This window comes from Numenius arquata, chromosome 6 (genome assembly GCF_964106895.1).
Source record: "Numenius arquata chromosome 6, bNumArq3.hap1.1, whole genome shotgun sequence".
In the NCBI taxonomy this organism is placed as follows: Eukaryota; Metazoa; Chordata; class Aves; order Charadriiformes; family Scolopacidae; genus Numenius; species Numenius arquata.
The window spans coordinates 67,829,818-68,115,437 of record NC_133581.1 but is presented as its reverse complement, the minus strand read 5'-3'; the positions used below and the strand labels follow the sequence as shown (position 1 = coordinate 68,115,437).

Sequence of the window (285,620 nt, the reverse complement as noted above, 5' to 3'; positions counted from 1 at the left end):
GCCAACCCTCTCCACGGTGCCCTGGTCACCTCCCCAGGTACCAGGGGACCCATTGCTTTCTGGAGGCACATCCAAGAGGTTGTCCTCTGCCTACTGCAACAGGCACCGCTCAGGATTGCTACCCAGAGACACACCAGAGCACAGCACCAGAGTGGGGTTGGAGAGCCATCAGAAAAGTCCCTCTTCCACTTGACAGCCACAAGAGGTGACATGAAATCTGAGGTTCAGAATCACAAAAGTTTGATTCTAGCTGAAATCAATAGGAACTGAACTCACATAGAATCATAGAATGGGTAGAGTTGGAAGGGACCTTAAAAATCATCTCATTCCACCCCCCTGCCCTGGGCAGGGACACCTCCCACCAGACCAGGGTGCTCAAAGCCCCATCCAGCCTGGTCTTGAACACTTCCAGGGATGGGACATTCACACATCCACATGTATGCACATCTCTAAAATCCTCACCCATGTGGTCTGACCAACACAGCAGCTGGGTGTTAGTCCTTCAACAAGTCCATTGCTACTGTGGGTTAGTGTATACCATTCAGAAGAAGCCATTGCCATAAGATGTTTCATCATTACGATACAGATCATTAAATAACTTTGTATTTCATTATCATTTTGGGTCCACCTTCAAATCAGACAGACAGCAGCAGCATGGGATTAAATAAACTGAGCAGTCTTAAATTTACATCTGTGCTCCAACAACCAAGGGTTCAGGGCATTACCCAGGATTTTTCATGCTGGCTATCATTATGCTCTTAATTAGGGTCCTACCTCCCTCCTAAAAGCAGATGAAGTATCTGCTCCCAAGGAACAACAAGGGGAGAGAAACATGCTCCACAATATTTACTGCACTAGTGATTGCACTATCCCTTGTGGAGGGCACGATTGTGGCAGGAACTGAGTCCCTTCACCTGGTCTGCTCCAGGCATGGAGGAAGCCACACTCCATCTTTACAACATCTCTCCTCTCAGCTGCTGGCATGAAAGATTTCCTCCCTGAAAGTCAGCCAGCAGAAAATGATGCAGCAACTCAAATCATGCTCTTTTTCAGCAGTAACTGTCACAATTTCCAGTGGCCCAGAAATTCAACAACCTTTTTTTTTTTTTTTTTTTCACAGCATGAGGCAAACTGCTCCGTAGTGTGGAACGGATGCCTAAAACAGCACAAGGGCTGAAGAGATGAAGTAGTTGAAAGACTTCAGAGTCGGAAGAACAGCACAATGAGCTTTGGCTGGTTGACAAGGACTTGAAAGAAAACACAGGCAGGAGCTAAAACAGGAGCTGCTGGGGAGATGGGAATCAGGCTGTCAACAACAAAGTGAGATGGGGAGAGTCAACAAGGCCATTCATGCTCCTCAAGCATGAGGGAAATCTGGGTGATCAGTGTCCCATCGTGGTCTCAGGTTTTGGCTTTAGTGAGAAAGGTCCACGTCCTGCTCAACAATGGAAATTTCTTGCTTCATCCCACATCTGTGTCTATCCACCCACCTTTGGGAAGTCTTGTCCCATTACACAGCATCCATGAAGGTTTGAGAAATGTGTACCTGCAGATCCAGTTCTGCAGTCTTGAGAAGCATATCTGCTCCCCTAACTCAGACTATTTTCATTACCGCTATCCTGAGGGCACCAGCAGGGCTTCATGGCCCTGACCAGCCTCACAAGGACCCCCGCGCAAGCACGCAGACCTTGCCAGAGCTGCTCCCTAGGTGTTCGCATGCCCTGTCTCCTGGCTTATGGACTGCATTTCCCTGGAGGTATCCCTATGCTGTAGCTTTTCTGCAGCCCCATCTCCTCTGTCCGCACCATGTCTCTCTACTGCAAACACTGTGATTTATACAATGTGTGACGCCTCACCAGTTCTTTTCCTTATCGTGGGGAAAGCAACAGCCATGCTGAGGTACACATCTACCACCTGCCTCATATCTCTGCCAACACAGGTTGCATTCCTCAAGCAAAGGTCCAAGATATCCTCCTGCTTCCCCTCCCCATATCAGCTTAGGCAGCACTTGGCTATCAGCATCACGGGAGTCTGAAAACAGTATTCTCCTCTGCAGTATCTCCAATAAATCGTTAGCTAGTAAGAGGTTAATGGTGGGTCATTGCTATCCTGGTTGAGTGAGGAAGAAGCGAGTGCTTTTCCCGGAGTCAGGGAAGAGCGAGGAGCTCGCGCTGTTCCTGCAGAGTGACTGCAGAGCCCTGCACGTCACCAGCTGCTGCTGACTTCTTCTGGCACCACAAATACAAAAGGTGTTTAGCCCAAAAACTACAGGCTCACCTGCCCTGCACAGCTGGACCGGAGCGGAGATGCTCAAGGTAGCAGGGAATATAATAGAGGTGAAAAAATATGGTGTGGTGTCAACACATCGGGGCTGACCCCAGGATAGTACAGCTCCCCACGTCTCCCCAGCCCCACAGGAATGCCCGAATCACCTCCCAGCTGCAGGAGAGGAGCTTCTGCTTGAAGGTGGATGATCACAGAAGCAGGAAGAATTATTCAAACAGTTAAAATAAAAGCGCTATACATCCTATTACTGTGTGCCAAGCTTTGAAAACCGGAAGGTTTAACCCAGTTATTCTCAGACCAAAACACTTCATTATTCAGAACCAGCGGCTGGAGCACTGCTATCTCTTTCCAGGTACCTGGCCATGCAGAGCATTTAATTCTGCGACTTATCAATCAGAGATATTGTATGAGATACCAATTATACACCCGGAGGGAGAGGAAGCAAAGCGAACAAGCCGAGTGATTTGAAACGTAAGGTCAGAGAGGCGAGGTTTTTAGGAAAAAGCTGAATGTCAGCTCTCATGGGCTCCTTGTGGGACTACAGGGAGGTTATGAGCCCAAGGCTTGGGCATCCAGGTCCCAGCTGAGGATGCTGAAAAACCCGTGGTGTCCCCACCCAGCAGCAGGATTTCTCTATAAATGCCTTTGGGTATTTCTTTTTTCTCTAGATGCAATTGTGCATCTATTTCTGCCAACTCAGAAGACCACAGAAACAGGCAGCAAACCCTGCACTGAACAAGTGCTGCCATGGTGGGTCCTCATCCCATACTTGTCCCCCTGCCTCTCCTTCCCACGGCTGACTGCACAGCTGAGTCGCCAGGATAAACACAACCAGGTTCCCTCCCGTTTGCCCACCTTAACAGTTTATTTATTACCAAAACATGTTTACACTCTCTGCACTGAAATCAATACTTCCCACCTGTGCCTACGCAGCGGAGCCTGGGTTTGTGAATAACTGTAAAGAAATTCAGTCTAAACAAATTAAAATATAAATAAAGTAGTGATTTCTTCCCAAACGTGTAGCACAAATCATCTTTATGTGCTTATACACTAGCCCTTACATAAGGATTTACAAACAAATGTCAACATTTAGTGACTGCTTTCTCCCGCCGAGTCTCCTGCATCACTCATTCCTCATTAAGAAAAACTCCTTCCCAAGGAGAAGGGTCTGAAATGCCTCGCTCAGCTCTTTTCTGGCACATTTTGAGCTCCTCTGCACCACCCTGTATTTGAGTGCTCCTTAGAGCTCCAGGAAGGCTGAACCGCAGGTGCTTTCACCTGTGTGAAATACAGATCTATGCTTTCAGGACTGGTTAAAAATATTCCTTTATTTTCTTAGGTCACCAGCACTCTTCATGCTTATGATAGAAGAGCTTTGCACCCCTAAAAAACTGGGGTAGGAGGAGAATGAGCTAGGCCCTCTATAAAACACACTGAAAAGTTTGTTCCTTGTCCAAACTTCAGGATAAAACAAGGTGGTCACAGGCAGAAAAAAGGGTTTTCACCCTCCTATTACAGAGCAATACTGGCCTCTCCTCTTGCACAGAGACAGTGGTGCCTCCTCTCTACCCAAAACACACAAAGCCTGAACAGCAGCACTGAAGAATAATAAATGAGATTTAAAGGTCCGTGCCCGAGGGAAGGAGTTGTTATTAAGCAGCAATGCACACAATTAAACCCCAAACATAACAACGGCCCCCAGGGCTTGCAGAGATGCTGGTTCTTCCACAGAATAAATTCACAAGGGTCACTGTGCCCCACTGTGGGGTAGAAAAGATGGGGGGAACAGGCATCGTCACCTCCCCTGCACAAGGCGAGCTGGTGGCAGCTTGTGTACAAAACTTGGTGGGGAAGCAATAAGAAAAAGCCTGACGGCTTCAAAGGGAAACCAAATCCTCAGGGCCCCCCCGACTTGCTGATTTAACCAACTTCTCAGACCCACTAGAACAAAGCTGTATCCAGGGGAGAGGGGTACGATTGCTCACAGGTGATAAATCACAGCCCTCCAAAACTTCCCAGGTCTTAAAGAGCGAGGCCTGACCATCGGCAGCAGAAACCTCACTTGAGCAACCAAGCCCTGGGGAAGTTCACTGTAAAGACTTTGATGTCTATTATCTTTCTTCATAGCAAAGGAGTCATGCATTAGCACCAAACTTTGAAATAGGGTTTTTTCCCCGCTCTCTTACGTCTCTCCTTTTCTTCTCAGTCTGAACTTTGATACAGAATGGGAAATTCTAATGCACGTGTCCCAGTGTCACCAGTGCAGGAATTAAGGGTAAGTACTTTCTAAACAGTTCACTCTCCCTCTGTTAACACAGTCCTGTCCTCTGCCCCTGCCGCTGGTGGGATTGTCTACCCCAGGAGTAGCCATTCTGGAGCCTTCTAACCCAAAATCCTGTCCCTGAAAACAACCTAATGAAACGGAGGATTAAGTAACTACTGGATGAAATAGGGCAGGTGGAGAATGTCCCTGTTTCTGGCCATCTCCTCCCACAATATTCAGTCAATACCCTCAAGAAGACATTTTTGAGGGCCAAAGTATTTCCCCTCTGCCTGTGCCTTTTGGCTTCATCTACACACAAAGAAACTTTCAGAAAAATCTGCTCATCCCTCAACATTCAAAAAGCACCTGCTCAGATTATTTCACACCAAGCTCCTCTCCAGGTCTCTTCTCTTTCTGCTTGGTCCCATCTCACCAGCCCATTCCTCTGGTTGGGACGTCACCTTGCTTCTCACACGAGCCCTCTCCTTCAAATGAAGATGTGATCTCTGGTTGCAAGAGGTGACAATGGTATGTGTGAAATAGCCAGTGAAAAGGGCAGAGAGAGCGCCCAAGGCCAGATTAGTGCCTTTATTAACCTGCACGTGCTCCAAGCACCAGGAGCTACAGCTGGAGGTCCCACCAAGGATTCACCTCCACCTGAGGTGCCCTCTAGGGTCACCTCCCATCAGTAGGGTGAAATGGGCACCTCTGGGACATGCTTAATTTTAGCTTCACGTACATCTGCAACAGACTGCTGCTCTCTGAGACCGACATAAAGTGCCCAAGATCAGCCTTCACCCCTTATTGACACAAGCAGCTCATGCATTTCACAACTGCAAGCCATGGACCAAACTGAGTACGTGTTGCCACCAGGACAGCCTCCTTCATCCCAGACTTGTGCTTCTCGGTCAAACCCAAAGAGGTGCAGCACAGAGGAGAAACACCATGAATTCAAACCACCTCAAGCAATCACTTGTCCTACCACTTTTCTTTTCCATATAAAAGGCTGAGAGCAATTACCAAAACCCAAGACCTGCAGCTCAGTGTCACCTTGTGACAACCTTCAGGTCTCCAGCAAGATCTCCAGATGGTTGCTGACCCCTGTACTGGGAAGAGGTCTGCAGATTGATGTGACTTGGGATGTTCAGGGGGTAAAAAGGCCATGCTTTTGTCTTTGCAGTGATACCAATGCAAAGCATAGATGCTTTGCTCTCTACTTTGCTGCAATTGAACTCCAGAAGCCGCACAGGATAATCTCATTGACAGCAGAAACTGAGTGATGGAATTATGCTTAATGAAAGTATATGGGCTATTAAACAAAAGGATTCTTCCAAAATAGGATTATTTCAGCTTCAGAAGTGCTGCTTTATTTTCTCCTTCTGCCTTACTAAGTATCAAGGTCTTTATGAAGCCAGGAGCTGTGCAATAACTGGCTACAGATATCATTTATAGCAGATTGCTTTTTTAGTTAAGGTAAAAGAATTGGAAAGGGGGGTTATTTATTTGTTATATGCTGTCTGGGAGAATAAGAGAAAATATGTTGCCTAGTATTACTTTAGACTTGACTTACAGACTTAGTTGTTAAGAGAAGGATTATTACTTAAATTTAAAAAAAAGAAAAGAAAAAGAAAATATGGCATAAAAGTCAACAGCTCCAACCCTGTTCCTAGGTTTACTAACTTCACAGGAACAATTTTAAATGCAATAATGATATAAAACCTGCCTATCATGCCCAAGTTCTTGTCTGCAGCTGTGTCAAAAGCCGGAAGCTTGGAAAGAATTTATAAAAATTCTGCAGTTGGCAAATGAGAAATAATCACTTTCCATATACATCCCCATCCAATATCCTAAAAGCAGAGAAGCAGCCTGCATAAGCTATGCTAAATACAGTATCGTGTATGCCAAATATGCAAAGTAAATTGTACTCAGGACTGCAATTTAAATTTTAATGAAGGATTTTTTTTTTTGAAAAATACATATTGCAAAGACAAAACATGAAATATTTACACAGAAGATTCAAACCTGAAACAGCAGGAACTAATAGCCAGAAGGTGCTTTGGGTTTTAAAATCTTTCCAGGAAGAAAGGAAAGAGGGAAGGGTAGGAAAAGGTACATTCAAATTCAATTATTCTTAATCTTAAACATTTTGTAAATTTTCAGATACTTTTTATAACTATAAAAATAATCTGGGTATTTATACCAAATATATATCACATACTTTGCCAAAGAGAAGTTGCCAGTGTGGCCTTTGCACAAGTTGTCAGGGTTGGTACCTACCCCGCTGCAGGCATGCCCTGTAACGATGAATGTATTGCAATACAAGAAAAATCACTTCTTATATTGATATCATCATACCAAATAAAGTCATTACAGTAAGCTACGCTCCAAACAAGGTGTGCAATTTATAAAGCTGTAGCAGATTCTCAACCACAATGGAAATATTTCCCTTGAAGGATGACAGATAAGTGACATGCATTTCCCTGCAGGGAATGAAAAAGCGAACTGGGGAACGAATTAATGGGTCTGTGTTACCTTAGTTTTTACCAACAGAAAGTGCCAGGGGAATTGGGAGGCAGGTGGCAGCACCAAGGTGCTCAGGTTGATGGTGCCCAACTCAGTACCCAGGACTGAGGGTCTTCTGTGAAAGGCACTTGGTCTTTGGGAGAAGGGAGCTTCCACCCCCATAATTTGGGATCCACACTGCTGGACCTTTCTTATCTTTGCAAGCCAACACCTTTCATTTATGAAGCTGAGCTGCCTGGGGTCAGATATAGCATCACCGGTATTTTATTTAAGTAACAGGGAGCCCATAACTGCTCAGGTGGAGCAACACTCAGCAATTTTAATAACTGCATAAGCTTAATTGCTCTTGAACGTGATGCACTGGGAGGTACCAGGCTGCCCTTCATAGGCAGGAGACCACCACCATGCAGTCGTATTCCCTGACCAACTTGACTAGCAGGTCCTTGCCAGGCTCTGGAATGACTCAGAAAGCAGCTCATACCTCTCCATCTGTCAAGGATTCATCTTGTACAAAACCAAAATGTATTTTTGAGAAATGGAGCAGGGACAAGACTTTGGTTTCTCACTCTTCCTAAATCGAAAACACCAGACCTTGTGCCCACCACACCCCACACCATGGCCAAACTGCTAATGCTCCCAACTCTGGAGGAGCTGTGCCAGGGTATCATTCTCCAAACCCTCTTCAGGATCTACACCACGACAGGCATTGGTAGGAAAAAAAAGAAGACGACAGTTCAAGGATATTTCACCTCTCCTCAAGGGAAAGTGCATTGGCACCAGCTTCTCATCTCTCCAGATAACTCCAGTTTTTTGCAGATTATAAAGTGAGTCTTCTACTCCATAAAGAAAAAAAAAAAAAGACCTCTTTGCCCAGGCACAAATTAATGAAAATTAGACTCAGTGCTGTATATTACAGTCTCCCTTTTAAACAGAAAGAATTGTTTAAAGGCTTCCATTAGATATTATTGGTTTCTCTGTGTGGTGGAGCTAACGTTTTTTGTGAAGCTAATAAATCAACATAATGATAATTTGACAAAGATTCAAGGTATCTGTAAGACTTCCTAGAAATTAAAATCTGTTCAATTGGAGAAGAAAATTAAGTTAGTGACCTAGGTACAAAAGAAGAGTATTTCAAATATCCAGTCTTTAGTTTTCTTTTCCTGCTATTGATTAGTTTCTTTCATTGGCTCTTAACTCCTTTAGCTACAAAGCAAAGCAGGGGCACATAGACACACCTTTGTATCTATATATTGGCGTATATTTATATGCTTGAGAATATGAGCATGATCAATCATAACTAATTAAGTGAATTGCAGCTCATTCAAAATAAAATACAAGACAAAAATCTAACTTGCAACCATTTCTTTCTCAACAAACCAATCCCATTACATGAACATGTCCATGTGAAACCTATGCACAAAAGAGGGCATTTTTAGACATTTTTGGGCAATCTAGTATTTGAGTTTGCTTTCTATAAGACCAAACATAAGATTAAGTACAAGACCTACACAGTTCAGGCAAGTGCTCTCCAAGTCCCAGAAAAATTCATAGATGTTTTCCTTCTTGCACTGGAAAAGTCAGAACATAAGTTTTCCTCCACTTGGGTACCTAAAAAGATGGGGGGGTGGGGCAGGGAGGGTGGGGGGGTTAGTGTTTATTACAGAATCATATGGGGTTGGAAGGGACATCTGGAGATCATCTAGTCCAACCCCCTGCCAAAGCAGGTCCACCCAGAGCAGGTTGCACAGGAACGTGTCCAGGTGGGTTTTGAATATCTCCAGAGAAGGAGACTCCACCACCTCTCTGGGCAGCCTATTCCAGTGGTCTGCCACCCTCAAGGTAAAGAAGTTCCTCCTCATGTTTAGGTAGAACTTCTTATATTCAAGTTTATGCCCATTTCCTCTTGTCCTGTCCCTGGGCACCACTGAAAAAAGACTGGCCCCATCCTCCTGACACCCTGCCTTTAAGTATTTATAAGTTATTTATTTAAGTATTTATTAAATTAAGTATTTATTTGTTTGGACATGATGTTGGAGAGCATCTGGGCAGAAAAAGCAGAATACTAATTCCACAGAAGAGAGTCTGGGATAAGAATAAACGAAGGATGACACTGGAAAAAACCTTACCCATGGGAAGGATGGCTTTGGGCAAGGGCAGGGAAAAGGAGAGGGGCGGGGGATCTTCTGGGAGAGAAGAGCCAAGCCTGGCTGCTCCCTTCCTTGACCCAAAATGACTTGTCCAGCACCTGCAGCTAAAACACTCACAACTCAACCGCATCCACCCTCATCCCATGCAAGCCTCAAACCCGGCTCAGCAACGCAGACTTTCCTTCCCACATTCCACTGATATTGAGGTCTTTCCAAACCCACCACACACAGTGAATCTTCTCAGGACACCAGGTGCTCCCTGATAAGTCTTATCAAAGTCAAGCATCCCTAAGCATGGGTGATTTACCCACACATCTTCACGCTAGACCTGGTTAACATTGAAATGTCCTGCCACAGAGATTGTGGATCATCTTCTCTGAGTGCCACGGGGACAGGGAGAAGGAAACTGCGCTTCACAATTAGGTTGTTTACAGATCATCTCCCCCGGGATGGGTCAGAGGAGCATTTCACCCCAATAAACCTCCTCTTCAGCACTTGGTCTTGCTCACTAATTAAAGTATGAAGTCAGCTCCTAACCAAAAATGGCTGCGTACACGAACACTATGCAGGAAAGAAAAATAGCTATATGTAACATAGGATTAAATTCAGTGTTTTGCGGAGAAGTAAAAGGTTATCTCAACTCCCCATCAAATGGATTTCAGAAGCAATGGGACTCTTCTTCCCACCATCCCTCCCTGTACATGCATCTGGGTATTTGCAAGACTTTGATATCCATAGCAAGAAATGCCCCCAATTATCAATGAATTTTTATCCTCAAGTGTAATTAACCTCACTATCCTTGCATTTACAACGACACCGAAGTCGGAGATGGGCTGCTGGAGTTCAGCAGCAAAGGTCTCTGCCTATCTGTGATCAAAGCAGCCAGGGTATTATTTCTGTGATTATTCTAAATCTCTATCTGCACTCTTACAAGCGATTTGCAGAGAGGGGGTGGACACCAATATGAACAGATTGCTAAAAATTGGGCTATTGGTCCAGTTTACAGAAACACGCAGAGCTACAGCTGATATTATGTCTCCTGCTATGAGAAAGTCAAATAATTCAACATCTACTTTCCACTCAAATTGGAATAATAAGTCAGAATCTCAACTTTGCAGTGAAATGAAATGCCCTAGAAACCGTTTGGTATTGCCCTTACACCTCTGCTTTTGATGAGGTCAGAACATTTCTTGTAGGTCAAATTTTTTTTTAAAGTTTCATTTCATTCTGCTTTTTGCCCTGGCTTTATCATTTTGACTTTTACATAAGGCTCAGCATCCCTGAAGAGTTAAAATAACAAAGCTGAAGCAAAGCATCCTGATGATGTCCTTAGGCACTCTCACAGAATAAGGATTTAAAAACACAGCATCAGAATCACAGAATCTTCTTGGTTGGAAGGGACCTTTGAGATCATTGAGTCCAAACAACAACAACAACAACAACAAAAAAAAACCCACACCACCAAACAAACCACCAACAAAAAACAACCACCACAACACCAAACACCAAAACCAAACCAAAACAAACACCCACAACCACACCCCACACCCACCCACAAACAGACACAAACCAACAATCTCGGGCACTAGAGCGTGCCCTGAAGTGCCATGTCTACACATTTCTTAAATACCTCCAGGGATGGCGACTCCACCACCTCCCTGGGCAGGCTGTTCCAGTGCCTGACCACTCTCTCAGGAAAGAGAAAATTCTTCCTAATATCTAATCTAAACCTCCCCTGCCACAACTTTACACCATTTCCTCTGGTCCTGTCATTATTCCCTTGGGAGAAGAGGCCAACACCCACCTCTCTACAACCTCCTTTCAGGGAGTTGTAGAGGGCAATGAGGTCCCTCCTCAGCCTCCTCTTCTCCAAACTAAACATGCCCAGTTCCCTCAGCCTCTCCTCAAATGACTTGTTCTCCAGACCCCTCACCAGCTTGGTGGCTCTCCTCTGGACACGCTCCAGCACTTCGATGTCCTTCTCGTAGTGAGGGGCCCAGAACTGAACACAGCACTCGAGGTGAGGCCTCACTAGTGCCCAGTACAGAGGCACCATCACTGCCCTACTCCTGCTGGCCACGCTGTTCCTGATACAGGCCAGGATGACGTTGGCCTTCTTGGCCACCTGGGCACACTGCTGGTTCATGTTCAGCCAGCTGTCCACCAACACCCCCAGGTCCTTTCTGCTGGGCAGCTTTCCAGCCACTCTTCCCCAAGCCTGTAGCGTTGCCTGGGGTTGTTGAAGATCCTCCATCAGCAAATAACCAGCCCAGCCCTGCTCACCGGCAGCAGCTCCCAGTAATATTCGCTCAGCTTCACTCCTCTACCACCGCGGGTCTGGCGTTCCCTTGAAAAATTACTCCCACTAAAGAAAAGAGTTTCTGGAAATCCAGTTTTTTTTTTAAACGCACTGTGCCGAAGCACGGTCTAACAAAGAAAAATCATCCGTGTGAGGAGCAGGTCTAGATAAAAGCAATCAATTACTTCTCTTGTACTCAATAACACAGATGTCAAAGCGGTACTAACAAGCTCTTAGTATGGTGTAAAAAAAAATAAAAAGCACCATATACTAAGGACAATTACAGCAGCAATGCAAAACTTGGCTGCAATTCAATTTATTTAACGTTATAAATCCTTGTCTCATGCATCCCCCAACAGTAGAGCTCTAAATTCGTTACGGATGAAATTAAGCACTCTTATCCTTATTTTACGTATGGGAAACTGAGCCAGGCATAATTAATTAGCCAGAAGGCTGGAGGTCAGCAGGGATTCAAGGTTCTTGAGTCCTAAGTCACGACTCAGTCCATCAGGAACGGTCTCTCAGGCTGAAAAGGAAGGTTGCCCATAAAACCATGCAGGCCTAAACTGCAGGGTCTTTACTCGCTCTGTCTCTGCCTTTCTACCTCTTTCTTTTTAAGTTTTATTTCACAAGGATAATAAAACTTAAAAATATTCATGTTCCTACAAGACTTTTCATTACAGTCACATCGCAAGACCATTTTTTGAGAGAAATGCTGAAGAGGCAAGTGCCAGAGATAAGATACAGAGAAAATGCGGGGAGTTAGTCTGCATTTTATGCTGCCACATTTTATGCCCTAATACCCCGCTAGACAGCTGAATTTCTGTTTCCACGCTCCCAGAGGCTCACTCAGGTGCCAAAAATACATGTAGGCGAACCCTTCTGTCTGTTTTATCTTATCGGACCACCTCATTTCTGCCAGCGCGGCCCACAACTGGTTTTGGAGCTGCTTAAAGTCAGACCTGAGTGAGGTGGGACGGGAGATGGTACAGAGCAGTCCAAAAAGCCCTCCAACAGAACAGGGTCTTCTTTCTTTAACTGAAAATGGGGAAGAGGGCTGGAAGAGGCCATCGGGATCACTGGATTTTCCTGCCATCCAGGCAACTTATTTAGCGCAGAAGATTATTCAGGAAAATCGGCATCCAGCAGCGAGGAGGTCCTTGGTCTCCATATAGGAGGGCTTCACAGCATAAAACCGAGCGGCTATCACCTGACCAAGTGACATCACAAAGGGTCTTGGGTTAGGACCTCAGGGTCTTGGGACAGTTGGGGTTTGGTGAAGCCCAGGGGGTTGGGGACAGGCCACCCTTTCCAGGCTGCCACGTGCCCCACAGCTCTGAAGATGACGCTGTGACCAGGGCCACCAGCAGTGCTGATGGTGAGGAGATGCAGAAGGACAAGGCTATTTTAGGAATAGCCGGGAGGACTGAGAGGAGTTTGTGGATTAAGAAAGCCCTGATGTACAAACAAGATAAAATCTCTAATCAAAAACAATTTAGGGGAGACTCATAACATGCCTGGAACTGGAAGTTTAGTGCAGAACTGCATCTCCAAAGGGTCCTGACCTCTTCAATGTCCAGAAAGGCACTTCACCCCTCTCCAGCATCCTCTTTGCTGCTATGGAAAATGCTGCAAATGTGGGAAAACACCAGCCACAGCTGTTATATCTAAAAGCAACATAATTGTGAGTCTTATCCACAACAGCCGCTGCTCCTGGTTTGCCTTCCCCGGCCATTACTCTTCATTAATCCTGCTGCCCTGTTCATCAGACTTAGAACTCCTCCAGAGGATTTGAATTAAGTAGGTGGTCTCCTTTAAGGATGGGAGCTAGAACTGAATAAATTGGGAGAGTGCATTATGAGAGCAGGACCGACGCACGGCACAGCATCCCCATTTATCTGATTCAAAGTTCGTTTAGTGTTTTGTTGGTTTGGTTTTTTTGTTTAGAGGAGACTCAGCTGTTTAATTTTTTCCTGTGGGCAAACTCCAGAAGTAATGGACAAAATGCCAGGGTGGAAAGACAGCTCATACAAGGCTCTGACTAAACCTTACAGAAAATAACTCAGATAACTATGGCATGGGGATGGAGGGAAGGGATGGAGGGAGGTTTTTTCCCCTCCATACGGGCAAATATATGGGGGCAATAACAGTGACACCCTCCTACGTTGCTTGGTCCCTCTTAAACATTGATTCCTGCCTTGCTCCTCACCACAGAGTCCTTTTTCCTGCCCTTTTCAGCTCTCCTGACCCATCCAGCCCCCTCGAGCTTTTCTAGCCTGCAAGCGCATACCCCACGTTCACACCAGGTTGGTGCCAAGGGAGCCCAGACGTTGCATGGACAATGGAAAATCACCCAAGGAGCTCTTTGGAGCCCCAGCCCCAGTGTTTGCAGCAGAGAGGAGCAGGTTTCACTGGGAAAATACTTTTTTATTGTTGTGTGCTGTGAGTCGCTGGTGAAACTTCAGCCTGGTGGGCTATTGCCTGTAAAGCAGTTAATTATGTTCTCCACAATACTGGGAAGTGGGCCATGATCGCCTGGTGATTAGCAGAAGCAATTTGCAACCAAAACTGAACATCGCTCCAAATAAATTGGGTAGGTGGCTACAAAAGCAAGGCTCTTCTGGGTAACCTTAACGAGGTTGCAGTTAGAGCAGGTGAGCGTAGGAATTTCATTTTCCAAGAGCATTTCATTTTCCAAGGATAGGAGACCACAGAGCTGCCTTCCAGATAACGAAGCCAATGCAAAAGTCCAGGGGACAGATTTCTAAGGAATCAAGGATCTGACTAAGAGAAACCACAAGGCAAAAAGTAAAAGAAGCCCTGAGCCACAAGGCCAGATGATGAATCATTCAAAAACTATCTGTTAAAAGCCCAGAGGATTTGTTTACCTGCTGTTCCTGAATTATATAGTGATGTCACCTTGAACTGGGAGGAAACAAACCACACTAGCGAAAAAAAAAAAAAAAAAACACCCTTGTTATTTGTCACTGTTAAGCACATCCAGACTCATCGCTCGGTTCACACCTTTGCTTTTACTTTGTAAGATACGACACTGCAAACTGCTTAACCAGGGTTTTATTCCCTCTGAATTCACGGTCTGTGATGCCCGAGAGTCAGACCAAGGTCTCGCCTCCCTCACAGTTTTTCACCATCACACCTTGGCCACGCTCTGGGTCTGCAGCCACACGCAACCTCCCAGGGTTATTGCTGAGCATTAAGTACCTGCAATTCAAAATCACAGACTGAGGAGTAAGAGTACCACAGCCTCAGAAGAGAGTAATTTAAAATACATGGTAGCAAAGCATCCGTGTTGTATTGTCTTTGTCACGCTGCTCATTGGAATTAAATCATTATTTTTATTCCATAAATCATGTGTTATTTTACTAAAGCTTTCTGTAAATGAGCCTTTACAAATTCACAGGGAGAGGTCTTATCTTCATTCCTTAAATTAAAAAGAAACAATTTAATGTTATGGCAAACAAGGGGTAGCTAGCGAAGGAGTTCACTTGTGTGGAGACAAAGACTAATTGGAAACCCCTCCCTTCCAGTCCTGCTTTCCGCTGCTAATCAGGATCATAACTCCACACAAGCACAGCTACAAATGAAGAGTGGATGTGGGATCAGAGCACAAAAGGTTAATTAAAACACTCAGACAAGAACGAGGGAGATGATTGTAAAGCAACCCCAAGCAGCAGAACTACCTTTAGCCTTACAGGATATTCTACAGCTGGTCTCTGCTAAATGAAACACTATTTTTACATTGCCATAAATGACATTTAATTGTTTTGTTCGCCACAGGATTTGCTGCATCTCTATCTTCTTTCCATTCCAAATTTCACTGGACTTTCCCTGAATTCTTTGCAATGCCTTTTGGTTTTTTTCCCCCTTTTTTGGCTGAGTTTTGCTGAGCTGAATCACTGCAGGGACTACGCCAGCCGCTCACTTTGTTTTTATGGCTACGTGCCTCCTACTAAGGACACTGGGCATATTTTGAGATCCTCTTTCAAAAGCCCTAACCAGCTGTCATCTCCGCATTTCTCTCCTCCAACTGATCTCCTTCTCTACCTCCAGACACCCAAACTCTCAGACAATCTGTTATGAAACTGTCGCTTGCTCCTCTGCTGCACAGTCCCCATCCCCAACACAGGAAGATGCCGCAGAGCTGAGAGAAGCTTTTGGTTTATTTTGTTTTTCTTTCTTTTCTTTCTTTTTTTTTTTTGTTTTGTTTAATTTGGGGTTTTTTTGTTTAATGCTAAAGGCTGTGCAGAAAGCCTGTGACACTCTGGGCTCTCTGCTGACAAAGGAGCCATCATTTTCTCACCACACCAGACCAGTGCAGGGCACTGGGGAAGGATTGCACCATCCCTGCACAGTTCCGTGGCAATCACTTTCAGATGTTTTTCTTTGGGGGTTTCCTTTTTTTGGCCATTCTGAGCCTTAATTTCCACAACACAAAGCACATGCGTTATCCCAATTAAGCAGCCTCAAAAGAGAAACCTGAAATGTTTCAGGCACCCAAAAATCAAGTGCTCCATAAGCGACCATTTAATAGTGAGATTTAATCACTCCCCAAGTACTGAGACCCTACCTAAACCCTGTAGGAATGAGACTTCCCTGCAGGTATATTTAATTATGGTATCACTTTTATTGTACCACATGAAATCTCCTTCATATTGACACAAACTCAATCCAACAACCAGAAATTTATTACCTTTACTTTAAGCTATAAACAGCCTTTGTTTTTTAATAAAACCATATGCTTCAGCCTGTTGTGAAGCAGCACCTCCCCACTAGGCCACACACAAACAATGCTAAAAAATCCCAATATATCTAAAATCCCAACGTAGCTTGTTTTCAGAAGGAGCGAGAGTCTCTGTGGGATCCCTTCAGCCAGATGGAGACGGGTACTGCGTGGGCTGAGCCAGGCCACGAGACTCCAGCAGCGTGGGAGGAACGAGTCCCTTCCACCACATGGTCCATCTCCGCCTGGAGCAGACATCCAAAATGGACCAGGTGAGTCGTAACCCAAAAACACTTATTTTCTGGTACCAAAGGGAGCTGAGGCCATCTCAGTGAGGCAGGGAAGTCTGCAGCCCCGCGGTTCAGCCAGACACATCCTATGGTCTGTGAGAAATTCCTCCTGCTGAACGCAAACACTGAAGGAGACCGGTCCCCAGGTCCACATGGAGCAAGAGGGATGCACCGAACCCACCCACTACGGGATGCTACACACCTTTCTGCACCAAACTAAAGGATGTTCCCTTTGCTATGCCAACACATTAGCCAGGGAACAGTAACAAAACCAGGAAAAAAAAAAAAGCTAAATACCATTTAAGTTGTTAACTCATCTCCCATTTTCCACTGAGATCTACCTGGGTGTGCTGAAATAATTATACACTTAAATGAATAATCCAAGGGAGGTGTCACAGGGCCAGCGGCAGAGCACTGGGTGATACAGAACAGGCTCCAGGAGCAGAAGGAAAGCCCATGAAAAGCAAACACATCTGGATCCTACAGCTCAGAGGGGGTTCAAGGCGACAGGGACCCCCACGAGCTGGGCTGAGGAACAGCAGTTCAGCTTTTGGTCCCCAACAGCAGCAGAGACCTTCCCCCTCTTCCCCCCTGCCGGAATCCCACTTTGCCCAAAACACCAGACCAAAAAAAAATATTTTTGCCTTTCTGGGCTTGTCAATGCTGTGAGCTCTTCTCCATTTGTCAGGATTTAAAGTTAATCAAAAGATTTAACTCCCTTTTATTTCTTTAAACCGCAGAATTTATTTATAGCCGGCTGCTCCTTTTTGCGTAGGAAAAAAAAAAAATGAAGCCTCCAACACATCCTTTTCATTCTGATCTCTCCTGGTCGATACAAATCCCCTGAATCCTTACCTCTCGGTTCTGAACAGTTCATCACATTCATCATTAAGGCTGAGTCTTACGGCATCAACCTGGTTATCCCAGTTGACTTCCCCAACTATATCAAACCCCAACCAACTTGTCAAATATATCACAGGCACAGTCCTATGCCAGGGCAAGTCTGACAAATTGCTTTGATTGAGGTGTTCGGGAGATAAATAGATACGTCTTTTTTTTTTTTGGTGAATGTTTGAACCTCCCTTTTGTTGTCAGAAATCCAAAGCCTTTTGCAGTGGCATATCTGTTTTTATCCAGTTTGCTGGTTAGGAGGACAATGATGTCCCCAACAACTTCTGAGCTATATAAGGAGCAATTTATGAATTATGAATGGCAATCTCTGAGTGAATTAGGGGGCTGGGGTGATGTGGAGGTTACAAATCAACTTCTAAACAATGTAGAAGGGTGACTTTGGTACTTATGGGGAGGGTGATAATACGGAATTGTGTCAATACATCCATCCTCACCTCCTGCAGTGGGTAAATACATCTTAATTTGGGAGTAGGAGAAAGAGGGACTGAAATATTCTCCCACACCTCCTCCTCAATGGTCTGATGATGACTTCTGTAGACACCTGCAATTATAGTTGTCTCATTTGCCGTTGTGTCTTTAGCAAAACCTAATCTACAGATGGAATAAACCAATCCAGATAGGTCACGTAACCCACATGAGATCATGCAGCAAATCGGTATAAAGAACTGCTATTAGGGCTTTTGCTCTGCCACCTCCATATCTAAGAGTGCCTAAAGAGAGAGGTTCCAGATCTAGCACACTACTTGGGGGGAGCAGGATCGCGATGGTCATGTTAATTTCTCAGCTTCAGTTTGTATCTCACAGGAGCTTTCCTCTCATTAAAAACGGCTCTCGCATTTTCTTAAATAACTGAAGTTGTCTTCGTTAATAACATAGTCACATCCATGGAGTATCAAAATATGCTACTTCCTCCATTATTGTCAGTATTGTTTGTTTCATTTGTATGAAAATGTCCATAATTGGCAATATTTCCATAAATTAGTTGATATCGTGCTAACAGAATCTTACAGCTTGGCACAAATGAAAAGATTTACATCTACAAAGTCTCAATTCGTCTTGAAGTTTAATTATAAAAATTTATTGTTAACTTTCTGGGCTTTTTCCTTAGTAAATGCCCCAAGACAAGAAATTATTATCATAAAAAGCAAACATGGCTCCCGGAGGTAACCAGCACAAGGGTTATTTATCAGCTAATAGGGTATCTGAGCGTTTGATATCATGCAAATCCCTCATCATTACGGAGAATTAATTTACACCTTTCATTTCTTTTAGTAATGCTTTACTAAATCCATTTCAGATGCTGAGTGTTATCTGTTATCACAATAATTGTACCTCTGATTTATCCCTTTTTGGACACATGGCATTGCCAAGAAAATAGCTTATCACTTGATGATATAAAGGGTCCAGGGTTGTGCGATGCTTTCTTGCAATTCAAAAGCCATATTAAAATAAGAGTTTCCACAACTGATAACTGTTCTTGGGCATTTTGACAGCTGTGTGAGGGTCTCTGCAGCTCACCAGTTCCTTCCAGCAGTTTAAAAATCCCAGGTTGTCAGTTCTCCTTCCCTTGGAGAAGGTGCAAAATCAACGTTCTCCCCTTGCCCACAGTGTTAACCCCTCTGAGCTGCATAATGGCAATCCCTTTGATATTAAGCTGTGGGACACCCAAAACCCCCAAGCAAACCACCCTGCAACTGCACTGCTCAGATTCTTTTACACCCAAGGGCTGAAATGAAGGAACAGGTGCCCAAGCAATCATCTCAGCATGGACCACCAACGCCAATCAAAAGATTATCAGGATTTTGCACTGGCTGATGGCACAGGCATTTCTTTCTTACCCTGTTTCTCCACAGGCAATATTTGGAAAACATAAAACAGGATGATATTTCACCTTTAAACAAAAAAAAAAGTCAGCTTTCTCTTCCAGCATGTGGCAAACCTTGCAAAACCCTCACCAATTTGCACCAAGACAGTGATCCCACATGAACAAATGCTGCTCACTGTGATCATGGTTATATCCCAACCACTGCCAACATGCCACTTGCAAAGACCTGACCTAGTTTCATACTCAGCCCAAAACCCTTAGGAGAAATCGAGCTCCACGCTCACCACTCGTGGGACCTGCCTGAGCCAAGCAGATCTAGCTCACGAACATCTTCAGGAACTTCAGGTCCAGCTTTGCTGTTGGCATAGACAGCAAACAGGACTTTACGGACCATGGCGGGAAGTCTTTCCAGTGCCCATTATGCAAAACCCTGCTTACAGTTCACAAGCAGTGCAAGGAAATTCCAGTTGAGATACGACTGTCCCTGGTGCAGCTCCTCTCCAACTTCTCCCCTCCACGCATCCCGGATCAGATGGATCCAACATTTCCTGCTGCCACCTGGAACCTCCACACAGCATCGCCCAATAGATAAATCATACATCCATGGGTACTACACACCACAAACAGCTATGCTTTTCCCAATATAAAGCCAGTGCAGTTTACATCATTATTTCCAGTCCTTGACCAGAATTAGCTGCCAATATAAGCGGTACATGCCCACCGTCAGCCATTTTCTAGCCATGGCACAGATGCTCGGACCATATTGTTGTCAGTAGAGTTCCCCATCCAGATATTGTATCCTAATGAAGCATAAAATGTGCCAATTTACAGTGTGGAAGGGCTGACATCTTCATAAGGAGCAGCGCTGCACATCACGGTGTCTGAAACACCGGGCTGTGTGCTGACTTGCTGCTCAAAGAGGGGTTTCTTTTCCATTTTCTCACCAAAAAAGAGATGGAGCATCCCCCAGAAAACCCTTGGGACTGCACTTGCCACATCCCCAGTGTGTTTGCCACACACCTTCCAGTCCACACCAGCAGCACGTGGCAGACCAAAGCTGCTTCACTTGCTCTTCAAAACTCTCTTTGAACCGCCATCTCCAGCAAACCATCCCAAGTTATGAACAGCCTTTGCTGACGCTTCAGTTTCTTTTCAGCTGAAGGTCATTTGATGACACGTAGTGAGAAGAAATGTGGCGACGGGTTTAAACATCGAGAATAGAGGTCAGGACTCCTGGATTTCTATTTCCAGCTCTTACAGAAATTCAGGGTATGCCCTGAGCAAGTCGTTCGGACCCGACTGTCTGAGAGCCCACACGGGGGTCCGAGAGACCTGCAGAGGCTCAGCACTTCTGAAAATCATAACCTTGCTTTGTGCCTCAGTGAACCCAGCTGAACAAGGGCATTGTGCTGCCTCAGCAGGAGCACAGAGAGCCCCTTTTCAAGGCCTGTGAAGCTCCAAGATCAGCTCTTTAAAAAAAGGTGGCATGAAAGTGCAAAGCACTGCTAAGAGCACCGTTGTGCTTGCACAATATCTAACCCCCTCTGCAGCTTTTTCACACACTTTCACCCTCAATTCTGCTGCCTAACACCCACCACAAAGCCATAAAACAGTAGCCACAATCACAAAATGCCAGTGATAACTCTATTATTCTAATTTATTTTTTTTCTGCTGGGCAACTGCTTTTTAATCGTGAATGAATATTCATGTCAAGTGTGGAGGAGCGCTTAGAATCCATGGGAATAATTTTTATGGGATGACAAAGACAACTCCATGACAGTGATTCATTTTGACACGACTGTAAGCGCTAGAGCCGGCAGCACCCGAGTTTGGCTTTTGCTAGTGCAGAAATTATTCATATTTTTGACGTCGCTATCAGATGGAGGGACATAAACTTATGCTGTAGGAGAATAAATAGCATGAATCATCCTTTTTTGTTTCTTTTAGAGACATTTGTTCGTGCTCTTAACCTAATTGTGCCTGTATTTCTAGGAGTCACATTCAGAAAGACAGACAGAAGAATTACGTTCTCCGAAGACTTACACTCTGCCTGTAACTCCTCCCGTGGTGAACTGGAAGTGGCACAAGCATGAAGCCTACAGGCAGGATGGCAACTTTCATCAGTTCCCTGTACGTCTAATGACCTTATATCACTTAATACTCAAAATCAAAATATACTTAAGAACTTGAAATCTGTGACATTTATCCTAGACACCATCACAGAACAAAGATTGCTGTATGGGAATGTCCAACAAAGCTCTTTTGGGACTGTTGTAAAGACTCCTAAAAACTTGGGATTTTCTGGAGTGAGGGTTTTTCAGGTAATGACACAATTAGGGGACGGTGGACAGGGAGGTGTGGGTGTACAGCAGATGCACAGACCTGCCCTGCTCCACTTTATGGCAGTGTAATTATGCTGCCCACTTGGGAATAAAGGCTCAACTCGGAAACCCCCTTCTGTGCATGTCTGGTGCTCAGATGTCTCTGCTTCCCAAAAAATACTTAAAACACAGAAGCCAATCCCTTGCAAAGATGTACAGAGGTGCTGGAAGCATAAAACTGAGGGAGTAAATCAAGGCAAATGCAAACCAACTAAATGACTTCTTTAGAAACTTTTTCTTCAGTCCTAAATTTCCATAACCCAGGGAACAGGAACTCATGCCAGCACTTGCATTAAAAGAGATATCATAAACAAATTTTTCTTTGAGGGAGGTTTTCTTTTTTTTTTCCATCTTCTATTTCACTATGATCACTATTAATAGCCCACTTCTCACCTTCAGAGCACATTAATTCTCTGAATATTCCTGTGATGTAAGTGATTATTAGTCTCATTTTATGGACGAGGAAAATGAGGCAAAGAGGTTAACTGACTTGCCCATAGGCCCAGCTCTACAGATACATAAAGAAAGGTATAGATAGATGTTTTACATTTATTGGTTTTAATATCCTCTCAATCCTACAGAGTTGGACTCGTGGTAATTAGGGCAACTGGCTCCAACAGGCAGTGGTGTGTGAGGTAAGGAACCAAGGCAGTTCTTTAAAGCCTCCATAAAACACTTCTAAAATAGCTTTCTTGTGCTGTACAGGCATGTGCAGGGTGGGAAGCGTTTTATCCCTGCTCATTTCGGGTGGAGGATGAGACCTGCCTGGTGCTTGGGTGCTCAGGACCACTCTCCGAAGGTTTTCCACAGAGTAGGTGGCAAAGCACCACTCCATCACCGGACCCCTGCAGGGAGGCATCTCCTACGCTTCTCAAATGTGAGGCAATGCTCCCCAAAACAACCCTTCCCTGCAGCACTTGGAGATATCTCACCTTATAATTCACTTAATTCACATTGTCCCTTCCCAAGCTGTATTGCCTTGCCATATGAAAAAATCAGAATTTGCTGCAAAATCTAGCGAGTGAAATAGTGTGTGTGTGTGTGTGTGAGCACCTCTACCAAAAAGCACCTGAAAAGCCTTTTAACTTCAGACTCTTAAGAAACAATTTGAGTTTTAACGTAGAAATTCCCAGAAGGGCAATTGAACAGAGATAACTTCTAAAAATCAAACTAATCATAAGCTAAAATCAGGTTGTCTTTATGGCTAATTTTCTCCAGCTGCAACCAGCACATGAGAAATACCATAGAAAAAGACTTCGGTTGTTAAAAGAACCCATAAACCTCTAACAGTGTCTTTCAGATCCTTGTAATCTTCAGTAAGTGTCTCAATGAATACAACTACAGCATCTACAGAATAAGCCAGGTAGGACCCTCAGACCACTACAAATGGATCAGTGGGCTGTGGTGTGGTCCTTTACCTTCCTGGGAGATGGTTTTTGGATAATTTCAGAAGCAGCATCCCCTCCTGAGCAGGGGAGCTTTGTACACAATGCTGCACGTATTCCCAGGGCCACCAGCTGTCCCTTGGAGAGCCACAACTATGTCATCCCTTCACTCCCTCCCAGCGAGATGAAAAAAAGAGTCACTAAAGAGATGACTTTGATAGTTATTAAACACCAGGACACTGATCTTGGGTAAGGAAATGCCCAAGAACCAAATTCCTGAAGTCTGGGATAGTCTTTTGAGGACACATGTTGCCTTATTCTCTTATTCCCACAGCTCTGCTTTTGATCACTGCTAGAAACAGGACGCTAGGAAAGATTAATTTTTTTCTAATCAGGTATATCTGATCTCCTGCTTCTATGTTCTATATTACAAAGTCAGTCTGCAAAGAGAAACAGTAAGACACAGAAATGGGCAGACAATGCATTTGCCACCCGTGCTGCATAGTTCAAGAAACCTCTGCTTAGAAAGGAAGAGTTGAAAGTGGTGTTCAGACTGAAAAAAAAAGTAAACTTTCTGAATAAAACAAATTAAAGCCCTAGGAATGACTGTTCTGAAAAAAAACAAACACATAACCCATTTCACCTCCTCTCATGAACTGCCAACATCTCTTCTTGCATGAATAACACAATATGTCAGGAGAAACTTGTAGCCTGCTTCCCGTCTTTATATTCAGAAACAGAAGCAAATACGTGGGGTTTTTACCTCTTCTTAAGCACAGAAATGAAATACAGGCCTCATGTACAGCTAGTAATAAGCTACTTAAACTCAACAACAGCATCCTGCTGCTCCTCAGACCTCTAAAGGGATTCACACAGCAAAAGCCTGAGTGTCCACTGGTGCTAAACAAGTATTTCTGTTAAATATCTCTATTCAAGCCCATCAAAGGCAAAGTGCCTCTAATTGGACTGCTTGGCGGTGTTTTAAACACACTATCCCAATAAGATCTGAAGATATCCAAGCAGAAGGAGAACATCTTCCTCAGGGAGGTCACAGAAGGAAGCATCTTTCACCAGACAGGGCGGCTCAATGTGACGAGAGACAGAACATCACATAAAAGTAGCAGTTTCCTGCAAATGGTCTTGTAAGCCATACTTTTTTAATTATGGGGTTTCTAATATACTGCCACCTGATTTCTCAATGCAAGCTCTGGAATAAAATAATTACACAGTGCCTGACCCACAGCCTGTGGTCTAATCACCCCAATGTCGGCGCTCCCTTGTATTTTGGAGATGTAGTTAGCATTTGATAAGGATCCTGCTCCCCACTAATTGTCCCTTGTAATGAGCTTTCATGAAATTTAATTTCTTTAATGCATTTCTCTGATCTGACTGATTTGGACAGTCCAACACTTGGCTTTGTGTCAGCACTTATTAGAACGCCTGCTCTGCCTGCCTGTTTCCTTTTTAAAAATAAAAGTAGTAGTAGTGTTCAAAAGCATGTACGGCACTGATGGAAATGGTTTGGAGGAAGTCTATAGAAAAGTGACAAAGTGGAGTGGGCCCAGTTTGGAGCAGAAGAGCAAAGCCCATCTCCACCACAGCAGAAGCACCTTTTCCCATGTGTTCCCACAGCCTCCCCTGTCTAACCTCACAGATTCAGTTTGTTGTAGATGCAATGGTGGCATTGATTAGCACATAGTGTATTAATTAAGCAGGTTTCTCCATCTACCTGACCATGCTGGGCACCTCAATGCATCTCAGTGATGCCCCAATCAACCCCTGCATCATCCCATACCTTCACACCCCTCATCCCATCAGCACCACTAGACAAATCCAGGAGGTGAATGTGGAGCCCGAGCACCAGATTCAGTTTTATACTTTAACTGGAGCACAAGGGATGGGGCCGATGGGGTCTGCCAGGTTTCTTTTCGAGCGAGGGGGAGTGTTAGCTCCCTTTCCAGAATACATGACTTTCAAAGACCGCATTTTCCCGAGTCTTAAATTATTAATCCATTCTCTTCAGGTTTGCTATCAAATCATCTCAATTGTTTTGCAGTTTATTAAAAATGTCCTGCACATCTGGTCTAATCAGCCAGAGGAATATCGCCCAATTTGATTGTCAATAGCAATCCCAGGATATCAGCCTGTTAATCACAGCATTTTCCACCTCACCAGCTCCTGGGAAGAGTGGTTTAATCACCGCTGACGTGGAAAGGACTCCCAAGTGCTATAGGCGCAGTCCAAGCAATTGTGCTGCTCTCCATAACACCAAAGGCAGCCTTTTGGGGTGGAAAATATGGCACAGCAGGCAGAGCAACCACCACAACCAACAGTAGTGCCCATATAGAAGTCCACCCATGTTTGCCATGACAGACTGACCCCAGCTTCTCTTCCGGACCATGGGGTATTGGACAGCACAACTTGTGGCATTTTCTTTCCTACACACCACCTACAAGTCTGGCATTTGACATGCTTGCATCTGAAGCCAGACAAACCCTGCATAGACAGCAGCTCCAGACAGCATGTGCTAGGGATGAGCCATCCAAAGGAGACTTCTCCCGCCCCTTTTCTCACCTTAAATGTATGTTAACACTCAGAAAATATGAAGAGGTTATAGCAATACTGGGAAGGTTTGAAACCTCTGTTCCCTCCTTTGCCAGCCTGAGCTGGAAGGAGAGATTTGATGTAGAATGAAGAGCCTGCTCTCTATAAACTTTTTTATTTCTATATATATGTTTACATACACACATTATCCTTGACACTGAGGTGTTCATAAGGAGTTTGACAATAATCACTCACACAACCTGCAACTATTCGTACAAAAGAGGAAAAATAACAGGTTAAAGATACCAGCAGAAAGATTTACTTGTTGCCATCAGAAGTGCCTCCACTTCTCCAGTAAAATGCAGTGGGGAAAGTTGGAGCCTCACCATTGACAGAATGGTGAGCAGAATATTTATCAGCACGTTCTTGAACCCGCCCTTACTGTGAGAGCGAGTCATTCAGAGAATAGGAACACACTGTCAATAAACACCCCTAAATAAGTCATAGCCCACACACGGCTTTTCTTCTCATCTGGAACAGCCTTGCCTTTTGTTACATCTTCTCAACCAGTTTCCATACTTGAGCAAAGTTCATTTTCTTTAAATGCAGGTGTAAGGAGTTTGCCCCAAGGGAAGTATAGGGGAACGTGATAATCCTGCTTGATGCATTGGAGTAGAAACCAAAACACACTACAGCACACGATCACCTTCCTCACCAAGATGAAAACCTCTGCCATGTAGCATAAAGAAATACCCCGTTAACATTTTTGAGGCAACGAGTTATTTGAGGGAATAGAAGCCTTAATGCAGAAGTATTAAAAGACACTTGCTTTCTAGTTCAATGACAAGAGGTACAAAGTCCCACACCTGGGGAAGAACAACTCCATGTACCAATATATGCTGGGGGCCACCAAAGCAGCTTGGCAGAAAAGAACCTGGGGTGCTAGTGGACACATGAACACACATGGTTGAACATGGGCCAGGAACGTGCCCTTGCTACTGATACTTTGTCTAACGCAGCTGAGGGTATTACCAGCAGGTCAAGAGGGGCCACACTTTGAGTGCTCAGTCCAGTTCTGGGCTTCTCAGCACAAAGGAGACATGTACATACTGGAGAGAGTCCAATGAAGGGCCACAAGGACGATTAAGGGTCTGGAGCATCTCTCCTATGAGGAAAGGCTGAGAGAGCTGGAACTGTTTAGAGGAGAGAAGAGAAGGCTCTGGGGGATCTTATCAATGTGTATAAATGCCTGAAGGGAGGATGCAGAGAGGATGAAGCCAGGTTCTTTTCGGCAGTACCCAGGGACAGGAGCAGAGACAATGGGCACAAACCCCAGAGGTTCCCTCTGAACATCAGGAAACACTTTTTTCAATGCAAGGGTGACTGAGCACTGGCAGAATTTGCCTGGAGAGGTGGTGGAGTCTTCATCCTTGCAGATGTTCAAAAGCCATCTAGACACAGTCCTAGGCAACTGGCTCTAGGTGGCCTTACTTGAAAAGGAGGCTTGGACCAGATGCCCTCCAGAGGTCCCTTCCAGCCTTAACCTGTGGGTGATTCTTTGATTCCACATGGTTTGGTTGTTAACACGTGCACAGCACTTATTCTGCAATAGAGTTAGCATCCAGACAGCTCCACGGGACAGACAAATCAGGCAAAAGCAGCAAGGCTTAGAGAAAGCACCAGCAGGAGCTGCTCACACCCTCGGCTGATGAAGGGCCACCAGCATCACAGGCAGCCAGTAAGCACCTACATGTCAGCAATGGGTCATTATCTTCAATAAACAATTTAAATCATTAAACACAGCATTTCCCTTTCTGTCGCTGAATGCTGCGCGATCAGATAATGCTTTTAAACATGATCGCTGTTTACAATTGTCCAGAAAGCCTGTTGCTCCCGCACTCCACATTTCTCATTATTTTCCCCATGCGAGTCACTCACTGGACAGGGTTATTTTTCCCCAGCTGCATATTTTGAGGAAGAGGATTTGTAAAGTGCCAAGGACTGGCAATTATGAGCAATTGTAAGGATCTGTTCTAGACCTAAGGTATAGTAAGAGCTGCAAAAACAGCCATAAAAACATATTCAATGTGACACCTCCTGTGTTACTGAAAAGGGCTCTTCTGCAGCAGAAAACTTCCCTCACCTGAGGTGTTATTTTCTGGGCACAGCACAGGGTGAGGCAGCCCAGGGACTAATGAGGACGATGACAAAGATGGCTTGGAGAGGTGGATGAAGAGGTGGTGTCATGCTTGATGAGCTTGAGCTGAGAGACCAAGCTCATGAGAAGATACCAAGGAGTTGATGGGAACAGGGAGATAAGCCATGACTACAGCAGTAGGTAGGTGAGACATCAGCATTAAGAGATCTAATGCACTCTGGAGAATCACGATTCATGACCTCATGGTTGGAGATCAGTAACACAATTCTGAAAACACAGAAGGAAAAAGATTTTGTGGACTCTCAAAAAGTATTTGAGGGGCAGAAAGAAAATGGGGAAAGCGTCATAGAATCATAGAGTCGTCTGGGTTGGAAGGGACCTTTCAGATCATCTAGTCCAACCATCAACCTAACTCTGATAAAACCATCACTAAACCATGTCTCTAAGCCCTGTGTCAACCCATCTTTTAAATACCTCCAGGGATGGTGCCTCAACCACTTCCCTGGGCAGCCCGTTCCAGTGTTTAATAACCCTTTCAGTGTAAAAATTTTTCCTAATATCCAATCTGAACCTCCCCTGGTGTCTTTACAATAAGGAAAACATTTCAAGAATGACAATCCCCATGCCTTGTGGTTGGTCAGGATCTCTCGGTGCTGTGAGAACTGAGGCAATACTTGTGCTTTTAGGGTTTTCCCCAGAGTCCCAGACCCAGATGTTACCCAACACGTAGAGGATCTCTGTTGAGCTGGGCCAACAGACAGACACCCCATTGCTGAGAGCACCCTGTAAAAGCAATCCAAGTGTAGTCTGAGGAAAATAGGAAGGCTGTGACATTTATTTGGTGATTTTTTTTCATTATTATTTTTTTAATCTCATTGTTTCTGAAGAAAAGTAGTGACCCAGCCTGAGTAGCTCCCAAATGAAAAATTTGACCAGGAATTGAATGCAAAAAAAAAAAAATCTAATTAATCAATGGGGATCTTCCATATTTCTTCAGCTTCTTTGGCTTTGGCCTTCAGAGAACCTATGACTGTACAGATCTAATCAAAGTGAAGGTTGCAAGCACAAAATACGTCTGTTCTCAGTGTGTCACCTGTGTCAGGGACAGGCAGGCTGGTGACAGAGGTCAACTCCAGTCCTTTTTAGAGATTATTCTTTGCAAATTATACCAGATATTCTAGGGGATCATATGATAAGTAGCCTACCTTAGCAGGATGCAGGACTCTGACTCAGGAGGTCATTTCCATTAATTTCTCTTTTACATTAAGCCAATTAATAATCCATTAAGAACTGCAGTTGCACGCCAGTTAAAAGCACATAAAAAATCCTGTAGGTAACACAGTCTTTCAAGGAGCACAGGGAGAGCTGAGCTTTTCAGTGCTGCCTGCAGGGGCTGAAGAGCAGTGTTGTTTTTTGATGAGAGGTGTTAAACACTGCACTTCCAATTTGGGGGATTTGGGGTGGAGGAGCAACAGAGCAGGGTAATCCCACCTGTGCCCTTCGCACGGTACAAGTTAATTCATCCCTCCACAGCCAGAAAAGGAAACGAGCTCAGCCACATAAACAAGAGATAATTATCACTTTAGAAGCTTTGCAGGGTTCAGTCCTTGGACCAGACCAGAAGGAAAAGTTTCCTAAATCATTCTCAATTAAGGGTGAGGAGAGGGAACAGTCAAGCCCTACACTAGATTTCTATATAATCCTTTTTAATTATAATTTCATAACAAGCACCTTGCAAAACAGACCCATCATCCCATCCAAGCACATAAATGTTCCAGTAACGAAGATAAAACTAAGACTCTTAATCTGTTTCTTCCTCTTCTTGCTGCCGCCCATCCCATCCCTACCAGGGCTGGAAGTCTGCGAGAGCTGAGGCAGCAGAGTGTTTCATGGCAGTCTGTCACTTTCTGCTAATCTTCCAATGCTGGAAATCATTTTAAATCCATTCCTGTCTTTTTGCATTTGCATAACTGTCTAGAAAGAAAACTCTAAAAAGGCAGAGTCTGATTTAGTGTGAATGAACATGTCATAAAACATTTCCAACTCTGCAGCACTTGTGTAAATCTTTCATGATTTAAAAGTTGCCAAGTTACCAATAGCACAAGTATGATAAAGTACTGGGCTTCACACTCAGTGTACACACAAAAGACAATTTCAAGTTAGGCTTCCCTTCTCAGGTTTCCTTCCGAAAGCAAAGATGTTATGCAGTGAAATTATTTATCTCCAGTTCTAAAATAGATTTTGGGAAGGTTAAACATCTGCTGAGAGGTTTGGTGAAGAATAAGGATGTTCAAAGCATTTTTCTGTTTGGAGGGGAATTGAGGTTTAAAAAAATTGTTTCCTTTTTTTTTGCATTTGGATCATCTTAAAAATGTGTCTACACTTTCCTCTCCCAAGCACCCACACGGGGCCCCGGGGCTGCTCTAACCCACGTGGGGTCCCCAACCTAGGGATGGGGTCACAGCTGGCCATCACGAGAAGGATCCAAAACATGAGAAGGATGCTGCACGAGGGGATCTGCTTCACCCCCAAAAGTAAACCCATCTCCACCCCAAAAGCTGGTAAAAGCATGTTGACAAAGGAGCTCCCTCCCCACCTGGAGGCCAGGAGCAGTCTATTACCTGAAACAAGAGCCTTAATCTTTCTTCCCATGAACAGAATTGCTGGATATGCTTTATTTCCTATTGCTTTCTCCACTAAATAGCACTTTTTTCATTTTTTCCAAGTACTAGTCTTTTTCCCCTACTCTCCTCACATTCAGACACTTGCTGCAGGATTTATTTATCAGAACTATTCTTTTCCCTCAGACTGGCAGAGCACCTCTGGCAGAAAAAGCCGAGAGATCTCAGAAAACTGATTTTTCAATGAGATTTTCCACAGCAAGAAATACCTCTGCTCCTGAATAAGAGTTTGTCACAGTCCCTAAAGTTTCTCTCAGCACTTTAAGTGTGAGTGATAATAGACATTTTTACTTCATATGCCAGCACAGTAATATCAGGAAAATCACTGTAGTCCCCTCTAAGAGAAAAATGTAAACTGCCAGCGCTGTTTGTTTCCGTTAGCTTCTGCACGTTGTCACCGTAGGTCCGTCAAACCCCATCACCGGTTTTTAACCCAAGCAATAGTACAGCCTCAAAATCCCCGCTCCTCACCCAACACGCATTGAGATGTGCAAAATATCTGCTTTGTACCTCCAAAGATTTATTGGATGGACAAGGCTTTCAGAAAGCAGCAGTATCTTGGATTTAATCAACCGGATGCAGCTGAAAGTATAACGAGCAGACTCCCAGGCACAGGAGCTTCTCTTACGAGTGTGACACACAAGCTGAAAACCTCAAGCTAAGGACGGATTAGGAACAATTGCTCCAGGTTCAAGTTAATTATGTTAACCAATTAGACAATCTGAGGGGAAAACACACCCGTAGAGTACAGAAATGGTGATCGCTCTTTTCGTGTCACAGAAAGAAAGGCAAGAGGTGAGCGTAGGTGAGGGGTAGCAAAAAGCATGCAGTGGGGAAAAAAAGAATTGTGTCTCAGAACCAATATCTCACTTGAATTTAGGACTTTTTATATTCAGAGCTATAAATTTTTAGCTCTCTGGCTGCCGTTAGAAGGCTTTATAGGTCTCCTTTGAAGAATGAGTTGGAAGTCCTAGTGTTGTCTTTCTCTTGTCAGTATTCAGGCTGAATCGGGGTCATCAGGAGGTTTAATTTTTATCATACTGTATTCCAGTACTGTACTGAGGGGAGTCTCTAAATGATGATTCTCTAAGCATGCTCTTAACAGCCTCCCAGCACCTCATGGGAGTGATCTGAACCCAGTTGACCGTGCCATGGCACAGGAGGATGGACCAGAGGACTCCATGCCCCTTCCCATTTGCAGGTTTAAGTACTCAGCCGGGAATAGCCATGAGTTTGTTTACTACATGAATGTATGCCTCAAATCCGTTTGGCTTAAATATAACCTATAATGCATTTTTTTTCACCTGTTGTCAACCTGACAAAGTTCTGCAAAGTTCTCCAGAGATTTCCCTTATAATAAGCTTATTGACTTTATGCCAGAAGCGCCAGTGAAAACAGAGAGCAGGGTCTGTTTGAGTGAGACAGATTTCACAGCAGAGCTGCTAAAAATAAAACCCCAGAATATGAAACCGAAGGGTTTTTATAAAAAAGGAGTAGGCTTGCTATAAACATTTTTGAAGGAGGATCCTCTTCACAACCTGCACTTCTCCTGCGACCCAGGAGAGCGACTGCAGCACGGACTGGGCTGGGGTTCAGTCCTAAGAGGGACCATCCTCACGAGCAGGGTACTCCGTGAAACGTGGTTAGCAGCAGCTGCTGCTGCGTTTATTGTGATGGTCTCTACCCCCTAAATAAGCTATGGACACCCTACCCCCTGAGAGCAGGACTCCTTATAACTAAGTAATCTTTTGGTTTTTGACACTATCCTGATATTTGCTTTTAAAAGCCAAGGACTCTACAACAGTATAGGCAACTACTTCAGCACACATAGACAGGACTTGATTTCCCCCAGCATCCCCATCAAGGGCTACATTAAAGACGTATTTCCCAGAGCATCACAGCAAGTGAAGGGTGTGTTTGCTCCCATTTGCATGTCCTGCTGTCAAATAAAATTAGGTTTTAACAAATTGGGGTTCTGGTAGGATCTTGCAAAGCCAACCTCAGGCATGTGCCACATGTCCTCAATATATGTGTATTTTTATGGGCAGACATAGTCCTGTTAGTGCTCTCTGTGTGCTCATCTGGTCCCACCACACAAATGGGATCCAGGCTAAGCCCATCCTGGCTGCAGAGAGGTGTGATGCTACAGACCACACTGCTACCCTGAGGAGGCACCAGCAATCCTTCTCCATAGCCACCTCCTTGTAACGGGTTGGAAAACACTGAGGTTTCTACACTGGGCTCAACAGCACAGGCTCAATATTTTCCTTTCTCCTTTCCAACAAGAAATCGCTGCACCACCTCCAATGTAATGCAAAAAAAATAAAATAAATAAAAAGAAAAAAAGGATTAAATAGACCTAGGAAAGGACAGATTCTCACACACAACTCTGATTTTCTTTTTCAATGCACAGAAACCAGTGTAAAAGCAGTAGTTATATTTGTTGGCTTAAAGACAGCAGAGCATCACATTGAGTTATATCCACAGCACTCTTCCCTCTCTTAGGGGGGGCCAGTGGCAAAGCAGAGCAGTTGGTCCTTCAAAGCTCCACAGATAGTTTCCCAGGTCTCTTCCACCCACTCTAATCCTCCCCAGGTCTCTTCCTTCAGCCGTTCCCTTGCTGCTGACCCTGCCTTCCCATTTGCTCCCCCAGAGACACCTTGCAGTCTCCCATATAACCACTGACCCTTCCCGGTTCCTAAACCTCCCAAGGACCACCCTCATTTCCAGCTCATAACCTCTTCTGCCACCGCCAAAAATTTAATTCTGCTGCCCAAAAGTTGTTAAGTGGACAAAATGGAATTTCCTGATGCTGAGAGGAAACTTCGAGGTGACTCTGAACATACTACCTGATACTGTCAGATTCCCAAGACATAGTTACAAACACAGAATTTGGCAAAGATTTTTGAATTAGCTACCCTGATTAAGAACTGAAAAGGAAAAAAGGAAAAAAGCAGCAGCAATTTTTCCAGCCAAAGGGCAATAACCAATGCCTGCACTTTCAGAATAGGCCTGTTTCTTGTTATATTACATTACTATGGCTGCATGCTGAGACATGTCACATTATATTAAAAACAACAAAACCTGCAATCTGTTTCCAGATCAGACATCAATAAAAACAACCATAACAATCAGCACTCTGGGTACCTGCGAGAAAATTGATAATTTAATACCTCCAAGAGCTCTTTCCATTACACAGACACTGGTAAAAACAAAAACAAACAGCATCTCTGAACGTACACACTTCTGAAAGCTTTTCATAGTACACAGGGATGAGATTGACTGAATGGGACTGGAAAGACGGGTGCCAACCACGCTCCCTGAAAAAGGCATGACAACCAGTAAGCAAGCCATAATGGTGGTGTTGCATTCTTCCAAGTCCTTTCTGGGGGTATAAGCAGGGAGGTTTTCATTGAGCCACCTTATAAACCGGACCACAGCTTCCATCTCCATCACCATCTGGACCCTTTTGGGCTCAGAAGTAGGTACGTGGAAGACGTGCCCCACCATGCTTATAAGGGGGAACTAGGACAGGCCAAGTGAACCAGGTCTACACCGGTAAAGACATCTAGATAACTAGCCGAGATTCATACACAATATTTCCTGTGCCTAAAGGCAAGTAAAGATGAGCTCTGTCCTTCCTCTCGGTCTATCTCCTAAGTCTTTTCTTGATCAAACTCGCTGCTCTTTGGCTCTTCTGCTGCTTAGCTCAGTGGAGATGTCTGGTGGAGGAGAGGTAGCTCCATCACAAAGAGCTGTAACAGATGCAACACGGCTACACTGACACAGATGCAATATTGGATGGCTGCCCTGATGAAAAAAAAAAAATGAAAAAAGAAGAAAAAAAAACCACACACACCCCACTTTGAGCTCTCAGACTCAGAGCCATGCTGGAGAATGATGCTGCAGGAAGTCTCCCATCCACCAGGACGTACCTCAAGAGGTCAAGGTTACAAAGAGCATGTCCATTTGATTTTCTGTAGCGTGAGGTACGATCTACAACCTGCCTCAAATCAGTACAGCTCTTTGGAGAGAACACGACCATGGAGTAATGACACTGCTGCTGGTTGCGATCTACTCCCAGCTGGTCTTCCCATCCTAAAACTTAACCTTTCTTCTTTCAAAGCCACACAACTCAAAACATCAGGCTTTACCACACTGTTGGTGTGCTCCAAGAGGTTCCTTCATAAATCTTTGTTATGAGGCAGTGATAAAGTTCAATATCTAGTTGTAAAAGTGTTTCAGCAAGGCTGGCTAACCATGTCCCCCTACTCTTATTCTCTTTGCATGACATCCTGATGGCAGAGCTGAAACCTGCGCCATGGATAAGAAGTTATCCCCGATCAGATATGCGGTGGTTTACCCTCCAGGAACATCCATACCAATACCCCAAGAAAACCAGCTTTTCTCCTCTGAACATTTGGGCTAGAGGTTAATTAACTCAGCCAGAGTAAATATCAGAGTAGACACATGGGCTACCCAGAATAAATACCAAGGCAGGCAAAAGCCAACTCCGCTCACCCTGAAGCTGGTATCTGTGCTCAGGAAGGGCTCCTTCACCACCACCTCTTTGGCTAATGGCTCACCTAGTCTTGTTTCAGCAACTAATTCAAGGCCACATCTGTGCTAATAGCCCTAACCCCAGACACAGGTTTAATTTGTTTAACATTAAATTTAGGGCTTCAGGGGCCTCTATAATGAATTTCATTAAACAGAAAAATTCTATAATGCAGTATTTTATGATTAATTAACTGTGCATAAAAATGGTAATTATAATTATGCTCATAATTCCACTCTTGTGTCATTATCATAATAATTGATCAAAATGTTTTACCCCACAAGCATTTTAAAAACTTCAGAGCAAGAGAGGAAAAACCCTCTCAAGCCCACACCAAATGCAGCTTTTGCAGGCGATCCCCAGATTCCATCTCTCCATCCCAGGACTTCTAATGCAGAAATCCTTTGAACAACCATCACAACTTTACAAAAAAAAAAAAAAAATTGTTATGAGGGGAAGGAAAGAAAAAGATAAAAGTCCATTTGTAGATGGAAAAAAGCTTATTTCTGATCCGAACGCAGTCGAGGAACAGACTGTAGCTCCACTTTGAAAATGGCCAGCTGCCCTACTTTTCTGCTCTCTGCGCATGGATCCTGATCACAGGCTGCATCAAAAGCACCCACCGCCTGTTTTTGAAGATAATGGAGATTAGACTGGGGAGATCAAACAGATTAGACAGGCAGCTGAATAATTATCCCCCACCTTTGTGCTTGCATCATCTCACAGCCAAGGATTGGAAAGCGCTTTGAAAAGGTGTCAGAGTATCACTGACCCAAAGTGCCGGTAGCTCTAGCTCAGGAACAGAGGGATTAGAGAACTGCCTTTGGCAGCCAAAACCTAGATCTCCTCATTTTAGCTCTCTGCTCCAAGCCACGTAAAAGGCAATGCTCTTCAACAACTCTGCTGCCTGTTTGGTCCTGGCTGTCCTCAGCAATATTTCTTGACAAGTTTTGATCATATCATGCTTTCCTCGTGTCCTTCCTTACTTCTGCTGCCACCTCTGCTGCCTCTCTGGGTGATTTTTACTTGGAAATCCATCCTGTTCCCCAGCATCCTCCCCATGGCTGCAGTGACATGGGCCGGTTGTTCCCTCATTTCCACCAGAGCTCTCATCACAGAGATCAAAACACCACACTTACTGGTTTAAGTAACACACACAGGCAGCAAAATCCAAGAGACGGGCATTCACTTTGGATGACCACAAACATACCAGAAAATAGGCCATTTTCGCATCCTGACAGACACAGGCTGGTAGGAGCACGTAGCATTTTAATGGTGTGTTTTGCAGGCACTGTGATTGCCACTTCAGCAAATCCCTTGCTACAGAGACAGGAAAGCAAGTTTTGCAAAGGAAAAGCTTTTATACACCAGGAAAAGCTGAGAACCCTCCAAAACAGACATTAGTGACATCATAAGGCCACTCTGTGGTAGTAAGTGGTGTCACAGAAGGAGACCTGTGCCTGTCAAAGGCTTTGAGAGCAAGCAGAGGAGGCAGGAGGAGCTGACCCGAGGGAGCCAGGCTCTGAGTGTGCCTCAAAAGCCATATACAGCTTGGCCAGACATGTCAGGAAGATGTTACTCTCATGAGCCATGAAAACTGGGGAAAAAAAACACAAGGTGACACACAGCACAACTTCTTTTATCTCACCACTTTGCCTTTTTACTCTTCTCCCTTCAGGTATCTTTTTTTCCTCTGACCAGAGCTTTGTATCTCCATCCATCCCAGCAGCCAGCTGTGCCAGCCTTGCATTTTCTCCCTCATCTCCCTGGATCCTTCCTCCCTTCCTGGAGGGGTTCAAGCCCAGGCTGGACGGGGCTTTGAGAAACCTGGTCTGGTGGGAGGTGTCCCTGCCCAGGGCAGGGGGTGGGACTGGATGATCTTTAAGGTCCTTTCCAACCCAAACCATTCCATGATTCCTCTTCTCTAAGCACTCTCTTGGGATCACTCAAACATTTTAGGAGTGCGGTTTGAAAGGGCTGCTCTCTATCACCTTGGTCAGCCTTCCAGGCCCCCTCCAAACCACACACACAGCTCCATCTCCCACTGGCTTCCAGTGAGCTCTTGGATCACTGTGCGATGCTGTGGCTCTTCCCAAAGCCCTGCTGCCCATCGCAGACCAAAAGAGCAACAAAATCAGTGGGATGAACTTCTTTGCTGTCCCCGACACATGGCAAAGGTTTGGGATGGGTTCAGCTGCTGGAATACCTGTGCAGACCTTGTTGGTAAAACCAACTTCTACAGGTAAGGCTCAAAAAAGGCTTCTTCCCCCCTACCATTAGTCACACTCATCAACTTCCCTCGTCCCCAGCTAATGCCAAGGCATGGATTGCCTTTATATCATTTCTTGTTCAGGAAGGGACCAAGTCCTCTTTCCAATGCCAATGTGACCGATGAAGCCCCTCTACGGGCTCCAGCTATGCGCGGAGAGGACCAATTTATATTTTACCTTTGGTTCAGCTTGGGCAGAGAAATATTAACTGTGTCGCCAGGACAGACAGGCTCAGCCACACGCCGCTGCCCATGCTCACTGCAACGTGGTGCAAACAGTGGTTTTTGAGACCTGCTTTTCAGGAGCGAGCAAGTTCATGGTCCTGGATATTAAACTAAAAGAGGAGTCTGAATTTCAGCAGGGGGACCGAATATCACAAGCCCTCACCAATTACAGATTTGACAGTTCTTCTCGTGTCAACTTTCTCCTGCACTTCTGAATTTACCTCTCCCCCAGTGCAGAGTCCACCTTTCCAAAAATAGCTCCTCGACACTCATATGGGCACCCCAGTCAATTTAGGTCCAACCGTAGGAGCATGGTTCCTTCCATGAAGTTGGTGTGGGTGCTGAGCACTCCTGAAAAAAACCATCAGCCTTTTCTAGCAGGGATACCATTGGTAAACAAAGGGGAACAACTCAGTCTCCTACCAGCAAGGTTTTTAAATCATAATCCTAAAAAGATGAAGCAAAGGGATGTGCCTGGGGAATGGTAGGGCCCTGTATGATCTACTGAGATCACAGATGCTCTGTGAGCCTCCCTCTAGTGTCCACCCAGTGCTAAGGGGGTCATTTCATGTGCATCTAACCTGATATAACCCCCACCCACCACCACTGCCCTGGCTGCCTCTCCAGGCACTGCAGGAGGCAGTAGATTAACCAGCAAATATTGCTGCCTTGAGCATGCTCTGATATTTCCCAGAACTAAAATATTTTCAAATGCACAGGGATTGTAGCTGAAATCCCATCCATCTATCTGCTCCCAGGCTTTCTCATCCCTACAAAGCAGTAGCCTACCTTGTACTGGTGTTTTCTCTGCCAAAAACCAAAGGGGGACAACTGGCTGTTAAGCAGCAGTAAGCTTGACTTTTCAGATCTCTGCTCACACCTTAGGTCTAGCCCTTCTGGCATGTAAATGGTTAAAGTCCAAAATCTAGGCTTTGGTTTTCCCAGCTCTGCGTTCAAAACATGTTTTTTCCATCTTCTCCTGTGGTGAAACCGTCACCTCGGTCTGGAGGGGGATCTTCAGCAGGCTGGGGCACGCTGCTCATGGGGAGCAGGCTGGGAGTTTCTCCTGCATCCCTGGGGCCCATTTGCACCAAGACAGTACCTAATCCTGGGCATCCCAGCTCACAAATTATCAGATTAATTAAAAAAAAAAAAAAAACCACAAACCTCTACAGAGTTTTAAACTAATTGTCAGCACGTAGCTGGGAATCAGCAACAAGGGTCCCTCCTGAGGCTACATCTGGGGTGGCACCACCAGGTTATACCCATCCATGCTCCAGCAATCCAAGGCTTGGGAATGGCTTCAGAGGCAACAGCTCTGCATCCAGGCTTTGGCTGAGGCTTCTAATTATTTCCAATTAAAAACTGAGTGATGCAGGTGCACAAGAGATCACAGGAATACCTGACTGCTGACAGTAGTCCACTGGTCCAACAGGTATGGCAGCTATGCCCATAAAGCCTTCAAAAGTTTGGATGAATATGGAACCAGCTGGACAGCCAGAACTGCCCCCCGAACTGCCAGGGCAGTAACACCTCCCTCACAGGGTGGACCCAAACACTTTTACTATGTTGGACTCCCAGAACAATTTTTTTAAGATGCCCAAGACCTTGTTATTCCTACGAAACTGCCCAAATCAAACACCTGTGGTGGGCTGCTTGGAACAAGGTATTAATCACTCGCCAGGAATAACCAGAATATCTGTCAAAAGAGCACGGCTTGCTAGGAGGATCAGTAGGTAAAGGTAGCAGATGCTGTAGCTGTGCTCTGCAAGTGCATCTGGCTATTGCAACCCTCCAGGAGCTGCCAGGTTTCGGGAACTACACCGCAAATGGATTCCAGCCACCATTCGAGAGAATTCAGCAATTTGTTAATGCTTTAAGTGGCAAAGCTCCCTGCTCTACATGTTTTCTGCAAGTTCTGAAGTGTGATATATTGTTAGAAAAAAACAGTTAATACAGAAATATAGAAAGCCAGAGCAGTTTAACAGGACTGAAGAACAACCCAGTACCATGCTGAAGACAGAAGTTTTGCTCCAGTAAATGTGCTGGCAAAGCTCTCTGCTTGCAAAAGAGGAAAGAATTCCAAAATGCGGATCCTCATAATCCTTGTACAGCCACTACAGAACCAAAAAGGAGCAGACTTTCTATCAATGTGAATTTTCAGCTGTAAAGGTTCCTGAAGACTGGCTGTGGGCATGCCCAGGGCTACCAGGACTTTGGCAGGGCTCAGCAGTTCAGCACTTTCCTGAGCAACGCACAGCTGGGGAGGAAGCTGCAGCATCTTCTCCCCCTTTCTTGAGCTAATTGTTGCTCTCAATTAGCCCAGAGTCAGAACTCTCTCGGACGATCTCATCAAAATGGGTTCATTTTCTGGGGAAACTGGGATTTGCTTCTTCCTCATCACTGGGTAAGCCTCCTATGGACAAGGTATTCCAGGGACTGGACTTTCTCCCACTCTTTTTGAAGCTGCTTAAACCTTTCTGCTTCACCTAATTAATCTGGAAACCTTACATTGAGGGTCTGACAGTGATTTGGGCAGTGGTTTAGGCAGGAGACCCTCCCTCTAGTTTCTATATCAATAAATATCGAAGGAATTAACACTGGGTAAGTCTAAACAGCTCCTTTCAGAGCGTGTGTGTGTGTGTCAGTGCCTCATTCAAGGCTCCAAATTCCTCAGGATGACAAGGCTGATAAAGAGGTGCACCTTCTGCACCCCAGAAAGAGCAAACCTGTCCTCTCTCCGTGCAGGGTTCCAAGAGGGTCATCAAGGATAACCCAGAGCATCCCCGGCAGATAAATGTTAATCCAAGTCAGGTTCCTGGCAAGGCTCAGCCTGTCTGCAATCAAGAGGTCTAATTTCTGTTAGTGTCTCACCCCCTCCTCCAACGCAAAGCTAATTTTAGACACAAGAAACCAGAGAAAGGTGCCCAACACAGACGGGAGACACCCCAAAAGCTCAGTGGGGCACCAGATGGGTGGGAGGGGACAGATGCTGAACACTGAGACTAATGCACCGTGTCTTCAGTGGGCTTTGGTCAGGTGCTTGTAGGAGAGACACTACACACCACTGTTCTGTGTGGCATATATATGCAAACTCATCATCACAGGCACATCGAATCCCTCTGACACTAATCTGACATGACAGCAGTGCTCAGAGCCAGCAATTCCTCGTGCCCGCGTGGTCCCCGGCAAAGCCACTGCCAGCACGGACAGGAAATCAGCCCCGGCAGGTGAGTGCCACGAGTGTGTCAGGAACATCATGAATTTTCAAGACCTGAAGGCTGCAAAACAAGTTTGTCCTTCAAAATTAAAAAGTAGCTCACTTTTGAGACATTCTGTTCTGAATAAGCAGCAACGTGCTCCCCCACTGCCGAGGAAAGCGTGATGAAAACCACGGCACAAGACTGTCCCACCTGGAAAGTCTTACGTCCAGCAAAGAGTTTGCCACAAGGATTGCACAGAGACTCAAGAGGATACTTTATGAGAACTGGGTTTTTCATTCTTAGACATCTTCGAGGCCTCCTTCTAATAAAAACATTGTCTTCCATCTATTCTCTGTAAAACTACCCTCAAAGTATAAATTGAAATATCATAGAATCACAGAATGGTTTGGGTTGGAAGGGACCTCAAAGATCATCCAGTTCCAACCCCCTGCCCTGGGCAGGGACACCTCCCACCAGACCAGGTTGCTCAAAGCCCCATCCAGCCTGGCCTTGAAGACCTCCAGGGATGGGACAGTCACAGCTTCTCTGGGTGATATAAATATATCCATTTACAGAACAAAACACTGAGGAGGGCACCTCCTCTGCCCTCCTCACCCTTGCAGGCACAGGACAAGCAGAAGACAACATGCATGTAGGTTGTTGAAGTGTTTTGCTGGCTAAACCAACCCAACTCCAGAGGAGGGGCTGTGATGGAGTTGTACAATTGACTGTAGGGTTTGTCTCTGGACTGTAGACACCCTACTGCATGGGAAAGGTAGAACCCTTTCCTATCAAGATACCGAGACATCCTGAAGACATCGTGCCTCAGACTTGCTCCATCCATCTTTAACTTTCTACCAGCTGTTCTCGGACAATTGGGATACCGTTGTGTGACCTGGATAGAAAAAAAAAAAAAAATCTTCTTTGTTCCCCAAACTGCTATGAATACTTATTATAACCTCCCCAGCATGAGGATCACCAGCTCCCCAACCTCCATGTTCATCTTCCTTCCTGTTGAAGCTACTGGTGACAGATGAGGCCCAGCCTCAATCTCTGAAAGTGATAGGCATTCTTGGAAAAGGTGAAGGTCTGTCCTACGTGGTGCCTCGGTGTACCAGGAGAAAGGGGGACCAACCTGTGAAACGGCCAGCAGGCTTTGTAGTCTGCCCGAGGAGCCATGAAACAGGTCATATTTTAGATGCTATAACTGAAGATACCGTAAAAAACTCTGAGTGACCACAGATAAATTACTGTTCTGAAACCATAAACTTTAGTACATGTGAGTAAATACACTATTTGACTCATTCCACAGGCTACTTCCATGAGTAAATTCCAAAATTGAATTCGTGAAAGAGTTAAGATTTATATACTCTTCTTTCCCCCCTCCATTACTCTTACCAACTGTCAAAACAAGTGACAATTTTAGTGCAGTGCAGTATTTGAAACCTGGATGAGCAATAAAAGCCACCAAAGCACTAATACAGCCATTTCGGTCTGAAAGCCACCCTGGACTACAGCTGCAGATTCTCTGGGACTCGGTATCCCCTGATGAGCTGAAAAAGAGACAAAACTAACCTTGTAAACTTGTTGCTTTGGGTTACTCTAACAGCATCCATGCAGGAATGCCCTGCTTTAGGTCAAGTCCCGTCCAACACGTCCACGCTCATCGCAGCTGCTGCATTCATTCAGCTGTCAGCTTTTCAAGCCATGGAGATGCTGGCAAACCTCAGAGTCAAATCTGGATCACATTAGAGGTTATTTATTTGGATCTTTTTGGTTTACTTTTGTTTTGGAGGCTGTAAGATCTTCCCTACTCAGGGCGGGCGCCGGTGCCAGATGCTGGCGCTCCCAGGGGATGCGTGGGAGCGGATGCCTGGGGTTTTGTAATCACTGTGATTCTGATTGTTTGAAAGGGATTTATTTATATCCTATAGTCAATGTATTCCCTGAAATGGGCAGAGGCTTGATAGCTCGTTAACAGCATCATCTCTGCCGGCGACTCAGATCAAACACAAGATGATTTGTTTGAGAAGTACTTGAACTTTAAGAAACCTCTGAAAGAGTTTTTGGTGGCCTCATTAAGCAAGAGGACATTGCCTCTGCTTCTGCCTCGTGTATAGGAGAGAGCTGGCCAGGAGAGACCATTAGAGAGGACCTCAGCAACTCAAGCGTATGTGTCTCAGATCAAAAGAAGCTCTAGATTTTAGCTGAATACCTCATTCTGTGCCTAACGAGATATTATTTATTGAGATGCCGCAAAGTCTCACCTCCACCTCATTTTAACTATAAACCGCCACAAAAGTTTCTATTGCTTTTCATTATAAAACAGTGTCCTAAAAACCTCAAAACATCACTAATGGAAATATATATATATATATATATTTATTTAAAGTGTAGAGTGATTCTTGCGTAAAAACAAATGGGCTGAAATTTACTGTGAATGTAGCTAGGCTGGAAATTGAAAGAAATTTTCTAACCATTAAAGCAGCGAGAATCTGGAACAGCCTTTCTGTGAAGAATAGTAGAGTTTTAAACTACAGAGCTTGATATTTTTCTGAAAAGGATTATGTGACTCAGACTCCTTGGCAGATATACTAGAGTCAGTGATCCAGAAAGGAGGGATGTTCCTATGACTTCCCTCTGAATCCTTCCACGGGCAAACACCATATTTACAATAACCACAGGACCGACAGCTGCGCTAAGGCTGCCCATCAGCCCTACGCACTCTGTATAAATAGATATATACAATATATCTATATATTTCCACTGCATATCTAACCAGAAACAGCATTTGATGTTACTCTCTATGATTCCACTGCCTAAAGTGGGTTACATCCCAGTGGCACCCACTTTTCCCTCTACATACCAAGGGGAGCCCTGGATGCCCAGCCCATAGCTGCTCTCTCAACTGTAAACTTCTACAGTCAAGGGAGTCCTCTGCTGGCACACAAAGGCTTCAGGGGCATTTCCATGCTTCCTAGGGGGTTTTCAAGATACGGGCCTCCAAGTGCCAAATTCAACTAGTCGTTTTCACATAAAGTGCAGAAATCCTGGTGTTATGACTTTGAATTCACAAATTATTTAAGTGAATAAGGTCATGCAATGCATTTTTGTAAGTAGCCCTCAAAAGAGAATCCTCCTTTCGAAATTCACTTGTATAGTGTCATCAGTTCTTCATCTCCAAATGCAAAGCTAAAGATGAGCTTAAAAAGTTACTTGAGCACTCCCTAAATTCACAGAGAGTGTGCAGAAGGGCCCAGCGGGCATCCACTTGAAATTAATTATGCTTCTGCAATATTCTGATTTCTCACCGAGCTGTCAAAGGGAGCAAAAGCACAGACTGCAAGACTCAAAGGCGTGGGAAAACATCACCCACGACTTCATTCACAGTGGTGTTTGGTCTGGCCACATGTCACGCACGGCAAATCACTTCATGCTTCTTGAGCATCCTTGAAGGAAAGGGTACATAAAACAAGATCAGGCCGGTCAAGATCTTCCATTTGACCTGGAGTCATAGGCTGGTAGGAAAAGCCTATTCTTTTTCATTGAAGACAACTATTTTCATAGTATTTACACAGCGTGATCACCAGCTATTTCTCAAAAAATGAAATGTATTTTAAAGGATGCATTATTTGAAGTAGGTAACTAAAAGCTTCCTGGCTCTTTTCCTTTCTGCAAAGGCCCCGAATATTCTTGCAGGTTAGGGTAAGGGAGTGTGCACGTAATGAAGTGACAGATCTGGGAGCCAAAGACCTCTGAGCACACCCTTAGGGCTCTCAGTCCTGCGATACAGACTAGAGGAGCAACAGACCATGGACCTCCTGAACAGCAGCAACAGAACTGGACTTTCCCTGCTTTCCCTCCCAAAAAAAGAGCCACTTCCCCCTGCAGAGCCCGCCTTAGCTGGCAATGTTATGGCTTTGACATATTATTATCCACTGTAGAGGCACAGCGCAGTGAATATGCCTGAAAACTGAGCCGTCTAGACAGTCTAGTCTGAACGACAATGATTCCAAAGGGAAAGGCCATAAAGACTCTTATCCTAGAAGAAACCATTACTGCAGAAATAAACCCATTCCATATAAATTGGGCCCAATTCTAAACTTGTGCTCCAAACCGCAAAGCTCTTCAGACTGATGTAATACCATCCTTATTTGGGAAGCGCTGAGACAAAGCACTCAGAACAAAACCACCTTGGCAGCTCTGCCGCTGAAAAGCTCTTCTCCGCTATTCCCTGGTGGGACCCTCCTCTCTGCAGAGGGGCCTTTGCACATTAAGCTTTGTGTGCTGGGAGCGCTCCCAGCACACAAACTCACAAGCGAGGTGCTGCCAGGGGCTTCTTCCAGCTTCTGATGACGTGTCTTGCGCAAGAACGATGCATTGAATCCCAGGGCTGCTGTAGATTGACTCTGTGCGTCCAACGCCATTTGCACCAAATGCTCCCCACTTCGTTCATGGAAGAGTATCCTCAGCATTAGCAAGAGCTGTCCCTGTGTGCAACAGAAGAAGCTTTTCCTCCAGAATCTGCAGTCAGAAAGCAGGAAAGCACTTATTCTAAGCTACTGAATATTTATTGCTTATAAATGATTGGAAAAATCTGACTGCATCCTACTTTTCAGTGTGCGAATCTGGTGCATTGGTGGACTCATTTGGATTTTAATGAGCCAGATCTCAGGCATTAGCTTCTGGGAATGTATATGAAGTCATTATGTATATGGATTTTATATGCAGGCATTGAAGCCAGCCAGCCACAGTAAAGCAAATTGCTGCTCGCACTGTTTGACCTCCAGCAGAGGTAGGATGGACATGGTGGCCATCAGGAAGAGTCTGCTGCCCTTGGCCACCTGGGGCTTCACAGGACTGAGGTCATACCATTTCAGGACACGACCTTACACCCTTCAGGTGTGGGCCAGTGATGGTGTTGGAGAAGCCTTCTCCTGTACTGGAATTTGTCCTATGATCTCCCACCTCATAGCACCAGACTGAGTTTTCTCTACTAGCATTTCTTACTTCTAGCTCTAATCAACTGCTCAGTGAAAATCCATGCTGACATTCCCTCCTTTATGTTTTATCCTCCAAGGGAAAGGATATTCTCTCCTGGATGAGAGCTGAACTGCAAGCCAGAAGTTTCGAAATTTACTCCTGACTAAACTACTAGCCTTGGGCAAGTCTGACTCCTCTCCCAACCTTTTGTCTCTTTGTCCATGTAGACTATCCATTAACATGAAAAAATTCAAGTTCTCATCCTAAGCAGCTCTCCAAAACTCCTTTATTGATGGGGAGAGAAAGATAATTCCATAAGGTATCTCATGTGCTGCTAAGACTTGCTTTCCCTATGTACTTTTGTCTCCACTGGTTATAAGAGGAAATTAGTGCTTGGTTTGCACCAAAACCTCAGTAACTAAAGGTGGGTGAAACACATAACATCTTTGTCATGTATTTTTATGGTACCTGCCCCGGTGGGAGCTTCTGTTTCAGTTGAAACCTCTGGCTGCTACTGGAGCACAATAACGAAAGCAAAATTCTGGGTACTCAGCTCCACCTTCCTGCAACCTGTGGAAGCTGCTCTACACAGCAAGGCCTCCTCCCTGCCCCCAAGTCATTTCTTCAGTGATTTCACTAAATATGCTACAGAGGTGCTCACAGGTAGTTTAAGGGCAACAACTAGCTTAAGGCAACCTAATCTTTCTTTATGGTTGGCACCTGCTGCCTGGCCATCCAGCAGAGGGGGACAGGACAGGCCATCTCCACACATGTACAGACTTAGCAAAGGGAATTCCTTCTCATTAGAAAGGAAGAGAGTTTTACTTATCTTTTTGAGAATCTACCTATGGAAACAACCCTTTTTTTTTTTTTTTAGCATCTCCAGAGGACTGAAAGCTATTACACTGATAATGACTTCTGAGAATAGGCAGCGAGTGCCTACCAACATTTATGGGATAAAAAAAAAAAAAGTTGTTCTCAGGTTAAATTTGCATCCTTCACCACTCTTCTGGTGTTAGTCTGCAAAGTTTGTGCTTTTCTTCTCTGCAGGGATGAGGGGCCCAGGTGGGACTGCTCCAAGGCTTCTGGGGTAACAAAAATACCATGCAGGCCAATTTGGTGAACTGATACTCTTAAGACATTTCATTTGTCATCATTGACTAAAAATGAAACCTCCAGAAGCCACAGAACCTAATAGGCAATATTTAGAAACTGAGGCTGAAAATTAAGTCTGTCTTGTGTAAATTATTTCTGCATGGCTTTAGCATATTTCTTCATGCAATTTAATGTCACCTATAAGGGCATTCAGTGACTAGATTTTGTTATTATTTACAGCCCATTATCTAAAGTACAACACACATAATAGCTCCATACAGAATACGAGTTTTTAACAGTAGTCAATGAATAAAACTGTCAGCTCATTGTACCTTACTGACATCAGTGTCTTCGCGGAATAATGGGACACCACAAGGTACAAAAACATTGAGCTTCGTTATCCAAAAGGAGAACGCTTTGAACTCGGCAAGCAATAAAGTGGGAAGTATGATGGTATAAATAACCCTGCTTAATAGTACCATCATAAAACACACCACCCTAATTAGCGCCACTGCCAGCCCCGCCTGAGCTATGCTGACTGCTGGGGTTGAGCTCCCAGGTTTGAGCAAGGCCAGTGGTGAGCGAGATGTCCTTCACGTACAGCGCATCTGCTCTTGGTACCATCATGCTTTTAGCTATCATGTTAGCCAAATGTTCTTCTGAACATTTATTACTTGCCTTGGTTGATACCGCCTAGTTTCTCTGTCCCTTCCCTCGTAGCATCCTGCAGTCTGGTCTTCTTCTAACCCATTATCATGGGTGGAGAGTCTCTACATCTCCCATTTCACATATGGGTGTATATGTACATACAAGCTCCTCCACACAGCCCCTTTCACATCTAGGGCCACAAAAATGATCAGAGGATTGGAGCACTTCTCATATGAAGACAGGCTGAGAGAGTTGGGGTTGTTCAGCCGGGAGAGGAGAAGGCTCTGGGGAGACCTTATAACAGCCTTCCAGTACCTGAAGGCGACCTACAGGAGAGATGGGGAGGGACTCTTTGTCAGGAGATGTAGTGACAGGACAAGGGGTAATGGTTTAAAATTGAAAAAGATGGGAGATTTAGATTAGATACTAGAAAGAAATTCTTTCCTGTGAGGGTGGTGAGACCCTGGCCCAGGTTGCCCAGAAAAGCTGTGGCTGCCCCATCCCTGGAGGGGTTCAAGGCCAGGTTGGACGGGGCTTTGAGCAACCTGGTCTGGTGGGAGGTGTCCCTGCCCAGGGCAGAGGGGTTGGAACGAGATGATCTTTAATGTCCCTTCCAACTCTAACCATTATATGATTTTATGATCTATGCACAAAAATTCTTGCAAAATTTCTCTGGTGAGAGAGAAATCAGTACAGCCCCATGTCTCCATGTGGCTGAAGTGGTGCAGGATGCACAGACCTGTCTACAAGAGGGAACTCGCTTTCACTCCTTCCCTATTTTTCCTCAAACTCACTAAGGCTCCTCCTTACAGGCAGAAAGACATCTGGACAGAATAAAACAAATAGAAATTCACACCACGAGCTCCGCAGATGATTTGGATGTTTCAAGAATAATAAAAAAAAAAAATTTAAGTCACAATCATAAGAAAGCATCAACTTTCCTTCCAAGCTTTGTTTACAGTAAATTACATGAATATTCAAGTTTAGGTGGAAGCCAGCTTTTTCCCCCCCACACTGAACTGTAACTTCCTTTCAATACCTGACTGTACTTGCCATCATGGCTTTTTTTTTTGCCTCCCCTCTCGTGACATCTGCCAAGGATTCCCTTGAACAGTTCCTGTGGGCTGCTGTTCTCAATGGGCTCCATTTAACAAAGAATGGAAGAAACCTCCTCTTAAACATCATTTTCATTCTCCTGCAGCTGCAGATATATTCAAATTGGTCACTGTATTTCCCTACAGTCTAAACTAAGAGGGTTTTGAGTACATTTGCCCTCCCCTGTTCCATCTGAGAAAAACTGGGAGCTGTTCTTGAATCTAGGATTTTCCTTAGAAGTTACATCTCCCTCCATTTTATTGAAAAATCCAGAATTTCTCAGTGAGACCCTGCTACCAATCATTATTCTATAGGATCACACTAGTCTTGGCAAACAGAGAACTGAAAGAACATTTTTAGCTACTGTGGTCTGGTATAAAAATAACTCTACCTAAGAATGGAGATACATATATACACACAGATAAAAACAAAAAAATCTGAATTAGTACCTTCTCTTTGAGCAGCTGATGTTTCAATGCACAGACCCCCAAACACAAGACTCAAATGTGAATCCCTTGTGCTCCCAAAATGAAGATGGTGACAAACTGTGGGACTTATGGGAAAGCTTATGAAAATTTCACACGCCTGTCTTCCTTCCCCCATATTCTCGAGCAGCAGAGAACAACATCTTTCTTGATAAGAGAGACCTAGCTGAAAAGCTAGACTGGTAGTGCCTTCCCTCTTTTGTTTTAAATCATGTGGTTTATTCATCAGGGAGGGAAAAGGTTTCAATCCACAGGCGTGTAATTGTTTTGCTTGCACATACTCTTATTTTGCAATTTCTAGATCCATTCAAGCATTCCGACTCCGTCTTACCAAGGATTTGCATTCAACGTGGGGAAAAAAGTTCCCACAGCACTGAATAGTTTAGATTAATCAGATCATGATTTCTCTATGCTTAGTGATTCTTTGAAATTAAATTATTATTTGTTCACTTGCTAGCTAAAAGTAGGAAAACTGTTTCTGGAGAAAAGATAATTTGCCAAAGGATCCAGCTAGAAATTATTAGGAAATCAAACTTGAATACAGTAAAATACTTCAGGAAAAATTTACTAGCCACTTAGAGATCAAAAAAAGTAACACAAGAAGGACTCTGATCCTTCCAATATGAAGGTGGTGACAACAGTCACCATAAACCCCAGTCCTAGATCCAATAGTTTGGCCGTTAAAATGCAGATTAAGGAAAAAAAAGCACAAATACAGCCTCTATTTCAGGTGATTTCCCCCCCCCCCCCCCCCCCCCTACTTTTCCCCCTGTCCAAGGCACTTTCCTCATCCCTTGGCTACCAGGAGCTCAGGGTGTAGGTGTGGGTACTGCCAGTTTCCATCCTACCTGCAGGAAACCGCCTATGCTTGAGGTGTTGTGTTTTGTGAGAGATAGTCCTACAGACAGACAACCCACATCCATATCTACAGCTCTGCTCCCATCTGAAATGAATCTCCAGTTCAGGGTCAGCAGAAGAGGCTGAGCATGCACAAGCTCACCAGATATTTGAGTGCTGAGGTGAGAACCTCATCCCAGGATACAGGAGCTCGGCTTGGCACAGGAAGAGCAACTTGAACAAACATCAGCAACAGGTTGCCCAGAGAAGCTGTGGCTGCCCCATCCCTGGAGGGGTTCAAGGCCAGGCTGGACAGGGCTTTGAGCAACCTGGTCTGGTGGGAGGTGTCCCTGCCCAGGGCAGGGGGTTGGAACTGGATGATCTTCAAGGTCCCTTCCAACCCTAAACATTGTATGATCCTAACATCTGGATGAAGAGCTCCTGCTGCTAAAACACAGCAGGTAAGGACTTGTCCTTTGACCACTTGCTAATCTTGGTTACTTATTCTTGATTCTTCATTAATACTTTTAAATCTACCCAAAACAAAACACTGCTTTATCTGAGCTACGGATGGATTATGGGGCGGGGGGGCTGGGAGTGGAAGGTGGGAGAGGGGGAGGAGGCGGTGTCCAAGTTTTTTAAAGGAAAACAAAGATCTAAATTAGCTTGATCCTAAAAGTGATCTTGATATATTCCATCTTTTTTGAGATTAAAAAAAAAAACTCAAGCAAGCTCCGATCCTGAGCTCACTGGCAGGTATCACGATCAGTGGTGCTGCACACGTACACAAGATACTGTTCGTAATCCCAGACCTTATTTCAACAAACCCACCCTATTCAGAAAGGTATCAAGTGAATCCCATCCTATCACTCTTTACTTAGAAATTTTGTGCTTAAAGTCATGGTCTTGAAAAAAAAAAACCACCCAGACACACATACACACAGTGATAATATTTTAAATGCAGATACTAGGCACAAATATCTGCATTAAGCAGCCCTAGATCCAAAACCTAAGCAGGGGAAACAAACAGCAAACCAAGGGGGAGCAAAATAGAGCACAGAAGGTGAAAAATAGAGATGTGAGTACCTGGTCCATGAAGATGCCCACCGAAGTGAAGAAGATGCTACAGAGGAAAAAGTAGAAGTCTCCAGCAACTCTTAACACAAGACCACGTATTTCTGTCCCGCTAATTTGACAGACTCAGAGCCCCTGGGAAACTTCAGGCTGAACTCTGTATAGGCATTTTCTTGCTCTAACTTGTTCATAACCCAAAGCAATGCATGACTGGTGTGTATAATTAGTCATGGTCACAGCAAAATGGTCCCACAGATACATCAAGACTGAGAACACGTGTATGAACTGATTAAAAACAGCCACTGCAATACCTCCACCTCAGGCTGCATGTAACCAATTATCTTTTTGTGTAAATATCACTGTTTTAAGCTGTATTTTTTGCCTAATTGTTTTCATTTTGCTGTATATTTGCCAAGCCCTAAGTGATAAAAATGTAGTGGTAGCTGCTCATTAATCCTAAGGAGTGGGACACGCACTGTACAGTCTGGCATCACTTAAAGCACTAATTAAGACTGTTTTGAATATACCATGTGCTTTTCTCCCTGGCACCTTCCTGAAAGGATTATTCAGCTGTTACCTCCAAACCCACCCAGTGCTCACGTTGAGCTTTTCACAGCCACTGTCAACGCTCTGTCATCGCAGATTGATGCGGCGCCCATGGAGCTCCGCCAGCGCCCACCAGCAGAGGATGTGGCCTTTTGCTTCTCCTCTGACTGGCATCCAGGAGAAGCTGTCACTCATTCGCTGGGGACGGAGAGAATTATTTATTTATTTATTTTTATAGCTCCAGAGAAAGGAAATTTAATGATTCACCAGAATAGCCATTCCAGCTGGTAAAAGTTCACATCGCATATTTATGCCTGGAAGGGTGACAGCAAAGAAACCTTAATGTGTGCATTTCTTATCCTCATTACACCAGGCACGGTCAGAAGTAAACAGTGGCATTTAAAATTTAAGAGTGTTACAAGGAATTACGGTGTCCATTAGTGAGGTTAACTTTTATATCACTACAACTGCCATCCAAATTTTATCTATACACACAGAAAGAGAGCGTTAAGTGCCAGCAGTCAGGTACGTGGACTCAAACCTCTTCAAAGCGACTGGTAAAACTGGCTTTTCCACTACTATTTCTATTAATCATCTCAGTTACAGCCAGTTTACACAGGACAACTGCCTGACCTGTGTGTGTCCCAGTAAAACTCTCACATTTGCTCCAGGATTTGAATCCTCTTCCACTTTGACTATAGCATTTCATATACAAATTTTTTTTGTCACTCATATCAAATCTCTTCCTGGGAGAGACAATAAAAAAAGTGCCCTTTTAGCTCCAGCTGTGTTCACCCCACCTCTATTCGTGTCCGAAAACCTCGATCCCGTTACCAGGAATGCAGCTCCTCTCAATATTAGAACCCATAAATATTTTGTAGCCAAAACTCTGATTGCAGCAAATACTCCTTAAAGCCAAGAAGGCTTGATAAAAAACCCATGCCCAGGCTGGTTTTAAACGATTGCCACAGGGAGACCCATAGGCTGTCTCATTACAAATTCACAGGTTATTATATTCCCAAATTACGGCAGCCTCAAGTTTGCAGCAAAAGCCGAGTCTGACAAAGATGATGATTGTGTCATAAAAGTGATCAATGAAAATTAGTATTAGACCATGAGAATTGCATCTCACAAGGGCTCAAGTGTTTTAAATCCTGTTTGGTTAACAGGCAATATCACATTGCTATAAATGCATAATAGAAATGCATTTCCAATTGGACCCTTATCACCGAGGCTTTAAATCTTTGTGATGTTTATTTGACATTGAGCCTGATAAGAAGCAGGGCAATCTCTGAGGTGGGTTTGGTGCTCTCCTGTGCTTCATTTGAAGTCACTACCAATGACACAAGGAAACTTCAGACCCACACAGTTTGTTGTTTCTTCCTTCCTGCACATCTGTGTTGAACTGTTTAATCCCAACAAAGTTTTTCCTGAATTCACAGCTCGAACACAATTTTCTTATCCATCACGTTCATAATGATTATGGCATTCTGTATATGACAGCTACTGTTTTAACCTATACTTTATTTCAAGAATGTCAGAACTAAGCACACACTTGAAAAAAAGGCAAGCAAGGGGTTTTTTTTGTCTCTAATACATACATTTTGTGAATTGCCTTTCAAATATTATCGTAAGAATTTTTTTTTTCCAGTAGGAAGCTACTTATCCCTACTTGGAGCGTGTTGCTCTAGAAGCTGTATAATAACATATACTCCTACAAGGAACATTTAAATTTTCATGTTGTCTTTACCAGGAAACCTGGGATTTAACATTTAAAGATCAGAAACACCACTATGTGAAAAGTAAATAACCACATTTCTTACTCAAGTTCTGTTTTGGGGACCTTAATTAAAGCACCATATAAGTTTTACCATACAGCAGACATCTAAGCATAAAAGCAAAATTGTTCCCTATATTCACAGGCCCTACATTCGCTCACAAGGTATTTCTCCTACCCTCTACCTTTCATCTGTTTGTGTTTCCTAATGAGCTTGCTAAAATAGCAGTATCTGGTGCATGTATCATTCCCGGCATAATGGATCCCTATTTTGACAGGACTCAGGCAATCTAAGTAATGGATGCATTTCATAATCATCCTCGTCACAATTAGATAAAACTGTACTCCAGGAGGCTTTCACTTAGCAGGTGCGGTTCGCTCTGGGAAAGCATTTCAGAAGCAATCACAACAGCTCTTGTGGTACAGATCCATTTGTCAACTTGAATTCTTGAAATTAAAAGACATCACTTTTCAGGACAAGACGCCGAATCTTAACTCCAGCGTTATCCTTTCCTATCAGTAGGATTCCTGCCATCGAAGCATTCGAGCAAATCAGCACACCAATTGATTTCAGTGACACAGGTCACAGACTTCAGGTTATAAATATTCCTGGGACCCTTCCTGGCACAAATATCCAGGAATTCACACATAAAAACTCTGATGAAAAACCGGAACAGATGCTGAGTAACATTTTTTTCCATGGAGATTTGATTATTACTAAGTATTTAAAAGATATGGAATTATTTTTATCCCTTTGATATTTTCTTGTCAAAAATTCACTTTTCAGAACTGCAGGCCTATAAGCAGCTGTTTTTCCCCCAGACACATTAAATACTGTTATTACCTCTATGGAGTGTCCACTAAACACCAAACTAATGCACCTGGAGTAGTAACAGTGACTGTAACCTCCACATGTCTAAAAAGGACACTGGTTAGCTTGCTGATATAGGAATATCTCGATTGATCCACTTTATTTTCCAGTTTCACACAGTATTGACATATTTTGCATCATAAGAGCACTGGTGCAGTCCTTTGCTCTTCAGGTTTATTACGATGGGCTCATGCCACTGAGCTGTAGGCTACCGACATGTTGTGTCAACTACTGAGACTCCCTACAGACAGCCCAAAAATGCATAAGGAAAGTCTGCTTTGAGAAAGAGAGCCAAGTTCTGCTTTAATTTACAGTGGCACCAGCAAGTGCTGAGGTACCAGAGGGAGTGCAGGGAAAGGGATAATTGAGCCCTTGAGTCTTTTATACCTTTGAATGCTCCAAGGTCATTGGCTCCATCCCTTCCCTCTGGCCCATCCATCATTGCTAGTTTATAATGATTATCAGCAATTAGCCTGTCATGACATTATAGTGTAATATATACTACCACATGCTGAATATTTTGAGCTCCGAGCCTCGATCTCCTACTTAAATCTTAAAAATTAAACTGAAAAAAAACTCAAATCCAAAATTACAGGGACTTAACTATTGTTTTTTTTTCTTGTTCTTGGTCACCACAAGGAAGCACATCTCAAAAACTTTCATTAACTTATCTGGTTTTCATTGAACATTGCAGGGGTGCTTTGGAGAATTCGGTTAACAAGGGAAGTGCTTCAGAGTCTGTTAGCTAGAAATAAGAAGAAACAGCGCCCCAAGTAACTGTCTTTGACAGTAGCATTGATCATGTCCGCCTTCCCTAGGTCCTATGTGACCTACCAGCCTCAGCCATTCTCCTGTCCAAACAACAACTGATCTTCTACTGCTTTCAACATGTTTGATATCATGCAGTAGCTGAACTTGTGGTTCCGCTGAATGTCACCCAGCCCCTCTGGAATCTTTTTGGGACGCAAGTGCACAACAGAGGTGGCCTTCTGACCACATCTGGATGGGATCGTCCAAGTGGTCCTCAGACCTTCGGGGGGAACACTTGCAGAGAACCAGATGTTATCACCACAACAGAAATCGAACCAGCTCTGGAGGCTGTGGCAGAGGCAGTGGCTTTGATGCTCCATAATCCTTCCTAGCGTGTTCAAAAAACAAAATGCAATTTTATTGTCCTCAATGTTCTTGTCACCGCTTCGCAGTGAGGTGTGATTGCACCAAACTTGCACCTTGTGTTTCACACAAGTCAAGTCAGGTGCTTTTGTCAGGCTTGTGCAGGGACTAACTTCTTCCCATCTCCCATGAATTGGTTTCTTGGCCACCTACCAGAAGAAGCAACTGTACTATAATATCAGCCTTAGCATTAAAACAGGTTTAAACCTGGGTTTAAGCTGGGTTGTTGCTAGACTTTGGCCTTCTCCCACCCCTTAGGTTTAAAGGGATTATATACAAATACAGAAAACTTTAGTGACGAAAATAGCATAGAAGCCTTTGCATCTGCTGTGACTGTGCGATTTAAAACACACTCTGTGACTCTCCTTCAAGCTGAACAGTGACCTTCAAAGCCCATCCCAATGTCAGGAGCAGTTTTCCTTCAGCTCTATCATCACAGAGCTGAGACCAAGCATCAGGCAACCACCATCAGCCAGCAAGGGGAAGGCAAACCATCTTTTAAGATGAGCCTTCCAGGGCACACATGGAGCTGTACAGCAGTAAGGAAGGTAGACAGTCCCCAGTAGCATGATCCTGGCAACTTGCTGTCTTGGGAACCTGCAGATGCTCCCCTGAAGGGTTAGTTTTGGCTCTTTTTTGCTCCAAGAAAAGATTCCCCTATAATAATCTTCCCATTTCTTTGTCTGAGGCTGATAATGCCTCTGCTTACTCATCACCCAGCTGTTATGATCTCTTCTTTATCTCCTGTCTTTCTTAGGAATTTGAATTACTCAGTGGCAGCTAATCTGCTCATTCCTTGTTTTGCTCCGGGCTTAATCACAGGTTACTCATGTTAACTCTTGCTCATCTCAATTAGAGGCTACTCAGCCCACAGACCTGATCTGATTGAGAAAATAAAAAAAAAAACCACTTCTACCAAGAGAGGAAAAAAAAAAAAATCACCCACAAACTTTGCTGATGGAGTCTATGGAGAACACATTAGAAGACAACAGAAAAAAGGGGTTTTATAGAAAAAGGTTTTGAGAGGCTTTCATCTTTTTTTTCCACTGAGGTCAGAAGGGACAGCTTGGGATCACCTTGTCCAACCCCCTGCTCAAGCAAGGGGAGGCAGAGCAGGTTCCCAAAAGAGGGGCCGGCATACACAACTCTCTTGGGTCCATACGTGTAATTTCATCCCCCTCTCAAGGTTTTCCAGGACCAGCTCAGAACAGAGCGGAGCACTCAGTGTAGAGTCATACTCAGATTCCCACCCAGGGAGAGGCAAAGGATGAGAAATGAGAAGCACCGTCGCTCTCAAACAAGGTTATTTACAGCACGCGACAGGAGGTGGGGGCATGAACTCTCCAGAAATGTTGAAATATAGATCTGACTGTGGGCATTGTAGTGCCTCACCAACAGTGCACTCAATCAAAATCAAATAAGAAAGATTTCACACCGCTGCTGCCACCGTTGCTTCTATTTTACAGTGACATTACTACCTGGCCTGGAGCCTACCAGAAAATCCTCTCTGCTGTGAGCTCTCAGGTAGCAAAGAGTTAAGAAGATAATTTCCCAAAGCTAAAAAGCTTTCCCGGAGTGGAAAACCAGTGGGGCTCGCAAGGGCCAGTAGCCACACTTTTAAAGTGGGAATTCTCATAGCAGAACAGCCAAATCCAGGGCAAACACTCTGTATAACCACAAAGGCCATCCCCATCACCTGGCTGGCAGTTCTGATGTTAGATAGATGGCCCAGGACCCCTCGCTGATGAGACACACTTTGCTCATCAAATGCTCAGGGATGCCCTTTGCCAGCTGTGGGACAACCGCTGGCAGTGACTGTTGGACCGTGGGTTATCCCAAGGAGCGACCCACAGCAGAGATGAGAGACAGAACTGAATCCAAAGCATCTTCCAAACCTAGTCCTGCTGTAGCCTGCCAGAACCTGTGACAAGTGAGATACTGAGAACCACACAATTTGGAAGTATAGCCATCCCCTATTACACCAGGATTCAGTCAAAGTCAAAAAAGAAAAATCCAATAGACTTCCTTCTTCAGAGAAAGGTCTCCTATTGGTCTCTTTTCTTCCCCACCTTAGACTTGCCCATTTAGCAATAAAAACCTAAAATCTAAAGCATCATTCTGCAGTGGTAGCAAAACCAAGACTGTCCTGTAACCAAGATTTTATACAGAGGACCTTCAAGATGCTCCTCCAAGCAAAATGAGCACCTGGTCACAGTCTGAGCTTCTAGATACTCAGAGTTAAAGATTGAGATACATCCCCTGTCCTTCCTTCCCTAGCAGGAGGAAACACCACCAGAATAACACAGGGAAAGCCCTTTTACCATATTGAATTAAATACTCTGCAGTACTGAACATCATCTACACCATCTGGCTGAAAGACCACTGAGCACATAAGCACAAGATTAACAAAAAGTTTCCTTTGCTGTTTTCCAGGCCACAAGAAAAACATCCTTTCAGCTAGTTATTATCCTGTGTTTTATACCCAGCTCAGGCAAACACAAGCAGCATTTAATGCCCTGCACTTCAGTTCAGCTGGTAGGAGTCCCCAGATCAGCTTGCGAACAAGTGAACTTCAGAGCAGCTTTATTCTCAAATTCATCCTCACGTCACCAAGGAGGCATCTCCTGTCTCCACCTCACACTGGGGAAATCCAAGTTCTTTGCTTTCTACAACACACTTTTACCACACAGGGCTGGTCGTGCTGTTAAGTGATATATCAAGGGAAGGGTGACCTTTTGATCAGGGTTCACACAAATACATCATTAGGGCTGTAGTGATCAGCAGGCTGTTTTTCTGATGATGTATTAATCTAACACATCATCAAGATGCGATTTGGGAATGATGAATTAGGGGGATATGCCATCAGAGCTCCATTGTCAGAGGGACACATTACTCTCCAGCAGACCCTGGCAAGCCCAAAAGCACTACAAATAGTGTTTTAAAAGATTTTCTTTAAAAACATATAAATGAGGTGTGAGCCAGTGAGAGCAAATTGCGCTTAGAGGCAATAATATGCCTGAGGATCCCACATGCCTTTTGTTCCATATTAAGCACCGGCACCTCTCGGCTCTGTTCTAATATGAGGCTGACGAGAGATTGCGATAATTTGGTCTGCTTCTGTTAATACCCAGCCTGGCCTCGCCACTGGAGCTGCTGAGCGTGGAGTGGGTTACAAACCTCAGAAGGCAGCTTTGCTTTCCAACCATCACCTCTTCATAGAGCTCAGCTCATCATCTCAGGGATGGCTTCGCATTTTTGCATTATTACTCATTTTTATTGCGCTGGTGAAGCCCTCTCTCTCGGCCCTGGGCTGTTAGCCTTAACACACCAGCACTGGAAAGAAGGATAACACCATCCAACCAGCTTCTTACAGTTCTACTGCCAGATGCTGACTGGGTCCAAAATGGGTAAATGTCAAACAACAGGTGTGTGCCTGATGTTATAACATATTTTTAGCCCAAATCTAAGTGGCAGGTATAAGAAAATCTGTTCCTGCCACGATGATGCACAGATCTTCCTGACTCCTGCTAATCGCTCAAGCTGTGGTGAGTTCTTTGATGGGACCCAGCCCTCAATCAGGCTGTCCAGAGCCCCGCTGGAGCGGTGAGAAGAGCCAACTGAAGGAGATGCTGGCAGCAGGACAGAGGGATTTTTGTTATCGTAGTTGTTACTCAAGTCACAGTCCCACCGTCTGCTTTTCCACAGTCGAGGTGGGAATCTCCTGTCTGAGATTGGGATCAGCTACACCAACAGGCAGCGAGATGCTGTCACTCCCCAGGAGGCAGGCTCATCCCCACAGGGCTGACACAGACCGCCACGAGACCAGACAAGACCCAATAATGCTCCCAGGACTCCCACAGGATGGGGAAATCAAGCAACCTGCCCAGCTCTGGGATGCTCTCACATGACTGGGAGAACATTTGCTGTCCAGACACAGCTGATGGGCACGAGCAGCCATGACCATATTACGTCAGTACCCCAAATATTGCCAAGGTTTAGGTGAAAAAAAAAAAATAATCATGGAAAAGGTGAAAATTCAAGAAGTGCTCTGATAAAATGATTTATGTCCAAAAACAATTTAAAAGAAGTTTTAAAAGGACAAGTACCAAAATTTCATGACGGAGAAAGCTGAGCACCCTCTTCCCCTAAACCTCGTTCCAGCTCTCCCAGCACTGAAACTGTCACCATCTACATTCCTGAGAGGTATCATAAATTGAAATGAAATCTCTGCCCAAACTTTTGATGGCTAATTCTCTATTTGATGCTATCCACCAGAAATCAGGGGAGCTACAGACATTTTTCTCCAGCCTTCGTTTCAGTCTGAAGCGACTGTCCCATCATACTTAGGGATATAACACAAGCCGTGGAGGCAGTCACAGCATTCCAGCTTAACATACCACCTCTCGAGCACTTCATTTAACTACTGTTGAAGAGAAATTAGAGTGAAATAATTTCAATTTTAAAGACTCCGATTACTCGCATAGCATTTCTGTCTTAAGCCTATGCCAAGCTCAGCCTCATTAATTACTTATTTGGTCATTATTATTAGAGCTGATAATCATAATCACATATTAAATGAGTTGACAAAGAGTGAGTATCATATTATAAGCCTGCCAAGACTGAGCTTGTTTTCTGAATTTTGAGCCATCCGTGCATGTGAATCTGGAGTCAGTTTCTAAGTTTTGATTTTCATAATAGGTTAACGTTTATGTTGCTCAATGACTTAATGCACAGGCAGAGGAGAGGGAACATTGCCTGTACCGCAAAGCAGCTTTCCTAATGAATCCCTTATTGTCATGTAGGACGTGCTGGCACTTGTGAGCACAACATTCACAGCTCTGTAATTAAGTTCCTTCTCCAATGGAACAAAGCAAAACACCCATTTTTACAGCTGAGTATGGCAATAATTAGAGATCATCACTACAAGGCTGCATGAGAAATACTGTCTGATGCTCTAGCTGTATCTATGGCAAAAAGAGGAGATGTTCCACTATACATTGCAATTAGGGTGACTGTACATTCTTTAGGAACTAAATTAGGGTGACCGTGCATTCTTTGGGAATTAAGAAGTCATAAGGAACCAAGTAGAGGCAATAATCCCCCTCCATAGCAGAGCAGGTCACCAGAGGGGGAGCAAGGACCCAATTAAATGAGCAGGAGACACTTATTCTTCCAGTTCAAGTCAATATATCTTCATCTTTGTTAATGGAAAGTACTTTAGTTTGAAATCCAGGAACGCAGCAGTCAGCACCACTGTCCTCTTACCAAGTCAGACTAAAATTAGCGGCTTAATAGTGCACAGCCGCTAGCGGAAGCCGACTGCTACAATTTATTGCCCGCTCTGCTCTCTCGGTGCGTTTCTCCGACGACAGCAGTGCAGCTCAGTCCTTTCTAGCCGGTACCAGCTCATTTCAGTATTGAAAGAACTGAAATTGTTGATGGTATCATGTAATCAATGCCATCGACAGGGTACTGATATACTCGGGGAGCACTACGCCTAATTAACTTACCACCACACGATCTACTTTTTCTTTTTGTTTCCCTTCAAAGCTTGCAACCAAGACTCTGCTTCTCAGAGAGCCAGAGCTACCTCCAGCTCTGTCGGGGTTTTACCACACGCCTTCCAAGCCAACTTTGCTGCAAAACAGAAGTTTCAAACCAGAGGCGTGGAAGAAACCTTTCCCCAAAGGCTTCTTTGGGGGGAACTGACCCAAGGAGCAGATGGCCCCATCTGCCACCACCTGCCTAAGGCACCTCTTCTGATTTTGAGGGCTGGCAGCATTTCTGCCGAGCACAGCAAAATACAGCAGACCTGTGTGTCACACTGGGTGCCAACCCATCTGGCTCCAGTGACATATCTAACTGTGGTCCAGCCCCCCCCCACCATCAGCATCCTCCCTCGGAAAAAGATCTGTCCCTCCGACACGTTGTTGGGCGGAAAAAGTTCATCTGAAGCCTTTTTCCAGCAGAAAACACTTTTTCCCACAGAGACAGAATCAGTCCAATATTAATTACGTTTTGCTCTACAAAGGAAAAACTCAAAATATCACCTTCAAAAGAACCAGTGCCTCATCTTCTGATTTCTCATTTTTAAGTGGCATATATAAAATAAACATTTCATTATAAGACATTTAAAAAATGGATCAGTGATGAAAGACATACCATAAACCAAACATTTTTCACTGATAAGTGGTTGTTTTTCCATTTCTGTAGTGTCTTTTAGTTTTTCATCTTAATTTCTCTTGGCAAAGCAGCCAAATTTCAAAATTCCCTCTCCCCTCCAAAAACCTTTCAGGAAGCTGTACCTCTGCTTTCCGCACAGCTTCAGTCTGGAACTTTAAGTTCTCATTATCTCCCATTCAATTAATGAAAAATTAACCAACCTCATGAATCAACCACGTAGAACTGGTGGAAGCCCTTATAGCCACAGGTGTATCTTCAGTTTAGCATGAAACACTCGCACCTCAGCTGACTCCAGTACAACCCAGATACTTGTTTAGCAACGACACTCAACAGGTTAGATCAGGCTCTGCAAAGGTGAGACAGGGTGGGAGAAAGCACCAGGCCTGGAGAATAAATCTTATGAGGAGCGATTGAAGGAGCTGGGACTGTTTAGTTTGAGGAAGAGGAGGCTGAGGGGAGACCTCATCACTCTCTCCAAGTACTTGAAAGGACACTGTAGAGAGGTTGGCGCTGGTCTCTTCGCACAGGTAATTAGCGATAGAACAAGAGGGAATGGATTCAAGCTCCAACAGGGTAGGTTTAGACTGGACATTAGGAAACAATTCTTCACAGAAAGAGTGGTCAGACACTGGAACAGGCTGCCCAGGGAGGGGGTTGAGCCACCATCCCTGAATGTGTTTAAGAGACATTTAGATGTGGTGTTGGGGGATATGGTATAGGGGAGAACTTTGTAGAGTGGGGTTGATGGTTGGACTCAATAATCCTGAGGGTCTTTTCCAACCTGAACGATTCTATGATTCTATGATCTGGAGGAGGACGGAATTATCTACAAACCCAAAGGGGTCGCAAAACACTGATTTTTTTTCCCCATCCTTCCTCCAAAACACATTCAAAGCCATAGTGCTGAGGTGGAAGGAAGCTGCAGCTGTTTTGCTGAGCCTGAGAGCTACTCATCTTATTAAATATGCCACCCACAATGAAGAAACATAGCCCCCCCCCCCATACATCAAACCATAGCCAGATACGGCACGCAACTATTTCAAACGCATATCTGATACAAGAGTAAGGGTTCGCTTTAGAAAGTGATGAGTGCCCTTGTTTCATGGGATTGAAGAGTACTTCTGAAGAGAGCATGCTGTGAACATAGGAGGATGTCATGTATAATAGAGCAGCCTGCTGCTGGTGGTGATCTGCTGAATTACCAGACCTTTGATGTGGGAAGAAAACACAAAAAAAAAAAAAAAGAAAAAAAAAGCAGCACTTCATATCTCCTACAAAACACTGAAGCCTTCGTAAAGAAAGCATCCATTTGAGAAGTACAACTGATAAAACACTGGGGTTTTGTGCAGCAAGGTTGTTATCGTAACACAAAATAAAGACTCACACAAATACCCGTCGTGGAGTGGGTGGAGTGGAGGGAAAGCAGTTACAGCTGATCTCCAAAGAGGATTTGAGTAAGCTGCTGACTCTGGCTGGGAAATATCTCCAAGGCCAAGCGATTTTATAATCTCACACTTATAGCCTCAAATCTTATCCGGCCAAACAAGAAGTTAATCTCAAGTACAGGGAAAGCCACGTGATAAGGGTGTTTCTGGAGCCATACCTGTCAGGAACAGGAATTAGCACAAGAGGTGACTGCTTCACATCTCAGAGCAAGAAAAGCTATTTTTCCCCCCCTTTCCCAGGAGCGCTGACCCAGCAAGGGTCACATCTGCAACCAAGTTGTACAGAAAACACCTCAAAAGTGGGTAGAAATCAGGTGAAGTCCCGCAGGCAGCATTCGCCCCATCTGGTATAGGGTTGTGGTGACCAAGCTGCACTCTGCGCTCCGCTCTGTCACAGGAGACCTTTGCTTGCTGTTTTGCAAACAAATGCCTTCCCTACAGACCTAACTGCAGAAAAACTCATTTTGTGCAGGTTCTTATAAACTCTCCTCCACCCTTTGCTATCACCATCTCTCTAATGTACTTTCCCCTTGTTATCTGGTAATACATCCAGTGTTATCCCAGCAAAAGAATCCAGCCGCAGTAAACCCCTCTCCGAGTCACCAGTGGCCATCTTTTGTTCTTGCTGTTCTCTATAATGTATTCTCCACTGAAATTGAGGGGCTGGTTTTGAGAATATTTTACTTGGGATTGTATTAGACCAGAAATCACACCCTGAAATCTTTATTCTAGCAACAGGGATGTTTTGGGGGCTGCTAACAATGTTCAAACATTTATATCCATGTCCACCAACGCAGTCACTCTACTGTAGAAGGCCACCAGATTTACCATATTACCACGTAAAGCCGTGTTGGCTATCTCTAATCACCTCCTTGTCATCTATATGCCTTGCTTGATGTCCTTTATCAAGCACTCTGGGACTGGCAAAATGAAAAGAATTAAAAGGAGATTTATGCAGGAATCATCACAACCAACAACAAAAAATAGAACATCTTCTGGTCAAGGCATGGGCTCTGGTGGCCAAAGAAATGCTGAAAACGAACAATGTTTCCCAGTAAAAGGGGAGCTCCTGCCATATGAGGGAGTTTTGGTTCTAGGCAATTCCAAAACTCTTAAAAGATATAGCTAAAGAGATACAGAAAGCTCACATAGGAATTGAAAGTCTAATTTTATCTTGTCCTCAGATAAACAACAATGGTGAGAAAAATTGCTGAGATTTGTTTGGCCAGGAAATCTATATTCTTATTCAAGTCTGGTACTGCAGCCCTCCATTACAAGAGGATATAAAATGCATACGCTAGGAAAATAGTTCCTCTTGAACACGCATCTCAAATCTTTTTTCAAAGATACAGCATATTCAACACAGTATTATACTTGTCCAGTTTTAACCTGTACATTGATATCTTGTACTTCTGCTTGAAATAACTCTTAAAAAGAAGCTTTCAGACAACTTGCAAAAACTTGAGTTTAAGCAATTCCCAATAAAGAAGCTGTTGCAATATATAGCCACAAGACATCACGATCCCCAGACTAACAGGTTTAAAGAAATACAATAAAGTTATTATCACAATCAGACTCTAACCTGTGTTCAAAGCTCTGAAACTACACAACAGCTCGAGGAAAACAAGGCTCAGCACCCGCAATTAAAACCTGGACACAGACAAGGTCTTTTGTCCTTTCTGCAAGGACAGAGCAACACCCAGAAGTCTGAGTCCAAACCAGCCCACACAGCACAGAGGTACCACCAAGGGATGTAGGGTTTAACCCCTGCATCCCACTTGTCTCAACACAGCATCAGACATCTCCACACAGAGCCCGCAGGCACCTACAGCAGTTTCAGGACCACCACAGCTTTAGAACAGACACCTGGAACATCTCTTTATAAGGAATCCCAAAACCAAAAGTGGGTTTATCAGAACATTAGTCAGGATAGGTGACACTTAAAGCAGCACTAAGCAACTGGGTCAACCACAACAGAAATGCAAAATGTTTATAAGTCCATGTTTTCCTACCGTGTGTCTCTGCAGGGGAGATTCTTGCTCCTAGGTTTGGTTCCCAGCATCTCTGAAGCTTCCCAAGATGCAGCAAAGCCTCTGCAGGCATCACTTGCTCCAGAAAGATGCCTAATTTCCCCCCTCCTGACAACCAGCAGGGGCAGATACCACCACCCAACCAGCACCAAGCCCCTAGGACGATGTAAAGCAGCCCAGCTGGGAAAGCCCACACCTGCAGAGCATACTACAGCCACAACAAGCTCCTTCCAGACAGAAAACCCCTGAAACCAATTTATACTTTCCCAGTGGACTGATTCAGAGCCATTATACACCTGTGGTTTAGACACAAAAGCCCTTTAGGATGTTTTCCCCTGGTAGCACCAAATACTTGTCCATATAGGCACATCCAGGTGGGGGCTATTTCAGATCCTTTGCTCGTGATCATCACAGAGATTGAGAAACTGGAGTAATAACGCTTCTGTTTCTTTTTTTGGTCTGTTATCACAAGAATATAGATTTTCCCCCATGTGTCCTTTTCTCTGCGTGATGTGCATGTTCCAGTGCCAGGTAAAAGAATATGAATTAATAATCAACAAACAAATAAAGCATACCGGCTTCTGAAGCTAGCAGCCCACACTTTCAGTCTGCTCAGAACATGACACGTAACTGGTTTATTCCACAAGCTTATTCTCTGTCATTTTCTCTCCTTACAGGCTGCTCTTTTCTTACTGAAGTGCTAAACATGATTTTTGCACCCTGATGATGCACTTTTCCCTGCTTTCACATGCTTAATTCCCTGTGATACCCAAAGAGAGTCTCAGAGGAGAGAAAATGGTGAAGAAGCATAAGTAGTCCAACCCAAAAAGCATTACTCCTGGATTTATTGCTTCTCAAGCAAGAAAGGCGGTAATGATACTGAAAGCTCTCTGCACCTTACAGCCCTTTCACTCTTACCAGCCTTGTCCTCATATATTATTTTGCTGGGTTTATATTACACATTTCAGCGTAGGAGCAACTCTGTTGTTGGAAATGCATCAGGTATCAAAAAACAGAAATCATCACCAGTGGCAAATTGTATCACTCTCTCCCTATTCTCGACCCTCTTCTCTGACATTTAATAATGACTAATGAAATATAGATACTGACCCAAGAGCAACTGGCAGCGTCCGACAAGTTGCCTCCTTTAAATGTGTTAAACTACAAACCTTTTGCAGATTATTGTACCATTTTTTGTTATTTTGCCATGTATGAGGGTTGGGTTTTTTTCCTGTACTTTCAGCGGTGTGTTTAAGAATGAGCTTGGATATTTTAGAACAAATAGAGAGGGTGTCAATAATGAGCTCTTAAGACTTACCAGCTGCTTCGGGGAGCTATGTCAGTACTTACCTGTGTTGACAAAAGAGGATCATTCCAGTATCTTATATTTATATAATTAACAAGTCCAACTTTATAAAAGAAAGGCAGAGTCCTCCCAGTGTTCCTGACAACTGCAGGAAGATGCGCAGCTAACTTAGGTAGAGAAACCTGGAGGTGGGTTTAATTAAAGCAAAAAGGAAACTCTATGGTTTTTTTATCATAATTTTGCTTTTTTTTTTTTCCCCTAGCTTTGAAATGAACACCAACTGCAACAATCCAGCATACTTCTCCTTAAAACTAGACTGACACTTGAACAATGTTAATAAAAGGAGTGCAAATATCTAGGAAGACTGGATTAGGGAGAAATTCAAGCGGGCTGAGTACAATCTAAAGTAATTCTCTGTGCTTTGGATGCTTTAGAAGACTCAGAAGCCCGCACTGTGTTCAGCAATATCCATTTCAGCCCCTGGAGACTGACTTCACCATGTGATGAAAGAGTCACTGGAACTGCCATTTTCTCCATCATTACATGGTCATAAACGTAGCAGGAGGGAGTCAAAACTTCTTAAATTCTTTCCATTTCACAAACTTTTCAAATAGACTGATTTCTTTGGGGGGGGAAAAATCCTTTTTATATATGCAAAAAAAGCACACAAATAACAAATCTATTAGAGAAATACAAAAACAACAATTTCTGATAGACATTTCAATAAATTCTTGTGAGCAATGCACAAAAGAAAATATGCCTTAAATAGCAGCTTGATTGTAATTAGAAGAGTCTGACAGTTTTCCAGATTTCCTCCTCGAGAGACTGAGGCTAAAATATTCTGATTTTTTGAGGGGGAATACGCAATCTTAGACGGGGGCTTTGACTGTAGACTTTATGTTCGTTCTTCCACATTGCTGCTTCACCAATAAAAGCTGGCAAAGGATGGACTAAGAAGGATGGGCGGTGTAGGAGGATGTGGTCATGGTCGCACCATGCCACAGCCTTTCCTGGGACCTCCCTCCTCATGGCTTTGAAGGCGACCATGGTACTGGGTGCCCAAGCCAGGGAAAATCTCAGTCCAAGTGGGGTTCACAAAGAGAGATGAAGCCACAGGTGAGGGATGATGAGCTCCTTGCGTGCTCGCATGCAGGAACAGGCAAAGCCACCAGCTTGGGGCAGAAAAACACCCTTCACCTTGCTCTCCAGTTTGCACCCACACCCAGTTAGAGAGCAGGATTGGATTTACGGGGACAGGCTGCTGTCATTTGTGCTTAGGACCCTTTAAATCACTTTTGATCTGCCTCTTCCCAGCAAGGAAATGGTTTGGACTTACCTCTGCCCAGCCACTACCTCTTCACCTCCCTCCTTAGCACCCCTCGCCCTGGGGCAGCCCTCCAAGAGCGCCAGGGCTGCCGTCCGTTATCGCCAGAGGTAATGAGATTTCTTCCCGAAAGAAGAAAATGACTTGTCAGCTCAGACCTGACAGTATCTGTTTAGCTCCAGAGTGAATATAAGTCACTTCAGTGATATCAGCGAGAATGTCATTTTCTGACAATGCACACGAAGAACAATCATTTCAATTACTGAAGGAAAGGCTGCTGCCACCTAAAACCAGATGTCAATCTGCCCGAGTACAAATTGGCTTTCTTTGACACAATAATTATGACTGGCTCAATAATACATCAACACAGGGTAGCAAATGGTGCCTTGGGCACAGGTCAGTGCTGTCCTGCCCGGGATCACTCTGCTTAGAAAACCTCGAGTGATTTGCTTTGTCATCACACACAGTGCTTGGGAAAGGGGCAGATTAACATAGCAGCTTCCAAGCCTTGAGCTACTCGTGTCAGCAGAGCAGGCACTGGTAGGTTGGGTTGGACTTGCTCTGGAACTGGCCCCGTGGATCTGGAGCTGCCACAGGCAAGGTGCTACCAGATGATGCTGGACATGACCCACTGCTGAGGAACAGGATGGGATTGATCTTATGCTACCTTAAAATCATAGAATGGTTTGGGTTGGAAGGGACCTTAAAGACTATCTAGTTCCAATCCCCCTGCCCTGGGCAGGGACACCTCCCATTAGACCAGGTTTCCCAAAGCCCCGTCCAGCCTGGTCTTGAACATTAGACATTTAAAGGTAGACTTTTAAATTAAACCATTTGTCTCCCCTTCCTCCATGGTCAACAGTGAGAGATAACACCTCAAAAGACAACAGCATCTGTGTGAGATGCCCAAGATGCACAGGAAAACATCAACGTATTTGGGCTTGAGTATAACTGAATTAACACCATTTTGTGCTAGAGAGTCCTTTTTGCACAAATGAGATCATGTGCTGCAGTCTCCCCCTCTCTTATGCTCCCTTTTAATCAGCAACACAAAGAAAGGTAGATTGAACCAGACCTTTGATTACTGTGGATGGGATACTGTAAACAAATAAGCACAAAACAAAGCCAAACACTGTCGTGACAGATACACTGCCAAACAGGAGACGAGGAGCTCAGGATGCAGAATTTCATCAGAGGAGAAGTTAAACATAAGAGTAAATAAAAACCAGCTTTACTGGGATCCCTACACAACAAAGACATTTAAATGTGGTCAGTTAGATGTTAATGATGTTGCAGTTTGGAAGCAAAAACCTAATACAACGAGAAGCTGAGCACAAGCAAGATAAACCAAAATTTAAATTGAAAGAGGGGAGATTTAGATTAGATACTAGAAAGAAAATCTTTGCTGTGAGGGTGGTGAGACCCTGGCCCAGGTTGCCCAGAGAAGCTGTGGCTGCCTCATCCCTGGAGGGGTTCAAGGCCAGGCTGGACGGGGCTTTGAGCAACCTGGTCTGGTGGGAGGTGTCCCTGCACACAGGAGGGGGGTTGGAATTGGATGATCTTTAAGGTCCCTTCCAACCCAAACCATTCTGAGATTCTATGATGCTATGAAACCGTCCCGTGCATTGCAGGAATGCTCCTTGTCTAGAAACTGGAAGCCTGGCCAGAAGCTCAGGGATAAGGAGCTTCTTATACTGTATGTGAATTTGATTTAATCCAGCTGTAAACCAGCGTGCCTCATATAACCAACATATTTGGGGCTCCTAGCAACGTCTTCTTTATATGCATCTACAGCTGTTGGTACAACAGGAAGGAACCACCTTTGCACGTGTCTTTTCACCATCTCTTGTTGGAGATCCCAGAGGAGCAACACAGGCAAGACATCAAAGTAGCCTTCATCTACTTCATGAGATATAAGCCACTCTCATGTCAATTTTTTGTTTGACTTGAATTATATCATTGCCACCTCCTTACCAGCCAGGTACTGGTTAAGACTCCCAGTGATCTCATCCACCTGTGCCTGAACTTCCAACAGAGCTATAAAAAGCATCTTGCAAAATTCTAGCCATGAAAAATTTCTCCTGCCACATTTAATAAGCCCATGAAGGACTGACCCATGTGCGCACACCGCGTTGTTTGTGCACATCTTTGTTTCAGGCTTGAACAGATATTTAGTTCCAAAAAGTTACCCACAAAGATGATGAACAAACTGGAAACTATCTCACGCTGTGTAAGGGATGCTTTCACGTCTAATAAATCTATCTGCACACTGATGAATCAGATCCTAGGAAAAGCCTCTGTCAGCAGGGATAAAATATTTGTAGAGACTATAAATCTACATTAAATTAAATATAGCCATTTAAAAATCCCCTCTGAGAGCTACTGCTCTTCCAGACACAGGCTGAAGTGGAAAACTCCTTTGAGCTACTCCAGGGCTAACCCTCAGAAACCACCATCCCACCTGTAGACAGACACGGCTCATCCCATTTTCCCTGTTTTTTCTCAAGGAAGCAGTAAATGACTATTGGCTGCAGCAGCACCAAACTACCCCTTCTCACACCGACCACTACTGCCCCAGCACTGTTTCACGTCCAGGCCCATTGCATCTTCAGGAAGAGGTTGACATGCTTTATTTGCCTGCACTGGGTGCACCATTTGAATCACAATCCACCTCGAGACAAGTTTTGTATTCAAAGATTTGCTCACAACTGGATTTTTTTTTTTTAAGGTCTATTATTTGGATCAAGCCGGTCTGTGCTTCTTTAATGTTCCTCCACCACGGTCTGCTGCTGTATCCATTAGTTACACCAAGACAAAAATATAAATGGATGCGGTAGCAGAAATCATTTTATACAGTCAAATCTTTTTACATAAATAAGTTTCCCACACCCAGGTGGATTTGCTCTGAAGCTATTAGCTGGCTCCTTTTACAGATGTTTCTGGAAGCCAGGAATTGCAGGTCTCTGCAATACCCTTTGAGGACCAGGTTCATTATTTTTTCAAAAAAAAAAAGCCCTATATGTGTATCTGTATGTGTGTGTCTGTGTGAAGGAACAATTTATCTGGATGACTAAAATTCCAATATGAGTTGACAAAGGATTGACTGCTTGTGTATTTAAAACCATGACAACCCTGACATTTTATAAGTTTTTTGCTCCAGGCGTAAGATAATTTACATTACAGTTTTAATATTTTGAGAAATGAAGGCCTGAGAGGTTTTCCTGCTCAATTATTTTGTTCAAAGTATCTCGGGGAAAAAACTTGATAGGCTGTGATCACATTTCTTCTGCAAAGATCAAGCTCCTGTTTTGTAAAGACAGCGCAACAAACTTTGTTCTTGGCTCACGGTGCAATTCCCCACCCTCTTAACGACTGATGGGGCTGGAATGAATATTCGTACTGCGTCTGGCCCTACAGACGCTACACCTTGCTGCAAAATTCAGCTGTTCTGATTAACTACATCTTTAACATGCCTGGAGATGAGTTTCCAGCAGAGCCCGCAGGAGCCGTGAGCTCTTCGAGGCTCAGCTTTCTCAAGGGTCCGTGCAGCACCAGATGCAACGAGCCCTTCATCCCGAGGGGTGTCTCTGGCACAACCTCGCTCAACGCACTAATGAACATACAGCTCAAAAAGGACTATTCCATATAAGTCTTGCCATTGGCAGTTTTTCTCCTTCCTGCTGCAAAACTGCAGAGCTGCAGACCTGTACATGTGTGCAACTCTAATGCATTTGGAGTAAACGAATGCATTTGGAGTAAAAAAAGCATTGCACAGAAGAGAAAAGTTCATGACGACTGGTTTTATATGGATTTGCTTCCTCTGGGACCAGCCTCTCCCGTGCAATAGAACTGTCCTTGCCGTAAATAGGGTGCTGGATTTTTTTATCTAACCCGTTATAGACATTTTTATACATTTAGTACATTTCTGTGTGCTGAACTGCAGAAACATCAGAAAAAAGCCCTCAAATAATGGATCAAGGACTTGCTGAGCAGTTTCATTTATGATAAAAGCCAAACAAGCAGTGGGAAGTTTTGTGACATGCATGGATCTCAAGAACATCCCCCCGCCCCCCCAAAAAAGGACATTTTTCACCTGGCATTGATGAAAAGCAACGGGAGCAAAGACTGGAACAAAACAGTTCTCTAAATAAAAGGCTCCAGATGGATCCTGGCTAATAGCATGAGAGAATTGAGAATTTTCATGTTCTACATCATAAATACAAGAAATTTGGACATTCCCACTCCTGACACCCTCCTGTCTGATTCTCCTCTCCCAGGTCATCTCCAAGGGCTGTTGCTGCCTTCTGTGTCAGTGTGACCAGGACTCACCGTGGGGGAATTAGGCTGGAGGCTGCATACAGTACCATCCAACTCGAACCAGCTAAAAGCATCACTGAAATGAACCAAAGTCTTAAAAAGTAATTTGAAATCTCCAGCAATATCTGCCCCAAGCAAATAAAAACAGACGAAAGAAAATGAAACGTTTGAGAAACGCCATGACTATACATCCTAGTCATTGCGCTCCGAAGACAAGAGCTCAGTGAGAAAATTCATCACCATCACTTGGCTCGCTGCTGGAGCGAGAGAAGAACAAGTTCAACAGCAGCAGCGTGAAATTGCTCGTTGAGAGCCACACACCCACCTCCCACAACACCCTGGTCCCAGACCCAGGGAGCCGCACCAGAGCATCGCTGCAACCCAACCTTAGCTGTTGAGGTAGGACCATGGGTCCTCAAAAGCCCGGGCACAATCTGGCTGTGAAGACACAGCGAAACTCCGCTGTGGATACTGTGATTCTTAAAGTGCTTCCAGAAATAGGATCCAAAACTGGAACGTAGCCCAGACAATTACTGTGGCAGACACCTTGGCATTGTGACTCCTGCCTGACTGAGCCCAAGCACAAAATAAGCAAGAATAAAAAGAAGTGGGAGTGTGTTGTTAAACAGTTACAACCGGAGTGAAAACCCTGGCATAACATGTTGAATATTAGCAGAAAATGACACCAAAAAAGCAGTAAAAAAAGGCTATAAACAGAAAGCAGCAATGGGAAGGCTGGGCCTGTCCACAACACAGCCAAACTTTGAAAGGTTTGAGGTTGCTAAACCCGACCAAGTCTCCCACACTGGCAATCCAATTTTCCTAGCACCAAAAGAGAAGGTTTATGCAGAATACTGCAATAGCTGAATTACTGCCAATGGCCTGAAGAGGCGATCCAAAGATTTTGCCAATTCTGACTTTAAGCATCAGTCGCAGACACAATTTCTGGTACCAAGTCGGTTGTGAATGTGACCTGGGCTTAATGTGACCAAGCTTCTGTGCTTGAGTCTTTTGGTGTCCTGGTTTTTTCATACCATTTTCAGTGAAGCACCATACAACTCCATGTACAGTAAAATATTTTCTTTTACTGTCTTTCTCCTACCCATAGTGGTGGGAACACCCTGCTGTTCATAGGGAGCAGAAGCAGAGCCCAATAGTGCCTCTATTTTAATGAGATGAGGTATGTAAATGGAAATATGCATATTCAACAAATGAACAAACTAAGACAACAGCTTCTCTGCAGAAAAGCTCCCAAAATTTAGATGTTTGCCATTCCCTGTGAACATTCCTTCAGAGCAGATGGGGATGGTGGCATGGTCATGCTCTGCGAAGGCAGAGACCCATAGGAAAAGGCTGGTCTTGGCCATTCCCTATGAATAAGGAGTAAAAACCCCTCTGGGAAGAAAAAAAAAAAAAGAAAAAAAAAAAAGGAAGCAAAATAGCAGGAGTGAATAAAATGAATGAAACTGCAGCTCTGTGATTTTTCATACAGTGGTTATTTCCGTAGTAAGCTGCATTTGATCAAGTGCCATATTTCACATCTACAAGGCACCTCAGCAGGACCAAAGTACTCGAGGCTCCTCACTCAGCCCCCAGGGCAGCCACATCCCACAGCTACGGAAAAACCCTGGAGCATCGCGAGGTTTTGAAATTTAGCTCAACTCCTCCTCCATGGGAAACCCAGGGTTCTGGGGGAAAGAGTATCCAGCATAAGCAAATCACCCCAGATAAATGGAAAAAGTCTCATTTTAGCAGAAATTAGAAAAACAACATGTCTTGCTGCAGTTCTCTATTTTGCCAGCACTGCTTTGAAGGAAAGTACTGCAACACTGCAAAATATCCGAGCTGGGCATATTTTGATGTTAGCCCCTCAAAGACGTTGGTTTCCCGGGTGAGATCCTTGGGAAACAGTCAGGTTCCTGCAACATGCTTTGAATTTTTTTCTCACCTGGATGTAGGAATGGATACTCGTCTTTCAGAACTGATAACCATGTTCAAGAACAAGTAACCACTGAGTGTTATATCCAGTATCGCTACCTTTGGATGACCAAGACAGCAAAAAAAAAACCCTTTATTTTTCAAGACACTGCACCATTTATGAAGGTCTCAGAAAAACAGAGAGCTGTCAGGATACCAGGTTCTCTCCACCTGGCTTCTAGTGGGAATTCAGGGTTAAAAATAAAAATGAAAGTTTGGGAAAGAGCTGAGAAATTATCTTTGCGGTAACGTACAGGGCTGCTGATATCACCGAACATCTTGTTGTTAGCAGAGTTCCTCTGGGCTCTGTTTGAAGCCCTTTTTTATTTTCTATACAAACGAGCTAGACCTACACTTCCAGAGAGTTAATTTGCATTTTTATGGGGATGAAGCCATTTTGTATGCCAGTGGGCCTTCTCCGAATAGCGCTCTGGTTACTTTTTAAAAGGCATTTAACATAATGAAGGGTAGATTGCTGAATATTAAGCCACTGAGTTTAGTGAAGGAAATGTCAGAGAGTGCGTTTCATCTAAATGCATTAAAAATGGCAAATAGCATACCATCCAGTTCTTTATCAAACAAAATACATGCAGTTTTCCTTTCAAATACGCAGAATACGCAGCAAGGTTTCCAAATTTCACCCCTTTGCAGGGCCAGGGTGCATCAAAGTCTTCTCCAAGCAAGAGCTCGCTGGCTCCAGAGACCACCTCCATAAATTAAACGTGGTGGTATTTAGAGAGGGACAAGAGGAAAGGAGCGGAAGGGTAGGGACATGGCAGCCCACGAGGCTTTGTGCATGGACTTACACTCAGCAGTTTTCCAGCTGACCCTCCCACAGCCCTCACATCCTCAGGGAAAGTTGCTGGGACATCTCCAGTCTCATCCCAGACCACTGGAGAACACAAGTCCAGGGTCTCCAAGGGTGCGTTGTTCAAGCACCTCCAATGATCAACCTTGTACATGCACATATATAGAAATACATCTCACACACAAAAATGTGCTGCATTATTTCATTAGGCTAATTGACTATAAACTGGAGACTAGATCACAGCTTTGACATTTAAATGGCTATTGCTCTTCAAACTTTTGATCTTTTTAAATAAAAAGTAGTTACTAAAGCCTTTGAAAAAAATATCATCTATAAAATTCCCTCAAATTTCTATAATGTGAAAAAAAAAAAAATTAAAGATTAATAATCAGTACTAGGGACAAAATGGAGCACTGCCTAAGTGGGCTGACATGTAACAGCAGTTTCCCAGTGTTCAAATCCAAATGATCTGATACCCTGAAAGAAGGAAAAACAAAAGGACTCTATTCTTAAACAGAAAAGTCCAGATTTAGGTTCAGATTTACTCCAGGGCAGACGAGACACAAGACCACACCAACAGGCTTATATTTCTGCTGTAGCTCATCAGGATTTTAAACCTGGTGAACAAAAGGGGGGACGTTTTCCTCCTTTTCGTTGTGTCTTACTCCCAAGACACGCAGTGCCTTAACTCTTCGCCCAGCTCTGAGAGGCACACGGGGGTCCCAACAGGGACCCGGGGCCAAAACATTGCTGTGTATAAGCCAAATCCTCCCAGCCCCTCTGTTTCCCAGGTTCAGCAGTACAAATAATACCACCGCACTTCACATCCAGAAACATTAACTCAGGCGATGAGATTGTTGGAGATGCAAGTTCCCCGCGGATGAGGGGTGAGGTGGATGGGCGAAGAGCAGAGAGATGCAGGAGCCAGGGCTGGGTGGCGTTTGCAGCTCCGGCCGGGCACATAGCGCAGTGGAGTGGCACAACCCACTGGCAGAAGCAGGGAACAGGTACATCGCTTTCTTATCTACGGGATTGCAAAGGTAGGGTGCAAACAGGGGGCTGGGGAGGAGCCCCAGGAGTGCATCAGCCCCCAGGAGTGGGGTGCTGCCTGCTAGAGATGCACCAGGAAGCAAGATCTGAGTATTTGATAGCTAAATATTGGCTGCAGAAACACCTTCTGATGGTGCAGACCGGAGTGATACAGGCAATGGGGAATTATCAGCATGGACCGGTTCACCCATGGCTGAGCACAACAAAATGCTCCCAGCAAACAGACTGTAATAACTACGTAATAGCTCCTTCCTTTTAAAAGAGCGTTACAGATTATTCTGTGCAGAGTTAAACTGGGAAATACCTGCTTCAAGCAAGTACTAGATGAGCCCAAGTGTCCCATTAGGAGAAGGTGACCCCTTGCAGTGGGACGGGATGAAGGTTGCATAACCTGTGGGGTTAACAGCTACCAGGTGCCTTCTGCTGGCGCATAGGGATGGATGTACTCCTCCAGGCACAGAACAAGAAACGAAGGATGAGCTTTTATAAAATTGCCAGGAAGCATCTGCAGAGGTTTTCTTGCTGTTCTTGCTTTGGGTTTTTTTGTGGGGGTTTTTTTTTTTGGGGGGGGGGGGGTTAATTCAAGAATTTGGGCTGTTGCACAGGACAAGGTGGGATGAGACCAGGAGGACCTGGAGCTCTGTTCCTGTGTGGGTTCTGTACCAGCAGCAAGATCCAGGCAGGTGCTGGCCTCATGGTCAGCCTTAAATCTGACTCAACCCCTCATAAAATACAGGGCACCTTGCATAAAGCACCTTCGTCAGCAGCAAACCAGGTGGGTTTCCTGCAGTTTGCTCTGGGTTTGGGGTTCCGTGGAGCACCTCTGGCTCATGTGCTCAGACCAGGGGAGGAAAAGGCACTTCTATTTCCAGCTGAGCAACAAATGCAGCAAATGTGCAGCGTCGAGGCAAAAGCTGGTACTCACTGCACATCGTGGGGATGAAAAGCTTAGCAACCATGATTTGCTATGCTTTGGGCTTCCACCCTCACTTCCGTGAAACATGGAAACTTTACAATTAATAAAGTTCTCTCCAGGCTGCTGCAAGCATTGCCGCCGTGTCAAGACATACGGGATGGTGCTGTGGCTCTTCCTGGCAGCTCCTACCACACTCTGCCTCATGCCCAACTTCAGCTAATGGCGTAGACTGGGGAGACATGAAGAGATCTCCTTTGAGCAGGAAGGCAGCACACACCAAAGCTCATCAAAGGAAAGCCTAATTGGCATCACCAGCTTTGCAGCAAGCTTGGGCATATTACAGGAGCTCAGGGTGGCTGAAGGGTGGCATCCCATGGAAACGATGTAGGGGCTCCCCAAAGCTGTCTTCTCAACACTGATCCTCTCCCTGCCTCTGGCAGCAGCTCTCGGGGTGGAATAACTGTGTTCCCATCCTCAGGGTAGCACCTGGAAAGGAGATAGAGAAGGACTGATGCACAGTGTTAGTATTTTACACCACTGAGCATCAGGCAGGAGCAAAGGAGACCAAGCAGACATGGAAGCATGGAAAAGAGGGACTGAGCACTGGCTTCCACTGCAAAACCTGGCAGGGTCCCATTCCCTGGGAATTCCTTTGCATGGACATCTAAGATGAGCAAGACAGATAAAAAATATCATCCTCTTTTCAGCCAGCATTTAATCAAGAGTTCACACTGGCTTGCCCCAAAGGATGGCCTCAGCCATATCCCAAAAATATAAGTGCCATTAAAGACTGAACAGGTTTTGGGAGCCAGAAGGCAGATGCAGCCCCATTTTGTGCCCAGAGACAAGGAAACCACCTAAGAGGTAGTTCTGCTTTGGAGAGGCAGAAACTCAAGCTGGAGAAGAGGGTTCATGGCAGGGTTTTGGTGAGGTGGCACCACACACTGCTCCCCCAGCTATAGAATCACAGAATGGTTTGGGTTGGACGGGACCTTTAAAGATCATCTCATTCCAACTCCTCTGCCCTGGGCAGGGACATCGCCCACTATGGTTGCTCAAAACCCCATTCAGCCTGGCTTTGAGGGACCCCAAGAGCTGCAGAAGGAGAGGCACCATCCCAGTGAGAGCCACAGGGCTGGCCTGGGGGCTGCAGTTCACCAAGGAGGTGCCACTACCAAGGAGATGTCACCACCAAGGAGCTGCAGCTTTGCAATAGCATTGCAGAGCATTGCCTTCCCGTGCATTCCAGCACAGCGCTCGTTAATTCTCCTTTCTAATGCAGATCAATGAGAACCACTTTTTCTGCTCTGATGTGTTAATTTCTAGAAAATAGACAAAAGTCTATTTAATTTAAACTCCAGACTTGGTGGATAACTTCTCCACGAGAACAGAGGAAGGAACAAGAACACAACAGGAAGCTTCTGGGGGCCCAAAGGTTGTTTGTTTATCTTTGAACTTTGTGCCAAAACAACAAAACACAATTATCCTAATTTTTGCATGCAATTTCCAGCATTGTAAATCCTTTATGTAAGAATACATCAAACCCCTTCTGCCTGCCAATCCCCTCTGTTGCTAAGGAACAGGCAGGCAGAAACCCTGAGCTGGGTGACTTGAAAGTCCTCATTAAAAGGCTTTGTGCATCCCTATCAGTGAAATGCTAATTCAGTAAGGCTGATTGATACCCCTGTGTTATCAAGTTCCAGCGATGAGGAAGCCGCTCTGGCTCACCTTCAGTCGCTGTTGTTAACAGAAAAAGAAAAAAAAAAAAAGAAAAAAAAAGGTTTCTCACTTAAGCAACTGGAAACATTTTAATCCTAAAAAGCAAGCAAAGTTTTCATGTTCTGCATACCTCATTTTTGCCCAGCGCGCACAAGGCTGGGGAAATTATTTACATACATTTTAAATTCACTTAGCAACCCAGGCTGCACCACTTAATTAAAATGTTTCCAGTCGTATAATCATAGGCCATCCTTTTGAGCATCCTACCAGCCTGATCGGCACTGACTCGGAAGGAAAGCTGCTGATCCGGACAGAAACATTCCGCCAAGCCCATGTCTCCTTCCTCCAGGGCTCCCAGTCTCAACATCAGTGTAAAATTAATGTTGTTCAGCCGTTATTAGTTTTCACTTCCATCTCACACCTCTCCGGATCGGGGCTCTGTATGCACAGACGTTATTGCCACCTTCCAGGAAAAAAAAAAGCCTCTTTGTTAACCCTCAGCCTCCGTTTTAAACCTGGACCACAGGCTTGAATTGCTGTACTTTTAAGCTAGTAATATACGTGTACCAAGGAAACGCTATTTAAAACCAATCACTTTGCAGAGCAGACAAGGGAGGCGCAGGGCCAGGCTCTCCGTGCACACCTAAAGAAAAGACAATTCACCCCAAGGGCTAATATAAGGAACCTTTTTTTTTTTTTCCCCCCAGTATGAAAAAGGAGCTGCGGCAAGTGATTTCCAAACCCAAATATTCCAGCAAGTCAGGATTTATCAGATTTCACATCCTTTTCCACCTCCCTAAGCCAGTGAGGGACTGTCACTCTACCTCCCCCAAGGCCGGCAGCAGAAAATCATCACCAGACTGCGCGATTGGTCATCCCCTTATTAAATTTGTAAATTTAAATAAGGAAGAGAACACTTTGCAGTTAATCAAAGCTACACCACCACCGTTAATGCACTGAAAGGTTCAAAAGGATTGACCCAGAAATGAATTCCCAGCAGAGTAGTCACAGCTTCGCACCAAAATTAAACAGAGGGACAGGGCGGGGGGAGGAAACAAGCACATTCGAAAGAGCTCAGAGACATTTTTACGCCGATGAGGTAAAGAATTTCACAGCAATGTAGCCAAACAACCCATATTTCACTATCATACCCCAAGCAGAGGAATTGTTGTTTGATCTGGGTTTTAAATGAAGCCATTGTTTGACCCAGCTCTCAATGAAAGTGGAGCGTTATAGAAGAATTTGTCCAGGATTTTCTCAAGCAGTTCAGATCATCCAGCCAACCTCACAGCCATCCCTGTGTCCCCTTTTTGTGTGGCACAAGCCCTCTCCTGCCAGGTAGAGACCGGCATGAGACATGCCAGCTTTGTCAGGGACATATCCCTTATTTATGGAGCAGCAAAGCCATAGCCAAGCCACCTCTCTTCCCTGCCAAGATATACAATGAGTTTTCACTCTGGTTTCCATCACAACGATGCTGCCCATGGTCTCACCAAACTTGTCACAGGAGCTCATGGCCATCTGCAGCACATGCACTTGCTCTATGAGGCTGAGTAGGGTTTTGATTTCTAATGAGGCTTCTACTTGGGGTTTTGGTAATGGGAAATTGAACTAGAATCATAGAATAGTGTGGGTTGGAAGGGACCTTTAAAGACCATTTAGGCCAGCCCACCTACCATGAGCCAGGGACATCTTCAACTAGACCAGGTTACTCAGAGCCCCGTCCAACCTGACCTGGAATATTTTCAGGGATGGGACATCTACAACTTCTCTGGAAAACCAGAGGGACTACGAGTTGGTCATGTCAGAAGTGGTCTTAGATCAGCCCAGGTCACCTTATCTCATCCTCTTCGAGGGGGCATTTAAGGTGACATTGAGTTGGGAAAAAGGACTGTCTACTGCAAACATCAGTCAGAGAAGTGATGTGGTGTCACCATCTCCCAGGGGATGCTGAGGACCCACTTGGCAGGGGGAGAAGGACAAGTGCTCCTGTGACAAAGCTGCTGGAAAACACTTCTCCTGGCTCTCAGCATCACCCAGGGAGTCTTCTCCATCCCACTGTGAGCACTATTCACTGCTTTGCCTCCAGCTAATGTAGGAAATTCTCAGTTCCCACTGGAGTCCAGGTAATCAGAGCTGTGTCAGGCTACGGGGATGTCCAGGTGATGCCCAAACCTTCTGCCCACCCACAGCTGACCCCCATCCAAAATCCCGTGTCAGCACCCCAGGAGACCCACGTCACCCCCAGCATAAAGGGGAGAGGAAGGAATCCTGGCGCCGGGCTGCCACGCTGCTTCAAACTGTTACGGTTTATTAATATTGCTATTTAGCCTGGGTTTTTCCATCATCAGTGCATGCAAAAAGATTAATATTTACCTTGGTGTAAAACCCAGAAAGCTGTTTACACAGCTCTTAATGCACAGCAATAGTTCAGCTGGGAACTCCGGTCTCGGGCGCTGTGCATATATATCTGGGCTGTTCTCCATACAGCCAGTGACAGTCGTTTCAGAGGAACAACAAAAAAAAAAATAAAAAAAAAAAAAACAGAGGCAAATATTACCAGCCAACAGCTCGCCGGAGCCGTTTGCTGGAGCTGCAAGTGCCACAGAGCAAATCGTTCATTAGCAACACACACAAAAGGAGGGTTCATTTGAGGCAATTAAATAACAACAGCGGTTGTGCAGCTCTGGGCCTCAAAATACATTTAATTAAACGTTTTTATGTGTAAGGAAAAATCAGGTCAAGCAAATGCGGGCATGATTTAGAACCGTTACCAGATTTTTGAAGTTTCTCAGCGACCCAATTTTTAACAGTTCAGACTCGTTGAGCAGTTCTTGGGGCTTTTGGCTGTGGGGAGAGAACAAAAGGCGGGGGGGGGGAGCTGGATTCATTTTTTTTTTTCCCCTTAAACTAATATGCAATTTTGAAATCACTCGGTTTGCAACAGAAGAGTTAGAAAACAGCAGGAATTTGTCAGCTCTGTGAATTTTTATGGACTCCCAGGACGCAGACACAGCAAGAAACCCATCCAGAGACCCTGCATGGGGTAGATGCCTCCTGGACATCGCCTCAGGATCTCCCAGTTGTGGAAATTTCTTCCCCGAGGACACAAATACTGCCAAATTGCTCAGCCTCAAGTTGGGCAAAGCTGCATCTTCCAGAGAACCAGCTTATGTTCCATTTTAAGGCTCCAGGTAACGATGCATTTACTACCTCCCTTATAAAGTGATCCACAGGATTAATTACTCCCACTTTTTAACCATTGCCTCCTAACGCCAGGTTCGATTTATCTAACTCCAGCTTCCACTCGCTGCAGTGTGCCACGTCCCTCCTGTCTAAATGAAGGAGTAACATCATTAGACATGAGGTTACATTAAAATGCCATCAAGTGAATGACCTCGCTGATGAAGCCGCCGCATTTTGCCATGCTGTTTCCCTTCACAGCGGCACCAGGAAGCCCTTGCACAGGAGCAAAGGAACTGGAGCACTTCTGGGGGCTGCAAGGATGTTCCTGCAAAGGTTCCCCAAAACATCATGACCTCAGGAACCACACCATGTTGCTCTGGCTTGAGGTGGATGAACAGGACGCAGCGTGGCATTGACCTTGTGGTGCAGTTTCAGGACCAGCCTCCTGCATGGCACATCTTTAGATGTTCTCATTATTTCCTCTTGACCTATTTCTCAGGATAAAGCATCCAGGACTCGCTAATGCCTGAGCTGTGGCATGGCCTTCGTTCTGGCCCTGCTGGTCTGATTACCAAGGACTCACTCAGGCATACAGAAATATATATATATATATATGAAATATGGTACATTTTTCCAAACCACGGCAATTTAGTTTAACAAAAATACAGTGATTAGTCCAAATTTCCACAGAAAAAAAAAAAAAAAAATCATGTTCACAAACCTATGACCATCAATCAGGGGACTCCCTGGTAAATGCTGAAGCCCAGCTAGCTGTGAGTCCCCACAGCAACCTGCCCTCACCGCCTCAGCTGGAAAAACTTCATATAACAGTGTATAAACTGTGAACTTTATAAGGAGAGTAATGAGTCTATCAACGAGTTCAAAACCCCAGGAATTAAATGGCTGCCTGCCCCCTAAATACACGAACCCTGAATCAGATCCAAAGACCCAAAGTGGCTGATGCAGAGGGTCCCCAAGGGACCGTTCCCTCTCCCATACCCCAAACTGAGCAAGCAGCTCCCACCGTTATCAGGCACATTTCTTTCTGGTATATCCAAGAAAAAAAAAAAAAAAAGAAAAATCCCTGTAATCATAACCAGGCACAAACATCAGATCTGAATTCCCTTTGTATTTCCTTCCCTGTGTCAGCTCACCATGAACCTAGGGATTAAGAAACCCACTTGGGAAAGAAACACAACAGTACCAGAAAAGATGAATAGTTTCACTAAAAGCGGACAGGGGGCTAGGATTAAGTATTCCGACCCTAGTCCTTGCCTGGTACCTCTTTTCTTCAGGAGCAGAGTGGTGGGACTGATCCCAGCTTACACCAACAAGACGGACCTCTTGCAGCTACCCTCAAGGTGTCCCCCCAACCTCCCCCATAAACGCAGCTCGTTGGAGCCCTCACGGCGTTTTCCGAGCAGCCAGAGAAGTTTGCACAGAGTAATGTCACAGGAGGATAATTCTTCGCCTCATGTGAATATCTCGCTTCAAAACCAAACCATATGTAATATAGGCCCTGACAATGGAAATGGCGATTTTAAATCCAGGTACTGTAGAACAACGAGACGCATGGGGATGGAGTTATTTTACAACATTGGCTGAATAAAAGTTCGAGAGGAGGCTTGGCTATTTCTTAAGCCCGGCTGACATTCTTTGTGGAAGAGAAATTGCAGCAATGACCACCAGAAGCTGTTCATGATGCGTTTGATACCGAGTTAAATAGCGAATTAATATTTTCCCACTTTTCAAAAATTCAGCCTGCCATAATCAGTCTTGCTTCAACTATAAAGAAGGCTCAGGCATTCATTTTCTTCCAACACAATATATATCTCCATTTTCATACTTGAATAGTTAAGTATCTCAATAGTAAAACTCAAGGAATTTATGGTTTATTTTAAAAGCCTATGTAGAATAAGGCAAGAGTCCAGAGCCACAAAGCTTTATTTAGCTAGCTATAGCTTTATTTCCTAGCCATTAGGAAGGCATTCATTATATTCAGCATTATTCTAACATATAGATTTTTCACTAACTTATTTCAAAGTCGCTCTGGAGCCCAAATTTCAAGATGAATTCAAACCACGAGAAAAGGACTCTTCTGCAGCAAGTCAGGCAACATGCCTAAGAAAGGCCATAAGAACGTATCCCGTTTCCCAAAATCCCTGGGTTTCACCCAGCCATGAGCAATTATGATTTAACAAGCTATTTAGCAAACTCTCCATGCTGGAGAATTTGCCTAAAAACCCGTTTCCCACCTGGGGGATGCTGCAGAAGGAGCACTGTCCAGGTGCAGCAAGACCTGGCTGCTCACTGGGTTGGTTTTATTCTTGGAAAAGCAACATAAAATGAAGTATAACCAGAAGCAGATGGTCCTCAAAGATGCATTAGTGACTTCCTAAAGCTTACAACTCCACCTCGGGGCAGCAGGTTCTGAGAAAAGTGCAGTTACTTAGCAATTGCGAGTGTTTTTCATCTTCAGTGCTGTTTATCAGCGTCACCTTCTTAATCCTCATGGCATAAATATTCCCAGTTCACCCACAGGAAGCTGGCATGGTGCAGTTGTGAATATGCTCTGCTTGAAGCAGGCAGTCTGTAAGAACACCGGCCCCAACCCCAGTTTGGTCAGCTCTCGGGGAGATCAAAGTTTCCTTTGCTCAAAAATTAGAATTAGAGTCATCAGACAATGCAGAAATGGAAGAAATTGAGGGTGAGGGATCAGTCTTGGGTCTTCATTTTCAGCCAAAAGAGACATCATCCCAGAGAGGCCAGTGTCTCCCCCCTTGCCAGGACACATGGCGGGACAAGCAGTGGGGCTCCCCACTAACAACTAATAATAGAAAAACTACATCAGAATACACCTATAGTGGTATTAACAGGTCTATAAAGGGACACAATATGGAGCCTTAATTACTGCACCATGGCTCAGACCACTGTCTTTAATCTGAGTTTAAGTGTCTATAACTTGATATATCTCCTAGTGAACACGCCAAGTGAGTGACCACCCAAACGCAGCCCTGAGCTTATGGTTGCCTTACGGTCAGGTTCAGCAGGAGCAGAGAAGAAAAGTAAATCACATTATGCAAGTGATTATTCATCACATTAAATTTTGTAATAAAGAAAGAACTCAATAATATTCTCACAGGCTGGCTTTCAAGTTGACTGGTTAATGGATTATTAGATATTTTTTATAGACAGTGGAAGATCTGCCAAAAACATGTGGATTGTTAGAGCCATATATGATGAACGCTTAGTGTCAGTTAAACCTCAAAATAAATTATGCAAGCCTTTGGGTAGTATGCAATTAGACATTTTAGCATTAAAAAAAAAAAAAAAAAAAAATTGCCTCATCTGATAATAGCCATAAATTCCCAATATCTAAAAGCACCTATCACATGTTGGGCAACGACTTTCCCATTTGCTGGTTCCCAACTGCACATTTCCACCTTAAAGCCGCTGCGCCGGGCCCCAAGGACTGCAGACGCGTACCAAGAGCGCAGCCCTACCAGCCCAGCTGAACTAATGCATTTGTCTCCTGAAATTTGGCATGAAAATGGATCATTGAAGTAAGAGGGAGAGACAGGAAAATTACAGGTTTTCAATGACACTTTTCACAATGGCTTTCTAATCCACCGTGCAGTCTTTTCAGCCTGAACGCCGTAAAGTCCATTTAGCCGGAATGGGAGCATTAAATCCTTAATTTTACAGGGAAGCTGCGATCGGATCAAAATATCATGTTTGAACAGAACTTTTAAATTATGTACTTGAACTGGTCAATTTGTTTAATAAAGGTCGCTCAGCACCGAGAATGCAGGTTTTGGAGATTTGACGGAGGTGAATTACTGTCAGTGGTGCGGAAGGGGCTGCTGCCGAGCATCCCACGAGCCACCGGGCCGCAGGAAACTCAACACTTATTAAAATGGCTGAAGTGACACATTAATTACTTGGGCAAATTTGAACTGCAAGGAAGCGTGTTTTGGCTGGCGCTGGTCCCCATGCCTTGACACAACCCCAGACCCCACAGCTACACAGCATGCAAAACCACCTTCCCCAGCTCTAGCAGGCTCCAAAGAAAACATGCAACTATTATTATCCCATATCATTCTGGTTTTATCCCATATTTTTGCATCCCAGTGTCAGGGTGTCCAGACCCACACAATTATAGAATCATAGAATGTTTCGGGTTGAAAGGGACATTAAAGATCATCCAGTTCCAACCCCCTGCCCTGGGCAGGGACACCTCCCACCAGACCAGGTTGCTCCAAGCCCCATCCAACCTGGCCTTGAACCCCTCCAGGGATGGGGCAGCCACAGCTTCTCTGGGCAACCTGGGCCAGGGTCTCACCACCCTCACAGCAAAGAATTTCTTCCCCAGATCTCATCTCAATCTCCCCTCTTTCAGCTTAAAACCCTTCCCCCTCCTCCTATGGCTCCCCTCCCTGATCAGGAGTCCCTCCCCAGCTTTCCTGGAGCCCCTTTAGGGACTGGAAGGGGCTCTAAGGTCTCCCCGGAGCCTTCTCTTCTCCAGGCTGAACCCCCCCAACTCTCTCAGCCACTCAATTCATGAGCGAGGCACCTGCACTAAGTTTTCATGCATCCCAAAGGGGAGTGAACTGTATATCCTCAATAGTGCAGAATTTCAGGGAAAACATGGTTTTGCTTTTCCTCCTTTGCTCTTTAATATACTTTGCAGCTCCTCACAGGACCACATCACCAACGTGTACCTGAAGGACCAAATTACCAGCTATGCACAAAGAGCAGTAGGCTACCAACCAGCAGGTGGAAAATTATTCATCAAAAGTAGCTGGCAGTTGCTTTCAAATAACAAACGAGCACACGGAAACTATCAAACCTATGAGGCAGCTATTTCCAAATAACACAAGAGCATGCAGAAGTTTGCTAATCAGAGAGGACCCTGGGAAACCATTGCAATAAGTCATTCAAATACACAAAAAAAGGTTGCTCACCATGCTATTAAATGTGTGCATTACGGTAGCACAGGCAGCCAATAACCAGAGGTAGAGTCCACATGTACTACAATTTTCCAACATCACCACCACGCTACGGGTAATTTGAAGACTTTGCACAATTTCAAGCTTATTGCAGGGGTTCAGAGCCCCTGCTTTTGTGCTTTGGAGACGGAGTCATTCAGTGCCATGTGATTTACTGAGCTTAGCCACCAACACACAAATTCAAGATCTCAGCCCTCAGAGACAACGCGTGTTGCATCATGTTTTGTGTTCAGGAATGCGGGTGTGGAGTAACGGAGGTTTGCAAGGCTGAAGTGTCTGCATCTGATTCTGGATACGATGCACATTCAGCCATCTCCATCCACAGTTCTAGGTCCTCAGGTGCCAAAGACATTGCTTGAAAGTTGCTTAGTACAAACACGCCAAGGCAGAAAGAAAGAAAATCCTTTGGGGGGCTGGACTTCTTTTTGAGAGAGAAGGGAAATGGATTCCCTGGACCTGAAGACTCAGCTTTGCTCCCAAGCACCCAGGCAAAACTTTATTTAAGCAATAAAACATGGCAAGCACTCATGCCTTTAGCACTTCATCCATCATGCATGGGACAGCAAGGGAGCCTCATTCCTGGAAAACCCAGCCCTGAACTTCCCCCAGAAAGGAACAATGGATGAGCAACATCCCCCCCGAGAGGGTTTCATCTCCAGGTGGTGGGAATGCATCAGCACTGGCAATCAAGGGAGAAGCCATTTAGGAAGTATGGATTACTAACATGAAAAGAAATGGTCTTTCTGTAGGATGTCTCTTTTGCTCTGACATAAAACCTGAGATGTTCTTCTTGCTGCAGCCAGAGTCACATGATGTGAGCTGCAGGACATGCCCAAAAGGCCAGACAACAGCAATGGGGTGACCACAAGCCACAGGTGGGTTGGCACTACAACAATGCACTCTGTGGTCCTACCCTGCTCCCGGGAAGACCAAAATCCAGACTAGATATAAGGAAGAAATTTTTTACGCTGAGGGTGGTGAGACGCTGGCCCAGGTTGCCCAGAGAAGCTGTGGCTGCCCCATCCCTGGAGGGGTTCAAGGCCAGGTTGGATGGGGCTTTGAGCAACCTGGTCTGGTGGGAGGTGTCCTTAGTCAGGGCAGGGGGGGTGGAGTAGATGGCCTTTAAAAGTCCCTTCCCACCTAAACCATTCTATGATTCTGTGAAATAAAGCTTTCAGTCAAATGCAATCCTCGAGCCCAAAACCAGCTGGGAACATTAAAAGACAAAAATAACACGGATAACAAAGTCTAAAAAAAAATGCAAATTAGTCCAGCTTGTCTAACAGAGAGCTGCTGTCATTGTGTTTATTTGTTGGCATGCTTTTAGGGGAGAACAAGGTAGATTAGAGGCATAAAGAGGAGGTGACTGGAGAGACTAAACAGCAGGAAAACACTTCCCTCTCCTCCCAAGCCTTCCAAAATGCAGCCCTTGAGATCTCTCCTCAGCTGAAGTTCAGAGGAATCTGATGCATGTGAAGGTTTAATAAGCAGTACCCACTGCACACAAATCCCAAGTGCTAGGGCCCAGGGCAGCTATTCCTGCCCAACTGCACTGGAGCAAGAGCACCCTGAAGGCAGAAAACTGGGAGACAAAAAACCCAGCTGGACTGGAGGCCAGTATGGAAGCCATGTGTGCAGAAATGCTGCTTTGCCACCATTCCATGCCAACAAAATTAATTGGTGCACCCCTGGAAGCTATCGCTTCTGGGACCAGCACTAAGGTGCCTGGCTTCACTGAGGAAAGGAAACGCTGAGTTAGGGACTGGCAGCTCTTCTCCTCCAGGTCAATGGTTCCTCAACGGTTCCTCTTCTACAGGCACAGCTCCCCTTGGGGCAACCTGGACATGGCAGCTGGGTTGCACGCCCTTCCAGTTCACTTCTGTCATCCATAGCTGGGGCTGCTGTGAGAGATCACAGTAGTTGCCCTCTGAGTTCGATTTTAAGGGCAACAAGGATCCCCAATCTTTGGTGAGGACTATGTCCAGGACTGTGGATCATGGGGCCTTGGGTACCGGAGCTCTCATAATCAAGGAGATGTGATGGAGTCCCAAATCTCTTCATCGAGGGCAGTGATGGAGTCCCAAATCTCCTTCCTTACTTTCTGACCTTCCCACACTCAGACACACCAGCGTGAAGCTTCCCAGCGTTTCTCCTCTGTTTCCAGCAACAGGGAAAAGGCAGCTGCCCTCCCTTCTGCCAAATGGAGAAAAATTGCCCTATTTCTGCTGCCTTAGAGACCAGGACCTCTGAATTATCCTAGAGCAGAGGAACAATGAGCTAAACCAATGTAGGCAGCAGGAGGCTTGACACATCCCAAACACGACTCCAAACGCTAATGAAATGATTGTAAAGGCAAAACTATTCCATTATTTTAAAACTACAGCTGCATGACCCTATGTATAAAGAACTCGTATATAAAGAGCCTGCAGCAAATCAATAATGCAAGAATTTGCCTACTAAAAGAGCAAAGAAAGCTAATATAAAAACATTGAAGCGTAGACCCTGGGACCAGGGGTTGCTAAGTGGTAAAGAGCTCCTCCAGCCCTGCTTCAGACCTTCCTTCCCTGCCCATCAAGTCAAAGGGGCGCAGCCATCCAGGAAAATTATGTATATCTATGTTTAAAAAAAAAAGGGGGTTGTCTCCGCAAAGAAGTAGTTCCAAAACAGCAAGGATACAAATCCGAAGCACAAAATTTTCGCAGATGATTTTGCCAAGCAACAGGCTACTGACTCACCGCCAGCCCCTTCAGCCGGCTGGGCACGCAGATGGGCTACAAGCTACCTGGGATTAGTCATTGCAAGCCGTGTGTGAGCTCTTAGTCTTAGAATTGTGCTCGGATCTAGTACATTACCCAAGACTGATTGAAGACAATTCCCTGTCCTGAATGTGTTGATGGCCTAATATGTCATGCAAGCTCTCCTCTGGAGCAGCCTCGTGGACTTTCCCTTAACCAAGCCGACACATCCGTAACGGCACTGTTCTGCTAGAAAAGTCATCCGAGGAAGGAGATTTAGGCCGGGATGTTTTACAGCCGGCAGAACGTGAAGCCATTGCTCTGTCATGCCGGGTGTGATGAGTTGCCACCTCTCCCCACCTCCTCCACCCCTGCTCTTGCTAGCAAGATCCACAAAACCGAAGAGGATAAACAAGAAACAGCAAATATTTGTGAAATCCACTTGCAGCCAGAAGCACAGGGGGAAATTATGGCACAGCCATGTTTATCTGCTACCTCCTGCCACACAGTTAGGATTTGTGCAGCATTGATGACTTCCTGTAATCATGGCGTGGGGAAATCAGAGACATATTTAATTTATTAGAATTGTGATCGTTGTACCACTCCACTGTACTGGCTCATCCACTGGCCCAGCAGCCTGCTATGCCAATTGCCTTTAGACAGAGCAGCAGAGGTCTATGTTGCTGATTCATAAATGAGAAACCCAAAAAAGGAAGTTTTTTTCCTTAGACACAAGTAACATTGAGGCAATGCAAGGCTGCTTTTATGAAAGTGGGATCTCCATCACTGAAAGTCTTTCTGAACCAGTCAGACATCAGCCATGATCAGTCCATGATCTTTTCTGGGACAGGGCAATGGGTCAGAGATGTCTCTTCTTTCTGCTGGGGGCACAAAGGATTTCACTGTGTTCTGCACCATATACTGTATTTTATGTACTTCTGCAACACTGTCTTATCAGTCCAGCTCAGGAGGTTCCTTCCTCTACAATTATGACAACTGAGCTATTTTGGCAGTGCTTTCACTCCAAATCCTTGAGTTTGGCAGTTTAAAAGAAGGAGTACTTTTCAAAGGTTTATTATTACTATTGAATAACTGCAAAGCTCTGGTTAGTGCAAGGTTGAGTAGTCCCAGGGGAGCAGGTAGGAGCCCCTAGCTGGGAGACTGAAGGGTCTCCAACTCCCACAGAACATGCACTCACTAATAACATACCAACAGACAAACTGGTTCCCAGTATGTATCCCAGCAAGTCTGCAAGGAGAAAGCCTAAGGGAAACAGCAAGCTCAGAAAATGCTATTTATTAATTTCCACCAGGTGCTACATCTGGGTTTCTTTCTTGTTGAGTTACTTATTTTTAGTACACTTCTGTTTCTCTTACAGGGCAGGTAGATAATTGTTATCTGTCTCTCTGTAATTGCAGCAAATGCTCATTAATCAATACAAAGCTGGGCAGAAATTTCCTGATGAAATCCTGGTTTAGTTGACACCTGGGCTTCTGAATGACTGCGAGACAAACCTAATTACCTCCTTTGCTAACAGAAAGCACACACCTTGAAAATGAAATGCTCCTTTTTAGATGAGACCATTTTAATGATGGAAGCCGGCGAGCTGTGATGAAAGACCCAGACACAACACTTTAGACCACATCTTGATGGCTTTTATAGGATGGGAAGCGTGGCTTAAACATTTAGCATTTTAGGTCAAAGAATTGCCCACCACCACTAGAAAATACCAGATGGGGAAGGTTCATACTTGAGAGTTGTTTGATGATATTGATAATACACACAGGAGTCTTATATTACTTTTGTAAGTATGGGATGCCTGGAAGAATCGTGTGTGTGTGTCACACGCTAAGCTGGAGGTTTTGGGGTCACTGCAGCAACAGGGCAACAAAGCTGAAGTCCCTACAGCAAACACAAATTTGCTTTTTCTCCTTTTCCCACTTTGTTACCACGCTGGTGTTGGCTCTTGTTCATCCTCCTGACACACAGGCTGGCCCCCGGTTCACATCTTGGACCTCAACTGCTGTTCCTGCCCAGGGATCAGTCTGGTACGTCCACCTTCCAGGCTCCTACTCCCAAAACACCCCTGAGATACCCCAGGGCCATTAGAGCTTCAACTTACAAGTCCACTTGGGTTTATGCCCAGAAAGCCATAGGCAAAACCATCAGTGTAGAAGGTGTTTTCACCCCAGTCCATACCATATAAAAAGATTAGAGAGCAAGAAAGCTTTTCTGCATCCATTCTGCAGACCAAAGGCAGATACCTCTGCCCACCCATGCAAGCTCCTGCAAGAAGCCTGCGACAACCAGGAACCACCCTCTCCAGGGGAAATCTTGCATTAAACACCAGTTTCTTTCAGAACAGAAGACCCTTTGCCTCAGCCATTTAACAAACTGGCAGCTAAACGCAGTCACACGCGTTGGGATATAAGTGGTTTGCTGTTTGTTCCAGCTTATTTTCAGCAAACAAATAAAGTGTACTTCATTATTGCCGAGAATTGAAACAAAGCTGAGTTTGAAAAGCAACCAAATGTTTCCTTGATCTTCTTTAAAGAACAGTCATCATGGCCAAGTAGTAATTTCTTAACAGCTAACGATTCTTATTTTTGGCTGCAAGCTTGCCTGTCTCCTTCCTGATGGAGACAGGATTTAACTCGCAGCAGAGTCAAGTCCGATTGCTGCTTTTAAAATTGCTATTTAAAAGGGATATATATTCCAGCAGGGTGTCAGCCAGTTAGTTAAATTGTGCTTCATTTTGTATGAGCAGAAGACGGTTACTTATTCGAAAGTATTACAGGCAGAGTTCAGATATTTGGGCTGTACAGAGAGACTCAAGTCACACCTATAGAAGGGGTAAATCATTTGTAAATAGGGCAGAAAAGTTGTAAGTTTTTGGGAAAAAGAGTTAGGAATCAGTAACAGAAGCTAACGGGCTCATGGATTTGAGGAATTTTTTGAGGATTTGATTATTTTACAATAATAAGGGGGAGGGTGGGATGTAGGGAGGAAAAGGAAGATCTGGGGGGAAGAAAGTGCCGTTGCAGGACCCTGAGGCATCTCCCCTGGGGCAGAGATGAAACTTTCAGGCACCATATCCCCAGCTGGAGACTTACAGGGCTGCTGGTTTGTGATGGTGGGGGCACGAGCACAGATCTGGAGGACAGAGAGCAACAGAGCTGCAAAGCGGAGAGGAGGCAGTGAATTCACCCGAGTAACATAAATGAGCCCGAGTTTGAGGCAGACGCAGCAGTTCCCAGCAAGAGCAGTAGGATCTGGAGTTTTATGCAGTTTGCTCTTTTGACACAATCATACGATGATTCATTTAGTGTGCATTACCTACTACCGATTTCTGCAAAGCCTTGATTCATTGATCTAGACAAAAGAAATGGAAGAGCTGAGCCACAAGAAGATCCACGTGGTTATTTGTCCTCTGCAGAGCAATGACATGTGAGGACCCATTAGATACGGATGTAGAAAATAGCAGCGATGGGAAGAAGAGGGCAAAGAGAGAGGCCCAAGAAATGCATTCGTTGGAAGCCCTAGCAAAATACAGGTCATTGTTAGTGCACATAAACTATCAGCCTGGAGAAGCAGGTATAAATCAATATTGTGCCATTGATTTCAAGGGAGATGCAACAGTTCTGGATAGCTGAGAGGTGACTGTGGAGAGTATGGAGACCCTGCACCTTCCAGAAGTCATCTTTTGTTGACAAAACAGGAAAAGCAGAGAAGAAACGGAAGTGCTTTTCCCACTTCCCAAACTCGGCTCCAAGCTTGAATCCCATCAACAGCAAAACTTCACCCAGGGAAGCCTTTGAGACTGGAGTGAGAGGAGACAGGACGATATGGAGGCGTAGGGGGCAGAGCCTGAGCGTGGACCTGTGAAATGCCACCATCCAGACCTCATGAAAGAAAAGCAGTGGGGGCAAGAAAGACATCAGGATATTTTATATATATATACATACACACACGAGGAATATGCCTGATGTTCCTCCTTCTGCAGGACAGGGGCTCTCCCTACCTTGGCTCTGCAGAATGTGTGGTTTGGGGGTGGGATGCAGAGTCCTTCTTCATGTCCTCTAGTATTTCTGGAAAAGAATTCTCCTGGTGCAACCTTTACAACTACAGGCACAGTGGAAATTTCACACAGACCATCCCAAAGGCTGCATAAACCTTCATCCTTTAACAAAGGTAGGAAAGAAGGATATTTGGTGCTGAGGCCACCTGGACTCCCCTGTCAAAGGTCCTGGCAGTTTTCTCGTGCTTTCCCTCAAGACACATGTAGCTGTCAGGACCATGACCTTCTCAACAGACTGGCGGTTCCTAATGACTGCGGTGGGAGCGGCAGAGCTGAAGGTGTGATGGATAAGCCATGCCACTGGTTTTAAAGTATCCTTCATTTTTATTGGAGGACAGGGGTCAGATCAATATGCCTCTGTAGTACACTCTCCGACTGATTTCAAAGGGTTTCAAATGAAACGCACGACAGACAACTGTAAAAGAACAAGTTAAATGCACTTGGAGTACTGGGTTGCTTACCCATACACCCATGGAAGCCGAGGACCAAAATAAGGTGTCACAGTGATGGAGTGTGTGCAAAACAGAGTTTCCATTCGCCACGAGGAAGGCCCTTCAGAAAAACACTAATACTCGTATGATCCCTGAAGTTAAGCACTTCTGTTCATCTTGGCCTTCTTTTTGCGTTAGGAAATAACCATGAAAAACAACCTGAGCGAACCAGCTAATAATTATACCATCACAGTATATCGATTCTTCGCATCCATAGGAGAAACCACAGCAGGCTGCAGTAGCTCTCTGAATGAGGTATCACTTGGGCCTTAGGACAGGAACTGGCTGAGGTTTCCATATCCTTCTTCACGCTCTCAGGAAATCGTGCAGCAGAAACCAGTGAAACACTCTTGTAAGGTAATAACAGGGTCTTCTCCCCACCCCAGAACTGTCTAGTTCCACCCAATAAAGAGAAAAGTGCAGAAAAGATAAGGACAAAACAGCAGCTGTCAGATGTTCCTGAGGCACCGTAATTATGAAAATATTATTTCATGTTTTGCAATAGTATTTTCCACGAGAGAGACACTTGCTCAGAGCTTTAAAATCTCATCATGTTACAAGAATTTGCGATTGTGATGCACTCCAGGAGATAGATGAATAAATAAAACTCTCCATAACTTTACATCTTAAATATCTTTCTCACTCCTCTCTCACGTAGCTATGGAACATTAGAAGGGGAGCATCATTACACACAGAGAAGCACCTACACAATGTAGCTATTTGTGCTCTGCCTCTTCCTTATCATTTCTCTTTTGTGACACCTAGAAATGTCTATTAGGCACAGAAAATAGTATTCTCCATTACCCAACAAACAAAAATACCCATGACTTTTAAATTACAACCAGATCACAGTGAAGAGTCAGAAAGAGCTTATTTAGGGTAGCTGACAGCCCATTTGTCCTTTTCCAAGCCTGCCACGTTGCCTGCATGGAGCACAGGAAAGCTGATAGCAGACTAATGACACCCAATGTGTACGCTTGACTGTTGCACGCAATGGATTTGATGCTCCAAGGAGGAGACTTAAAATATTCTGTGCATCAGCATCCACAGCATCCACCCAACCCAATGGCCAGGCAACATGGTCTGCACTGTCATCTGCAAATACCTCCCAGAAATAAACACCCTGCTCATCACACCCTACCTGTTTCTTGGTGGGATAACCTGACCAGAGGGTCAACTTAGGTAGCCAAGAGAACAAGTAGCCCAGGTGGGTCCCTTCTATATGGTTGTAGAGAGAAAAGGGGCACCCTGGGACCAGCTGCCGGTCTTGATTGTGGCTGCACCCACGGATGGAGCCCAGGTGGAGCCTCTTCTCATCAACCCTATCAGGCCTATTTGTGGCAAGAGGCAAAATGGCAAGATAATGAGAGTGACACAATTAGAAATAATTAGCCGAGTGGGAAATCGGTTCCCAGCCAATTAATGGTAAGAGGCAAGGTCTGTGCAATAACAAGTCGAGACCATATTTAGCTGTTCTCAGCTCATCCTGCTTCCAGCAACAAGAAGGCAAAGGAACAAATTGTTTTTTCATTAAAAAATAATTGGACAACAAGTATCGTAGCAGCCCTGGGAAACTGAGAGGAGAATTAGGCTCACATTCCTCTGGACAGCACAAAAAATGCCCTGAAGTGGCTCTTTACACAGTACAAGGGAGAGGTGTTTGGAGATGTGGGCTGCCTTCAGCTACCCCTGCCTGCAGAAGAAGGGCAAGATCCCACCACAGCCTGAGTTGGGAGTTGGATTTTGACCTTACTGACTTGTATTATAAAGCTCTAAAGAGATGTCCAGGCTGGTGGCAAAATACTCACATCAATCACATCCCTGGCAACTGTGCAAGCATATGTTTGGTCAAAGATTCCTGAAACGCATACATTTCTTCAGGCCTTCTTACAGGAGTTACATCCAACCACTGGGAGCCTGGCACAGCCTCATCAGCCTTCGGGCCTCTGATGGCCACTAAGCAGACCTCTGGGATCATCAGTGAAAGCAAGAAGTGCTGCCTCAGAATTGCTTGACATTGGTGACTTCATGGCGTTCGTCACCACGACTGAAGAAGTAAATGTCTTGGTCAAAACATCCAAGTATCTCGCCAGATAATTCACAGGTGGAAAGAGAGAGTAAATTCATCAAATAAATTGTCTACAGGGGACAGTTTCCCCTGAGCACAGGGAGAAAAAGCTGCTGGAAACAGACAACAAAGTATCAGCATCTCACTTTGAGATTGAAACTGCACCTGACAACACTGTGATTTATGGAGAACTAAGGCCTATTTGGGGAGAGAGCAGGTTACAGGGGTTGTGCCAGCAGAGGTGAAAATGCAGGACTCGGCTCTGCTCATCATCCAATTGCAAGGGCTAATATTTTATAAGTGTAAGAGATAGGCAACGACCTTCCCCTTCAGAGTCTAAAATTGTTTCTGGGTTGAGCCTTTTAAAAACAAAAAGGTATATATTTGTCTGAGTACAATACGTCTGAGATCTTATCTACAACCTAGTAATTCACTGGGAGAGGACTTGGGTGAAAAGATTTAAGAGCACTGCTCGCCTTGTATGAGCCTGCGCTTACAAATACTCATTTAGGAGCTCAGGGTTCACCTTGACCTAGAATATACAACCACGATAACAAGAGATTAAATACTCGGCTGCTCCGGCGCTGCACGGCACGCTTTCCCCTTGGATGAGTGTGTTGAATAAAGATATGTTGAACCAACCCCCTTGCATGCCATATTCCTGAAAATTACAGCCGTTTCCCAAATTCACTAACATCTCCTCCAAGCTACAACTGTGCCGTCAACATGGCTCTGGTGAAGTCCGACTTTTCTGGGGTAGTCCTGGGGACAAGACTTCCATCAAGATGTTAGCATTGGAACTGCAACATATATTTTGTGCCAACCTGTAGGATTAACCATCCATTCCCTTTGCCAGTGTGGTTTATTCCCAGCTGGGGACACAGTACCTCAAGCAAAGCAAACCACATCGAGCTGTGATTTTAGTCTGTCAGCACTGGGGGAGGACCTCGGGGTGGGGAAGTCACAAATCCCACCTGAGGTTTCTTCCAGCTATGGAGGTCCAGAGGTCCATCTTGGCTGAGGTGGTTTGGGACGTGAGGAAAGTTTAGATTCGTGGTTGGATTTCATCTGCATAGGAACGTGGATGCTGGACTAGCACAAAAATGCTGTTCTGGCTGGCTAAAGTGTGGTACTGCAGCAGATACAGGAGTCTCGGGGCCAGCTGGTGTCCTTGAAGAAAGGAAGGAAGGAAACAAGTATTTCAAAGGCCTCTGGCTCCTCAAGGGTGGGAGTCAAAAATCCCGTCGCTGGCTCTTTATACTTGGCTGCTGTTGGAAAACTCACAGAATGATTTTAAAACCTCAGGTTATCCCCACAATCTGCTCGCTGTGGTGTCAGTTTCAGTCCCAGCCTCCCTCCTGTCCTGCCTGTCCCTTTCTCTGCAGCTTCAGTTCTTGGGCGAAGAAACCTGCCTATGAAATATCACTGTAGAAAAGGTGCAAACCTTGTTGTGGCTCTGCAGAAGGAATTTCTATTTGGCTGAGCTGGGATGCATCAAGTGCTATGTCAAGATGGATGGCAAGATATCAATGCTGGGGGACATTGTGGTGGAAGAGATACATAGGAGTTGACACATCATCACATCGTGATGACTAAAGATAGGGTAGTTCAAAATCAAGGAGCGGGAAACCCAAATATTCACAGACCATGGAGAGTATATAGAAACCAAGGGATATCATGGTACTCCTGGTAAGACGGTGAGGATGGGCAACATCTCAAAATGGGGGGAGGCTGAAAATGGATTTGGCCATAGCACGTTGTGCCACCAACTAGGTAGGGCGCTGTGGTGGTGCCACCACCGCTGGCTGGTGGCAGGCTCCCACAGTAGCCTGTCCATGGGGCATTTGTGGGACTTGCTCCAGCAAGGTGGCAGAGGGCTGTCCTGTCCAGACCCCAACCCTCCTGCTTTTGACCTCACTCTAAGAGGAAGATGGAAGATCTGGCACTTAGATATTTACAAACCAGCTGGGAAACGGTATCACTGTTTCTGGTTCCTTAATCACTTAAGTGGTGACAAGAGTTAATGGTCCCTGAAGCTTTCCTAGCAAATGTTCCTTGACATGCCATTTTCTGCACATCTCAATGATAGATAGGGAGTGAGAAGTCACTTTATGACAAGCCTTCTCAATTATTTAATAAGGCAGATTCTAATAACTTGAGGAAGTCCCCTAGAGAAATGAAAGAATGAATACAGTTTCCCTTTTATTCTGTGAGTAGCCAGAGAGGAAAATGGATTGTCCCCTCTCCCGTTGCCTGTCAGGTTTGTTTCTGGGACAGTGGTTTTCTGTATTTCTGTCTCCATATTTCTGGCTTTTCAAACTGCAAGTGAAAACAGTAAATGAAAATGAAGGAGGTTTTTTTTCTATAAACATGGTCAAGAAAAGCTGCCATTGTATCGAGAACAGGAAGAGGGCTGTCAATAAGGCAAAATGCTGGTCCATGAGGGAGGTGTGTTTAGCAAGTCTGATGGACAATTTCTTCCTTTTGGTCTCTCTTCAGATTATAACTTATTTTTGGATGAGGATCACTGCAGAGGGTCTGAAAGGCTCTGAGCACAACAGACCTTGCTGGATGGAAGCTCTTGTCTCCACTGAATTATTGCAGAACCGTAAAACTGGTTTAGCACTATAATATTCAATAGCCTTCTCATGTAAAACCACTTGGGGACCACTGTAAGTCAGGCAGGTCTTTATGCAGCTACATAACAAGGGAGCTACTCATTTGTGCTGGGAGCGGGGGTTAGTGCTGGGCCAGGGCAATTATACTGCTAGAAATGTAGATTTTGTTACCCTCTTCTCATTCACTTTGGAATGGGACCCCATTTACAGCAGAGTCACTGCTTTTTGCATTGCAACCATACGTGCATATGCACAGTAGAGAAAGTAGACTGTGATATATGCTGGTCTCAGTCCAACATATCTGTAATATCCCTCTATATCTCTTGAAAGAAACACCAAGCTGGGCATGCCAAAAGCAGAAAACATAAATCTGAGTGTAGAAGAAAGTCACTTGCATTAAGCCAAGGACACCTTCAGCGTGTTCCTGATGGCAGTCCAAAAGCTGCCATCAGTTGCTGCCCAGCCTTCCTCTGCCTATTTAGAAAATAAGAACAGGAGCCGGGAGCGTTAAATGGTTAATCCAGACTGTTTGTTGAAGATATGTCTCCACAAATGTTATACCATCTGGTGCTCCGTGAAAGCTGGAGGAGTGGGTGCTGTATTTTCATAACAATACGCCCTTCTACTCTCATTGATTAATAACATGAAGCTATTTTGTCTTTGTTCTTTTGTATTTTAAAATATTTGTCTGAAGGCTTTTCAATGCGAAATCCAGTAATTATCTTAAGAGCTGAGTCAATAGGTTCTTCGGGCAGAGAAATTACACGTTAAACTGAACAGTAAAAAGCCCAATGAAGAGCATCTCTGCTCCAGACCCAAGATCACCAAAGTCTTTTTTTTTTTTTTTTTTTGCCCCAGTACAATTATCCCCATGATCCTTTTACCAGATGCCATTTGGAAGCAAGAAGAGCTGGATGCCATCGTTGAGGAGTTGCTACAGAAAACAGGGTGCAGAGTCTGCTCCTGTCTGCCCTAAATAATGGGAATTTGTCTTACACGGTCCCAATGCCCACACTGAAACCATGGCCATGTCACACCAAGGCCCTCAGCCAATACCTTCAACCTGCTCCAGGAGGGACAGAAGAGCTCCACACCCCTCCACCTCCTACCCAAATAACCTCTTTCCCACTCCACTGTTTTCCCACAGTAGCTGGTGGACCTACTGCAAAGCCTGCGGCTATGGGGCATAAAGGGAGCTGAAAACATCGAACTTCAAGCCTCCTCCTTGGTCTGGTGGCTGCAGAGTTGCCCTCCCATGAAAGCAACGTTTCAGAAACACCAGGGAAGGAAAAGCTGCAGAGGAAACAAGGCACAAACATCCCCAAACCAGGAGAACCAGGTGCTCCACCGACTTCTAGTGGTCCCCAGCCAACAAAGGAATGAAAACTCCTGAATTCAGTCATAATGCAAAAAAAGCAGAGAGAAAAAGGAAAAAAAAAAGGTCATTCCCGATATTAACTGAACTGAGAGTCAATCTACACAACACCGTCTGCTTGCAAGTGCAGTAACACCAGCTCCCCTTTAGCTATCAATAAATGCAATGTGAGTGAGAGATTTAAGCCTAACCGCAGCCACTTCGGTGTCAAACGCAAAAATCCCTCTTTAATTTAATATCTAGAAGACCCAGCTCATCAAGGCAGAGCCTTTTTAGTTCCAGCAGATGAACAGGGAGCACAGCTAAAAATATGCATCCACAAGATGATTTAAATAGTGCCGTTTATAGTGGATACAATTAATAGGCAATTTCTCACAAAGTTCCCTAGAAAATGTAATTTTTTTTTTCCTGCAAGAAGCTTTATTTCACCAAGTGGTTCCAGTTTTATGCTGGAAAACCAAATTAAATGCTTTCACCTTTCCAAACTTTTTTTCAGCAGCTGTAAAAGGTAGAAGTTTAGTTTGAATAAAAACACAGTTTACCCAAAAATTGTCTCGTGCACCAGCAGAGCCTGAGAGGAGAAGCATCAAATACTGGGAAACAAAATTAAGAGCCACCCCCTATCAGCATAACTCAAAATATATTCCCCCTCCTTCACAGACGGTGCCTTTCGGATTTAAAGCAGAGGGAGGAATTCGTGACAGAGCAGCACATCCAGCACCAAATTTGATCAATCCTTTTGTTTCCCCTTAAAATATACATCCACCTGCCCCTTCAGCAGCCACCCACCATTTCCAGCCTGGGCAGAATTTCCCCTTTTCTTCAGAGTTTCACCTCCCTCTTCTACCTGTTTTGTCGTGGCAAAGTTTCCAAGTACAAATGAAGTGACCCTCATCAAGCAATAAAGAAACCAATCCTCCAACAGCTATTTCCTATCTGACAGTTGGTAAGCGGATGCTTCACTGGCTTTACTGTTTAGCCATGAAACCTTCATCATAAGTGTCATTTGGCTTTAACTTTGCAATAAGGTAATTATAGCACCGTGCTTATTAAAAACAGCCTCCATCACAGCCGACATTGACTGATGTTGGTTGGAGTTGGAACTTGACAGCCAAGTAGGATGAGCAAGTGCATCGGGGTGCTAACGATGTTATATTGCAAATGCTGTTTATTTTCTGTCAGCTTTAAACTATGCAGTAAATAACATATTATAAAAAAAAAAAAGAGAGATCCAGAAATAACATTAAGTTGAAATGGAACCATCAATTATCCCCCCCTTCTTCAGCTTTTGGAAGATTTCTCTCTCTTTTTTAATTTTTCTTTTTTTTTTTTATCTTCAAGCATTTGTGCAGGGTTTTTTTTCTTTATTCATTAATTGCTTTCTTCTGACTCCTCTGTTCTGCTTCAGTGCCCATAAATCAATGTAAAAAAGATAAAATGCTACTATTATGAAATGAGTGTAAAACTGTATTTAAATAAATTCCCTTTTCGCACACATTTCCTCCCATCTCGGCTCCAAAAAACATTCACTCCCACTGAGAGCGAGACCAGTTTTCCTACCCCAAAGTGGACCTGGCCTGTCCCCTGTTTCCCTCCCAGAGCAATGATGTGGGGCGCAACCCCACAGTCCCGTAAATTATTTTCTCCCAGCAGCCACGAAGGAGGCTCCACCACCAACTTTCACTAACATGGAATATTTGATGCATGGTGATGCCCACAGCATGACCACTTGCACCTACAGCACTAAATACTCCCTACCAGAAAGCGGTTATTTTCCCCCCGCCCCCCGCCCCTGAAAGGCATTTGATGCTGGAAATGTTTGTGTTATTTTAAATTACAGGGTTTTTTTCCACTTTTTAATATTTTCCCTGTGGGAGATGCTGGGGCAGGAGCAGGGGAAATCGGGAAGGAAGCAATGATGAGGGTGAAACACCTTCTCTTCTCCCCAGACATACAGAAAGAGAAAATCTAAATTAATTTTGGCTTAAAACCCAAAAGAGTGGGGGTAGAATTCAGTATTAGATTGCTCTCAGAGTTTCATAAGAAAAAAAAATTAAATTTAATTTGCAAATTAAACTGGGGGAAGTGTCCCTCCTTTTGGGCAGCAACACAGTAGTTCACAGAATGCCATGGGGTTGCAAGGGACCTCTGGAGATCATCTAGTCCAAACCCCCCTGCCAAAACAGGTCCACCCAGAGCAGGTTGCACAGGAATGTGTCCAGGTGGGGTTTGAATGTCTCCAGAGAAGGAGACTCCACCACCTCTCTTGGCAGCCTCTTCCAGGGCTCTGCCACCCTCAAAGGAAAGAAGTTCCTCCTCATGTTTAGGTGGAACTTCGTATATTCAAGTTTGTGCCCGTTACCTCTTGTCCTGTCACTGGGCAGATTTTTGGTGTTGTTTTAGGTGAAGATGAGCCAGAAGGTTTGCACTTTGCAGGGCCAGGTGCTGGAAGCAATGGGACTGCTTGGAGAAGGAGATGTAAGCACAAATACAACAGATTTCCCAGCTTTGAGAGATGCCTGTATTTTCTGGAGGAAGCAAATGGGCATTTTTCACAGGACTGTGGCCTCTCCAGGAGAGGAGCCATCAGCTACGTGGTACCTGATGGTGCAGAGTCTCCTGCTGAGCATAGAGACACACAAAACTTCCTTTTGGTTAGGAAAAGCTCCACCTTCCAACTTGACACCCCAATATCTGACGTGGGAAAAGAGAGCTGTGGATATCAGGACATCAGGATGTAAACTGAATTAACTCTTTTGCATAATTTGTAAAAAGGTAAGAAGGATAGAAGTTATTTTAGCACTCCGAGAGAACCTTTGAAGGTCATCGTCCACATCACAGATGGGGAAATCAAATATTGTGGACTATCTCAATGCAAAGTGGAGCATTTTGTGTGCTCTCCTCAACTGCAATTAAAGGATTGAGACACTCACAAAAACAAATCAGGAAAAATGCACTTGTCACTTGAATTATCTCTGCCTGGAAATTTTTCAAAGTGCTGGTGTTGAGCACTGAGCATTTTCATCCAAGTCTGAATGTTTTCAAAACCTCACTAATGTCAGTAATATTTTATTTAGGCAAAAGCACTTCAATAACTTTGATGTGCCCTATTCCAGCATTTTCAAAATAATCCAATTTCTCCTACGAACAATTTTTTAAAAATTAAATGCATTTCCTAAGAAAAAAAAATAAAATTCTAACTTGAAATAAAGCTGTTTGGTCCTTCTAAAGCAAATGGGTTCCTGGAATTTATATCACAAAATGTCACTTTTATTCCCTTCCCTTTCGGAATGGAAGTACTTGAAGCAGCAAAATTTCTTGAAAATTGGTTTTCTAATTGCCATCCAAGTGTAAACTAAAGGCCAACTGATCACATTGCCATTAACACACCTGATCTCTGCCTCATGAAGATCTCCTGTTCATAGCTCAAATAGGATTCCCCTCCTGGGTGCAGGAGAGGTCAGGAGGGGAAGCGTTCCTGCTTTCACACCTGAAATAAAAATTGCAGCTTTAATAACTGAAAGGTGAACACGTTCTTCCCCTGCTAAGTGGCCTCCCAGGCTTTTACCATTTTGGTAGTAAGGTGCCCCAAGGAGGTTTGCAAAGACTTTGGGAGGGTTGACCCAGTCCAAGAAGCTTCTCCATCCAATTGTACCTCTCCGGGGCAAGTCTATCCTCCTGAGGGGAGCAAAAAAAAAAAAGGGTGTTCAAAAATATACCTTGCTTAACTAGGTGCCAGGAAGCATCATCCTTTGCATGTCCATCCACAGTGAGAAGATGCCCACATCGAGGTGCTCCTCTCTGCAGAGACCCACAGAGCACAGCTCCCCACTGCTCACTTCTCTCCTCTAAAGATCGAGATCAAAAGGTCAAGGGTGCTAAATATTCATCACAAATCAGGTTTGTTTGCACAGAAAATATTGTCCGACATGTTTGCAACGTTACCTGGCAGCTTTCTTCAGAATAAAATGATCAGGAGGGGACCTCTTTGATATTAACAATACAGGGCAGAAAGGTCAAAGAGAAATCCAGCTGCAAATTACCCAAGTGACCACAAAATAGACCTTCTTCAAGTCCCCTTTCCTGCAAACGGCTCATCATCTTCCCCCTCCTTCTATGTTATTTCAGATGAATCCAGGAGGAGTTAAGGTCAAGCTCTCTGACCTTGTGGGGCAGGAGAGGGGGAATAGTTAGGTTGGTGTTTGACAAGCAAGTCAGCACTAATCAGAATAAATTACTACTTCTCATCTGAAGCGTCTTTTCCACAGCTTCTGTGGGTCAGTTACTATTTTAACTTGGCTTATTCTGCCATGAACAGAATCCAGGATGAGATACGTGCCAGTTCATCTCAAAACTCCGGGGTTTTGTGGGCCCAGCAGCGTTGCAAACGAACACAAGGCTTGGTCCTGAGAAGTGCAAAATAGTCTTTCTTGAAAATCTCTTTTAGGAAACCTGTTCTTGTTTCTTATGAAATTGTCAACTTTCAAGCACACTTCTTGCAAAAGGGCTTTTGAAGCTACAATTTTCTTCATTTTAGAAACATTTCCAAGTGTTAACCGATGGAGGAAATAATTTTTAAATAAATTTTTACCCCATAAAAGTAGATTAAGTTAAGAGTTGGCAAACAAACCCTGCTGCTCCTAAACTCTTTCTGTATTGATTCCAACGTGAAAAACTTCAGCCCAAAATATGGAAGATATTTCAGAAGATATGTTATTTCAATGCATCTCAGTCAGCAACCAGGATGCCTGAGCTGAGTTTTCTTCATTCTTGATCACCCCCCTCTTTTTTTCCCTTTCTTTTTTCCTTATTTTAACCCTTTCTCTGCATGTGTCCCTCCCCCCAAGTCTCTGACAGCCAAAACCTTAGGTAGACCTGGAAGTCAGCAGCCCAGCACCCAAAGATGGGATCCATCACATCGTCTCTCCATCCTCTTTATGCAGAGTTGCTTAGACATTTTGCTCATTTTTTTCACATAGAGAAATGATAAAACACCAAGCGATGAAAGCAGCATGTTCGGTTGTGCAATCTATTTCTCATCTTCAGAGACACTTAGCTTTTGGTTAAGAATTTGGAGAAGCTAACTCTTCATTCATCAAATTCAGCAGTCATTTCAGCTGATGCAAAATATCTTACACAAGTGTATTTTCTTATTTTCCATAGCTGAATTATTTTAAAAAAAACCTCTTTGAGGAGCCACTGATGCCTTTCTTTTAAATAAGAAAATCCCAACACTTAAAAAAAAAAAAACCTCTTTCATGAATTGCGTGATGTTGTGGACTATTTCTGCAGTTGCACCAATAAAGGGGACACGCTCTGCCTGGTCGGGAGTCAGAGATTCCCACAGATGAGAACAGAGAGCCATACTCAAAGGCACACGTGTCGACCCGTCTGGATTTCACCTATTAAGTGTCTCCAGCCCCCTGGGACACTCCTGTCCGCGATCCCGTGACCCACTCCTTTTCAAAGCCTTATGATAATTTCCCAGCTTGGGACAAAAATCTGTGTGAGTTCTTATGCAAACATTTTGTGTCTCCCACAGACCATTAGTTTCTGTATATTTAACTCAAAAATCATCCCTGTTATTTGGATCTCATTCAGTTCATTAAAAATCTCATTTCACCTTCAAAACTGCCAAAACTTCTTGCAGCGGAGACCTACATCCTTCCCATGATTGAACAGAACTGCAGAAGCACCGCAAAAACTTATTCTATTAGGGCTGTAAAGCAGCGATTCAGTATTTTTGCCCAACTTGCCTTTAAAAATATGGAAGCAATTGAGAATACTTTCAAATATCTAAAGCAGGCATTTGAAAACAATATTCACAGATCATCACTCTATTCTGCCATGCAACTCCATTAGCAATGTCTGGGGAATATTCCTGGTCTATAGCATTTTTGATCATGAGCTTTTCTCTATAACTACGGCTGTTTGCATTTATTCATCAAAAAAATAGATAAAGAGTTCAGGAAATGTTTATATTTTTTCCTTGTTGACTCTGGCCTTAAAGAACGCATCTGAAATTCCTTTTTCTGCAGGCAATAACACCACATATCTTCCTCTGTCCCTATCACCTGTCTGCTCTGTAAGGTGATTAACTCTATGATCACTATAAAAATGTTTTATTTAGTGGATAATTGTAAGTACTGGTATCTACCATTTCCAAATCTCTTGCTTTATTATCCTTGTTCAAGAAGGTCTTAATATTTAAGTGATTTACTGATCACTTAAAATGCCAGCCTAGCCATTAGGAGGTACATTTCACTATGCATTGCCTAATTTTATAGTACATTATTTCTTTATAAACAGACACATTACTCTGAAGCATTAATTAAACCTCTTTGCCCATTATGAACTCCATTTGGAAGACAACAACATAACCAACTGCACGTCCTGATGGATGGGTCTGCGACTCCAGGTTTTGGCTCACGCCAAAGAGCTTTCCAAAGAGCGGTGCTATCGGGAGCGGGGAACATTATGCCATGGAGAGCAGTGATTTGTGGAAAGAAAGCATCTAATGAATAATACATGGCATTTGCACTTCAGCAACCCAGTTTGCTAAACTATTTTGCATCAATAACCTGGTACTAAAAAGCCCTGTTTATTATTGCAAGCCTCTAAGGCTTTTTGAAATAGAATTACATCAGCCACATTTATAATACTTAACTTTTGGAGCAAACTGCAGCTTGTTACATCACTGGAAAGAGTCCTCTCCCAGAAACTTCTCTTGAAGACACGTCTGGAGGTACTTTGGAGCTTTTCACATTTCCATCACAAAAACATGACATTTAGAGCAGACATAGAACAATCCATCCACCACCCTTTTACTTTTGGCCAATACTCCTGGATTGGAAGCCCTTGGAGCACAAGCACTCAAAATCCAGGCAGACTACCCCAAAAAACTCTCAGGAAGCAGAGTTTGTCCTCTCATCAGGCTTTCTACACAGGAGAGACTCATCCAGCCTTCTCATCCCCTCCTAGCACCATCATCCCCATCACTGCAGACACTCTTGGAGGTTCCTTGTTTCTCACAACACGGGTACCCGTCCCACAGTCTCTGCACCAGCGTCACCCCCAGATTCCAACATCTATGGACTCCCAAGGCCAGAGGCAGCCCCAGCCTTTGTGCCCGACCGCTCCCAAGCGATGCCACGTCATGTTGCCCTGGAGCACAACCTCCCTTCTGATTTTCAGGCCAAGATAGTCAGATTTACAAAATGGCCTGCAAAGAAATAAAATTCCCGTTCTCATTACTGACTCGACTGAGTATTTCGGTCTTTACATATTTTGTTCTCAGGTGTGCACAGCCTGAGTTACAGTCTCAACCAGGTCCCTCCTGCATTGCTTCGGAGGCCACGACAGCCACTCCACCATTCAAGCGTTCAGGACAGCATCGTGCCCTGCTGTGTCTGAACATCCCCATTAAGAAGTCAACATTTACCAAGGGCAACCCTGCAGACGTATGCACAGATGTTCCCTATGTTTAGGATAGGAAATAACCGTGGTTTCTCAGATACCACTGTGTGGAGCTGACTGGGAAATGATTTAATGGTGCCCATTATAACTGAAAAAGCCAAAAAAGCTATTAAAGGTTGTAGGAGAAGTGCTGTCACAGTTGGGGGACTCTCGGCTGAGCTGAGCCAAAGGCCACCTCGTGGGGATTCGATTTATGACAAGCACCGACAACTCCAGGAGCAGCAGCACATGTGCCAGCCAACGGAGATCGGTGCTACGCATCGGTGGCAAAGCAAATCCTGACATCCACTCATTGGAGACTCCACAACCACACAGGACACCCTCATCCCGTGCCCACAGAAAGCAGCCCAGATGTTTCCCAGTTACCGGAGCTGTGCCGCGTCTCAGTGACACCCAGAGCTCCACGCAGACCTGGAAGAAATGCAAAATGCATTAAAACGCAAAGGCGATGCAAGAGGGCTGGCAGCTGACGCTGCTCTCCAGCTATCTGCAGGCACCAGAAGAAAGGAGCTGACAGAGAAGGATGCGCTGGCAGGGCTCGATGCGGACCTTAAAGGAGGAGGCTGAACTTTTTCCTCTCACAGCACACAGACAGCAGGCACTGAAACATGCACAGGGAACACACAAAAGCCATCGCACCGCCTTCTTTCGCCATCCTCATTTCCTTGGGTGCAAGATCACTGGCTGAAGCGCATTCAGGGACGAACCCTCCCCAGAGGTGAAGGGAACTCATTTGGATGCAGCAGGAGAGCTGCAAAACCGGCTGCGGGAAGCGATAGTTCAGGAGGGAGTTGGAGGTTTTGGAACAGAGATAACACCATGGGGACATTCATCTTCTGGCGATGGGAGGAAGACAGAAGGGGGAGGAGAACCAGACTGCCGCAGAGGAGGGACTCAGTCCCTCCCGCGCTCACCCCAACTGGTCAGACCCACACCAACAACTGATAATCCCACCAGCATCCCAAGTCTTCCTCCAGCGCCCCTACCACGCACCACATCAGAACAACCTAAGCAAAATAAAACTACACTCCCCTTTCTTGGGGGTTTGGGGTTTTTTTGAGCTCCATGCTTATGATGCAAAAAAAAGCCTTCAAATCATAAATTGCAGTCCTGTCTCACCAGTTACGTAATTGCTCTGCTACTGCTAATTAGCGGCTGGCTGTAAACATAACTTTGATCCCAAAAGAGGTCCCCTGCTCGAAGCACAGCTTGAAATGCAAGTCAGGCACCGCTCGGGTGCTCAGTCCAGTTTCCTTAATAATCCCAGGGACCGGCCTTCCCATATTTAGAAGCCATTAGAGTGGGAAGTCAAGAAAAACCCAGGGCAACGTTCAGTTCTGAAACGAGGAGGAAAAGCAAGTGCTTAGGGAAAATATGCTCAGCTGGACAAAAAAAAAAAAAAAAAAAGAAAAAAAGCTTACCTGGGCCAAACTGACAAATTGCTCCCAGCGCTGTCAGGCTTGGAGAGAGCTTTTTAGCAGAGGCAGAGGAACACGCTGAGGAAATGCCACGTTGTACTCAGCAGAAAGATCTGAGACTGATGTAATTAAATCCCTAAAGGTCTAAGGGTAAATGCAGCCGCCGTAATGAAGGCAAAGAGGGTGATCTGACTCCAGATAATTAAACATCCATTTTGATGTCAACAGGATCAGAGTCCAAAAGTGGAAACCTGGATCCCGCTTGCAGCCGGCAACGGGAAGGACAGTGGGGAATGCAGCAAGACAACAGCGGGGATGGGGGCAACCTTCCCCACAAACAGCTTCGCCCCAAAAGCATCCCCTTCTGTGAGGGCCCACACCAAATACAGGATGGGGGCCAGTTGGGAGGAGGCCTGCAGGGATCTCACACCATGGAGAAGGAGCGATGTTTGAGTGGTAACAACTCAGAAAAGCCATGCAGTTTCATAGAATCATGGAATGGTTTGGGTTGGAAGGGACCTTAAAGATCATCTAGTCCCACCCCCTGCCCTGGGCAGGGACACCTCCCACCAGACCAGGCTGCTCCAAGCCCCATCCAGCCTGGCCTTGAACCCCTCCAGGGATGGGGCAGCTACAGCTTCTCTCAGCAACCTGGGCCAGGGTCTCACCACCCTCACAGCAAAGAATTTCTTCCTGAGGTCTCATCACACAGAATCACCGAATCTCAATCTCCCCTCTTTCAGTTTAAAACCATTGCCCCTCCTCTTATCACTGCACTAGCACATGCTTCTTCCCCAAATAGTACAGTCCCAGGAAAACAGAGTCTTCCCTCCCCTCCTGATGGAAACATGAGGAGCCAAATGCAACAGAGCTTCAGACAGGGGGGTCTGAAACCCCCAGGGAGACCCCCATGAGCCCAGACCTGCCCCTCACCAGGCTGCAAACCCCTGCTGCAGGATGAGCCTGGATCTGCAATTTATAACGCAGTTTCCTCCCAAAACACCCTTCAACATCCCTGAGCACAGGGAGCAGATTCTGCGTTACGATGCTCCGCTGTTCCCCGAGCACGGCTCCTGAAGCCACAACTCCGGGAAGGGCAGTCACCACCGTCAGATGGTGATTTGGGTATCAAAGATGCTCAAGAGACTGGGCAAATGCAGACCAGAGTGGACATCTCCAGCCACAGCACTGGTTTGGGTTTTTATTATTTTTTTTTATTATTTTTTCCAACAAAGCGTGCTGGTGATGATTAATGAAACAACTCTGCCGCTGCCACAGCCTCCTCTCAGAAGGTACATGATCACAAGACGGAGCTTTCCAAGTCAGCTCTGAGGTCAAAAACGAAAGATCCTGAAATACCTCTAAAAAGCGCCTTTCTCTCCCCTTCAAGCGCTCAACATCTAGAAATACGCACGGCAAAGGATTGCCTGCAGCAAGGCTCCCAGTCTATACTTAGACTAATTATTTGCATTTTAACTACTTTTGCAAACCTACAGAGAGAACCAACTTAACTATTTCCCCATCTGAGGTTTTACTTTATTAACGAAAGCGCTACCAGAAGAATGACACGTTTATTTTAATGATTTTTTTTTTTCAGCTAATTTATATAGTGCAGTCACTCCGGCACCGTGTAGATCTGCAGATCAGCAAATGAACCTTGTTAGTGTGTATATGCAACTCACACATACAGGCAAAAAGCACTAACTAGCTTGATTTGCTGATCAGCAGATTTGTAAGTTATTTAAATGACTCTACAGCTCTAATTCATTAAAACAAATTTAATGATTTTTCCCATCAGCATTTTCATACAATCCCCTCGCTCCCCTACAGAAACAGTGGCTGTAGGGAGAGGTAACTCAATAGCATTAAACCTCTGCCAACAGGGAGCCCTGGGATAAAGATTTCAAATTGCAGGAAAGAAGTAATCCCTGAACCACCTGTACCCAGCCAGAACCACCGCCAGGCAGACACAGAGCCTGCACGCAGCTCGGCTCCACCACCATCTGCCAGCTGCTGCAGGAAAGCTGAGGGTCTGCTTTCGAAGATGCACCTCCCGAGCTCACACGCTGCTTCATATTCTTCTCTATTCCTCACATGCCCGGCTCAAACCTCCTTGCAAGCTTGTTCTCCTCCATCAAACCTTTGAACTTGTATGTTTTTAGTGTGCGTCTCCCTTCAAATATACCACTTCAGGTGGTAATCTCAGCCCTCAACTGTTTACCGCAGGTATGTAGAGCATCTACCACTTACATTGTGACCCCCCTGCGGTGCTGCCTCCAGCTCTGGGGTCACCAACATCAGAAGGACATGGACCTGTTGGAGCGAGTCACAGAAGCAAAGCACCATGCAGAGGCAGAAAACCACTGATTCCCATGGGATCACGCCCCCAGCAAGGACTCACCATAAGGAGGGCAGGAGGAGTGCGGGGAGGCAGCGAGCTCCCTGGCAGGACAGGGCAGAGGACCTGGCCCGCACACGGGGAATCAGCAAGGACAGAGAAAGGTTTTCCATTGTTTTACAACCAGTCCAATTTTTAAAATAAGGGAATAAAATGCAGTGCTCTAACCCACCACATCAGAGCAGCTTACAGGGGCTCCTCTTTGATGGGTTTTGTGACCATTCCCTTGGAAAGGCTGGCAGCGAGTCAAGCTTTGTGTAGGAACGACGGCTCTGCACAGTGTCTACCAGCAGCTCCTCTGCAACCAGCAGTGAACCAATGAAGGAGCAACATTTGGCCAAGCTTTGATTTCAAATACCTCTGTTTGGGAGATATCCGAACAAACCAGATGGATAAATACCGGTAAAGGACACTGAAACTCTCCTTAGCATAAGCAGCCATACCTTGGGTGCAGATGGCATTTACGTTGACTTGTCCACACGTGCTCCAGCACACAGTGGGAAAACCACAAGGGGAGCAGGTCTGCGTTGAGCAGGCAGGGTCTTGGGGACCCACCAAACCCATGAGTTAAACCTGAGCCCCAGGTTCACATATACCTTGGCACAAACATACTGCAAGATGTTGGCCAACTACTTCAGTACCTTCAGATAGGCTGAAGGCCCATCCCTGCCCTGCCTCCTCCCTTGCTTCGTCCCTCTTATCTACAACTTTAAGGCTGCAGAGTCTCCCCCTTCCCTTTAATTTCATAACCAATTTAATTACTAATTTAATTTATTGGATGACATCAGCTATCCTCACAGACATCCCTCTGCAAACCTTACCCAAATGCACGCAAAGCCAGTATGGGAAACAGTTTTGCAACTCCCAAGAAGGAAAAGAGAGTTTCCCAGTCCCCAGCCAGACCAGGGAGAATATTCACACACTAAGATTGTGCAAAGTGTTCTGATAACTACTGAGGGATCCATCAGGGCAGGATGTGATGTATTGGCGCAGATGGTGGTACGGGCATTGCTCAGAGGCTCATTTCACTATTCCCCATGCCCTGTTTGATTTGTTAAAAAAGGGAGCAGGCACCTGACCGAAATTATTTAGACAGAATATTAAAAAAAAAAAAGAAAAAGGGAAAAATACCCAGTAGAAGGTAACAGAGCTGCCTGTCCAGATATGGACAGGCAGCAAGGACCAGGTTTGAGCACCCTGGTCTGGTGGGAGGTGTCCCTGCCCACAGCAGGGAGTTGGAACAAGATGGTCTTTAAGGTCCCTTCCAACCCAAACCATTCTATGATTCTAAGGTGTGAGGCAGGGAAGCCCCACGTGTGCAGGCACAGCTCAGGAAGAGGGTTTCCACATGCAGAGCATCACCAGCTTTTAGTACCAACTCAAACCACCAGCATTTCTTTTGCACTTGTTTTAAAACAAGCCTTCAAGGGAGCAGAAGCAATGGAGCTGGGTTGCACGTTGCTGCCGCGAAAGTGCATTAAGCCATTTGATTTAATAAATGATGCAATTACAATTATACATATTAAACATGACTGCCCGGTGTACAGCAAACTACCAAACAGCATGTTTCAGAAAAGCTGCTCTGTCAGCCTGTGTCGGGGTAGATGAATTAACCAGACACACCGAGCATTTCTAAGGGGAAATCACAGATGCGATACGTTCAAGTGTCCATCTCTATTAATTCAGCCCGTGCTTTGATTTCCGCCTTCGCACCAGAAAATGGGATTCCTGCAAGGGAAGGCACAGAGCACGCTGGCAGACACAAAACCTCCCGACGCATATACCTCCCTCAAACAAGACACGCTGCTAATGATGAGCGTGAAAAGTCTCATGGCATCCCTCAGCTGTCACTTCACTCTGTCCTTTTTAGGTACTGACATGCAAGAGATATCACTTGGAAATGGATAAATGAAAAAAGAAAAAAAAAAAAAAAGGTAACTGAAGACACATTCTCCTTCTTTTGCCCCACATATCATCCCAAATATGAGAAAAAGCAAGGTTTTTTTTTCAAATATCTTCAGCTTTGCAGAGATGCATCTAGATAGATATACAGTATAAACTCCCATGAAATAACATGCCAGCTTCCTGCAGAATAAAAAGAGACAGAAAAATACCCTTGTACTATACATTTATACTAGACTTTTGCTATGAGTTTGCTGTTGTTGGGCGAGAGAATGTTGTCCCAGCAGTCAGAACAGGTTAAACCACTTACAAACTTTTTGGGATGCTCTTCCCAGCCCCAAAGCTGATATTCTCAGGGTGATAAAATGTATGTACAGCTGCTGCACGACACTTTGCAGACTCCTCAGGGGCCACACTGGGAGCACGTCCTCCTTGTGAGGATGGGAACAGGCACAGCCACGAGTACAGAGGAAAGCTCTTCTTAAATTTGCTTTGAAAATTGCATTTGTCAGGCTTCATAGTCAGCTAAATCAACCAATCTGATTTTAGCAGAGAAACAGAGCAATAAGGACCAGCTGATTCAGGCTTTTTCCTGCTCAGGGGTCCTTGATGAGAACAGTTTTTCTCAGCAATTGTGTTTGCTTCAGCCTCACCCACAGCCCCTTTGCTCCATGAGATGGTGATGGTCCCAGCCAGGGGTGTCCTAGGACCCAGGAACACGGGGTTTCTTCAAATTCCCCCTTCAACATAAAAATACATTTTTTGAATAGCGTAGCTGCCTCCAAACAAGCCTCAGAGAAAGCAAGAACCAGCACAGGGCACATTGATCAGAGGCTCCAGCACTGCAAGGGCTGTAATCAGAGAAAAATAACACCAGATAACAATTTCTCATTCTTTTGAGAGTCAGTGGAAAAGGGTCAAAAACCTAAATGGACCCTCTTGGCTTCAGCTGCTTTAATGAATTTTTGGTTCTTTTTTTTCCCCACCAGCGATTTCTCCCTCTGGTGGGACTGTTCCTCTTCCTTGATTCCACAATTTCAACATTTCCGAGACAGAAGTCTAATAAATAAAGAAACCCCAGAGTTCCACTCTTCCTATAGAGCAGGATAACTGTACCACAGCCTTCCCCGCATCGGTGCGTGTGAAGATCTCTCCCAAAACCAAGGCCAACAAACCCTTCATGAGATCATTCACAAAGCGCAAAAGGAGCGGGGCAGCTGCTTTTCACCATTTCTGCCACAAAAAGGCCGCACAGCATTTGCTTCAACCAGATGGTATTTAGCAACATGGTTTAGTCTGGGCTTCCCGCGAAACCTCTGCCCTCCTGTTTCTGCAACACACTGCTTTCAAACCAGAAGCTCTCCAGAAATCCCTTCCTCGGACACCGTGATCCCACTCCTGCTTCCGCGAGTTCTGGGCAAAACCCACCGTGTCATTTCATGAGTCACCGTGAGCCACCAACGGCGTGTTTCTGAGCAGCCTTCAAAATAAGTAGCAGAAACAAAACGCCAGCAGCTTTTGTTGTCCTGTTTGTTCAGGGTTTTATTTTGCCTCGTGCTCCATCTGTGTCTCTTCCCTATTGCGCCGTTCCCAAGCGGCAGCACGTCAACGTGTTATATTTAGGGGAGGGGGGGGGATGTTGGAAATGAGCAGCCTCTCTGGAATTCTTTCATTTGCCATTTTATTATCATCGAGAGCAGCTCCTTCCAGATGGAAATGCAGATTGGCACGAACCGCGAGCCTTCGCTGCTACCTTCTGTTCACTCCCGCTTTGCCAGGAAGGATTATGTCCCCGGACAAGTTGGAATTTCACGCCAATGGCAGATAGTCCCATTGAATTAGTCCTTCCCAGGTTCATTTTAGCAATTTGCATTAAGTTTTGCTGTTTGTTTACACGGCCCGTGGCCTGAGTCTGTCAGGTCTATATATACACCACCCTGCACTAGGAGGTTGCAAGATGTTTTTTTGGTTTTTTAATGGAGAAATTTAATATTAAAGATTCATTTTAAACAAGCGCCTTGACAAAAATATCATCACGCTTCTTTTCTGCAAGGGACTTCGTGGCAGCACCAGAATGAGAGTGCTCTGCAAAGCAAAGTTTAGCTGAACTCAACTAAACCCGCCCCAGTTTCAGCCTGGTATTCCAAATCCCAGTAATTACCGCCCCGTATTTCACCATCCTCTGCTGCATTGCCCAAATTGAAAAAAAAATATGTTTCCATCTCCCAGCTCAGAGTACCCTCACTAATAGCCAAGAGTGAAAATCACCAGTGAGTGGAGAATCCAACTCAATCTTAAAGCAACTGGACTGAGAAGCTCACATCTTTTAAAAAAAAAAAAAAAAAAAAGTAAAATAGACAGAGAAGTATAGCCAGTTGCCATGGGGATGGCGAGATATGAAAGCAAGAACTGATGGAACCTTTACAGTTATTTAAATGCTTATTATAACATTATGCAAAACGGCTGAGTAAAGAAAGCAGGGAGGTTAACGTACTTACAAGAAAAACAGTCATTGCGAGATGAGCAAGGTAACAATTTATAAGTCAGAAATAAGGCCTTGTTTAAATTGAGTCATTTGAAATAATGATATAATTATGCCCTCTTAAATTAACGAGGGAAATTTGTTTTGAAGAGCAGAGAAAGGAAGGAACTCTGGTCGGGCCACAGCATTGGGTGCAAAATCCCTTCTCACCGGGAGCTGCTTGAGTCCTCCTCCAGCATCTCCGCTTCGTACCCCTCAGCCTGAGACACCCCCAGACTCCAGGGAAACAGCTTAGGGGTGAGACCGGAGCCATACCAGAGTCTCATCGTGATCCTTTGGCTTTGCAGCATCTCCCATTTGGATCCTCCCCCTTCCAGTAGCTGCTCTGCTCTGAGCGGTGGGATGACATGAGATGAGGACGGTCACACATAAGGACAAAATCGAGATTTGAAGCCAGAACTTCCCCAAAACTCAGGTTTGGTGCAAAAACAAGGTATTATCACCCACGGACAAAAGCAAATCAAGCCACACCAGAGAGCAAGTTCAGCATCCACTAAGACCTACCATGCCCCGTTGTCTCAAAATGTTCAACCACCCCCTGCACAAGCTACATAGTGCTCTGCCTCCACCTCTCTTGTGGGGTCAGAAGGATTTATTATCCTTCTTCCTGGGAAAAAAGGAAAAAAATTGAGACTCACTTCTTGCCCCGTAACTCACCCTGAGCCCGGAGCAGGGCTTCCTGGTGTGGACTTTTCTCCAGGGAGGCTGATGAGAGTCGAGCAGAGTAAATCCCATTACAGCCGCTCTCGGGCCCTTGGGCTCGGCTCCTTCCTCTAGTCATTTGTCAAGTGCTTTTCATCTGAAACATGATTCTGGGATTCAATTACTTTATAAAGTCAATATTTTAGGTCACAGCTTATGCATCAACAAAGACATCTCCAGGGATTAGAGTTTAGCGTGGTGGAGCTCTAAGTAATGTTCCCTGCACTGCTCCAACTAAAAAAAAGTCAATAAGGCAGGTTTGTTCCCCCTACATTTCACTCTCAGAGGCTGCAAAATTATTGTTAGCTTTTGCAAATTTAAACCATCAAGAAGCAGCAAATGTCCCTGGCTTCATTATTTCCAGAGAGATAAGACAGGATTGCTCCACTGCCTCCTCTCCACCTTCTTGGCAACGCTTTCCTCCTGCTGAGCTAATAAACAGGAGCGGGTCAAGCAACTTGCCCAGGATGGGTTTTGTCCGTGCAAAGGGCCAACAGAAGGTCTGGAGCATCGCTTAAACCCCCATGCAGGGGTGGATTTCTGGTATCAGTGATGGATTTTTGGTATTGGAGAGTCTCGCAGCCTGTCTCAATTTTCTAAACCTCCCAACAAGGTGATGCTCGAGCTGCATCGTACCAACGGTGTATTTCTAAACCCAGTGAGATTGAGTCCTAAACCCAGTGTCTAAACCCTCTGCAGTGCCCCTTATAAAACAGAAAGCAATGCATTTTGGAGTAGATTCTGCAATTAGCTGAGGTCTCCTGGGTACCTGCTAGAGGGGCCAAAGATAACCCAAGCTCTGAGACTATGAAAACCTGAAGCATTTGGGGACAGGTTGGAGAAAGGAGTCATGCTGAAGACCAGACCTTACACAAGAAACTAGAGCAGACGTTTCCAACAGCCCTGGTGGAACAGGGCATGGTATAAAGCACTGGAAAGAGCTGATGGATGCTGTGCAATCCAGACCACACAGCCAAAACGAGCTGCAGTTGACCTGGAGCACAAGGGAGGGTTAGGAGGAAGGCTGAAACCTGGAGGACACCTTCAGAGTTTGGTTCCTCTACCCTTGCAGAGGGCAGCCAGCAAAGGAAGAAGGCAAAAACCAACTATTTAGGCTGAAAGACAATGTCATCCAGGGGAAAATGTCAGGATAAGCTGATCACAAACACAATTAGGCTGGAAACTGAGAAAGTTTCTAATGATGAAAAGGAGAAAGTCTGGAAGAGCTTTGCAGAGAGGGGCAGTAGAGAAGAATGACCTCTGCCTGGTTTTTGGGTGGCTCTTGTTGAGTTAAAGAAATGCAGTGGATGCAACCGTGCTGCAATAGCAGAGAACAGGAGCCAGAGCTTCCCACCCTCTGCTCCCATATTTCAGGCTTTTTTACTAAGCAGTACAAATATAATTCTTCAGGGTTTTAATTAAAGGCTTCAGGCAATCTAAGGGAAATACAAAGAAAGTTTCCCATTTCATTGAGACGGGGGCTTTCGCCCTCCTTATTATGAAACTTAGCTTGATACTAAATTAAATATTTCAAATTCTTTTTTTTTTTTTTTTCCCCCTGAAATCATCCAAACAGTAAATTTTGAGTCTTTGTTTAACGGGCTATCTATTGATCTTTGCCAAGGCCACAGCACTTCATAAATCCCCACTGCAGCCAGAAAAGCATCCAAAAAAAAAAAAAAGATTAAAAGTTAATACAACTCAGAGATCGCTTTCCAAGAAAAGCTGTGTTTTCAGCAAACAGACCCTGCAGAAGCCACCTTGCTCAGTCCCACCAGGACAAAACAGGGCCATGGTGGTCAAGAAGGTCCAGGAGCAGTTACTTTGGTGTGTGAATGCATCCATTGCAAACCCAGCTCCAGCACCCCGGCTCTCCCACTGCAACACCTTCCACATCAAAGCTCAAACCTCTGAAACACCCACCTTGAAAGACCTCTACAAGCAAACAGAGCCTCAGAACTTCCTTCTGCTCCATCAGGACATTCCCACGACCTGATCCCAGGGTGCTGAGCCACAACTTGTCCTGGGTGCTTTTGTCCAATGTCTTCAGGGCCAGCACTGGTGGATTTTGGCTAGCACCAACAGCTCCTCCTCTCCTGCCTTGCAGCTCAGTGAGGAGGAAGGAGAGAGATGAAGGTGCCTTTATACCTTCAGCACAAGCTACACCAGGAGAACCCATCAAGTATATTTAATTTAGGCTCCTTAAAAAGGCAAAACAAGTCTGGCCAGTTAGCTGAGCAGCTAATTGGGGTAACACATCTTAACGAGCATCTTAATGGGATTGCTTCAGCTGTGGTTAGGGCTAAATCACCTCCTGGAGCTGGATGTAGGGTTGTGGGCAGGACTGAGGGCAGGCAGTTGGCCATCCAGGGCATTCACCCAAAACTTCCTCAGCCTAAAACCAACCCCGGCAAGAAGAGATGGAAATCCTCAGCCCCCCCGCAGTGGGTCTTTGTGCTGGTTTTTAGGAGTGCTTTCACAGCTCGTTATCACCAAACACTCAAGGAAGACCGTTCAATTAACAGAAGTTAGTAAAATTAGAAGATTTAACAGCAGCAGCAACGTTTAACACCAGATAGCAGAAACACCCTCCTTTGACACTTTTTACCCATTGATAAGGTTTGATAAAGCTGTGAGCTTCACAGGCATTTTCTGGCAAATGAGCCATAAAATAGGATAGTTCAAGTATTATCCCTAAATGGTAAACCTTCCAATTATGCTTGAAGAAAAATTACTATATCCTGCTAATTATAGCATCCATGGCTTGAATTTGTTTGAAGAGAAGCTCACTTCATTTAAAACAAATACCAATTTTGAAGGCAAGAAGAGGGGTGAAAAAAAAAAGAAGGAAAAAGAGAAATGGAAGACCCGGAGCACGCAGAGCGACTCAGCACCCCTGTGCCATGGGCACACTCTGCAGCTGGTGAACCCCACCACATCCATCCAGCTGTGCCTGCCCTGCCATCTCCAGCAGCCCCCTCCAGCCAGGATCTCCAGCCTGGACCAGAACTAGCTGCCAGCAGTGAGGTCCCAGCTGCCTCCCAAATTGCCTCTGACATGCACCCACAGCTCCATCTGCACTCCAAAACAGGAGCCCTTCCCCAGGCTGCATCTCCAAGCTGGGACCCACACTCACCACAGAGGTGGCTGCAGCATCGGGACCCTCTGCAGGTGTCAGGATCATTCTCAATTTGGGTGACTTTCCATTTTTGGTCCCTGACAACATGGGTACAACGAGAAGCCCAGGTGGAAAGCAGAAGGAGGAGCTGTGTATCTGCAGAGAGCAAACGGCTCTTGGTAGCCTTGCAGACCTGGTTTAGGGGTTCTCCAGGACAAGGATGGGCTTTCCTACATGAGATGATAAAGGCAGGAGGATTAAATAACAGGGTTAATCGTCATTAAAAGGAGAAACCATTTAATAATAAAACTGTTTTTTAGAAAATGCTGAAGTCTGGCTTCAGCAGCAGCTCAGGAGGGAGACCCCAGCAGTACACATGGTGTATGACCAGGGCCCAGAAGAGACCCAGGCCAAAGTACTTGCATAAATACATTCATTCATCACAGACTATTTTTAAGGCCATTTCCTCCCAGACAGTCCAGGGTGACATTTGGGAGCTGCTACCGGCTCTATTTACAGCAAGCTGGAATTAACCTCAGGACCTTCCCTGCTCTCCAGAAGGCATCTCCATGTCCAGACAATGGATCAAAACAAGACCTACACTGAATTCAGCGGTAACCGAATTATGGGGACAGCCAGGGCCACCACCAGCCACCCAGACACAGGCATAAATAGGTCAAAAACAAAAAACGCTATTGCCTTGGTTCGTTAAATCTGAGTCAGCGCTAGACTGGGGACAAAGGGCTTTTGGGGCACTTTGGGCGTGCTGCTCTGGGGTTTGCTGGTTGTCACCTGCAAAATTTGTTGTACCATGTCACATTTAATTTTTCCTGCAGGATTTGGTGTCCTTGAGCAAAAGCAGCCAGGGGGTAAAGAACGATGGGCGCAGGTGAGAGACCCGTCACCGCTGATAGAAGAATTAAAGTTGTGACCATGCCTGGATGAACCAAGACAGTGTTTTTTGATTTCTCTCACCTCTGTGTCCTGCACCCGCTTTAGTCGGGGTTGCAGGGAAGCAGAGAACATAATTTCATTTACTAGATGGGCAAATCTAGACTCAGCACTTTCTTTTTCAAACTGAGCTACACCAAGGTTTTTGACCCCTTCGTTGCTGTTTTCTCACAAATTTTATGGACCAGCTGGTGAGTCCCAAGGTGTCAGAGACTGGCTGCAGGTTTGACATAGGAAAAATGAGCAAAGCATGGTAAAAAAGGGCCAGTTTTCATGAAACGTCAGAAAACATCATTTTGGGCTCCACATTGGTCCTTTGGGGTTTCAAATTATTGTGCTTTTTGAGGGAGGTCACAGGAGAAACATTAATGGGTTTTACCCCGTGTTTCTTTTTACTCCTTCACGAGGCACGGGGACCTCGCAAAAGGCAAATAAACCAAGCCGAGCAAAAGGCAATAAACCAAGAAAAGCAAAAATAAAACACAGGCAAGCCAGAATTTCCCCCTTTAAGATTATTTTTAAATAAAAATCTTTGAAAGAAACTTTTAACTTTTTTCATTGCTCTGCTTCAACCTGAAATGTAACTACAAAACTGACTCCTCTGCTTGTAAGTGCTAATATTGTAGAAGTTATTGAGAGCAAAGCCACTGGGCTGACAGGTCACGGGATTAGGGTGCCAAAGGCTCAGCACATATAACCACAGCCAAGAGCCCCCTACTCCTGCAGGGCCTTTCCCACCCATGGACATTTTCAGGAGCACAGGTATCCCCACCCACCCATCCCTTATCCATCTCCAGTGATGGCTCCCAGAGCAAATTGCTGGGCATTTTTATCTTGGCTGTGAAAACAACAACAACAAAATTGCTTTCTGCAAGAATTCTGCAGAAGGCTCTGTTTTGACTGACAATCCCGTCTACAAACTCAGTTGCCCAAAACCAAAACAAGTGAGGTGTGCAAATGGAGCCACTAAGAAAGTGCTCCAAAATGGAAAAGGATGAATATTCATGGCAATTTTTTGGTTACATCTAATCTATCTTTATAAAAGACATTTCATTCCTGCACGCCAAGGCTGGAGCTCCAAAGAGCGACAGCAAGAAGCAGCAACATAATTAGCATAAGGGATAGTAATTAAGGATGCAAATACAGTAGGCACCACGCGGCCATTTCACCAAGAGGGTGGGCAAGCACTGAGGCTCCCCGGGGAGCGTGCAACGTGCTCCCCTCGCCCATTAAACCCTGCATTGTACAATCACACATGCTATACATGGACAAACGTAGTGTTTCACTCTTCTTGCTGGGAGATTTCACCCTGCAGAGAAGGAGAGAGATTGGGGGACTGACACAGCAGAAGGCTGTGGCACCATCCAGTGAGACCTGGACAGGCTGGAGAGTTGGGCAGAGAGGAACCTGATGAAATTCAAGAAGGGCAAGTGTAGGGTGCTGCACCTGGGGAGGAATAACCCCATGCACCAGGACAGGTTGGGGGGTGACCCGCTGGAGAGCAGCTCTGAGGAGAAAGACCTGGGAGTCCTCATGGACAACAGGATGACCCTGAGCCAGCAATGTGCCCTTGTGGCCAAGAAAGCCAATGGCATCCTGGGGTGCATCAGGAAGAGTGTGACCAGCAGGTGGAGGGAGGTCATCCTCCCCCTCTGCTCTGCCCTGGTGAGGCCACATCTGGAGCACTGGGACCAGTTCTGGGCTCCCCAGTTCAAGAAGGACAGGGAACTGCTGGAGAGGGGACAGCAGAGGGCTACAAAGATGATGAGGGGCCTGGAGCATCTCTCTCATGAGGAAAGGCTGAGGGACTTGGGTCTTTTTAGTCTGGAGAAGAGAAGACTGAGGGGGGATCTGATCAACGCCTACAAATACTTAAAGGGTGGGTGTCAGGAGGATGGGGCCAGTCTTTTTCCAGTGGTGCCCAGTGACAGGACAAGAGGGAACAGGCACAAACTGGAACACAGGAAATTCCATCTCAACATGAGGAGGAACTTCTTTCCTGTGAGGGTAGCAGAACCCTGGAAGAGGCTGCCCAGAGAGGTGGTGGAGTCTCCTTCTCTGGAGACATTCAAACCCCACCTGGACACGTTCCTGTGCAACCTGCTCTGGGTGGACCTGCTTTGGCAGGGGGTTGCACTAGATGATCTCCAGAGGTCCCTTCCAACCCCATAGCATTCTGTGATTCTGTGATTTTGTATTCCCGAAGTGTCTTTCCTCCGAATCGCTGTGGTCCAAGAAGTGAAAGGTCAAATGAAGCCTTTCAATGGTACAGGAGACACCCCCGCAGCTCATCTTTTCTGCAGAGCTGGGTGCCGGCTCAAGCCAAATACGATGTACATCCTTGTGGTACCCAAATCCTGACATGGATGCCTTTTGCTGGCAGCCAGCCCACCACCGTTAAATCATGGGGTTATGTGGCACCGCACACCGAAAGCATCCAATCCCTTCGGTGATGTTCAAAAGTGATTACCTGATCAGCATGTACAAATCCCTCATTTGGATGCTTAATTAACTGGTGGGCACATAAATGCCAGGTTTATGTGCCTGCAGGGTGAGCAGAGCATATAAACATGGGCTTTGGCCGGGCTGTGAGGGCGGCCAGGTCCAGACACGGAGCTCGCTATGTGAGGAAAGAAGCGGGGAATGAATGGCATGTGCCAACAGAGACTTTTTAAAACAAAAACATAAAAAAAACCCAACCTGCCCTAAAATTCAAGGTGGCTCAGGACACGGCAAGATCAGGTGGAATGGGCTGGTTTCATTGACTCTTGCAGCAAAACAGTGCAAAGAGAGCAGCCGGGCAGAGGCATCTCTTGCCCAGATTTATTCTGCAGCACAAAACAGCAATATCCAGAGGTAGCCAGAGATCCCCTCCACACCCGGGCTCGAACACTGCTGGTGCCCCTAAACTCTTTGAGATCTTCCCAATGGGCAAAATATTGGCTGAACTGGACCAGGGAGATAAATTCTGATTAAAAGGGCCCTACATATTTTAATATCCACCCAAACCTCTGAGCCAACTGACAGACCTCCCGTATAAAGGCATTGCCCTCATCATAAAAGTGCTCCATACTTTCCTCTAGGATTTCCAGAACCCTTTTTGCACCATTATCTGTCACACAAAGACTGGCTATTTTGAAAGCACTGGAAGTGCAGACTACTGATTTTCAATATGCATTGCATTTTATGGCTCAGCTACCAGGTTAATATGCGGTGTCAAGGATTTCAATGGGACTATATTTATAAGCATCATTAATTCATATGAGTTCATAATAATCCCATAATATAGAATTAGCAGCATCCTGCTTTATCCAAGGTGCTATTAAGATATATATCATGTGAAGAGTAAGGCTATTCCACAAAGCAAAAACACAAAGGCAAAACAACTTCAATAGCATGTTGTTATTAGATACTGAAACAGTTAGAGAAGAAGAAAAGCTTGTTGCACGGAGGTGGAAGCTGTGTTTTATGTGTTTGCCAGTATCACCGCTGCTGCATAAAGAGGAATGAAAAAACAACCCGTAAAAACCAAGGGCACAGGTGGGGGATTGAGTCTCCATGGGGTGCTGGAGGGATGCCCTTCGATGGGGATGTCCTGGTCAGCCTGGCACAGCACCTCCAGCCCCTCTGCTATTGACACACAGACCTGGTAGCCCTCACCCATCCCCACACCACCCAGCTGCATCCCCAAACAGCACGTCTCAAGCAACAGGAATGTTCAGCACCTTCCCAAAAAGTTCGTCCAACTGCGAAAAACAGGCTCCAGCCCCGCTTGGGATCACATTAGTTATGCAACATTATTCAGCCGGGAGCAAAAAACCCTCCAGTCTGTGTTATTTCCTAACTGCTGTTACGTACTCTAAGAGGGAAGCGTTCAGCAGGAATTAGGGGAAAAAAAAGCAGATAAATGAGCAGGGAATTTAGAACTGGGCTCCTGGGACTGGAAGTGAAAAAACCCCGCAGCGTTCACCATCAAACCTGCCTGTCAGGCTAAAAATGACAGCAACCAGCTTTGCTTTCCCAGCTCCAGGAAAGGGATTTCCGTGGATCATTTCACAGTGATTCAGTTTGGGAAAAACTGAAGAAAGGATGCCCAGGACCACTCCGATTCCTACCGATGATGCTGAGCACCATCAAAGCGAGAAAACTCCCCCAAACATTGCAGGGTGTTCACAAATCGCTGCTATGTTCTGTTCACAACATTGATAAATAAAAATAAAAAAAATAATAAAAAAAAAAAAACCAGAAAGGGGAAGTGAAATATTTCACCTACACAATCTTCACAAAAGCTCCGTGCAGGTGAACCTGCATCCATGTGTCCGAGATCTTCCAAACAAGGTGGCCATGGGAATGGTTTTAGCAAGGTACTAAAATAGGCATCGGAGCGGCAGCACCCAGAGCCCTTCCCTGGGTCTGGCTAATTCTCTAAATCAGACATAAGTGCTGAGTCAGAGAGCAAATTTACCTCCTGCTTCGCGACAAATTAGCAGCACACAGATCAAAATCGCGCTCTTGTTATTCAGCTTTCAGGAAATGGATGGAAAAGTCATTTTCTTTCACAGACATCAGGTATACTCCAAAGCTCCATGCCACACCACTTGCTGTCCCAAGCAATCTGCTGTGACCCCCGTGTTAAGCCCTCCCACTGGGCCATCTCGGACACCCGGACAACTCTCCCCTCCTAAAAACGTCCTCTCCACCTTGTTTTTTGGTTGTTTTTTTCTTTTTTTATACCTCCAAACATGTTGCTACAGCAACCCCAGCATCTTATCGGCGCTCAGGGGAATATTCCTCTCCAGTTCAGCTGCTCCATGGAAACACACATCCCGGCAGCCCCTCTCTCCATCACCACACGCAGGCGAAGAAGCTGACCCCAGCACCGGAGCTGGGGGTCCACACCAGCTGGGCAAAGACAGGGGTCTGGGAGGTGCTGGGGAGGGACCCTCTCAGCTTGGAGGAACCTCCAAAAAAACTCCATGCGATGACCACCCTTGTGCAGGGGTGGGGGCCACATGTTGGCACCCAGTGCCCATTGTAGGAGGAATCCTGTAAGAAATAATTTCCTGGCTTGCTGAAATTTTAATACTTGGTCCATAACCTGCTGAATGCAGCAGGACATGTATTATCTAGTGTTTCCCAAGACTTCTTCCTGCAATGTGTGCTGCACATCAGCTACATACTTGTCATAGAATCATAGAGTCATGGGATGGTTTGGGTTGGAAGGGACCTTAAAGATCACCCAGTTCCAACCCCCTGCCCTGGGCAGGGACACCTCCCACCAGACCAGGTTGCTCCAAGCCCCCTCCAACCTGGCCTTGAACCCCTCCAGGGATGGGGCAGCCACAGCTTCTCTGGGCAACCTGGGCCAGTGCCTCAACACCCTCAGGGTGAAAAATTTCTTCCTGAGCAATCTCTTTGGGGACCAGCCAGTCCATGGAACCATTGAAATGACACATACACTGATGTTACGTAGCAAAACCACATCATCATTTTCCATGGGGTCTTTGAACACTCAAGTGGCTCTCTCCAGTGCTGTGGCTGGAAAAGACAATCCCAAAATATTCCAAATATGCCTCTAAACTGGAAAAGCTCCTTTGCCTTAAGGTTCCATTGTCCTTTTTGGCTGCAGAGCAGGCGCGAGACCTGGTGGGCCGCCCCACCACCGGCACATCACACCAGAGAGCCCTCTGCCTTCGACCTTCCATGGAGCAAGCCAGCCACAGATTAACTAACTCATATAACATTATATTAGATTACAACATCAAGTAGGTATGTAAGTAATTACTTAATATAAAATTATTAACACAAATTATATTTCTTCAGACTCTAAAGGCCACTTTATAGCGTCAAGCAAAGGTCTCTCCATGGCGGTGCCACCCCTCCCTGCCAGCACAGCACCGGCAGCCTCAGCGTCACCCTTAGGTTCTGCAGTTTCCGTGGCATTTTTTGTGTATTTAAATTCAAGACACTACTAAGGTTTCCTCAGCCAGAGCCAAAGTTCATTAATATTCCAAGCAAAATACTCAAGCACTTAAAATTAAGCAGAAATTAAGTGCTGTGCTGGCCTGCAGGTAATAAAATAATATATCTGATCATGCAAAAGTAAAAGCAGAGCCTTTCCTCTTGATTTTGCTTATTTTCTTTTTTTTTCTTTCTTTTCTAAGGTTTCCCTCTCCCAGTTTCCTAACTTTCTGCTTTTCTTAAAGAAGAAATGAGTTCTCTCCACAAGACCTCAATGAAGGCAGGAGGACGGGAAGGTCGCCTCCTCCCAGCCCTACTACAATGGGTTTTCCTCTGTTGTTTCCCAGCTGCCTTACTCATACTTCAACGTATTTCTTCTCTATGTTACTAATAAGTGGATTTTCAGCCTGTTGGAATTTAAGATAGAATTAATATATTGGCAGATATCCACCGCAGCCTCTCAGGTGTTCATATTGAAAATTATTATTTTCAACAGTTCATGGCTCATTTCTTGAAAATTAAAATTAGTGTTGTGGCAGCCGGGGATAATTTCCCAGATGCCCACACAGACGAGAGCACAGACATGGAGGATGTGAGGAATGAGGTTCTGCTGCCATCGGACGTGTCCAACCTTGGGGCGTACCGTGACTGTACCTCTGAGAGTGACCTTGAACAAGGGGCCCCTGACCCAGAGACCAGTTGCGGATGAAGAAGAGGTGCAAGAATTTCCCAGGGAAGAAGTTCTTGGGATCACAGCCATCAAAGGAGAGAGAGAACTTCACAGCAAACTTTGTAATTTCCATGGAATGTGCCGTTCATGGTATGAAATAACCCTGTTGGCAGCTTGGGTCAAGTGCCCGGGTCTTGCTCCTCCTCATCCCCACACCTGGGGAGCTGGAAAACACTGAGACCTTGAAACCTCCATCCCAGAGCCGGGGATAAAGTCAGTATTTTCACCAATTCATCCACTAGAGTCTTCTAAAAGTGCAGTTTTCCCAAGCATTAGAAGAGACCTTACTGAAAAGTAAAATTACTGAAAGATAAATTATTCCTGTGTCACTCAAACCAGGACATCAGCTTTCCTGGGAAGTCAGGCAAGGAGGTGCAGCCTTTGCCCCCTGTTCCCAACAACCCCATGAAGCTTGGTGAAACTGGGACAGGACCCTTCCCAAAGGCTGTAAATGCCTGCAGCCTCCACGCAGCACCCAAGCATCCTTCTGTACTGTAAATCACTGGGAAACATTAATAAACAGCTCCATCTACTGACATCCTCACCTCTGAAATCCAGACCCCTCTCTTCAGCTTGGATGCATCATCCAGAAGAACCCGTGGAGCCAACAGCATCCTGCCAGGCCAAACAGGCACCTTTCATCCCAGGAACAGCCTGGGTACCACTCATCACAGCCCCACCGGTCCCTTGCAGGTGAGCAAATCTCCCAGAGCAGCTCAGTGCCTCCTCCAGACCCAGCTCTATCAGAATTCCCTTTAAATTTCAATTAACTGACATTAATTTAATCTATTTTAATCTTGTTGAGCGAAACGTAATATCTCTTTAATATTGTGTTTCAGCCAAGGAGATGAATATACATGTGATTAAAGGAAAAAAGAGCTAATAAGCCAAGGAGTTGGGAAGCAGCATCTGAGAATGAGCGGCCTCGTTACACCTGTGTAGGGCTGAGACATAAAAAGACATAGCCAAGCCTTTGTCGCCCAGAAGCCTCCCTTTTCTTCACCACCAAGCACCGTAGTCCCCAAACAGCCCCCCTTGGAGGCCCAGAAATGGCGCAACAAACCTCCATCTCACATAGCATCTTCCTCCAGGGGCTTTCACGCCTCTGAGAAATGAGGCCAAAATCACAGCCAGGAGGACCCAGACACGTCGCTTGGCCCCCAAAGTTCATTCAGCAACATGGCACACAGGCAGCTCTCCCTCACCTCCCAAGCAACTGGCTCTTCGCCCTCATTTTCCCCTATGCTTTAAAGTTTAAGAAAAAATAGGAAAAAAATCATGTAAAGTAATGCAGACAAAGAGGACAGATGGATTTGGGTTCGGAGCATTTGATGGGATTGCAACAGTGCATTCAGACTGTGCATTTATTTTATAGTTCATTTGTTTTCACATTTGTCACAGGTCCTCGGGTCACCCTAAAAGCACCCCTAAAAAGCCCCTTCCCTGCCCCAGGGAGACATAAGGAGTTGGGACGCCTGGATTTCTGCAGTTTTCCCTGTCCCTGAGGGACAAACCTTGCTCTCACCTCTAGCATGGAGCAGGATTTAGCTGGGTCAGATGCCCAGGAGCATCACGGTGATCAGTTCATACAGTGACTCCATGTCCGCTTTGCCACCACTTTTTTATTTCGGGGCTTTTTATTTTTCATTGATGAAGCCCAACCCATCTTTCGGATCCCCCATTTGCAGCCAAGCTCAAGGCAGAGGGGAGGGTTTGGTCACTAAATCCCACGGGCAGCATCCCCGGGACACATCTCCGCCTCCCAAAAGCTTGGGCACCCCCAGGCTCTCTGCTCTCCATTGGCCAAAATTAAAACCACGGCTTCTTTATTCCACACTGCCGCTACCGAGCAGCAATTACAAAGCACCCATGGGAGTAACGAGCCACGCTCTGCCAGGGGGAAAGCGTTATTTACAGCCAACAACAGGATTAAAGCATCAAACCACTTTTAAATTTGGAAGAAGGGGCTTGCACTTGGGGAGCTCAAGTGGGGAGAAGCCACTCGAGCGGAGGAGGTAGGAGGTGACTCGGAGCTGCTCGAACTGAGCATCCCTTTCCCTGGGGCTGACCCAGGGATGGGAAACACAGGGTGAGAAATGAAGATTGAAGGGGAGGACATCAACAGGATGTCCACAGATTACTCACACACGCACACACACAAAAAAAATAACCTGTAAAAATCTAGCTTTAGAATAAATAGCAAAGTGGTTGGAATAAAAGCGTCCGAGTGTCTGTCCTTCCCCGTGCTGCCGCAAGGATGTTTGGATGGTGGGAGTGCAGGGACTCATGTTTTCTCTTACAAAGGGGTGTGTTTAAAAACCTCAGCCCAATAGATGGCTTGATACAGCTGGATGCATCCTTATAGCTCATCCTGATTTATTTATCAAAGCATTTGTGGCTTTTCCCAGCAGCTCAGGGGGCCAAACTCCATCCACTGATGGGCGGAAGTCAGGCTGTGGGGTGGAAACAGCACCCGCTCAGCTGCACTCACTCTCTTCAGAAAGATTTTTGCCCAAAATCTTCAGCCAAACCAAGAAACACCTGTGGAGCAGATGGTGAGTACCATCTGGGTGATTTCCAGGCTGCCTTCCTCCACTGGGCTGAGCAGCACAAGCTCTTCAGTAGGTCTGTTGACATCCACCACATCTCCTGCCTCCTCCAGGAACCCCCATCCCAAGTGTCCGCAAGAATAAACTAATTCAAAAACCCTTCAAAAACGCCCAAAACACTTAGAAAAAGACTCAATTGTGAACTTCCATCCAAGGAGATGCCCAACGCTCTCTGGGAGACACCTTGTGTCGGCACAGTGGGCTCATCGCTCCTGTCACCAACGTCACTGATGGAGCTGCGCTGCCAGCCCAAAGGTGTTTCCCATTTTGCCTATTTATGGCAGGATAGAGAGAAATGTATCAGGGCTGTTAAAACCCTGGCAGAAGCATTTTGAGCTAATTATCATCTTATAATCCCTGCCAAAAGACCTGCAGGGACAGGGTTGCATTAATGGGGGTGACATATTAAAAGCCAAGGTAAGCGGCTCGGTGTCCCCGATGGGCCGGGGTCCCCCCTGCTCCTGCCACACGGGAAGCTCCTGCCTGTGCCTCCACTTCACAAACCTTCACCAAAATATTTGGACCCAGGGAGACAATCATATTGGGGAAGCACCAGTGTCCCCAGGTTTGAGAAAGAGAGAGAAAAACTGCTGGAAGAAAGGGAAAGAGGAAAGGTGGAGCCCACGTTACGGCAGAAATCATAGAGTCATGGAATGGTTTGGGTTGGAAGGGACCTTAAAGATCATCCAATTCCACCCCCCTGCCCTGGATGGAGCCCACCTCCCACCAGACCAGGTTGCTCCAAGCCCCCTCCAACCTGGCCTTGAACCCCTCCAGGGATGGAGCAGCCACAGCTTCTCTGGGCAACTTGGGCCAGGGTCTCACCACCCTCACAAATAATCCTCCCAGCATTGCTGTCGTGAGAACATGCTTTGAGCATATTTTCTCAGGTGAGGTGTCAGTGTCTGCACTGAAGAAAAAAAAAAAAAAACAAAACAACAGAAAAAAACACCAAAACTGTGCAATTTTCCAAAACAAGCTTCAACTCACACCACCTTTGCTCGGAGCAGCACAGGGGGCAGGAGAGTGATGGAGGATGCTCCTTCTCAAACCAAAGATCCCACTGAACTGAGATTCCAGGGCTGTATCAAAGCTCTCCAGGTTCCCATCCAAGGCTTAAGTATTTAATCCAGATTTCATCCCATCACCAGCGGATGGATCCCACACCCCCGATGGATTTTCAGCCGAGCAGACATCACAGCAAACACAGAGCAAGAAAATGTTCCTTATGCAATTTTAACTCCATTTCACAATCTTAGTTTCATTTACTTGTTAAAGTTTAATACGTCCCTGGGAGATGAGGGGAGCGAGCTGTCGGCGCTGCTTTAACTCTCCCCATGGCTCAGTTGGCATTTTTTATTTGTGTTTTCACTCTCAGCAGATAAATCTGCTTTTATCTCCTTCCTAGTTATCCAACAGCCTAAAAAAAACGCAGAGGCAGGAGGAGGGGACAGACGTCGTGTAGGAAACTCATTGATGGCAAATTTACTGCACGGAAACAGAAAATATCAGGAAGTGATTCTGCATCTTTGCTGAGCCTGACTTGTGCATCACAGGTCGTTAGAAACATTAATTAAAGTGAACTGAAAGTTAGCATTAAGAAACCCTTTGAGGATTTGACTCCCTGTGACACCCAAACATAAGTTTAGGCTACAAAAAGCAACGGAGGCCCCAAGCTCCCAGGGTCACCCCAGAAAAGCTGAGTTCTACCAGCACAGCTGATGAGCTAAAAAGGCAGAATAATAGGGAAAAGATGTGCAGGGAAGTGGTAATGGATGTTTTCAGCAAGGGCTGTCATGGACCACCTGAAATTCCCTTTGCCATTTCTCTCTATAAATGTCATCCTCAGGCGGATGCTCGGCTATAAAGGGATGATGGTTTTGTTGGGGTTTTGTTTTTTTTTTTACCTCTGCATAGAGTAGCTGTTTGTTTGGATGTAGAAATAGTCACAGCTTCTGTCAGGGCTCCCAAGATGGCTCAGCTGCCAACTTCTGCTCCCTTGTGAGTGGCGTGCCCTGATTTTCTCCACAGCCCTCCCCTTCCCATCCTCTATCCCCCTTTCCTGCCGAAGCGCAACGAGTTTCAATGAGAAAGTTTAGCTTTGACCTTTGCCTGCATCGGGAGTTATTGCTTTTTTGGATCCAAAGGGCCTTTTTAGGGAACTTATCCTCCCTGTTGGCCAAGGGGGTGCTTGGTGTCCCATCTGGGCTGCTAAAGGTTCGTTGGGATTCACCACACGGGACTGGGGTTTTTTTTGGCAAGGAAAAGAGCAAGGCAATAAACATCTCTCTAATGGGCACGTCTGCAACGGCAGCGGAGGAACGCACCGGAGGCATTTTCTTTTCCCCGAGACGGCAGCCGGAGTTTACCCTGTCCGACGAGCCCCTGCAGCCGCTAATGACTGCAAGAGCCACTTCCTATAATTAGATTTTTCATAGATGAAATGAATTTAGGTGGGCTGCGGTGAGCGATTACGAGACTTAATGACGGTCTCTTTCCCTGCTCACGAGGATGCTCGGGGAAAAGCTGCATCCCGGTTATCTTCGCCAGAGGCAGGCGGGGCATAATTCGATATATTTTGCGCAGCGAGGAGAATGGACTCCTGGTTGGCTTAACGTACCTACAGCCCCTTACGGGCATGAGCGGTGCGAGGCGGCGGTGACGGGGGAGTGAGACACAACACAGGGAAATCTCTGAAATCCTGGTACGCACACACACACACATCCCCCTCTGCCACCGCCCGGGCAGGCAATAGCAATAATTTACCCTCATTAACATCATGCACCAGCCTTATCCCTTGTCCACCTGGGATGCGGGATGCTGTTTCCTTAGCCCCTGTCAACACTCCTGCTCTTAGAAATACCCTATATCGGAGCAGATTTGGTGTCTTTTCTGCACACCGTATTTCCAATGGGGTTGTAGGAGCTCCCTGGGAATCCACACCAGGACCCATCGGGGTTTTCCCACAGAAAAAGTGCAGATTGGGTCAGGGCAGTTTTCATCTGTCCGTGGGAAGATGGAGTTGATGGAGCATCATTTTTTTAAGCCTTCCTCTATGAGCAGCTCTTAGGAAGAAATAAAGCAGAATGGTTCCCGCTCTGGCTCCTTCCCCGGCTGCAAACCCGGTGTTTTATGGATGTCGCCGCTCTAATATTCCTTTCAAAACAGGCTGTGGACATAAAAGGCCGGTTTGTCAATCCGTCGATCGCCCGGGGCTAAGCCAGTAATTCTGCTGTGTTGCTGCGGTTTGCATTGAACGAGCTGGCTTTCCAAGATCAAAAAATATTCTACATCAGCACAGGGTTGCAGCCGCAGCCCTCCCCGATGCCAGCGCTCCCCCCCTTCCCTGGGAGTGGGACAGGAGGGTGATAAACTTAAGGATTTATCGTTTAGATTAGCATTTAGGATGCTCCGAGGAGACCTTAGAGACCCTTCCAGTCCCTAAAGGGGCTCCAAGAAAGCTGGGGAGGGACTCTTGATCAGGGAGGGGAGCTGTAGGACAAGGGGGAACAGTTTTAAACTGGAAGAGGGGAGATTGAGATGAGATCTGGGGAAGGAATTCTTTGCTGTGAGGGTGGTGAGACCCTGGCCCAGGTTGCCCAGAGAAGCTGTGGCTGCCCCATCCCTGGAGGGGTTCAAGGCCAGGCTGGAGGGGGCTTGGAGCAACCTGGTCTGGTGGGAGGTGTCCCTGCCCAGGGCAGGGGGTGGGACTGGATGATCTTTAAGGTCCTTTCCAACCCAAACCATTCTATGATTCTGTGATTCCTTCTGTCCCAAGGCCACCTCCACTGGGATGCTCCCAAGGCGCTCCTTCGCCTTTTCCTGCTCTCCCACCACCTTGTACTTCCTATGAGTTTCTGTTCCAGAGTAACTCTTCCAGGAGGCTGTAGAAAGCAGTTTTACGTTAACTTGCTTAAATAGCTGCCCAAACTCCACCTTCCAGCCAATACGGCATTGTAGGGCTCCTGCTGGAAACATAACAAGCGCTTGTGGGGTAGTTGATGTCTGGGGGAGAAAGGGGCTTTAAAAGAAAGAGAGAAATAAAGAAAGAAACTGTCTTTCTGCGGTGGTAGTTGAATTAGGCCCCTTCAAACACCAGCATCAAAGCATGGAAACCGGCCCTGAATAACCGCCACAATCGTCCACGCCTCTGCTGACCACTAACTTTTAAGAGAGAGCTATTTAAAAGCAAATTGTTGGATATTCCTTCACCAGCAGCAGCTAGCCAGCATTTAGATGAAATGGCTGCCCTCCAAGAAAATAGCAAAATAATGACAGAAAAAGCAGCCGGCTCTAAATACAACAAAGCACAAGAAGACAAAGTCAAGATTAAAACTGCTTTCATGCTGGGGGCGCGGGCTGGGTTCATTGAAGTGATGTATTGCTGTTCCCTCTCTCGCCCAGAGCGGCTGCTGAAGCTGTAACGGGGCATGTACAAATCCTGCGAGCCACGTCCTGGCAGGACATCTGTCATAACTGGATTTTTAGATATAGGGGACGCGTGAAACGCAGCGTCCCAGGCCCTGTGGAGAGCAAAGGGCTCTGTGGTGGTGGAGTCACCATCCCTGGATGTGTTTAAGAGTCGTTTAGATGTGGTGTTGGGGGATATGGTGTAGGGGAGAACTTTGTAGAGTGGGGTTGATGGTTGGACTCGATGATCCCAGGGGTCTTTTCCAACCCATATGATTCTATGATTTTATGGTTAATCAACAGCGACGCACAAAGCATGGAGGAGACCCTGCCAGGCTGTTTGTCCCCAAAAACTCATGATGGCAACCAACCAGGTTTTCCACTGATCCCCTGCAGGACGAACGTGGGAGAGCGCTGGGGCCCAGCCAAAGGTGTTTGTCCCCTAAAACCCTTGAGGTTGAGCAGTTTCCCCATTTGACTGCTGCCATATTTTTTTTCAGCATTGGCTGAGCTCATCCCTTGCAGAGCTTCAAGTTGCAAAGCATTAAAAAACTAGGATTTTCTCTGTTCGTGGTGGCCCTTGCCCTTCTGTGCGGTTTCTCTGTCTAATAAGGGCTTTGCAGATGCTTCATCCTTTGCCACGAAGGAGTGTTATTAAAAGGTCTCCTCTGCTCAGCCAGCTGTCCTCATAAAATGTGGAAATTTAATGCCTCTGATGAGCTCCGCTCTTCTGTCAAATAGGGTAGGAATTGGCCGGGAAGTTGGAAAATTAAGTAAAAACTCAGCGATTGCATTTGTTTCATTTCCTTAGGAATCCAAGCTGGAAAATATGGTCCAACCTACTAAAGAGAGAGTGAATGTCTGTCCTCACAGTCAGCTCCTGGACCTGGGAGGAAAGGGAGACAGCCCAAAGTGCCATCCCACGTGCACACATTTTGGGGGTGACCATGTCAAATGAGGCTGAGACACTCAAGAGCATCATGAACCTGTGTGTGTTGTTTCCAATGAGCTTGTGTCTTTGAGCTTATGAATTTTCGCCTGAATAGTCCTTTTTGGTTTTGCAGAGAAATCGCTGGTCTTGCAGAACCAGCACAGGTCCCACGTGGCTTTTAATTCACCGGCCGAAGCTCTGACATTCAGAGTTTTACACAATTTGAACTAGAAAATAAAGTTATTCCTGTCCTAAACCAGTTGAGAAGAAAGGCATGATCACTGGCAAAGCCCGTCCTGGTCTCTGGTGGTCGATAGCACGAGCGCTAAATCAGCCAAAAGCATATCCACGTGGAATCCATCACCCACTTCCTAATTTTGAAGATTCAGCTCCAAAGCCAACCCCAAACAGTGGCGAGTTTGATGCCAGCTCACAGCCACACTTGGAAACGGCCCCAGTACATCAGCTGTGAAGGAAAGGTGTGATTTTTCCCTCTGCCAAAGAACTTTGAACAGAAATAGAGGTAAACGAGTCCTCGGTGAGCACTGAAAACAGCTCCACTTCCAGAAGCATCCAGCTCACAGATGGACCACCTTAAAAAAAAAAAAAAAAAAAAAAAAAAAGAGCATTACCACCGAGGTATAATGAAAAACGATGCCGTTTTATTTGGTATATCATGAGCCGCATCTCCCGGCTGTACCTGCTGTAACTGGAGTGCCGGCTGCAGCAGGTACAGCCCTATCTGTAAAACCTTCAAAACGTTGCCTCCAGGCAAGCAGCTAATCTTCTTTCCCTTTTGTTGATAATATTTTTTTATTTCTTTTTTCTGTAGGTTATATCTGTTAAAATGCAATTTGCGCTCCCCAAATCAGAGGACGGGCTTGGTGACGAGGAGAAGCCTCGCGCCGAGGCGCTGATGGGCTTTTTCCCGTCTCCCAGCCCAGCGACGGCGGCCGCCGGTACCACGCATTACATCTCTAAACACAATAAAGTTTCATTGTTCATTAGGATGGCTGCAACGAGGCGTTGGCGGAGCAATCACATAATTGTTTCTAAAAGCATAACATCCTTATAATGCTTTAACGTGATGCTTTAAAGCGTTTCTGGGAAATGAATTGAGTGCAGGGAGTAGGGGATTTCAGCTTTGTGAGCAGCATTATGTTATAAATGTTGGAAAAACACTGGAGAGATCCATGGGGCTGAAGGTGATCAAGAAGTTACTGAGCTCATCCACTTCCACGGCTACAACCAACCTCATCGAGTCATTCCCACGAGATCCTCATCTGACCTGTCTTAAAACCCTTCTATGACGAAGAGGTCACCGTCTCCCTGACCATCCACCCTGGGCCCTTCTTTCTTTTGTTAGTACAAGTGCATAAATAAAACCAGCACTGCTGAGCAAACTTAAAGGCTTAATTTCTGTTTCTACACCCAGCACAGCATGTGGGTCTTCCACAGGAGCCTGGCAGAGGCGACCCACACCCATTAAGGGTCTCACCCCCAGCCCTCTGCTCTGTCAGAAAGAAGAAGAAACCTTAATGGCACGTGATTTGTCATCGGTGATCAGCAACGCAAGTTCATGGCCACTGCTCTAGGACAGCGCTGGTTACCTTGGCCAAAAGATCACAGCATTGGGGCCACCTCGGCTGGGTTTAGGAGGCACCACCATCTGCTCAAGGAGCCTCTCAGACACAGTTGTCCTGGGAGCAGCTGGAAGCAGAGGTACATCAGGGAACAGGTGGATCCCAGAGCCTGTCATTCACAACCAAGAACAGTTTTCAATATCACCTTCATGGAAGAGCTCAATTTTAAAACCAACCACCAGGCTTTAAATCCAAGGCATGTTCTTTTGGATTATTATCATGCTTCAAATACTGAATATTGTGTGTCGCACGTGCCTACCTTCAACACTTAGCTTGGAAGGTGGATGCCGCTCAGCTTGGGTTGTTTTGGATGCTGTGTTTTGGGCAACGAGCTATGTTGTGTTCTCTTTGCTCACGACGGGGATGAGATCACCCAACCATGCAGCCAATGCAGACGTACACCAGCATCACACACGAGCAAGCCTTGACATCTCCCTGGAAGGGACAGTGTCCTGTTGTCACGAGCTCTCCTTTTGGTATTCACAGGAGCATCCATCTCAGGTCTGTGTGTGCTTCTCACAGCGGGAGATATGAAGACTTAACATCTCTTCTCCGAGAGCCTGCCACCCGAGAGCACGGGAAAAGGAGAAAGCAGCCAGCTCAAGGTCCAACAAAATAACCAGCTAGAGAGACAACTCAGTGGGCAACTTCAAGATGTATAAATTAACATCACTTGCCTCAGTATAGTTAAAAAAAAAAAAAAATCAATCTTTATAGTTGGAAAATGACAGTAGCTTATTTAATTTATGGCAAAAGCAAAGACAAGAGGAGAATAGCATTGGAGATTACACTTGCCGAGTGTGATGTTCTCCTGTAATGTAATGGAATGAGTTAAGAGCAAAGTGAATTAGTGCTACAGGCTGACCTCATCCCACTAATCCCGGAGAGCAATAAGAAATGGAAGGTTGCATTCGCCAGCTTGGTTTTCAAGGTCAGTGAGGACCAAAGTGGCCAGTCTCCTCTCCCTGTGATTTTAGCATTAACTGAGCAGCTGGCTGTGATCCTCATAATTTATTCTAACAAGGAGAATTACTCCAGTGCCTTTGGCAGGTGGGTAACTCCTTTGGGAGCAAGGAGAGCATGAGAACGAGGGGCTGCAGGTATCAAACCAGCTCCCAAGCTCAGGTACCTGGTCATCTCTTGGTGTATGGTACTTTGCAGCAAGAAGATTAATGGGACTGCAGCAAGCGGTGGCTCACCCTGGCGCATCCTGGCTGCGTCGCTCCTGGACTGATCCTGAGGTGGTGACCATCCATCCTGCTCTCAGCTCCTAAACGATTCCTAATCTCCCTGTGGTGCCTTTGCTCAAAAAAGTTATGGATGCTTTAAAATGAGTTTTGTTTCAAAACTGCATCTCTCATACGCTGACAAGAACTTACCCTGAGCAAACCCCATATAAAATTTTGATGGTGGTTATTAGCCACCGGCTGAGCTGGATGTTTCTGCAGGTAAAATGGTCCTCCACAGGGAGAGGCAGCTCGAGACCCTGGTATGAGGCACTGGCCGCTGAAGTATTTTGCAGATTTATGTACTCTGGCTGCAGCTCCTGCTCTGGTTTGGGGCTGAATTTCACAGTGTGCAGATGGTTGTACACCACCGATCCACCACCCCGCCTGGGGACAAGCAGGAGAGCTGGTCCTCCCGCACACGGCACCGTGAGATTGCCCCAAAATCAGGAGCTAGAGGCAGACAGAGATGGGGGTCTGGCAGGAGGGTTCGTTCAGGGGAAGGTGCTGCTGGACCACACCTGGTCTTCTGCATTATCCAACAGATGGAGAAGAAAGGCCCATGAGGATGGGCGCTGCGGTTAGTTTGGGGACTGATAAATTTACCGAAGCAGATTGCCATCAGCTTTGATGGAGCCAGTGTCAGAGCAGTTTCTCGTTCCTGCCGAGAAAGGCTGAAGTACGTGGCGTTATCTCTTTGGGAAGATGGACACCTGGGCTGGAAGCTGAGCTGCAGGAAATAGAGCACATGCAGCATTTCTCCCTGCGGATGCACACAGAGGACCCATCCTTCTCTTGCTTTCGTGGCCGTAACTATTGATCTCATTGAGTCATGCCTGGGCTGTGATTGAAGAGGAAGGGAAAAAGGGGGAGGTCATTTCAAAGTCAGTGAGAACACCATTTTTGAGAGGCAAAATCACCAGACCCACCGAACAGAGCCGTGTCTCTGTGTGCAATAGGCTGAGGTCCAAAGCAGGAAAAGGCAGGATAAATCACCGATAGATATTGTCCCATTTACAGCCGGGAGGGATCAGGCAGAGATGACCCTACAAGGTGCTATATGAGGAACAAAACCGTTGCAAACAACCAGGGAAGCTGCAAATGTGCCTGCAAAGCAGCACGTCTCATTGGGCTGGTGTGTAAGCACCCAGGTTTTCACTTGTACTCACTGTTCCTTTGCTCGCATGTGCAAAAGCAGCAATGACCCACCTCAAGGGGCACCCGTATCACCTTGCGCATGTGACAGTGTCAGAAATGGCAGAAAGCGAGCATTTCCCGCTATCCTTCAACCCCTGCCTCTGAGCACTCTCCGTCCATCCCATAGATTCAAGAAATGTCCACCATTCGGCTGGTATCACTGCAAAAAAACGATGGGAGCAGAGTCTAGGACAAGTGTTCTTGCAGGACAGGAGCATCTTGCTCTGCAGAGCCTGCATCTCAGAGACTTTTACACAGGACACAGGGTCAGATTTGGGCAGGAGCCTTGCCACAGCTGCCAGCACGCCAACCCAAAGAAAGGCCACCAAAGTCTTTGGATGTGGGTGCAGGCACTGGGTTTGGGGGCCCTTGAGGAAGGCCATGGGTGGCTGGCCAAATCCCAGTAGGAAATGTGGCTTCAGTGCAACTAAGATTTAATTTGATTGCAAAACTCATTATGTGCAGGAGCCTAGAGTCTTGGGTTGCCATCACATTAAATATGAAGTGCAAATAAATTTTACTACCAGGGGTTTGGCTTGGTTCGGGTGAGCACTCAAGCCTACATACCTTTTGGAAACTTTTTAAATGCCCAGATCTCCGCAGCTGATCCTGTGAGATCACCAACATGACTTTTCCAAGCCCAAGGCAACGGGAACAGTTAATGCCTCAGCATGCCTGGAGAACTTTGGAGGCTTCACTGGGAAGCCTCACACGGAGCTCGACTAATCCATGCTCATCTCCTTTCAGTGGGTCCAAAAGATGTGGAGATTTGCAATAAGACCTCCTGGCATATTTGCACCACTGCGAGAGTTCAGGAGGTTAATTTGGCACCGCTGCTTTCTGTGTGTATCTCCCACCCCCCAGGGAAACATCCAGAGATGCCTTGTGTCATGCAGACCGCAGGCAATGGAATGTCAAACCACACTGGGCAAAGCACAGCATTCATCCCGGACGGAGGCAAGGCAGAGGAAGTGCAGATGGCATTTTCCCCTAAAATGAAAGGTTTTGAGCCTGATCTTCGCTGTACAACACAACAGGCAGAAAGCAGGGTTTGGAAAAGCCTTGGGGGAGCATCAGCAGGGCGGGAGGCAGCCCCACCAACAGCCGTTGTACGGCATTTTCCACCAGAATGACAATTAACGCAGCAGTAAGGCCAGGAAGCAGCCTGGTGGGACTGCACAGCTGCCAACACGGCTTTTAACACACTCGGCCCTGGCTGGGCTGTTCCCAGCGGCACACGGATGGGCTTTTGCCCCCAAAATACTGTTTTTCTGCTGCCGATGTTCACTACCTGCCCAGGCTGCTCCGACCTGCGATTTCAGGCTGCAGCTCTAGAAATGTCGCTGATGCTCCTCATTTATGTCTTTCTATTAATCATTCTCTCCCTTCACACGCAGCCTAATCAATGGGGACAAGTGCGCGGTCCCTCTAACCGATTCCTATTATTCCTCATTACGCCCTTTGTTCCAACCTTCTGCTTCCCCATCTGGCATTAAACCCTGAGACCCCCCATCCAAGCTGTCCTTTGACTGTCTCTGTAGGGACATCTCTGCTTTAGTTGTGTAATCAATTAGCCGGGAACCAGACCGCTGGCTCGGATACCTTCTTAGAGCAGCCTTAATTTTGATTAATATCTCTTCATGACTTTAAAACCATATAGGCATGATTCCCTACCCAGCCATGCTTGTTAAATTCATAAATCAATCTATTCCATTCCCTCCAGACGCGCCGAGACCTTTCCAGTTGCAGCCATCCAGCTCCGGCCGCCGCAGAGCGTTATTTACTGGGTTTGCTTCATCCCTCTGCAGAGAAGAAATCCGCTCACCGAAGCCAAAAAAAGGCCAGAAGTATACGTGTTTATTTTAAAGTAATTAAAAGTTGCCTCCTGCAGACAGTACACTTTTGAACAGCTCTATCCACGCCGAAGAGGCTGGGAGCAACCACAAAGCCCTTCTGAACTTCTCCGCTTTGCTGGTCACCCAAAAGATCACCCCAACCACTGTCACCCAAGGATTTTTGCCCATCATCACGTCCTTAGCACCTGCCTAGAGGGGAGGGGGAGGAAAAATACACGCACAGGCATAGGCTTACGTACCTATATACAAAAAAGATGTCTCAGCTTCAGACACCAGCCAGTTTAGGTCCTCAAAAGCCACGTGTCACAGCCCATTTCCCATTTCAGAGCCACAAACCAGCCCATTTTATACCTTCTTGATGTTCAAAGCCCTTCCATCCCAATTACAGCCCATCCACTCGGCCCTCTGGGAGAAAAATGTCAGAGAAATAATGTTTTCTTTCACATTTTCCATCTTTTATTCCCTTTTCTTGTCCCAGGCACAGGGTTTGGGATCTGGTCCTCACGGTGCGATCCAGGGCACTGTCACTGGGAAAGGGGGAAAGTAAACGGGGAACCCCGAGTGTGGGCGCCCTACAAAAGTGTTCTGCGGGGTTTTCAGACCCACGGCCCCCCAGAAGGAGAGGGGACACCCTTTCAGGCAGAAAACTGCAAGTGGGAGAGACAAGTCATCTTTTTTATATATATTTTTTGAAATATGGCCCTGGCAGGGATAAGATAAAACGATGCTGCTCTGCAATAAAAGATTCAAGGGTTATTTTTCAGTACTCCATTCCTTATGCCAGAAACTGAGCTTTCAGCCAACACTTTGATCAGTTCTCAAGCCTGAAAAGGTAAATTTTTTTGTGTGTTGCAGGACGGACATCCACAGCCTGAGCCAGCCCTCTGGAGCGGGAGGCATTGATCCACCCCTCCCATCCACCCCCCTGGTACTTTTGGGACAGCCTCTCTGCCAACAAACTTGCTCACTTAAAGTATCTCTTCCCCTTGGTTGCAAAGATATAACTATCAAAGGTATAAATATCAAATTTAAAAGACACCTCAGGGCTGGTGTGGGTGCAGAAGGGACCATGACCAAGTTCTGGGGCAGGCATGGAAGGATGGAGGACCTCAGCTGACAAGTGGGGCTGGCCCCAAAATATTCCAAGGAGGACGAGGGAGAGAGCAAGGCACTGATTTCACTTTTTAAGCCCATATCCATCCAGCAATCTGATTTATAGCCCGGCTGCAGCAGCTGGACTGGGGACCAGTGAAAAGTAACGTGCCCCTGAGGGACCCAAAGGCAAACTGAGATGGGAGGTTGCCCTGAACCATCTGAACCACGATGCTGGAGCAAGTGTCTGCAGGTGGAAAAAGACCCAAAGCACCAGCAAAACCATTGCATCTTCCAGTTGTCCTGCAGGAAGGGAAAGTCTCTCCAGCACAGGGAGAGCAAAAGGCAGAGCCAGAGGGAAAGTCTGCTGAGGGTCCTCCAGAGAGGACTACGTATGGGTAGCTGAAGGAAAAAATATTGCAAACCCATCTGGCTTCAGAGAAATACAAGGGTTTAACCATCATCTGAGAAGAAGGTCTGAGCCTCTTACCAGGGACAAGTGACCCAGCAGAAAGTGCCTTAAGGTTTGTGTGAGCCCTGGTCCATGTTTGCACCATCTCCACGAGGATCCCACATCCCAAGTCTGCTTAAAGCAAATCCTTGTGGGTTTTGCCACAGCAGAAGGGACACATGGGACCAGCCTCCCGGCAGCGCAGATGGCACTTTGTGAGCCACATAAAACCCTGTGCTGATGAGACTCCTCTGCAGTCATTTGTTTTAAATGCCAGAATATGCTTCGGGAGCTCTGACATTTGGGGAGTAAAAGCGAGCGGTGACCAACTCCCCTCTCTTCATTAACTCCGGTAATTGGCGTTACCGGCAGAAGGAAGCACGGCTGTCGTGCAGGGACCAGACCCTACAAGCGCTGGGTGAGACGAGGTCCATTTGGGATGGGTTCAGTCACCGATGGGGGCAGCACCTCACCCCGCTTCCAACCCCACCACCAGCTAAAAGGGGTCTGGATGTGGGTGATTCTAAAATACCATCTTCTTCCCCACTGCTAAAGCTGCTCGTATCAGAGGAAACACTGATTGGCCATAACCTCATGTGTCACCTCGCACAGGGGGAAGGTCAGCATCTGCTTGTCGTCATTCAAGCCCAACCCAAAAACTCCCCCAAAAATGTGGAAATGTCCCATATCCCTACAAAATTCATCATGTGAGTAACACACAGTTGGACCTAAATATTTTTTGCCTGAGAATATCCAGACTTGAGGGGCCCATTTTACCCCATAAAGTCTTTAGAAGGGCGAGCCATTGGAGTCCAAATCTCATGAGCCCAGCACAGCCCTGAGCCCCAAGGCACAACCACACCACATCCTGGGCTGCATCCCCAGCAGCGTCGCCAGTAGGACGAGGGGGGGATTCTGTCCCTCTGCTCTGGGGAGACCCCCACCCAGTGCTGCCTCCAGCTCTGGGGCCACCAACAGCAGAAGGACATGGACCTGTTGGAGTGGAGCCAGAGGAGGCCACGGAGATGCTGGGAGGGCTGGAGCCCCTCTGCTGTGAGGACAGGCTGAGAGAGTTGGGGGGGTTCAGCCTGGAGAAGAGAAGGTTCCGGGGAGACCTTAGAGCCCCTTCCAGTCCCTAAAGGGGCTCCAGGAGAGATGGGGAGGGACTCTGGATCAGGGAGGGGAGCCCTAGGAGGAGGGGGAAGGGTTTGACACTGAAAGAGGGGAGGTTGAGATGAGATCTGGGGAAGAAATTGTTGCCTGTGAGGGTGGTGAGACCCTGGCCCAGGTTGCCCAGAGAAGCTGTGGCTGCCCCATCCCTGGAGGGGTTCAAGGCCAGGCTGGAGGGGGCTTGGAGCAACCTGGTCTGGTGGGAGGTGTCCCTGCCCAGGGCAGGGGGGGTGGGACTGGGTGATCTTTAAGGTCCCTTCCAACTCCAACCATTCTGTGATTCTACACTTAGATGAACGCCTGGGAGAACCGAGCTGGGCATCGATTTTGTGCCACCAGCTGCTGTGACACCTTACATCAAACACTGGGAAAGAGCAGGGGAAACATAACTGAGTTTTACAGCTCGTGTGAGCACACTGGTGTCGCAGACGAGATGCCATAAACCCAGAGCATAACTCCCAAGGATTTTCTGCTCTTCCAAGCCACAGACCATTTATTTGCCAGGGTTTGTATAGTGCTTACCCAGGGTATACACGATCAAAGCCGTGATAAACAATGTCTGCACAGACACAAAAAAAAAAGTATATATCTGTGTTGCTAGATCTCCGAGAAAATCAGCTAAACACAAAGTGGTCCTGAGCAGAGCTAAGCCCCGAGGCGCGGGCTGGCTGCTGGGATTCACCGGCTGTTCTGAGCAAGGTAACGTTTATTCCCAACATTGCGGGGGAGTTAGCGGAGAAGCAAAAAAGTAATTAAGCCATCAGAAGGCACCGCGGACGCGCTAGGATCCCAGGTGTTTGGTTAGGAGGGGATTTCTACAGCATATGTGAAATCCTCGTTAAAATTCTCACGTTTTCTGTACGAAATCCCAGTTCCGCAGAGTTACTGCAGGCACAGGGGGAGGAGGATGGAGAAGAGCACGGCAAGGAGACGATGCCGAATAAGAAAAGCCCTCACTGCAGAGTGTGAAGCTTCAACCGGAGGCAGGACTTCAGCTACGCTCTTTTGTCAGATTGCATCCATGAAATCCCTGGCTTCGGCACTGATTTCCCCTCGCAGAGCTCGCCCCAGAGCCCCTCCTGGCAGAGGGCTTGGGGGAAGCATCGCACCGGTGGGTTTTGGAGCTGCTTTATTCATCAAGGCAAGCACGAGCTCCTGGTGCAGCAAAAAGGTCCCCTCGCTCCCACATGCCTTTTCGCTGATGAAATATTAACTTTAAGCCACCATTGCCCCCCTCGACAAGCCTCTCCCCGTCTGGTGCCGGAAGAAAATGATAGGAATCCACAGGCTGCGAAGGCAGCGACTCGAGGCGGCGGTGGGATAAAGCCGGGCAGCGGAAACTGCCCAGATGGTGATCACCTTAACAAGACCATCTTTAAGGTCCCTTCCAGACCAAAACAGGCTATGAAGGGCAGCTTCAGCCCGTCAAGTGATGCGAGATAAGGAATAACTCATTTTGGATCCTACGAGTAATTAAATAGCTCGGTCCTGCTCAGCGACGGGGGTAGAGGCAATTGGCTTCCAGCCCGTCTCCAACCCCAGCCGGTGGTGGCCATGTCCTGGGCACCCCCAGCAGGGGTGGGAAAGGACTCCACGGTCAGGGAGCGGTGACTGATGACCACTGCCTCCATCCTGAGGGGACACAGCCCTGAGTGAGCCAGCACCACTGTCACCTGTCCCTGCAGGACCCCTCAGCACAGCAGGGAACCAGCCCAAGTTCTTTTTCCCCATGACAGAGCCCAACCTCTGCATCCCCCAGTATTCCAGCTCCCCTTTCTGCCCCTCACAAAGTGGTTTGGGGGGTTTAATTTTATTTTTGTGCCCCAAAATCACAGACTTGAGCTGGGTACAGCTCCTCTGCAAATGCAGCAGACCCGATTTCAGAGAATCACAGAATGGTTTGGGTGGGAAAGAACCTTTAAAGCCCATCTAGTCCCACCCCCCTGCCATAAGCAGGGACATCTTCAACCACATCAGGTTGCTCAGAGCCCCGTCCAAACTGGCCTGGAATCTTTCCAGGGATGGGGCATCTCCCACCTCTCTGGGCAACCTGGGCCAGGGTCTCACCACCCTCAGCATAAAACATTTCTTCCTTGTATCTAATCTAAATCTCTCCTCTTTCAGTTTAAAACTGTTCCCCCTCGTCCTATGGCTCCACTCCCTGATCAAGCTGAGGTTGCCCTCGATCCCACTGTCCATGTCATTGATGAAGATATTGAACAGTACCGGTCCCAGTATGGAGCCCTGAGGGTCACTGGTCTCCATCTGGACATTTCCATCCCTGCCACCACCTACCTCTCCTGCCGCTTAAAAAAGCATAAGGGAAAGGTGGTGCATATCCCAAAACAGCCCCAGCAGGTCCCAACAAGGGCTCACCTGGAAAGTCACAGGTGGGGACAGGCAGATAGACACGAGTGCAGGGCGATGTTGGGCCATTTTCAGCCACCATGTGATCAATGGCACAATGTGCCACAGTGGCCACGGTTCACTGACCGGCCCCGGTGCCGCCTGTCCCACGGGAAGCACACAGGGAAAACATGCAGGTTTCCCTTCAAGGCGTATAAAATCATCTGCTTCACAAGCTGCAAATACAACGGAGCATAAATACATTTTCCCAACTCTCACCCTTCCAGCCTCCTCCTGATCATTCCGAGAATCTCCTGGACTCCACTATCAAGGAGGCAGCGGCCTGGAGTTCACTCAGCACAACGTTGTTTAAGACTTAACGCTGAGCGTGCGGTGCAATGAAGTGCTGTTTTAGCTGATCCGACCTGCTAAGACCAAGATATTTGGGAATGGGAAGTCTAGCCTGCCCTCTGAGCATCACTGCCATCAGAGGCTGTAAATACAACAGAGGCTATTTGAGCTGTGTCCCGGTTTGAAGCAAAACCGAACCAATTTTGTGTTCTGTAACTTCACATCCCGGCCAGGCCTCCTCTAACTCTGAAATTAAGGGTATATTGTGGAGAAAACTGCTCGTTCTCAGAATGACAAGCCCAATGTTTGTGCTCCATGCCAAGGGATGGTGAGCAGGGAGGCCCTTGCTTATCCTTATTGCCATAACAACCAAGGGCAGCCAATTTCGTTATTTGCCCCCTTAGAGGGTCAGAAACGGAAAAAACGTAGAGGGGTCACATCGGTGGGGAGGAGGGGACAGGAGAGGTGACCCAAACCTGACCAACTGGGGTGTTCCATCCCATCTGCCCCACGCTCAGTATAAAAGCTGAGGGATCAAAGGCTCAGCCCCTTCCTGCGATGGCCGACGTCCAGAGAGGACTCTGTCTGTTCATCTGCCTTTGATCCCGATCCGTGTGTTCCTGACTCCAGAGCTGGAACCCAGTTCCCATCCGTCGCTGAGTCCAGTCTGGGACTTCCCCAGTGCCTGCCGGTGACGTGACTGTCATCCTGGGAGCTTGATACGGTTTTGTATATATTGTATCTATTTCATTGTTTTCTTCTTTATTTTTATTTTAATATTAATTCTTCATTGAAGTAGTTTAGTTCATTCTAAACTTCTGAATCTCCTTATCTCTTTCTCCTCCTCTCTCCTCTTTTGCGGGGGGGGGGGGAGGCGGGAGGGGAAGGGCCATCCGTCGGTCTGGTTTTGGTAAATTCAGCCAAAACCACAACAAGCTGAAACTAGAATAAAATATTACACATTGCCCAGCAGGCCGGTGTCTCGAATACAGCGGGAATCCCGCTAACAGGGAAGACGTCAATTTGATTTTTAAGTTTGTTTAAAGCAGTTTTAACGCTAAACAAGTAAACATTTATAACCGAATAAATAGTTTTCAGTTTAGTCAAGGAGCATTCAGCGGATGTCGGCATAAATATTCAGTTATGGAAATTATTTGATTGAAATAGATTTTACACGCCATAAATAAACATTGTCTGCCACGAACACACGCTCCCAACAAGCGGCGCGAATTAGAGAGCCACCGATGCCTCCTGCCAGTCTCCCAAAATGTTTTATTTAGAAGCACTTCTGCTCACCGCCCAGCCAGCCAGATCCCATCTGCCTGGGCTTCTCTAGACGTTCATCTCGCCGCGGTATTAAACGCCCGGAGCAGAAGCCCAGCCCAGGAACGGGGCAGGTTTAGCAGAGGACTGTGCCAAAGGAGCCAATAAAGTGATGAACCAGGAGCCCGAGTTATGTCGGCGTCGCTGCGGAGCCAGCCTGTGTGGCGTTGGCCACCTGCGGAAACCGGGGGCGAGAAATCTTTGTGTTTTACCAAAATCCACTGCGTTTCTGGGGGGCTAGCAGGGCTACGGGTGGATGCGGGCGCAGGAGAGATGCTCTCCCCCAGGCAGAACATCACCCTTGCACTCAGCGAAGCTTTTAGCCGCAAGAAGCGGCACGTAGGTAGGAGTTCGGCTTTTCCAAAAATATATTTATGAATAAATGGCCTCAAATTCAGGAGTGTTTGTGGTGTCGGCCCGTACGGGGATGGCTCTGCACAATCTTGTAAAGAAGCGGACGAGCTCAGCATTAAGTTGGAGAAAGACAGGGATGACCTGACCGGGGAGAAACAGCATGGTCCTGTTTTGGGGATGTTTTAAGCTTTCTCTCCAAAATGGCAGCGCGTGCAGGCCCAGAGCACAAAGCTGGGGAAAAAAAAAAAAAAAAAAGAAGAAAGACAGAAAGGAAGAAGAAAGAAGAAAGAGAAAAAAAGAGGGGAGAAGGGAGGGAGAAGAGGGAAAAGGGAGAAAAGGAGGGAAAAGGAGGGAAAAGGAGGGAAAAGGAGGGAAAAGGAGGGAAAAGGAGGGAAAAGGAGGAGGGAAAAGGAGGAGGGAAAAGGAGGAGGGAAAAGGAGGAGGGAAAAGGAGGAGGGAAAAGGAGGAGGGAAAAGGAGGAGGGAAAAGGAGGAGGGAAAAGGAGGAGGGAAAAGGAGGAGGGAAAAGGAGGAGGGAAAAGGAAAAATAAAAAGGGTGGGGAGAGAAAAAAAAAAAAAAAACAGAAGGATAAGAAAGGCAAGAACTGGAATTTCGGTTCTGCTGTCACACCTGTGACACCACCACAGTGACACAGGACCTGAGGAGGACCAAGGAGAGCCCAGGGCTCTGCCCCAGTCCTGCCATCCAGCACTGGTGCAGGAGCAAGGATCCAAAACACAGAGATTTCTCGAAAGCGAGCAAGAACAGGGCACCCGGCAGGACAAAATCCCTCTGCGCTACGGCTTACCAAGAAAAGCCATTTATTTCTGGACACAGCAGACTGCGTCTCGCTCAAGCCCTCATGACGGCGGTGAAATCACGGTCGGACTGTGCCATCTAGCTTCTACACTCAGACACGGGTTGCCGCGCTGGGTTCTCAGCCCCAGACGCTGAAGCCACACGTGTTCAAGGATCGGCAAAAACCCTCGCAGACTGGAGCTGGAAATGCTTACCCTGCCCCAAACCTCCCCCCGGCAGCAGGGGGAGGGCGGGTGGATGGATGGAGAGTCTGGGTCAGACCCTGCCCAGAGTCACTCTTGGAGAAACATCACACCTGAGCGTCCCTGTTATGGTTTGAGGAACCCACAACAGTTTATCGTCTTTTAGAGAATTATTCCTTCACCCAACGACCTCTCCCTACTCAGGAAGGGGAATGGGGAAAAACAAGGAAACCCAAGGGTTGAAATATAAACAGATTTAATATAATAAGACTAAATAATTAACATTAACAACGCTAAAGAACCAGTATTGATCCCACTACCAATATAAAATACCCCAGGACTATCCCCATCCCATCCCATCCCATCCCAGGAAGCTGTGCACTCCCCGCAGGGACAGCCAATGTGGGACCCTGCGAGCGCTGCGGCTTCGGGAGGAAGGGAAGGGCTCAGGGCTCCGGCACCGGGACAAGGAGATCTCAGGGTGGCAGCCATCGAGGGAGAGAGAGAGAGAGAGAGAGAACTCCTCAGCAAACTTTGTCATTTCCATGGAATGTGCCGTTCATGGTATGAAATAACCCTGTTGGCAGCTTGGGTCAAGTGCCCGGGTCTCGCTCCTCCTCATCCTCACACCTGGGGACCTGGAAACACTGAGACCTTGAATCCCGCATCCCAGAGCTGGGGATAAAGTCAGTATTTTCACCAGTTCAGCCACTAGAGTCTTCTAAAAGTGCTGTTTTCCCAAGCATTAGAAGAGACCTTACCGAAAAGTAAAATTACTGAAAGAAGTTAATCCTGTGTCACTCAAACTGAGACATCACCAAGTGCCATCACGGGTGACCTGCAGAGCTGGTGTGGGGTGACCCACCAGCATAGCACAGAGGAACACGTCCCCAGCACCTTCACATGGGGAGCGACTGGACCTCATCCCACGCCTGGACCAGACCCCCCCTGCACCTCTCCTGGTTGACCCCCAGTGCCACCCAAGCGACGTCTGGCAGACACAAGACCCTGGGGCACTCAGTGATGTCAATATTGGGAACATCCACATCCCTGGACAAGCTGCTGCCCCTGTTCCAGCACACCTCATGGAACCCAGAGTGTTACCCCAGTTTCCCAGCTGGAGAACTGAACTCCGTGGCAGCTTGCGGAAGGGTGAGGAGCCCCATCCTGACCTGGGTGATGGGCAACCACCTTGCTGGGTCTGGCACCCATCCCGAGAGTGGAGAAAACAGCCTGAAGACCACCCCCAGCCTGGTCCCAATAAAGCAGGTCTCAGGGAGTCAGAGACCACCTCTGCATGTCGAGGGTCACCACACGGCACAGGATTTCACCGCATTTCTCCTGCCACAGCTCACCAGAAGGAATTACACTATTATTTGTTTTCCTACCTAGGCGTGTCAGGCAGCTTCATTTTTAAAGCACAAGGATGAGTTTAAAAGCCAGCGTATCACCCAAAGCCTTGCAGATTCCTCCCGGAGCCTCTGACAATCGTAGATTTTATCCGGTGCATAACCCAATGCAATTTGGTGCTTTTTTTCCCCAACAGTCCAAATCCCCTGTAAACTCTATTCCAGCAATTAGAGGTTCGTCTCTCCGAAAAGCTAAAGCATCACCGTCTTTTACTGGGCTCCAAGTCGGCACCGTTTTTTCCCCTACGGGAAAACAGGCATCAGCTGTTTGCTATCGATGCCAAGTCCTTGAAGAGTATCTTGATTTTACCTGATTTTCGGGGGAATCAGCAGCTCTTTGTAAATCGCTTCGCTTCCGAGTAAGTCTGAGCTTCGCACCCGTGTCCCTTCAGAGCCTGCAACCGGCAGCTTCGGGAAGAAACCAGGTGCAATTTTCACCCTGAGCTGGGGAAATTGGAGGTTTTGGCACCTCGTCTTTATCGTGTGTCGGGCAATAAATACCCGGGTAAGGCAGCAACGAGGTAAAAAGGCACCAGGGTCTGTGCTGCACCGGCTTCCCGCTAGACTGAAAAGATGGGAGTAATAGGATAGGGAAACGGCAAGGACGTTTACAGCCTTTACAAAATTACAAGGTATTGTAATGTGTACACAGGAATTCGAAAGCATACTTTAGCTTTGTTTTATTTAAATAGCTTTCTTTGTTCCACCGCTATCCCCAGCTATTTGGTACGGAGATTTTTTTATTTTTTTTTTTAATTATTGTTATTAGGCAGTTCTTAAGAGGTATATGAAAAGAGTGTGGAATAAAAATCACACCCATTCCTTCCATTTCATGTTTCTGCCCAGTTATCCTTGATCGTAGGGCCCAGTGCCAGACTGACAGGGGTGGGAAGGGACCTCTGGAGATCATCCAGTCCAACCCCCTGCCAGAGCAGGTTGCACAGGAACGCGTCCAGGCGGGGTTTGAATGTCTCCAGAGAAGGAGACTCCACCACCTTCCTGGGCAGCCTCTTCCAGGGCTCTGCCACCCTCACAGGAAAGAAGTTCCTCCTCATGTTGAGATGGAACTTCTTATGTTCCAGTTTGTGCCCATTTCCTCTTTTCCTGTCACCGGGCACCACTGAGAAGAGTCTGGCCCCATCCTCCTGACACCCACCCTTTAGGTATTGCCCAGCATCGATGAGGTCCCCTCTGTCTGCTCTTCTCCAGGCTGAACAGCCCCAGGTCTCTCAGCCTTTCCTCACCAGAGATGCTCCAGTCCCTCATCATCTTCATAGCCCTCTGCTGTCCCCTCTCCAGCAGTTCCCTGTCCTTCTGGAACTGGGGAGCCCAGAACTGGTCCCAGTGCTCCAGATGGGGCCTCACCAGGGCAGAGCAGAGGGGGAGGATGACCTCCCTCCACCTGCTGGTCACACTCTTCCTGATGCACCCCAGGAGACCACTGGCCACCTTGGCCACAAGGGGACATCCCTGGCTCACAGAACAAGCTTAAGAGTGTCACCAGCTCCTCTGCAGCCTTCTGGGCAGCGCAGCTCCCCTCTCTCTGGTGGGGGTCGGGAGCATCCAGCAAGAGCCCCCCTCACATATGAAAATCAGTAATGGGTTAGAAAAGACAGCCGTGTTTTCTGATTTTTCAGAATCACACTGAAGCCAAACACACAACCCCACGGGATTCAATTCCATCCATGAGCAGAAATTGGAAAACAAATCATCAATCACTAAAGAACCTCATTTTTTTAATTATTATTATTTCTTTAGCATAGAAGCTCACCTTTACACTGCAGTTTCCAGCTGGGAGCCAGGGATTTAACCACTTCTCATTCAGTGACAGGCCCAACCGCATCCTCCAAGGCTGACCAGCACCAGCCAGAGCCCCCCGGGGACCCCAAACCCCCATCCCCACGCGCCACGCAGGGCTGCCTTTGGCCGCAGCAGCCAGAGGAGCTGCTTGTCGCTAGTGGTGGGTTCAGTTCCCTTGCAATGAAGCCACGGTGGCAGCTCTTGGAATGAAACCAACACATTTCCTGCCCAATCACAGAACGGTTTGGGTGGGAAAGGAGATTTAAAGCCCATCTAGTCCCACCTCCCCTGCCACAAGCAGGGATCTCTTCAACCACATCAGGTTGCTCAGAGCCCCATCCAACCGGGCCTGGAATGTTCCCAGGGATGAGCCATCTCCCACCTCTCTGGGCAACCTGGGCCAGGGTCTCACCACCCTCAATTAAAACACTTCTTCCTTATACCTAGTCTGAATCCACCCTCTTTTAGTTTAATATCATCTTCATTTTCTGGCCAACATACCTGTAGAGATAAGATTTGAGGTACAGCTCTGCACCACACACATGCTGTAACATCCCCATTTTCTACGTCATGCTGTCCCCAGGCAGCACCCACCCCTCTGAAAGGACCACTGCGAGGGGGTGGAAGCCCCACAGCCATTAGAACTTCTACAAAAGGCAAACGCACACACGTGAGTCGGGCAGGGAGATTATTTATTGAGCATGGCTGTGCCGAGATACCGTTGATGTGTCAGGGAAGCCCTGGGAGCTTCTGGCGACAGCCTCACCCTCCCAGCACTCAGTCCAGCTGCAAGAGAGGGAGAAAGGCGAGATATATCAGCAGGAAACGGCACACCCGCCCCGCCCGCAAGGCCCCGGCCCTCCCAGAATCATCATGGTTGGAAAGGACCCCTGAGATCACCGAGTCCAACCATAGACATACAAAAAACCCCTACAATCTTGGGCACTAGAGCGTGCCCTGAAGTGCCACGTCTACATGTTTCTTAAATACCTCCCGGGATGATGACTCCACCACCTCCCTGGGCAGGCTGTTCCAGTACTTGACCACTCTTTCAGTGAAGTAATTCTTCCTAATATCTAACCTAAATCTCTCCTGCCACAACTTCAGACCGTTTCCTCTGGTCCTGTCATTATTCCCTTGGGAGAAGAGGCCAACACCCACCTCTCTACAACCTCCTTTCAGGTAGTTGTAGAGGGCAATGAGGTCTCCCCTCAGCCTCCTGTTCTCCAAACTGAACATGCCCAGTTCCCTCAGCCTCACCTTGATGAAGCCGATATCCTTGGCGTACTGGCGGAAGCACTGCCGGCACATGTTCAGGCCGTACTTGCGGATGAGGCCGTGGCGGTTGGAGCACACGCGGCTGTGAGGGGAGAAAGAGAGCGGAAGGCCTGTCAGGGCGGATAATGGCGACGCGGGGCGGAGGGGAGAGGAGGGATGGAGCGAACCCAGCGGGCAACAGGACGGCCCCGGAGGCGCGTACTGACCAGGAACGGGAGCCCTGGCCGAACTTCCTAGGGTGACTCCAGTAGAGCTGCTGGTGGCCCATGCTGCCTGCTTGCGCGCCGAGCTAGGAGAGGAAGATGGCGGCCGGCGCATGCGCTCATCAACCCCTGTGCCTCCCCTCCCGCCCTGCACCGCGGCCCCTCGGCCCCGCCCCCCCTTCCTTCGCGGCCGTGACGTCAGCGGCGGGAGGGGAGTAGAGGCGGCGGCGCGAGGGGGGTGAGCGCCGGGCGCGGTGGCGCGCGCCTGTAGTCCCAGCTACTCGGGAGGCTGAGCCCGCCGGATCGCTTGAGCCCAGGAGTTCTGGGCTGCAGTGCGCTATGCCGAGCGGGCGTCCGCGCTAAGGCCGGCATCAATATGGTGAGCCCCGGGGAGCCGGGGCACACCAGGTTGACTAAGGAGGGGTGAACCGGCCCAGGTCGGAGACGGAGCAGGTCAAAGCTCCCGTGCCGGTCAGTAGCGGGATCGCGCCTGTGAATAGCCACTGTAGCGTAGCCTGGGCAACACAGAGAGACGCGGGCTCCTTTTGGGCCCCGCCGCCGCGCAACCCCCTCCCGCCACTCTACCTTCCCGCCTTTTTCGCTGCCCGGCGGCCCCCGCCCCGCCCGCGCGCTACCGCCTCCTGCCGGCCGGGCAGTGCGCGCGCTCCTACACGCACCCCCCCCTCGCAGCGCCCCCTGCCGGCCTGAACCCCACACTCTGAGGAGACGCCGCCGGCGGGCAGCCCCGTCTGCTGTCCCGCTCGGAGCCACACGGGAACAACTGCCTTCTTCACGTAATTTTTACTTTTCGGTAATGTCTCTTCTAATCCTTGGGATTATCCTGCATTTTTACAAGACTCCAGTGGCTGAATTCATTAAAATATTGACTTTATCGCCAGCTCTGGGGTGCGCGTTTCAGGGTCTCAGCGTTCTCCGCTCCCCGGGTGCAGGGATGAGGAGCAAGCCCCGGGCACTTGACCCAAGTTCTTTAGTGTTATTGTTAATTATCTAGTCTTATTCTATTAAATCTATTTACACTTCAACCCCCAGGTTTCCTTGTTTTTTCCCCAATTCCCAGACCCGGGAGGGAAGGGGTCATTGGGTGATAACAATAATTGTCTAAACAACAATAAATTGTTGTGGCTTCATCAAACCGTAACACCGTCCCCCACCCTGTCCCCTCAGCGAGAGTCCCGGTCTGTGCTCACACAGGGCTGGCTTCCCCCAGCTCCCAACAGCTTCCCCCAGCCAGGAATTTGGTTAAATTCAGGGGTACTATGCCAATTTCTAAGTGGTAAATCACCCAAATGGCAACTGCACGTAAAAACATGGCTTTTCCCCAGGCTCAGTTTCCGAACGACCGCAACTCTCGTTTCTGGTGGTTTTACACCCAAACCCACCCTTCAGCCGAACCATCCCCACCACGCCGGGGACAGGCAGCCACCCCTGAGGGGACACTGTCACTCGCAGCGGTTTCTACTGTCACTGCGCTGGGCAGAACATCAGAGGGAGAGCTGGTACCTTTGCAAATGAACAGACAGAAAGATTTATCGTAAAACTTGTATTCCCCCATTACACACCGCAATTGTAGAAACTGCCCCAAAGATTTGCCTGTGGTACTGGACCTGCGGCAGAGCCACTCGCCCCAGTAAGTGGCCATGTCCCAGGGGCCATCCGGGACCAGCGAGTCCACAGGGATGCTCCCTCGTGTCCCTTCACACCCACCATCCCCTCAGCTCCTTCGTGGCCCGGTCACACCAACCATCCCCTCAGCTCCTCCATGTCACCTCACACCCGCCATCTCCTCAGCTCCTCCATGTCACCTCACACCCACCATCTCCTCAGCTCCTCCATGTCACCTCACATCCGCCATCTCCTCAGCTCCTTCATGGCCGCTCAGCTCCTACACGGCCCCTCACACCCGCCATCCCCTCAGCTACCCCATGGCGCCTCACACCCACTGTCCCATTAGCTCCTCCACGGCTGCTCAGCTCCTCCATGTCCCCTCACACCTGCCATCCCCCCAACTCCTCCACGTCCCCTCACATCCCCCGTCCCCTCGACTCCTCCATGGCCCCTCAACACCCTCCATCCCCTCAGCTGCCCCGTGTACCCTCACACCCCCTGTCCCTTCAACTCCCCCGCGTCTCCTCACATCTCCAGTCCCCTCAGCTCCTCTATGGTCCCTCACAAACCCCAATCCCTCAGCTCCTCCGTGACCCCTCACACCCGCGACCGCCCCTTCCCGCCCAGCCCAGCCCAGCCAACCGTCTCCTCCGGGGGACGCCTGCGCGGAGCCCGGCGCTGAGGCCCCCTCGCTCGGGCCGCCCGTTGCTGCCGGTACCGCCGCCCTCCCTTCCCGCCCTACGAGCCCTTCCACCGGCCGGACCCGCGGCCCCTGACCGGCGGCGGTCGGGAGGGCGGGGGGGGGCGGTCGGGACGGCGGCAGCCCGGCATCGCGTGGGTCGCCTGTGCGCGGGGAGAGCGGGAGGCCCCCGGGCGGCGCCGCCCGCCCTCGATCGGGCGGTTGTCCGGCGGCGGGGCGGGCGGCGATGCGGCTGCAGTGCGAGGTGGAGGTGGTCAGCCGGCTCCTGCCCACCTGCGGGCTGCGGGGCCGCGGCCGCGGTACCAGGGCCCTCCTCTCGCTCGGCCGCCCGCCCGGACGGGCTCCGGGCGGCGGGGTTTACCTCATGGTGTGCACGGCGAGGGACCGGGTCGGTGCTCGCTACAAGGTGGGGACCGGAACGGGGTCGGGGTGAAAGGGGGGAGAACCGGGACCGGGGTGGGTCCTCTCGTCCCGCCGCGGCCGCTGATGTCCCGCTGTGTCCCGCAGGTGCAGGAGAACATCGAGAGGTTCTTTACCCGCTTCGTGGAGGAGGGCAAGGCCACCGTGCGCCTCCGGGAGCCCGCCGTGGACGTCTGCCTCAGCAAGGTGGGTGCCGGGCCGGGAGGCCTTCTTCCCTTCCTTCTTCCCTGAGGAAACGCTGCTCCTGCTCCATTCTATGGGGCGGCGGGACAGGGCCCGGGTGGGTCCCTGGGCTTGGGGTCCGTCTGGCAAATCCACACAGCGATTAAGTCCTGTCTTAACAATCTCGTTTGGCCTCCTACAACTTTGGCATTAGACGTGTAAGCAAGGCGGCATGAAGGAGGTTGGCTTCGTATGTCCTCAACAGCCAGCAGCACAAAGGGAGGTATAAAGAAATCCCCTAATTTTGTGCCGGGAAGGCTGAGTTCCAACTTCTTTGGGCTGCATTCTGGTTCAGCCGCCTTCTGCTCCCTCTGGAGAAACAGAGAAGTGCATTTTTCCTGTAGTTCTTCACCTTTTACTTAGGCAGCAACAAGTCTTTTCATCTCTCTGATGCAGCCTCTTGCTCTTTGGCCATGAGTTCCATCAAACAGGTCATTGCGTACAGTCTTTCTGACTAAAAACCAGGAAATGCTCATGCTTTAGTGGATAAGCAGGGCACACGCTGTGGTTTTTAGAGCTGGAGACACGGGATGTGGAGCAGCAGTACAGGCACCATCTTGCCTTCACGCTTAGTTGATAGTAGGACTCGCCACTGTATTTATTCACAGTTCATAAGGTATTTGGAAGCTGTTAAAATGTTAAAATCACACCTTAACAGTCAGTTTTTACGTTGTTAGTTTCTCTTCTCTGCCTGTTCCAGTAATCTTCTGTAGCCTTGTGGAAAAGGAAAGCAGGACAGCTCTTCTAAAACCTTAGAGTTAGGATGTGTTAGTAAAAGCAAATAATGCTGATATTTTTGGAAAATCACTTTGGCTTTCTGTTGTGACTGTGATTCTTTGGCCCAAAGGAGGTCCTTTAGTAATTTTGGTGATGTCAGACTGAGCAGCTGTAATCGAGAGCGGTGAAGTTTCCTCCTTCAGGAGCAGAATGTTTTCTCAAAGGGCCCATCTGAGGAGAAATGCAGGGGGGGTGTTTAAACTGCAGCTGCAACAGGCACCCACAACAGTCTTTCCAGAGTGCAGTGGAGCTCAAGACAGGCTGCGAGGTCTGCTTGAGAAACGAGGTGAATTAATCTGTACTCAGGACAGTCACGTACTGAAAAGAAAACAAACATGAGCCAGCAAGAAAGAAAAAGCTATTATTTTATTGGGAATAAGGCCAATAACTGAATATAAGCCTGAATATAGTTGTGGTAGCCTAAGATTTTGGAGACTGTGGCTCAGGAAATACCTTCTTTGTGCAAGAGGGAAGACTATGGTGGTAAGGGAAGCAGCCTTAATTTGATGAAGAGAGCACTTTGCCTTACAGGGTTAAATAGAAAAGGAACAGTGTGTGTCTAAATCAAATTAAATTGTTTTTCTTGTCAGAAGCAAATGTGTTCTGTGTTGTGCAAAAAAAAGAAAACTCATGCGTGTTGCGTTAGATCTGGAGTAACTTCTTATTCTGCATCCTTTACTCTGAGCATTTCTGCTGAAGTGTGAGAAGTCAAAAAGTTTATCTTGGAGCAAAGGTACAAAAGCAGCCTGTTGTGATAATATATATTCCTCTTAAATGCTCCAAATCCAGAAACCCCATTTAAGATTATTGATAGTTTTTCCATCGTGTTCCTGCTAGTCTTTGATAATTTCATTACAGAAAGGCTTTTTAACTCCCAAAAGCTTTGTGGAAAAGAGATTTCCAGGTGCGTCTGTGCTGATTGCGTGCAGCTCCCGTGCAAAACCCCACTCTTTGTACTCTGCCAGGCACTGCCATTTGCTGCATTCAGCCACATCAGAAAATAAGTTGAGAAACGTCCATCTGGAGCATTCAGCCCTGGAGCAAAAATAATAAAATCACTGTGGTTTGTTGTTTTGGTTTTTTTTTTCCTTCAGCAAGCCCGTGCCTGCTGCATTGCTGAAATCCATGTAATCTCCAATTGCCTTGTCATCATTCATTTAGTTCTGAAACCAGGGACTTGTAAGGCGTTAACGCGTATTAACCTCTCTTCCTGACACCTTTTTTGTGGTTGAGACTTCAGACTTGTGGCAGAAAATTCTGGCCTGAGCGCTTCCAACTGATTCTTTGCCTTTTTCTTCTTAGCTGTATCTTAGTATTTTTCTCAAGATCTTCAAGGTTTACAGGTACTACATTACCTTTACGAAAGTATTGTGGAGGAAACAATGTGTCTCAAGGATTCAAAACATGAAGTATTCTTATTTTTCAAGTCATGTGAACAATGTAAACTTATTTTTAACATCCTGGATCTTTTGGCTACAAGAAAGGGGTGTCTCTTGCGTCTCATGCTTTGAGATGAAAGAAATACTTCCTGTAACTGAATTCTAATGTATAGTTAGTTATTTTACTTGGTCTTTACAGATCTGGAGGACTTTTTCTCCTTACTTCCAAATTAAGTTAGCTAATTATTACCCTTGGAAACATGACAAATCTGCCTGTAGTTAGGGGGAGACCCATAGCTAGATGTTTTGAGATAGATTGTTTGAGATAATGAGCACTTGGTGGCCTTGGATAAGAAAGGTCTTTGATGTTCAACTTGCTCATCTCTGGATAAGAGAACAGATATAGATGGGATGATTAGGGAGAGTCGTTAGTTTAGCACCACAGTCAAATATCTTTGACCTTTATTGCCTTTATATCACATTAGCATCCAGAAGCTTCCAGGATCTTTGCTCTGTTGTGCTGGGTGCTTGTAGCATATTATTTAAGCTAGTTCTGGACGCTCTAGAATTTGGTATAAACACACACATTTAGGAGCAAAGTTATCGTTCAGGTGCAGAAATGGGTGTCACTGAGGCTTGGGCAAGTTACAGCTGGGAACAGAGTGCAAACCTCTCCACTCTGAGCCATCCCAAAACTCCCAAGTTTGTTCTTTCTTGCAATGAGAGATGAGCTTTCCTTGTACGGACACATTGTGCTTTTTAGTTTAGAATTCACTTTATGGCTTCGTGCCTGTCAGCTGCACCGCAGCTTGAGTAGAGCTCACCTGCTAGAAAATTCAGAAGAGAAATATTTGGTTGCCCTCTTATTCATAAAAGTTGATTGTATCAGTACAAAAAATACAGGTCATCTGATACTCCATTAATTTCACGCTCGGTCCTTACTGCCATTGTATTACATCCCACCTAAAGCAAAATTGTTCAGTCATTTGCAGGACTGCAAATAATTATCCTCTTGTTTGATGCTGCACAACTAAAAAGAGCTGTGTGGGACCAGAAGCACTTACTTAACCTGCCTGGAAGCTTTCCACCTTCCTTCGTGTTTAAATTTACCCTCGGTTTCCATCCTTTTCCTTCCCAGCAACTACATGTACAAAATAGTCCAGAAATCATTAGTACAAATGAGTGTAAGAATAATGAACTTTTAATTCCACGTTTTGTGTTTTCCTGTAGGCAAATGCCAGCAATTTAAAGACTTTCCTCTCAGCCGTGAGACTGGCTCACCAAGGGACGGACGCCGGAGCTCTCCCCCTCTCAGCTTTGGTACCAGCAAAGACGTCAGAAGTTGAAAAACCCAAGGCAAAAATGATCATAACTTCAAGAAGGGACTATCCTCTCACCAAAAACTTCCCGTATTCCCTCGAACATCTCCAAGCCTCCTACTGCAAACTTGCTCGCATCGACACGCGTGTACTTTGCCTGAAGAAACTCCGAAAACTAGACCTAAGTCACAATCACATCAAGCAGCTGCCAGCGACTATCGGTGACCTGGTCTGTCTTCAGGAGCTCAATCTGCACGACAATCACCTGGAGTCCTTCAGTGGGGCTCTGTGCAACTCCACCCTTCAGAAATCTCTTCAGTTCCTGGACCTCAGCCAAAACAAAATCAAAGCACTTCCCATTCAGTTTTGCCAGCTGCGAGAACTCGTTAATTTAAAGCTCGATGACAATGAGTTGATTAGGTTGCCATTCAAGATCGGCCAGTTAGACCATCTGCGCTTTCTGTCAGCGGCTCGAAACAAACTTCCCTTCTTGCCCAGTGATTTTAGGAAACTCTGTCTCGAGAACTTGGATCTCTTTGGAAATCCTTTTGAGCAGCCTAATCCGCTTGTTCCCAACATCCAACTGAAAATACCATTGACTTTATTGGAGTGTGCAGCAAGAGCAACCATAAATTCCAGGTAAGAGCAGCGCCATGGGTAGACGTTGCACCTACTCCCTTTCAAACCTGTCGAGTCTAAAATTTCCTGAATTGAGTTTTTTTATTCCTGTCAGTGGCGATTGCTCTTCACCTATTAAAAATCATGAGGTTGAAGTTGCTTTGAGTTCCACTTGTACAGTCATCCCTTTGTTACACAGGGTAATGCAGTAAATTGATGACTTGGAAGCGTTTAGAGAAAGGTGTAAGTCGAAATGTTTTTAGGCACAGAACGGGGGCACGGTAACAGAATACTCTTGCCCAGCCATGGGAAAAGAGAATCGGTTCTAGAACCCTGAACCAGTTCTGGCGTTTTGTGTTGAGGAGCTCACGTTACAGTGGGTTTTGTGGCACGGATCCTATTTTGTGTTGGGCTCTAGCTTGGAGATTGCTTTCAGACCTGGTTGCCCTTCATCCTGTGCTCACATTAAAGTACGTTAAAGCTGTTTATTGCCTGTCGCTGTCCCTTCCCGTATGAGAATGGTGTGTTGGCCACACGGCTCCTGGTTACAGACACGCATCGATCTGCCTCTACTCAAGGTGGGACCTTACACAAGCCAAGCAGTGTTAGAAAGGAGCCATGAGGTGGCTTCTCGGAGGGTGAATGTCACCCTGGAGTTGGCATTACCCACTGTGGGCTTCTCCCTACCTTCGTTTTTCCTTCAGCTGTCCATTTCCTTTGCTGTTGGAGTGAGGGTTTTCCATCTTAGGTGGAGAAACCCAGTTCTGAGGTAATTTTAAAATTGTTATTTCGCCAAGTAAACATCATCCTTTCCAGGTTGCTCTTTGTTATCCATTTTCTCCCCTTTCTCCACGCCACTGACACAGCTTTGCCTGCATCCTGCTGCCCCTGAGCCTTCCAGCCCCAGCTCCTGCTATTCCCACCCCGTTTTGGGTGAAAAGGGAGCAAGAAGATGGAAAAAGAGTCACAGAAAGGGAGTGAGAGACAGACTGGAGATGTTCCTGATCAACCTTCTGTGCCCGTTCCTGCCCTGGGGGTGGGGAGCGCCCCATAAACCTGGGTTAATTGCCAGGAAGCCTGTGCTAAAGGTGTCCACAGGCACGCGGGGCACGCCCCGGGAAGGGGCTGAGCGGCCAAATGTCCTGCTGCAAAACTTACCCACTCCTGACCTCGCTGATTTTATTACAGTAATTAAACTCCACCTGTCTCCCAACTTTATAGAAATCGCCATGGTTTCGATATAACTATTATTAGGGGGTTTTTTTGGTGGGTTTTTGTTTTTTTTTTTTCTTCTTCTAGAGAATATAATCCCTCAACACTGGTCAGAGTTTGGTGCTCAGTTACCGGGGTACCTAAGGATACCTAGTGATTACCCAGCCCTTGGCCCCTGTGGAGCAGGTGCTAAGAAAATCCCACCACACAGAACAAAAAAGGCTGCAGGAGCCTTGGTGAGACAAGGGGCGATGGGAACGGTCCCCGTGTCCACGGGCCTGTGATTATTAGGAGACAGCATTGGTCAGAGTCCTCCTGGTTATCTTAAATGAGAAATAAATTTTTAAAAAAAAAGTCTTTAACAGGTGGGCAACAGACATTCTGTCTGCCGTTGGCTGGATGTGAGAATTACCAAAGAATGGGAAACAGGAGTGATGATGGGCTGTAAAAACCTCGAGAAAGGAAGAAAACAGGAGGAGGGGAGATGCAAAAGCGAATGTTTGGAAATCGGTTTTCATCGTGCCCTTCTGGGCAAGTACCGGGGCTGTGATGGTGCTTTTCCTGACCGGAAAAAAGGATGTCCTGAAATTGAGGTGGTGAGAGAAAAAAAAAAAAAAAAACAAAACAACCTACAGGAATCTTAGCGATGTGGGTGATGGTACGTGGGAAGAATTGTGAATATGTAGGTGTAGTCGGGATGTGAGTCAGTGAGATCTGGGCTGCGAGTCTCGAGTGGCAGCTGCCACCGGCGATACCCACGCTCTGAAGTTAACGCGACAAAGTAGAATTGTCTAGGTTGGAAGGGACCTTTAAGATCATCTGGTCCAAAGTACTTCAGGGAAACTCTTGATTTCGTACCCCAAACACAGTGCTGCTCTGCTGCAGATTGAAAAAGAAGCAATTCTTGTTCCTGTCTCTGGATGTCATCGTTGACACGATGGACAAAAAGAGCGGTGTATTAAGAGAACCTTAATTTATTGCCTGCCATGTAGTGCTACTTTAAAAAGGCTCATTGCATTTCCTGTTTCCTCTGGATACGGTGTTTTTACACTGCTACCACTTCTTCCTGTTAGAGAGCGAGGAGTCAATTGTGGGTGCGTTGTCAGGCCAGGATGAAATACAGTGATCTTGCTGGCTAACGCGAGGGAAGGGCAGGTATGCGCCCAGTCCTCTCATTATCCTTAATCTTCTTTTTAATTCTCATTCTCTGTCGCTGCAGCCCAGGCTGTTACAGTTTGTGTGAACTCCCCCGTTCCTGTCGCAGTGTCTTCTGGAGTTCAGGCCCGTGATGCTTAGGGGTCAGTAAGGTGGTTGCATGTTTTCAGCGACTGTCTTGGAGAGTTGCATTTAATTCCTAACCAGTCCAAGTGGCAAAATTTCAAATTTGTCTTATCTATGATCTCGGAAAGGTGTTTTTTTTCCAACCGGTGCATATGGCGTGTCACCGTGTCTGAGTGACACTGGTTAATTTTGTAGTGAATTCACACTTGCTCCTCTTGTTCAACAGAATCCCTTATGGTTGCCATCTCCTTCCTTCCCACCTCTGTGAAGATCTGGAAGTGGCTAAAACGTGCCAGTGCGGGGGTGCCTGTCTGAGCAGCTTCATTCAGATCACGGTGACCATGAACCTCCATCACGTGGCTCACACCGTGGTGCTGGTGGATAACATGGGAGGTACGGAAGCGCCCATCATCTGCTACTTCTGTTCCCTAGACTGCTATTCCCAGTTCCTGGACAGGTACCTGCAGAGCAACGGGTGATCATTACCAGGAGTAAAAGCTCTGCCCCAAGTTCTGTCCGGTGACGGAGGAGCCTTGAATTGTTTTCTGGTTGTGACCCACACGTGACATTTGCCGACAGCAAACATCAGTCTTGCAGCGAGGGGACACCCTCTGCCTGATCCGGTGGCCATGACTGTTCCTCCACCACTAGACTCTCTCTTTGGTTGGAATTAAAAGCGATGCTTAGCTTGAACGAATCTTTCTTAGAATGTATTTTTGCTTTCTTTTTCCTGTTACCGGGACTTTGTTGGGAGTATTGTGACAGTTCGCTTTGTTTTGTGGCGTGAGTGGTTTCTTCTTGCTGGGAGAAGGCGGGCGAGTGTCTGTCAAACTGCTTTGCTTCCACGTGAGACTCTAAGCCCTGTTGACAGAGGACTCCGTTGGCTTTATCACCGGACTGGGCTCTTCCCAACGTGTTTACTGTAGAGCTGCTGCTGCTGCTGCTGCTGCAAGAAGTCATGGTGTGAGTGGTGCAAAGCTGCAATTCCAGGTGCTTCTTTTTCAAAAGATTCTGTTTTAGCGTTCTCACTCCACGCAGGGACCAGTGTCACTGGTTTGTTTTTTTTACCACAGCAAAAGGTTTTGGTTTTATCTCTTTGTGATACGAGAAATGTCCTTTTCTAAATATGTGACCTAAAGTTTGTTTCTTAACTCTCATTTTTTAAAGATTCTTGAATCGTTCACTGTGTCAGCTTATTAAATTTTGAAACCCTTCTTATGCGTTTTCTCTAATGAGTTTTTCATCCAGTGTGTTCCAGGGATTAGTTCCTGCCCTTTTTCCTGGTGAAGATACCAAAATACTTAAAGAGTATCCCCATGCCCTTATTTCATGTCTTGTCGGCTGCTCCGTGGCCGGGGTTAGTGAGACAGCTCGGAACAAGGGACCTCTGGAGATCATCTAGTCCAACCCCCTGCCAAAGCAGGTCGCACAGGAACGTGTCCAGGTGGGTTTTGAATGTCTCCAGAGAAGGAGACTCCACCACCTCTCTGGGCAGCCTCTTCCAGGGCTCTGCCACCCTCACAGGAAAGAAGTTCCTCCTCATGTTTAGATGGAACTTCTTATGTTCAAGTTTGTGCCCATTCCCTCTTGTCCTGTCCCTGGGCACCACTGGAAAAAGACTGGCCCCTGATATTGAGTGTCGTTAAAACTTTCTGCCAATGTCAAAATACCTTGGACTGTGACCCCTTGTACAGTATTTGCAAAACAGTAACTTTTAAGCAAATACAGGCAGATTTGGATGAATCATTTATGTTGCTCTTCAGCTGCAGAGAACTTGTGAAGGAGGAGGCCAAGTGTGGCTGTTCCCACCACGCCGGTCTCCGAAAAGCAAGCCCTGGGGAGGTTTTTAACAGTCCTGTGTTAATGCCGCTGTAAAGGCAGCCTCAAGATTAATCATCTGGAAAAATAACCTTTTAGGTGGAGTGTGTCATAGAGAGGGGGAAATGGAGTAGACAGAGAAATCAGAGCTCCTGTGGGACTCCTGAGGAATTTTGGCTGCAGATGTGTGGGTGTTGGAACCCCCCCCCCCAGGAGCCAGCTGTGCTCCGGAGGAGGAACCCCCACCTGCAGGGGCTCGGCTGTGATGTCCCGTCCAAGCCCTGCTGTGCCGGGAGACAGGGACCAGCTGGGGGCTAAAGGCCAAGGGGAGGAGGTGGGTGGCCTCTCTCGGCACGAGAGGGAGGTGGTGAACTGTGGGAAAGGGCTTTTTCTACGGGAATATCTTCCCCTGCTGCTGGCTTTTAAATCCTGTGTGTGTACATATTAACTCTGAAGCGAGTGTCACCCCCAAAACTGACCCATTTTCCCTTAATCCTCTGGAACTACAGCAGCTGGCGCAGCATGGAGGAGGGCGGTGGGGTTCTGGAGAGGTTCCTCCCCGGCCATCGCTACCTTAGTCCCAGAGCACCTTCTAGCAAGGCAGCGGCATCCCCAGCAGGTTGTGATCTCGCCGTCTCCACGCAAGTAAAACATCTGGAGGAGATTTCTAAACTCCCTGCTTTCCCAGCTTCCGAGAAAAGAGGGAGAAAAGAGGCTTATGCAGCCAAGGAGAGGGGATGGAGGGGGTCTACGATATCCCTTGGGAATCTGTTCCCTCTTCCAGGCGACTTCATTTTCTCGGTGTCTTGCGATCCCCACAGACCAGCTCTCTCCGGTGAAGTTCTCCGATGGCAGCCACATCCCAGAGGTTCTCTTTTAATGACTGCTCTTTTTTTTTTAATGCCTCGCTTGAAAACCGCCCCTTGTGCCCGGGTGACGAGGAGGAACTTGCCAAGTTACGCAAAGCCAAGGTCAAGCCGTGAAACTCGTTAAAAATGTGTCCAAAGCACGGGAGCATCGCTCCGGTCCCCTCCGTTAAATGTTATATGGGCTAGTGGCAGATTGGATCGTTCGTTAATTAGCCTGATTTTGCTGTGTTGATGCCACTTTGCGTTATCCGAGTTCTTTGTGACCTTTAGTGTTTATCTGTACGTTACCATGTGGACATTACCATCTGTACGTTACCACCTCTAGTGGAGGTGTCCCTGCCCAGGGCAGGGGGGTTGGAACTAGATGGACTTTAAGGTCTCTTCCAACCCAAACCATTCCATGATTCTGTGTGATGGGGAAACTCCGTTATCCCAGCCGGACGGTGTTTCAGTTGCTGGAGTTTTCCCCACGGTTGTGTAAGGTGTTAAATCTGGCTCGCAGGGGGAGGGGGGGGGGGGGCTGCCTTCTCAGGGCAAGAAATACTTAAATTTATGGAAATGAGTATTGGAAAGGAGCTGCCGCTCGCTCCGGGGAACAATTCTCATGAGGAGCGGCTGAGGGAGCTGGGGGTGTTCAGCCTGGAGAAAAGGAGGCTGAGGGGAGACCTTCTCGCTCTCTACAGCTCCCTGGAAGGAGGGTGTAGCTGGGGGGGGTCGGTCTCTTCTCCCAAGGAACAGGCGATGGGACAAGAGGAAAAGGCCTCAAGTTGCCCCAGGGGAGGTTCAGGTTGGATATTGGGAAAAATTTCTTCACAGGAAGGGTTGTCAGGCCTTGGAAGAGGCTGAGGTGGTGGAGTCCCCATCCCTGGAGGTATTTAAAGCCGGGCAGACGTGGTGCTGAGGGACATGGGTCAGTGGTGGGTTTGTCAGTGTTGGGTTGATGGTTGGACTCAGTGATCTGAAAGGTCCCTTCCAACCTCCGCCACTCCGCAGCCGGGCCGGGTCCCGGGGACAGCGCGGGGATGGTCCTCAGGTCTGTCAAGCTTTTTGAAGGAGAACTCGGGGTTCCCGGGGCGGGACGCGGAGCCGTGGGGCAGAGCTCGGCACGTCCCAGGACGGGGGCGGGTGACGCTGTCGGGGCCCCAGGAGCACCCCATGGTGTGTCAGTGTCACCAGGTCTGACGGGGACACAGGGGACAGAGCCACAGGAGCGACTCCGGCGCTCGTTTGCAACTGTAGAATTATTTTATTACAGACTCCGCTCGTCATTTCACAGTGACCCCATTATGTGTTATTCCTGCAGTTCTAGGATTGTTCTCTTACCTTTATTCTTGCAATTCCAGAGCGATTTTCTTACCGTTATTCTGGAACTTCTAGAATTTATTTACTCTTGCAATTCCAGGAGGAGTGTTTGTTCTTGCAGATCCGGAAGGATTTTACCATCTCCCATTCCTGGAGCCCTCGAGCTGCTTCTGGCCGATCCGGGACGATTTCATCTTGTCCCTGCAATTCTAACAACGGAACTCTTATCCTTGCCCTTCTAGAATGATTTTTGTCATCTCGTTCTTTCGAATTGAGAATTTCTGCCCGTTAATTATTTCCTTGCCTCGCTCCTGCCGTTCGGGAATGATTTATCCTTCTTGCAAATCTAGACTTTATCCTATATCCTTCCGGCAAACCGAGAATTACCTGCCCGCCTCACCTTCCGGCAAACCCAGGCGGAGTTTCTTCTCTCATTCTTGCATTTCTACTGTTATTTTATCCCCTTCTTGCCAAGCTGGAAGGATTTTATTCCCTCAGCTTCCTCCTCCCTCTCCAGGAGGATTTTCCTCTGCCGTCCTCGCGCTTCCGCAGCGACCTGTCCCAACACAGCGCCCCCCCTCACCCCCCCACGCCTTTGCCTTAATCACCGACCCCCCCCCCCCCCAATTACCGCCGGCCAATGGCGGTGCTCCCCGTCCGGCGGGGATCGGGCCCGGGGCCGCCCCGCTCTCCCCTCGCCTCCTCCCGCCCCGCGCCTCCTCCCGCCCCGCGCCCCGGCGGAAGCGGGAAGCGGCCGACGATTGACGGCGCCGGCGACCAATAGGAGGAGGAGGGCGGGGCGGGAGGCGCCCTATGGGGTGCGGCGACGTGTGCGCGTGGGGCGGCGGCGGCGCGCGCGCGCTGCCTGCGGGAGCGGCGGCGGCGGCGGCGGCGGCGGCGGGAGGGCGGCGGGTGAGCGGCGGCCGCCGCCGCCGGGAAGGATGCGGCTGCGGATCTACAAGCGGAAGGTGTTGCTGCTGGCGCTGGCGCTGGCCCTCTGCGCGCTGGCGCTGTGGGGAAGCGGCGGCGGCGGCGGAGGAGGAGGAGGAGGAGGAGGAGGCGGCGGCGGGCGGAGGCGGCAGCAGCAGCAGCAGCAGCGGGGCGGTACCGGTACCACTGGGGAACCGCCGAGGGTCAGCGAGCCGCCGCCGCGCCGCCCCGCTGCCAACGCCTCGGCCGCATCCCCGGCGCCGCCGCTTCTCAGCGAGAACGGGACGCTGAGTTACCGCTCGCTCGTTTACCGGCTGAACTTCGACCAGCCGGTGCGGAACGCCGGGCGCTTCCCGGCGGGGGCCGCCGCCGCCGCCGACGTGGTGCTGGTGGTGCAGGTGCACGATCGAGCCGAGCACCTGCGGCTGCTGCTGGAGTCGCTGCGGCGGGCGGCGGGAGTGGAGAACGTGCTGCTGGTGCTGAGCCACGACCTGTGGGCCGAGGAGCTGAACCGGCTGGCGGCGGGGGTGGACTTCTGCCCCGTCCTGCAGGTCTTCTTCCCCTTCAGCATCCAGCTCTACCCCCGAGAGTTCCCCGGCCACGACCCCCGCGACTGCCCCCGCGACGTGGGCAAGGCGGCCGCCCTGCGCATGGGCTGCATCAACGCCGAGTACCCCGACTCCTTCGGGCACTACCGGGAAGCCCGTTTCTCCCAGACCAAGCACCACTGGTGGTGGAAGCTTCATTTCGTCTGGGAGAGGGTGCGGGCGCTGCGGGAACACGCCGGGCCCGTCCTCTTCTTGGAGGAGGACCACTACCTGGCGCCCGATTTCTACCACGTCCTCAAAAAGCTGTGGGCCCTGCGGGAGCGGGAATGCCCCGAGTGCCAGATCGTCTCCCTGGGCACCTACAGCCCCGTCCGCGGCGGCTTCGCCGGCCGCGCCGACAAGGTGGAGATGAAGACGTGGAAGTCCACCGAGCACAACATGGGTATGGCCTTCGGCAGAGACACCTACCAGAAGCTCATCGAGTGCACGGACGCCTTCTGCACCTACGATGACTACAACTGGGACTGGACTCTGCAGCACTTGACTGTCTCTTGTCTTCCAAAGTTCTGGAAAGTGCTGGTTCCCGAAATCCCCAGGATTTTTCACACGGGGGACTGTGGCATGCACCACAAGAAATCCTGCAGACCCTCCACCCAGAGTGCCAAAATCGACTCTCTCTTGAACAGCAACCAGCAGTACCTGTTCCCCGAAACCATGAGTGTCAGTAAAAGGTACTCCATGGCACCCCTGTCCCCTCACGTGAAAAACGGAGGGTGGGGAGATATTAGGGACCACGAACTCTGTAAAAGTTACCGCCGACTTCAGTGAGGATCCCTTCTCCAGCCGCCTTGGGGGTTTTTTTTATTTTTTTTTTTTTCCTTTTTGAGTTGTTCCGAGCTGCCTTTTACAGGCGCGCGCACACACACGTGTATAAAAAAAAAAAAAAAAAAAAAAAAAAAAAAAGCATTTATGAGTTGGTTTCTGCTTTAATATGAATAAACATTCTTCTAAAAGGTGTCCCAAAATAGTAATCTTTCATGTTTGGCAACGGGCCGCTCAGAGCAGCGCAAAAAAGTGCCCGCTGCTGCGTCTCCCGGGAGGAGGAGGAGGAGGAAGAGGAGGAGGAGGAGAAGAAAACCGGTGTTAAAGTGCATCTTTTTGGGGGTGGGGGGATTTCCCCCCCCCCTTCTGGGGCAGAGCGATGGTGCCCCCGGGGGTGGTGAGGAGCGAGCCAGGGGACCGAGCCACCTCCACCCCACCCGTGGCCACCTCATGCCCCGTCCTCGTGGCCCGGTTTGGTCGTGACGCGTTGATGAATATATGAAGGAAGAAAAAAAAATAATAATAATCATTGTTTTTACTACAATGTAGATAAATATACGATTATTTTTTTTTTTTTTTTTTTTTAGTTCTGCCAAAATAAAATTCAGTTGTTTTGTAATAAAACCGGAGAAGTTCTTGATTCTCACCAAAAAAAAATGATGTCATCTTGTGCTGCTAGAAAGAAAGTCGGGATCGGGACGGGGACGGGGGGGGGGGGGGGGTTGTATTTTCTTTAATCCGGGGGGGGCTGAGCACATGCCATCACTCCTCCGAGCAGCGTGCATTTAACTTCATTAAATTTTTAATGATACTCGCTAATTGAGGCAGAATGGAGTAACGAGCGCGTGGCACGACACCTCTTTTGTTTGCATCCAAAAAAAAAAGAAGTCGGCTTTCAAATTAGTCAGCGGTGTAGAGCAACCAGTAAAAAATCCTGCCGTGTAATGGGAAGGCGCTGGGCCGGAGCGAAAGCCGGGAGTGGGGAGAGCGGGGCCCTTCGTTAAGGGCTTCGTCGTCCGTTTTTAATCCAGCAGATGGGGCGCTTTAATGGCACCCCGCTTTGAAGCGCGACCGGCAGCAATAGTACGAAAGCAGCTTTTTGTAGAACAGAGAAGGAAAATGCTCAAGGTGGATTTTACGGCGAGAGATTTGGAGGGGGAAAAAAAACCCCTTTGTTTTTTTAATTGCTGGTGCTCTTAGGAGCGCTCTTAGGCTACAAGCGTTACCTCCGCTGTTACCTCACTACCTCGAGGAGCGAGACTTTTCCTTTCACCACCTTTTTGTCACCTGCTTTACGGGTTGTGACTCCATCGGTCAAACGTGCGCTTGAGAGAGCACGCCGAGTTTTGGGAAGTAGCGCGAAGAGGTTTATTTTGAGGGCGACGCTCTTTATTTCCAGGGGTAACCGAACGGCCGTGATTTCCCACCGGCTTTGGGAAAACGCGCTCCACGTTCGGAGTGTCACAAAGTCAGGGCTGCCGCTGCGCCGCTGCCTCCCCCGAGGTGCTTCCACCAGCCACCCCCTCCGCCGGCACCCGCGGGTAACAGAAAAATGGAATTTTTCAGCTGCGAAACAAGTCGAATTCTTCTAACGCGCGTTTGTGTCTTGTACAACCCCAGGAGAAAGCAGAAGTTACTGCAGAAGCAGCGAGAAAGGGAACTGAAAGTTTATTATTGTTAGATACGTTCTTTTGGTTATCGCGTTTCGGAGAGATGAAGCGGGAAAGGGGACGCTGCAGCTCGCGGGGAACCGATTGTGAAAAATTAATCTAATCTGGAAAAAGTGAATCCATTTCACAAAGGGTAAATACTCGGGAGCAGACGCGGATGTTTTTATTGCGCAATTGAATTTGTTCGGTTGACAGACCGGGGTAGGGTTGGGCGCTGTGTTCTGAAGTACCGTGGCAGGACGGAACACATGGTATACATGTTGATTATTTCTAGGAGACTAATTAGGAGTTCTCCCTGTAATTAGAAATTTCATTTGATTGCTAAAAATCAGTGCAAGTCTAATCCTGCGGTTATCACAAAATGAAAGGTTTGAGAAAATGATGAATACTGCTCATTTCTAGGTGGACTAAACACAGCAATTCCCGAGGGAGCCGGCAGAAAAAAGAGGATATATGCAAATATTCCCCGTAACGTAACAAGAGACTAACGGTCGTGTAAACAATAAAGAGGCGTTTTCTTCCCCCAGCTCAGATTCACCTTAAACGGCATCTTTTTTTGTGAGTAAAACTGTTTGAGCCCATACGTGGGATCAGAAAACTCAGGCCTGTTAACTTCAAAAATGATTAAAAATGTAAGTATTTTAAGTCGTCGTGTAAACAGAAGAGTTTCAGTAGGAACCTGTGCTCTGCTCTCAGCCCTGGAGTCATAAACCACGCGGGAGTCACAGAAAGCATCCAACAACAGAAGGAAATCCTAAAATAATTAAAACTAGTCCAATTCATACAGCAAAGAATTCTGAAAGGCGACCGGGCAGCGCGTTACGTGATCCCTGAGGATCCGCACGCTCCCGTCCCGGCTGTTCACCTCTCGGAGAACCGGGGAGGCCGCTCTGCCTTCCCGGCCGCGCTGGTTCCCCGCTGCCGTCCCTGCGTCCCCCCCTTCCGCCTGTCCCTCCGGCGGAAGGGCTGCGGCCGCGGCCCCCTCGCCTGCTGCGACAGCGCTTTCTAAATCTGGTTCCTCTCTCCTGCATTCGGCAGGAACCGCTGAGGTGGTGTCAGAAGGTTCAGGCTGCGAACAATGGTGTGAACTACAACCTACTTCTCCTATTGTTTCGGCTGTTGCAAAAGATGTGGAAGTTTTGTTGGTCTCTGTAGCACGTTCTCCTTCGGCTGTGTCAGCCGCGGCACCGTTTGTTTCAGCCTTCGTTTGGGGGTAGTCGCCGCTTGTCTTTTCAGCGAGGTCCCCTCCTGAGCTGCTGAGCGTTTCTTCCCCGCCACCACCTTCCGAATGGGCTGCTTCCCGCGGCTGTCGAGAAAATAAATGAATTTTACAGTCGGAACGGACCGGGCACACAAACCCGCTGCAAAGACAGGCCAAGACACTTGTTTCTCCAGTTTCTAACTTTGGAAAGGCGAGTCAGTCCGGTGCCGAGGTTTTCCTGCTCCGGGATCACGCCTGGGAATGAGTGGCAGGAGGCTGTTGGCCTCCCCAGGGTTTCCTCTGCAATAGGAAACGCCGCCGGGCAGCTGCCAAGCGGCCACAGCCTCTGTCACAATTAACAGCGGGGAAGACGAGGCCGTTCACCACACCCAGGCTGCTGTTTTCTAAAACTCGGGGGCCACAAAAATCGGCCGAGGGATCGAAACTCTCATGGCAAGAAGTTTATGTGAACCTCGCAGTTAGGGAAATTCCCCTCCCGTCGGATGTGGAACGTTTAACTGGTCTTTCTCAATCGGCCCGAGTGAGTGAATCCAGGAATTGCAGGGGTTTGCCCCAGGAGAGTATGAACTGTGAGACCCGGTGAATCTAAACAGCAGTTTCCCAGTGTCACCAGTAGCTATTGGTGGCTTTAGAGAAAAACAGCTGGAAACCCCTGTCACAGGACCAGGCAGGCATCTGGATCCATGGAGTCAGAGACCGAGTCGCTGTCACGCACCCAGCCCTCTCCGACCCCAAAGCCAACGCTCACTCCAGAAAGATATGGAAGAAACTCTAGCAAATCCTTCTCAGCACCAGATGGTTCTACCACATGAAAGTGGGAGTGATTTAATGGGGGAGACTGAGATGAGATCTCAGGAAGAAATTCTTTGCTGTGAGGGTGGTGAGAGCCTGGCCCAGGTTGCCCAGAGAAGCTGTGGCTGCCCCATCCCTGGAGGGGTTCAAGGCCAGGTTGGAGGGGGCTTTAAGCAACCTGGTCTGGTGGGAGGTGTCCCTGCCCAGGGCAGGGGGTTGGAACTGGATGATCTTTAAGGTCCCTTCCAACCCAAACCATTCTGTGATCTTAGCTTCCCCTTCTCAGGTACCAAAATAATCACCTTTGCTCTCCAACAACCTGAATGTTAAATGCACAATCCACACTAGGTACCGAAGCTGAGCCCGCCATGTAACGCTGGAGCCACTACCTTCAGGGGAAACTCCTCAGTCTCCAGCAGAGTTCCAGAGGTCACATGCTTTGTCTGAACTTGCTTTCCAAGAAGTCATATACACATTAACCATATCTGCAGCCTCCGGTTTACAGCCACAGAAGTAACCTGTTTGTCCCTGCATATTATCTTCCCGTGTTTTCTTTAAGAAAAGTTTTTAATGGATTTCTGATGCAGCATCTACCAAGAAATCCCAGTCGATTTGGGGGGTTTTACTTCACGTTTTCCTCTTTACAAAACTAAGGTTTTGTTTTCTTCATCTGTCCCTCTCCTATTTTGCAAAGGGAGGGCATTTTAAAACTGGGGGAGACCTCAGAAAGGGACAACCTTGCATCCTGAGACAGAAAAGGGGGACAGAGGAAGAAGAGTGGCCTGAACGAGACCTTAAACATTGCAAGCAGTGAATCTGGGACCAACAGCGGAGACGAATAGTCCCACGTTCAGTTATCTAAACAACAGGAAACCACCAAGTATTCAAACACTTGAACCAAATAAAGATAGTGAGACCCGACTCTTCACAAAGTGCTCAAGGTTTACTCTCTGTGTGTGACAAAGCACAGAGTGAAGCGGTGGCCTTGACTGAGCACCCTCTGGCCATCTTCAGGAGCCCTTTTGGCTCCCAGCAGCCAGGTTCTTTGCCTCTCCACTCCCTCCTGACCCCACGTCCCTCCAGTTAAGTTCACTTCTGGTGACCAGACACCCAGAAAGGTGTCCGCACAAAAGACGTTGTGCTTTAACCGTGGGCTCCATACACGAGCCCAAACTCTTGGATATTTGAAGGATGTGGATTATTCACTTCGTTACTTCCATTTTAAGAACGTTCTGGGTTTTATGTTCATGACATCTGCCACGACATTGTCATCAGCTCTGACCTGGAAGCACTTGGGGTCTCTCTGGATGAGGGATACGGGGCAGTTACTTAGTCATTTTTTTAATACCAGTGAGAGATTTAGCGTGTGCGTATCGTGTGTGTGTCTCCCTGCTGTACTCCTGCAAGGAGAAAGCGCTGTCTTTCATGATTGTATCACAGTTCTCCATCTTCCCAATGAAATACAGGAGGTTTCAATCCCTTGGTCACATTAAATGGCACAGCCATGAACCTGTGCTTCTAAAAACTGACATTTATACTTGGGAAATACACCCTACTCCGCGGTCTTCCCTGCTATATCAAGACAAAACAGGAACAAAGCTGTTTTGGTCAGGTTTGATACGATCTTGCTGAAGTACATAAATCAGTCAGCAATATGTCCTACTGCCAGAGAGATCCTTACCTTCAACTTGATTTGAATTCCGTCCTCAGTAACGTCAAGCACTTCAATTAATGGCTGACTTTCCGGTGCTGACTGGGAGCAAAAGGAAGGGCATAAAACAGTGCCTAGAAATCCATCAACGTTTTCTTCACTGACAAACAATCTCTCCTAAAGAAAAGAAAGAGCAGGTTATGTTCGTTTCGTACTGTCCTCCAGCAACACCGGAGCAAGAAACAGGCTCCAAACAAAGCCAGGACCCCAATCCACAACACGGGTTTTGCAGAACAGATTCTACGTCAGACATTCAGAAGTAACGAGGAGAAATTAATTGAAGACCGGTGCTTAGCTCATTTCGATTTAAAGTACGGATCTGCCTCATACACAAAGATAAAAGAAACGTATGTTTTCTCTCTTTGGATACGTGACTAATATATAGATTTAGATTCCCTCTGAGGAGTGATTTGCACCAACATCATTCCATGGTCCTCACCTGCCTTAACATCAGGAAGGCATTACGCTCTTATGGATTTGTTTCAGCATCTTTAGGAGAACGCAAACACCTCCTTGGACTGTCATCGCAGGATCTTTGAACCCTCAGGTTTCAAGATGAGACCTTCTGAAGTGAAAGCTATGAAACATGCATGACCATATCCATTTCACATCCAGCCACGGAGCCTTCTCACGTCCGCTCGGAAGAAACGGAGAGGCACCCACAGTTAAAGATGACGGTCTGGGATGTGTTTTGAGGCTGTTAATATGCCGCTCACAAACAATGTAAAACCTGTAGCAACGTGTTTCAAGATTTAAATCAGTTACAGGTAATTAAAGGTCCTAAAGTACATCCTGGAGGGACTGTTTCATAAGAACTACAGAGCTTTCCCTGTCCTCGTAGTCTTCCTAAATCACCTGCTGTAGGCTGCGGGTGAGGACACGTGTTGGCACCATAAAAATGGTCTAACCTAGAGGACTATTCTCTATTCTTATGTTCTGTGAATTACCTTCCCTGTTTAACAATGAATTGTTTAATTGGAAATCGCAGGGAAAAGTTGCAAACCTTCTACTTTAAGTCACACTTTTCAATTTCTCGGTCCGGTTCTACCCTCTTGTCAACCCAAGGAAAGTTAAATTCAATTATCGCTGACATCTTGAGGACTGAGAAGCAAAAAGGCAATTCTGCACATTTTTGGCCCCCTGCGGCTGTAGCCTTATGCACAGCCAGATGCCACGCTGTGTCTGAGGTACAAAATTTAACTGCCATCCTAAAAAAACAATTGTGTACAGGAAAAATAAAACAGCCTCCTATTTTTGCCGCTATTTAAATTAGAAATCACAATATGGAAAGTCATAACAAACCCATTGCTGCTTTTCAAAACCGGAGGATTGAATTAATGTTCTATCCAGAAAGATTACAATCCAGGCAAACATCCAACATCGGATGCTGAGGCAGTTTGTGGAAAGATTAACCTACGGCAGGGCTGCCCTGACACAAACCCCTCCAGTGACACACAGACTTCTTGCAGTTTCGTATACGAAGCCTGAAGTACTTATTCCCTCGCGTTGCGTCCTTTCCTGCCTGCCGGAGAGGGACCCTGCTGGTGCTTTGGGCTTGTAGAAATACCCTACAGAGTTTAAGAGAAGGTGTCAGAGTAAAGAAACAAGAGTACGGATGGAAAAATCTGTGCAGCGCCGAAACTCCCACAAGCTCATGAACTAGATCCCTGGCCTTGGGCGGCACAGGAGATGCGTTTCCACCTCCCCCAGTACCGCTTTGCCCACGCGTGGGCGGACAGAAGAGCTCGGCTTCCCTTCCGCGGGGTTTTGGGCAGGCTGCAAAAGCACCCTCTGCTCCGGAAACCACGACTCTCCTCAGCTGAGAAATCCAAGTCACCTGCCACCAATTCACCTTCAGCTGACACCTCCACTCCTCCACACCCCACGTTTTCATTTTAAGAGCGAGAAAATTTTTCTAAAAGCTGAAGACTCACCATTTGAGTGAGGATAAAAATAAAAAGACCTGTGTTTATTACTCTTTTTCCTCCAAAATAACCGTTACAATATCTCCACATCTCAACACCCCTTTGGGAAAAGAACCACCGTGGGGTTTGGCTCTCAGCAATCTCCCTTCGATTCTCTGCTCTCTCCCAGACTGCAGGCAAGACCCTTCGCCTCCATTTTTCTTATATAAAATGAGGAAAACAATCTCTTTTCCCTCTGAAACTGCATTTATTTTGTCTTGGTAGAGCCTAAGCCTTTTGTGAAAGGACTCTCTTACTGTGCATTTGTGCTCTTAACAAAGTTGGTACCTGACCTTGCTCACGTCCAGAGCAGCGTAACAATAAAAACCAATCACAGGGATGGAAATCAGAAGAGGAGATGCTTGAAAAGCCAACAGGTAATAAAACTAACTCTGTTCGGTCCAAATAATACAAATTGCATCCTTAAATCGCTTTGTTTGAAGCAACTTTAACCCCGGGGTCACTTGCAGATGCTGCAGAGCCATCACCTCCGAAGTCAGCGCCGTGGAGAAAGAGCAGCAGCGGCCACGGGAGCGCTCTGCAGAGGGGCTCAGTTGTTTGGGTTTTTTTTCCCTGATTAAAAAGCAAAATAATTTATTCACAAAAAAAACACGTTAAAAAAGAAAAACTGAATGGAAGGTCTATCGATCAGTACTTTAAATGAGGATAAAAAGTAACCGCTCGTGATGATGTTCCTATCATTCATTAATTACTGTAAACCAATTTCACCCGGTTTCATACCAGTTCGACACCATATTCCCAGAGCACTACACTTACATTTCAAGTAAGTATTTAAAATTTTATCACAGCACTACCCAGTGGCCTGCCATAAATCACGGTACCTTGTGCTGTACGCACAAGCAATGCTGTTACCGATATAATGATTATCATTAGCCAGCTCAGACGGCCAGCGACCGTAATTCAGACTTCGCATTCGCGGTGAGTCTACGCCGAGGCATTTCCATTACTGCAGATGTTATCAAAGCACAGACCTTGAAAAAATGATTCAGGAATTTATTCTAAAGCCCGGCTTGGAAGAGCAGCAGAGGACGACCATCTGCAGATGATTTCAGTGACCCTGTAAAATAATTCTTCAGTTTAAACAGTTTATTTGCTGGTATTTATGATCCTCTCTTAGCAACTTAGAATTAAATTTGTTTTTCCCTGCACATACTGTCGTCTGCTGTTTGGTACACATTCGTTTTTCCCTGTGACTAAACTGAGACCAAATTAACATAAATGTTAGCAGCAATGACTTTGGTTTCTAGAACACTTTGTCATTCGAAGCCGTCCTCCTATCGCACAGCAGTGACAGCAGCTGGGACACCGGGAGAGACAGCGCAAAGCCGGTCCCCCACGGCTGCCCTCAGCACTCAAATAGTTTGTTCTGCATTATTTTATCCAAACTCCAGTTACCTCCCACACAGGCCGCATCAGTTTTAAAGCGGGGGACAGATTTCAGGCTTAAGTTATTTGCATGTGGTCCGTAACGAGAAGCTGATGGGGATACGCAAAGGGACATGGATCGAGGGATCTGCTGGCCTCTCGGTTTGTAGGGTCCCATCACAAAACGGCTCGACACGAGAATTTGAAGCTTAAAATTTTGGTGAACGAAAAGTACCTGGACTGGGGGTGAAAAACTTCTCTAAGGTATTCATGACTGCAAAGATTAAGCAGCTCAAAAGGAGCTTTCATGAGCTTAATCAGTAGGTTAATAATGTTTCCCGACATAACTGTTTTGTGCAAGTATATTATTCCCCAATGCACCTACCAATTAAAGGCTAGTCAGAAATTAGTTTGTTTTATAGCAGAAGCAAACTAATTATGTTTCTTAACGTAGTCTGGAAAAGAGATTACTTTGAAAAAAAAAAAAATCAAACAATAGGTTTGTTCTGTTCTCCTCCTCTGTCCTCCTCTGACCTCCCAAAAAACTCGCCAAGAGCCCTGAAACACTGAGCACAGAATTAACTGCACCAAAAATAAACTCTTGTAGGATTAAGCACAACGGTCCTAGTTTCTAGCATCGTCTTCTAAGAAGTGACCCCTCACTATCATTTTAACTCTTTATAGTAGCATGAAAGTTGAAAATTACAACCCTGACTTTCAAAGAAAGTGTGTAGCACCTCAAAATAGCTTGGGAATAAAGGCAAAACCTAGATGCAGCTGAGACCCAGCACCTCTGTCTGGATTTGTGAGCGTATCGCATCCTCCATCCTGCTTTCCGGTATGGATTTCTCCCTGAAAGGTGGCATAGGCTTAAAACATCGAGGTATCTTCCAGCTCTCCAGGTTTCAGGCTTGGTTGACTCTCAAACCAATATGTTTATCTACAGGAGCCCTAATTCTGAGATCACGGAGCAGGAGGACAGCCCCAGGCAGCGTGCCCATGGGAGAACATCTAGCCCACAGGAGAACATCTAGCCCACGGCCTCTTCCACCTGCCCTCAGTGCCGGGAGGATCGTAGCTCTGCCACCAACACATATGACTTCTTTTCCAGGGAACTGGTAGCCTCTTGGCAGCCCCACGGCAGGCACGTGCCCAGCATGGCTGGAGAGCACGGGACTTGCCTGGGAGCAACAGACCTGACAGCACATACAAGACAAAATACCGTGTTCAATCAGATAACGAGAGGATTAATTAAAAAGACCGACAGTCCCTCTGTTGTAAAGACAACTAAAAATAATATTGTTCCCATGGGGGTTTTTTGTGTAAACAGGTCACAGCGGGTGTTTGTCTTGGAGCTGCCCCACAGGGTACCTGTCCTGACACAAGTCCAGGGGTTAGAAAACAACCCGTGACAGTCGGTGCGTGCAGCGAGCAGAGGTCACAGGGCTCCGGCGGTATTTACCATCAGCTTTCCCAAGGAAAAAGCAACCAGAGCTTCGCAAGGATCTCCTTCACAGGGCACTGGTGGCTGTGCCAAGCAGAAAAATCACACCTCTTTTTTTTTTATGGTCAGTAACGCACCCGTCTAAGCCATTCTCCACGAAGGCATCGACACGCACGCAGAAGTTAAGCATTAAACAAAGCTTTCCTATCACTATGCAATTCCCTTGTAGGTACCTGTGTCACCTAATCCTCACGAACAGCATCACTCAAGCTCAGTTCAAACCATGAACTAACCAGGAACGTTTAGTATAATACTTTTCATACTGCAAATGTTAAAAAAACACTATCTCAATGCACAGTAAAGCAGAGGAAACTGCTCCCTGCTGTTCTCCAGAGCCCCGTGGGGGGTTACGTGAGTTAAATCTTGATATTCTCCATAAGAGAACGTGGGGTTTTATTACAAAAGGGATGTTCTGACTGCAGCGATTCCCTGCCCGGCGAGAGGGACCCCAGGAGGGAAGCAGTGACCCGGAGAGTGAACACACATCCTCTGCACAAAGGCACTTCAGGCCACCAAGAAAGACAGGAAGGGTGTGGAGCAGCATGAAAGGGAATCATTGCTTTCACCAATCTTTTTTCTAATCACATGAAAATGAGCACACATGACCCAAAAACTGCAGGCAGAATTAGTTATCTCCCAAATAAGTTTCACATGCTAGTATAACTGAGCCTCCAAGTCTCAGCCGTTCAGATACACCCACCAGAAAACGGGTTTTTATTTCCGTTAAGAATTGAGCATTTAACCCCAGGAGACCAAACATTAAAATACGGTGCTTTATGAAGCCACGATTTCAGTAATTGCCCAACTCCAGCTCTGCTGTAAGCCAGGACATTCTGGGACACGCTGTTCTCGGAAACCTTGCCTGGCAGGCTTACAAATTTTATTAATGGTTATTTAACTCTCAACCATTCGTTTTTCATCATTTACTCCCCAGGCTCTGTTGTTTTAAAATGAAGGGGCACTCTCTGACGCAGGAGTTTCCTAGGCCTGAGCTCCCAGGATTTATACAAATGGAAGGGAGCAACGTCAAAGGCATTAGTGGATGAACTGCAATGAAAGAGTAATGGAGGGAGCACAGCCCATATCTGGTCCTTCGGGGCAAAGAGAGTCGGTGAAGGCAACGTCCTCAGGTTGTAGGTCTCTATTTCTCTGGAAAAACGGGGCCTGGAGTGAGCCCTGCAGGAAGATCAACGCTGCAGGGTCTCCGGTACAGGGACTGAGAATAAGGGCAGTGACAAAAGGTAACTCTGAAACCCCTGAAATACGTGATCCTGGTCCACGAAGTCCAAAGTTGGGGATCTTTATTTTTATAGCATTTCTGCTCACCATAACTAGCGCGTGGATGTTATGATTTAGCCAAGGAGCGACACTAATCAGGGAGAAAGAGAAGCAACGGCTGCAACCACTGATTAGAAGAAGTTCGAGCTCAGAGTCAGCAGAGAGCTGTCTATCTATTGTACAGGAAAGCGGTAAAACCAAAGCAACATCAAGAGCTACCAAAGGAAGGAACGTTTGCAATGACACAGTTAAAGTCCAGGGAGGACTGTTGCAGTGTAAAGATTTGCTGAAAATAAGCACTTGCTGGGGTGGGAATTCAGACTGCTCAGCATCTATGGAAACTGAGCTCTAAATATATCGTCTTTCAGCACAGGGATTCGAACGTATCCGACTTTACAAAAGGAAAAGCAGTCCTTGAAATTTTGTTTCAAGAACGGTGTCCTAAGGACAAGCTCAATTCATTCTTCTACCAATATCTGTATCAGACCAATTTCCAACAAGAGGCCAGTTGCGATAACAGGAACATCACAAGCAGGGAAGGCAGGGCTGGGCAATTACCAGTGCCGTTATCGGCTGTGTTGATCTGGGCAGAGGCACGGGGGCAATCAAAACCAAGCAAGCGACAGGCACCGCACTACATCACAGCGCAGGGAGGAGGCTGCCGGCCAGACGCATCCCGCTCAGGCGGTGAACAATTATCCTAACACATCTTCCTGGCTGTTTGGCAAGTTAATGGGAGACAATTACGCAGGCAGCCTAACAGGGAACTGTGCACAAGCCGTCGCCGAGATGGGCAGATTTCTCAAATAACAACCCCAGGAAGGAGTCTGGAATAATGGTCTTCTAGTCCCTAAAGGGGCTCCAGGAAAGCTGGGGAGGGACTCCTGATCAGGGAGGGGAGCCATAGGACGAGGGGGAAGGGTTTGACACTGAAAGAGGGGAGATTGAGATGAGATCTGGGGAAGAAATTGTTGCCTGTGAGGGTGGTGAGAGCCTGGCCCAGGTTGCCCAGAGAAGCTGTGGCTGCCCCATCCCTGGAGGGGTTCAAGGCGGCTTTGAGCAACCTGGTCTGGTGGGAGGTGTCCCTGCCCAGGGCAGGGGGGTGGGACTGGATGGTCTTTAAAGGTCCCTTTCCACCCAAACCATTCTATGATTCTGTTCCCTGAAACACCACAGAAACCCTTGGTCTCCAGTAAGAAACAACTCCCCAGAAGATAGCGGAACAGGAATTTTTTATCTGTAAAAAAACACCAGCCTGTTCTTTCGCCAGGCAGTATCCTCCTGCAATGCTACTGTGGGAGGAGAGATTACAAACGAGCAGACAGCAACACATCTGGGAGGCACAGGATAAAATTCCTGCTCACCTTGGCCACCAAAAGCTCCCCGAAGTGATTAAACGGGGCGCTGCTACCGTGTGCGTTCCTAAAACCTTCTTCTATGACTGATGTAACTCCATGCAGATCTCAACCCAAGAACCACAGCTCTGATTTACAGAAAGAGATTCAAAGCAGAAAAACACCAGAGATGACAGCAAACAAATCGAGGAAATCAACGTAAGTAGAAGAGAAGGTACCACGACCAAATAGTTAATGGACAGAAGACAGCGTGTAATAGTAGCTCTAATTAAATATTAATTTTTCTCACTTCACTCTGAGTGCATGCAGCTATCAGCACTGGCACAGGCACTTTGGGGAAATAGCACAGATTAAAAAAAAAAAAAGCAAACAGAACAAATTACTTCAGACTATTTCAGCTGCTTCAATTTGCAGGCCCGGTATCCAAAAAAGGACCCCAGAAGAAATCAATCTTTTTTTGCCTGCTACATGAATGAATGGCTGGGAGGCCTATGACTAATGCCAAATCTCCTCCTCCTACTACCCCACCCAAAACATTTTGCAATATATAATATATTCAGCACATTCAAAGATTTTTTCACTCACAAAACTATAATATTGACCAAAATGCCATTACTGCATGCCCTTTTAACAACTTTCAACCCAAAGATGTTCCCCCAATGATAATAATGAATGCACGTACCAAACACTTTCAATCATTAGGCTGAGATCAAGGTTTGCAGAAATGTCCATCGGTCACAGTAGTAAAGAGATACTGCAGCATAATTTCCTGTTCCCAAACTGAATTTTCAGCTCTATCCTCATGTAGAGTCACCGAAAACTGTTGGTTTCCCTTAAAACCTGCATTTAGGCCTGCATGCCATAAAACAAGCAGGCACACGGACACACACCACGGTGAGAGATGAAAGAGAGAGATATTCAGACTATCTGAAAAAGCGGCTAAAATGCCTGTAGTCTCTACCCCGTGGGACTACATGGGCAGTGGCTCGCACGATGGCTTATCTGACGTCACATCGGCACCCAGCACTCGATCATCCCAATTAACAGTAGTGCTAAATGTTTCCCGGCCCCACTTGCACAGACTTGCAGGCTTCTCATCCGGTAAAAGAGAAGGAAACGCACTGCAAACAGTTCAGTGCAGGTGGCTCTCAATAAATCCATCATCTTCGATACTTACCCGAAATGATCAGCCCCTCCCTTGAGGGGTTGCTGTCACAGAAAAGGTATGCACCCTGCTAAACGGGAAATAAAACATGTGCAGCTGCACAAATACTAACTGGATAAATACCTTTCAGAATTCAGTATTTTTTAATTGTAGGGATGGAGCAATTAAGATACTCCAAGCCACCATCCCAGTGGATGTACTTTGAACCTGCCAGTTTTCTGGACTTGCGCTCCCATAGTATGCAAACCAACCTGCGAAGGATTTTATTGCTCTAAAATAAAGACAAACTCCACATCACACGGCTGAAAGGTTACACAAGAATTGTGCAGCCTTAATCCCTGCTCATGGTAAGTTGTTTGAAACTCTGAGCTTACAGAATAACGTAGTTCTCCGCAAAACCTGCGTGAGTGCTTCTTGACAGCAAGGGTGCTGCAAGGTGAGCATCCCTTTGCGGGGACACTGCCAGTTCTGGGCAGGCCTGCCAACATCCTCCCGCCGCAGCGAGCATCGCTGCCTAACGACCCATAAAATAATAAAACATCTCAACTGGCATCATATTCAGGCTGGTAAGAAGAGAAGATGAAGAACTAAGCCAGCAAAATGGCAATCGACAGCAGTTCACAGCTGCTGTTCACTGTACTGCTCTGGCTGAACTCAGGGGTGTTCCTGCGGCTGTAAATGGGAGTTCGGTCCTGAAATACAGACACAGGTACACGCCACTTACACGTCTGCGTTTCATGACACTGTCTGCGTGTGTGTGTGTACATCCAGTGTATTACCAACATCTCCTTTCTCCATGTGAATAGGCCGCATGAGCAATTTATACGGCCTTAAGGCTAACGCTAAGGGCATAGGACAGGCTGTGCTCTCACTCATCATCAGAGCTTCCCTTAGATACAAATCAGCATGGGAGGCAAAAGTCATTTCAATTCCAAGGACGAATTGAACGTGACCTTCGCACTGCTCGTACAAGCCTAGCGCTAATTAGGTCATTGCACTTACATCCAGTAACAGCTCTCTGAGGGAAGCAGTTTCCGTCACCACACCAACTTCTTCCGAACTCGGACTGATAACCTAACACCTCCCTGAGACATCGCTCATAAAAAAATGCAAACAGCAGAGGTCACACACCGCAGCGAAGCGGTGGCACCCTGGGGAGCGTGACGCCCCAAACCCTGCCATTTTGAAGCCATTACCTGCAGAGCGGAGGCATCAAGGCCGAAGCAGAACTTCTCCCAGGGCCCGGTGCAGCCGGTGGCCTTGGCGAGCCCGATGGCAGCGTTGTGGGCAGACACGCTAACGCTGGTCTCGGGGGACACCAGCCTGTTGGCAGGAGGAAACTGTAAGAAGAGGGCATAGGTGCCAGTGTCACTGGAGAAGCGGAGGCTGTAGTGGTTTGTGCCCACGGCCCCGCTGAGGCTCTGGGGCAGGATGCTGGGGACATGGAGGAGCAGGGTGAGGGAGGCCTGATCCTGCCGGCACTGGAAGGGAGGGCACACGGCGGACTCGGGGCCGCCGGAGCCCCGGGGAACCACCATCTCGTCGGGGCTGCTCTCTCGTGGGGGAGGGCACGGAGCCCCGCCGAGGTCGCCGGGCACGGAGGGCTCGGGGTCGGCCCTCGGAGCAGGGGAAGAGGCTCCACCGCCCGCCTCAGCCGCCGGCGGCTGGTCCAGCCCCTCCGCGCCGGGCTCGGCCTCGGCCTCCTCCTCCGGCAGCAGCTCCCCGGGCGGGCCCGGCGGTTCCTGCGGGGCGGGCGGCGGCACCACGGGCAGCGTGACGAGGAGCTGCCGCTGGGCCTTGTTGAAAGCGGCCCGCCCGCCGTTCTCGTCCACGTCGTAAGGGAGGCGGAGGCGCAGGCGGTAGGCGGGACGCTGCGAGTCCAGGCGCAGCTCCCGGCCGCGGATCTCCAGGGCGGCCTGGGCGGCGGAGCTCAGCAGCGGCAGCTCCACCGTCACCACCAGCTCCCGGGGCACCGGGCTGGGCGCCGAGTCGCGACAGCACCGATAGTCCTGCAGGTCCACGTAGGAGCGGTGGCGGATGCTCCAGCGCGGGGTGGTGGGGCCGGCGGGCTGGGCCGGGGGTGGGGGGGCGGCGGGAGGCGGTGGCGGGGCGGCGGGCGGGAAGGGGAAGGGCGGCAGCGGGGAGTCGTCGTCGGGCGGCGGCGGGGGACCGCCGGGCAGCGGGGTGCGGATAACGGGGGCCTGCGGGACGCCCTTGTACTTGGTGCCGCGGAGGACGGTGGCGTTGGCGCGGTCGAGCTGGACGCCGCAATGGCGCTCCACCGCCTCCAGCGCCGTGTCGCTGAGCAGGCGGCGGAAGCGGGAGCTGCGGGCGGCCAGGCGGAGGGCCGCCGGGTGGAAAACCACATCGTAGACCAAGCGGCGGCGGCCGCCGCGGCCCAGCTCTTCCCGGCCCGGCGCCAGGCTGTAAGGCAGGGCCCAGCGGTGGCCGCCGGGCTCCGGGCGGGCTTGCGGGGCCCCGACCTGAGGGTTGCTGCAGACGTTGAGGTAGCAGCGGCGGGAGCCGGCCTGGCTGGTGCGCAGGACGTAGCCCGCCTCGGGGTGGACGAAGCGCACCTCCATGCCGCGTTCCCGCTCCAGGGCCGCCACCTCCTCCTCGTACAACTTGCGCTGCTCCGGGTCGGCCAGCTCCGCCGCGTATTCGGCGAACAGCGCCCGGAATTGCTCGTCGCGGAAGGCCCGTTGGAGCCGCTCCGCCTCTTCGGCGCTGAGCTCCAGCTCCTCCAGCCGCCCCGCGCCCGCCATGGCTCCGGCCCGGCCGCTCTCGTTGCTGTGGAGACGCCAAACAAGATGGCGGCTCCGGCCCGGCCGTGCTGGTTGCTATGGTGATCGTAAACAAGATGGCGCTGCCGGACCCCTCCGGCCAGTTGCTATGGAGACGCCAAACAAGATGGCGGGCCCTCCCTCAATGGTCTTCCTCAGAGTCGATTCCTCGCGAATTCTGAGCCTCCCTGTCCCCTCATTTCGCCTCAGTGGCTTCGTGCTCCCCCCTTGTCCCACATCTCTGAGCTGGCACCGCCATCGCCTCCTGGCGGAGGGTCTTCTGGCACAGTCTCTCCTCCAGTTTGGGTTTAGACCCTCAGCTCCCACCTCATACCCGGCTTCCACGCACACCCCGATGGCCCCGCTGTCCTCCTCCCCCCAAGCCGTGGCCATGTCGATGCCAGCGCAGCGGGAAGGGGTCTGTGAAACAAAATAACTGCTGCATTTCCAGTATGTCCTGTAGATAACGAGCTATGGCTTAACTCAGACTGGCGAAAGACAAGATTCCCCCAATCTTTAACTTCTTTTTGTAAAAGATAGATGTTTCCTGTTTGATACACGCGCATCTGGTTCCTCCAGGTCCCTTCTTCCGTTATGCTTTGCCCGTTAATCTTCACGGTGACACTACGCTTTATCTAAACTAGCACCGGCGTCTTTTCCTGTCGAAGTTTATTTTCATGTACAAAACACACCGGTTTTGGCTTCGACATTTATTATAAACAGTCTGTAATACGTCGTAACATCAATCCGTCTAAAACGAGTGCTACAGTCGGCTTTACAACGCCTCGCTCCCTTTTTGCAGTCGCGCGGAAATTCAGAGACCCTGAAGCTTGCTGAAAATAAACAAAAACAATATTTAGGGTTTTTTTTTTTGTTTGTTTAAAGATAGCTGACACTCCTGTGTTTCTGCAACAAGGCAGGAAACCGAATCAGACAAGGTAAGTTTGCCCTTTTCCCACTGGGTTATACCATCGTCATTTCAAACAGGCAAATTTTCATCACCATCGTAAGACCTTTGATATTTTTTAATACTTTTTGCTGTCGCAGCTGGCCTTTTTTCCAGTCATTGCAAGACCACAGTTGGAATGAGTAGGTAGAGATTTAAAATACATGAAATCAAAAGCATGAAAGCGGCTTCTGGGCTTGATGATGCTCACAAAATGAACCGTTCCTAAGTGTAATTAATCTACGTAACAAGCAGCATCTCCAGAAGCGAATCTGTTTCCCAGTTGGGTCTCAATTATTGAAAACCAAACAGTACGGTCTAACTTGCCTTTTACTTTTGGATCACGCTTCTCGTCCTTGTTACTTGACTGGTTTCTAAATTTATTAGTTTAGTTCTAGGCACGTGGGTTTCCTACACTGCCGAAGCGTGAAGCGTAAGACGACGGTAACTGCTAGAACACTGACATTCACTCTGTTGTTATAATCGATTTTCTGTGTCCCTCCTGATAACTGGGAAGTCACCAGGTAAGAAGATACTTCCTTGTAAAAGAGAAACTGAATATATTTACCTGTCCTCCACCGTCTTGTTGGAGGGGTAGAATACCTTGAATGAAAACCCGCTTCTTGGAAACGAACCCTGTGAAGAAAAAACGTGAATACCACACTGTGTTAAGTAAAATACCCTACAGATCGTTAAGAGACGGGCGTGAATGTGACTGCACCCCCTTCTAATTTTGGCAAAGCGTAAGGAAAAATCTTACGGGGTTTATGCAGAGGCAGTCAGTGTTGGTAACGGTGAAGGGGTCGTGTTTATCCGCGATGACAAGGACGTCGGGCACGGGGTACACCCTCAGGGTGTAGTCGTAGGCCCAGTACACAGGGCTGACGTACAGCGGGAGCGGCGTCAGGTGCCCCTGGGACAGTATAGTCTTTACAAACTGCAAGATAAACACAAATGGTCGGTTTGAGCTGTTTTCGGACAAGTCAAACTCGTTCCTAAAGTCGTTAATAAAGAAGCTTTGAACCTGGAAATGTTGTTTGGTGTAACTCGCTCCCTCTGATTATGAACCATTTCTAGAGTGAAGCAGCAACTCCCCATCAACAGTCAGCTGCTGTTTAGTTTGTTGTGTTGTGGGTTTTTTTTTACACACAAAGTCCTTCTTAAAGCATATCAGCCAATATTTGAAGATCTCAAAACTATTTCATCGACCAGACTCTCCAACAGAGAGAGAACTTACCTGTTCCTCCAGCCCAGGAAGTACCAACACTGCCATAACTTTCATTTTTGGGTTGTTTTTTTCCCTCACAATTCCAGTTAACCACTAGATCCACACTTTAAACACAGTTTTTTTTTCCCTGAACTGAGGAAATAATTTGATTCCCAAATTATTTTGATTCCTTTGGCTGTTCTGGGAGTCGCCCTGCTCCAGGCACCAGCTGCCCCCTGAAATTCTCTTTTTTCATCTGGTAAATTCCAGCCAGGATATTTTGATTCCTGAAGCTCTTTCCTCAAGCACTTTGAAAGCTTTTATTAGCTCTTAATGATCACGTAGCTGCCGTTAGGGCTCCGTTTTCCCCAAAGGGCCAAAATCACTATGGTGACATGGTGGAAGGGTCTGCTGTTGAAAGAAAGTGATGTACCAAGCATAGTATTATTCCACTAATACTCTACCAGGCCTAAAGTCACTATTAATTCACCTTAAAAATAAAAATTTCCCTCGTCTTTTTACAGATGGCTGAATTAAAAAAACAACTAGTGACAGGCAGAAAAGGCAAAGAAAAACTGAAGTGTCCAAAAGCAACCCAATACTCTCATTCTCAGAAGGCGTTGCAATATGTAATTCTACGTTTTCTTTGTGATTCCTTCCTTTCCAAGCATGAGAAAGCCCTGGGAAGTGATGACTTGCGGTGTACACATAGATGTGTGCAAACATGCACCCCAAAACAAAGGTGCATCAGTGTTTTTAGTGGGTTCTCTGCGCTCACGAAGAAACTGAGCGCTGTCGGGATGGAGCGAAAGAAGATTCTGAGTCAAAAAACAAAAAAAACCCCCAAAACCCCCTACAAAATAAATAGAAACAGACTCCATCCATGACTGCGATGAGCCAGTGCTGCCTGGATCATTCTCATTCAATTATATCAGCAAGTCTCATCAACTCCTGCTGAGCATTCATTAACTGGAATTGTAACTGGGTGCTGTGGCCGTGGATCACAAACAGGATTAAGACTTCAACTGAGAAGGCAGAAAACGCAGAGGACCTTTTGGAGAAGTGCCATGCTGCCTTCCTGCAAATGTCACGGTTAATTGATCAAATCTTAATTAAAAAAAAAAAAAAGGCAATTTGTATTAAACTTGCCTTTGGGAATGGATGTTTCTTGGTATGAGACCCATTGCTGGTGTACGTACCAGCATGGGTCAGAATCACAGAATCCCAGAATGATATGGGGTTGGAAGGGACCTCTGGAGATCATCTAGTCCAACCCCCTGCCAAAGCAGGTCCACCCAGAGCAGGTCGCACAGGAACCTGTCCAGGTGGGTTTTGAATGTCTCCAGAGAAGGAGACTCCACCACCTCTCTGGGCAGCCTCTTCCAGGGCTCTGCCACCCTCACAGGAAAGAAGTTCCTCCTCATGTTTAGATGGAACTTCTTATGTTCAAGTTTGTGCCTGTTCCCTCTTGTCCTGTCCCTGGGCACCACTGAAAAAAGACTGGCCCCATCCTCCTGACACCCACCCTTTAAGTATTTATAAGCATTGATTAGATCCCCCCTCAGCCTTCTCTTCTCCAGACTAAAAAGACCCAAGTCCCTCAGCCTCTCCTCATTAGAGAGATGCTCCAGGCCCCTCATCATCTTTGTAGTCCTCTGCTGTCCCCTCTCCAGCAGTTCCCTGTCCTTCTTGAACTGGGGAGCCCAGAACTGGACACAGGACTCCGGGTGGGGCCTCACCAGTGCAGAGCAGAGGGGGAGGATGACCTCCCTCCACCTGCTGGTCACACTCTTCCTGATGCACCCCAGGATGCCATTGGCCTTCTTGGCCACAAGGGCACATTGTCGGCTCATGGTCATCCTGTTGTCCACCAGGACTCCCAGGTCTTTTTCCTCAGAGCTACTCTCCAGCAGCTCAGCCCCCATCATTTCATTTATTTCCAATCAAGATGGAAATTGAAGTAATAATACTAAATCTATAGATCCTTTCTACAATCCCTCTTGTGTTACTCTTGCAAGGTGTCGTGGGAATGCAGGTCAGAGCACCCTAAAAATCAGACCCGCCTATAAAAAAGAAGCCAGAGCTCAGCAGGAAGGGCCAAACGCAACTCACTCACGTGGTTGGGAATGTCCATGTTGCTGCTGGGGAAGCGGACACAGTTTCTGCACATTTTGTTTACCAAATCTTCACGAAAGATAATTATTTCTTGGGTGCAGTATTGAACCCTAAAGGGAAAACATTAATGAAATAAATTGAGAGGAAGCTAAAAGACAGGGAGCTGCATTATAAAGTTGATCGCCTTCTAACACAGCAAAAGGAAAAAGCACATTTGAATTAAAATAATCCTTTCCCATTTTCCCTTCATTCCCTCCAGATTCAGAAAAAACAAGATGCTTTCAAGCAGGAATTTTATACCCACTATTAAACTTTTAGAACTACTTCCTTTCACCACTAATTTATTTATGTCTTAATGTATTTAAAACTAGTTACAATTAATGTGAGGAATTCTATTAATTTGAAAAATTTAAGACCAATTTTTACCAAATTTGTAATTTTGGAAAATTACATCTACACATTAATTAGTCATTCAGTAAAAAAAAAAAAAAAATAGCAACAAGTTACAGTTACCTGCAAGGATTTGTGGTGAAAACTGAAAATGGCACCAGCTGTCTGAATTCCTCAGTAATATTTTCAGCCAGAGGAGGTCTAAGATAAATAGTAACAGATGTATCAACAAAGACTTTTACCTCCTTTAAATATTTAACTCTATATTCCAAAATTTGAAAAAGTGAAGCAAACTGACCTTGGTAAAATAGAACCAGGACCAGGGTCTTCAGGGCCAGGGACAAACACAAACCGACTACTGTAAAAAGTTCAATATATCACTTTCAATATATCACTTTTATACAGAATGATCCTAGAAGTATCTGAACATTGGTTCTATAGTGCCCTCACTCCACACATACATATTCTGGGGTGGAGATGACAGTTCTTCCTGGCCTTATACACCACAGAAGTCACAGCTAAGGCGTAAGATACACATCCACTGCTCACTGAAGTGGAAGAAACCTGAAGAACTATACACCATGGAAGGGGGACAGAGCAGCTGTGCTCTGAGCCCAGCTCAGAACTGGGTGGTAATCATAGAATCATGGAATGGTTTGGGTTGGAAGGGACCTTAAAGATCACCCAGTCCTACCCCCTGCCCTGGGCAGGGACACCTCCCACCAGACCAGGTTGCTCAAAGCCCCCTCCAACCTGGCCTTGAACCCCTCCAGGGATGGGGCAGCCACAGCTTCTCTGAGCAACATGGGCCAGGCTCTCACCACCCTCACAGCAAAGAATTTCTTTTTGAGATCTCATCTAAATCTTCCCTCTTCTAGTTTAAAGCCATTACCTCTTGTTCTATCACAACAGGCCCTGCTAAAAAGTCTGTCCCCATCTTTTCTAGAGCCCCTTTAGGTACTGGAAGGCCCCTATAAGGTCTCTCTGGAGTAATGTGCTCCAGGATCTCATGCAAGGACCCCAGATAACTCTCCAGCAGCACACCAGAGCCCCACCAGGACACAGGAGGGAGGACCAGCCCAGAAGATAATACTTTACAGCTCACACTGAGCTCATGAGCCGCAGATTGTGGCCATTCCTGCTTTTGGGGCCTATTCTAGGAACTGGCTCTGCTTTGTGGGGCTCCCCCAGCGCAGGGAAACAAGAAGGGATAAATAAGATTCCTTCACAGGATGGCATTGCTTTGGTCAGTTCTCAAATGCAGCAGCCAGTGTTTCAGAGGACATCTGCTGGGGCCTGTAGGTGCCCGTAGCAGCATGGAGGCTTCAACATCAGTTTATAAAGCAGCACTGCTCGGGCAGAACCACTCTGATCTCAAGGGAATTCCAGGGAAAAAAAGGGGGCTCACCCAAACAGCACTTTTGGGGAATTGTGGCCCATGTTTAATCCACGTGGACAATGTTCCAGGAAGAGGCAGTTTCACCTTTGCTCAGCCAAAAGCTGCTTCTATGACCAAGCTCTTTTAGATAAAATCAAAACCTTAGCCCACTCCCAAAACACACTCAGAGGCCTGTTACCAGGCCAGCTTGCTATCTGATCAGAGCTGGCGCACAGTAATGAGAAAAGACAGTATCTGTTAGTTTCTTCAAGTAATTAAAGCGAAGGTTTCACAAAATAAACTGATTTCCCTTCTCATAGCACTTTGCTGCATACCTTTTATGAATGCTGGGATATTCACATATAATATCTGCAAGAGCCTTCAAAGAACCTAGAGGCAGGAAAAAAGAAAAAAATCTATGATATAACACCTGGTCAGACAATAAACACGCATTACATGAATCACTCCTATCCTTCAGTACATTAAAAAAATGTGTCACTTAGAAAATAAGGGTTTCTTTTGTGCTCTCTTAATTTGTTTTGTCATCATTTCTTTAATTTAATGTACATGTCCGGCTGTATACAAAGACGTCCCCACCTTTCAGTGCCTGAATTTGATTTTTTCCATACGGTGCAGATGAAAAATTCCCACAGAAGAAAAAGCAGGTTGGAGGTGCAGGGGAATAACCTGGGAAAAGAGAGTATCTGTGAGTGTAAGATGCATTCGCTCCAGGATCTGTCAGCGTTCAGCCTCCCGCCCATTCCACAAAAGGCAGGAACTGAAACAGCACTTCAAGCTCCGCTGCTGTTAATACACCTGAACTATTCTCTTGACACAGGTGGGGTTTTTTTAGCTTAAGAAGGATGATGGCAATGAATAAATGTCACTCCAAGGGAGCCCTCTGTTATGTACAGGCCCAGTTCCAGCAACATTGTTTTTGTGTATCCAACAAACCACTGACCCCGTCATATAATCACACAAAGTACAATTATAATAAATAATACAATTTTAAAACACAGTCTTTCCTTAAAGAGAAAAATAGCAAGTAGGTAGCAATGGATTACTATTAACCTCCATGCATCATTCCAATTCAAGGGCTCTACCAACACTTAATCTGTTCTTTGGCATTATAAAGGAACAGTAACTGGAGCATTTGAACAATCTGCTGAATTCTTACAGTGTCACTAATCACCCAGAAACACATGCTTTATAGCAAGGACTGAAAAAAAGAAACACGATTCCCATTCCTAAAAGAAAAATAAAACCATCTACTCAGGCATTCATGTCACACTCCGAGTTGCTCTCCATTTTCCTAACACGCACCACCAGACTTGGATTTACTTCACTATTTCTCAGTCCAGTGGGTAAATAGCACAGAATTGTTTATAGCAGAGAAACGGCTCATCCGTGGTTTTCCCTTGCTATTCCACTCAGCTATTATTTTTTAGTCTGTAATTACGAAGCTTATTACTTGCCTATTAAAAAAGTCTCAAAATAGTAAAGGCGATGTATGCATCTTTGCCAGCAGGATTCAGTATATATTAACCTCACTGACCAAAGTCCCCTTATTACTTCAGCCTGCGCAATCTTAGGTCACATTCACTTTGCTTCGAAGATCTTGCCAGCTTTGACCAAGATGCTGAACTGGTTTTGTAACTTCTGGACAAGCGTGGTAACTTGTGCCCCATTTTCTTCAGGTGAGCAGCAGTTTGTTTCCCACCCTTCATTTTATGTGGTTTATTTTTAAAGCAGCCACCCTCTCCCACTTCCATTCTACCCCAGACGGACAGGACAAGCTGTTCCAAAGCTGCTCAGGAACACAAAGAAGCAATTCACAGACCTCACAGATGCTTGCTATCCAAATGTTGTCAACATTACTAATGTAGTGATGAGTAGAAGAAACAGTTCGTATTTTAAGAGCAATTGACATTTTTTCATTGGTAGAACCAGAAAGCATTCGAGGAACTGCTGATCTCCCATGAAGCAAGAAGTTAATTCTTTAAGTTAAGCTTCGGAAGAACTTTCAAGAGCAAGAGAAACATTCTTGTCACAGCACATGAAATGGCTACTGTCCAAAATAATGTTAGCATGAAGTGATTTATGAAATGGAAGCATCAGCTTGCAAAAATATAATACAATCCAAATTTTAAAACTGCTAGAGAAAGATCCAAAAGAAATATAATAGCAACCATGAAACGTCAATAGCTGTCACTGAAATTAGAGTGAGACTTTGCTGGCTTTGGGCTTGGGTTCAGTGGGATCCTACCAAAACAAAATGCAACGGCTGGGCTTATTGTAGCTTTCTTAAAATGGAAGTTCATCAAAAATGGACAATACAGTAATAATGGGATTCTCGAAAATCATTGCCTGACCTTTTCGTTTAAAAGTATACTTTTGAAAAAAGGCAGAAAACCCACTATTTCACAAAAGAGCACACTCAGATGACAGTTTGGCCCATGCCAAAGAGGGGACACAGCCGGGGACCGAGGACTAGCTGGCCATCAGACCGCCTTACTGCACTCGGCAGCACTGCTAAGGGCTAAGGGAAATGGTAAAAACCCCCTAAAACAAGGCTCAGAGTCAGAGCACTTCCCACCTACCCGAAAACATCGTGTGAAGCTTTTCCAGTACTTCTGCTTGGTCCAGCCACACATCAGAGAGAAACACAAACATGGCATCTTCACTCTCGTCCTCCAGCTGCTTTAGTTTTGCAGAAGCCTTCACTGAAGCTGAAGAAGGCCCTCCAAAGAAGTTTATGTTCCCATAGAAGGCTCTATATTATTAAAATATTCAAGTTAGTTCTGTTTTCTTCCCAAATCCTTAGGAGTTTTGATTATGACTCACTGAAACCATTTTAATAATAATTATTGTGGTGATAGGTAGCTCAGACGGTATCAACAATCATCTAGTACTTCATGCAGAAACCACGGAAGAGAAATGGCAGCCGCCTGGATTTAAAGCAGGGGCGCTGCCCTGCCATCATTTAACAGGTCATCTCGGGGTAATATTTACTCTCAGTTCTCTCCCCCATCCATTCCTTGAGCAACAAGGAATTTCTTATTCCCATCTAATAGTTATCTAGTTTTGCAATTGAGAAGGGCTTAGATCTCAATTGTTATTAATTTGCAGAACCCAATGGCCTTTGGAAGGGTATTTTTTGCTAACACTTCAGGCTTTAGTACTGGTCCAAGCAGACCAGCAAGGCCTAGAATTGCTTCCTTAAAACTGTATTTATTTTGAAGCTTTTGGGGAGGGGGGCGAATAGCAGACTTGAATGTCACAGAAATTATAAAACAATAATGCGCTTACTTAGAAACCCGTAACAAAATATGGAGTGAGGCTGCCGAAAGTCAGTTTTTATACCTAGTGGTAGCAGAAGGCTCAGTAGGCGGAAATCCAAAAGCGTTCACATGAAAAACTTCATCTTCATACCAACCTAAGAGATTTTAGAACAACAAAATAACCTTTAATTTTTCTAACAACACCATGTCCCAGACATTAGTCAGAGCGTTGGCAGCTGCGCTGCACAGCTACTCCCAGCCTCCATCAATCCCTCTCTTGTGATAGCACCAGTCCCTGTGCTGGTTAGTGGTGACCCAGACCAGGCGACTACCTGGCTGAGAAACAGGCTGAGCAAGAAAGCAACTATTTTTTTTTTTAACCCCAGACACTTCTCTGAATGGGTTTTGCTGCACAGCCACACAAACAACCTCCTCAACCCAACTGAGGAATAACATCGGGGAACGGGAATCCTTTTTGATAGCCCTGCCCCAGAAGAGCCTCCATCAAACTGCACCTTTTCTGGAGAACTGTCCCACCCGTTAGAGGAACAGAAGTACCAGGGTGATGCTCGTCCCTGCTATCGTTCTTGCTCTTGACTTCTATTTAGTTTGTTTTACAAATTTCAAACATACAACACATCCAAGGCTCCAAAACTGCAAGCCCTTCCACCACCTTAAGGAGAAGGTTCACCAAAGCCTCTGAAGGACCAAAGTTGTGCCAACAGAAAGCACCGTTTTCAGATTGTTAAATCGTGCTGTCTGGTTATTCTAATCTATTTTCCTAATCTAGTCATATCTCCTCCGAGCACGGTGGAGCCAGGCTAACTAAGGTCAATCCTCAAAGCTGCTACAGATGCTCATATCCCACCAACATCGCTGAAAACCACAAATTTCGCAGCTCTGTGCTCTGACTCCAGAGCCCACGAGGTGACAGGAAAGGCTTACGGCCAAAAATCTCAGTCACAGACTCAGTTTATGGTCAAGCCTCGTCACCATGAGACCTGTCCGTTTGGCCACATCTGGCAGAAATGTAACTGTAGCAACAGCTATAATAAGAATAACTTATTACAAGCTAAGAAAAACAGTCTGCTTTACCTTCTGCCAAAACAAAGGATGATTCAGTGTATAAACCACTGTGGAACTGGTGCAGAAAGGTTAAGAAATATATTTTTTTCTTAGATCAGGGCTCTTAAACTAGTTCTTTAGCCAAAGTTTGCTTTCCGGCTGGTGTAATCCATTTGGACACTACTGCAAGTTCACAGGCTGCCTCATAAACAGCCCGCAAAGAGGAACACGCTCTGCTTCCACCAGGAGGAATGTGAACCTCGTCCCAACAGCCTCTGGGAAAGGGCACTCAGCTGCAGCAGCCAAGGAATTCGAAAAGAAGGAAAAAGACAGAGCTGCAATTCTAAATAGGTAATTTTAAACGGTCAGCATTGATTTGTTGTTCAACCGAAAGTTCTCTAGGTCTATAGGAAATTTCTTCAACTCTTACATCACAAGAAAAAGGATATGGCTTTGCTAAGGTCCAGCTGGACGACTCCTGTAGGGTCTTCTAGGAAATATTTCCCCTAAAAAACAAAGCAAAACATACCCAAACACATAAATCCTTCAGTCAGAAGAAGCTATCAGTCGGGATTTAGAAATAATTTAGCAGGTTTTAATGCTGTAAGAACAATGCTGTTAGAACACACCGGCAGAACTGAAAACAACATAGTTTATAGTAAGAGCTGCTGCAGCTCCTCTCCCCTCCCCTGCCATCCCAGTCCAGGGCACTGGCAAGTCCAAACACAGCCATGGGAAGCTCCAGCATTTCAAGAAGGGGCACGTCTGGAAAACGTAACTGGTTCTGGTTGCTGACACCAAGCATTGCAAAACTCTGTAGTGAGAAGAGAAAGGCGTTTTCCCTCCACACCAGCATCAACTGCTGGAGAGGGTATGGCAGAGGACGACAAAGATGATGAAGGGCCTGGAGCATCTCTCTTACGAGGAAAGGCTGAGGGACTTGGGTCTTTTTAGTCTGGAGAAGAGAAGACTGAGGGGGGATCTGATCAACGCCTTAATAATAATAAATACTTAAAGGGTGGGTGTCAGGAGGATGGGGCCAGTCTTTTTTCAGTGGTGCCCAGTGACAGGACAAGAGGTAATGGGCACAAACGTGACCATAAGAAGTTCCATCTACACATGAGGAGGAACTTCTTTCCTGTGAGGGTGGCAGAGCCCTGGAAGAGGCTGCCCAGAGAGGTGGTGGAGTCTCCTTCTCTGGAGACATTCAAACCCCACCTGGACACGTTCCTGTGTGACCTGCTCTTGGTTACCCTGCTCTGGGGTTGGACTAGATGATCTCCAGAAGTCCCTTCCAACCCCATAGCATTCTGTGATTCTGTGACTGCTTGTGGAAAAGTCTCTTTTTAGTGAATGGATCTCATGCCGCTGACATCAATGGGAGTTCTGCCACTGACTTATATGACAGGATAAAGTGGTGAGATATTTAAGCCTTCCCATCTTCTAATATATTATAACACTGAATGAATGGTGACCTAGATACTCCACAATAAAGAGCAATAAAAACCTACCTCCTTGAGCTGAGTTATCATCCCAAGCACAATCACTTCTCCCACTTTAGCTGTATTGCCCAATAAGGTTTCTATTGTTTTAAGCTGGAACCAAAGGCAAAGAATCAAATAAGAATTAAAATAAACTCTCCATATATCTATCCTGAAGCAAGCAAGACAAAGCAGCACACAGCACGTGCTTTTACATAAATACACAAATGAGCTATGAGAGAATACAGGCTTGTTAGAAAAATTAGGAACACATTTCAGGAACTTCCAGTGCCTAAAGGGGGCCTACAGGAGAGATGGGGAGGGACTCTTGATCAGGGAGGGGAGCCATAGGATGAGGAGTAATGGTTTTAAACTGGAAGAAGGGAGATTGAGATGAGATCTCAGGAAGAAATTCTTTGCTGTGAGGGTGGTGAGAGCCTGGCCCAGGTTGCCCAGAGAAGCTGTGGCTGCCCCATCCCTGGAGGGGTTCAAGGCCAGGTTGGAGGGGGCTTTGAGCAACCTGGTCTGGTGGGAGGTGTCCCTGCCCAGGGCAGGGGGTTGGAACGAGATGACCTTTAAGGTCCCTTGCCATCCAAACCATTCTATGATTCTATGACTTCTGAACGTGAAATGAAGCACAGTTTAGGAAAAGATTTCCAATAATGGCCACTAGCATAAAGAATTGCTTAGCGAGTAAATATTTATTATGATTATTTTCCTTACAACTAGATTAAAATTGAAAAGAACAAGTGGCAAATTCTGCTCTTGCCTAATAATGTTAATTTGTAGTAACTGGATCCTCAGCAGGATCCAGTCTGAACCACGGGGAAACCCTGCACCCCTATGGTAACACTACTTGCTTTTATCGAGGAACTTTAAATGGGTGACAGAGAAGGCTCCAGAGTGACACAGGTGACATCACGTAACAACGTGATTTGGTTCCCAGCGACACACACGCTTTCACCTTTTTTAAAAAAAACATAATAACGATATAAGATAGGGAGAGCATTTAATATGAGAAAGCTGAGATGGGAAAAGAATAGGCTGAAGTTATGACTTCATTCAATTGGAGGTTTGTGAATTTAGTGCTAACAAAAGAAAGAAGCAGGGAAAATATCCCCAAGCAGAGGGAAGCAAAATGCAGTTAAGCTGAACAGCTAACGCCCTTCCACCTCAGGAGAAGTTTCTCTTGCATTTTTGATACTCAGTTTGATCAAGAATAACTCATTTCCATTGATTACCCATGTGAGATGTAAACCCAAGATGTCACTGGAGAACTCTTACTGCACTGAAGCGTAACACAAGTACAGTTCCACTTTGCAAGAAAAAAACCCAGATTTTTTTACCTGGAATTTGCTCCCACTGTCATCAGGATGAGCAACAACTGGTGAAGGAGAAAACAACTCATGTCTATGAGTCCTCTGCAGAAACCAAAATTGAAGCAATCCAGTTTAAAAACAAATGAGCGCTGTCAAAAAGCCAGGTCATTACAACCAATATACAAAATAATTTTTAAAGTTTATCCAGCAACATTCAATTCGTTAAGCACAATCAGTTCTTTTGACAAGAATTTGCTTCTAAGAAATAGATGATCTATAGAAATAGATGATCTGTAATACCAAGCAATAAAACTAAGCCCAAAAAGTAAGAACAAATCTGTAATGCTTTTAAAAGAAGTTATTACTGACATTGAGGGGCTGGAGCGTGTCCAGAGAAGGGCAACGGAGCTGGTGAGGGGTCTGGAGCACAAGTCTTGTTGAGGAGAGGCTGAGGGAGCTGGGGGTGTTCAGCCTGGAGAAAAGGAGGCTGAGGGGAGACCTTCTCGCTCTCTACAACTCCCTGAAAGGAGGGTGTAACTGGGGGGTGGTTGGTCTCTTCTCCCAAGGAACAGGCGATGGGACAAGAGGAAACGGCCTCAAGTTGTGCCAGGGGAGGTTTAGGATGGATATTGGGAAAAATTTCTTCACCAAAAGGGTTGTCAAGCCTTGGAAGAGGCTGCCCAGGGAAGTGGTGGAGTCACCACTTCTAAAGGTATTTAAAAGCCGAGCAGACGTGGAGCTGAGGGACACGGGTTAGTGGTGGTTTTTGTCAGTGTTGGGTTGATGGTTGGACTTGATGATCTGAAAGGTCCCTTCCAACCCAGACAATTCTGTCATTCTATGAGTCTTTCTGGCTGTGTGCACAGCCCGGTCCAGATGCATGACCTCCAGCTGCTGTCATGGTGGCAGCTGCTGTCACGGTGGTGCAGTGCAAGTCACATTGGGGAATCCTGCTCTGAAGTTGCTCACGACACAAGACAAGACGCCTGTGCCACCGAGAGACAACAAGGGGTGGTGGCTCTCACTGGGCATTTTGAAAACTGAATACAAAAGAAGAATATAAACCCCAGCATTTTGTTTGTGTGTTTTGTTAAACAAAGCAAAGCTTTTTTCTGACCTGTTGTAAGATGGAGTAGCGCTCGCGGAACAGCTCTGCTTTATCTCTGGCAGTTCCAAATAAATTGGGTACAGGAAAGTTGGTCATTGACAGACTGCAAGAAGTTTAATGCAATCAAGATTAAAAAAAGTTACATTCCACACACAAAAACGATTTACTGATCTAAAAGTTGTAGGAGGCTGCAAAAGCTCTGACACTGCTGCACAATTTATGTACTCAGTGAGGAAGATTTCTGCTGGGGATCCTGTCTTTCTGCATTTTGAAGGCTACATCCATTTAATTTCCCTCTAATTCACTGGCCTTGAGATTTATCTTTCCACTCTGCAGAAATCAGTTTTTTTAAAAGCAGTCCTTTAAGTGGCCATGAACAAGAGTATTTTCTTCCTCTTGGTTAGCAGATTGTCCTTACAGACGTTTCCCCTTCCAATAGCCTGGAAAGCTAGAAAGTGCCACTGGAATAAAACTCCTCCTGCAAGCACTCAGGTTGCTTTCACTGGACCGGCAGAATCATAGAGCAAAGCTAGAAAATGAGTTGCACGTTACATGAAGGTCGCTCCAGGCCCTCGCAATGAACACCACGATCCATTCCTCAGCTAACACCGTGCTTTTTAAAAGCACATCTTTTTGGCTCAGCAGTCTGGGCTGCTTGCTGTTAAGGGTAAATTCTTTAGCAAGCAAAACATTTACAAGTAATTCCTCCAACTACTTCTTCCTTTCTCCAACCTGGGAGATCACCAGTTGCTCCTAATTTTTCTATTTTAGCTTTTACAGCTCTCCTTAGAAATCCCCCAGGGCTTCAGGGAATTGCAAGCTACAGTCTAAAAAATTAATACATGGAACAGACAGACCAAATTTATTTTAAAAAAGAACTAAACAGCCAAATTGGAAAAAAAAAAAAACAACCAACCAAACTACATTTAGTGATGTATGTCCTTAGCCTTACTGTCTCTTGTATCCATTAGGTGGCATAAAAATGGGTGGACGTTTTACTATCTGATAAACACCACAGTTTCAGAGCCAGTGACACCGCAGGCAGCACAGAATACTCTGCCACAGAAGATACGGGTCCCCATTTCAGCTTCGTTCTACTGGACCAGGAAAAACCTAATGGCTCATTTATTTACGAGCCAGCATTTATCACAGAGCCTGACTGGCTCTTCAGAGACTCAGAAACAAAACTGTCTCACTTTCTCACTCAAGCTTGAAATGAGCAGACCCAAGAGAGAAAGATTAGAAAACAGAATTTTAACTATAAAGAAATAGAGGATTTTTTTGTTAAAACAAGAAGTGTTTGAAACTTAAAATATGCAAGACTTACGGTAGAAACTTCTTTCTTTCTGAATTATAAATATAACGTGGAGTATCGAAGGCTCCAATAATGTTGAAAACATTTTCTCTGAAATGAGAATACATTTACAGCATTATCCGACGTGGATGAAACAAACAGTAACAAAATGTGTTGAATAAAATTATATTCATTTTGTTCCCTATCATCCTGCATTATCACCGTTTCCCCCACATCAATCTACCTATTGGATACTATCACATCTTCTAATTCAAAAAAAGGAAACTCTTCAGAAGTTCATTGAGAAATGAGAGAGGAATACACCTCCTCATCTCCTTCCCTCACCATCCTCTGCTACCTTTTTTGACAACAGAACAGCCCTGGCATGGTTAAGGTGTACAGGTTTAAACAACAGACATGCACAACTCTTCAGACCATTAATCGAGTTGATACCTCCCATTATTTTTACTGGTTCAGTTCTCTGAAGCCTCTCATTTCCCTCTTTCTGTAAATGGATTGAATTTGGTGCTTTGCATTACCATGTCAAGACACAGAGTAAAGACTAAAGGAAACACATTCATCCCAGTCACAAATAAAGTTCTCAGAAAATCAAGAAATTGCTCTCTGCTTTCTTATCAGAAAGTGAAAATCAATCACAGTTTTCAAGAAATAGCCTGCTATACAAAAAAAGCAGAAACAAGCACTGTGGGAGAGAAACTTCTCCAAGTGCTTTCAGGAAAGAAGTTATCTCATGAAAGGCACAAAAATAACCTTAGATTATTTTGAACTAGAGAAAAGGAAACAAACAAATGAACAGAAGTAACAAGTTCTCTCTGCGTTGTAACTATCGGTTTATTTTATTGGTTAACATTCAACCTGTATCCCACGTAACACAGAAACACAGCATTTTAATTCCAGAATGTCAGCATTATATTTAGAATCCCCTGGAGGCCTATCCAGGAGAACAAATTTTCTAAGAAGGCACATTATTAACCTTCAAAGACAGCACCAGGAAGACAAAAGCACAAAGCAATTACTGCATGTGTAGCGCTGCAGAAAATGCCTGACATTTATTTCCCAGGAAGAAATAAGGGAACGCAAACCAACTCCCATAAACCTCAAACAAAGAAATAATGTCACCGTACATAGTTTCATCCGATGCCTGGCTACACTCCTGAACGGCTGCTTCCACCGTGGACTGCTCAATCATATTAGATGACACTGAAAAGCAAATTTCAAAGGATTAAAACGGCAGCCTACAGAAAGCAGTTAGTAAGAAAGTAAGTAGGTCTCAAAATATTTTACAAAAAAAAAAATTGGTTGAGTCTTCCCAGAGGAATATATTACACAAATAAGCATATTTTCAGTAAGCTAATGACACATGCTGTTTTCTCTTTACAAACGAATCACTTAGTATTCTTACCAGAAGGCTACATCTCTAGCGAAAAAATAACCCACACACATACTGTGCCCACCATTAATTCACTAAACATGGAGCACAAGACAATTATAGTTTATGCAAAGCTGCCAAATATACTACAAATGTGTTAGATCTGAGCTTTCACATTCTGGAGGTTAATTTTGTTCCAGAACATTATCACACAGATTGCTGTCATAAATAAGAATTCAAACAGTTTATCGCCGTGTTGGAGATGGGCACATTGTTGTCTTCATGGACTTAAACTGATAATTGAAATTTAAAAATATTTCTCAACACTAATGTTTTGCTGAATTTGAAGGGAAGACCAATGAATCACAAAAGGACGTGGTCAGCATTGCCAAGCCAAACTGCTGGGCTCCTCGGACAGAAATCAGCACAGGAAAACCTGCCCTTGAGCTCCCGATTTGGGGCATGGGACTTGAAATCACAATTCCTGTAAGACAGTGATGAGTAACAGAGGAAAAGGGGCCCTAAGGGAGGCAGCAGGAGTCACAGGAGAGACCAGCGTGTCTGAATTGCACCTCTACCCCAACATCAAACAACTCACAGACGTTAGCTGGAAAATATGGGAATTTGTAGCACAAAATTCTGCCCTGGACAAAGACCAGTGCTGGCGAGTACACAACTACACGTACAATGGCCCTAGAGCTTCTGGTACGGGCTCAAATTGGTTCCAAAATATGGATATATCAATTTGTACCAGCAGGCTTTATGCCAGATCAGGACTGGTTCTTCAAACTGCTTTTACTCCCTGGTTGATCAGCTGTGATCTGTTATCCCACGGCTACAGTAAGAATAAAAAACCATAGCTTCCGTAGTCTGTGCTCTAGTAAAACCACAAAGCAAGCATGTGCCAACCCTTGATTTAATTTGGTTCAAATAGGACAGGCCAGGAAGGTTTCCTGAACTCATCCAAGGCCTCATATTTATTTTAGATCATGGATTTGAATCTCCTCGGCCAAAAACTGGGAGTGAGCCCAAGTTTCCTAGTTCTCATGAGCTCTGATAGGTAAACACACAGTCAGGCATCGGTGCCACCTCCATCAGTCACATTCTTTAACTAAAGGTGTCCCAACTCCTATGTTTTGTGTCATTGGGATGTGTCAGGCACATTTTGAGCTACTGCCCCATGCCTTTCATGGTGCTTAGGAGCAGGGACACTAGATCTGTGTGCCTCAGGACAAAGTGTCCCAATGAAGCAGGAGGTAGTCCCCAGACAAAATACTCCTGCCAAAATGATGGAGTTTCAGGTGTGCTCAGAACCAAATATATTGTGAAAACTTTACCAGCAAAAGCACAGCTCTTTGAGCATCTCTTTTTTTTATGGGATTTTCCAGGAGTTTTTTGGATTGCACCTTTGGACTTCATAATTTACGGAATTTGATGTACTTTCATGGGCCAAGCAGGTACAGTTTCTCAAGCACTACTGTGCCATGACTCTTACCAGCATCTTCTGCCCAGTGCTACTATCACGAGATCAGGTTGGCGCTTCAGAGAACATCCAGGTGATGGTTAATCTCCGTCCACAGCTGTTTAATTTAATATGCTGGACCATTACACTGGTGTACTCACATCTCCCGCTCCGCTTGGATGTGAGGGCAGTCATCTCTGAAGGAAGGAATGGAACTGTGCCCTTCCCGTGGTCACAGCCAGGCTCCTACAACTATAGCCATGAACAACCCTAACCCTTTCCTGCACCTGGACCACTGAATAACAAGTGAATTAATTTCTCATTATTTCTTTCATTTATTTTAATATTTAAAATGAAAGGTTCAGATGCAAAGATACCCATTCAAGTTCAGCCAGGTGCTTTTAGCAACTGCCATTGCAAAATTTCACTACTCTTGGAAAAGTGAGGAGGTACCAGGCTGCCAACTTTTTAGATGGCAAAATTACACTCTCTTTCTCACTCTGACTTTACAAACTTCAGTACTTAACAAAACAAAATGTCAACAAATACATTTATCTTGATCAGCCCGGAAGACTAGAATGACACCTTAGTGCATATGCTGCCAGTAACTCTGTCTCAATAACATTATAAGCACAAGATAAACTTAGCAAGCTTAAGAAAAAGAGATTGTTTACTTACAAGGCTGTTTTTCAACGGCATCAATGACATTTTCAATTACATCGTCAAGTTCTACTTCACTGATGGACTGAAGAGCTTCGCTAAGATACTTCAGGGCATCCCTAATTCCAGTGAAGAAAGTCAGCTCAAAAAGCAATTAATAACACTACGCACAGAATCGCTAAACGGCTTATGATTAAAAAAGTAGAAGTAATTAGTACTGCATAATACTGCACCAGCTTAAGTCAAAGGAAAAAAAAAAAACCCACCAGGATTGAAAACATTGAGGATAAAAAGGAGGTGCAGGAACCTCATCTTCATACAACCATAGAAAGACTCGTGTCAGAAGGGGCCTCTGAGGTCTCCTGGTCCAGCTTTTTGCTCTAACAGGCAAGTCACACTGCTTGCTCACAGCGCTGCTCAGTCAAATTCTGAGCACCTCCAAGGATGGAGATCTCACAAGCTCTGTTAGCCCTGTCCCGGTGCTTAAATACTCTCCCTGTGAGGAACTTTTTCATAGAAAACTTTCATAACTTTTTTATAGAAAAAACCACATTAGAAGGGACCTCTGGAGACCACCTGGTCCAACCGTCTACTGAAAGCAGGGCCTTAGATTACACCATCCAGGGCCGCATCGAGCCAAGTCCTGAGTATTTCCAGTGAGGGAGATTCCACCACTTCTCTAGTCAACATACTTCAAAGTTTAATTGTTCTTAAAGTCAAGATCTTATTTTAAGCTTGTGCCCATTGCCTCTTGCCCTGTCACTGTGCATCCTTGAGAAGAAAGTACCTCTGTCTTCTCTATAACCAGCTTTTAGGAAGGCTGGGATTAGATCCTCCTGAGCTTTTCTTTCCTGAGGCTGAATAAACCCAAATCCTTTGCATTTTTTCCACACCAAGTTCTCCAACCCTCTAACCATCTTGGTGACCCTCTCCATTTTTTTAATGCCTCTCTTGCACCGAGGGGACTAGAACTGGACAAGCTTTCCTTACACACCACGAGCTCCAGCCCATGACCACCCTAACCGCCCCCTGCAGGACCTGCTCCAGTCTATCAGCATTTCTAAAATTGGAATTATTTTAATTCCAAATAACACAAGAATTAGAAATCTACTGCTTCCCTCATCCTTAGACTACAGTCTCATAGTAAAGGATAACAATTTTCTCATTAATGTGATCTGCCAACCAATCAAAACTGGCATTTTGGTTAACAGCCTGACCTTCAAGACGTTTCAGGCCATTGAACTGGGGGAGTGAGGAGCTCTGGCCTTGGCCTCCTCACTAATGGAATTGCCAGGACATTGTCCAAAATAATAACGTCCCATCCACGCCAGAAACAAAATGGAACTAATATTTATACACTATCTTGAAAGGAAAAATACGAACACCGGAGCCCCAGGCACTCGTATAAATCATGACACTGTCCGCTGCATGCAGAAATCACTTTTCTTTGAGCTTGCCATCTCTGACTACTACACGTTACTATCCACCTGTGGAAATACCATTTCTCCCTCCAGGAAGAGATGCTGAAGACAGAACTGTCGAGCACAACTCCGGACGGAGATCCCGGAGTTGTCAGGGTCACCGGCAGACACAAAACCCCACCGAACCACCCCGCACCACCACCGGGAGGGCACCGAGGGGAGACCCAGGGCTGCCTTTGGCGCTACCCAAACCCAGGGCGGGCACCGCAGGGATGAGAATTCCGCCCCCCCCACCCCCCCGGCGCGGGCAAAGCGGGTACCGGAGCGGGTACCGGCCCGGGCTGCTGGTCCCGGCGGCCCGATCCGTTCTCCCCCCAGCCCCCGGCGCTACTCACGCCCGCAGCAGAAGCCCTCGCAGACGGAACGCGGAGCCCAGGCGGCGCCGCAGCCGCTCCGGCTCCATGGCGGGCGGTTGGCGCCAAACGCCGCCGCGCCGCCCCCGGCGTCCCGGGCCCGGCCCCGGGGAGGGCGGAGGCTCCGGGACGGCCCCGACGGGGCTCCGCCTGTGGAGGGGGGAACCGTGGGGCGGGGGGAGGCACAGTCGGGAGTGCGCCCGCGGGAGGGCGGGGGATGCCCGAGCCCGGGGCGGGCGGTGTCGGTGCCTCCCGTTTTCCGACGTCCTGGAGGAAGGGATGGCTGCCACATCCCCATAGAGTCATGGAATGGTTTGAGTGGGAACGGACTTTAAAGACCATCCAGTGCCACCCCCTGCCCTGGGCAGGGACACCTCCCACCAGACCAGGCTGCTCAAAGCCCCCTCCAACCTGGCCTTGAACCCCTCCAGGGATGGGGCAGCCACAGCTTCTCTGGGCAACCTGGGCCAGGGTCTCACCACCCTCACAGCAAAGAAGTTCTTCCTGAGATTTTATCTCAATCTCCCCTCTTTCAGTTTAAAACTGCTCCCCCTCCTCCTATGGCTCCCCTCCCTCATCAAGAGTCCCTCCCCATCTCTCCTGGAGCCCCTTTAGGGACTGGAAGGGGCTCTAAGGTCTCCCCGGAGCCTTCTCTTCTCCAGGCTGAACCCCCCCAACTCTCTCAGCCTGTCCTCACAGCAGAGGGGCTCCAGCCCTCCCAGCATCTCCATGGCCTCCTCTGGCCCCGCTCCAACAGGCCAATGTCCTTCTGCTGTTGGTGGCCCCAGAGCTGGAGGCAGCACTGAAGAGGGGGTGTCGCCCACCCCATGCAGAGCACCCACTTGTGCTGTGCTGCCCACCAGGGTTAAGGCGCTTCAGTGAATTTCACAAGAAAAAAGCAACATAACTGGGTGAAGAGTTTCTCAGGACACCTCTCCGCTGCCTGAGAGTTGAGTATACGGTAAACTCTTAGTTCTCCAGTTCATCACTGCCCACGTGCCCACGCTGTCAGCTGAAGATCCCTTCCAGATGGTTCCATCTCGGCCAACGAGCACACGATGGTCTCCATGGCTGTTTTTACACACAACCAGGGAACCACCATCACACACATTTTTTTCCTTTGGCCCTGGGGCACCGAAGTGCCGGCAAAGAGCACGATGAATAAATACCCTGCGCCTCATACAGTTCCATTCTTCTGGGGCCTTCTCTCCAGATGAAAAATGACTGGTATTTCACCCAAACACTGAAACCCGTCTCTCAAAGTACAGCTTTACCCCACAGAAGGCTCACAAAGCAGCTCTGAAAGAAAGTCCCTCGATCAGAAGACTTGCAGGGATACAGAGAGGGATAAAAAACCTCGGCCTATTTTCTATAGTCCATTCTCAACGGCGTAATTTATAATCCCTCCTCCTCATCTGCTCTCTTTAAATGAAAAGCCACCATCTGACAGGTCTCAGCTATTTTGGCAGGAAGTATGATCCATTTTTCGTCTCAGGCAAGCAGCGAGGTGTAAATTATGAACTCGATCCTTACGTAAATTCTTCTACTTGCTAAGATTACCGCTTATTCTCCTTTGAAGAAAATCTGATTTTGACATTCAGCTTACATCTCACCTGAAAAAGGAAGGCACACCTGGAGAAGGAATGTACCCCTCATCGAAAAATAAACTCATTTTCTTTTAAGATATGACCAAACTGGGAATATAAAACACATCCCTGCAGCATCCTGCTGTATTTGGGGTTCTGTTAAGTTGCCTGGAGCCTCCCACCAGAGATATAAAAGTATTCCAGCATGAGCTGTAGACTTCTGTTCCACCGAGCCATCTGTCTGGAGCTAAGGAAGCTGTGCAGGGAAGGAGGTCATCTTCCCCCTCTGCTCTGCATTGGTGAGGGCACATCTGGAGCACTGTGTCCAGTTCTGGGCTCCCCAGTTCAAGAAGGACAGGGAACTGCTGGAGAGGGTCCAGCAGAGGGCTACAGAGATGATGAGGGGCCTGGAGCATCTCTCTCATGAGGAAAGGCTGAGGGACTTGGGTCTTTTTAGTCTGGAGAAGAGAAGGCTGAGGGGGGATCTGATCAACACCTATAAATACTTAAAGGGTGGGTGTCAGGAGGATGGGGCCAGTCTTTTTCCAGTGGTGCCCAGGGACAGGACAAGAGGAAACAGGCACAAACTTGACCATAAGAAGTTCCATCTAAACATGAGGAGGAACTTCTTTCCTGTGAGGGTGGCAGAGCCCTGGAACAGGCTGCCCAGAGAGGTGGTGGAGTCTCCTTCTCTGGAGACATTCCAAACCCACCTGGACATGTTCCTGTGCAACCTGCTCTGGGTGACCCGGCAGGGCGTTGGACTAGATGATCTCCAGAGGTCCCTTCCAACCCCATATCATGCTATGTGATTCTGTGATTCTGTGCCCAGCTCTTCGCCTCCACCGCCCACCACGGCTTCATCAGGCATTACCGTGCTTCAGTCTCCACACGCGTGGCTTGAGAGGGATCCTGCTGAGACAGCCGAATGGCTCACCATCAGACAGCACATCTACTTCATGCCAAAGGGGAATCGATGGGATTATTTCCTTACACCAAGCACGACCAATTGCCATGTCTGTCACTGGCAAAATCATGGGCTGCTGACTTTGCACTGTTCCTAAACTTCTTTCTGAGACATCACATTGCAGCTCTACCTGACCTATAGATCTATAGATAGTTTGCCTGATACCCGTGTTTTTTCTTAACTCTTCCAAGTGCTCATTCCTGTGTTTTAACCATCATCCCAATGCATCATCGTTACAGTTCTTCATTTTAATATTAGCAGTTATTAACCAGAATAATGTCCTCACTCCTAGATCTGACAGAGGAAGTACATGTCCCACTTTCACAGGAAAAATCCTTCCAATTACTTTTTGGTGTCCTTTTACAAGATGCTGAAGTGCTCGTTTCTCACAAGCGCTATTCTGCTGCTCTTTCTGAAGAGCTGAACCTGCTTTATTTTGAATTCCACTCATTCCAGCTGGATCCACAGTTCACTTGGAACTCAAGGGGTTATTGATCTAACAGTATAAGAGCTGGAAGGGCAGCATAAGAGGCTATTGCTTTTGCTTTTCCCAGCCTGCTGTTAAAGGGCAGGCCAACATATAGGAAAGACTATATAGTGGTGGGGATGACAGGGATAAAACTTCTCAAATGAGAAGTGGAGATGATGGGAGATGACCATCTCAAATGATGGGAGATGACCCATTGAGATCCCAATATCAGCTTTATTCTGTTAGTTACCTCTGGCTCAGCACTGGCCCCAACACACCCGTCCTGTGCAGCACTTCTGGTGTTCTCCTCACGTTCTCCACCACACCGCGGTATGTAGCTTCTTGCTTCATCTGCTTCTAGGCTGCAGGTTAGAGGACAACATTCACAGGATGTTCCTCTCTGGGGTCAACAGTTTGAACTCCTATACAATTATACAGGAGCGTGTCCAGAGAAGGGCAACGGAGCTGGTGAGGCGTCTGGAGCATAAGGCTTGTGAGGATCAGCTGAGGGAGCTGGGGGTGTTCAGCCTGGAGAAAAGGAGGCTGAGGGGAGACCTTCTCGCTCTCTACAACTCCCTGAAAGGAGGGTGTAGCTGGGGGGGGTTGGTCTCTTCTCCCAAGGAACAGGCGATGGGACAAGAGAAAACGGCCTCAAGTTGTGCCAGGGGAGGTTTAGGATGGGTATTAGGAAAAATTTCTTCACAGGAAGGGTTGTCAAGCCTTGGAAGAGGCTGCCCAGGGCAGTGGTGGAGTCTCCATCCCTGGAGGTATTTAAAAGCTGGGCAGACGTGATGCTGAGGGACATGGGTTAGCGGTGGTTTTTGCCAATGTTGGGTTGATGGTTGGACTCAATGATCTGAAAGGTCCCTTCCAACTGAGATGATCCGATGATTCTATGATTGTTTCAATTAATATAATTTACTAGTTCATAGCTGCTGTTTCTGTCAGGAGTGTAACTTGTCTCACCTTCAGAGAGACAGTGAGTTCTGCTGCGGTTGTCCTAAACCACCTCCATTATCGAAACCCAGCTCTTCCTCCCCTTCTTGCACTGGGTTTGTGTTTAGGAATTCTGTTCTCGGGGCTTTTTTCCTCCTCTCATGCTCTTTATTCACAGGCTTCTCCTCAGTTTATTAGGCCTTCAATCTCACACCGTAACCTTCAGCCTGCCCTGCTGGGCAGCAGCCTATACCCGCCCTGACAGGGCCCCTTCCCGACACAGGGCAAGGACAAACCCAGCCAGGTGTCCCCACACGGCCACCTCCGTGTCCCCCCGGACTGCCCCGGCTTCAGCAGGAGGGCGGCGGGCACCGCGCCCGCCTCAACCCCCGGCCCCGCACGGGGCGGCGGCAGGGCTGAGGGGAGGGTGACGCCCCACCCTTTGGACCCTCCTCGCTTCCCGTCCGCCTGAGGGGAGCGACCGGCGGAGAGCCAGCCGCAGCCTCTCCCGGAGGAGGCGGTGGCGGGACGCGCAACACTGAGGCAGGCGAGCTGCTTCCTCCTCCTCCTCCTCCTAAGATGGCGGCAGACTCCGCGGAGCAGTTCTGCGTGGCCGAGGAGCGGAGCGGCCACTGCGCCGTGGTGGACGGGAACTTTCTCTACGTGTGGGGGGGATACGTGGTAAGGCGGGAGGAGGGCGCTGGGGGCGAGGACGAGCCGGGGAGGGCGGCTGAGGGCGGGGGAGGGCGTAGGAGGGGGACGATGACGACGACGACGGGGTAAGGCGGCCGGCGGGGCCGCAGGGCGGGGAGCCGGGCTGAGGAGCCCCGGGGTAGGGGGGACGCGAGACGGGTGTTGGGGGGGGGCGCCTCTCGCCCGCCGCGCCCCGCGTGCCCCCCAACTGCCCCCTCAGCCGGCGCGGCCCCTCGGCGGGCCGGGAGCCCAGCGCTGTTTACCTCAGCGCCGGCGCTGATTGGCTGGCGGGGCCGCGCGCTGCGCGGGGGCGGGCGTTTTAAATGGCGGCGGTGGCGGCCCTGAGGAGAAGGGCGCAAAGAATCCTTCTTACTCCGCACCTTTCTCCTCGTAAATCTGTTGGCCTCCTTCTCTAAGCATAGTTGCTCTATGGCTGCCCGCTGCTCCCTTTTTGGCTGCCTCCATGGCGGAGCGCCTGTCGGGGAAAGGCTGGTGGAGCCGGTTTCCTTCCCCTGCGCTCTGGAAGCACTTCCCTTGTCTCCCTTCCTCTGAGTGGTGGCAGCTGTAATTTGTACCTGTGTTTTTTTCCAGTGCGTAATTCGCGTTCTTGTTCCCGAGTCCCTGCGTTTTTTACTTATTAGTAGCTATATGTTACGTAGAGTGTGTTTTCCTCTCTTAGGAAGCGGTTCTGTCGCTTCAAAGACAAGCTGGTGGCAGAATGAAACCAATTCTGTTTTTTTTTTCCATCAAAAGATCAGTTCTAGTTCTGGCATAAGTAAATCCTTGTGACTCTGGGTGAATTCAGCCTGAAAGAGAACTCTGAATGATACTACATTATACACAGCCAGTTCATTTTATCCACAGTGTCTGTGCGCGTTGGCCCTAAAATGAGAACGTAGCGCTGCTTGGTGTTAGTCCCGGTCTTGGTCAGGTTGAAAACATGTTTCTGTTGGCATATTCTTTATTCTTCTATCTGTATTTTTCATGCGCTAAAGTAAACTTTCAAATCTGCAAAGCTTGTTCCTTCTGAACTTAAGCAAAGAATTCTAGTTAGGGGCTCCTGGATTTAAATTTGAAAATACATTATGTGTTATGAGGGAGTGCAATAGCAGAGGGAAGGACATTTCTAGGGCTCTCAGGTTCTTTTTTTTTTTTTTTTTTTTTTTTTTAAATAACTAAAAACGTTGGACTTAAAAGGCATGGTAGAGCTGGGCAGCTGATGGGATTTGAGGAGTTTCTCTGCTCCCGAGCTCCATTCGTTTGACCTGGGAAGCGTTGCGCTGCTGGTGACTCCTGAAATACTGAAAATAAAAACCAGATATTGCGTGCTGAAATACAAGCCCTTGGCTGTGGTAGGAGGGGGGGCAGCAAGAGGGCTTTCAAGCCAGGCTTGCCCAATACCAAACTGTAACGAAATGGAGGAACCCTCAGGAGCCTGTAAACTCTTCTCACAGCTTTTCTTCTCTTTGGGGATCTTTGCTAGGTAGAGTTCCTTGTGGCTGTGAGTCGTGTAAGGATTTGAGCACGTATTTTGTAGTGTCAAGAAGTTAGCCACCTTTAGAATAAGCATGTATTTAAATAATGTGAGTCATCTGTGGTGTACAGGAAGATTTAATGTCATTTTCCGGCCTTAAACTCCATAATACTCTGTATAACTATGCAGCACCTAAATTGCTGATAATACTTGGTGGTTCTCTATGCTTTGGTCTTTAGAAGCTGAGGTTGGACTGGCTAGTGCAATGTTTTCAAAGGTTTTCTAATAAGGATGGCTCAGTCAAAATAGATAAACTTCGCAAACATAGTTTTACATACTTATTTTTGGAGAGTATTATGTAAATTGTTGTTATTCTTTAAGCAGCACTTTAAACACGTAAATCATTTTACGTGTTGATGGTGGACTACTGCCCAGCGTTTAACTTATTTTTGGCATCGGTGTATTTGCCCAGAGCTGGTTCTGTAGCAAACGCTCGGCCTCTGACCCCTGACGTATCTAGATTAAATTTTGGTTCTTCTGCACTTTGTGGAAGCTGCAAGCTGTGTGTAAGGGCAGAGCCTACCTAATGAAAGGTACCTAGCAAGATAAAATGTACCCACCATAGTAACCAAACATACATAACACCCGATTAACACCTTTCAAATTGAGAAGGTAATAATAAAATATAATTTAAAGGCAAAAAAAAATAATTAAGTTACTAAATTGTTAATAATTAAATTTCAGGTTTGTATTTAATTTCTTTTCTCCACAATCATTTAATTTTTATTTACTTTTTAAAATTTATTTACTGACTCTGGCTGCTTATTCCCTCACAGTCTTTCATTCTTTTTTCTAATGCTAAGACAATAATTAATGGTGTAATTGTGACTCAGCCTAAGTGCTGCAGTTGCATTCTTTTGGGCTTCCTTCTCTTGTTTGTTATTCTTCCTCATCATTATTGCCCAAATTATTATTCTTTCTTACATGGCCTCTGTTTCAGAGTCTTTATAGATCTGTTTTCCAAAGAGGAATTAATTTTCTCCTTCATTTTATGGCATAGGTTAAGCTCCTTTATATTTAACATTTTGTTCTTTCGGGTTCCTTCCTTCAGTCACTGCAAGTAACTGTTCTTTTTGTGCTTTCCAGTAACACTTTTCTCTGTATTTTTACATTATGCCAAGAATTGCCTCCTAATTAAAAGTATCTCCCCAAACAAAAGATAATGAGTTTTACTTCAGGAGCTTCAAATCTGGTCTGGTTTATGTTGTTACACATCTTTCTTGGCAAAACGTTAAGTCGCTACATCTGTGCCTTTAATGAGTGGGCCTGAGGAATTAAGTTCCTTATTTTTAAAATTATTACTTTTTTTTTTCTGACTTCCTGCTTAGTTGTTGAGTTCTTTACTCATCTACGCAGCCTGACCAAGTCTCGGTTTCTGGCAAAGATAAAAAGGGATCATGGAAAAAAAAACCCTTCAGGTAAAGGAGAGCTCTTTTTTCCTTAAAGACCCCAAAAGCCCCAAAGAACAGCATTAATATACTTTGATGCTCGTCTTTGCTGTTCTGTATTTGGAGGTCTGAGGGCAAAATTTGCTCAATGATCACATCAGTAACCAAAAAAAAAAAATTTCCTTTAGTAACAGCATTTTAATAGAGGAGGGAAGTGTCGTTGACAGACCCGCTTAAGATTTTTAGTGTTTCTTAAATCCATGGTCATGTTCTGGGACTCTTGTGCTACTTGTTAGTAGCAGTTGTGTATGTTCCCTAATGACTTAATGGTTTGTCTGTGCTGTTTTCTTATTTTCATGAATTGTATTATATTCATACTGCTTTTTGAGGATTAAAGCACTTCTCTTCCTACCTTTGATACACCAAACTTATTTTTTTATACTCTTCACACCTTACAACGAGTCATAAAAGATGCTATTAACAATCAGGCAAGCTTAATGTCATCAGGAAATGCCAAGCACAGTATTTTTTAATAGCTTCAAAAAATGAAAAACATCCTTTTTCTGAACTTCTAGTATAAAATGTAAAATAGTAGCATTATTGAGCTGCCTGTTTAAAATTGTAATAGTCAGAGTCGTAATGCTGTGGTATGACTTATGCTCTGGTAGATTATCTCCTTAAGATTATTCTGTGTTGCTAAGTAACGCGATTTGGTATTTCATTTTAAAACGTATGGTGTGTAATGCATAATTGATTTAACATTTGCAAATTCTTTTTGGTTTTAGTCCATTGAAGAAAATGAAGTTTATCTGCCTAATGATGAGCTCTGGATCTATGAAATGGATAGCGGATTATGGCAAGTTGCATAATTTATATTTAATTAATATATAATCTTTGCATAGATTGATTACAGTTAGCTGCGGTGAAAAGGCTTCAGTTATATGAGTTATTGGTTATGTTCTCTGGAGTTTAAATAGATGTCTAATGTAAAGACTGAAGAACGGACATATCTACTTGCAAATTAACTCTGGGAAACACATTAATTCCTTAAATATAATTGTTTTTTTCAAGAGAATGTTTGAAATGGTCGGCTTAAGGCTCTGTTGTTAAAACAGGGGCATTCTATTTGGGAATTTATTTTGGCTTAGTTTTCCATACGTTAATTATGGAATGTTAAGAGGAATATCTAAACACTGAATAATCGGGTTCTTTATCTATTTATAATGATATATTTTTTGTTATTACTTAGTTGTGTTCTGCGTGTACTTGCACAACTAACCAGATCTTGTACATCAGTAGCAATTTAGTCTTTACGTTTTATATTCATTGTGTTTACGTATCATATGAGGGGAGAGATAGCAGTGCCTCTTTTAAAAGTTTTCTGGTGGTTTCTATTACAATAATTGCATTTAGTCTGGTAAAATAGTGTCCATTTGGGCTTACGTGTGTTTCCTGCCAGCTGTCGTTCTAGTCTTCCACCTGTTTATATATTTCACTGTATTATTTCACTATATTTCACTATTCAAGAGATTCATTCCCTACCCAGATTCAAAGCAAGGATTTGGAGGGAAAAAGGGAGCAGGGTGAGATCAGGAAGGTGTCTTACGGTGTGTATGAAATTACACATCTGTGTGGGCAAGTCACTGACTTTGAAAACAACAGTTTGCGTGCGGTTACCTGTGAAGTTCTAGCGAGTCTTTTTGCTTTTTTTTTTTTTTTTGGTTTGCTGTCCATTTCTTTTGGTGAAAGGGTTGGCTAAAGCAACCTCCTGCCCTCTCTCAGTTTTCACCCCTGATGTCCCTGTATCGGTGGTACCAGTATAGCTGTTTATACGGTCACATGGGAAATTGGATCAGGAAAGTGATCTGGGTTAAAAATAACTTTTCTTTTTTGGGGGTTATTTTTAACCTGGATCCGTTCTTGGTCTCATTCAGTTTACAGCACAAACAGTTGTGAGCAGCTGTGAGCGAGCGCCGTTTTCCATAGGGACAGGTTACGCATGTATCATCCACATCTGGTGATTGAGCCCATAAAAAGCTTTTCCTTTTAATGGCTGCCCCCGAATCTTTTAGGTTGGGATGAGGTCAAGCATCGGAACTTAGAGCTGTGAGAATTCTTGTCTTCTATGTGGCCACCAGTGATAGAAAATGAAGGCGTCTGGTCTAGATGCGGGTGGTACTGGTTTGTAAGTGAGATTAGCCAGGAAAAGGCTAGGAACTGCTGCTGAGGAACAGAGAACTCATTGCTAAAACTGGCATTATTGAAGATTTTTTAAATTATGCTAAATACAGTGCAAAATGCAGTTTTAGGAGCGGCATATTGAGTACCAAACTTAGTGAGTACTTCTCACCTTTATTCCTACTTCTGCCTCAGTTTTCCATTTGTAAAATAACAGCAATACCATGTTCTCATTTCAGGAGTTTTTGGAATTAATAGTATTTCCAGGCTTTGAATAATTAATGTTTCAGCGCTACTAATAATCTTCTAATATGAGTTTCACCTCCAAAAAAATTGAGATGCCTCATAAACACATGCACAATATTCATGGGAAAGTCCTCTTACACTGCAGGAGCCTGACGTAATGTATCAGCGATAGTTTCTAGTTGTGGCCAAAAACGTTGCAACTGTATTTTTAGGTTTAAGTATAAAAATTGTTAATACATGTGGCTTGGGTTTGTTAATTCTAGCAGGTTTGAAAACAGTATTATAAGACTTAATGTGTGTACTAAATTGCAGGACAATGCACCTAATGGAGGGAGAGTTACCCACCTCCATGTCCGGAAGCTGTGGGGCAAGCATTAATGGGAAGCTGTACATTTTTGGTGGATTTGATGATAAAGGATACAGTAATCGGGTATTGTATTCTTTTCTTTCATAACATACTGCATTTGAATGAACAATAACGCTGACCTTATTGCTTTGTCTGCTGTACTTGCCATTTGAATTAAGGAGAAATGTAAGGAAAAGCTTAATTTTGGTAGGAAAAGTATAGTTTTAAAAGTATGACAAAAAACTCCATACGTTTTTGGGGGATTTTTTACAGAATCACAGCTTCAGAATGAGACCCATTACATGAAACTTCCTGTATTTATTTCTGAAAACTGCCAGTGCTTTTCCACTTTCCCAATTGCTTTCCTTTTTTCTTTTTTAAATATGTTGGAAGCCATAATTGAAACAGATCTCAGAATTTCACTTTTATTTTTGCTCTTTGATAGTGATTGCCTTTCTTATATAATCAGGTAGTAATTAAAATTAAAATATAGCTGCTAGTTTCCCTCATTAACTGAAGGCTGGAGTAGCAAAGTAGAGGAAATGAGCTGTTTTTGTCATTTAGTATCAATAGTTCAGTCCTGACTAGAAAATAACTGCAATGGAGCCTGTAATCAGATCTCAGTACTTGCTTCACGAGCCTTGTTGATTTTTCTGCAGTTACCTAGTTAGGTTGGACAGTCAGACTAGTCAGAATTGAACTGAGAGCTGTTCGTCTCGCAGAAGTTTTTTGCAGGGCTTCAGTTGGCTCTGGGAGGAGCAGGTTATTAATATTCTGGTCTGGCTGAGCGAAGGCAAGGAAATGTGCTGCTGATTCTCACGCTTCTTGTGTTCTCCTTGTGTATTACACTCTTCTATATGTTGCTACATATTGTAAACTTCACTGACAGTTCCTTTTTTTTTTTAAAAAAAAAGGACATAGTGTATTCTGGGGGTGGTGGGATGTTCTTTTTGCTGGTGATTTGTACTGGATTCTTCGACATCATTTATACTGAAAATGTTGTAATTTTTTTCTTTTAAGCTGTATTATGTTAATTTGCGAACAAAAAATGGAACCTATAGGTGGAAAAAAATTACAAATTTTAAAGGTCAACCTCCTACACCACGTGACAAGCTTTCCTGCTGGGTGTATAAGGACAGGTAACACATTAAGAATATTTAATATGTGTTAATTGCAGAGAGGAAGTACTGTAAAGTGAAGAGAACACAGGTTTGGGATTCAGGAAACTCTAATTCTTAGCTTGGCTTGCTATGGGAATTTGTGTAACTCTTCTAACAACTTTCTACCAGAGTTTTCTCACATGTGAGCTGAATTAATGGTAAGTATAAACCCGCTTTAGGAGAGGGTTGGGAAATTCAGTGAAAGTTTCTGGAATGCTTTGAGACTTTAGATAAAGATCATTATGCATCTATCATGGTTTTAATTTTAACATAGGTTTAAAAACCAGTATGAAAATTACATTGTTTTTTGTTACATTATGTAAGCATTGAATTATTACCTGCAATAAAATATATTTGGTGTATTTTCAAGGATTTTAATAACATACACATGCTGATAATTGCAAAGGCATTTCAGTGAGTATCTTTATTTTCTAAGAACCAACTCAGCCTAGGTATGTGTTGTAAAAGTTACTGAGTGTATTTAGAAAAATAGTTAGCTAAGAATTAAATACTTTGGATTTTGTGTTTATTATGGAAAGTGTGTGGATCTTGTGGCATATGCGGTCACAAGAAAGCGACACGTCAGTGATTTGTTATAAAAGTTACTGTAAACAAGTAAGAAAAGGATACACAGTGAACACTGTAAAAAGTAAGTGATTTCTCTGTTTCTGGATTCCACATCTAAAGAGGTTTTGCATAAACTGTATAATGCCTCTCAGTTACTATATCTTGGTTTTGTAATTCTAATTTAACTGTGAGATACATGAAAATAAATATATTTGAACAAGCTCTCCTTAGCTATCAACAAGATTATTGAAAACTAAATTAATCTATTCAGAGTATCATGTGATCTGCATAATGAGAAAATTACCTATCTTAGGTGGCAGAGTGTAACCCTTTCATTTACCAGAAGTATCTGGGGACAAGCTACCCACCTTTTCAGAAGTTTACCTTATTAAACTTTCACAAGCTGTGATTTTGCAGGTCAGGATGTCATGGTGTCTTGCACAATGCTTTCAGTAACTCTGTTTCCCCAGGAATGTCAGTCTGGAATGACCTTCACCATCCCATCATTTCCTAAATTGCCTTCTCCCAAGATCACTAACAACTAGACCAAATATCCTCAAAATGTTGAAGTTAAAACAAAACTTTAGGAATCATTACTTATGGATGGCCATTTCGTGGGTGGAGTATTAGGCTGGGAGGTGTGTAATACTTGCGATATGTTCAGTAGTGTCTAGTTGAAAAAAAATCTCTTTATAAACTGGGGGAAGACTTTGTGGGTCACAGACAGTCTGTCGGCTGAACCTTGGGAACATTTGTTGTGACAAGACATATATGGAAAGCTAAAAAATACAGCAGGAGCTTAGGAATTTCAGTAGAAAAGGGTAGGATTTCTAGCATTTCACTGCCTTCTGTGCTATGTGTCATTTTGAGACTCATGTCTGAAAATATGACTGTGATAAATAAGCTTGTGGATGGAGGAGTAGAGGCTTCAAGGTATCTTAAACCTCCTTCCTTGCTTACATGGATTTCTGTCAGGCTTCTTGAGGCATGTAACTATTAACCTTCATCTCGGTAAGGTTTGCTGTGTAATTAGGTGCTAGATGAAACATTTCAAGTTGTTTATATTATCAATAGTGCAGTAGGTAAGCCAAAGTTTGAAATTAATTGTGACAGCTTATTTATTTGAATGTTATTTACAAAACAGCTAACTGAACGTACTTTGTGTCGTTGTTCTTTTAGGCTAATATATTTTGGTGGTTATGGCTGTAGGAAGCATAATGAGCTGAGTGATTGTTTTGATGTCCATGATGCATTTTGGGTAAGAGATATGTCACAATTCAGAGTGATTTGTCCTTCCTGATTGTCAAAACATGGTTTTTTAATGTACTATACTCAGTAAGGATGAAAAATCTGTCTGATTTTTCTTTTATTTGTAGCCTCAGCAGAAATGCAAATTAGAATCTTCTAGTTAGATTTGAAATTTCAGATATTACACGTTGGGAGCAGTGGGTGTTCAGCCTGTTCCAAGTACCCAGTTCTAGGCATGGAATGCAATTAAACAAAATGCTGTCAGAGCAGGAGCAAAGGCAGTTTTTTAAATCTGAAGACATATTTTAAATATGAAACTCCCAGAAAATTTTAGAATTTTTATCCTTGAAGTGCGATAGGGAATTTATAGCTTCACAAGACTAACTGACAAATATTTTCAGTTTCTGAAATTTCTTTAATTTGTTATCCATTACTTTAAGATGCCTGGATTAGGTAGTTTCCTGTAATGATTTCTTACAGTTAATAGAAAGGAGATCGATTATTTAGTGACAGGAATTAATAAGAAATAGATACGCATTCAAGGGAGTATAGTTCCTTACATCAAATGGTAAATATTGACTTACAGAAATGTATTACTTTGTACAATCTATTTATTTCTCAGTATGTTACAGTAAAAATTAGAAGGTAGACTTTGTCTCCTGCAGTGACTGATGTGAAGCCCAAAGCCCATTTTCAAGTGTGTCATCAGCCCTAACATTCCTGGATGCCGTTGATCTTCAATTAGACTTGAGCCACTGCATCACTATTAAAAATATTAATGTTTATTAATAAAATGCTGTATTTTAGTTTTTCTGTTTTGATAGATCACTTCTGGGTTTGTATCCTTTAATAAGCACAAAAATTTTAAATTAGAATAAACTTGGCTTTAATTTTTTCACTTCTTTTTTTTAGGAAGGACAAATATTCTGGGGATGGCATAATGATGTTCATGTTTTTGATACAACCACACAAACTTGGTCTCAGCCAGCAATTAGAGTGAGTGTTTTTCCAGTCTTGTCTTTTGACACAATTGGGATTTTACTGCGTTTTGAATAGTTAATGTGCTCTAGAAATTGAAGTTGGGAAAAGTAATTTGAATTTGAATGTGCTTAGTATTGCTGGGGCTCATAACATTAAACAGGAGGCCACTCAATGCCTCTGAAATGTGGAAAATTCAGGAGTGATAGGAATATTGCTTTCCCACAGGATGCTATTAGACTGGTGGTTTTGCTGTAATGTGGTTCTGTTGCAAAAAATATCATAAGCGTCAGAAAAATATTAGAAATCTGAATACATTAGAAGATGATACGGTATTCTGTATCTAGGGGATGGTTTTGAGATAAAGCTTTGTATTCAAGCTTTTATTCTTCAGCAAATACGCTATTTTAATAGTCTTCCAAAGGAGCATGTATACTCACTTTCCCAGTAAAATAGTAATGCACACATTTGTATTTATTATATTAATATGATAGTATATAATAAAGGTTCATAAAATCCTGGTGAGTTTACATAAGAACTCAGCAGAAGCAGCATATTGTAATGAGTGTCTGACAATATTTTATGGTCTTTATAGGATGTTCTAAAATTCCTATAAAACTAAGTGCAAAAAATGAAATTACCATTGAAAAGTAAAAGCCGATTTTGCTATCTTTATTTCTCATTTACACAGGGAGTATTTTTTGACATGTAGCTGTTGGATGTAACATCAAACTTTTAAGATCTGATTTCCAGAGATTTTTGTACCAGTTCCTGATGGTTCACACTTTGGAAAAGTAAAGCTGCACAGGATATATCAACAATAAGTGATGTGTTACTGTAATTTTATGCTTAGGAATTAAAGATAAATTAATTGAATTTCACTTAAGCAATGATAAATCAAACCAAGAGGGGATATATTAAACATTAGCTACTGAGGGAACTCAATTAAAGCTGTCCTTGGCAAATATGTGTGTCTTCTACTTGGACATGACTACAAATAATTTCCTTTTGAAGTTGCAGTTCTGATGTAAGTTGGCCTTAATTTTGCAGTCTCTGTGATACCAACTTGTCACTGTCCTTGGCTGGCAGTTTGGTGATGTTCTGAAGGATCTTGTTTTGGTTCTTTCAGGGTGGAGATCCACCTCAGCCTCGAGCAGCTCACACGTGCGCTGTGCTGGGAAATAAGGGTTACATCTTTGGAGGACGAGTGCTGGTTAGTAATTAAACCATGTTATTGGCAGTAATATTATTTTCTTGGCAGTTATTTTATTTGTAACAAATTATTTTTATAGTAGAAAAAAAATCCAAACTGTTTTCAGTTTAAAAACCTTAACCTGTGTGTTAGGTGTGTTGAATCCAGGATGCTTCTTTTCATCCCCCTCTACCTTACAAAAAGAAGAGTCTGTCTTTCTGTCTGTAGAAATGCAAATGTTTATAAATCAACAAAAAAGGTTGATGTCTGCAAAACCCCTGCAGGAGATGGTTCTCTGAGAGTGGAGCTAAAGCAAGCCTGATGATAGACCAGGTTTAAATAAATGATGAGATGCAGCATTCTGGGCTTGCTACAGCTTAGCAGATTTATACATCAAACCTGCGGGCTTTTTTTTCCCCCCATTTCACTTAATGGAATGCTAGCAAGTAGTAAATATAACTGGGATTTTAGCTTGTGCTTCCCCTTCTTCCCCTGTCCCTGGCTAAAGAAAGAGGAAATGTGTAAGAACAGTCAATTACTCACGTCCACGTCTCGCATACCCTGAGGTTTACCCTCTGGGAAAGCGAGGTTCGGAATAGCTGGTGGGATACAGGATTTTATATTTAGAATTGCAACATGTGGTTCTGAAAGGTAGGAAATAACAGATTCCAGTTGGCTTTATAATTTAAATTTGCCATTTTTTTTGCACATAAGTGACTGAAATACAGATGTCTGTGATTACAATGGCTGGGTACAAAGCTATTAGTCTCCATACGTTCAGGCTGGTGCAGGAGGCAGCAGCGTGTTCTCTGATAGCACAGGTCATTCCGGTCCTCTTAAACCTCTCCTCTGCTCTCTGAACGTCAGTCTTACACTCTCAGTCTTTACATATAGCGTTCTCTGTGCCCTTAGTACAGAATATATATGTGCAGAAACCATAGAGGTTGCTGTTAACAGCTTTATTCTGTGCATCCAGTATAAGCTCTTCGCCACAAGAATAAGGCTGGTATTTGCTTTCTTGATAGTTGAGCCAAGACTGTACCATTTAATACACCGTGGGAGGACCTTAAATCTGGTGTCACTTAGGTAATAGTCAAAAGCAGCGTAAGAGCTGTCTGTAGAGGATGCAATCAGTGCTTATTTAAATCAAGGCTAGATTCTTGCTATATAATCTTAACTCTTCCTAGCTCTTTTTAACTCTGCAAGAAAAAAGTTATAGGCATCATTCCCCTGGTTGTCTCTACCTGACAAACTTGAAGCCCCTGGGAAGCAAGGAGCTACTAAAACCTCTCAGCAACACACTTAATTTTTCTACTACTAGTCAGAGAAGGTTTTCTCTAAAATTCTTCTCTGCTGAAGCATTAATGTAAGAATTTAAGCCTGAGGCAGCAATTGAATATAGAAGATATTTTCCTATCTTCTCTCTGAAAATAAGGACAGCAGGAGGTAATCTTAACTAATACAGGCTTCCCTGTCATTTGTGAATTTTTTGCAAGGGTAGTTCCTTTGTGGGCTGGAAAGTGTGCTGCCTCTTTTTAGAACTGTTGCAAAAGCATAGGGAAGATAATATTTTTAAAGGTCTCTATATAAGCTGGAGTTTATGAGGAATGTGGGGAACATTCTGTAAGGCAAGTAAAAAACCTCCTAATTTAAGTTACTGTGTACTCTTCCATATTTTTTTAAATTTGAGTTTTTAGCTCTTTTTACTCACAGCTAATTTAGACCCATTAATCATATTCAGCTAGAGGGTGAGACTTGGTGCTTTTTATCTCGGCTGCTATGAAAAGCAGCAAAGAAGCTTTTGAAAGCCCTCAGTGCTGTGTTTCTATATAGTTTTGTTATATGAAAGAGAAGGAATTAACTGTTGGTTGGAAATGCCCTGCAATGAACGTACGCCAGCTTCATCTTGGAAAGCTGCCATCACCCAAACCCTGTTTTCTCAAGTACTTGCAAATGAAACAGTGTAAAATTGCACTTTGTTCCCTCTCCCCTGTTTTTCGTGCTGTAAAAGCTGTACTTTAAAGCCATGTTCTTCTCGGGGAAAGTCTACAGCTCTGTTACGAGATGGCTTACTCCTGCTTGCTCAGACAGAAACCAGACCTACAGACCCAGGCAGGGTCAGAATGGCCAGCTTTTCAGTTTGAATCGCCTCCCACAGCTGCAGCGAAAGTTTTTTTTTTTTTTTCAGCTGAGTACCTCTTCCGAGCAATGAGGAAGGAAAGTAACCACCATTGATCCTGTTTATTCTCACCGTTCTGCGTTACGTGGCCTTTCATACAGGCTCATGATCTCTGGAACTGTTGCTAAAGCCCCACCTCTGCCTGAGAGAGGTGCATGCAACGGCTTCCAGAGCTGTAGGTTTAGACAAACTTGATTTGCAAATAGTTAAGGAATTAAAAGGATATTAGAAGAGATAGAAAAAATACCTAGTCTTACTTGAATCTTGAGTTTCAGGGCCAGCTGTGCCGGGCTAAGTGAGCCCTGGGCCTTGCTCTTTCGTGTCTGCTGTAAATGAACTCTCGTTAATCACAGCTGAACTGAACCCTGCTCCTCATTTAGAGGAGACGTGAGAGGGAAAGAAACCTAGATGGGAAGGAATAAATATGCAGCTCAGGGCCTTCTGGCCTCCCATTTATTTCTGAACACTTCCTCAGCCTTCAAAGCCACGCTCCCTCTGGCGTTTTGTGAGCAAGGGCTATCTCTGTGTGGCACAGAGATGGTCACACCAGGAACAGAATAGCAGAGAGTGTTGTGTCTGGGCTTGTTAGGGTTGCTGCACTGTGCCTGTTGCAACTGGACTGCTTTGTAACTCGGTCTAGGATTCTCATGCAGCCTCTGCGAGTGAAATTATGGGTAAACTGGAGCTCACCTGGCATTTCTCCGCTGTGCTGGTGCATGATTAGATGTGCCCTGAGAGGACATGCCCTCTGGCTTCTATTTAACTCTTGACTATTTGACTGCAGGATTCAGAAATACAAGAAGGCTGTGATCTGACAAGGTTTTGCTCTTCCTCAGGCAGCATCAGCTTCCTTAATAACCCTTTGCTAAATTTCAATGAAACCGCTTGGGAACAGTGTCAGAGAAGAGTGAAATTTTTGAAAGCTTTATTTAATTTTGTAGGAGAGCAGCAAGTGTAATTTTCACCTTAGTGAGACTCTATTACTGATTGACTTTCTATCCTAGAAATAAATGGAAGGAATTTCACAAAGGTTAGGGAACATTCAGTGGGACTTGAGGAATTAATGTAAGTCATGAAACAGGAAAGGAAAGCTAAAGACATCAGGAAAACACTGCATTTCCTGACAACAGGAGTAACTCCTCCCCAAAGGATGAAGTCTTGCTTATCTCCATAAATTAAGGAGCAAATATGGGGTTGCTCTGCTCCTCCTTCTCCTTCTAGTTCACCATGATACAAATCTTCCCAGGGAAAAGGCTCTACAAGGAACCAGAAAGGGCCAGGAAGTGTCATGAGGCTTCTCCTATTCATCTTTCTGGGAGGAAAGGGCACCTTTTTCCAAACTTGGAGCTAGAACTGGTAAAAGAAGATGGTGATGGTGATCAAAATCAATTGTACCAGGAATCATTTGAAAACAGGCTCAGAAGTGTTATGTGGACTCTGTTCCTCCAGGTAAGCCCCTGAAAAAAAAACAGAAATGGGAGAAAGTGGGAAGGAAGGAGAGTTAGTCCAAAAGTTGATGCAAGTCTTGTGTTTGATTTAAGCAGAAAGTTTTCATGTAAAGAATGATGAAGTAATAAAACAAAGTCTTCCCAGCAGCTCTTCACACATCTTGCCTTAATGCATGCGTGTTGGTATTTCCTGTTACACTTTCTGTCCCTGAAGATCAGAAGATACATTGAACTGCAGGCCTTCTCTGACAAAGATTTGAGCTGTAGTAGCTGTTTGATTTTAAATCTGAGAACAGAGAGCTGCAGAGAGTTGACTGTAGCAGCAGTGAGCTGTGAATATGTCACCCTTAACGCCTTTCATCGTGCTAGAAAGCTAATCCTGAGACAAAGCAGATCCTGGTTAATGTTTACTGGGCTGCAAATAAATGAACATGCCATAGATAAGTCGAATGTCTAAGGAGTGCTTGTAGCTCAAAGGGAAATGCAAACCCTCTTATGAGGCTTGATGCTTTTAAGCCAGTTAAGAATCGTTTTAGGATTATAAGCTAAATGATCAAATACAGTAGGCAGCATTTAGAAATACAGGAGAAACTGCAAGAAAACTTTGCAAGTGATGATTCTAGAACCTGCCTGTGTGCTTTACAGTTTCCCAAATAAGGGTTGGGTAGAAAGGCATATTCATTTGTTAAAGCTATGTTAAAGGACTGAATCTTAGACATAAATGTCCAACTGATGCTGTGTTTTGCATTCAAAATTAGGTTGGTGTAATTATGCATCTGTCAATCTGTTGAACTGTGAGAATGTAAAGATTATAACGCATTGATTTCCCAGGGACCAAGAAACTGAAAACTGCTCCATCTTCTGCCTAATGCCTAGGAAAGGAAAGTCAGCGAGGAGGTCTTGAACAGGATCTTCTTGAAACCTTCATTTCCAACATAACAGCAACTTTCTTTCTTCCCCTTCTTTAATAGATGTCCTCCGTATTGAACTGTGTTATTCCAAGATGATTAAATATTTTCAGTTCCAGAGGCCAGCATGTTGCCTCCCCCCCACCCCTACCCCCAAGGGCTTTGTACAGGTACAGCAGAAGATACTCAGTAATTGCATTTTGCTTTCTGCTTGTATAATTTGTTCCTTAATGCCTCCAAAGCCATCTGAAGGAGCAGGAAACTGAATAGACTTGATGTGGAAGACAGATCTGTTCCGCTAGCTGTCAGTTGGACCACGCTTTATTGTTACATTTGCCCTCTTGCAGGGATAAAGTTTCTCAGGCGATGCACAAAAGCCCTCACGTTCTGCTTTTCTTTAGCCCGTTGGCTTCTCTGAAGGCGTTTCCAAAATGCTAGTTAAGATCTTCTTCCCTTGGACAGAAAAGGGCTAGCACTTGATGAGAGGAGCCTGTAGCTATCCTGAAAACCTTGCTGTTTCCCGAAATACCTGGAGAGACTTCCCGTAGCTCCGATGGACAGCTTTGGAAGTCTCTCAAACTCACTAACTGGCTGAGTTCTCGGGGGTAAAACCACTCCTGCTCTGACTTAAATGACGAGTCTAGTTTCTGCCTCAAAGGATCTGCAAGCTGGAGAAAGGCTTATTCTAATAGATCTATGGACTACCCTAGGAGAAAAGAAATTGTAAGGTAAGGCAAGATACGTTTCCCTACTTCTCAGATACTGTTTTGTAGTACCCAGGAGAATCTCAAATATCAGTCGAGTGTTTTGGGATCCATTGAAAATATTGCCACAATCTGAAGCCAAGAAATTCTTTCTTATATTTCCCCCCACCTTTATGTTTCTAAGGCAATTAGTATCTTCATCTCAAAAGAGAGGCAGATATTCAAGTGTATTGATTTTCCGTTGTTCTTATTGACACATTTTTAGTATTTTTATGGCAAATGCTAAAGGGTCATAAAACCTTGCTTCTAGTCATAACGTTGTGAAAGGGCTCGCCTTCAGGAACAGAGAGAAAAACACAGATTGAATTTTTTGTGGGATGTCATGTACTGAGTGACAGTAGCAACTAGAATATTTCAAGGAATAAGCCACCAGGCAGGAGGATGCATAATTCTGATCAGAACACAAAGGAAAACAGTGAGAGGAAACTATAGGTAGAGTATTAAACCTTCTGCAATCACCTACCATGAATTCTATGGATGAAAATGGAATAGGTTTGCAGGAACTGAGTATCGCATAGTTCTTCGCTATTAAAAATTCCTATTAAAAGCTAAAATTGGCCCCATGCTGCCATTGCATTAATGTAAATACTCCTGACAGGTAGTTTCCTGAGAGTTGCATGGGGTTTTTGAGAAGAAATTCTTTTCATCTGCCACATAATCCCGAGTTGGTTTAAGCCACATGGGTACAGTTTCCTTCAAAATATTGTTACTTGGAATGTTCTGTCCTGGGAAGGCCTCGCTGAAATACTTTGGTCGTTGTTTGCTTTAATATAACACAACTGGGATTTTTATTTCTTTCTTTTAGCAAACTAGAATGAATGATTTGCACTGCCTGAATTTAGACACTTGGACTTGGTCTGGAAGGTAGGTTTCTCTCTGTGACAACATTTAAAGTAGAATGCAGCAGATTGAAACATGCTGTTAAATAGTTCCAGTGCTAATTTTGTAGCTTTTCGAAGAGGAGAATGGGAGTTTGGGGACTATTTTAACAGCTGTTATATTGTGATTTCAATTTAATTTAATTTGATAGTGGTTACTAAGCTTTTTCTGTTCTGAACCAAAGCATTGATGATGCTATTTTAAGCACAGCATGTAGTGATTTAACACCACCATTTTCAAGACGAGTGCATTTTTCCATATGGAATTTTGGTTTTCATGTCTTTTTGAATACTGTTTTTACTAGCTATAGTTGGCTCGTTATGGTACAGAATGAAGAGAGATCTCCCCGCTCCAAGATAAACATCTTAACCACTTTTTTTTTAAAAATCAAGTAAAAAGCATCACTTAAATATTTCATTTTTAAACTAAATCTGGTATTATTGTACTTCCTAAGACTTATTTGTTTGCATGTAGCGTTTAGGATAGCACCTCCTGCACGTGTAGAATCAGTGGGTATATTGTTACCTAAACAGTAAGGGACGGGTGATAACCACTGTTCTGTTCCTATTGTCGAGGTAACCTGATAGTAATTTAATAAAAGACTATGAAATACATCTTTCCCGAATATGTGTAAGTATGAATCCAGGAATATCTTCCAGCATAAATTGTAATATTTATTTTAATTACCACTACCCAGAAGTTACCTTGTCTTCCCTGAACTCCACTGACCTGTTATTCAACACCTTCAATATTAAGTTATTTCTGTTACTGTGATATTATTTTGTATCGGTAGCTTGAAAGATTGAAACGTTATCACCCATGGGTATCTGATATATATTTTTCTAAACATCAAAGCCTGTTGGATCTCAGCACAGTCTGCCTTTTTGCCAATTTTAGAAGCGTCTTATACAAGAGCTGTGCAAAGCAGCCGCTCAGACATTGTGACTTGGCTCCAGCTTGGGTACCAAATTTAGCAGGACAGTTTTGCAATCACTGTTTAATTAGCTACGATTCTTCAGCCTTTGCTTCCAGATGGAGAACTGCTTAGTAGTCACCAGCAATGAAATTCCTCAGACTTAGCTGCAGATGCCTCTGTTACTCACCCTGGGCTGCTTCTGTGCTCAGTTAAGAGAAGCAGGTGCTTCTTGGGCACGGGACAACTGCTGTTAAGGTAGACATCGGAAATAAATTACAAGTTGTGCTTTTCAAGGCCCTGTTTCTCTTCACTGATTATAAAGGAAATCTAGATGACTCTCGCAGTCTGTGCTGTTCATGTTGTAGATTGAGCACACACCTGTGTATATTATACTGACCTCACTTCAGCAAAGTGGAGGGAAAAAAATAAAAATAAACTTTTTTTTTGAGATACAATCCACCTGGATTGAACATGCCCTTCTTACCTGCTCTGGACAGTGTCCGAGTAAGATTCTGACCCCCCAGGAGAGCTTACGGGTGTTTCCCCCTGCTTTTTCCATCACCTTTCCACAATGAGAACACACTGAGTTTGTGGTGACCTAGATTTTTGGGTCTAACTTTAGGGTTTTTTACAACAGAAGTTGCCTCTTTGCTTAATATCAAGATGCCAGGTGGGCTGGTGCCCTCTGGAGGTCCTGCTTCTTCTCTGTTGGGATCCTCCTGAGACAAAGGCACACCAAAGTGCCTAAACTCGGGTGATGTGAATCCAGGCCACCCACTAGAGGGAATCCCTTACGTTCAGGTTCTTTACTGTTCAGGTTCTCATCTCGAGCACACCTAACCCTGCAGCTAAAATGAGACCAACATCAAATATGTATTTTTGTAACATGAACAGTTTTTTGGAATAATAAATCTACATCTCTTTTATACTTTGAAATTCCCACTTTTTACTAAAATGTATCTCCAAGTTTGGGTGACCCACCATTCTGTTAAACGGAACGATGGCTGGAGAGTAATAGCTTTTGGATAAAAGGTAAAGCCACAATCCTTGTATCATTTAAGATCATTTTCCTTAGAGAGACTGTAGCCCCTCAGGACTCACTAATTTTTATCTCAAATAACCAAGTCTGTTTACCTACATGCACTGTACAGTTTATTTGAGTATAGAGTCCTTTCTTTGCTGTCCAAGCGCCTTCAGTTGAATGTTAAGTAGTGGCTTTAGTGATCTTAACAAAACAAAGAAAGTGACAACTAATGCTTTTGTGCTGACATTTGATATTTACATAACTGATTGTTCAGGGAGCAAGAAATTACTGCAAGAAATTACTTTGTTTAGATTTGAACCCTGCTCTTCTCAAGAGTAAATTCAGATTGTGTAAATGCAGCTTTTCCACTGGGAAAATACCCAGGCTTGTTCTAGGACAAACCAAATTCACTTTGAAATTTTCTGGAAGATTAATTTTCACCATTCTTTGAAAATTTCTTTTTGTTTATTTGTTTCACCAAGAATTAATATCAGTGGAGAGAAACCAAAAGATCGATCCTGGCACACGCTGACGCCGATAGGAGACGACAGACTTTTCCTTTTTGGTGGACTAAGCTCTGATAACGTTCCTTTAAGTAAGTAATTTAGAGATTGTCATTCTGTTGTTACAGAATTTTCATGGTGCTTGAGTATTTCTCTGGCCGTTTTATTATTTTTGTAGAAATATAGGAGCACACTGTGTAGTACAAAGAGAAAATATGATAATAAATCTTTGATCAAACTGTCATCTAAAAGAATAAAGGCAAGAGTCTCACATGGTTTGATACGAATGAGAAGTAACTTTTGATATCAACAGCAGTTGCTGGAAGAAGATACAAATAATAATGTCAACATAATGTAGATTTTTGGCTGAATAACAAATCACAGCTACAAAATGTTAAGTAGGATAGTCTTTTACTGAGAAAAGGCAACTTATTTTCATTTAAAAAATGCGAAAGTAGTGGAAAATTTGAGTGTCAGAGATATATTCCATTGGGAGGGGTGATTTTCTTAATATATCCAAAAGAAAAAAAGTAAGTGTATTTTAATTCCAGATTTCAATGAAGTGAGCTTTCTGTGACTGAATTAAGTTAAATTACAAAGACTGAAAAGATCCAAGCTAATGTGGTGATGTTACTGTTATCTTAATATAATGCGCTCTTAGAGCTTTTTGTATAAATAAAAAAGGTAATATTTTGTCCCAAGAAGAAGTACTAATGTATGCTTTTATATTGTAGGTGATGGCTGGATTCACAGCATTGCAACGAATGGATGGAAACAACTTACCCATTTGCCCAAGAGTAGGCCTAGGTATACCAAAATAGAGAATATTTGCTGAAATGTAGGCATTTTAAAAAAATAAGTAGTTTTAAATTAGTGAACAGTATTTTTAAACTACGTTATAAGAATATTTTAGAAAATGAATGCGGTATGATTGAATAGTTTGCTTTACTAACTTAGGTTCCTTCATATCTGATACAGCATTATTACTGTCTGTATTTGTTACAGTTGATGCTTACTTGCCTTAAAAGACTTTTTGTGATGAAGGATCTGGGTGTCCAGCTAATCTGGTGTCCTATAGCCAAATTGCTTTTATATAAGAAAATGTATATCACATAATTTCTGAGGAATTAATAACCTATGAGAATAATAGAAGTTGATTAATGTTGATCCATTATTAGAAACACCGGGGAGACAACCATGGAGATGTTGATGTACCTTTTAAGGTTCAAAAGTAATATAAAATACCTTGGGTTTTGGTGTTGTTTTTTTTTTCCTGAGCAGAAGCAGCTAATTATAATTACAGTTTTGCAAAACTGAATTTAGTACTAAAGAGCACAGTAAATGACTGTGGAGTTTTGTTCTTCCAAGGACTTAACTGCCAACCAAAAAGGGCCTAGCTCCAGCACGTGTATTGTTCCTACTGGCAACAGCACTGTCTCTTCCACACCATGCTCCCCTTCTCCCTCTAGTTTAAGACTACAGAAAAGATAGATTCTTTCTGACAAAAAAAAACCCAAAAAATCAAGTTTCATGTTCTGACCCAGAATCTGCCGTTGAAAACAGGTCCTTGCTGTAGCAGAGCACAGTCTTTTTTTTTTTTTTAATGCAGTGTTTGAAGCATTCTCTGTATTTATAATGTAACTATGATTGAATTGGCTTGCTGCAGACAGTAAATACTCAGTTTTTCATGGAATTCATTCTATACATTCACCCAGGTACTCTCAGCACAATTCTATATCATTCTTTTAGTATAGTGTGTGATGCTGGTCTGGCTTTTGCTTCCTGCCTTACATTCTGTTTTCTATTACTGAAATATCTTTACCTCCATTAATTTTCTTCCTATTTTATCCTATTCTAGGGTGTCTTTTAAATACAACAGCACTGTTAGACCAAGTTTTCTCCTTTCTTGTATTTCAAACTCTTTCAAGCCCAGATAAACTTATATCTTAGCTTCATAGAATATTTTCTGTCTTTTTACAATTAGTGACCCGATATATGAAGGGACTGGTGACTGCCTTAACTAACAAAGCACATTATTAGCGGTGAGGGATCATGTGTTCAATTCTTTACATGGATGGTCTCATAAAAGTTAATTGCTGACATGGAATTCATAATTAAACTTCATAAAAAAAACCCAAAACAAGATACTTCAATAACCTTTTTCAGGAAGTCCTGAAAACGTGGATAAAAGGAGCCATGGCAAAAGCCTGTCTATATATTGAACTAATTTGAGTGTGAAGTAGTTAGTGTCCCATAATTGTACCCCTGTTCTTACAGGGATCTGCAGCATCTCTGCAGCTGGAAAAGGTTTAAGTCAGTTCTATTGCCTGTATGACCTTACAGCAGGACTTAAAATGCACCAGCAGTAATACGTATATGTGTACTTTTATATTTTTCTATTATGTTGTATTAATACACGGTCTATCGCGCATGCATCAGTGTATTTTCCTGATGCTTCTGCAAAATTAATTCCCTCCTTAAATTCTGTAAAGAATCATTTCCTTCATCCTTTCTTTTTAGTAATTTCTAAAAAAATTGTCTTCCAGGTTATAGATCTGTCAGCCTGTGTTGGTAGAAAATACTTTCCTTCTTTCTGCTGTACTTGGGCTAACACTTTGCATGCCAGGTTAAAACAGAGAGCAAATTGTATATTTAATGTAGCTTGCCAGTGTTTTCCTTACCGTGTAATTCTGTTATTCTGGATAGAAGAGCTGTGTTAAAAAAAAAAAAAAAAAGGTTGCATCGATTCAGCATGTATATAATTTAAATAACGTGCTTTGTTAGAATGTTTAGGTGATAAGTTAGAGCATGAGAGGATGTAAAACTCTGTCAGTCTGTAGAAAAAGCATCAGGTTGCAAGCTAGGATGTCAGCAGAGCCCAGGCAGGAAAGGCCTCCCCAGTTCTTCGGTGACGATGTCCAGGCCCAAGTTTTCCTAAAGCAGATAAGGCAGAGACAGATCTATCTCCAGGTACGAGGAAGAGAAAAGGTGGGATACAGTTTAGCCTAAGGAGAACGGGGAATAATTACTGATGTGAATGGAGTAAGAAAGCGAGAGCGTTTACTTCTGCGTGAAAGTTCTAGCGGGGCCTGTTATTTGGGTTAAGTAGACTTAAAGGGCCAGAGCTCTGTGGTGATACTCATCTTGTGAAACTTCCTTGCGTGATGACACACCAGGAGAAAAACCATAGATTTTGATCTGCTAATAATAAAAAAAATAAATGTAGCAAGGTGTCTCTGCTCAAGTAGCAGAATCCTTGGTAAAGCAAGATTATACTAGTCAGACTGTATCAGTCAAGTTTGGTTTGGTATTTAATTTTATACCATGTGCTTTAATATGCACAACACAAAACTTGTGGGGCGTGATGGAAGTAACTGACACCCAGAAAATGATCCCCAGGAATCTTGGGGGGAAGCGTAAAACTGGAAAGGGGATCACTTGTGTTCTGAAGCTCTCGTCCTAGTGCTTGGGGATAAGAGTCAGGACGGAAAACCCCCCCGGTCTTAAAGCCTCTAGAATTGTAGTTATAAATTCAAGAAATGGTGGTAAAATTAAAAAGAAAAAAAAACTGGAAAAGCTGTTCGTTGCAAAAGCTTGTTTTGTGCAGTTACTTTGTTTTCTAAGTTTCCCACTGCAACGTTTTGTTGGAGTAGTGATAAATAAGAGAAAGTATCCATAACTGGAGTACGGAAAAGTCAAATAATGACGAAAATAGATTGGTCTATATGAACTGTAATCATTCAGCAGAATTCTCATGAGATGGATAGTCACATTGCTCTCTCCTTTTACATCGTTAAAGAAACGAGTAATATATTTTAAGGTATTATTTTTTACCTGTGGAGGCTTTTTAAAATAATGCGTTTCTCTTAGTTTCCTAAGAAGTAGGGGTTCTGTTATCGTGCTCTTTTCATGTGTGGCTGCCTCTCCTTCCCGTGTACATGATGAATCAATTGACCCATTTCCATAATATTTGAGGAAAAAAATGGGAAGCTCAGAATTACTAAGTCCCAGCATTCTCTGTGCAAATAAAAATGGCCAAAGAGAAGAGAGAGACACCAGTAATCGCTGTGCTCCGGTGCTTTTTCTCCATCTTCTGTAGGGGCTGCCTTGAGACATGGGTTGGTAAAGAACAGGCTTTATATTGTTTCTGCAGCCCACAGGGCAACGTATAAAATTATTTAAAATTGTAAAATTCTTCTGGGTAAGTAATGAGGCCAGCGAGACTTGAAGGAACTTATGTCCTTAGAGCAAAAGAGTCTTTTGAAAAGAAACTTGAATACAAAGAATGGAGGAGAGTCTGTGTGAGGTGAAGATGCCAGTAATCTTCCTGCTTCTCTGAAACCCTTAAAAACATGTAGTTTTTAGATTGTTTTGCTGATAACACTCAACTGCGTGTTGTTCCTCGGTCACTTAATTCTATTTATGATTTTATTGATAGATTGTGGCACACAGCCTGCCTTGGGAAGGAAGGAGAAGTGATGGTGTTCGGTGGAAGCAAAGACGACTTGCATTTCATGGACACAGTCAGTAAATTGAATAATGAAATCCTAACGTCATAATAATTAAAATCGATATAAAATGAAGTTAATGCAATTGGTGATGTTATTGGGTTCATTCATATCATGTGGTGGCGTGAGATGTGACCTTGGGTGTTCTTAGAAAATAATTTATGAGGAGGTTTTCCTGCCTTTGTTAGGCTGATAAAAAGGAATTTGTTATTCACATTCTTTATAGAATCATAGAACTGTCTGGGTTGGAAGGGACGTTTCAGATCATCTACTCCAACCATCAACCTAACTCTGATAAAAACCATCACTAAACCATGTCTCTAAGCACTATGTCAACCCGGCTTTTGAATACTTCCAGGGATGGTGCCTCAACCACTTCCCTGGGCAGCCCATTCCAAGGCTTAATAACCCTTTCCGTAAAGAAATTTTTCCTAATACCCATCCTAAACCTCCCCTGGCACAACTTGAGGCCATCTCCTCTTGTCCCATCGCCTGTTCCTTGGGAGAAGAGACCGACCCTCCCTGGCTACACCCTCCTTTCGGGGAGTTGTAGAGAGCGAGGTGGTCTCCCCTCAGCCTCCTTTTCTCCAGGCTGAACACCCTCAGAAAAACTAAGTATTCTCAGTTTTAACTTACGTATGTGTTAATGAACGCTACGTTAATCTAGAAACCAGCAGTATTTCTGAGACATGATGTTCGTCATTTTGATGGTTCTTTGTTTCTCTTGCTCAGGGTCACTGCAGTGACTTGTTGATATTTCAGACTCAGCCTTATTCGCTCCTCAGGTGAGTCGAGGCTGTTGGCACCGAGTCTGGTGTAAATCCTTACGACACTGCGCTTTTACACACAGCTCTTCAGCTTATAGACTGTTTGCTTAAATATTTCTCTTTTCTTCTTTATTTTTTGTTTTTCCTCTTCTCCTTCTTCAGGTTGTGTCTCGACTGCATTGGCCAAAACGCCACTCTCTTGAAGTCGCAGATTCCGTGTTTGCCGTCCAAACTCCTGCAGCAGGTGCTGAAAAAAATCACCTTCTGGGCCGCCGTTACCCACCGGCGAGAGAAAAAAGCCCAAACGGAAAGACAAAGCCAACTAAATTCCACATGAACGAGGCGGCAACAAAACTGTGGAACGCTCTGGCGTCTTTCCAAGCCTACGAGCAGAGTCTTTTTGTTAGTGAACTTTCCCCAGGAGGCGGGAGGACCGTACGTTAAAGCTGAGTTTCTGAAGTGAAGTTTGAGAAGAAAGAAAACCTTTTTTACGGAAATCTCTTTCCTTTCCTGCGTTCTAGAAAAAAAAAAACCAAACCTGATCAAAACTTCCATTTTGTATATATGGTTAACTTCTGCTGTTGTGCTCTTCATGAGACGGTCCCTATGACTTGGTTCTTTTTGAAGGTAACGGGATGATACGGAATGTTTCCAGTTGGATAAAACACGGATTAAGCCTAAAACCTTCCTGCAGCCTCATCCCAGCGGCCCTTCTGAAAAGGGAAAATTTGTCCAATGCTATGTTTTTGGAAGATTCACGCTTCGTTAAAGGCAACTAATCTGCTACCACCACCCAATCCCATTGATTCCACCAGATCCCACCATCCAAGCATCTGGTCGAACAACTCCAAGATGGAAAATCGATGCGATTTGGGTGGGAATTGGGGAAGATCCTTCCAGGAGCAGCGTTTGCCGTTCGTATAGGAAAAGCTCCCACCCAGTTCACAACCTGGTTTTACTGCCTTTCCGTTAGCGATGAGTCCTTTTTGAAATAGGTTGTATATTGTATTTTGGATGTGTAAAGTTTATATTTAATTCTTGTTTAAAAAAAGAAATATGCTTATTTATTGTTTAAAAAGAGCATATGTAGTACTTGCTATTTTTCTGTTTCAAAAATTTAGTTAACAGGAGCACAAGTCATTAAAATTTTATAGTTGAATCGAGATACTAATTTTGACTGGTTCTTGACATTTTTACGCTCTGCAAAACTTAATTATTTGGGGGAAGGTGGTTTTGGAGCGAAATTATAGCATCAAGGGAGGTTTTGTGACAGGGAATTGCAGCCGAGCCCCAACTTCAAGCCAACATTTAGTAGGTTTGGTGGCTCCTTTTAACCGAGAAGTTGGTGTCCGCGGGTTAACGCGGGTTTCTGGTGACAAAGCGTTACCGCAAACCGGCAGAGAGAACTTTCCAGGACTCGATTTCTAAGTTTCAGAAAGCAGCCGTTCTTTATTGCACGGGGGGATCGCTCCTCCTATTGTGCACCCCGAATGCTGTCATCAAGCCAAATTTATACATGCCAGGTCTATGTGTTCAATGTCATGCCAAGAAAACATTAGCATATTCATTAAATTTCCAGGAATTCATTTACATATTATAATGAGCTTTTGGGCACACGTAGTCACCCCTTCTGGTTGTCCTCATCCTGACTGAGGGTCGTTTCTTCCTCAATCTTCATCTTCTCCATGTGTCCTTCGGCTCGCTTCTCACCTTGGCAAAACATTCTAACTGCTTAATTAGCCATTAAAACTAATGATCTCCCTGCTTCTGCCTGTCTGTCGGGCGATGCCCATATTTACTGCATGGCTGTCGTAGGCCACTATGTTCTAAAGGCCACCTACATCCTTTCTTACCTTACTGAGGCCTTGAAACGGTTTGGGATGGTTACGAAAATATCACGGAATCACGGAATTGCCAGAGTTGGAAGGGACCTCTAGAGAACATCTAGTCCAACTCCCCTGCTAAAGCAGGATTGCCCAGAGCACATCACTCAGGACTGCATCCAGGTGGGGCTTGAAGATCTCCAGAGAAGGGGACTCCACACCCTCCCTGGGCAGCCTGTTCCAGGGCTCTGCCACCCTCACCGGAAAGAAGTTTCTCCACATATTTGAATGGAACTTCCCATGTTCCAGCTTGTGCCCATTGCCCCTCGTGCTGTCACTGGGAACCACTGAGAAGAGTCCAGCTCCATCATCCTTCAACCCACCCTTTAGGTACTTGTAAGCATTGATAAGGTCTCCCCTCAGCCTTCTCTTCTCCAGGCTAAAGAGCCCCAGCTCTTTGAGCCTTTCCTCATCAGGGAGATGCTCCAATCCCTCAATCATCTTAGTTGCCCTACGTTGGACTCTCTCCAGCAGTTCCCTGTCTCTCTTGAACTGAGGAGCCCAGAACTGGACACAGTATTCCAGTTGTGGCCTCACCAGTGCAGAGTAGAGGGGGAGAATGACCTCCCTCCACCTACTGGCCACACTCTTCCCTACGCAGCCCAGGATCCCATTGGCCATCTCGGCCACAAGGGCACATCGCTGGCTCATGGATAGTTTGCTATCCACCAGGACTCCCAGATCCTTCTCCTCAGTAGTGCTTTCCAGAAGATCCACCCCTAACCTATATTGGTGCCTGGGGTTCTTCCTCCCCAGGTGCAGGACCCTACACTTGCCCTTGTTGAACCTCATGAGGTTCTTCTCTGCCCAGCTCTCCAGCCTGTCCGGGTCACGCTGGATGGTGGCACAGCCCTCTGGAGTGTCGGCCAGTCCTCCCAGTTTGGTATCATCAGCCAACTTGCTGAGGACACACTCTGTCCCCTCGTCCAGGTCGCTGATGAATATGTTGAACAGGACTGGGCTGAGTATTGACCCCTGGGGGACACCGCTGGTCACAGGCCTCCAGCTCGACCCTGCTCCATTAATTACAGCCCTCTGAGTCCTGTCACACAGCCAGCTCTCCAGCCACCTCGCCGCCCCCTCCTCTAGCCCACGCTTCCTTAATTTTCTAATGAGGATGTTAGAAAATACCTACATTTCTTCTCTAAAAGAACATTCCTTACAGTTCAACCATTTACGGAACGCAGGAAGTCTGCTTTAGGGATCAAAAGAAACGCCCCGAAATCCGTGGGTCCCACAGTTTGGGGTGCGGGAGGGGAGGTTGCGGTAACGCCCCGCAGCATCGCCCTTGGCCGGCCCGGTCCCCAGACGGGTCTCTCCCCCAGGGGGATCCGGCGAGACCTTACGGCTCCGTCGGCCACCGGAGCGGGGCGGCCCCGCTCCCCGCTGAGGCCCCGGTACCGGCCCCGCTCCCCTCCGAGGCCCCGCCCCCGGGATCGGGCCCGTGCGGGGCCGGGACTGCGCCTGCGCAGCGCTGCCGGAAGCGGCCGCCCCGCGGCGGATGTTGACGCCGCGCGTCCCGCTGAGGTGAGGGAGGGAGGGAAGGAGCGGGCGGCCCCCAGCCCCCGCCGCGGTAGGGCCCCGGGGCGGCGGCTCGGTGAGGCCCCCGGGGCGGGGGACGGAGCGAGGAGCGGTCGGTGAGGGGGGAATCAGGCCCTGTCAGAAGGCGGGGGGGAGGGTCGGTGGCCGTGCCGGGGGTCTGGTCGGTACGGGGATGGCGCGTCGCTCGGCCGCTGCGTTACGGGCCTGTGTTACGGGGGTGTCCTGACAGGTGACATCTATCGGAGATGTCCCATCGCGGGCGGGGGGGGTGGCACGGTGGGGGGATCGGGGTGTCCTGAAGGACAGAGCCCCAGAGAACTGGGGGTTGCGGTGACTTGTCAGAAGTGATTCAGTACAGGACTGAAATACTGCTGAGGGGGGACAGAATTTGTCCAGTGTGCCTTAATTTATTAAGCAAAATAATTCAAGCATGCTGCTCGCTGGGGAGAGGTCAGCAAAAATCTGGTTAACTTGGAATTCGTTGAGGCGTGGGTAAGGCTTATCTGATTTACTGCATAATTAAAGCTCAAGAATCAACTAAGGAGGGTGGTGCGATGCCTCCGCCATCGGAGCGATTCAAATTAAAAATCTGACAGGACAAGGATTCTGGTCGGGTGCAGGGTTTGGTGTCACCAAGGTCCTTCTCACCTCTCTGGCTTTGCCTGGTTACACAAAGCCGTGTCTGGGACTGTCCACGTTCCCCCACCGTTAGATCTCTGTCTGTTTTGTGGAGGTTTTTTTTAGCATCGGTACCATATATTGCATTTGACAACTATGGGATGGTTTCTTAGAATCACAGAATGGTTAAGAGTTGGAAGGGACCTTGAAGACCATCTAGTCCCACCCCCTGCCCTGGGCAGGGACACCTCCCACCAGACCAGGTTGCTCCAAGCCCCCTCCAACCTGGCCTTGAACCCCTCCAGGGATGGGGCAGCCACAGCTTCTCTGGGCAACCTGGGCCAGGCTCTCACCACCCTCACAGGCAACAATTTCTTCCCCAGATCTCAATCTCCCCTCTTTCAGTTTAAAACCCTTCCCTCTCGTCCTATGGCTCCCCTCCCTGATCCAGAGTCCCTCCCCAGCTTTCCTGGAGCCTCTTGAGGGACTGGAAGGGGCTCTAAGGTCTCCCCGGAGCCTTCTCTTCTCCAGGCTGAACCCCCCCAACTCTCTCAGCCTGTCCTCACAGCAGAGGGGCTCCAGCCCTCCCACCATCTCCGTGGCCTCCTCTGGCCCCGCTCCAACAGGTCCATGTCCTTCTGCTGTTGGTGGCCCCAGAGCTGGAGGCAGCAGTTTGTGGGAGTTGGGGCTCAGGCAGCCCAAAGGGACTTTGCCTGAAAAGCTGCAGGAGTTTGCACTTTTGTGAAAACCATACTGTAGGCAGAGCTTTCAAATTTATTTCATTGTGGGTTGGTTTTTTGGTCATCAATTAATGTATTTATAGATAAGTGTGATCTTTTTCGTTACAAAAGATAGAGGCCTTGGCTTAAATTGGCAACTGAAACCGTTACAAATTGCACCCAAGTGAGGAATCCCCATCTGAAACTTTCTTGACTGATGAGATAACTTCTTCCATCAAAACATCATGGTGAAAGAAACATCCGTGTGTAGTTTCTCTGGTTTTTTTCCCTCTGGTGGTTTTCAAAGCTCTGTGTTACTCCTGTGCATGTAGCGCCGCATCGAAATGGCCGACGATAACGAGGACCTGCCGGCAGACGAGGAGCTCCCGGCTCCAGCCGAGGACAGCTTTGAGCAGCTGGAGAACGACAGCCCTGCCGAGCGCAGCGGGCACGTGGCCGTCACCGACGGGCGCTGCATGTACGTCTGGGGAGGTTATAAGGTATGCCGCTCTTCTCGTTAATTAAGCCTTCTGCCACCCAGGGTGCTGGTAATTACGTCCCATTAGTTTGGGAGCGACTCTGTGAAATTACCCCTCCCCCAGAAAAGAAAAGCTCCGGTTAACAAATTAGATTGTGACATTTAAGGGTGTGGAAATATTGAAATAAATCCTGAGGACTTGGCAAACAGATACCCTTTGTGGGACGCAGGGTACCCTTTGCCTCTGTCAGCTCACAGAGAGCAGCTGGGAGAGGAGGAGACAGTGGTTTGAAACACAGAGCCTGCAAGATGGTGCTTTTATGTATGGCATTTTGGCTTTTATGTATGACATTTTGGCTCGTTTATGCACCCTTCTTGGGCTCGGGAAAGGAGGTTTGATGAGCCTGTAGTTCAATATTGTCAAACAACTTTCTGATGTTGCTCTTTCTGTTCTGCAGAACGCCCAAGTTCGGGGTTTTTATGACTTCTATCTGCCCAGAGATGAAATATGGATCTACAACATGGAAACTGGAAGATGGTACAGTAAATAATTAACTTAATTGTTGTTTCAGGTGAAGAAAAAAAAAAAAAGATGAATTCTTAAACTGGTATAGAAAGCATGCTCAGGGTCTGTGAATGGAGAGAAATCCCTGATCGCTTTGTTCCCACCTCTCAAACTGTTCTGTAAATGTGTAAAATTATTTCCAGAATGTGGGGTTTGTTTTTTTTTACTGTGAAAACAGCAAATTTATTTTCACCGGGTGAAGGAGGAAAGGCAGCCCCTACAGGAGTGTGTGATCAACAGCGTGAAGCGTTTTGGGATGCCCAGTATAGAATATAGCACCTGAAAATTGTATTTATGGCACTTTTGATTACAGTGAGGGAATCTGTACTGAGTTTTTTTATTTGTTGTCCTTTTAAGAAGTTGTTTTTAAATGTTGGTACAGTCAGAGAAGCTGCTGTGTCACCTCAGACCATTGGAAGCCTGGAAGTTGGGTGAAACCTGGACGCCTGAATTCCCAGAAGGGAATCCAGTATTCAGGCCTCGTGCTGCGAAGCCAGGTCTCCCCTCAACCCTCTGTAGAAAGTGCCATTTCAGCAGTTTTTCCTGTCCTCGTGGCGGTCAGGGAGAGCCTGGGACACGGGCTGGAAGCTCATCTTTGTGGTTCTAATGTTTACAAACAATAAAAATCCAGTAGCAAAATGGAAACCTTCAGTTTAGAGAGGTGCATCCTCTTTGCCCCAGGATCTTCCTGGGGATGTTGAACGCGAAAGGCAAAGCAAACTCCTGAACTGGGCAGACAGGATTCCAACCTAACAAAACATGGATTAATTAAATTGCCTTCCCCCCCCCCCCCCCATATCATCCCAACTCAGGGTTGTAAATGGTTAAACCTGCCAGGGTGCGAGGAGCTCAGAACTGAATGGTCCAGGGTGACCCATCGGAATTAAAACCACACTGCTTATGTTTTTAAACATAAAATTCCTCTGCAGATAAAATCAGTATTGTGCATTTTTAGCAGCTGGAGTATTTAAACCTGTGCTTCCAGGAAGAAGAGTAAAACAGAGGGAGATGTTCCACCATCCATGTCTGGAAGTTGTGCCGTGTGTGTGGACAGAGTGGTGTACCTCTTCGGAGGGCACCACGCGCGTGGCAACACCAACAAGGTTAGTAATTAAAAGGCAAACCCCTCCTCACAAAAAAGTTTCTCCTCGTTAGGATTTTAATTCCCATTTTTTATAAACTAGAGGTGGCCTTTCCAGTTAATTAAAATCCATCCTAATTGTTATTGTTTCAGCGCTTTTGTGTTTGCTTCTTTTGAAAGATGGGAATTTCCGGAGTTCACTGAAATAATACCAGGAGGTGATTTGTCACTGCTCTGTAGTTGTTTGAAACGTTCTTCTTCTCTGGAAGCTCTGATAATATTTTCTGATGTTCTGGAAGCTGGGTTTAAATTCAATAGTGTTGTCTTGGCCTCACTCCTAATATAAACTGAAAGGAGCTTGATGCAATGCTTCAAACTGCCTGAAACAAACTACGTTTATAAAGTGTGGCTTGTTTCCTTCCTGCTGTGGTTTTCTTACATTTCAGTTGGTTTATGTGTGTGTCTCAGCTCTTCCTCTCCGTGTAAAATGATGTAGCTCGCAGAAAAGGGATGACACCATAGAAACCGCTTTTTTTCATCTAAAAACTTTTTTTTTAATTGTAAGACAATTGCTACTTTATACACACCTTCATTGCATCCTTGTTCAGCTTTCGGATGGTAAAACTCATTGTCCAGAGTCCTGCTAATTTTGTAAAAAAGTGTTTGGGGCTCAAGTCTGCGGGAAGATAGATCCATTTGGATCCATATTTTGTTCCAAACGTTGTCAGTACTCTGGGAAAAGAACTTTTAAAGTATTTCTGTGCTAATTAAAAGTTAATATTTTAACATCAGTCAGAATTAAGCTTTAAGCTAACTGTGTGGGTAAAAAAAAAATTCTTTTTATTTTCTACAGTTCTACATGTTAAATTCCAGATCCAAGGACAAAGTGCTGCAGTGGGTCAGAGTAGAGTGTCAGGGGGTTCCCCCTTCCTCGAAGGACAAACTTGGCGTCTGGGTTTACAAAAACAAGTAAGGCTCCGGCGAGGACTCCAGCCCCGCTCTCCTTGCGCCTGTGTTTGCTTTTAGTCGCTCTTCCTCTCGTCGTCGTTGGGTCTTGTTGTTTGAACGAGAGCTGCAGGAGGATTTCTTTGCCTCTGCAGCACCTTCGTGCTTCAGGAAGATGCTGGATGTCTTGCCCAACCAGCCTTTTAAAACTGCTCTGGCCTTTAAACATTGATAAGTGAAAAAAAACTTGCTCCTGGATTTGGGTCTGTTGCCTGCGGCTTTTTTGGCTGTGGACGTGCTTAATTCCATGTGTTCTGTGCTGGTTGCAGAAAACAAGGGACGTGTTAGGTGAAGTTCTGTTGATGTTACCTGATTTCACGTGTTGGGATCGTGTCCCACGGGTGCCACTGGGCTTTTTGGCACTACAAACCTTGGAAAAGAGGAGGAAGATGAGGAGAAGGTGTTGAAGCCAGATGAGCTGACGGTGCCAGACGTTGCTGTTGCCTTGTACCCTCCTCCCCAGTTCGGTTTGTGTAGTTCTGGTCCCCTAAACTCTGTGACAAGATCGTTCCAGCCCCTGCTGTCAGTAGATAACAACAAGCTGGTGGAAGCAGGAGAATCCCAGCTGTTTGGGGGTGGAAGTGAATTATCTCAGGGGAGGGCAGGGACTTTTGGTTCTCCTCTTGGAGCATCTACCCAGGGCTGGTTTCTCAGAAGGTTCCTGCCTTCCAGAGAACAGGAGTCTAAAATGCTCTGGGCTCATGTGACAGCTCGGGTGGCCAGGATTGTCCCCTTGCAGGAGAAGCTGGAAGGGCTGGTTCCCACAGAGCAGGGCTGTGGGCAGTGCCGCTGGGGTCTGTGATGCCAGGGGATGAGGAGGTCCCATGTCACCATGAGGTGATGGTAATTTTGATGTCTAATAATACTACAGGTAGCTGCTGCTTTGTCCATTCCATGGAGGGAAAACTCACTGTGGGATTTGCTGCAGAGACAGGAAATGGCCCATGGTGCTGGTTTTCAGACTCTTGATGTGGAGAGAGAGCTTACTGCTACGCTACTCGATGGGATGAGTTTAGATGTGAACCTGTGCAGGACTGGAGTTGTGGGTGTTTAGTTGGGTGGTGCAGGTTGGTTTCTGTCACCTCATAATTCAGTAAGAATTTCTGGCAAAAACCAGATAAAATGCAGCAAGTACAAAGGAGAATGTTCTCCTCCCCCCAGAAAAGCTAAAAACTGGGGAAAAACTTCCCAGGTGGCTTCATTGGTACAGGATCTGCTGTGGGTAGCGTCCCTTGGTCTCCTCCTTGCCCTGTACCCCTGCAGGGTGGCCGTGCCCAGGTCGTAATGCTTTCCCTTTGCTTCTTACGAACATTTCAGGCTCAGGAAAAAAGAGCAGAGGGCTTGGAAAAAGGTGGTGGTGGTGGGGAAGTTGGGAAACTGCAGGAATAAACACCTGCAGCTGCTGCGTGGGAGCCCCAGTAGTGAAGGCTGAAGCGTGGCAACCAGGCAGGAGGCCTCGGTGGCTTCAGCGTTTGGAAGCGGAGCAAAGCCTGGAAGCCTGAGGCCTGGGAAATAGCGATGGAAGGATTTCGTGTGGGTGGGAGGGTCGATTAGGCAAGAAATGGGGCCCCACACCTGGAAAACTTGCGTTGCAGACATTGGAAGTAGTGAAGCCAAAGGAGCTTCCCCGGTTTCCCATCCTCTGTTGGAGCACAGCCTTTACAGAACTTTAGTTTATAGAACTTTAATTTACAGCACCAGACGTGACAGCATTTCTCATGGATCTTGATGCCTGTTTTCTTTCAGGCTAGTATTTTTTGGAGGCTATGGATATTTTCCTGAAGGGAAACAACGGGGAACTTTTGAATTTGATGAAACCTCTTTTTGGGTAAGTAAACCTGGAAGTAATTTCTACTTAAACTTCCGTATTTAATCACTGCTTATTAAAACTTGTTGCTTGTTTAATATTTTTAAAGAATTCAGGTCTCCCTAGAGGGTGGAACGACCACGTGCACGTTCTGGACACTGAAACTTTTACTTGGAGCCAGCCTATAACTACGGTAATTATTACTCTTATGTCAGTTAATTAAAGTCACAGCTCTTAGAATCATAGAATGGTTTGGGTTGGAAGGGACCTTAAAGACCATCTAGTCCCACCCCCTGCCCTGGGCAGGGACACCTCCCACCAGACCAGGTTGCTCCAAGCCCCATCCAGCCTGGCCTTGAACCCCTCCAGGGATGGGGCAGCCACAGCTTCTCTGGGCAACCTGGGCCAGGGTCTCACCACCCTCACAGCAAAGAATTCCTTCCTGAGATCTCATCTCATTCTCCCCTCTTTCAGTTTAAAACCCTTCCCCCTCATCCTATGGCTCCCCTCCCTGATCAAGAGTCCCTCAAGAAAGAAATATCAATATATAAGCTCTTAAGAAATATGTGCACTGGATCTCCCGTAGCATTCCATGAAAACCAGTGTGACTCTGCTAGGCGCAGCTGCTTTAATTCTTGTCATTAGCAGTGGGTGCTGATGGAGTGGCCTCCCTGCGTCATGGTGAGGGAACAGCGGTGGCCTGTCCCAGCAGGGGTGGCTTTGGGCTGCAGATATTCGGAGCGGCTGGGACAACTTGCCATGTGAAGCCGTCGTGTCTCTTGCAGGGTCCTATCTCTAGTCTGCATCTCTCTGGTGTTATTTTAGAAGCTATGGTTAACCATTTGCAAGCAAGAAGCATGGAAATTCACCCAAAATACATTTTTCTGCTTTCCTGCTCCACCCTTGTGTCCACATCCTTAGTCTTTAACTGAGTGTCGAGTTGTCAGGTGCTCTGTGACCCTGCCTTCCTCGGGATAGAAATCGGTCCCTAAATGCCAGGAGTTAGGAAAGGTGGAAGAACTCTCTGAAACACCTACTGCTCGCTAGTGGGAGGATGTCAGAGGTGTCCTGCGGGGTCCTGGGACCTCCCAAACAGAGTGTGTGGAGTGGTGCGAGTCATGTCGTCTTCTCTCAGTGGTGCTGGGGGAAGCCCCATGTCTGCAGCTCTGCTGGTTTCTGCTATTCTGGGACCTGCTGGGTCTGTCTGGGCAGGAGACCCCACCAGGAGCTGAAGGTCGGGACGCTGTGACCAGGTCACCGCTGTCCTCGTTCCCTGTCCCTTGCCAACGAGGTGTGACTGTTAATTTCTCTCCTGTATCTGGACTCCGTGAGGTGTCATTAACTTGTGTGTTTGCAGTTTTACCTACAATGTGCTCGTAGGGAAAGGACTGTTAAAAGAGGCGTTTGAAACACTTGTTGGGAGAAGCAGCTTTGGAAACATCCCCTCAAAATAAAAATTACCTGCTCTCTCTTCAGTAGCGTTCTTGAGGCCGTTCAAACTGAATTTAAACCATTCATTTGCCTCAGGTCCTCTCTCCTCTCCAAAAACGGGGAACTTGTCTTTTATTTTGATCTGTCTCTCTCTTCATCTCCTTTTTTTTTTTCTTTTTTTTTTTTCCCGTTGACCTGCTTTCTTTCATGCCTCAGTGGCCTTGTGTTCCTGGGGAGCTCGGGAAGACGCCATGTAGGGTTTCCTGTCATCCTGGCTGTAGCGTGACGGGGTTGGGGCGTTGCGCTTGGGTGCCCGGTTGTGGTCAGAACAAAATGAAACACTCCGTAATCACAAATATCCAGCATTTGGAGTGTCCCAGCAGTATTCAGGAACAGGGAAACGGAGTGATACTGCCACAGAATTGGAGGAAATGGAACTGGAGATAAACTCCTCGGTGAGATTACCAAAGAATTGCTTTGTCTTAAAATATACAGATCCCAAATATTTCAGAAGTGACTCAAGAAAAATGCTGTTTAATGATTTATTATGTCACCGTCTCATTTACAGTCTAAGGTCTTCTGTGACTGTCTGAACCCCCTTCTAAAAGCAAAATTTATACCTTAAAGAGGGGAAAAAAATAATCCTATTTTTAATGAGTTTTCTGATCTTCCTTCCATTAAAAAAAGCAAGTTTCCATACACAGAATGACTTCCTGGATGGTTTTTTTCCACACTCTGTTCCTTGCTGGCTTTAAATCTGACAGTAGTTCAGCCTTTCGACTCCTCGGGTGATGGATTTGTGGCGGTGAGAGACCTTGCTGTGCCTTGGGAGGAGCCCGGCCCCTGCTGTTGCCCCCCGGGGTCCCCGGCGTGGCCGAGGCCATGCTGTTTCACGTGTGCGGTGGGCATCTCCAGCCCAGCTCCTCCTCACTTCATCTCCCGTGGGTTTCTGGAAGCGTCGTCGTCTTTCTTTTGTTAATGCATCAAATAAACTCACCTCCTTCTTTCACATTTTCTTTCCCCAGGGTAAAACTCCGTCGCCCCGAGCGGCTCACGCCTGCGCCACGGTTGGGAACAGAGGCTACGTCTTTGGTGGCAGATACAGAGTAAGCCCCAGCCCCGTTTAACGAGGTGTTACCTAAACGATGCATGACCATTTCAACCATGCTCTGCTTTCTTGTAGGAGTCCAGAATGAACGATCTTTACTATCTCAATCTGGATACGTGGGAGTGGAATGAAATGTAGGTATCCAAACTCCAGTTCTTTTGCTTCTAAACCAATAGGAAGGGGTTTATTCACTTCTGATTCGCTTCTCATCTTCTGTGAGTGCGACCAGCAGGTGGAGGGAGGTTATCCTCTGCCGCTGCTCTGCACTGGTGAGGCCCCATCCGGAGCACTGTGTCCAGTTCTGGGCTCCCCAGTTCAAGAAGGACAGGGAACTGCTGGAGAGGGTCCAGCAGAGGGCTACAGAGATGATGAGGGGCCTGGAGCATCTCTCTCATGAGGAAAGGCTGAGGGACTTGGGGCTTTTTAGTCTGGAGAAGAGAAGACTGAGGGGGGATCTGATCAACACCTATAAATACTTAAAGGGAGGGTGTCAGGAGGATGGGGCCAGTCTTTTTTCAGTGGTGCCCAGGGACAGGACAAGAGGGAACAGGCACAAACTTGAACACAAGAAGTTCCATCTAAACATGAGGAGGAACTTCTTTCCTGTGAGGGTGGCAGAGCCCTGGAAGAGGCTGCCCAGAGAGGTGGTGGAGTCTCCTTCTCTGGAGACATTCAAACCCCACCTGGACACGTTCCTGTGCAACCTGCTCTGGGTGGACCTGCTTTGGCAGGGCGTTGGACTAGATGATCTCCAGAGGTCCCTTCCAGCCCCATAGCATTCTGTGATTCCGTGATCGTTCTAGTAGAACCTGGTAAATTCAGAAGGTAAGTACACTCGATCAGAACTGATCCTCCTGAGCAGCTGCTGACTCTTGCTCTCAGGCTTTTTTAAGTATTGGTACAAGTAAAATTCTTTTACTGTGTCTAAAAAAATTAAACTTGCTGTCGGGTCACGAGTTCTGTGCAGCACGAAGCTGCATCCTTCAAATACCTCAGAAATAATCAGAGCAGAAAAGAGCAGCAGCATTTTATTGCAGCGCGGGTGTAATTTGTGGTGCTTTTACTGAATTGCAGAATCACGCAAGGCGTCTGCCCCGTCGGCCGATCCTGGCATTCCTTAACGCCAATTTCCTCCGATCACCTCTTCCTCTTCGGAGGATTCACCACGGACAAGCAGCCTTTAAGTAAGTCGTTCCAAAAGGATTTTGTCTTGTCTTTGTGTTCTCAAACAGCCGCGCACAGAAGCTTGAATTACTGCCAGCTCACCTCGAATTCTTTCTGCATTCCTTCCGTGCTCTTGTGATCCAGCTCCTTACAGTCAACAGCCCGTGTCACAGAGCAGGAGTCGCCGAGTGTGTCGAGACACTATTATTAATAGAAATTATTCTGCTCTAAAAAAAATGTATCTAATGTAAATTGCAATTAGGAGGAGTTTTGCAGGTCTCCCTTCTGACTTCGCTCCCAGAAACCATTGTTAAAGGCCTGTTTTCAAATAGTTTCGTAGGGTTTTTCCTAAAAAAATTTGATTTATTTAAGAACAAAAATGGCCTGTGTTAACCAGAGTATGCGCATGTTGCAGCAGAGGTGAAACAATTAACAGAATATTGTTTGTGTTTGGGGTTTTGCTTGTTTTCAGGCGACGCCTGGATTTATTGTATCAGCAAGAACGAGTGGATACAGTTTGAGCACAACTATTCTGAAAAACCAAGGTACGGGAGACCTGGAAACGCACACCCACAATGTGAGGTTAACACCCTCCTGGGAGCGGGGCTGGAGGCAGCGCGAGGCTCAGGGGCTGGAAAAGAGCAGGAAAAGTGGGGATTTAGGGTTTGCTCTGGCTGCGGAGGCCCCTGAGCTGGAACCTCTGTGTTCCTGTCCTCCGGGAAATGGGACAAGGGCGGGTGGCACCCGGGGGAGTGTCCTCGCTGGTGGCTACTCCTGTGCACACCCAGCACGGTTTTGTTTTCCTGCCGAGTAAATTGGAGGTGAGGACCCGCAATTTAAAAGCATCAAAACTACCGCGATGCGTTCATAGGGCATTGAAAACACTCGTGTCGTGTGAGTTACCCTGATCCGGCTCGTTTGGGGACGCCTTCTGAGCCGAGGTTAAATTAATTAAAAGCAGCAATTCTTCCCGGTCTGCCCTTTGGTGGGGATGAGGAGGGGGGCGTTTTCCTGGCTGAGCTGCCCCCCCACCTGCTTTTCCCCCCACTTTGGAGCAGCTGAATACACGTGTGAGATCCCTGATTTCCCCAAAATTAGGAGAGCAAAACCAAATCCGACTGACGGCGTTCGTTCAGTCTTTTGATTCAAGCGGGACTTGAAAACAGAGTTTGTGGGTTTCACACACGGAACGTGTCCCCCCAGCCCCGCTCGAACCCCGACACCGTCCACAGCCCATTGTCTGCTGACCGGTTTTCCTCCTCCCACCGCAAACTCCCGTTGAACGAGTCGCGTCTCCGACGTCCTGGTGGAAGGGCCAACTGGCCCCTGTTAACTTTAAATGCAAATCCCCAAGGTGCGTTACCGGGCGGGGTGTTTTTTCGCTTTAAAGGCAGCGCTGATTCCTGTCTCTAGGCTGTGGCACACGGCTTGTGCAAGCGAGGAGGGAGAGGTGATCGTCTTCGGGGGCTGTGCCAACAACTTGCTCGCCCATTCTAAAGCTGTAAGTTTTATTTCGAGTTTTCCCTTCCCCGGCCCTTCCCGCAGGGGCCGTGGGGGCTCGTTGCGGGCGTGAAACGCTTGTGCGGCCTCGTGAGAACTGACAAAGGTGCATAAACAAAGCTGGAAAGGGAAACCTCTTGCTGCTTTTCTGGAAACCGGGTCATTATTCATTATTTAAACAGACAAACTTTCCCTCACGCGTGTGTTTCCCTCGGAGCCACTTCTTATCTCCCAATTATTTCTTTAGCTTTGCCCTCTGCTTCTCGTGGGGGGGGGGGGTGTTTTCAGGGAGCCCCTCCCAGAGTAATTCCTTCGCTGTAGGGAGTCAGGAGAGAACAGGCTGAGTGGGGGGTTGTTCTTTGGCTGGGACAGGGGGGAAAGAACACCAGTTGGTGTTGGAGACCAGGAACGAGCACCTTCTGGTGTAAGAACCGGTGGGCGTCAGCTGGAACGGGCGAGTGGCAAACAAGGGTGGTGTAACTCCGTGCAGCAGCAGCTGGGCTCTGGCAGAGATCGTGTTTATGTGCATTCAAAGAATAGGCGTAACCTGGCGGGTTTTTAACTGATCATGCCTCTCTGTGAAGAAATTTTCCCTAATATCCATCCTAAACCTCCCCTGGTGCAACGTGGGGCCATTCCCCTCCGCCTGTCGGAATAGCAGCTCCCCGAGTGTCCCTAACTCCCCGTGTTGTAGGATTTGGTGAGGATTTGGGGAGCAGTTCTGCATCCAGCTTCTCTCCTGCCTTCGTGACGTATGTGAAGTCCACTCTGCTCCCCACCATCAGCCTCTCCACCCCCGGAGTGGTGGTGCCCTTATCCGTCCTCTCCCGGGGCCGTTTGGGTGGGTTTGGCTCCTGTTGCGACGCCCTGACTCCACGTAACCGAACTGCTTCTCTCTCTCCCACCCCAGGCTCACAGTAACGAAATACTTGTCTTTTCTCTACAACCGAGATCTCTCGTAAGGTAAGAAAAACCAGACTTTGCCCTTAAACTGTCGTGTCTTCACCCGAGTAGCGCAGGGTTCTCGCTAGATGCGTTTGTGTCCCTAACACACTTGAAAACGTCCCTTCCCCTAAAGAATGTAAGAACAGCAGCCGGTATCGAGAGGACGGGGCGAGATTCCCGTCAGCAATGCCTTTGGCACTGACAAGAACAAGCCCTCGCTCAGTAGCTGTAAGGAACGAGCTTCCCTCCTTCATCCTTTTGGGACTGTTTAGTTTGAGGAAGAGGAGGAGGCTGAGGGGAGACCTCATCGCTCTCTACAACTACTTGACACTGTAGAGAGGTTGGTGCTGGTCTCTTGGCACAGGTAATTAATGACAGAACGAGAGGGAATGGCTTCAAGCTCCAGCAGGGTAGGTTTAGACTGAACATTAGGAAAGAATTTTTCACAGAAAGAGTGGTCGGGCATTGGAACAGGCTGCCCAGGGAGGTGGTGGAGTCACCATCCCTGGATGTGTTTAAGAGCCGTTTAGATGTGGTGTTGGGGGATATGGTGTAGGGGAGAACTTTGTAGTGTAGGGTAGATGGTTGGACTCGATGATCCCAAGGGTCTCTTCCAACCTGGACGATTCTATGATTCTATGGTCCTCGTGCTAATTCCAGCTGCGTTTCCTTCTCCCCCAGGCTGTGCCTGGAAGCCGTCATTTGCTTTAAGGAGATATTGGCCAGTTCCTGGAATTGTCTCCCCAAGCACTTGCTGCACAGCGTCAATCAGCGCTTCGGAAGCAACAACACCTCGGGTTCCTGAGCCCTCCGCGGCCGGCGCCCGCCCACGAGCGGCTCCGAGATGGAATAACCTCACGGAGCGTGGCAAAACATTAAACTTGTATAGGTTAAATATCCCTAGCCTCGTAGGTAGTCGCTTCTCGCCTTTTAAGTTGCATGTGAATGGCCTAGAGAGAACCTATTTTTGTGTCAAGATGTTCGTTTGCAATAAATGTATTTAAGGCGAGTGGAGATGCAGCCTCTGCCCAAGCTAAAAACTAGGCCTGGGTTTGTCCACCTCGAGGGAGGAGGGATGGGGGTGGGAGCGTGTGGAAATCCTCCATGGTGTGGAATTGTGCGGGACAGAGGAGGGACCCCACGAAGAGGAGAGTTGCTTTAGTGGAGGCTGAAGATGGCTGCGGGGGGGGGAGGGGAACAGCCCTGGTTTGGTCTATACGGCGTTAGGAAACTTAAGGGCAGAGAAGGGGGGACTGGGAAAGCGTACGTTTGTGTCGGAGTCGAGCAACCTGTCGTTAAAGCCTCAGCTGTTAAAGCGCCGCTGCCCTCTGCTCCTGCGTAGTTTGGTTGTTTGGTTTTGGTTTTTTTTTTTTTTTTTGGAACTCTTTTATGTTGTGTAACTTCAATTGTGAACCTTAGGTAGCAGATATTCTGCCCTGAGAAGTGTAAGTGAAAGTGCTTGAGCCTGTTGTCCGCCTGTCGCTGACCTTCGCTGACTCGGCCCCAGCAGGTGACATCGGGGACAAGGAACAGGCTGTTGCTGCTGTGGGGAAGGGGTGAAATCATGTTTTAAGCTGTCCTCAAAAAAAAAAAAAATTAAAAAATTAAAAAGTTTGAATTCTAGAACAAAATAACTCCTGGATTGTAATTCCTGCGCGGGCTGTAGCTGGAGTTAAGCGGTGCAGACCCTCGGAGCGGTGGTTTCCTGTCTCTGGGAGGTGCTGACACAGCACACGGGGGTTTTATTCTGACCTTCCGGATCCCTCCCTGCCTCTTCCTCGCCTCCCCAGGGGCAGTAATTCTGGGCACGGTGCAGCTGCGCTGCTGGGAGCGGGCGCTCCGGAGGGCTGGGAATGCACCTCCCACTTCCTGGCAGCGCAGGGCGTATTTGGGGGGAAAAAAAAAAAAAAATATCAAATTCTCCCTTTTCTCCAATGAAGCCTTTTGCACTGAAACTCCAGTCCCCGTCGGAGGAAAGAGGCAGAACCCAACACGGCAAGAGTATTGCTGCGGCAAATCCCAGCAGGCCCTTTCCCAGCAGCCGGGGAGGGAGCGCTCGGCTCCGGAGTTCAAAGAACAAGGAGCCAGAGGTGACAGCACTGACCCAGCGCCAGCCATTTACTTGCAGGTGTTTATGTTATTTGTATGGAGTCGCTAAGAGTCCACCTAAAGCACGCTGCAGGAACCGGCCCTCCTCCGCCGGCCACCGAAGAAGCTCAATTCAGTGACGCTAAGGGCAGCCGGGATAGGTCTCTCCGTCCCTCCGTCTGTCTGTCCCGGATGCAGGTGCTGGATTCCGACTGCGCGACCCAAAGTACGGAATCACTTCTTTTTCCTGTTCAGGAGATGAGGTGCAGAGACTTTCACTTTCCCAGGAATATTTCTTGACAAATCGGTGTCCTGCAAAGCATTGGAGATGAGAAGTTGAACACAGAAGAAAAGCATTTAGGAACATCTTCCTCCCCCCCCACCAGCTTCCATATCGGATGGGCCCATTTCTGCCAGCTTTTCCCCCAAAGAAAAGGTGGCTGATGTCAGGCTCTCGTGTCATATTTTATTAATTAAAGACTTAATGGGTTGTTGTGAAGCTTCCACGTATCGGCTCTGTTCCGCTGGGCCGGCAATTCCCTGTTCTCTTGGAGGTCATGGCAAGGCCCCAGCCCTCTCCCCATTTGAGTAGGAAATCGAGGAAAGGGCAAGAAAAGTAGAAGAAAATGGCCCCGAGCTGGGCCGAGTCCTGTCTGAGCGGAGAGACGACGCCTTCACCCGGTGGGAACTTCCCCTCCCAAAACTAGAGGACTTTTAGAAAGATGGTATTTTTGCCTGACACGCTATTTTAGATCAAGAGCAACACAACACAGACACCGAAGGCCCAGCGCTACGCCTGCGGCTCCATTTTTAATGATTTTTCCCAGCTTAAGCCGTACGTTTTCCCCGGGAGTACTGAGAGACGCAACGCTGCTAAAAAATAGCAATAGCAGACTTGGTTTTTGGAAGTATTTACCCCCAAAATGGCACCAGTGGCCATTCTGCTACTGCTCTTGTGTTTGTAGGAGAGAAACAAACGGGGTTCTAATTGCCAAGCGGCTGAATACGAGCCGGCAGTGTGCCCAGGTGGCCAAGAAAGCCAACGGCATCCTGGCTTGTATTAGAAATAGCGTGACCAGCAGAAGTAGGGAGGTGATTGTGCCCCTGTGCTCAGCACTGGTGAGGCCACACCTGGAGTATTGTGTCCAGTTTTGGGCACCTCAATCCAAGAGAGATATCGAGGTGCTGGAGCGGGCACAGAGGAGGGCAACGAAGCTGGTGAAGGGCCTGGAAAACAAATCCTATGAAGAGCGGTTGAAGGAGCTGGGCCTGTTTAGTTTGAGGAAGAGGAGGCTGAGGGGAGACCTCATCACTCTCTACAACTACTTGAAAGGACACTGTAGAGAGGTTGGTGCTGGTCTCTTGGCACAGGTAACTAATGACAGAACGAGAGGGAATGGCTTCAAGCTCCAGCAGGGTAGGTTTAGACTGAACATTAGGAAAGAATTTTTCACAGAAAGAGTGGTCGGGCATTGGAACAGGCTGCCCAGGGAGGGGGTGGAGTCACCATCCCTGGATGTGTTTAAGAGCCGTTTAGATGTGGTGTTGGGGGATATGGTACAGGGGAGAACTTTGTAGAGAAGGGTAGATGGTTGGACTCGATGATCCCAAGGGTCTCTTCCAACCTGGACGATTCTATGATACGATATAGAAATTAGTCACCTTCACGCTGCGGAACAGGTCTTTTTCTCTCGCAGTAGCTTCTTTGGATTGCATAAAATTATGCAAGGCAATCTTTGCAGCTGTAAAAAAAAAAAAAAAAAAACCAAACCAGGAAAAACGCAAACAATCTGTCAAAAGGTGCTGGGTTGAGTAGCTGGGGCACTGGAAAGGATTCGGGAGCTCAAACACGGTACCTTTTCCCTTCTTTTGGGTGCCCGGCGTGAGCTTGACTTTGTACCTTGCGAAAGAAAAGGTTTCTGTGAGTAATTCCCAGGTGCAGCCAAACCCTTCCCACCGAGAGAGTGCTGGGGACTCACTTGTAGTTGGTCATGGCCGTGTAGGGAGCACAGATGGGGACGGCGAAGAGCAGAATGTCCTCGGGGTGGGGCTGGCCCGTCAGGGAGTCCAGCAGCGCCTCGCCTTCCTGACGGGACAAAGGGGCTTCGCTGTGGAACCTGCCTCTCTCCGGCCCCTTCCGCCCGGGTTCCCTGGGGGCAGAGGCCGAAGGGTCTCCCCTTCCAGCTACGATCCCACAGGTACCCTGTGCCACATCTCGTGATGGAGTTACCAAAAAATACTAAATTTAGCTTTATCGGTCACCTCACCGGCACTGAAACACCACACCAGGCCTCGTTACCGACCATCTGCGATTACTAAAATCCCATCATCCGAAACAGAAACGGATTTAGCTTTGAATGACCCCAAAACCAGACCCCCAAATGGAGTTACAACTTCACGGGCTCCACCAGAAGCTTCCCCCTCCCAACAACCGTTATCTTCCTTCGTTAAAGAATTTAAAGAAATCTATTTCTTCCCAGCCTTGGGCGACACCCACAGCCTGTAATTATAGAAAACTGAAGCAATCTTGTATGTAAATAAACTTGTAGGCTAACGAGCAACTCGCCCCGCGTGGTGCTGTGCCACCGTGACCAGGGGGTGCCAAAGCAGGGGACACACTCCGGACACACTTTCTATAGGGGACGTACGGGATAAGCAGGGCGGGAAGATAAAAAAGGTTCTGTTTTTTTTAAAAAATACAATAAATCTGGGTTCTAAGCGTCGCAGGCAAGAGGGGGACTGTGACAGCAGAGCCGAAGGGCTGGGCCTGGTCTGGGAGGGAGCTGCTGCTGCAGCGGGGGCTGCTGCTTCCAGTGGGAGGAAAAAACCTTCTCCTCAGCACCTATCAGGGCTTCAAAGATGAGCACTTACCTCCACTGCCGGCTGATCCTGGTCTTGCTCCTCCTGTGCAGACAAACAGAGGAGACATCAGAGCTGAAATGAGCACACACGACCGCTTTTTTCTCCCCTCAGCCCCTGGAGAAAATAAATTCTTTTAGCAGCGGTACGCACAAAGCCGCGTTCTCACCGCAAAGAGAATTTAACTGATTTTAAAGCAAAGGCAGGGCCCGGTGCTCCCCGGCGGTGCTGGGAAGGCAGCCGGCACAGAGACCGCTGCAGGGATTTTGCTGCTTCTTGACACCAACGGGCTTCCCAGAGTCACGGCATTAGTTGCAGTGTCCTCCACTGTGCCCCAAAGCTGCTCAGCATCCCTGGGAGAATGGAGCTACGCGGTGCCAGGAGAGCCAGGGTGGAAGGGGAGAAGGGACAGACGCACAGACAGGAGAGGAGAGGCGGGCGTCCTGCTCACCTTCTCATCCTGCTGCTCCTCCAGGGCTGGGTCCTGCGACTCGTGCAGCAGGACTCCCGCTGGGAACGGCTCCTTGGCCCCTCCAGCGCCGCGCCGCGTCGCCTTGGGTTTCTGCTGTTGCTTCTTTGCCGGTTCTTCTTTCGTCTTCCCCTTTTTGCCTTTTTTCCCTTTCTCCTCCTTGTTGGACCCTGCAGACTGTGGTCACACAGAGATGGTCAGAGCCAGCGACCCAAGAGACAGGGGAAGGTGGAATTCCTCTGGCTCACCCCCAGCAGCTTCATGATGAGCTCCCGGTCCTCCTCGTCCTGGTCCTTGTACTTCTCCTTCATCTTCTTCATTTTACTCTGCAGAAGAGAACACACCAACAGCTTCAGAAACAGCGACTTTGGCTGAGTTTTGCATCCACAAACACCCAGATGCTGACCCCACACGCACTTTCTGTCCAGGTCTCCTGAACCCCTTTCAGAGCAGCTCACCAGTAACCAAGAGACTATGGTTTCAGTGAGGACCAGCACCATCAGCCTGAAACCACCAAGAGCAGCATCAAGAGTCTAAAACTACCAGGTGGACACGGACATCTCACAGAATTCTGTCCACACTTCACATGGCAACGGCTCAGCCCACGGGGAACCCTGGTCCCTGCCTACCTTCTGGCCCCGCTTGATGGGCTGGGGGGCCGGCACCCCCTTATTGGTGTTGGGAGCAGGGGGAGGCTGCGTCTCCGTCTCTCTCTGCTTCTCTTCGGGCAGCTCCAAGTTCTCAGAGTCGTTTTGCTGCTTCTTTTTCTTCATTTCTCTAAGGAAAACGATCACTTGATACACTGCCTCTTGTTACGACAAGAGAGGCTGCTGCTCTCCTGCCCAAATTACCACCCTGCTTCCCTGCCACGGGGCTACAGGGTAACCTGAGGCACTGGAAATCACTCCTCCCCAGTAAAACCTCTCAAGCCCAGGAATACACAAGAAACCGTTCACAACCCACACTTCCGAAGGACAGAAGCCACCACCCCACAGGCAGGACCCACACTGGAAATGCAGGATGGACAATGGACACGGACCAACTCAGACTGGGAGGTGCAAAACATACCCAGGTCCTGGGGGGGACCAGGGGAGGAGGAGGAGGGATCTACCTCAGTGCAAACACGAAGAGGTTCTCACCTCCGCTCCTTGGCAGACAGATGCCTTCGTCCCTGGGACTTGCTGTCACTCTAAGAAGCGAAAGGCAGTTAGAGCACACCCTGTCCCGCAGCAGCTCACACTGCTCTTTGCCAAACACCCGAGCTGGAACCTTACCAGGTTAGGTTCTTCTTCCTCTTTGGGGGTGATTTTCTGCTGGGATCTGTGGGGAGATCAAAATGGAGCTCATCAACAGACATAGAGCAGCTCAACTGTGGATGCATCTCTACAGCCCAGACGCTGGTTGCACTGCTTTTGGCTTTCTAGTTCTTGAAAATCCCAGTTTTGGTGAATGGAAAAGGGCAGCAATACTGGGATTCAGTTTACAAAACAAGTCATCGGATCTCTGCCAGCTCGTCTCATGCACACACACAAACAAGCCACGAAGGCAGGCTGGGTACAGCACATGCTAAATAGGACCCCCTGATGTTCCTGCTCGGTTGTGGTATTCCCTGCACAGCCCTCCGTTACCACCCACTCGATCCCGTCTCCTTGCACCCTCTCAGGAGTGCCATTTCCAGGGACAACAGGGAGATAAGCTCATCTCGCAGCCACACACGGAGCAGTAACTCAGCACCAGCTCCAGCAGAAACAACCCATGACTCAAGTTTCTCAAGCCTGAACAGCTCTGGAAAGAAGACGGGGGCAGCCACCTCCTGAGGAGCAGAATCCTGAGGAGCGCGTGGAGCTCCAGGGAAGCTCAGGTCAAAATAGGGAACAGCAGCGATGGAGTGTGTGTGTCTAAGTGCCCACACTGCAGAGAAGAGCAGGTGGTTCCTCACTTACCTTTGAGACTGAAGATGCGACAGGTCGATTGTTGTGTCTGGGTAATTTATCTCTTCCTCCTTCACCTCGCTCTTTGATTCTGGATGTTCTGCTTCATCTTCAGATTCTCCATCCTCCTCATCGGAGTCACCCTCTGGTGCAGGAGATGCGTTTCCTCTGCCCTGGTCAAGGTCAGCAACGCCCTCGTCATGATGACTCTCAGATGTCGCTTCCACATCTTCCGGTGCCTCCTGACACTCCACTTTTTCCTCTTCGCTGCTGCTGTCTCCTCCTTCTGGGCCACACAGGGGAGGAAAATAGAGTTCACATGAGAACCACCAAACCGACCCGAAATGCCAAACCCCAAACATTCCCGTCTGTCAGCGCCCCAGTCACATCCACTGTACCTAACAGCTCCACTTCTTCGGCCACCAGTTCACTGGCACTGCTGGAAACCGTTTCCAGATCCTCATCCTGCACTTTGATCTTCCTTTCTTCTCGATGTCTCCAGACGCAGCTTTCATCCACCTAACAAGAGGCACCTTTATGTCAGGCCAGTAGCAGCTCCAGCGACGGTCGCTTGCCCATTCAGAGAACGCCCCACTCAGCTTTGTTCTTTCCCTTTGAACGCTTTGGTTTTGTCATTCAAAAGGCAAGAAAACTAAACCAGCGCATTTAAACCCACACCAGCAGAGTCCCGAAACACACGGAGGCTTCAGATGGAGCTGGAATAAAAATCCAGCAGGAGCAGCAGCGTTCACGGTGTCTGTTTGTGTTACATGAAGAGAGTGCAAACCGGGGGAGAATGGAAATGAAAGCAGAGTCGTTTTCAGCCAGTAGCATTTTATGGGACTTGTCCCAGTGGGAAAAGAAGTAACTGGGAATATAATGATAAGCAAGAACCAGAAAATAAGCCTCCTATAGCTCCAACCAAATTACAAAAGCCAGCGGGAGCTGCACGGAGGAAGCGGTACCTTAAACAAGAAGCTGAAGCCCATCATCAGATACGAAGGCGGAAGAAAATTCTTCTTCCCTGAAAAAACAAAGGCAGATTCTCAGAGGAGGTTTAAGAGCTACGTTACAGGATGTATTTTCAAAATCCATGTTTATTAGAGGCTTTGGGCTACCAACAAGTTACACTGGGGCTTTTTCTGTCTCTCGGATGACAACAGGAGAAACTCAAAAGCAATTTAGCTAACAATCTTCTGCCCAGGGCCTCAGCTAGAAATGCTGTTGCCTGATGTTCAGTCTAAACCCCCTCAGAACAGATTTTGGGGAGAAGAGGGGGATCTGTCAGCTGCCACGGTGAAGGGGCAGCTCAGGTCACACTGCAGGACAGCACAGCATCTCCAGGGGAAAACGCCTAACGTCAAATTCACACCGTTCCTTTGTGTCTCACCTCGGATCATGAAGCTTCCAGTAGTGAGGTATTCTCCTGTAGGTGCAGTCTTAGAAACCTAAAAAAAAAATAATAAAAAAATATCACGATACACTATAAAGAGTATCTGTCACCAAAGGCCAGCACCGTGTAGTAACAGCACTAAGAAAAGCAACGCTCAAACAAGCTGCATTTTTAACCCATGGGAACAGTTTGCAGGAGGACTCCGTTTCCAAGGGGTTCTTCCTGCCCTTTGTAGAGTATTTCCCTAAGAGATGCTCCAATTCAAGCACACGTTACTGGTGCTATGTTTCAGAAGTCCTGGGTGAGGAACTGGGTTATTGGGGAAATAAGAACACTAAAGGCACCGCGACCTTCAGTTTAATGTAATCTCCCTTACACTTGAGCTGACTGGAAGCTCAGTGAGACTGCAGTTCATACACAAGATAGAAACCCAACTGAAAAAAAAATTAAAACTTCATTTTCAATACAAGTTCTTCCCTTCTGTTAGTAAGAAGCTGAACCTGCAGCATTTCCTCTGTCATCTGCACGTCATATCAGAGGTCACCCCTCCACCCCGGCCCTAAAAGCAGCAGAGCCAGGGAGAACCCGCAAGGAGCGGTATCAGAGAACAAAGTTTCACCACATCCATCAGTTCCCACACAGAGACACTCCGTCTGCAGTCACACACCAGCTCCTCCAGATGTTTTGTCTGCAAAGCTCATGCACGAGTGTCCTTACCTGGTTGTGAGAGACCCACCAAGCACTGGTGACAACACGAGCATCCCAGGCAGCGCTGTAACACAAGGCCATGGTGCCTGCCTCTGTCAGGGTTCGTGGAGGGATGGGTTCACCTACAAAGGAACACCCAACACACCGGTGAATGTGAACCATGCACAACAGCGAAATTCTCCAACTTCCACACTTGCCCTAATCCAGCGTCTGAGCTCTCCAGGGACCCTGGGCAGAGAAAATATGGCCCGGCTAAGCTTGAAGGTGGGATGGACAGAGCAGAAGCAGCAACAGCAGATGTTCTTCACAGCCCTCCAACACAGGTTGAAACCAGCTGTTCTCTGCTCCTTCCACAGCTCAGCTCCTCAAGCGAGCAGTAAATGTGCTCCTCACAACACAAGGCCAATGTCCACCACCCCCCAGGAAGGGGGGACGGGCAGGGCGTGCCCAGCTGGTCTCCCATGAGACCCATCCCACTGCATTAACACCTCTCTGCTGAGATCAGCACCCTCCATCAGCACCCAAACCGCTCATAGAATCATCTTGGTTGGAAGGGACCTTAAAATCATCGAGTCCAACCATCAACCAAACACTGCCAAACCCACCACTAACCCATGTCCCTCAGCACCACGTCTGCCCAGCTTTTAAATACCTCCAGGGATGGTGACATCACCACTGCCCTGGGCAGCCTCTTCCAATGTTTGATAACTGTTTTGGTGTAGAAAGTTTTCCCAATATCCATCTTAAACATCCCCTAGTGCAACTGAAGGCCATTTCCTCTTCTCCTACTGTTTGTATGCCACCACTCAAAGTCTCAGGAGAACTCCAGTCCCTGTGGCCAGCAGCAAGCACTTGCCCCCCACCTCTTAGAGGGCACCCCCACCCTTAGAGACACCTAACACTTGTCTCTGTGAACACATCTCCATTGCTCCTTCCCACCGGGAGCTGAGCTGAGCAATTGCAGTCAGCCAACCTGATCTTGGAAGAATCGATGACTCTCATGTCCTATGGGAAACATCTGCTGGATCTGGCTACCCCTGTGAGGGGAGAAGGCAGCTCGCCAGGCTGGGCTCAGACATGCAACGCAGAGATTACCAGGTCTCCGTGCCCCCCGAGTCCCTGCATCAGTCCCACACAAGGTACCTGATGGGTTCTTGATGACACAGCTCGTGGCTCCGTGGAGATCAGCATGCACGTATATGTCCCCTGGAAAAGAGGAGACTCGGATCAGTCACACACGTGGCAACTACACGTATCACGGGAGTCCCTCCAGCCTTCTCTTACCCCACAGTGCTGGAGGCTCCAGTCTCCCGCCGCAAACCCACCACCACTCCATGGACAAGACACACAGTCTCTGGGACCCACCATCACCAAAGTCCCTTTTTAACCAAGACCCAACCAGAGAGACCTTCCTGTGTCATTCTTTTACATTTACAAAACCGGAAAATAAGAGAGAAACTGAAATACTCCACTTAATCAGACTCTCACCTGGTTTAAGATACCGCTTTACAATCAGCTCGTTCTGCTGTTGATCTCTCCCAGCAATAATAAGGTAATTCTCAGAACTAATGAACCACAGGAACTTCTCAAACCTGCCAAATTACATCAATCCCTTGTGTGAAAAACACCTGGAACTAACAGAACGTTACAAAGGTTTGTTTTTTTTTTTTTTATACCAAACTCTTTACGAATATCCATCTTAACGTCTACTCCTTAAAAAAGACACTGCAAATAGTTTCACATCCATCCGTATTCCTGGGGCATAAAAACAAGGCACGGTACAAATACAGCATCACTGCCAATGATATTTTGAGATAAAAGAGATAAAGTATCATTATCGCAAAGTTAACTGCCTCCTAATTATTTTTATTTTAATAATTCAGTTATTAGGCTATAAAAAGCTTTGGGGTTGCTTTTTTCTTGCTTTTCTTAAATCTACTGTTACTATTTCACAGAGCTGCCAGAAAGTAAAAGTGAATTTTTATTAAGCCCATATTCCTAATCAGGTTAAAAGCAAAAAACTACAAGTCCACGTCCACCGACAGGAACTTTCCCAGGCAAAGGCACTACCAGGATCAGGCTGGCACCTTTGAGGAGCAATTGTAAGAAGATTCAATACAAAGTGTAGCGCTTAGAAATCATAATGAGCTCCACTTCTAAGCTAATGAAAACTCGGCCTGACACAGTCGCTCTGAATTTGCGCAGGTTTACAAAGCATTAGGTAACGACAAGGAAACTGTACTTGCCAATAGACCTTTCTCGCTTTCTGAATGGTGGTAACTGTCTGAACTTCCCTCAACGTCTGCTTCGTTTTCTTCTCAGCTGATTTAAACGCCTATTTAGACAGAAATCACGATCACAATCTGCTGGCACAGGAATCACAAAGCTGATAACTGAACAGGAGGAAAGTTGGCAGGAAATGTCTCCGAACGTTTTCAGCGCGCAGGCTCCACATATCGCTATTCACAGGCCAGGATTCCCCTCATGCACATGTGAGACACCTGACCTAAAATCTTCACAACTCTCCACCCTGGATAGCTGTCCCCTCTGAAGAGCTCTTTGATCGTAAGGATTTCCATTGATTTTCCACTCCTGCCTCCATAAGCACTGGGCTGTCAATATCTCCACCAAGCACCTGTCTTAGGTCTTCACAAAGCTACTGGTGGAAACCAGATGATACACCTGGTATCAAGGTGTAAAGAATAAAAATCAAGAATAGAACAGGTGTTATCTGCCAGAACCTGGTTGGTTCTTACCTCTCGTGTCTCATTAGGACTGCCTAGACCAAGTTAGGAATTTCCACTGATCAGTGACAGTGGATATCTTCTAAGTATCTTCTAAAACCAAAGAAGAAATTACCTTTTCTGCAGCTTCTACCGTCTTCTGAGTTTTCTTGGCTGCATGTCTTTTGTGATCATAGTACCTGCGAAACGCAAGTTCGTTTGTATCTGAAACCACAGCAGATTCACTCATTTTTAGAATACACTTAGTACAGTCCTCTACATTTGCCATTAGCATTCAGTTTTGAGCTTTTTTTCTTCAGCAGAGATCTTCGGCTTAGTCTTCCCCCGAGAAGAGCAGCCAGAAGAAGTCTGTCCTCTCCTCAGAGAGACAGAGCACCCTGTTCGGGTTCATGTGTGGCAAAAGTAGTCATTTTGTTCCACGTGTCACTATGCAGAATTGCACATGGAATTAAATTAACATGATAGCCAGAGACTGGCTGCTCTGCAACAGCGAGATGCTACTTTCGGACCAAGAAAACGCACGTCCTAGAGCTCAGGGCAAGCTGTCCATTCCAGTTTCTAACTCTTAACAAGATATACACAGAGCCCTTCCTCTGATGTTTTCTCTAACAACTGCAAACATACAGAAACTTCTACTACCAAACACACATTTACTGCAAACCTTACTTTTTGGCGTTGGCGTACGCAGACAAACTGAGATCAACATCTACTAATGACGGTTTGTTTTTCTGAGGTTTCTTCAACTGTTTGCTTTTATTCTTTTTCTTTTTTCCCTTCGGTTCTTCAGTTTCTTCTTTCTCTAAATCAGCATCATCCTCCTCCTCTTCCTCTTCTGATAATATATATGGGTTCCTAAAAATACATGACATCATACGATTAAACGAACTGGTTATTTTTCACCCTTACTGCAATGCACTCTTACTTCTACTCTCTCATGAAGACTGGAAATGGCCTAAGGAACCCTTAAACCCCTTTCACTGTGCAGCTGCAGGAAGGCCCCAGGATGCCCAGGAAGCCCTCCCCGATGTCTTGGAGTTGGACAAAGTTTGGGGGAAAAAAAAGAAAAAAGAAAACAAAAGCAGAAGATAAAGAGTCCAGATTTTCCAATCGAAGGAAGTGACATTTTCCAAGGTCATTTCTTCTATCAAAAGACACACATTCGTGCTAACAACCTAGAGAAAAATCTAGACTTAAAAATGAAGAATGGTTCCAAAGACCTACTTTCATTGAGTAAAAGAAACACAAGACATCCTATGTGTGATCGCCGCACAGAAAGAGAACAGCTACATCATCACATTGACTCATTGAAGAGGAACAGCAATGTGCTGATTTAAAACCTCAAGAAATACCTGCTCCACTCTTTTCAAAGAGGTACGCTGAGCACACATGAGCTACATTTGTATTTGCTTCTCGCCAGGATATTAAATCCTGCTTGATACAGCTGTACTAACTCTGGGTAGCAAAAGGTGCTGGAGCAGCATAAAATAACGTTGTTCATAAAGGAAAATATATCTCTGCAGTCCGCTGTACCAAGGACACATCATTCAGCACTGGGTGGGCTGGCTGAGGGTGTTTGATCAGCGAAGCGATCACTACTCACTACTGAAACAGAGGGAGAGGAGAGGCTGATGCCACAGTTGCAGACACAGAAGTCACCCCTGAAAACGAATTTATTCTATACACTCACGTCTCTGAAAATGAGTAACTAAAAATTCATATATTCACTTTGCCACATTACAGCTTTCATACCAAAAGTTCTAGCTATAAAAAAGAAATTCTCGCTTTTTCATCTCTAGCATCCCGAAACACCGTCAGACAAGGATTTTAAAGACACTCCAAACACTGCTTCACTGCGACTTCTCTCACCAGCACTTTTACAAGAACCAGCATCAAAATTTGCAGCTCACCAGCTGCAAACTGGAACCATTAGCCTCTCACTGGTCCGCCATCAGCAGCATCAAAAGGGGCAGGATCTCATGTGAATTTCAGATCAAAGAAGTGTAAATCCGAGAGATAACTGCTGCCTGACAGACTGGAGCTTTGGAGCTCTCCTGCTTTAGGACACCTTCCAGCCATTTAGAATATAGTCAGGCTCTAAAAACACTGAAACAGAAGCTATCACAGTAACCAAATTACTATTATTTTTGAAAGCAAAAAAGAAGGCATCTCTCTGCTCAGAGAACTATGTTCTCTTCATGCTGCTGTAAGAAAAACCAAACAATTTAAATACCAATGCACAAAAAAGGTATTTGTCTCCTGTGCAGCTCACACAGTCAGTCCTACTTGCATTTGTACAGTGATCTACAACGTACTTACCTCAGCAGCATCGTGATATGATTTGTCTGAAGCTTTAACTCTTTGATTGCGTTTGCAACGGGGTCTCCCTGCGCTTGAGCTTCTTTAACAATGGCTCCGATCTCTGTCCAGTCGATCTGGTTGGCTAACGCACTCCGGACCACCTGGATGGCTCGGTCCACGATCTCCAAGTTCATTTCTATAAGTTCTCCTTTTATCTTATCAGCTTCCTTAAGGAAAAAAAAAAAAAAAAAAAAAAAGTTTATACCCATTGAAGCTAAACACACACCCAGCAGTAATTTTTTAAAAAATAAATACATTTATTAATATTGAGATGAAATCCAAGAATAGCACTGAATTGAGCCAAGGACAATGGCCAACTCAACTCCTACAAGAAGAGCAGCACAAGAAAATTTTGGGGAGAGAGGTACAAAGCACTCATAAGTTTGCAGAGCCTTACAGGGTCCCCGAGGGGCTGCAGGGTGCTCGGTGACAACACAAGGCTTCGTTTTGGGGTCTAACGCTGACAGTACCAATGCAGATGAGCAGGTACGACTCTTCAAGAAACACTATGTATATCCTTAGTTAAAAAATAAAATCTCAGTCTTACCTGAGCTTGCTGAAGAGCTTCTAGTCTGTGCTCATGATCCCTACGGACGTTTTCCAGTTTTTTCAATGCTTGCTTTTCCTTTCAAAATAAGATGGAAAAAAATATATACAAATGGCATCTTGTCACCTCATCACTGCAAGACATTCAATAGACCGTTCCAGCACAGAAAAATACAGCAGTGTAAGAAGAGATGTAGAGTCTCCAAAATACTGTTGTTAATGCTATTATTTGTATTCCAAGCAGAATCAACTGCTACATTCTACATCTTGAAATTCTGACCACCACCGACCCAGCGTTTCCATAGCAAAAATAAGGAATGACACCTCCTTCACCCCAGGTGACAAGAACTAATGAAGCATTTGAAGGTCAGAGAGCCTCCTCAGTTGCCCCACTCCTGCATGACAGCGTACCTGCTGCAGTGCTTTCAGATCGATTTTCTGTCCCTCTAGCTTGGAGTAGAACTCGTCTGCCGCCTGCAAGAGAAAATCAGCTTTAAGAATCTCCAAGTTGCACTAACTTAGATCAGCAACGAGCAGGCAGAGGAAGTTCTGCTCCAGAAAGGTGGCTGCAAAGCACTAAAAAAAAAAAAAAAAACAGACAGACGCTAAAACAGGGTTCAGTAACTTCCTCTATTTTGCCTTCACGTGAGACGAGTTCAGGAACACACTCAAGGGTACATCTCGCTGCAAACCAGGGGCTACACACAAGTAAATCAGAGGCCAAACTACGGCCCACGTTTCTTGCTAAGAAACGATGAAAAAGAAGCTGCTGTTTGACACAGTGTGCTCTTCAGATTAAATGATTGCAATGATGGAACTATCTGTCCTGAGTTCATGCTGCTTCAGTACGTCAGTTAAAAAACAAAACAAACAAAAATAAAACACAAAAACCTAGAAAGTATGCCTGAGAACTGCTCCCGGTGTTCAAGATGTCAAACCCTGTACTTAAAACAAAAGAAGAGGAAAGTTTTAGGCTGCTTAGATCATCAGAGCTGTGAAGGAGATGACACAAATTCAGCCAGGAAGCAGAGTAGGAAAGTGAAATGGGAATTCTGGAGATCAAGGTCAGGAACAACACGCAGTTAACGATTTCAGATGTTAACAAGTCAAGGACCAGGAAGGACAACACTCAAGGAAATACTAAATCAAGTGCCTGAAGCTTTCAAAGTAGTAACCGGAAGAATATAAACGCGATGGCTGTGACAACTGTTTGCCTCCAGCGATAACTCAGCGTCTGAACTCTCCACTAACACTAAACGTTTGACCGGGACTGACAATAGCCACCTTCAACACACACCTCTGCTCAGTGCCACATCCTCTATTTCAGCTAAAGGATCTAACTGAGTTCATAAAATAAAGCCAACACTGCTCAGCAGCAGCCTAAAGGCCTTGGGTTACTCGGCCTTTTCTGCATAAAACATTTATCGATAAAATTAATCAGCTCTTCCAAGGTCTATGTTTTCATTAACAACTTCTGCACCGTATTTTAATTACTCTTTTTAGCATCAGTCAATTAAAGCACTTAAGTACAGTATCAGCAAAAGCACTGTACCTTATTGAATGAGTCAAATTCCAAGTACGGACATTTTGAATGTTGAGAAAACAAGAAAGGATGAAATTCCTCATATCTGTAAAATACACATTTGATATTATCACCTGAAAACTAATTTATGTTATGCAGACTAGTAGAAAAAGAAATAAATACTTCAAATATTTACGTGTAGATATCTTCTGCTGGTTTATCTGGTTCCAGACTTGGCTTTTTCTCCCTCTTCTGGATAATGTAACCCTAAAAAAATACATAAATATGTCACCAGCATTTGTCTTTGAAAAGGATCCTCCTTACCTTGGCAAGGCAGCAAGTTTTGGGTGCCTCAGCATGAGACAGTAAATCATTCTAGCAGGGAAACCTTGTGGCAGAAGCAAAGGGATTGACTGAGTAAAGCCCTGACCCCCTGGCTTGTCAACTCCAACTTCTTCCAGAAAAAAAGGTGAACTTCTCTTACAAACCTCAGGGCTATCCTACAGCTTCTCACACAAACGCACAGTTTACGTGCAGGGCAGTGTTACCTGCCATTAAAGCACAAGCACAATTCTCACAGGACCTACATAATCTGCTTGCAAAGTATTTAATTGCTGCACATCCAGTGGAAGGAAGCAATTTTCATTCCCCATCATTACCTGGAGCCCAAGCTCACAGAATAAAATCTGTGGTTGATAACACCAGGGACAAGCGTGTGCTGAAAAATACCTGCCTTCCAGTTTAATTCTGCAATTCCTGCATAACCGACAACCACGTCGCCCACTGAGACCCACCTTTCCACTGAAGCTGTCAGTTAGTGTCATATATTCTTCCGCTTTCTCTAAAGCGGCCAGCACTTTTTCAATATTTTCTAAAGAGAGAGGGGAGAGGAATATTTTAAAACACCTAGAACGGAAAGATTGTTTATATAAACACAACACACCAGCAGATCAACAAAAGGCCCGGGCAACTGCTCTGCCAATTCAGTGTCTGAAGCAACGGGTCCAACCTAATCATGGTAAGTAGGATTTTAGCGTGTCTCAGAAATAAAATAGCAGATATCCTTTACCCCGGGTGCTTCACTATAGCAAATACTGTTCATTTTAAACAGGGGCCTCAGTACGCATCTGATATTTCGGGAATTTTTAATAAAAAAAAATAATCTTTACAGGTACTTCTATTTGAGTTTCAGAAAAAAAAAAAAAGGCCCCACAAATGCTAGCACTTTATAAAAATAAAACTACAGAGGCAAAGCATAAACCAGTAGCTGTGAGAAGTTATTTATCTGTTACAAAGTTGATTTATTACAGCATCATAATGCAGAAGGAAGCAAAAAATCCTTATGATTTATGGAAAATATAATGCACATAAAAAAAAAAGAGCGCAGAAAAATCTATTCTGACTTTACTACCCAAATCCATAATTTCCCAATAAATGTAAAGCTGCTACTTTATCAAATCCCCACTGTGTTTGCTATAGATAAAGGAAGACTTTGATGCCAACTCTTCTATACAGGATTCTTGTAAAACATCCCTTTATACAGCCAGAATCCACCTGATGTGTAAGGTGGTATCTCACTGTAAAACCACTTAGGCTACAGAAGGAGTCTAATGTTTTTTCTCCAATATATGCTCAATTCAAGAGTTTTAACGTGAACAAGGTTGGTCCCCAACCTATCAACTTTAAAACATATAACCACATGGTCAGAACTACAGGGTTAAGAATTAGTTAACTCTTTGGAAAAAAATACTACACAGGCATAAAAATTACCATATATATAGTACAGCCTTTAAAATGTTATTTCCTTCCTACCTTTACTTTCCATGTGCTGATCTATTTTGACATAACCAGAAAACCCAGCTTCTATAAGGCAATGCTCAATGAGAGTGGCTCCATAAGCTGTTAAAAAAAAAAAAAGGATCATCTATGGAAAACATTCACAATGAAATTTGTATTCACACTGAAAATATGAGGGCTGTGAAACTACAGCCAATCCTCAGAGAGGTTGGGGAGAGGGAGGGAGTTGTGGTCCCGAATTCAGGAGGCTGAGTCCAGGGAGGGCAGATGACCAGGACACTCCCATGGTGGCCCTCTCAGAAGTGCTCACAGCTGGGTCTCAGCTTACGGCTCACATGTTCCTACAAACTTAAGGATGCTTAGGGTCATCTGGAACCGGGAAAGGTCAAGGACAGAGTGAGGGTATACAGGAAGGATGGCCAAAATGGAATAAAACCTTTACATTTAAAAGGGGGGAGGGTAAGTTTCTGAAGAGTGTAGGAAACCCAACATGGGTGGCAAACTGCCTGGCTTGGGATATTACAAAGGGTGAAGCCATACAAACTCTGTAGCTCAAATAAAGAACTAGGAAAAAGGTGGCAAAGCCAAATGTGACACGAGTGACAAAAGAAACAGACACAGCCCCATTTGAACAAGGTGCAGAAAAGGAGCAAATGAAAACAGATATATAAACTCCTACAAAGATGCTTAACGACTAAGATGCAAGATAGGGCCATTAGAACACTGAGAGCAAGCAAAGCAGAAACATGGAGGAAGGAAGACAACCACTGGGACAGTGCAGCATTAAGCTTAGAATGATGTAGGTGACCTTAGAGCAGGTGAGCAGGATGTTAAGAGTCCAAACAAATTAACAAGATTGAAAAAAAAAAAAAAAAAACCACTTGGAAAAAAAAATAACGGCACAATCGGGGTTGGAACTCGATGATCTTTAAGGTCCCTTCCAACTCTAACCATTCTGTGATTCTGTGAATCCCATGGGAATGAAACCCCAGGCCTATATCTGGGACATGAGGTATGAGGGCTACAGTCTGAACTGCCTGAGCAGAGCTTCTGGTCACCCCAACATGCAGAGGGACAGCCAGGAGATTGTGAAAGCAGGACACACAACAGCTAAATCAGGTTTTAATCATCCCAGCCTGGCTGGGGAGACATTATGTCATGGTACAAGCCTGACACTAAAATTTACCTGGATCCACGCTAGCACAACAAAAGCCCAAGAAATCTCCTACGGGCATTCGCAGCTCCAGAGGGAATATTACATAAAGCAAAGAAGCTTCTTAGAAGAAAGGAAATTAAGACAATCAATAAACAGCAATGTCTGCAAACAGCCTGCAGGCTGTTTCAAGATGCTATTTTGGAGGGTCACAACAAATGCTTATCACTTATTAAGCAGTGTTTCAGAAAAACCCAAGGAAGGCTGGCATGACTGAACATCGGGTTAAGAGAAAGTGTTAAAAGCAAAAAGTTATGTGAAGTTGCATCCCTTGAGGAAAATGGGAGACCAAACCCTGGCAGGTGAATTTAAAACACAGCAACACTGGTCAAAATTCATTTTGAGAAAAATCTGGGGGAAAAAAAAGCCCATCAAAATTAAGAATAAAGCCTTTCCCGATATATCACAAGCAGGAAGCCTGCTAGAATCAGTAGGTTCAAGAAACGATCAAGGTGCCAAAGGAACACAGAAAAATTAAATTAATGTCTTTGAGTTTCATTCACAGCGCAGGGGCACAGGGAAGCTCTGGCTGGAACGTTTCTTTGCAAGCAGTACGTCTGAAAATCTGCTTCAAAGCCAGTTGTCAGAAGGGGTGATGGATTCAACAGACCAAACAAGCAGCAGTAAATCCTCGGGATCATGCGGTACTCAGCCAGGCATTTAAAGGAACTGGCTTTTAAATGCCAGTTTAAAAAAATCCTTGAACGAGGATGGAGATGCCAAACTGTTAACTGCAGTTTGCAATGTCTCTCTCGCCTCAGCAGCAGAGGCACAATTTTTAAAAGGATCTAGAAAACTATCAACCCTTCTTAGCTGTCATGATTTAACCCCAAGCAGTAACCAGGACCACGCAGCCATTCACTCACTCCCCCTGCCCCAGCAGGACAGGGGAGGAGAATCGGAAAAGAAAGGAAACCTCGTGGGTTGAGATAAAGACAGTTTAATGGAACACTAATGGAAGAGAAGATGATAGTAACAATAATGAGAAAAGAGTATACAAAATGAGCGATGCAACACAATTGCTCACCACCTGACGATCGATTGCCCAGCCCATCCCGAGCAGCGATCAGAGATTCCTGCCCCCCTGGACAAACGCCATTTATATACTGAGCATGACGTCTGTGGGGTGGAATATTCCTTTGGCCAGCTTGTGCTGCCTGTGATCCCTCTCGGCTTCTCTGGGAAGCTGGAAGAGTCCTTGACCTAATCTAAGCATTACCCAGCAACAACTCAAACAATGTGCGTTATCAACATTATTCTCATATTAAATCCCAAACACAGCGGCTATTGGAAAAACTAATTCTGTCGAGGCTGAAACCAGGACATACCCTAAAGACTAAACTAGCAGAGAGCTTTGCACTCGATACAGAAGAGCCAATCGAGTTTTGTATTCTGCATCATCTACAAGACAGTTAAAAAGCACAAAGACAAGGGAGGTCAAACAGATGAGGTCTACTTGGATTTTCCAGAAAGCACTTAGCAAAGCTCAACCCAGAGCTCTGAGTGAAAACAAGCTGCCACTGGACGACAGGACAGCCCCTGTCTGGATTAGAAAGTGGTTGGAAAACAGGAAAAGGGGAGGAGGAATAAACTGTCAGGTTGCAGGGAGGGGAGGAAAGTTGAGCTCTACGGGGACCTCCTCTAGGGCCTGCAATAATGGACATACACCCAACCAGCGCTGGCCCAAGGTTAAGCTGATTGACCAGAATGTGAGGAAGTACAGACACAACGTGAGAAACTGCTGGACACGACGGTCACCAGCGTGAGACGTGGCAAAAATTAAGAAAAGTGGCAGGAGGGATGGCTGGGTTTCACAGGTGGTGAAGGAGAAGTGGGGTGAGAAACAGCCAAACTCACATGGGAAGTGAATCGTGGGCCTTTCAGAGAGGGGAGCTTCACCAGGCCAGCTGTGCCCGGGAACCCAGATCAGTAACACTACGTAAGGCCAAGGTGACCAGATAACGGTATCAGAAATACCAAATTTGGGTATGGGTATAGAAAAACTGGGACCAATGAAGGAAAGTAATTAGCGGGTTGTTTATTTAGGAGGAGACCGGGGTGGGGAAAGAGAGGGGCAAAGGTGGTGAAAAAGAGAATCAAGAAATGGGGAAATTAATGCTTATGTCTGCAAATTAAGTGATTTGAGCTGCTCAGGGGTACCTGCCGAGCAATCCTGTGCTTGACCAACACTGCCAAATCAGGAGGATAAACCACACTTGTTCTGACCATGTCACACAAGTCAAATTTGCTTCTGTGGTCAGGAAAACCGAGGCACGAGGTGCTTTGCCCGGCGACCAGAGAAGTTGTTCCAGGACTGGCAGCACCGTCAGACTCCAACCACTTCCTAACCGCATCCTTGCTCTGACCGTACACTTACATCTCCTATTCGGTACCCCCAAAGACAAGACACTGGACAAAATGCATCAAGTCAGAGCTCCCACAGGGCTACTCTCAGGTCCTCATCACCGCAGGATCACAGCAAGGCTCAGCTCTCTCTGCAGTTGGCTTGGAATCAAAAAGCTCTACTCTGTTTTCAAAGGCTTGGGGATTTTGTTGTTTTTCACACATACATAACAGCAGACTGTCGGAAGCAATATCCAAAAAAAAAAAAAGACTGCTTGAAATTGTCCTCATTTTCAGCATCATCTAAACATAACGTGTATTGATCTCATTTCCTTTTCTAATGAATCAGAATTACTTACGAAGATGCGGGTTAAGAACCCTCTTCAGTTGTTCCCCTTTGGGTGCATTTGATATTATTTCAGTTAACCTACAAAAGATAAGGGAGAATTGTCATTCCAAAGAACACTGGAGTTTAAGACTACACCATACTTCTTAGAAGCTGCAAAACATTTTCAGTTTTAAAAAAAGAAGTGCCAAATGGCCTGTAATACGTGAAAAGGTTACCCAAAGATACGCTGCCTTTCAGAGTTCCAAGTAATTTAGGTTTATTCAATATATATACACCATCTGAAAGCGATCACCTTTCCAAGGTTGGCAGAGGTGCAGGCGCTTTCGCGCTGTCGACTGGGTACCGCTCCCGAACAGCGAACCTGACGTCATCCGCTTCATCCGTGCGAAACCTCAGAATGTTTAAAATGATGTACTCGTAGTCTGTCAGGACGACGTTACCCTGCGAGCACGGGACAGGGGACCATCAGCAAAGGCTGTGCTCCCGTGCCCTGCTTCCAGAGAACATGCTGGGAGCTTCGCACTCACCCTGTCGTACAGCTCAACGATCAGGTGATACGCAGCTTCGTCGCTTCCAAACTGGAAGTCCACGATCCTGTCTATACCCAGCTGTTTGACACTGACAAGTCTTCTGGTCTTTAAATGCTTTCGGCACTGCAAATAACAGAGAAGGTGTCTGTGAGATGATGCAAATAGACCCACTTGTGATATTTTATACTGAAATAAATTCTTAGCTATAGATTCCTCCCCTGACACTGACCATTTCTTACTTAAACAAATACCATAAGGCTAAAACGCCCATCTTGGTAATACAGAGACAAGACACCTCTTAGCAAAATAAAACCTCAATATTTATAGTTAATATAATTGTTCCAGCTTCTTAACCTTGAGCCACTTTTTGACATTAAAAACTGCTATTTTTTTAGCTCAACAAGTGAGCAACTAGTTAAAATTCAAAGGGTTTATTTTACAAAGACAGCCAGGATTATCCCTGTATCCATGTATGACCTGGAAAGCCACCCTGGAGAATCTCTGCTAAGTCATAGAATCATAGAATGGTTGGAGTTGGAAGGGACCTTAAAGATCAACCAGTTCCAACCCCCTGCCCTGGGCAGGGACACCTCCCACCAGAGCAGGTTGCTCAAAGCCCCCTCCAACCTGGCCTTGAACCCCTCCAGGGGTGGGGCAGCCCTGTAGGCCCCCTTTAGGTACTGGAAGTCATTTCAGTGAGGCCGCATCCATAGGCTAAGCAGACCTATGTGAGCCAGCACTCGGGCTGCATCCCTGCAAATCCACCTGCAGGAGCACAGCCCAACTAGCAGCAAGATCTGAGCCCTCAAAGCCCAGCAGAACGAAGAGCAGGACTCTATTAACACAGGGTGCTGTGTCCAGGGCCTAAAAATTTGGACAATCCAACTGGAATGACGAGACCTTTGCCAAAGTAAAATTCCAAAAGGTCTGGGTGGCCCAGAAAATGTCCAGCAGACTAAATTTAGTCTTCATAAATTCAAATTTTCATTGTTTCAGGCACTGAACATCAACAACGTGACCCGCTATTTGCTCTTCCTGGGTCTTCAGTCACCCACTTGATCAGGATCCATCAGGAAAATCCTTCCACTATTTTTTTCTGTCTCAAATCCTTCCATTCCAAGGACAGAACATTAATGCTGCTTTCTGACATCCAGCCATCTTACTAAAAAGAAATTGTAGGTTAGTTTACCTTCATTGCAAAGCTCGATGGCATCATGTTTTTCGGCCACTCGAACTCTGTCGTGTGAATGCGGATACCAGATTCAAGCAGCAGCGTGGCCTTGCAGTCTGGTCTGGGGACAAAATAAAGACTTACTGGCAAGCAACGGGGTTAAAAATTCTCCAACACAACTGGAGGCAAGTAGATGAGGCAAGGGTCTCTCTCAGACAGCACTGGAGTGACATAGTGACAGGACGTGAGCCCTACCTCCCACTTGGCCTGGGCACCAGTATCATATACTAAGTGTTGGGACATAGAATCATAGAATGGTTGGAGTTGGAAGGGACCTTAAAGATCATCGAGTTCCAACCCCCCTGCCTTGGGCAGGGACACCTCCACTAGAGCAGGTTGCTCAAAGCCCCATCCAGCCTGGCCTTGAACCCCTCCAGGGATGGGGCAGCCACAACTTCCCTGGGCAACCTGTTCCAGTGCTTCACCACCCTCACAGTAAAGAATTTCCTCCTAATATCTAATCTAAATCTCCCCTCTTCCAATTTAAAACCATTACCCCTTGTCCTGTCACTACATCTCCTGACAAAGAGTCCCTCTCCGGCTCTCCTGTAGGCTCCCTTCAGATATTGGAAGGCTGCTATGAGGTCTCCCCGGAGCCTTCTCTTCTCCAGGCTGAACAACCCCAGCTCTCTCAGTCTGTCTTCACAGGAGAGGTGCTCCATCCCTCTGATCAGCTTCGTGGCCCTCCGCTGGACCCGTTCCAACAGGTCCATGTCCTTCCTGTGTTGAGGACTCCAAAGCTGGACACAGTATTCCAGGTGGGGTCTCACGAGCACAGAGTAGAGGGGTAGAATCACTTCTTTCCTCCAACTCCGCTCTTCCATCCCCACAAAAAGAAACAATGAAAATTGTGTGGTTTTACACGAACACCTCTGGCCTTTTGGATATTTTCTGCAGGATTTCACACTTCATATGCTATCTCCCAAGAACTTCTGGGGTAAAATTACCGCAATTTATCAAAGAATAATAGAATTTCACTGAAAACTAGTCAGAAAAGCCACACGCCTGTCAACAGAAATTACATACACACCAAAAAAATCTAGTTCTCATACGTACAGTAACAGCATAAAGAAATTTAAGGAAGTTCTTACTTTTGAAGGCGAATAAGATACGTCTTATTATCCACATCATAAACATTGTTTACTCTCATTCCCAGTAAGCTGTCAAAAAGAAAATATACGCTTTGGAGAACACGATACACAAACCACACAAGTGGCCGCAGAATTCCCGGCGATAATTAAAATATACAGAAGTGTAAGTTACGATAAATTACCAAGCAGTAACCGAAGAGGCAGCAAAGGAAGATTAACGGAATGAGCTGGAAGCTGAGCAACCAAAAGATGGAGAAATTGCTATTAACGGATTAAGTGCAAAGAGCAAAACAAGCTGAAGGAAGAACAGTCTCAACGGACACCCCAGCTGGGACCAGTCAGCTTGTGGATCTCCAGCACAGGATGGAGGCCAGGTTGCCAGCTCCTGTTTATGGCAGGGACGCAAAATGTACTGGTTATACCGGAGCACTTTGCTCCTCCGGGCTAACTTCTGCATCACCCAGGGAGCCCTTTGCCAGCACGGGGCACCAGTACTCCCAGTACAAGCACAGAAATGGCCTGCGCGGGTCAGTCTCATCATCATTTTGTCCAGATTGCCCTGGACACCCCAGAAGGGTATCAGAGCTCTGCGGGGCATGGATGTGAGGAGCATTAGAGCTTCTCAGCTGGGTGGGAGAGCAGACGACAGGTCACAGCACCTTCCCCATGCGAAGGGGAAAGGAAGAGCACTCAATTCCCCCCCAGGCAGAGAGTGGGGGACAGGAGCAGGACAGTGAGGGGGGATGACAGGAGCACCAGGCCTTCCCTGACGGTGTGACAGGGCAGAGGGGACTCTCTGGGGGCAGGTGTGCTGGGGGGGGTCACCCAGGCACCACCAGACAGGCCCTGCGCTGCCCCACGCCAGAGAGGCGCCTCGCAGCCCGGCTGCCGCCTCACGCAGCCCGGCTGCCGCCTCACACAGCCCCGCTGCCGCGGCAGGGCCGGGCCCCGCCGGGCCGGGCCCCCGCTGAGGGGAGAGAGGCGCTACCGAGCGGGCCGGGCCCCGCTCCTCGGTGATCGCAGCGGGCAGGGGAGGGGGGAGCGGTACCTCAGCCGGAGCTCGGCGAGCACGGCGCGGATATCGACAGTGCTGAAGCGGGACTTCATGGCGCCGCCGCCACCCCCCGGCTCCAACACAGCGCCTGCGCCGGGCTCGCTCCGCCTCCCACGCATGCTCAGAGCGGGGCGGTAGGGGGCGGTAGTGTGCGGGGCTAAAAAAGCGCTTTTAAAGCCCCCCCCCCCCCAAAAAAAAGGGAGTCCGCGTCTCGCTGGGTTACCCGGGCCGCCGTACAGCCGCCACCACCCCGTGGCGAGCGCGCTGCAACGCCGGCGGCCGGCACGGGAGCCGCCACCCTCTCCGACTACGGGGGTGAATTCCTCAGGGGGCCATTTCCACAAATCTCCCACCGCTCCGCATCGGGGGTCAGCCCGGCCTCCCCTTAGCACCTCCGCGGCTCTGCCCCTCTCCACCGGGGGTTCCCTGGCCGTTTTGTGATGCCGGCCGGAGCGCGCGCGCGCCCGCTCAGGAGTAGTCGCAGTGCGACCGCGAACCCGGGTCCCCAGCGATCCGGCGGACTCAGCCTCCCAACGTACTGGGACTACAGGCGTGCGCCACCACGCCCGGCGGGGACAGAGCTACGCTGCGGCCCGTACGTCCCTCCCGGCGGCCGGGGACTGGGCCCCTCCCTCCGCCTCATAGAACTGTCTGGGTTGGAAGGGACCTTGCAGATCGACGGTTCCAACCACCAACCCAACGTTGACAAAACCCACCACTAACCCATGTCCCTCAGCACCACGTCTGCCCGGCTTTAAATACCTCCAGGGATGGGGACTCCACCACCTCAGCCTCTTCCAAGGCTTGACAACTCTTTCCATAAGGAAATTTTTCCTAATATCCATCCTAAACAAGCATTCGATACTGTCCCCCGTACAATTCTCGTGGAAAAACTGGCTTCACACGGCCTGGATGAGCGTGCGATCCGCTGGGTCAAGCAATGGCTGACTGGAAGGTCCCAAAGAGTGGTGCTCAGTGGATTTAAATCCAGCTGGCGGCCGGTCACAAGTGGTGTGCCTCAGGGCTCAGTGTTAGGACCATTTCTGTTTAACGTCTTTATTGATGATCTCGACAAGGACATAGGGTGTATCATCAGCAAGTTCGCAGATGACACCAAGTTAAGCAGGAGTGTTGATTCCCAGGAGGGTAGGGAAGCTCCACAGAGAGACCTAGATAGATTGGATCATTGGGCCAACATCAATGGCATGAGTTTCAACAAGGGCAAGTGCCAGGTTCTGCACTTGGGCCACAATAACCCCAAGCAGCGCTACAGGCTTGGGGAAGTGTGGCTGGAAAGCTGCCTGGAAGAAAGAGACCTGGGGGTTCTAATTGACAAGCGGCTGAATACGAGCCGGCAGTGTGCCCAGGTGGCCAAGAAAGCCAACGGCATCCTGGCTTGTATTAGAAATAGCGTGACCAGCAGAAGTAGGGAGGTGATTGTGCCCCTGTGCTCAGCACTGGTGAGGCCACACCTGGAGTATTGTGTCCAGTTTTGGGCACCTCAATCCAAGAGAGATATCGAGGTGCTGGAGCGGGCACAGAGGAGGGCAACGAAGCTGGTGAAGGGCCTGGAAAACAAATCCTATGAAGAGCGGTTGAAGGAGCTGGGCCTGTTTAGTTTGAGGAAGAGGAGGCTGAGGGGAGACCTCATCACTCTCTACAACTACTTGAAAGGACACTGTAGAGAGGTTGGTGCTGGTCTCTTGGCACAGGTAACTAATGACAGAACGAGAGGGAATGGCTTCAAGCTCCAACAGGGTAGGTTTAGACTGAACATTAGGAAAGAATTTTTCACAGAAAGAGTGGTCGGGCATTGGAACAGGCTGCCCAGGGAGGGGGTTGAGTCACCATCCCTGGGTGTGTTTAAGAGCCGTTTAGATGTGGTGTTGGGGGATATGGTGTAGGGGAGAACTTTGTAGAGTAGGGTAGATGGTTGGACTCGATGATCCCAAGGGTCTCTTCCAACCTGGACAATTCTATGATTCTATGATTCTATAAACCTCCCCTGGGGCAACTTGAGGCCGTTTTCTCTTGTCCCATCGCCTGTTTCTTGGGAGAAGAGACCGACCCCCCCTGGCTACACCCTCCTTTCAGGGAGTTGTAGAGAGGGAGAAGGTCTCCCCTCAGCCTCCTTTTCTCCAGGCTGAACACCCCCAGCTCCCTCAGCCGCCCCTCACAAGATGCTCCAGACCCCTCACCAGCTCTGTTGCCCTTCTCTGGACACGCTCCAGCCCCTCAATGTCTTTCCTGTCCTGGGGGACCCAAAACTGGACACAGCACTCGAGGTGGGGCTTCACCTGTGCCTCCTATTTTTCCCTTCTGTTCCTCACTCTCCCCCTGGAGAACCCCCCCGGGAGGTGGGGTGGCTGCCCCTCTGCCCTGGCCGGGATTTCCCCCTGTGTCAGTGCTGCCCACGCATCAACAGACCCCCACAAAAGGAAAACTGGGTCCCGCTCTCTCACCCGGACTGTGCTACAGGGACTGTTCACAGGTGCCATCATACGGATCAGCCCAGGAGTTTTGACCTGCTCCGTCTCTGACTTGGGCCGGTTCACCCCTCCTTAAGTGACCTGGTGGCCCCTGGCTCCCCCAGGACCACCATATCGATGCCAAAACTTAGTGTGGACGCCTGCTCGGCACAGCTCGCTGCAGCCCAGAACCCCCGGGCTCAAGCCATCCATCAGTTTCAGCCTCCCTGGCGCTTGGATTACAGGCACAAGCCGCCGTGCCCGGCTGATCTTTACAGGCTGTTGCAGATTCCTCCACATCCATCTTGTGCGGGCTCAGCCTGGCCACACAGCGGCAGTGGGGCACCGGGAGAGCATCCTTGGGCTGCTTGTATTTTACGTTTAAGAACAGGCGGATGGATAGACAGGGGAGACAGATTTTGGAGCACGAGGTGGTTTAAGCAGCTCAGAAAGCCCAGACTTCTCGTTTTGAGCCAGAAGAGACACATCGTGATGCTCTATTTTCATTTTAAGCCAAGTGAGGGGCAGCAGGGAGCTCTGTCTCCAGGAGAGCTCAGGACGCTTCATTTACTGAAGAGCAGAAAAGAGATGTCCCACTCCCCGCTTTGAAATACTCCTCCTAAGAATGGCTTCTTGATTCACCAGTGTTTTCCTCAGGGTGTAAAGCTCAGAGCTGGGGACACAAACGAGCAGCGGCAGTAAATACCCGACGGAGCAGACTAATGAGGCACTCCTGAGAGCCGGAGCCCCAGCTCGGGCTGCCGAAGCCGGCAGAGTTTGAGGGATAATTACTGACTCGCGGGCACGCAGGGTCTCTGAGCCAGAAACGCGACGGGAAAACTCTGCTGCCTGTGATTTCCCATTTCGGCCGATACCTCTCTTGGGATCCCAAAGGTCTGCCTGGGTCCTGCCCTGTGGCCTTTCACCGCTGCAAGAAGTCACACCACCAAAACATGAGCACAACCAGAGTGAGCCCGGCTGGGGCAGCATCTTCAGGTGTAACACCTGCAGGAGGTGCTTTTGCCTTTCCCCGGGATCACTTGAGCCTTTTGCGGTTGCTCCCTGGCACAGAGAGCTGATGATCACAGGGTTGCTGCGGGGGGGCAAAGATGCCAAAAGAGGCTGGGTCCCGCTCTCTCGCCCAGGCTGTGCTACAGGGACTGTTCACAGGCGCCATCCCGCTACTGACCAGCACGGGAGCTTTGACCTGCTCCGTCTCCGACCTGGGCCGGTTCACCCCTCCTTAAGCGACCTGGTAGCCCCCGGCTCCCCCAGGACCACCATATCGATGCCGGCCTTAGCGCGGACGCCCGCTCGGCACAGCTCGCTGCAGCCCAGAACCCCCGGGCTCAAGCCGTCCGCCAGCCTCAGCCTCCCCGGCGCTTGGATTACAGGCACAAGCCACCGTGCCCGGCTGGACGCAGCTCCCGCTGCCTCCGCTCTCCGCCGCTCGGGGACCAGCTCCTGCCTCCAGCCTTGCCGTGGCAGCCGGGAACTCAGGCAGCGGGGATGCGTTAATGCTCCAGCAACACAGGGGGGACACCGGGGAGAAAGAGCATCAAATGCAGGGAGACAAATCTAGCTCCTCGAGTGAAGATTCAACGCAACACCTTGCTGTAGAAAGGCCAAGTTAAGCTGTTGTAGGCCAAAAAATTGTTTGTGGTCCTGCTCTAGGATGTGCTTCATGACATGGTTTAGTGATGGTTTTTATCAGAGTTAGGTTGATGGTTGGACTAAATGATCTTAAAGGTCCCTTCCAACTTAGACAATTCTATGATTCTATGTGTCCGTGGAGAGCTCAGAAGAGAGTCTGGGGCAACATGTGAATACTTGCAGATGTAATGAAGTGTTTAAATTCTCAGAGAAGGATATAAAAGTAACAAAAATGCAATGCAAGGAATAAAATGCAGGAGCTTCTTGCCTTTACCCATTTGCTGCTGCAATAGACAGCTGTCTAAAAACACTTTCACAGAGCATTTGAGATCTTCACTGTGTGTTTTGCCTCTCTTGGAGACCTGTCCAAGAGACCTCCCCCAGACACCCCCTGAGAGTAACTCTGCAGCTGGCCGGGGCTGGGGATGCTGCAGGCCCCTCACCTCTCACTGGCTCCTTGGAGACCTGGGGCTGCGAGGAAAGCTTGGAGCCAAGGTGCTCAGATAGCCAAGGCAATCCAGAAGTGTAGGCTGCACTGCCCCTTTCCTAGCAGAGCAAGCCAAAGTTCACCCCAAACCATGCACTGCCATTGCCAAAATGGCTGGTTTGTGTTTTTTTCCCCCATCTCCAGATACACATTACTTCTTCAGACACGCTGAGTACTGGCCTGGAGGATCTGTGGTGGCTGCAAACATGCAAAGTAGGAGCAGGGGTCCTCAGATGGTCATGTCTATCCACGAAAGCCATGCAAAGCACCTCTAAAGGCAGTAACCATCCCTGACCTCATGCCAGCTGGGAGGAGAGTGGAACCAGTTGCTGAGATCAAGAGCAGCACCAGCCCAGCCAGAGCCTCCTCCTGATGCTGCCTCCACCTCCACAGACCCCCTCCAGGCTCTCCCCACCAATGATGCTGTGCACAGAGCAAGCCTCCAGCCAGCTCTGCCCTGACCAAAGGGCTAAAGACACCAAAGGATGATGTCTTTGCATTGCATTTCTTAGGTGCAGAGGTAAGGTGTACCTCCTGCCCGAGCACAGACGTGCCTCAGCTCCAGGCACGGCCATACCTCCTCCTCCTCAAGGCCCAGGTGCACCTCCTGCCCAAGGCCAGACCCACCGGCAGCCACTCAGGAGGTATCTCAGCATTTCTTCCAGACTGCCTGACCCAAGTTAGTAGAGCAAAGTCAAGGGCTAAAGTATACGCACAGCAATCCCGTCTGAGAAAAGGCAAACAAGATCTTCTCCAAGTGCTGCACGAGACTGAAGTCCTTAAGGGTGTCAGGGCTCCATGGGAGAGAGAGAGAGACATCTCATTCTGGGCTCCTATTATCTACTTAAGGAAGAGCTGCCAGTGACAGCTGGAGTTTTGGTTAAAGGTATTAGGATAATGGCTTCTGGGGTCATGGGCATGAGGAGATGCAGGCTTGACAGCCACAAACAGGGGAGAAAGCCAAGCCGTCTACTCAGAAATAACAGCGCAGAGCTGGGCATCCCACTCCCATCCCCTCCTCCCACCAGTAACATGGGGACTGTTTCTTCCTGCCACAGATACGCAAGTTTTTCATCAGATGAAAAAAAAAAAGTAGCAGGAGTGAATCAAGGGCGTGAAACGACCTGCTTTGCCTGAGAAAATCTGATGGGAACCATCTTGGCAGAGAGAGGAGAGACAAGGCACAGCCAGGACACAGATAGATCCTGAGAGCAATGGCAGCTCACTAGCACAGAGGTGTGCCCTGGTGTGGCTCCTGACCACCAAAGCAACACTTGAAATAAAAACCGAGGGCATTCAGAGCTGGGGAAACCTCAGCTCTGAGCTCAGGGGGAGCATCCGACAGCTGGTTGCTGCATCTCGCCCAGCAGGACCAGCTGCTCCGGGCTCCTGCTGAGCTCGGCTTTGTGTGAAGCCTTACGGGTAAGCTGGGCTCCAGCCGCCCGAAGAACCAGCTTTGGGGTCCCACTGAGCTCCAAACCTCCACCCCTCGCAATGCTCACACTGTGTCTGGAACCGGAGACCCTTTGAATGACAACTAAAACACAACTTACAGGAAAAAAGCCCTTGGGAACTGAACTGCCTGCCAAAACCCCTCTGTATTAGAGTGTGGATGCGGAACACAGCAGATTTCTGTTGGCCCGCAGCGCTGACTGCAAAGCATCCCCGCCCTGAGCTTCTCGGGCATCCCCGTATCACTGACATGATTTGCAAGACACCAGGATGGCTCAGAACATCTGGGCATCACCGGTGGCCTGGCTTGGGGTCCAAAAACTTCGGGGTGCAGGTCTCTGTGGGGTGAGCCAGCACATCCAGCTGAGTCCCGCAGGTCATTCATTGGTGTATCTCCTGCTTTGTTGATGCTGGGAAATACGGGGTGCGAAAATGGAAAAAATCAGAGAGGGAAGGAAAAGCCTCACAAATTACTTTTGTTAAGGCCTCATGATTCTTCAGGCTGATACTGTCATGGTGGTGATTCAGGATTTTGGCATATGGAAATTTAGTCCGGCAGCATCCCCCACCTACATTTCCTCTGTCTGGTCCTGAAAATAACCTGTGAAAGGAGAAGCCAGCTTGTTTGCCAGTAGTAACTGCAAAGGTATTCCGATGTACTCTGAGATACAAACCAAACCCAAACAGCCTGGAGGGCAAACTGTTTTTCCTGCTGGGAGGCCACTTTGGAAGAGCCCTTCCCAA

General features: G+C 46.4%; 8 protein-coding genes across 9 annotated transcripts; 4 read left to right on the top strand and 4 right to left on the bottom strand.

The window, feature by feature from the left end:
- Nucleotides 1-152,952: 152,952 nt before the first annotated feature.
- Nucleotides 152,953-153,890, bottom strand: RPS29 (ribosomal protein S29). Its single transcript, XM_074149189.1, has 3 exons — nt 153,761-153,890; nt 153,537-153,636; nt 152,953-153,062 (listed from the first exon to the last, which is right to left on the bottom strand). The coding sequence occupies exons 1-3, from the start codon at nt 153,820-153,822 to the stop codon at nt 153,054-153,056; spliced, it is 171 nt and encodes a 56-aa protein (XP_074005290.1). The 5' UTR covers nt 153,823-153,890; the 3' UTR covers nt 152,953-153,053.
- Nucleotides 153,891-156,260: 2,370 nt separating this feature from the next.
- LRR1 (leucine rich repeat protein 1) lies at nt 156,261-164,527 on the top strand. Its single transcript, XM_074149188.1, has 4 exons — nt 156,261-156,489; nt 156,591-156,689; nt 160,112-160,839; nt 163,538-164,527. Exons 1-4 carry the CDS (start codon nt 156,310-156,312, stop codon nt 163,788-163,790), a joined length of 1,260 nt encoding a protein of 419 aa, XP_074005289.1. The 5' UTR covers nt 156,261-156,309; the 3' UTR covers nt 163,791-164,527.
- A 3,714-nt stretch (nt 164,528-168,241) lies between these two features.
- Nucleotides 168,242-169,606, top strand: MGAT2 (alpha-1,6-mannosyl-glycoprotein 2-beta-N-acetylglucosaminyltransferase). Its single transcript, XM_074149684.1, has one exon. The coding sequence runs from the start codon at nt 168,242-168,244 to the stop codon at nt 169,604-169,606; it is 1,365 nt and encodes a 454-aa protein (XP_074005785.1).
- Nucleotides 169,607-172,039: 2,433 nt separating this feature from the next.
- On the bottom strand, nt 172,040-186,412 carry DNAAF2 (dynein axonemal assembly factor 2). The gene is made up of 3 exons (XM_074149759.1): nt 184,844-186,412; nt 174,966-175,112; nt 172,040-172,576 (listed from the first exon to the last, which is right to left on the bottom strand). The coding sequence occupies exons 1-3, from the start codon at nt 186,410-186,412 to the stop codon at nt 172,040-172,042; spliced, it is 2,253 nt and encodes a 750-aa protein (XP_074005860.1).
- A 717-nt stretch (nt 186,413-187,129) lies between these two features.
- POLE2 (DNA polymerase epsilon 2, accessory subunit) lies at nt 187,130-207,442 on the bottom strand. The gene is made up of 19 exons (XM_074149074.1): nt 207,343-207,442; nt 205,545-205,645; nt 203,160-203,235; nt 202,048-202,125; nt 200,730-200,823; nt 199,640-199,714; nt 198,324-198,407; nt 197,262-197,318; nt 196,843-196,891; nt 195,830-195,902; nt 195,067-195,239; nt 193,064-193,153; nt 192,802-192,856; nt 191,387-191,446; nt 191,212-191,289; nt 190,700-190,808; nt 188,137-188,313; nt 187,945-188,012; nt 187,130-187,263 (listed from the first exon to the last, which is right to left on the bottom strand). The coding sequence occupies exons 1-19, from the start codon at nt 207,408-207,410 to the stop codon at nt 187,245-187,247; spliced, it is 1,584 nt and encodes a 527-aa protein (XP_074005175.1). The 5' UTR covers nt 207,411-207,442; the 3' UTR covers nt 187,130-187,244.
- A 4,453-nt stretch (nt 207,443-211,895) lies between these two features.
- KLHDC1 (kelch domain containing 1) lies at nt 211,896-237,906 on the top strand. The gene is made up of 13 exons (XM_074149029.1): nt 211,896-211,999; nt 215,719-215,789; nt 217,670-217,787; nt 218,724-218,842; nt 220,610-220,688; nt 221,591-221,674; nt 222,786-222,869; nt 228,953-229,011; nt 231,449-231,561; nt 232,204-232,276; nt 235,908-235,992; nt 236,710-236,762; nt 236,907-237,906. The coding sequence occupies exons 1-13, from the start codon at nt 211,898-211,900 to the stop codon at nt 237,079-237,081; spliced, it is 1,215 nt and encodes a 404-aa protein (XP_074005130.1). The 5' UTR covers nt 211,896-211,897; the 3' UTR covers nt 237,082-237,906.
- A 2,216-nt stretch (nt 237,907-240,122) lies between these two features.
- On the top strand, nt 240,123-254,172 carry KLHDC2 (kelch domain containing 2). 2 transcript variants are annotated; one of them, XM_074148589.1, is made up of 14 exons: nt 240,123-240,154; nt 241,839-242,006; nt 242,443-242,522; nt 243,535-243,652; nt 244,484-244,599; nt 246,382-246,463; nt 246,552-246,635; nt 248,899-248,979; nt 249,057-249,115; nt 250,056-250,165; nt 250,618-250,690; nt 251,559-251,646; nt 252,556-252,608; nt 253,272-254,172. In XM_074148589.1, the coding sequence occupies exons 2-14, from the start codon at nt 241,851-241,853 to the stop codon at nt 253,393-253,395; spliced, it is 1,224 nt and encodes a 407-aa protein (XP_074004690.1). In that variant the 5' UTR covers nt 240,123-240,154; nt 241,839-241,850; the 3' UTR covers nt 253,396-254,172. The 2 variants fall into 2 exon arrangements, with proteins under 2 accessions (XP_074004690.1, XP_074004691.1); XM_074148590.1 differs by having other exon boundaries at nt 240,149-240,224.
- A 510-nt stretch (nt 254,173-254,682) lies between these two features.
- On the bottom strand, nt 254,683-278,896 carry NEMF (nuclear export mediator factor). The gene is made up of 33 exons (XM_074148512.1): nt 278,811-278,896; nt 277,763-277,831; nt 276,630-276,732; nt 275,438-275,563; nt 275,203-275,351; nt 274,921-274,988; nt 271,021-271,107; nt 270,003-270,079; nt 269,405-269,475; nt 269,239-269,314; nt 268,098-268,160; nt 267,688-267,765; nt 267,099-267,307; nt 265,449-265,634; nt 264,898-264,961; nt 264,285-264,373; nt 263,527-263,630; nt 263,182-263,244; nt 262,048-262,160; nt 261,328-261,385; nt 260,903-260,961; nt 260,336-260,456; nt 259,950-260,223; nt 259,281-259,326; nt 259,146-259,195; nt 258,636-258,783; nt 258,255-258,332; nt 257,989-258,183; nt 257,550-257,582; nt 256,658-256,764; nt 256,535-256,578; nt 256,341-256,420; nt 254,683-254,990 (listed from the first exon to the last, which is right to left on the bottom strand). Exons 1-33 carry the CDS (start codon nt 278,867-278,869, stop codon nt 254,913-254,915), a joined length of 3,225 nt encoding a protein of 1,074 aa, XP_074004613.1. The 5' UTR covers nt 278,870-278,896; the 3' UTR covers nt 254,683-254,912.
- Between the last annotated feature and the right edge of the window lie 6,724 nt (nt 278,897-285,620).

What these genes read in the sequence shown, in the direction of transcription:
- RPS29 (XM_074149189.1), bottom strand. Translation starts at nt 153,822, where the DNA reads ATGGGCCACCAGCAGCTCTACTGGAGTCACCCTAGGAAGTTCGGCCAG. An exon ending in GGCCAGGGCTCCCGTTCCTG is followed by an intron (nt 153,637 to 153,760) that starts GTCAGTACGCGC and finishes CTCCCCTCACAG; the next exon opens with CCGCGTGTGCTCCAACCGCC.
- LRR1 (XM_074149188.1), top strand. Translation starts at nt 156,310, where the DNA reads ATGCGGCTGCAGTGCGAGGTGGAGGTGGTCAGCCGGCTCCTGCCCACC. An exon ending in GGGTCGGTGCTCGCTACAAG is followed by an intron (nt 156,490 to 156,590) that starts GTGGGGACCGGA and finishes TGTGTCCCGCAG; the next exon opens with GTGCAGGAGAACATCGAGAG. An exon ending in AGAGCAACCATAAATTCCAG is followed by an intron (nt 160,840 to 163,537) that starts GTAAGAGCAGCG and finishes CTTGTTCAACAG; the next exon opens with AATCCCTTATGGTTGCCATC.
- MGAT2 (XM_074149684.1), top strand. Translation starts at nt 168,242, where the DNA reads ATGCGGCTGCGGATCTACAAGCGGAAGGTGTTGCTGCTGGCGCTGGCG.
- DNAAF2 (XM_074149759.1), bottom strand. Translation starts at nt 186,412, where the DNA reads ATGGCGGGCGCGGGGCGGCTGGAGGAGCTGGAGCTCAGCGCCGAAGAG. An exon ending in TTGATGCCTCCGCTCTGCAG is followed by an intron (nt 175,113 to 184,843) that starts GTAATGGCTTCA and finishes TCTTTTCTTTAG; the next exon opens with GAGAGATTGTTTGTCAGTGA. An exon ending in GAATTCAAATCAAGTTGAAG is followed by an intron (nt 172,577 to 174,965) that starts GTAAGGATCTCT and finishes TTTTCTCGACAG; the next exon opens with CCGCGGGAAGCAGCCCATTC.
- POLE2 (XM_074149074.1), bottom strand. Translation starts at nt 207,410, where the DNA reads ATGGAGCCGGAGCGGCTGCGGCGCCGCCTGGGCTCCGCGTTCCGTCTG. An exon ending in GAGCCTTCTGCTACCACTAG is followed by an intron (nt 195,240 to 195,829) that starts GTATAAAAACTG and finishes TTAATAATATAG; the next exon opens with AGCCTTCTATGGGAACATAA. An exon ending in ACATGGACATTCCCAACCAC is followed by an intron (nt 188,314 to 190,699) that starts GTGAGTGAGTTG and finishes TTTATCTTGCAG; the next exon opens with TTTGTAAAGACTATACTGTC.
- KLHDC1 (XM_074149029.1), top strand. Translation starts at nt 211,898, where the DNA reads ATGGCGGCAGACTCCGCGGAGCAGTTCTGCGTGGCCGAGGAGCGGAGC. An exon ending in TGCTGGGTGTATAAGGACAG is followed by an intron (nt 218,843 to 220,609) that starts GTAACACATTAA and finishes TTGTTCTTTTAG; the next exon opens with GCTAATATATTTTGGTGGTT. An exon ending in ATGTCCATGATGCATTTTGG is followed by an intron (nt 220,689 to 221,590) that starts GTAAGAGATATG and finishes TCTTTTTTTTAG; the next exon opens with GAAGGACAAATATTCTGGGG.
- KLHDC2 (XM_074148589.1), top strand. Translation starts at nt 241,851, where the DNA reads ATGGCCGACGATAACGAGGACCTGCCGGCAGACGAGGAGCTCCCGGCT. An exon ending in TGCTCGCCCATTCTAAAGCT is followed by an intron (nt 251,647 to 252,555) that starts GTAAGTTTTATT and finishes CTCCCACCCCAG; the next exon opens with GCTCACAGTAACGAAATACT. An exon ending in CAACCGAGATCTCTCGTAAG is followed by an intron (nt 252,609 to 253,271) that starts GTAAGAAAAACC and finishes CTTCTCCCCCAG; the next exon opens with GCTGTGCCTGGAAGCCGTCA.
- NEMF (XM_074148512.1), bottom strand. Translation starts at nt 278,869, where the DNA reads ATGAAGTCCCGCTTCAGCACTGTCGATATCCGCGCCGTGCTCGCCGAG. An exon ending in TCGTTGAGCTGTACGACAGG is followed by an intron (nt 275,352 to 275,437) that starts GTGAGTGCGAAG and finishes CCGTGCTCGCAG; the next exon opens with GGTAACGTCGTCCTGACAGA. An exon ending in GCGTACGCCAACGCCAAAAA is followed by an intron (nt 264,962 to 265,448) that starts GTAAGGTTTGCA and finishes TGCGTTTCGCAG; the next exon opens with GTACTATGATCACAAAAGAC.